The sequence below is a fragment of the Bactrocera dorsalis genome, chromosome 6 (genome assembly GCF_023373825.1).
Source record: "Bactrocera dorsalis isolate Fly_Bdor chromosome 6, ASM2337382v1, whole genome shotgun sequence".
Lineage (NCBI taxonomy): Eukaryota > Metazoa > Arthropoda > Insecta > Diptera > Tephritidae > Bactrocera > Bactrocera dorsalis.
In genome coordinates this window covers 21346236-21613419 of record NC_064308.1, presented here as the reverse complement: position 1 = coordinate 21613419, position 267184 = coordinate 21346236, and the positions used below count along the sequence as shown (strand labels likewise).

The following is a 267184-nucleotide window of genomic DNA, read 5'->3' as shown; positions in this document are numbered from 1 at the left end:
TATTTCCCATTATTAACGGAAAAAGCTGTTTTCTCAATATCATTTTCTGTCATTAAAATTTGATGAAATCCTGATTCTAGATCAATGGTTAAAAAATATTTTGCTTCGCCTAGATTAGACAGTATTACGTTTGTATCCGGAATCGGATAACGAGTTTTGGTGTTCCATTGTCATTTGTACCCTTTTTTGGTACCACCCAAATTGGTGAGTTATATGGACTTTTACTAGGTCTTATTATATTATCATTAATCATTTTATTTATTTCCTCATTAACAAACGAGTTTACAGATAGGGGATATGGATATTGTCTGCTCCATATCGGATCCTCATTTTTCATTCTTATTTCCGCTTTTACATTTGTCATGAAGGGAAAGCTTGTATTAATATTTGAATGCATTTGAGCAATTTTTTCTTTTATTTTGGCTTTAAGCTGAGTTAATCTTTCATCTTGATTTTCAATATCTAACTTTTCGGAATTCTTTTCCGAATAATAATCATTGTCATCATTAATTTCTGAGCCTCTTTCACCCAGTATCGAATAATTATCGTTTAGGTTGCCGGCAAATTCATCGGCTGGCGTTGTAGAACTTTTTCGTTCTACAATATTTTCTTTACATAATTTGCCGGTATTATCATCGGCTGGAGTTGTAGAACTTTTTCGTTCCACAATATTTTTTATGATTATTTTTTTAATTTTGCTGGTATAAATCGTCAGCTGGCGTTTTAGGACCTTTTTGTCCCAAAATAAATTTTTTTTTAATATAATATTGCCGGTAAAATCTTCGGCTGGCGGTGTAGAACTTGCTTGTTCTACAATTTTGTTTTCAAAATAAATATTCATGCTTCTTTTTCATTTTCTGAGTTATTTTTTACCCTATAATTAATTTTCCCATTGGACACATCGATGAGTGCCTCAATATTTTTAAGGAAATTGTATCCTAAAAGGAGATCCGATTCTAATCCTTCTATTTCATAGAAGATTTCTTCGACTCCAAATAGGGTAATCAAGTGGTAAAATTTTATTATGGAATAGCCATTCACAGTTTTTATGCGCTTATAAAGGGCTAATTCATTTTTATTATTATAAATCCCAGGTTTAATGTAGCATGAGGTTGCTCCCGTATCAACTAGAGCTTTTAAATTTTTATTTAATTTTGGGTCATGTAATTTGAGATAGGGGAGTTCGTCCCCTCTTCGCCTAAAAAATGGCTCTCGTTCATATTGTTATTTCGCTGACTTTTTTCTTGCGGGCGAAAGCTATTACTTTGTCTATGCCGCTTTACCCCATGATTTTGCCCCCTATTGGCCTGAAAGTTTGCATTGGTTTGCAAAGGTTTTAAATTTTGATTATTATTGGTATTTCTTTGTTATTGGTAAAAATTGTTATTACTTTGTTGTCCCTTCATATTAAAATCTCGATTATAAAGTCTGGATACAGTCTGGATATCCATAGGAGTTGCTTTCGGATAATTATAATGTGTATTGGTATTGGGAGGGTTGTTCCGTTGAGGGAATCTTAGGTTATTGTTTGTGTAAGTTGGCATCATTCTATTTCTGTCATACATGAAGTTTTGAGCAAATCAAGCTCTTTGATTATTCGATTCAAGTACCTGGGCTTTTGCTAAAGCGTCAGGTAAATCTTGTGGGCTTAAAGAGAAAATTATGTCTCGTAATGGTGTGTTTAGTCCTGTTATGAAGATCCTTAAGGCATGTTCTCTGTTTTTTTTTTTTGTTTAACTCTTTGGTCAAGTCAGCGTTGTTTCCGTGCGTCATAATTGTTTTGTTAATAATTAGCGTCAACTTTTTGTTGACGAGATTGTAGTATTCGACAACCGACATTGCACCTTGCCTTAAGATGTTTAATTCTTGTTCAATTATATGTATTGGACGTTTGTCCGCATATGCAAAGTCTAGACGAGATAGAATTGCATCGAGATTTAGTACTGCTCCGTGATTTGTTAATGCATCATTTGCATCATGCGTTTTATTTCTTAGTATTGTGAGTGCGGCAAACGTATAGGCTCATAGCGTTAAGCGCTGCCTCTCTTCAACTAACATATGAATTGATCCTACCAGTAAATTCAGGTACGGATTTAACTACATCTAATGATTCTTGGCAGGTACAATCTTTTATAAGAGTGTACAGCTGCTGGCGTATGCCGATGATATTGATATCATCGGTCTCAACACCCGCGCCGTTAGCTCTGCTTTCTCCAGACTGAACAAGGAAGCAACGCAAATGGGTCTGGCAGTGAACGAGGGCAAGACGAAATATCTCCTGTCATCAAACAAACAGTCGTCGCACTCGCGACTTGGCACTCACGTCACTGTTGACAGTCATAACTTTGAAGTTGTAGATAATTTCGTCTATTTAGGAACCAGCATTAACACCACCAACAATGTCAGCCTAGAAATCCAACGCAGGATTACTCTTGCCAACAGGTGCTACTTCGGACTAAGTAGGCAATTGAAAAGTAAAGTCCTCTCTCGACGAACAAAAACCAAACTCTATAAGTCGCTCATAATTCCCGTCCTGCTATATGGTGCAGAGGCTTGGACGATGACAACAACCGATGAGTCGACGTTGCGAGTTTTCGAGAGAAAAGTTCTGCGGAAGATTTATGGTCCTTTGCGCGTTGGCCACGGCGAATACCGCATCCGATGGAACGATGAGCTGTACGAGATATACGACGACATCGACATAGTTCAGCGAATTAAAAGACAGCGGCTACGCTGGCTAGGTCATGTTGTCCGGATGGATGAAAACACTCCAGCTCTGAAAGTATTCGACGCAGTACCCGCCGCGGGAAGCAGAGGAAGAGGAAGACCTCCACTCCGGTGGAAGGACCAAGTGGAGAAGGACCTGGCCTCGCTTGGAATATCCAATTGGCGCCACGTAGCGAAGAGAAGAAACGATTGGCGCGCTGTTGTTGACTCGGCTATAATCGCGTAAGCGGTGTCTACGCCAGTAAAGAAGAAGAAGAATGATTCTTGGCAGGCTATATTGTCGTCTATCGTCTGTGTTAAAAAATCAGTTGCACTAGTAGTATTGACTGTTATTTGTGAGCGTAATTGCTCTACTTCTTCACGTAATGCTATATTTCTGTCAGCAATAAGGCGAGTTATTAGGTCTACCGCCGTTAGCCATTTTGTCTAATTTTTTGTTAAAAATTTTTTTATTTTATCCCTTCTAGGAAGAGGTGCTTTTTTATTCTGGAGGGTCTGGGTTCAGAATCGCAGAATTAAGCTTTGTTATAAACTGGAGGGTCCCCCTTGCGGTGGTGAATCGCGGTTTCAATATATTTTTATTATATGGCTGATCGAGCCTTTAATTATTGTTTTAATTTAAAAAAATTTTGGTTGAATTAATTTTTTATAATTCTCTGGGGGTCCCTTGGGTGGTGAATCGCAGAGAATTTTAAATTGTTATAAGCTGGAGGGTCCCCCCGAGGGTGGTGAATCCCAGCTTTTAATTATTTAATTTATTGGTTGTACAAACCATTAATTATACTTTTTTATTTCTTTATTTTTTAGTTTAGGACATTTCTTAATATCGTGATCGCCCTTACAAAAATCGCAGTATGAGAGTTTTTTATATTTAATGCTTGGGCTATTTCCCATTTGTAATATACAAAAATATTTTAACTATATTTAATTTTAATTTCAACTTACAAATATGTATATTCTGTCGCTGTCTCGTTCGAAATTTCCGCTGATGATGCTGTTGTTGTTACTATTGTTATTACCTCTGTTTCCTCTATGCTTGCTGCTACCACTGTTGACACGTCCGCTGATGCTGCTTCCACTGTTGCTTAGCTGCTTTTGCACTTTTAAGTCACTCTGCATTTTGTTGATTATTTTAATTAATTATTTTAAATCTTTAGTTTTTGAATCAATTTTATAATTTTAGAGTTTCTTGTTTTTGTTTTTCTGTGATTGTCACTTCGTTACTTTTATTCACACAGTTATTTTTTGAGTGGAAGATTTTCACTTGCACTTTTTTGGTCACTGTTATTTTTCTAATAGATTATTTAAAAAATTCCTTGTTTTTTCTATCCTGCGATTGTCATTTCATTGATTGTTCTTACTCAAACAGTTATTTTTTTAGTAAAAGTTTTTTACTTTTTTATTTCACAATTTTCAATACCACAATTTTATATACTTTTTATAAATTTTAATACCACAACTTTTTATTTCACAATTTTCAATACCACAATTTTATATTTTTTATAAATTTAAATTTTACTAGGCACTTTTTTGATTCGTGCCCCACGTTGGGCGCCAATTAATTCCCGTAACGAGGGAATTTGAAAAAAAAATATATATTTTACATCCGCGAAGGCGCGGATTGAATGAAAACGCTTTTGTGGTTATGGTGGATTGCAAGATACAAATCAAATCTTTATTTCTAAAATACTAGTATTTATACAATTTGGTTTTATTTAGAATAAAGTGTTAAATTACATTTTTAGCTGTGATATCAAATTCCAACGGAATGTTAAGTGGTTTATTTATGATTGTTATTGTTATGCCTTCCTGTGAGGGCGAGCGATATGGATTTTTGGATACAGAACGGAAAAAGCATATCGAATTCTTAAATAATCAGAAAAGTTAATTATGTTTCTAATTTATGAGGCAGTGTAATTGCAGAGTGCAAAGATTCAATTTTGTTTACAGTTATGCTAAGGTTTCTGTGCGGAGGCTATCGTAAACTTGCATCCCTCAGCATATCGGTTGTGGCACGTACTGTAGCGTATCATTGTTTATTTACGCGTATTTCGCATGTATTTACTACACAAATGTCAAAACAAAACTGACATTATAGGTCAATTGCAACATTTATAGCATCTTCTTATAGGAGGATTAGTTTTGAGTCACCCGTACAAGCTAAGCAGCTCACAAGCCAAAACTCTCTCTCTCTCATAATTGTAAGCGAGTATAGTAATCACACAAATCCGTGAATAATTTGCTTGCTTCATATTCAATTTTTCGCAAGTAGCTCAAAGTTGTGTTTAACTCATTCACTGCAAATCATTGATGGGTACCCCGCAGATTAGTATACTAAAGACGAAGCAGTCGGGTGACTGCCTACGCTGACGACATTGCTCTTATGGGAAAAAAATGTCAAAGTACCGTCTACTAACTTACCCAGGGTACCGCAGCGTGGCATCCAGTCTGGTCAACCCAAGAACCCAAGTAAAAGTGAAATGGGGGTGTATGAATTAGCCCCCACTGAATTAGCCCCCACCGGGAGAAATGACTTAAGCCCCACCAATTTCTCAGTGAATCTTTCCCCACCAAAAATGACGGAATCCCCACGAAAAAAAAAATGCACTAACTCACCGCTTTTGATGTGCCCTTATGATAGGTGATGAGCAAGAACAAGTGTCTCGAACTCCGACACTATTAACTGCCGATTGAAGAACCGAAAACTGTTGGTTGTAGAAAAAGAACTGGATACTTAAAACGCCGAAAACTGTTGATTGTAGAAAAAACTGGATATTTAAACCGCCGAAAAACTGTTGGTTTTATAGAAAACTGGATATTTAAACCGCCGAAAAAGTGTTGATTGTAGAGAAAACTGGATATTTAAAACGCCGAAAACTGTTGATTGTAGAGAAAACTGGATATTTAAAACGCCGAAGCACTGTTGGTTTTAGAGATAACTGGATATTTAAACCGCCGAAAAACTGTTGATTGTAGAGAAAACTGGATATTTAAAACGCCGAAGCACTGTTGGTTTTAGAGATAACTGGATATTTAAAACGCCGAAAAAGTGTTGGTTTTATAGAAAACTGGATATTTAAACCGCCGAAAAACTGTTGGTTTTATAGAAAACTGGATATTTAAACCGCCGAAAAAGTGTTGATTGTAGAGAAAACTGGATATTTAAAACGCCGACACACTGTTTAGAGAAAACGCTCGTTCTAGAAGGTTCGCCCACGCGTGGTAGTCGCGGTTAAAATTGCAAAAACGAAGTAAGATGCGGTTGAAGTTGCAAACGAAGTAAGATGCTGTTGAAGTTGCAAACGAAGTGAGATGCGGTTGTCCTTTTGGTCCCCTTTTTTGTGTGTGGAATCAGCTGGTGTGTAGTGTGGAAAGTAAGCTTTGTTGGTTTGTGACGTGGATATGATGAAGGTGCGTGTCAATGTTGTGAAGTTGAGTTGAACTGTGTGATCGTGTGGTGGGTGTGTAAATGCCCGGGGGAGATGCTCATTTGTACATCCTGGCCCCCCTAGGCGAGTATTCAGCCTAGTAGCCTCTGAAGTTGTTGCAGTGTTGCAACAACGTTGCTGAGGCCTGTCCTCCGACGCGCTTGCGGCCTAGAATGGCGCCTCCGATGCTGGGTGGCCTGGTGATGCTGGCGCCTGGCGCGGTACTCCTCCGCAGGGAAGGCGTGCCTTCGCGGTTGCGGTCGCGGGAGTCGGCGGCTGGCAGTACGGCCGCGAAGGGGATGACGACGCTCAACGTCGGGTCCGGCATTGCGGTGGAACATTGTGTGATGGTGACCCATACACACCTGGCACTGATACCCTGTGGTACATTCGCGAGTTCGGTGGGTAGGCGCCAGACAATTTAAGCAATGCCCGTGGGCCTGGGCGACCTGCTGGCGTTGCTGAGGCGTCATCCCCTTGAATATGCCACAATGTGGCAATCGGTGTCGGCGGCGGCATAGCGCGCATTGAAGTGGTGCTGGTTCCGGAGCCCGTGCTTGTGGGTCACTACGCGGAGCTGTCGGAACTTCTCGGTGGGCTGCGGTATTGATGGTTGTTCGCGGCGCTGCTACAGGGGTAGCTTTAGGGCGCGGAACATTCACGGCCGAACGTACGGAGGGCGTTGGAGTAGTGGGCATCTCGTCTTCCATATTAACCTGTTAAGAAATAGGTTTTTTTTTAATTATCATATATATATGTGTATATAATCATATGGCCGGTGGTGGCACGTAATGTGGCAGGAGTGAGTCGTCGTGTGGATCGACTTTCCCTTTGGTTTTGGTTTTTGGTGGCTATTTATTTATAATGGGTGCGTTTACTATTATACATACATATACATAAATTTTTCTTTTATTTATCTCTTTGTTTATTGATTGCGGTTACGTTTCGATTTTATCTGCGGTTGGCAAAAAGCATAATTTAACGAGCGGTCTAGTTAGCGTTCCCGATTGTGTACGGAGATCGACTACGCGAATATGACCGTCGGAGCCGTAGTAGAGCTTCTCTATGCGGCCAAGCCGCCATTCGGTAGGGGGGAGACAATCGTCATTGATTAAGACACAATCTCCAAGCTTAGGCGCATGTTCTGTGATTTTCCATCGGTACCTTCTGTGGAGGTCCTTTAAATAATCATCTTTCCATCGGCGACTGAAGTCGTGATGGAGAATCTTAATTCTTTCCCAACGGTTTAATAAGGAAAGCGACTCCACGCCTGGCTCAGGTGTGGCCAGAATGGGCGCTCCTTTAAGAAAATGCCCTGGCGTGAGGGCAGTAAAATCTGAGGGATCTTGCGAGAGTGCAGCGAGAGGCCGTGAGTTAAGAACGGCTTCAATTCTAGTTAAGAGTGTCGTGAACTCTTCATAATTGAATTTATAGTTGCCAGCTAGCTTCGTGAAATGAGATTTGAAACTTTTTACGGCTGACTCCCATAAGCCACCCATGTGAGGGGCGCTTGGGGGGATAAACTGCCAATTGATACCTTGAGGAGCGTATTTTTGGACAATTTCCGGTGAGACTTGTTTTGTGAAGTCCACAAACTGTTTTTCGGTAGCTCTTTGAGCTCCGATAAATGTTTTACCATTGTCGCTCATGATTTTTGATGGAAAGCCTCGTCGTCCGACGAAACGAGCAAAAGCCGCAAGAAAATCCTCCGTCGTCAGATTCGTACATAGCTCAAGGTGTACTGCTTTTGTCGTGAAACAGACAAAAACAGCCACATAGCCTTTCATGAGGGTAGGAGACCTTAGCATGGATGCCTTTAACATAAAAGGCCCAGCAAAATCTACACCTGTAGTGGTGAAAGGCAGAGCAAAATTGCAGCGTTCAGGTGGAAGTGCTGCCATAATCTGCGATCGCATTTTCTGCTTATGCATAGTGCAGATTTTGCACATGAAAATGCATTTCTTTATTTGGGGCTTCAGTCGGGGTATGTACAGCTCTTGGCGGACCATATGTTGCATGAGGCGATGTTCGGCGTGGAGCATTAGTATGTGGATATATCTAATAAATAAAGTGGCAAACGGACACCTCTCTGGTATGATTATAGGGTGGCGTTCATTGTACGTTAGGCTTGAATTAGCAAGCCGACCATTCGCACGAAGTAAACCCTTCGTATCTAGAAATGGGTTTAGGACTAAGAGTGAGCTCTTTTTATCGATAGGCTTCGACTCTCTTAGTAATTCTACATCGCGGCTGAAGTAGCGCGTTTGGGTTGATGCGATAAGAGCGACCTTTGCTTTTTGTAAGTCTTGGTGCGTCAATTTATCGCAATGGAGATCAGTTGCTCCTTTAACTTTAAGTTTAAGCCGCTCTAAAAACTTGAGCATATAGGCAACTACCCGGAGGGCTCGGGGGAACGATGAAAATCGTTCAAGGATGTCAGTGTCATCCAGTGTTGCATGATAAGTGTCGATTTTACGACTTTCTGGGGCAAGTATGTTGCGCATGGGCGATTGTGGCCAAGAATCGGGAGATTCTGTTAACCATCGGGGGCCATTCCACCAGAGGGTGGAGGTGGCAAGATGCAGAGGCTTGCATCCTCTTGTACCTAGATCAGCAGGATTGTCAGCACTGGCTACGTGACGCCAAGTGGCTGATCCTACTAGGTCAAGTATTTCAGATGTTCGGTTAGAAATATAAGTTTTCCACGCATGTGGTGGTTTTTCTAACCAGGCTAGAACTATCTCGGAATCGGACCATAAATATAATCTGTATTTCGCCATTTTTAAGTGGGTCTGCACCATTGAAGCTAGCTTTGCTAGTAGCAGAGCGCCACAGAGTTCAAGTCGTGGGAGACTTAAGGTTTTTAGAGGCGCAACTTTTGCCTTTGCCGCTAATAAGTGGCTTGTAGTTGCGACATCGCTTTGTGTACGCACATATATAGTGGCACAATATGCCTTTTCAGAGGCGTCGCAAAAGCCGTGTAGTTCCACTTTGTATTCGGGGGAATAGTTTACCCACCGTGGAATTTGTATCTTCGAGATGTCGTTCAAGTTATTAGCGAACTGGGACCATTTTTCTAACCGAATAGGTTTCACTTGTTCGTCCCAGTCGGTTCCGTCTAGCCATAATTCTTGGATCAAGATTTTCGCTTGTATCATAATTGGCGAAAGCCATCCTGCGGGGTCAAAAAGTTTTGCCACCGAGGAGAGAATTTGGCGTTTGGTACTGGCGGATAATGCGGATATGGACTCAGTCGTATATGAAAACTGGTCCGATATCGCATTCCATTGGATGCCTAGTGTTTTTGTTGTACTATCCTTTTCAAATATAAGGAAATTAGTATCCAACAAATGGTCTTTAGGAATATTTTTTAAAATATTTGGGTGATTGGCAGTAATTTTTTTTAAAGGAAACCCTGCGGTATTGAGGGCATTTATTACCTGTGATAAGGTCTCGTATGCTTGTGGAAGACTGTGGCTTCCAGACAGGATATCGTCTACATACGTTTGCGTTTTTAAGACTTGTGTCGCCAGTGGAAATTCTGGCTTTGTGTCTTCTGCCAGTTCGTGTAGTGTACGAATGGCTAGATATGGGGCACAGTTTACGCCAAAAGTAACTGTTTTCAATTTAAAGTCGCGTAGTGGACTATTGGCAGATTTTCGGAAAATAATCCGCTGAAAATCTTGATCATCTTTATGAACCAGTATTTGTCGATACATCTTCTCGACATCCCCATTGAATACGTATTTGTATATACGCCAGCTCAATATGAGGAGCATTAAATCTGGTTGCAATGTGGGTCCCGTAAATAGAATATCATTTAGGGAATTACCTGAGCTCGTGGATCGTGATGCATTGAATACAACTCGAACTTTTGTTGTTTTCTTCTCAGGCTTTACTACTGCATGATGTGGCAAGTAGAAAGAGTAATATTTGCCTTTTATGATTTTTTCACATGGGCTTATTTCCTCCATGTGATCTAAATGAAGGTATTCTTCCACGACATCATCATAAACTTGTTTAAGCTCACCTTTTTTAAGTAGGTTTTTCTCCATACTTAGAAACTGCTGTATTGCAGAGGTGCGAGAGTGACCCAAGGCGAGTGTGTCTGGAAATTGTTGTTTTATTGGTAGTCGTACGACATACCGACCATTAGCTGATCGAGTAGTTGTGGCTTTGTAAAAGTCTTCACAATACTGATCTTCTGGTGTTGAAATTGGAACGGGGGGGAGTTCTTCTACCTCCCAAAACTTTTTCAATTGTGTATTGAGGTACTCGTTGGAGATTTCCTCAACTTGAGTTGTCATGGCTGTGACTGGTTCCGCAACTAGTCCACTTAGGACCCATCCGAAAATGGTATTTTGCGCCAGTAGTGTTTTCGAAATTTTTTCAACACCTTCTAGTATAATTTGCGATATGAGATCGCTGCCTAATAGAAGGTCTATTTGAGCGGGGGTGTTGCAGTTGGGATCTGCTAGAGTGAGATGTGAAATCTTATCCCACTGCTTGCTATTTATTTGATAACTTGGAAGCATGTTTGTCAGTTGCGGTAAGACAATAGCATTTGCTTGAATGCGCTTATCCGCTTGGGGGGAAATTAGGATAATGGGGCAGATTTTATGTGAGTTTTGTACTACTCGTCCGCCCATTCCCGTAATTTCATAGTTGGCATGTTTTGTTGGCAGTTTTAGCCTATTTTGTGCCCTAGACGCTATGAATGATCGTTGCGATCCTTGGTCTATTAGGGCTCTTAGTTTGAACAGTTCTCCTCGATGTTCGATGGAGACAACTGCTGTAGGTAGTAGTACTCTACTATGATTTTCGCTGTGTAGCGTTTGAGTTTTTATTGCCTTTGAACAACATGGTGTCTCTTGGCAATTTTCTTGAGGTTTTGTTTCGGGAGTTGCTGTGGCAACTAAACCCGTGGCTTTTTTTGAAAAAGCGCTGCTATGAGATGTGTTGGGAAAGTTATTGAGATGTAACATAGAATGATGCCTTTTGTGGCAGTATACGCAATTAAATTTGCTTTCGCAAGTATTAAGATTGTGTGAGTGGGACAAGCAGTTTGTACAGAGTCTTTTTGACCTGACAAAGTTGTTCCTTTCAGTGACATTCATTTTTTTAAATTTCTCGCAAGCTTTTAACTTATGCCCTCCAGAACATAGTTCGCATGACGTGAATTTATTTTGTTCAGATGTGAACGACTGTGTTTTGAAGAAGCTTCTGTTTAAATTATTGTTGCTTCCGGCTTGGGGTCTATTGAAGCTTCGATTTAAGTCTTGTTGAACGTTTTTAGTTCTGACTACTTTTTTGTCTACCCTTTCCGCAATTTCGTATTGGGTAGTTAAGAAATCTTTCATTTGCTGCCACGTTGGGCATTTTCTTCTTGATGAGAGCGATTGCTCCCACAAAAGTAATGATTTTTCTGGTAATGCGGCGGTACATATGTTTACCAGAATAGGATCCCAATTGTGAGTGGGAATATTTTGTGTCGATAGAACCGACAAACAATTTGAAACAGTGGATTCTAGTTTCATGAATTCTTCACTGGTTTCTCTTTGAATTTTTGGCAAGTTCATAAGTATCGTTATTTGCTTGTCAACTAATATTCTTTCATTTTCGTATCTTTGTCTTAAAGCTTCCCAAGCTAAATTAAAATTATCGTCATTCAATGCGAACTGCTTGACTATTACGCCTGCTTGACCTTTAGTTTTGTATCGGAGGTGATACAATTTTTGCGCTTGTGATAATTTTGGATGGTTTATGTACACGGCTGTAAACATGTCCCGGAAGGACGGCCATTGTTCATAACCTCCATGAAATATTTCCGTATCACACGCTGGCACTTTGAGATGTATGCCTGAACTTGCCTCTTGGGCTTGTAATTGTGGTAACTCTACTCTACTGTGGGGAGTAGGTGCAATTGCCTTCATAAGCTTTAATTGATCTGATATCATTGCTTTTGTGTCTTCATAGCGGTCTAAGCAATTTTCGTATTTGGCGTAAGCCGAAGTTTTGAAATTTTCAGGTAGATCTGAATCATCAGTTTCTACTACTGCGTCGTATGCCGCTTGGAGGCGTGTCCAAAAATTGTCAATAGATTTATTTTTAATTTCTAGCACCGATTCAGAGTTGTCCTGAATCGGAGAAGATGCAAATCGAGTGCAGTATTTAATTAAGCTGTCACTCTCGGAAATGAATTTAATATACGAAATGTCTTTCCCCCTTTTTTGCTTTGTAGCACCTTGCTTTGAGCGTGTAGCTTCAGCAGGCGTACATGGGCTTTTATCGTCATTAGTCATTGTCGGAATTCTTAAGAATTCTGCCTTAGATTCTTTTGAGTCAGTGCTCATTCAGAAAATTTTAATTAATAAAATATATATGTATATATATTTTATTATAATAGAGATATATGGTACCGAAAACTCTTTTCAATAAATAAGAGTTAATATTGCCGAACAAATTTGTAAGTAAAATATACGTGACCGAAAGCTCTTTTTTTTTTTTTTTTTTTAAATATTAAATAAGAACTGTTAGTTTAGTAAAAGATTTTTTTAAAAAAAAATGCGTTTATCGCTTTTTTTTTTTTTCGTTCGTATTCACTTCTTTTTCTTTTTCGGAAAAATTTTTATTACGGATTTATTTGTATACCCTTGTTGCAGCGCGCACTAAAACAAGGTCAATATCCTTTGTACATACTTGTGGATTTTATGTGCATATAGTATGCGTTAAATAAAATATGTGCAATTATGCTTGTTCTTGTGTGACAAGGAACAAGATAAATGCTAGAAATCGCAAAAATTGGACTTTCAATGTATGTGTGTATGTATGTACAAAGGTAAGTAATTAGTTTGCAATATTGAATTTCTGACCCAATATTCTTTAATTTTCCGCACCCAAATATATTTTCCGAATATCTCTTGATTAATTGTATCCTATTTTTATAGGTATACGCATGTGAGAATATAAGGCAATATCGAAATATTTCGCGATTGTGTACTCGCGTTCAGAGATATGCGCAAAAGCGCTAATGTAGAATATATATGTATGTATATGTATATATGGTACATATGTATATGTACCAATTTTAGTTATATAATGTATATAATCCGCTTGAGGATATGTATATATGTATGTTTGCACTTATTCCCTTTTATGCTGTATTACTCTTGCGATTTTTGCTTACTTTTTGGAAGCAATTCCTCTCACAGCTTAATAAGCTGAAGAGGTATTGTTCGTATAATTGGCAAGTGTCCCTCTCACAGTTAATGAGCTGGAGCGGTATTGCCAGAATAATTTGAAAATATTGAATTTTTTCTCTGTGGGAATTGTGTGTATTGTATACACGAAGGTAAGTCTAAAAAGCAAGGAATAACTATTGTTTAGTTAAATATATTTAAATATATATATATATATATACTGTGGATACATATATACATATATATTATGTACCGTATTGGATTCTACCGGTACTTAAATTTGCCGCTGATTTAGAATTTTTACAACCCGTTCTTATAAAACGGGTTTAATTTCTTTCGGTTCTTTTATATTGACCGTTTGTGCCCCTCTACATACATATATACATATAATAAATGAAATCAAAAAGGAATTGATGCACTCACTCTGCTTTTCCTCAAGGACTTTGGGTTTAGTAATCTGGTGAAAGGTGGTGTGTATCCTTTCTTGCTTATCTGGTGGGATTTCCTTCCTACGCCGGCGTTCCGCTTTCTTGTGTATGTTTTCTACCAAGCAGCTTGTGACATCTAGAAGGAAGCGTCGGAGACCCTGTGACGATTAGCTTCGGTGCAGCCGGCGTTAACGTTTTCTGTTCTTTTATTTGTTTTTAGTATGTTTTATTTATTTATTAGCTTTGCACTATTCTCCTGTGGCGTTTTTTTGTTTTTTTTTCTTCACTTTGTTTTATTTGTATTTTGGATTTGTATTTTATTTGTTAAAAGTTCGCGCCCGTATTTTATTAATTTATTTTATTAGTTTGCACCCACTTTTGATTAATGCGTTATTTGTTAATTTAGAGTAATCACAATTTTGCACATTATGATATTATTCCAATGCACTGCTTTCCGGTTTTAGGTTTAAATAATTTTTTTTTTTTTTTTTTTCACCACACTTTTTTGTATGTTATATATAAGAATGTATGCATGTATATATGTAGATTTCGTGTCACTTCGTTCTTATATATTTTTCTCGGTGTCACTGCACTGTTTTCATATGGAAACCGTTTTTTTTTTTTTTTTTTTTTTTTTTTTTAACGTTTCACCAATGTGCCGTTCCTTTTGCCGCGAAGGACCATGGAAATTTCACTAACTCACCGCTTTTGATGTGCCCTTATGATAGGTGATGAGCAAGAACAAGTGTCTCGAACTCCGACACTATTAACTGCCGATTGAAGAACCGAAAACTGTTGGTTGTAGAAAAAGAACTGGATACTTAAAACGCCGAAAACTGTTGATTGTAGAAAAAACTGGATATTTAAACCGCCGAAAAACTGTTGGTTTTATAGAAAACTGGATATTTAAACCGCCGAAAAAGTGTTGATTGTAGAGAAAACTGGATATTTAAAACGCCGAAAACTATTGATTGTAGAGAAAACTGGATATTTAAAACGCCGAAGCACTGTTGGTTTTAGAGATAACTGGATATTTAAACCGCCGAAAAACTGTTGATTGTAGAGAAAACTGGATATTTAAAACGCCGAAGCACTGTTGGTTTTAGAGATAACTGGATATTTAAAACGCCGAAAAAGTGTTGGTTTTATAGAAAACTGGATATTTAAACCGCCGAAAAACTGTTGGTTTTATAGAAAACTGGATATTTAAACCGCCGAAAAAGTGTTGATTGTAGAGAAAACTGGATATTTAAAACGCCGACACACTGTTTAGAGAAAACGCTCGTTCTAGAAGGTTCGCCCACGCGTGGTAGTCGCGGTTAAAATTGCAAAAACGAAGTAAGATGCGGTTGAAGTTGCAAACGAAGTAAGATGCTGTTGAAGTTGCAAACGAAGTGAGATGCGGTTGTCCTTTTGGTCCCCTTTTTTGTGTGTGGAATCAGCTGGTGTGTAGTGTGGAAAGTAAGCTTTGTTGGTTTGTGACGTGGATATGATGAAGGTGCGTGTCAATGTTGTGAAGTTGAGTTGAACTGTGTGATCGTGTGGTGGGTGTGTAAATGCCCGGGGGAGATGCTCATTTGTACACCCCACGAAAATGACTTTAGCCCCACTTTACTTCATTTTAAATTTATTTTGCTTGTACACTGTGATTTTAACTTTTCGTAAAAGGAAAAATTACCTTCTATTATTTTATAATTTACAAAATTATGGTTTCTCCTTTTACGAAATGTGCACTATTAGTGATTTTAACTTTTCGTAAAAGGAAAAATCTTTGACAATTCAATCTTAATAGAGTGATTATTAAAAACAGTTCTGCATATTCTGCATAAAAATGAATATAGAAAAATTGAAACAAATAGAGAATAATCGTATAAACGCAAGGAAGATCTTACTAAATAAAAGCGATACTATAAACTTTTCTCATGTTCCTGGATTTATAATTGATTCTTTTTTTGGAAAAAAAAGTTATAAGGCGCAATTAATAGTTTGTGTTTTTGCTTTCGTTAATGGAATCAGCGAGTCGCAACTCTTTCAACTAATACGATGGATACCGTTCACAAAAACTCACTACAAAAAAATATCAGATTTACTCTTATGGCTTGAAAATTCTCCAAACGCTCACAAGTGCTATAGCTATAATGTTATACTTAATCAAATAGTTTTTTGTAACGGAAACTTACGAAAATATGGAGAAAGAAAGCAAAGAAATTAAATAAAATTTGAAAAGTATTATATTTTTACGTTGCTAACTGTTTGTTTTATTTTTATAAAAGATCACGGAATTAAAATTAATTAAACCCCACGAAAATGCTTTTATCCCCACCAATCAAAATGAATTAAGCCCCACCAAACGTGGGGGTTCTTACATGACAGAATCCCCACTAAAAAAAAAGAATTAATCCCCACGAAAATGACTTTAGCCCCACTTTCCGCCATTTTTAATTTTGTTGTAAAATTGGTGGGGCTTAAGTCATTTTGTCCGGTGGGGGTTAATTCAGTGGGGGCTAATTCATACACCCGTGAAATGGTTATTGATTTTTATTTACCAGGAGGTACAAAATCCCAGACGTCCCTCTCTATTTATTCGGATGCTCTTGTCTTCAACATATTGGATAAGTCAAATATCTGGGGCTTGCGCTTAAAAAAGTTTTCATGGAGACCAAATATTGCGCACAGAATAAGAAAGGCATCGACATCATCATTTTCTGTAAGGAGTTCTCCGTCAAACTCAGCTTTAGGCAACCGTATCAGTGTAAAGTATTTGGGGCAGAAGCAGTTGTTATCAAGGTGCAAGCTTTTTCAGGAAAGCTAGTCAATGGGCGTCTGATCTCACTTGAAATAGCATCAAGCTGCTTCTTCTTGTCGGATGTTAATTGGTAAAGTTGTGTCGAGAAAGGTGAGGTGGAAACATCCGGGCATTTTCTCTTCCATTGTTCAGTGTTTGCAAGACTGAGACTGAAACATTTCGTTAGTCTTACCTTCGGCGGACCAGAAGGCATAGCCGAAACTGGCATTATCCCTGCCAACAAATTTATGATATTCAAAGCGCTTTGTCGATTTGTAAGGGTGTTCTGATCAAGTACGACAAGGTTGTTGCGTATATCCCTACATAGTATAAAACAAAGTCGCTTTCTCTGTTCCTATATCCCTATGTATACTTAAATATTTAAAACTACGCAACCGATCTTCAAACGGTTGTTTTTTTTTAAGATAGAGTGATTGAAGAGGAAGGTTTATATGAATAATAACATCCCCTTAATAGTGGAAAGATACTGTTATTTTTGAAGTTTCTAAAGTGATGTCGTAAATAATAAAATTTTTTCCACTTACATTGCAAACAATAAAAAAAAAACCTCACATCTATATATACATATAAAAGAAAGTCGTATTAGTTACACCATTTATAACTCAAGAACGGCTGAACCCATTTGGCTGAAAATTGGTGGAGAAGTAGTTCAGAACCAGGGTAAGGACATAGGATAATTTTCATCTCTTTATGTTAGAATTATATTTCAAATCATAAGCATTTGTTAAAAATTCTTGTTTGTAGGAATCATTTAAATATATGAGTACAATTTTAAACAGATTCTTCCTCAAAAATAATACAATTGCTAAGTATTTGTAATAGTAGAAAAGATCCGCAAAGAACTGACTCAGTAAACAGTCGGTGAGTATGGATTATGCAACTTGCATCCCACTTGATGTTATAACCTTTCTAACCGACTTTTTCGTCTTTCCACGCTTGAGAATCGGTTCATCATGTGCAGTCCACTAGAATGACTGTCGATTGGACTCCAGTGGGAAATGATGGAGCTATGTTTCTATTGTCACACACCGACGGCTTTATTACGATTAAAGAGCACTCAAATACTTTTCAGAATCAGTTATTCGCTGTTATTGTTGGACTGTATCCAAACAATAGGAGGATATTATATATTATATATAACACCTATATATTCAATTATAATCAAATAATTGAGTTTTATAAAAAGTATTATATATGAAGTTATTTTTTCTAACAATTTTTTTTGTTGTTCTTCACACTTTGTTATGTGGTTGCGATAGATAGAGTTATAGTTACAGTTATAAATACACTTATTTGAACCAACATATCGGTTTATATTATAACTGTTGTATCTTTGAATTTAATCGCTTGACGTCCACAGTTTTGCTGCCAAAATCGCTCTTTCTGCTCCTTCTCTTTTCAAGATTTTTATATTTTGTGTGTACATCGGGATATATTCGTCGATGAGAGTATTTCGTGAGTTGATGCAAGCGTGATTTTCATCAGCGTACTTTGAATGAGAAGTGTCTGCCTGCAATCATCTGAAAGGTATAACAGAGTGCCGCAAAAGAGTTTTTCATTATTATACCCTGAACAGGATATTACGCTTGCCACGAAGTTTGTAACACTCAGAAGGAAGCGTCGGAAACCCTATAAAGATATTTAAATGATCAGTATGTTGAGCTGAGTCGATTTAGCCATGTCCGCCTCAGTTTTTAAGATATCATTTTGAAATTTTGTAAACGTAATTTTCTCTTCAAGAAGCTGTTCATTTGCCGGAACTGCCGATATCGGACCACTATAATATACAGCTTCCATACAAACTGAACGATCGGAATCAAGTTCTTGTATAGAAAACTTTCACATTTGACAATGTAAATCAAATGCATGGCATTTGCAGGGGAAACTTTCTCATTTGACGATATATGTGGGCTGCTATATACATTTCTGGCTTAATAATGAAAATAGGCATATTTATCAACGAAAATGTTTTTATTTTTATTTTATTTTTTTTCGTTGGATTTGGCTCGTCTTGGAAGACCCACACGGTCGATTGCTGTTTTGTTTCGGGCTCATACGCATAGATCCATGATTCGTCACCTGTGACGATCTTATAAACGTCTTTTGAAGCACCGCGATCGTATTTTTTCAGCATTTCTTTACACCAATCCAAACGAGCCTTTTTTTGAGCGATTGTCAAATTGGCCGAGATCCAACGAGAACAAACCTTTTTTACGGCCAGGTGTTCATGCAATATCGAATATATGCTGGTGGGAGAAATGCATAGGCATGCCTCTATCTGAAGGTATGTTACTTGACGGCCTTGTATTATCAGTTCACGTACGGCATCGATGTTTTCTGGCACAACGGCTGTTTTTGGACGACCTTCACGGAATTCGGAATTTGAGCGAGCGTCGGCCACGATTGAATTCGTTGTATCAGTTGTTCACAGTGCTATAGGATGGTGCTTCATAGCCATACAAAGATTTTAGTTCATCGATGCACTCTTGTCGTGATAATCCACGTCGAAAGTTGTGAAAAATGAGCGCACGAAAATGTTCACGAGTTAATTCCATTTTTTGGCCGAGATGAATTTTTTAATTCCCTGTAAATAAAACAACGGCGGCTTACAGAAGGTTTCAAGACCGAAGCATACTCTTGTAGAACCCCCAAAGGTTATCTAGCCACCGATGCCCAGAGCATACTTAGATTATGGAGGGAACACTTCTCCAGCCTGCTGAATGGCAGTGAACACATAACACCAGGAGAAGGCGAACCCGATTCCCCAATCGAAGACGATGGAACAGACGTTCCATTACCCGACCATTGAGAAGTTCGAATAGCAATTGCCCGCCTGAAGAACAACAAAGCGGCAGGGGCCGACAGGTTGCCGGCCGAGCTATTCAAACACGGCGGCGAAGAACTGATAAGGTGTATGCATCAGCTTCTTTGTAAAATATGGTCGGACGAAAGCATGCCCAACGATTGGAATCTAAGTGTGCTCTGCCCAATCCATAAAAAAGGAGACCCCACAATCTGCGCCAACTACCGTGGGATTAGCCTCCTCAACATCGCATATAAGGTTCTATCGAGTGTATTGTGTGAAAGATTAAAGCCCACCGTCAACAAACTGATTGGACCTTATCAGTGTGGCTTTAGACCTGGCAAATCAGCAACTGACCAGATATTCACCATGCGTCAAATCTTGGAAAAGACCCGTGAAAGGAGAATCGACACACACCACCTCTTCGCCGATTTCAAAGCTGCTTTCGGCAGTACGAAAAGGAGCTGCCTTTATGCCGCGATGTCTGAATTTGGTATCCCCGCAAAACTAATACGGCTGTGTAAGCTGACGTTGAGCAACACGAAAAGCTCCGTCAGAATTGGGAAAGACCTCTCCGAGCCGTTTGATACCAAACGAGGTTTCAGACAAGGCGATTCCCTATCGTGCGACTTTTTCAACCAGCTTCTGGAGAAAATAGTTCGAGCTGCAGAATTCAACAGAGAAGGTACCATCTTCTATAAGAGATATGCCGATGATATTGATATTATCAGCCTCAACACCCGCGCCATTCTGCTTTCTCCAGACTGGACAAGGAAGCAAAAGAAATGGGTCTGGCAGTGAACGAGGGCAAGACGAAATATCTCCTGTCATCAAACAAACAGTCGTCGCACTCGCGACTTGGCACTCACGTCACTTTTGACAGTCATAACTTTGAACTTGTAGATAATTTCGTCTATCTTGGAACCAGCGTAAACACCACCAACAATGTCAGCCTAGAAATCCAACGCAGGATTACTCTTGCCAACAGGTGCTACTTCGGACTAAGTAGGCAATTGAGAAGCAAAGTCCTCTCTCGACAAACAAAAACCAAACTCTATAAGTCACTCATAATTCCCGTCCTGCTGTATGGTGCAGAGGCTTGGACTATGTCAACAACGGATGAGTCGACGTTGCGAGTTTTCGATAGAAAAGTTCTGCGTAAGATTTATGGTCCTTTGCGCGTTGGCCACGGCGAATATCGCATTCGATGGAACGATGAGCTGTACGAGATATACGACGACATTGACATAGTTCAGCGAATTAAAAGACAGCGGCTACGCTGGCTAGGTCATGTTGTCCGGATGGACGAAAACACTCCAGCTCGGAAAGTATGCGACGCAGTACCCGCCGCGGGAAGCAGAGGAAGAGGAAGACCTCCACTCTGTTGGAAGGACCAAGTGGAGAAGAAGAAGAAGAAGTAAATAAAACAATTCACGATTAAATGGCAAAACGTGCTGAGTGATGTTATGCTAAAAAATGTCAAACTTTCCAATGGAAATGTCAGATTGCACCTGGCAACACTTAGTGTTGCCTAGTTCAGAAATGTATATAGCAGCCTATGTATCTTCACGAAATTTGGTATGAGTTATTGTTCATAGAAATAATGTAACCTCCGAAGAACTGCTTACATCGGTTTACTATAACATATAGCGATCGGAGTCAAATATTTGCTTTGGTGCCTTTTTTCGTCTTATTTCGGTTTATTATCTAAGGCAACGCTACAATAGTTAAAGAAATGTTGCAGGTCGATGGACAATGCCATACAAAACGTCCAAAAGATCAATTTTCTTTATTAAATAACCTTAATGTTTCTAGCAAACAAGCTGGTTTTGCTTTGGATGAAAATCACTGGCCGGTTACGTCTTTAGATTTACTTAAACACATAGCTACAAAGAGAAATGCACATGTGAAAGGTATATTAGCTTAACATACCGGGAAATTATTTTGTTTCGAAGATTTGTGTTTTTTTTTCAGTCGCATTCATATGTGCTCTTAGATGTTCTTTTAGTATGACGTTCTCCTGTTCTTGTTTTTTATATCATCCAATATCTTATCTTATATCTTAGGCAAATGTTTATATTTTACAATGTTTCAGATTTGTGAACATGTTCGATTGTGTTTTTATATTAGATACTGTATACTGATACTTATATTATATTATATTATTTGAAGGTTTAATGGCAGCTTAAATGTTAAACGAATTGTTCTGCCTCCATCTAATAAATTGATGCAATGCCAGGAAACAAGGAAGGTCGTAAATTGTTGTTTGTTCATCATTTAGTAGTGAAACATTGCAATAACAGTCGCTGTCAATTTGATAATATTGTTACAAAAAGTAGTATTAAGTTGTATTTGTATTACTATATGCATCCCTGATTATGAACAATAGTTGTAGGTATATGGAATAGCATTTGTCTTGTTGTAGACATCTGGCGCCACACTGTCTGCTCGTCTAGTTAAGCAATTGCTGAGTCTGGCGCCGCGACTGTCTGCTTGCGTCTGGCGCCGTATAGCCGTATGTTCTGGTAATTTCCAGACGCGATATTCTAGAAGGACACGTCGGCATCAGCGAGAAGTGCGTGGCTATATAAGCCGTGGCAGCGCCAACGTAATCAATCAGTGCTAAGAGTAAACTGCTATAGTGTAGACGAGTTGTGAATAAAGAGTTGTTGAATTAAATTAAACAGTGTTGATTTTATTTGTCAATCCAGAGATACGAACCTAACAAAGTAAACTAGCAAGAGTAAATTCGTAACAATTGGTGTCAGAAGTGGGATTGTCAAATAATCCAAATTCAAGATGGTTAAATTCGGAGAATTGAGAATTCAGCAATTAAAAAAGGAACTGGAGGAGCGTAATTTGCCGATAAGCGGGCAAAAGGCGGATCTGCAGGCACGACTACGTGAAGCAATGGAAGCGGATGGAATTAATGTGGACGAGTTCGAATTTGATGGGCCAGGAACTTCTACAAAGGTAGAAGAAAAATTAGAAGAACAACGAACATCATCAAGTGTAGACACTAACATGCTATTAGTGGCTATTAAGCAAATAGCAGAAAATGCAGTGCAAACAGAAAATCGTTTGGCACAGCAAATAGCAGAAAATGCAATGCAAACAGAAAATCGTCTGGCACAGCAAATGACGCAAATAGCTGAAAATGCAGAAAATGCAGTGCAAACAGGAAATCGTCTGGCACAGCAAATGACGCAAATAGCTGAAAATACATCACAGTTAGAGTCTCGCCTTACACAACAAATGACTGAAAATAATACGCAGTTAGAAAAGCGTTTGGTACAACAGATTACAGAAAGTAATACACAAGTGCAACAGAAAGTTTCAAAATTGGAAGACGAATTAAGCACGTTAAAAAATGACGAAGAAAATTTGAAATCAGAAGTTCTTCATTTGAGTAATCGGATGCGAGAACTGCAACTGCATGGCCCTGCACCATCAACAAATAATCCAAGATTGAAGGCACCCACATTCGATGGAAGTATTCCATTTCAAATTTTCAAACTTCAGTTTGAAAAGACAGCATTGGCCAATAACTGGAATGCAGCGGACAAGGTGGCGTCCTTGTTTGTATCATTGAAAGGACCTGCGGCAGAAATCCTTCAGACTATTCCAGACTGTGAACGGGACAACTATGAGACATTGATGAGTGCGATAGAAAGACGATATGGTAGTGAGCACCGGAAACAAATATACCAGATCGAACTGCAAAATAGGGGTCAGAAGATGAACGAGTCATTGCAAGAGTTCGCAACTGAAATCGAACGACTGGCTCATTTGGCAAATGCAGATGCACCTGTGGATTACATTGAGAGGGTAAAAATTCAATGTTTCATAAATGGAATTCGTGATGTGGACACCAAACGCGCCACATATGCATTGCCAAAAAGAACGTTTGCTGAAACGGTTTCGCACGCCCTCACACAGGAAACAGCTTCCCTACTAAGTAAACCAGCACACAAAGTACAAAGGGTTGAAATGGAACAACCGGCGCTGATGGAAGAAATATTGAAGATTCTGAAGACAATTGCTGCACTGCGAGTAAATACAACAGGAAGATGTTTCAACTGTGGAAAAGCGGGTCACTTTGCCCGAAATTGCAATATAAAACTAAACCCATCAAAACGGAAACAACCAACAGATAACGAGGGCGGAGCATCCACATCTCACAAGTCGTTAAACTAAAACGGAACAGTTCAAAGGGGCGTGAGCTGGTTCCCACAACTATTTGCCCCGCCATCTCGATATCACAAATAGGTCGCCATGACAACAATCTTACTATTAACGGCATCGTAAATGGACGACTGTCAACGCTTACTTTGGATACTGGTGCCACACATTCAATTATCCGACCGGATGTGGTAAGAGGAACGGTTGAACCATTAGTCGGTTGCAAGCTTCGAACGGCCACCGGGGAGGAAGCAGCTGTCGCGGGAAAAGTGTTTTGCGAAGTGATGATTGGTACCCTGGAAGTTAATCACACCTTCATCGTAGCAGAAATCACGGATGAAATTATAATGGGAGTAGATTTCATGATTGATCACGGGGTTACTTTGGATTTAAACAAGCAAATGCTGTTTTGCCAGAACATGGAGATGCCTATAAACACCGGATATGTGACCAACGTTGAAAGTAAGAGGGTGATTGTTGATGATAATCAGAGTATTCCACCAAAATCTGAGGCGATTGTATGGGCCAAAGTGAATGGAGGAGGTGGGACTGAAGAGTTGTGGATTGTGGAACCAACAATAGATACACCCATATTGGTAGGAAGAACGCTTGTGAAAACTAGTGAAGACGCCACCATTCCGGTCAGAGTAGTGAATGAATTCAACACGCCTATAAGTCTGAAGAAAGGAGCCGTAATTGGACAGTGCCAGAATATAAGTGCAATAGCACGATGCGAACGGTCACAACAGAATCCTACTATTGAGCCACAGCAGATAAGTCCTACACTCCTAAATAATTTGCTGAACGAACTGCATGGAAAGGAAAAATTAAAAGCAGAAAAACTATTAGAAAAATACGCATCCATATTTGCAAACGAAGGAAACACAGGAAGAACCGGCATTGTCAAACATCGCATAAATACTGGAGACGCTAAACCAATCCGACAAGCTCCGCGTAGGGTTCCACTAGCAAAACGTGAGGATGCTAACAAAATTATTGAAGACATGCACAAAAACGGTGTAATCGAACCTTCAATAAGTCCATGGAGCTCACCTATCGTCTTAGTTAAAAAGAAAGATGGTAGCACCCGTTTCTGCGTAGATTATAGGAAGTTGAATGATGTCACAAAGAAAGACAGTTATCCTCTACCAAGAATCGACGATACATTAGACACCTTGTCTGGAGCGAAATGGTTTTCTACATTAGATCTACAAAGTGGATATTGGCAAGTCGAGATTGATGAATGTGACCGTGAAAAGACCGCTTTCAGTATGGGCGACGGGTTATGGGAATTCTCTGTGATGCCATTTGGGTTATGTAATGCGCCTGCAACGTTCGAGCGACTGATGGAACATGTGTTAAAAGGACTCAACTGGAAGACATGTTTGGTGTATCTTGATGACATTATCATCATGGGAAAAAGTTTTGATGATCATCTGAAAAATCTAGAGGAAGTCTTTCAGCGAATAGCATCAGCCGGATTACGCTTGAATCCCAAAAAGTGTTCATTATGGAAGAAGCAGGTCACATATCTCGGACATAAAGTGTCAACTGAGGGAATTCACACCGAGGAAGGAAAAATAAAAGCAGTGAAAGATTGGCCTCGACCCACCAACATTCATGAACTCCGCAGCTTCCTCGGCTTATGCACGTATTACCGCCGTTTCGTACCTGGATTTGCGAACGTGGCTAGAAGTTTACATGATTTAACAAAGAAGAATCGCCCGTTTGTATGGCAGTTGGAACAAGAAAAAGCGTTTGAGCAGCTTAAGGAACTACTTTGTACGGCGCCGATGTTGGCTTATCCAATACCTGGAAAGAAATTCATCCTGGATACAGATGCGAGCGCTTATGGAATTGGAGGTGTCCTGTCTCAGCTCATCGACGGACAAGAAAGAGTAATTGGGTATTACAGCAGAGTGCTCGGGAAACCAGAGAAAAACTACTGTGTGACGCGAAAAGAACTACTAGCTGTGGTGGAATGTGTAAAACATTTCCACAAGTATTTGTATGGACAACGATTCTTGCTGAGGACTGATCATGCAGCATTAAAATGGTTATTACAGTTTAAGAATCCGGAAGGCCAAATTGCACGATGGATCGAAAGATTACAGAATTACGACTTCGAAACGGAACATCGAAAGGGGATTCACCACAAAAATGCGGATGCATTGTCACGTCGCCCTTGTCCACTGGAATGTAAACATTGCTCCAAATCAGAAGGAAAAGAAGGTATAATCGACGTGCGATTACTGAATATAGAACCTGAAGATGATTGGACTCCTCACCGCATCAGAATCAATCAGCTGGAGGACCCTGATCTTGCAAAGCTGGTAATGGCCAAAGAAAATGGGGTACGACCACCAAAGGAACAAATAAGTAGCGAGAGTCCAACTGCAAAAGCATATTGGGCCCAATGGAACAGCATAAACCTCGTTAATGGATACCTTCATCGTACCTGGGAAAGCGAAGATGGCAAACATTCTCGTCTGCTCATCATAGTACCGAAGTCCATGATCCCAAAAGTATTGAAAGAATATCACAATGGACCTAGTGGAGGGCACCTTGGAATAACAAAAACTATAGAGAAGATTAAACAACGGTTCTACTGGATCGGTTGTCGAGATTCCATAGCAGAATGGATAAGTAATTGCGTAGAGTGCATGGCAGCTAAAGGTCCTAAAGCCAAAAGTCGCGGTAGGCTACAACAGTACAACGTGGGATCACCATTTGAACGAGTCGCAATGGATATTGCAGGTCCGTTCCCAACCAGTACGGCCGGAAACAAATATCTACTGGTTGTCATGGACTATTTCAGTAAATGGCCAGAAGTATATGCCTTACCAAACCAGGAAGCGAAGACAGTAGCCGAAGCGTTTGTAGAAAATTGGATAACAAGGTTCGGAGTGCCCGTCGAATTACACTCAGATCAAGGCAGGAATTTCGAATCTTCCATTTTCCAAGAAGTCTGTACATTATTGGGCATCCACAAGACGCGGACAACAGCGTTACACCCACAATCAGATGGGATGGTAGAGAGATTCAATCGAACGCTCGAAGAACATCTGCGGAAAATCGTCGATAAAGATCAACGGAATTGGGACAAGTGCATCCAGATGTTCCTGCTGGCGTATCGTTCAGCGAAGCACGAGACAACTGGTTACACGCCAGCAAAGATTATTTTCGGATCTGATCTGCGACTCCCTGCTGATCTTAAGTTTGGAACGAATCCTACAGCTGTAAGAAATGATGGAGATTATTGTTCTGCCTTAAAGGAAGAAATGAATGAATTGCATCTAATGGTAAGACAGCATACGCATCTGATGAGCAATAAGATGAAGGACCGGTTCGATCAAGCGGCAAATTCAAAAGGTTTCGAAGAAGGTGATCTGGTCCTGTTGTACAATCCACTTCGAAAGAAAGGCTTGTCCCCGAAACTGCAGACAGCCTGGGAAGGACCCTATATGGTGATGAAACGACTTAATGACGTGGTATACCGCATACAAAGAAATGGAAAAACACGATGTAAAATGAAAGTAGTACATTTGGAGAGGCTCGCCCCATTTGGTTCAAGAGGATTTGTGCCTAATCGGGACGATTAGGCTTTAGTGGAGGGCAGTGTTACAAAAAGTAGTATTAAGTTGTATTTGTATTACTATATGCATCCCTGATTATGAACAATAGTTGTAGGTATATGGAATAGCATTTGTCTTGTTGTAGACATCTGGCGCCACACTGTCTGCTCGTCTAGTTAAGCAATTGCTGAGTCTGGCGCCGCGACTGTCTGCTTGCGTCTGGCGCCGTATAGCCGTATGTTCTGGTAATTTCCAGACGCGATATTCTAGAAGGACACGTCGGCATCAGCGAGAAGTGCGTGGCTATATAAGCCGTGGCAGCGCCAACGTAATCAATCAGTGCTAAGAGTAAACTGCTATAGTGTAGACGAGTTGTGAATAAAGAGTTGTTGAATTAAATTAAACAGTGTTGATTTTATTTGTCAATCCAGAGATACGAACCTAACAAAGTAAACTAGCAAGAGTAAATTCGTAACAATATCATACTTCTTTTCATGATTTACCATACTATATAGCAGGCTTAGCAGGGCGCACGAGAGAAAAGGTGGGCTCAGGAGTAAAAAGATGGTCTTGGCTTCTTTCCTACAGGAATGTTCCTAATACTTCATAAATTTTAATAACTATCTTTATGTTACTACATATATCAATGTTTTTGGAGAATAAGTCTAAAGTGACGTAGTGTTGTTGTGCTCTTATCACATTATTGTATTCAATTTGCTTTGTACAATATTTAATATTTAGTTGAAGATTTTTTTTTACGATTTTAACAACTTGGAAAGGAATAATGAAAATATAAATCAGTTCATACAAAGACTTTCGAACATCCCTTTATTCCTGATGCTTTAGATTTCCACAGTGCAGGATTTTAGGCAGAGATAAAGGGATGCTCAACTTATTCCAGTGTGCTTCAAAATTGGAGTTTTTTTATAACATTTTTCATTGTGGCCAGATCGGACATAATAAATTCTTTTGGGCATTTAAATTAAAAGAACGAACATTTGTAGCGATTACAAATTACTACGAGTATATAGAGATAGTGTAATATATCTAGAAACTAATTAAATATTTTATGGTATGTTATTAGGTCTACAACTTTGCTTCCGTTTTCCAATAGATGTCTCTAGGGTCAAGCACTGGTCGATTAAATCGTTTTATATCGATCTTGGACATTTGTGTCAACATTAATCCAACAAAATATTTGTAGAGATCTGTTTGCATCCCAAACTTATTCTCAACTGAAAATGTCACTTTTTGAGTAGAATTTTGCTTTTCTTTTTTAATTCCAAGAAAAGTGCGGCTGAGGACCCGTCCACGCTTTACTGAGGCTGACACATACATAGATAATACTTTTACTCTACTACTACCATCTATATGCTTTCTATTAGGTATTAAAAAATATAGAATTTTTGTAAAGCAACTTGTGTTAGTTTACAAAAAAATGGATCATAAAGCATTCGTGTGTTAGTTAAGCTTTACTTTTTGAGGGAATAAAACACTTTTGGACCGTTTTTATACAATAAAGCCTTAAATTTACAAAAAAAAAAAAAAAACGGCGGAAGCAAAGTTGTAGGCCTAATAAAACAACTGAATATTGACTTTTCAATACCTAATAAAATAATTTAAGCTAATGTATTAGTTTACATTCAATAAAAATTTTTAATCATTCTCCAAAATTAATACTATGATGCTTCACATTACAAAATGTTTCATCAAATAAGTTCAAATTTCACAAACTTATTTAATTTTTTATTAGTGGTCTTGAACGATGTATCAAATCCCTCTGTTTACATATTTTTTTTGGGAAGATTTCAACCTGGCAATCACTCGTTTCCAATTGTTAACCGCCAAAACCTCCTGAACTCGATCAACTATCAAAGTTTAGGAGGTTTTGACGTTTAGCGATTGCGCTCTAACTTCCAATAAATGATGAGTTAGGTATCTCTTTATATCTGATATCCATCAACAGAATACTTTTGTGTAAATTCTTTTGCAGCTGCGTTGAATTCTTCTCCTTTCATGTCATGTAACTGCGATTGAATTCGTTTATGACACTCACAGCGGCGAATATTCTCTTCAATCCAAGAGATAAAAAGTGTATTTCTTAAATTCAATTTCTTCTTTACAGAAATTTGCATCCACTTTATGAGTTGGGATTAGAGCTCCCACTCCCGGGCTCCCAAAATCCCGGGATCCCGGACTTAAAACTCCTCCCGGGATTTAAAATTAATTTCCCGGGATATTCGGGATTATTGTCCTTTTTTTTAAACACTGTTAATTATTATTTTTTCATAAACAAAGTTGTATTTACAATAGATGAACATTGCCAAAAAACAATTAGTAAGAATTTAGTACTTTACAACACTGTTTGATCAAAGTTACAGCACTGGTTTGATCAGCTGTTAATTGGCAAGCTGTAGCATGTGCCAAGCATACGATCAACCGCACTGCATTTTACAAACTTACACTTGTGCTTATTGTAGAAATTGTCAAAAAGTACAATACTAATGATGTTGAGAATCGCGATATCGATTTAAAAATAATCGAAAATGAAAAGGAAAAAACGTTGAAGGAAAGGTTGCAAGAAACTGTCAAAGAATCTCGCGTTTTAAAAAGAGATGTCTCATTATCAGTAGAGGAAGCGATACCAAAGGAAATAAATTTACTTCTTGGGGGTGGCGGGCTTGGCAGCAATCTGGAGGTTGCTTGTAATTTTTTAAAGACAATACCACCAACTAGTGCCGAATGCGAGCGTTGTTTTTCAGTCTCTGGCCGCATTTGCACTAAAATCAGATCTAGTTTAAACGATGAAACAATGGATGCGATTGTATTTTTAAAATACTATTTAAAATTAGTTCCTACAGAAATCGATCAGTGATTTTTATTATTTGTTTTTTGACAAAATAATATATATATAATACCAAATACATAGGTATATTTTTAATTTAATTCATGTAACTGATTCGAAATAAAAAGTGAATTATATATTTTTTTCAATTTATAAGAAATAATAATTATTATTAAATAATAATTTTTTTATTATAAAGAACCCAAGAACATGGGCATACTTAATTGAATCTATGTAACTGATTGGAAATAAAAAATTAATTTAATTTTTTTAAATTTATAAGCAATATATAACAATTTTTATTTTCTCCCGTTTTCCCGGGAATCCCGGGAAATGAAATTTCGATATCCCGAAATCCCGGGAATTCGAAAACACTCCGGGAGTGGGAGCTCTAGTTGGGATTAAAACTCTTTAACAGACCCATTTATACAGATACTTGTTTGTAAATTTAATATTTCAATTCACTTTAAGGATAGCTTTGACCTTTAACAAATCAATCTTTTTTTCGCAGCACTAAATTCTTGCCACATGAAAAACTTCAAAGAAAGTCGTAAGTTATGAAATTGGTAACGTCAATGCAGAGATAAAGAGATGTCAAACTCTTCTGTCACTGGAAATGTGAGAACCGCTCACCTACCAAACATTGACAGTTGACTGGATCTGGTAGGTTTTGACGTTTTGCAATTGGAATGACTGGAACTGTCAGATCGAAAATATACAGAAATTAAATGTGAAAGGAGGGATTTGTTGCCACCGTTCAAGATCGCTAATAAAAAACGTAAAACAATGAAAACTAAAGAAAATGCGATATTTAAATATATTTCATGAAATGTTTTGTAATGTGATGCATAGTAATATTAATTCTCAATTACCAAGTCAGTTGTTTTAATATACCAAAAAATCATAAAAACAGATAGAAATAGTTTCGCGGTATATTAGAAGTACAATATAAAATAATTTTTAATTGTTTAAATGTTGGGTGTTTTAATTTAAATTTTTTCAATGCCGGATAGTAAAAAAACACAAAAAATTGTGTCTAAAAAATTTAAAAGATTAATATTTGATGTGAACCAGCTTTTACGTTTAGGGGTATGAAAAGTATATACAAACTATATAAACTAGTTCATTCACTTATTTTGTACAAATATGTACACAGAAAGGAGAACAAAATTTCCAGAACTGGACGGAACAAGTTAAAATTTGAAGAAATTAAAAATAAAAACAAGTAAAGAAGGGCTATGTTCGTGTGTAATCGGATTTTTTTATAGTTTTGCTCGTCCCACATACTAAATACTAACTATAATGCCACATACTCCAAAATTTTTCCTGGACTTGGACAATTTTTGGTCGTAAGCTGGCATACTTTATAAGAATTATTAACGTTCTATTAATTACTTCTTGATTTGTATACTAGAAAGTGGAATTTAACTTCTTTGTTATGTTGGAAGTAGGCGTGGCTGTAGTCCGATTTCTTCAATTTTCGCACTGTGATATAGGAATATAAAAATAATGCTATGTTATAAATTTAGTCGACATCTGATATCTGGTTTCACCAAAAAGTGGACGGTGTCACGCCCAACGTCTAATTTTCACAACGGCTCTCGTAAAGCCCCCTCATACCATCTCGGAAGTAAAATTTAATGTCTCTGACGTATTTAGTTATTGATTTATTGCGCTTTTAGTGGATTTGAACATTACCGTTATATGGGGAGTGACCGGGGTAACCCGGTTAATCTATTTTCACACTGTTGGTAAAAGTTCTTATAGTATTTACGCTGAGCAAATTTGGTGGCTATAGCTTTAGTAGTTTAGGACATATGTACATAAAAGTTATAAGAGGGCGGGGCCACGCCTACTTTTTAAAAATTCTCACAGGTGACCCTAGCTACTGCGATTTTTGGTGCCAAATTACAAAGACATTTTATATAACCCCATATCTATCTCGATTATTTTAAGTGAACAAAACTATAATATTCTGGAGCAACAGGTTGAAAAAGTATAAAAAGGAACCGTAAATCGATACAATCTGCTATTCCTAGGAATACATTTTTTTGAATAAAATTCAATTATTGAAGAGTTTAGCTCGTCTTCAGTCATTTGTGGCCATGTTCATAATATAATCAATTTAACAATCGTAGACGTAATTTGCGCCAGAAAAAATTAAAATAGTATAAAATGGCTTTTTAAAAACTTCCATCAAAGTTTCATTAATCTTTTTCAGTGAAAATATCTTGTGATTCTGCTGCAAAAATCATTTGGAAACAATTTTGAAAATAAAACTGTGGTAAATAATACTTGGTGTGAGGAAGTTCCATGGATTTGAGTGATCACGAAGTAGTTTGCTTATGCGGAGCACTTCAGCTTTAACTCTATCATTTTTGTCATCGTAACATAAATCTAAACTAGTGTTCATTTTAATATTTAGTCACACATTTTTATAATTATTCATGAGATGTTCTGCGAAATTTTTAGTTGGCTGTCAACATCAATGAAACTTCGGCTGAAAGTAATTGAAGTTCGTAATACTAAAAAAGAGTTGGGATAGTCGGAAGATGAATTGCTTCAATTTCAATTAAACTCAGGAAAGTTGAAAGCCGTCTATAATGAGGGATTGTGAATAACCTCGAACATTTTTTTGTTGCTTTCCTGTGTAAATGTATGATAAAAGAGCAACGCACAAAGCAAGCGAGAACTGCTAATCGAATGACATAGCGTGCCTCGTTGAGAAGTACGGAAGTATAAAGTGTGAAGACCTCATATATATATCTCAAAACGGAAGTTTTTCAGTAGATTTAACTGAACGAAATGATGGACATAGAACAATATCGGCAAGAAAATCGTTTCACGTTCTGTTTCAAATAATAGAAGTTAACAAGAACTGTGTGACTTTTGGTAATAATGTTTACAGTTTCAGCTTCCATGCGGATTTAGAACTATTAAGTTAAACATACAGTAAACGAAGCAATTAATTTTTCGATCTTCCTGATAATGAGACTCTTCTTCTTCTTTATTGGCGTAGACACCGCTTACGCGATTATAGCCGAGTTAACAACAGCGCGCCAGTCGTTTCTTCTTTTCGTTACGTGGTGCCAATTGGATATTCCAAGCAAAGCCAGGTCCTTTTCCAATTGCTCCTTCCAACGGAGTGGAGGTCTTCCTCTTTCTCTACTTCTCCCGGCAGGTTCTGCGTCGAATACTTTCAGAGCTTGAGTGTTTTCGTCCATTCAGACAACATGACCTAGACAGCGTAGTCACTGTCTTTTAATTCGCTGAACTATGTCAATGTCGTCGTTTCGTTTGCTGTGGTCGTAATCAAAAGGGTTGTCTCTCATTCAAGGCAGTTGATATCTTTTTATTGGGGGCGTGTTTTACGTGGCGGGTCCCAAACCCAGCGCACAGCCCTGTGTAAGAAATATTTCGCCTTCGAACGGATGTTCTTAGGGTAGCCAGAACATACTTGGTCTAAAACCGGAAATAGTGAGCTGCTTGAGCCATATGAAAAAGAATCGTTTCTGGCCACTCCCAAGTAAATGGCGATCATTTTCCTCACTTGTGTGAACTTCTGCACATTCTTCCATCCATCGGAACAAATAACTATGTATTATATAAGTATGTATATACTATGCATAGTTTTTATACATTGATAAATACATATACGCATTTATCTATAAATTATAACCCTTTTTCACAGCACTCGTGTACATCGAAGAATGGGATTTATTGCATTCGCAATACTTACGCATTCAGAGAAGATTGTTCAGATCGGACTTCCATAGCATATAGGTGCCGTGCAAACTGCTCGATTGATTTTCGATTGTATGGGGAACTTTCTTTATTTGACAAGATATCTTAACGATATGATGCGGTTTATTGTTTAAGCCACGGTACAAATAAGGTTCTTGTATGTAAACCTTTTTTGAATTTGGTGCAACTGAAGATATCCTTTTTCTTATTTTAAAATATTATTGACTTAAACTAACGGGTGATTTTTTTGAGGTTAGGATTTTCATGCATTAGTATTTGACAGATCACGTGGGATTTCAGACATGGTGTCAAAGAGAAAGATGCTCAGTATGCTTTGACATTTCATCATGAATAGACTTACTAACGAGCAACGCTTGCAAATCATTGAATTTTATTACCAAAATCAGTGTTCGGTTCGAAATGTGTTATTATCGACAAATTTTGTTCAGCGATGAGGCTCATTTCTGGTTGAATGGCTACGTAAATAAGCAAAATTGCCGCATTTGGGGTGAAGAGCAACCAGAAGCCGTTCAAGAACTGCCCATGCATCCCGAAAAATGCACTGTTTGGTGTGGTTTGTACGCTGGTGGAATCATTGGACCGTATTTTTTCAAAGATGCTGTTGGACGCAACGTTACGGTGAATGGCGATCGCTATCGTTCGATGCTAACAAACTTTTTGTTGCCAAAAATGGAAGAACTGAACTTGGTTGACATGTGGTTTCAACAAGATGGCGCTACATGCCACACAGCTCGCGATTCTATGGCCATTTTGAGGGAAAACTTCGGACAACAATTCATCTCAAGAAATGGACCCGTAAGTTGGCCACCAAGATCATGCGATTTAACGCCTTTAGACTATTTTTTGTGGGGCTACGTCAAGTCTAAAGTCTACAGAAATAAGCCAGCAACTATTCCAGCTTTGGAAGACAACATTTCCGAAGAAATTCGGGCTATTCCGGCCGAAATGCTCGAAAAAGTTGCCCAAAATTGGACTTTCCGAATGGACCACCTAAGACGCAGCCGCGGTCAACATTTAAATGAAATTATCTTCAAAAAGTAAATGTCATGAACCAATCTAACGTTTCAAATAAAGAACCGATGAGATTTTGCAAATTTTATGCGTTTTTTTTTAAAAAAAAGTTATCAAGCTCTTAAAAAATCACCCTTTATTAGTTAGCGTTAATGCAATGCCTTTCCTTTCCTAAAAGGTGCAGTAGAATCAGAGCATGGTACAAGAATGTCAAGTTTGCCACGATATTTGTAACACCATGAATAGAAACCCAGCAAATTTATACCATATCTAAATGAATAGTGTGACGAGCTGAGTCTATTTACCCATGTCCGTCTATATACGCGAACTAGTCCTTCAGTTTTTGAGATGTTGAAATTGTTCAGATCGGATTACTGAAACATGTAGCTGCCATACAAATACAATACAAAACTAAACGAATACATTATATGTACATATATTTACAATATTATTTTTAGTACCTACAGCAGCGGCTCTAGTGACTACACACTTGCGCACACATCACCCATTTATTTAGATCTTCATAGCTGCACCATCACCAACAATGGTAGCAACATCAACAACTTCGTTGTCCAAATATACCAGCAAAAGTCAGCAAAAGCGGTTTTGGTTCTGCTATTAACTTATTAAATAGCAGCACAGTGATACAAGTTATACACGAAGTCGCCGACATATAGTTAATCAGTTGATGAACTTACATTCAGCTTGTACGGTTGCGTATCTGGACTCCGCACATATTTATGTCTTTAATGAACGAATGAAAAGATAAATAAAAATACCTACGGCATAAGTGTGTTAAAAGATGTGGCAAAGCAATATATCTGTTTTTAAATTTTTGCAAATTTAATACTCGATTCTTACGAATTTCCATATAACAGTAAATTTGAAAATTGAAGTAATTAATGTGCAAAAAATAAGTAAGAAACATATACACAAGAGTATAAACTTAAAAAAACAGTGTTCCTATAAAGTAGTGGTGAAGAAAACTGGTCAAGTATGTACACTCTTAAATACCTGCAACATAAATTACCATTATGTTTGCTAAGACATAAAGAATTATGATATACATATACCTATTTATACATAAGCTAATGATTTGCTAATAGAAATAACACAACTGTCACAAGATTGGTAACTGTAAATAATGTTTTTTGGCTATTGAGCCATACAAGTTTGGCCAGCTAAACTTAGTATAACTCCCTCAACTAAATGTGTAAAATCAAATTCAAAGTTCATAACAGCATTCATGAAATACTAAATATTACACACATACTAAAACTTTCAAGATGGAGTCTCTTCTTATGTTACCTTGCCTTTAGTTTTCACCGAATTGATGCTGTAATAGCTGATACGCTTTCTCTTATCATATTCATTTCATCTAATTTTTTGGATATATATAATAAATTGAATATTTATTAAAAAGTAAATTTGTATAGCGTGCTGAATTTAATAAAAAATTGATCACGTAGCATAATATGGTAATGCCGAAATATCCACCGTACGTGTTGTGTATGTATAAACAATTGAATGTAGCTGTAAAGGCTATGACTCAATAATTCAGTACGAACTTTTAACAAATATAATATTCCATATAATAAAAAGGATAATGAAAAAATCTCTTTATCACACCGTATCAATTTATCATGTTGCAAGTATTTATAGAAGTAATAGCTCAATCGCAGCAGAAAAGGAAAATATATAGAGCAGTAAGGTTATGCTTGACCTAGTTATACCATTCCATAAAATTAACGTTTGAGTTTTTGGTTAAGAAGTAAACTATATTGTCAGGGATGTGAACACTTTGAATTTTGGATATTAAGCTGTATGTCTCACTGGCACGCTTTATTTTATTATCATAGCTTTTCCTACGGAATACACTTATTTTAAAAACGTATATAAAAGAAGTACGAGTTATACAAGTTCGACTGTATTTTTGTACATATGTATATATATCCGGTTTCAAAGTGAATGTTAAAGTTTTCTTACTTGAAAGCTTTAATAATATTTATTTTCCAATACATGACAAATATATACACTTGCGTATGAATAAACAGCAGATAAAAGGTTAAGAGAATTTTCTCCACCGAATGATCGGCGAATTAGTGACCACCAATCTCGGTTACGGCGGGCGCCATATACATTTAATTTGGAGTTAAAATTGTATAAAAAAATACATATGTTATTCGCCTACATAGTGAATAGTGCTCCTCACAATAATAAGAAATTTTTTTTCACAGCGTGATCTCTAATAATTCTTTTTTAATTTAAATTGAGTAAAAAAGGATACTAATGAAATTCAACTACAACGTTCAATAACTAAAAACAAATTTATATTAGTTTTGAAACATATTTAAATATTTCCATAACAAAGGGCGGTTTTGTGAGGACTTTTTTCTTTTGTGTTTAAAATTTAAATATATGTCAAAAATATTTCTTTACAAATTTCATGCCGAATAAATTATTGCTTAATATCTTCGAGTTTAGTTTTCGCTAAAAGTACTTTATTTAACTTAATTATTTTAAGCCGATTACAATTCTGCACTTTTTTTATTAATCAAATCTTATCGTAACCAAACCTCCTCTATAAGATCGACAGTTTATAGTGGGAAGGGAACATAAATATTAAGATGTTTTAAATCGATATAAAACGTCTAATACATACATATAATACTTTATAATCCAAGTACATTTCTTGTTTCAGGCGCAAAAGGCTTTGATACAACCTGTATTAACAACGAAAGCAGTACACTGTCTTAATAGCGAGATATGCTGTATCTGCGTTGTAGATGTGGATCATTGCAGATTCGGACGCCATTTCCGCTGCACAAGCCGAAGTTGTACAGTCATGAATCGCTGCATTTCCCGAGCAAAGTATGTCCATCGTTATCCAAAGCGCAAACTCGAAGCGTTTGCAGTACCAAAATAATATCAGCACGAAGTATGCTATTGTTAATTATAGTTATACTGCTGTCGGTGCCAGTAACATTGACACAAACAGCTGCAATAGGTAAGTGTTTTTGCTAATAGAATTAATACTATGTTCGGATCGACATTGAAAACATGTTTTCGTGGGAAAAACTGGTTTTCGCACGAAAATTGTGTTTTCGTCCATGCAAAATCTTACATTCCACTCATTATAATCGGTGCCTGCTCTAGTTTAATCGATTTTTATGGAAGACATATTTTGCCGGCCCTACATTGTCACTTGATATTTGTTTACATTCCATATACAAATACAGCTGTCACTTGATATTCTCATATTAGGGGAATTTTCTTGCTCTTGCAACGCCTTGCACGGTGCAGAAATTGCAGAATTTTCCTCTTGGTGCAACGGCACAACAACAAACACACGCAGAAAATTATTTGCAATGGCTGTAAAATAAGTCACACCAAAACCCATGTTTATTTTCGTGCCGTCATATATCACTAGATTCTGCAATGGGTGCTCTCTTGGCCTTGCATATTTCGGTATAGCATTTTTGCATTTTATGTGAGCAATCTTGCAAGAGCATGAGAATCCCTCTAGTGATGGTTGTCAGTGAAAACTCATCGAAATAACACAATGTCGGTCCGAACGACTGAGATTCCGCAACATACAAATGTGTTTTCAAAATGTTTCCAATGTCGGTCCGAAAATAGTATAAAATAAGTAAATTCCGGTGAAACCGAATACAAGGTGCGTTCCAAAGTAAACAGCACTTAAAAAAAACAGAACAAATGTTTTTTTCGGCAAAATAAATTTATTTTATTCCAAATAGTCTCCTTCTGCTTCAATACAGCTTTTTACATAGTCCGAAAGCATGTCGAACGGGTGTTTTAGCTCGTTGGCCGGTATGGCCGCCAGTATGCCGTTGCAAGCCTTTTGAATAGCTCTTCGTCTGCTTAACGGTTTCCTTTCATGGGCAAATGCATTTTTCCCAAAAGGAAGAAGTCGCATGGTGCCATATCAGGTGAATACGGGAAGTGATTAATGGTTAAAATGTGATTTTTGGTCAAATAGTCGGTTTTTAATTATGTCCTTCGAAGGTTTGATTCTGAGCAATTTTTGATCGTCAGTAAATTTGTGTGGAACAAACCGTGCACACACCATTCGTAAGCCCAAATTTTCAATCAAATTGCGATAAATCGATGTTTTGGTGATATTCAATTCTATTTCCATGAAATTCAATGATGATTTCGGTTGATTTTTGATGAATTCACGGACAGTTTCGATGGAATTTCCTGTGATCACGGATTTTGGTTGGCCCACATGTTGATTGCCATTTATATCCTCACGACCACTTTGAAAACGTTGAAACCCCTTGTGCATTCTGCTACGGGATAGGCAATCATCGCCATAAACTTGTTTCATCCATTGCAACGTTTCGGTTAAAGTTTTACAAAGTTTTAAAACAAAATTTAATGTTGGCTCTTTGTTCGAAGCTCATTTTCGCACCGATAACTCAAACTTATTGACACTTAAAAAGAAATAACTGCACAATCGATGAAATGTCATGAACTGGACAATCAATAAAGATAGCATATTCTAACGCATCGTCGACATATAGATGGCGCCACCAGGGGGCGCTATATTCAAAAAGTTTTGTTTATTTTGGAAAGCACCTTGTACATTGATCCATTTTTGCAAATGTAAGGTGTAGGAAATATCGAGCGAAAGACTGATATTTGTTACAAATTTTGGTTTTTGGTTTTTGCTAAATGTTGAATAACTCGAAAAGTATTTGTCTGATTTTCATAAAAATTACAGATAATATTTCTAAGTTAATATTCTTTAATAAACAATCTGACTTCTTTTTAACTCTGACTATCCCTAAAATTAAGTGTTAAATGGTTCGCTTCTTCGGAATACTCAATAACTTGACCGAAAAAAGAATTTCAAAACAATGTTTGATTTATAACTAAATATAATATATGTATATACAGTAGATGCCGGTTATAACGACTTTCAAGGGACCGACGACTTTACGTCGTTATACCCGGAGGACGCAATAACCAGAAGGAGCAAAAAACAATTTTTTTGTTTATTTTATGGTTGCCATGTTCGTAATAGGTTTTTAAAATAAAACAAATTAATTTTTAAATCAAAACAAAAAATTTAATTCAATAACCTTGGTTTTTCAAAATAGGTCGTATACATACATATAACGGATATTCATAAACTTAATATAACTAGATTAATTTCTTTTCTTTTACTTTTTATTCTTAATTTAAATAATCAGTAATTTTTTTAATTTAAACGAGAGATGTTGTGCGTTAAACTCTCGTCATTAAAATTCGAATGGACAAATCTATTTAGCAGTTCTGCAGCCTTCAGTGCCTCCAAAACGCTAGGTGCTGACTCATCTTCATTTCAATCTTCGTTGTCGTCGCTATCCTGTCCATCATCTAATATATTTTCAACAATTCTGTCTTCGGAAGGTTCCTCACAAGTCGCTACACCATTGTCAATAAGAACATATTCAATCAAATTTTCAATTTTAAATTGCTTAGCGAAAAAATTTGCTTTTTCTTGAAGCAGTGGACCACTTAATGGGATTCCTGGACTGCGTTGCAATATGAACCACTGTATCTGTAACAATGCTTTGTCCACTTGATCTTGAGTTGAAGCTCTGACGCGTTTCGGCTTTAAGATATTACTATTAAATAACGTTTTAATTTTTTCTTTATTTTTTTTTTTTTTTTTGATTGTGGCAATTGTTGTATGGCCTACGCAGAATTCTTTTGCCAGAGTAACGTTGCGCTCACCGGCTTCCAGGTGCCGAATAATTTGCATTTTTTCTTCAACAGAGAAGCACTTTCGTTTTTGAGACATTTTGCGGGTGTAATGCACAAGTGTCGAGCTTAAACTGAATGACTTCCTTAATGCGCATTTTGTGCATTTTACGCATTTTGCGCATTAGCTCACATTTGGCGAATTTACGCATTCAAAAAATGGAAAATTGGAAAAAAGCAGAAAAAGCTATAAATATAACGGGACATCCTATCGAATAGACTATGTGGTCTGCACACGCACGCTGTAAACATTTGTGTGACGTCAGCATTGCACTTCGACTATCTCTCTCTAGCAGCAGCGTTGCTAAGGCGACGGCTAAAACTGACAGAGAGTAGTGAGAGTAGCTGCTATGCACACAAGCAAGGGTGCCGATCACTGATAAATACATACATTTCTAATTGCGTCGTTTGATGCTTAAAATTGTTGGCATTATTTTGCTGAATTTTTTTTTTTCGTCGCTATATCCGGTTGAATTCTGAAAAATTTCGTCGGTATAAGCGGTTAGTCGCTAAAAGCGGAGACGTACTAAGCGGAGGCTCTTTCATATAAGTTTGTATGGGGACCAACCAAGCCATCGAGTTTTTGTCGCAATAACCGGACGGACACTATAGGCGGAGTCGTTATAACCGGATTCTACTGTACAATACCACACCATAAATTGTCAACATATTTATTATATAAATTTTAAACCAAATACATTATAATCCACAAATTGAAAATGATCGTAATTCCTTAGAATAAAGTTCACTTATTTATTACTTTGATCAAAAAATAGTAAGGCTTTGTTCATAATTTTAAAATTCTTAATTTATTCTTCAAAATCTTAGTCGTTCCACTCATATTTATGCCCCTTGGTTCAAATACACTTACATATGCCATGTTTGTCTTCAATTAACTGAAAATGGTCTGTCCGGAGCGGTCGTTTGAGTTGGTTGAATGGCCAGAAGTCACCAAGAGCTAAATCAGGCGAATACGTCGGTTGTGGCACGATATTGGTTGAAAAATAGGCAAAAAGGTCACGAAGAAACAATGCAGTACATGACGTTATATACAACCAAGAGTTGTCGGCTCATAATTCCTCCCTTTTTGAATAACTTCGCGCAAACGACGCACAACACTCAAATAAAATTCGGAGTGTACCTCGTCGTGTACCTTCATCTTTGTCTCATCTTTGCCACGATATTCAGCCGATTGATCGTCCGTTTCCGAGTCGTAAGCATATTTCCAAGAGTCATCGCCAGTAATAATGCGTTTGACATCCTTGTAGTCGGAAAGCATTGTTTCACAGACGTTAACGCGATGATCTCTCACTGTCAATCGTCGATTCTCAAGTATCAATTCCTTTATTTTATTGACTTGTTGATGCTGTGGTTTGTCGTCATTGTGTTCTCGAGCCTCTTTGGATAATTTGTAACAACCAAAAACACTTGCTCGTGACAAAGAATTATCACTGAAGGTCTTTTTCAACAGAAATTTGATTCCGCAAACAAAATTTAATGACTAATGATTATTTTGATGTGACATTTGGCACAGAAAAATATATTTCAATGAATGAGTTTTCGCGCGAAATTTAAATTATAGTCTTATTTTTTGCCCACACGACTACATAAATGTACATGCAGCAAAAAACAAATTGTAAGCTCTATTTGCTTTTACATCAAATATTTTGTTGTTTTAAATGGGTTTTTCATGAAGCTGTTAAAACATGTTCGCCGCTGTAATTCGACTATATTATAGTTTATGGTTAGGTTATCATTTATAAATTATAATTTTCTAGCAAAGACAGCTTTGTTTTGTTCGAAAAGTTAAATTTTTATATTATTTTATAGCTCAGTTTGAAATGCTTTTAAATACCACTATCACTGTACGCCCCCATGTTCCTCACAGTGTTTGAGAAAGAAAAGCTAAATATTTCCTTTTTCATAATTCTTATTTCAAGTTTCACATTCTCATTCTTTGCAAAATTTGTATAGTTCTATAAAATAAAAGTCAAATCAAATGCAATGAGAACGAAACAAGAAAAAAAGTTAACTCCGTTCACAAACGAATGTTTTCGTACAAACACTTCATTATGATGGGTTAGTTTGTGTAGACCTTAACAATTTCTTCGGAGCTTGTACAGTTACAGGGTGTACCCTATATAAGGTTTCCGATGTTTTTTTCTGAGTTTTACAAATTTGGTATGAAACTTAATATACCATATACTTCTTCTTCTTAATTGGCGTTCACACCGCTTACGCGATTATAGCCGAGTTAACAGCGCGCCAGTTGTTTCTTCTTTTCGCTACGTGGGCAATTGGATATTACAAGCGTAGTCAGGTCCTTCTCCACCTGATCCTTATATGGAGTGGAGGTCTTCCTCTTCCTCTGCTTCTCACGGCGGGTACTGCGTCGAATACTGTCAGAGCTGGAGTGCTTTCGTCCATTCGGACGACATGACATAGGCAGCGTAGGGTCTTTTAAGGGGAGGGTAAGGTCAAACAGCACGAAAAAAGGCATGTTTTGTGATTTTTTTTCTAACGACACAGTTAAAATATATTTATTTAACGAAAAGTACATTAAAGTATGACATTTGAGGAATGTCTCATCAAATTTTTATAAAGAAATATTGAAAACTATGGCAATGGTAGCAATTGTTCGGACGTGTCTCGCAAAAAAGTTGAATTGCGCTGCCCCTCATAACTCGGTGCTGGATCATCTGAAATCAAAAAACCTAAGTTCATTCGTTAGATAATAGTTTGCCCCAGGTAACGCTGTCGAGTTTTTTTTTTTAATTTCAAGTTTTGAATTTTTTCGAAGACTTTGAAGTGAAAAACACAATTTTTTGAGAAAAAATCGGCTAATTTGTCATTGTAAAATCAAAATTATGAACAAAAAAAAAAAACTCGACAGCGTTACCTCGTAAAATATGTAGAGCAATAGTGTTTAAAATTTCAAAAGGATTGGTGCAGTAGTTTTGAAGTTATGAGGGGCACCGACTTTGAAAACGTGAGTTGTGGGAAAACACGTTTAAAGTTTCACAGACGCTCACAATCAAATCAGAGGGCGGAGACTTACAAGTGTATATCTCCGTCAATTTTGCTTTAATTGCTCTCAAATTTTCACAGAATAATCTTAAGATATTGTACATTAATATACAATAAAAAAATAAAAAATGCAAAAAAAAAACGAAAATACCTTACCCCCCCTTAATTCGTTGAACTATGTCAATGTCGTCATATATCTCATACAGCTCATCGTTTCATCGAATGCGATATTCGCCATGGCCAACGCGCAAACGACTATAAATTTTTCGCAGAACTTTTCTCTTGAAAACTCGCAACGTTGACTCATCAGTTGTAGTCATCGTCCAAACCTCTGCACCATATAGCAGGACGGGAATTATGAGCGACTTATAGAGTTTGGTTTTTGTTTGTCGAGAGAGGACTTTACTTTACAATTGCTTACTCAGTCCGAAGTAGCACCTGTTGGCAAGAGTAATCCTGCGTTGGATTTCCAGGCTGACATTGTTGGTTGTGTTAATTCTGGTTCCTAAATAGATGAAATTATCTACAACTTCAAAGTTATGACTGTCAACAGTGACGTGGGAGCCAAGTCGCGAGTGCGCCGACTGTTTGTTTGATGACAGGAGATATTTCGTCTTGCCCTCGTTCACTGCCAGACCCATTTGCGTTGCTTCCTTGTTCAGTCTGGAGAGAGCAGGACTAACGGCGCGGGTGCTGTGGCCGATGATATCAATATCATCGGCATACGCCAGCAGCTGTACACTCTTATAAAAGATTGTACCTGCTCGATTAAGTTCTGCAGCTTGAACTATTTTCTCCAGCAGCAGATTGAAGAAGTCGCACGATAGGGAATCGCCTTGTCTGAAACCTCGTTTGGTATCGAACGGCTCGGAGAGGTCCTTCCTGATCCTGACGTAGCTTTTGGTGCTGCTCAACGTCAGCTTACACAGCCGTATTAGTTTTGAGGGGATACCAAATTCAGACATCGCGGCATAAAGGCAGCTCCTTTTCTTGCTATCGAAAGCAGCTTTGAAATCGACGAATAGGTGGTGAGTGTCGATTCTCCTTTCACGGGTCTTTTCCAAGATTTGGCGCATGGTGAATATCTGGTCGGTTGTTGATTTGCCAGGTCTAAAGCCCCACTGATAAGGCCCAATCAGTTAGTTAACGGTGGTCTTTCACACAATACGCTTGACAGAACCTTATATGCGATGTTGAGGAGGCTAATCCCACGGCAGTTGGCGCAGATTGTGGGGTCTCCTTTTTTATGGATTGGGCATAGCGCACTTAAATTCCAATCGTTGGGCATACTTTCGTCCGACCATATTTTGCAAAGAAGCTGATGCATGCCCCTTATCAGCTCTTCGCCGCCGTGTTTGAAAAGCTCAGCTGGCAATCCATCGGCCACTGCCGCTTTGTTGTTTTTCAGGCGGGCAATTGCTATTCGAACTTCTTAATGGTCGGGCAATGGAACGTCTGCTCCATCGTCATCGATTGGGGTATCGGGTTCGTCTTCTCCTGATGTTGTGCGTTCACTGCCATTCAGCAGGCTGGAGAAGTGTTCCCTCCATAATTTAAGTATACTCTGGGCATCGGTGACTAGATCACCTTGGGGGGTTCTACAAGAGTATGCTCCGGTCTTGAAACCTTCTGTAAGCCGCCGCATCTTTTCGTAGAATTTTCGAGCATTACCCCTGTCGGCCAGCTTATAAAGCTCTTCGTACTCACGTATTTCGGCTTCTTTCTTTTTCTGTCTACAAAGGCGTCTCGCTTCCCTCTTCAACTTTCGGTATCTATCCCATCCCGCACGTGTTGTGGTCGATCGTAACGTTGCGAGGTAGGCAGCCTGTTTTCTCTCCGCTGCGACACGGCACTCCTCGTCGTACCAGCTGTTCTTTTGCACTTTAACAAAACCACCTGTTTCGGTTGCAGCTGTACGTAAGAAGTTTGAAATGCCGTCCCACAGTTCCCTTATACCGAGTTGTTGACGAGTGCTCTCAGAGAGCAGGAGTGCAAGCCGAGTAAAAAATATTATCTCTGATAATTATGGCACTCCCCCCTCTCGAATTGTTATTTGGGTGATTCGAGCAATACGTCTTATAGTTTTTGAATTTAACAAAAGTCTCATTTGTAAAATGGGTTTCTGATATAAGACAAATATCAATTTTTTCAACATGGAGTAATGTCTCTAATTCTTTACTGCGTTTGAGCAAGCTGTTTGCATTCCAGGTCATAATTTTCATCGGTTTCAGCGTATGAAGAATAAAATCCAATATCCTACCTGTCAGTCGAGCACATTTAAGCTGGGCAAGCCCGTCACAAAGCCAGCAAGAAACAAAGTGTTCCGGCTCTCCTTTAACAGAGCAGTTCGGAAAATTGCAAGTCATATTGATAAAAAGCAATTTAAATAAAAATATAAAAAATGTTAAATAATAAAAGTAAAAAAAGCAATGACAAAAGTATTTTATTAATAATTACAATTAGTACGTAATTATCAGTCTTATGTGACTTCTGAATAATGCTCGGTGGGAATGTTTTTCTTAGTTTACATTCTATCGTCCATGTCTACTTTTGGTCCCCTTTGTACTAGTTTTAGGTCTCAATTTTTCAATTATTTACGATAGTAAGAAACTGGACAAAGTTGGGTGAGATCTGCAATGCACATGTTTTCCTAACTACTCAATGAAATTACAAAAACTCTCTAAATACTGTGAAACCTTCAACAACTGTCCTGAAGATTCCACAATTTGCGATAAACTTATTAGTTTCCAGATAACACTAGTATTGTCAAATCACGAAAATGAAATGTAACGTACGTATTAAACATATTGCGCTAAAATGACAGATACCGAATAATATAATTCTGCATTAAAACAGCAGTTGTATCCAAAATAAAGGTACTCTAATATCGGCATTCTGCTTGAGACGATTGTCTCATGTCTCTAATTGTCACAATCTTCATTTAGTGACTCTGTTATTTAGGAGTCTCATTTTGATATTCTGGCAGATACAGTATACTACTTTACTTGATTTTTGAAGTGTTTTTTTCGGCTTCAGCTCACCTTTGCCGCGATATTCGGTCGATTTATTTTCTGTTTCCGGGTCGTAAGCATAAATCCAAGGTTCGTCGAAGGTAATACAGTCAAACCTGGGTAAGTGAGAACTGGAACCTCTATTAGGGACAGACGAGCTTTATTTATTTATGTATATTATTTAGGAGGAACTATAGCTACAATAAAAATACATACATGCACAAAAAATACACGCATACAGTAACAAATGACAAAACAAATTACAAACTTAGCATACGCTATTTTATGACTCATTCTGAACTTTCGTGGAACCTCCTACCATGGGTTTTTTATTATTTTCTTGTCAATATTGTGGCTATTCTAATGCTTGGAACTAAATAGCGTTGTTATTTTATCGCATTCTTTTCGAATGGATATGTGTGCCTGTGTAACGTAATCAACTGCGAAGGAAAGTTCTGGTCTGCATCATGTCAAAACGGAAAATTAAAGAACTGTTATTGAGTGATAAACTTAAATCGTGCAATAAAATTCAGAGGAAGTTTAATTTACCAAAATCCACCTGTTATAAAATTAAAAAACTCGATATGCCTGAGTGCTCTGATATAAATTATTCAAATGTAATGCTAAATTCAAAATTACTTTATTTGCCGTCATCTCGGCTTAGTTGTCAAGTATAAAGTGAAACTTATAATTATCCCTAACTTAGCTCAAGCCACCAACACGCATCGCGTTGTGGCTCCTCTGCTGACTTTGCGCCTCGTGCATGGTGTTAGTTTACTTTGATGTCTGGCCAATGTTCTCATGCAAAATGTGCTAACTTAGCGACATGTGCAGAGTGGTAGGCTCTTATTACGACGGGTCGTTTCCCCGCAATAACTTTAGGGTGTGTCGTTTTCTCGCGATAACTTATACAAGGAAATATGAAAAGAACTAGAGTTTCTGAATTACCCAATATCAAAAAGTGCCTTTTGGAATGGATAAAACAAAATCTCGATAATAACATTCCCATAGGTGAACCTTTGTTGAAAGAAAAATCAATAGAGTTTGCTACAAAACTGGAATCCAGAACTTTTGTGCTAGCAACGGCTGGTTAGGTAGTTTTAAAAGACGTCATAATATAGCTTTCAAAAAAACAGCTGAGAAAAGTAAATCTGTGGACCAAGGTGTGTGCAACCACTGGACTGAAACTCTGCCAAATCTTTTAAAAGGGTATGATATTTACAACGCGGATGAAACTGCTTTGTGTTTCAAGTGCCTTTCGAATAAAACATTTACGTTTAAAGGCGAAAAATGCCATGGAAAACAACAAAGCAAGAAACGCCTTACACTTCTACAGTGTGTAAACATGAGTGGTACGGACAAACTCCCACTTCTCATCATCGGGAAATCAAAGCGACCTAGATGTTTTAAAGGTGTCAAGACTCTGTCCGTTAATTATGCCAATAACACAAAGGCTTGGATGACCAAGATATAATATAAAGATTGGTTGAAACAAGTTGACAAACAAACGAAGATAAACCGAAAAAAACTGCTATTCATGACTACTGTGCTGCCCATACGGACTTACCAACACTTCCAAACGTAAAAGTAATAGGGGTATTTAGACCAATTTTGTTAATTCGTTAGTCGTTATTCGGTAGTTTTGCATGGTTTTGTTTCTGTAAAATTAACAGATTACCGTTTTACCGAGTAACGAAGTACCAGACTGGCAAACATGATAGTTTTTTCGTTACTTGGTAACATCACTCAGCTGTTTTGTTTGCGTTGTTGCATCAAAAATTAACTTAATTCATTGCGAGACAAATACATTTACTGTCTACTACAAATTAGATTTGACAAATTTTTCAAAAGTTAGTATTTAATATAATTTAATCAGCTGTTTTGAAACAAAACTTCCACCCACTACTGATGTACAGCAAAAAGTATGTTTAACTGTGTGTTTTAACGATATATCAACTAACGAACTACCAGATTAACAAGTTCGGTCTGAATACCCCTAATGTGTTTGCCTGCTAACACCCCTAATAAACTTCAACCATTAGATCAAGGCATCATTCACACTTTTAAACGCTTTTATCGCAGAGAAGTCCTTAAACATATTCTTACGAGTCCGAAAAGAAACAGTAGCCTTAAAGTTAACGTACTTCTAACTAAGAAATTTGCTAGAAAAGTATGGTACTTAGTAAGTGACGTTACTGCGAAAAATTGCTTCAAGAAAACTGGGTTTTGGAAAAGTATAGATGAGCAAGACATGCCAAAAGAAAATTATAATGAAGTTGAACCTTGCAACGAGGAATGGACTAAGCTTGTGCCTCACAAATCCAATATGTTAATGCCGAGCTTCGAAGATTTCTTTCAAATTGACGACGACGTAACTACCGCTGGAGAACAAACCGACGTCGATATCGTTAAGAAAATTGTGAACACCTGTGTCGCTGGAAATGACAGTGAAGACGAGGCACGGATTTCGGAAACAGAAATAAAGATCATTTCAATGAAGCTAGATTTAAATGTGCTAGAAACCGCCCATCAGTACTTTGAATACGGCGGTTGTTGATCAAACAATATTTGACAAAATTCATGAGCTAGAGAAAAACATTGAAAATACAAAAACAGAAACCCAAACGAAATCGACGGATTTTAAATAAGTTCCCGTCTGAAGAACAACAAATCGGAGTGCCAGCTAATCTATTCTAACACGACAACGAAGAACCGATAAGGAGCATGCATCAGCGTACGCCGATGATATTGATATCATTGGCCTCAAAACCCGCGACGTTAGTTCTGCTTTCTACAACTAGATAAGGATAAGAAAAGCAAATGGGTCTAATTGCACTCGCACTCGCGACTTGACTCTCACGTCATTGTTGACAATCATAACTTTGAAGTTGTAGATAATTTCGTCTATCTTGGAACCAGTACAAACACTACCAACAATGTCAGCCAGCAAATCCAACGCAGAATAACTCTTGCCAATAGGTGCTATCTCGGACTGAGTAGGCAAGCAAAGTCCTCTCTCGACGAACAAAAACCAAACTATATAAATCACTCATTATTCCCTTATTATGCTATAAGGTGTAGAGTCATTGACGATGACATATTGGCCACGGCAAATATCGCATTCGAAGGAATGATGAACTGTTTGAGATATACGACGACATTGACATAGTTCAGCGAATTAAAAAACAGCGGCTGTGCTGGCTAGGTCAAGGTGTCTGAATATACAAAAACACTCCTGCTCTGAAAGTATTCGACGAAGTACCCGCTAGAGGAGAAAGACCTCTACTCCGTTTGAAAGACCAGATGGAGAAGGACCAGGCCTCGCCTGGAATCTCCAAATGGTGTAAAGAAGAAACGACTGGCGCGCTGTTGTTAACTCGGCTATAATCGCGTAAGCGGTGTCTTCTCCAGTAAAGAAGAGAAGAAATAAGTTCTAAGTAAAATAAAATTACATAGTGCATGAATTTTTGTTTTGTTTTCGTAGGCATGTTTATTAGATATGCCGAAATCTACAGCCCTATTCTCATGCCCTCACAAAAGTAACCAACCTCACTGCAGTGATGTTTCTCACTATAGTGAGGGTTACCTTATTCAAGCTCAAATGCTCATTATTATCACAAATATCTGTGACGTGTGGTTGTTTTGTTTTACATCAATATTTGACATTTTTAAAAAAATTGAGAATTGAGTGTTATAATTATGTACTATAAATATATATATATAAATATATATACATATATACATATATGAAAGTTACTTTCTGTCTCTGTATATTTTACTTCTCTAAGAATGAATAAAAAGACATCTACATATGTTTAAATAACTAATTTTATTTTATTTCATTTTTGTATTTTTTTTACATTTTTATTTCATTTTTTTTTATTTTTTTACATTTTTATTATTACTTATTTAATTTTTCTCACAATTTAACCTCAATGACTATGGAAACATATGTATTTTAATAATGTGAAGCTTATACAAGCATTTATGAACTTACCTCCCTCCACTTGGCTGCCGACCGAGTTGGAACTCTTAAATTATCTGCTAACTCCGACCAAAGTTCTCGTACTTGCAGCCCTTGAGGGTTGGTCGGAGTTAGCTTCCCCCGTTGCAACTCAGGATGCTGCTTGCAAAACATTATGTAATGTTGCAGCCGCTCCTGAGTTGTCCTTTTCGTTTTTGTTCGCGTAGGAATATATGAAATTATTGTATATATATATATTTAAAATTTGCAAAATTACTTACATATGCTGATTATCCATTTGTGTATCCCTCTTTGTTTGCTTATTTTTATTAAAAAAGCTGTTGGCAGCAAAAAGCTTTTTACCTCACGTGGTGACTTTTTTAAGCTTTTTTCTTATGAGGTTTGAGCAAGAATAGCCTCACAAAATATGCCTCACAAGAAATCTCTCAAATTTTTCAGGTTTTTCAGAATAGGGCTGCTAATAAGCATAACATATACACACTAATAAAAATATATTAGTATAGTAATAAAAATATACAATATTATGCACGTAATTTTTATAATATTTACCACATTCGTACTTGATGTGACTTGTTATTGCTGCGTACTTCTATAAGAGAGAAACTCTACCCATGAACCATTAGCGAGAACCTCGGGTTGGTGAGAAACCTCTATAAGCGAGAGTGAAATTGTGCTCCCTTTAACTCTTGCTTACCTTATAGGTTTACTCCAAGAATGATAGAAAAGAGATTACGCATTGCGCAGGTCCGTTATACTTGACATACAATTTCTGTCGTCACACGGCGCAGTAAAAAATTTGAGAACTATAAACTCTACTACTCTAACATTCTTGTTAACAAGCAATATTTACTTGCTACTCAAGCTATTTCACGAAATTTATGAGCCGTGTGACGTAGATGCGCAGAACGAAAAATGTTTTGTCTCTCATCTGCGCAATCTTGTACTCTATCATTCTTGGGTTTACTCTAATACGTTTCTTAACACACTGGTAGTCGGAGAGCATTGTTTCGCAGATGTTAACGCGGCACTGTTTTCCGAAAAATTTAGAGATTGATTTGATTGATTGGAACCAATCAAGCTTTAACTTTTCTCAGGTACACATTATTTTTTAAAACGGGTTTCGCTGATTCTTCTGATATTCCAACAGCGGCAGTAAGATCTTTGACTCTTAATTTAATAGCACTTCTTTGTTGAATAATTAAAGTCATCGTAAAGATCGCCTAGTGCAGTATGTACTTCAGAAAGATATATACTAAATACTATAAGAGCTAATATTCGATTCACTATTTCACTTTTCGCTAATTTTGTTTGTGCTGTCTTGTCAACTTTTACATATGAAAACATGAAAACAAAAAAAAAAATTAAAAAAATTGTAAGACTTTTTAATTTGAATTTCACTAAATTTCGATTCACTGCATCACTTCTCGCTAATTTTGCTCGTGCTATTGTAAAAAATTGTAAGACTTTATTTAAATTTCGCGCAAAAACCCAATCGTCCAAATATTTTTTTCTAGAATTTGTCAGTACCAGACAACTGGAGATATGAACATATTCAAAATATGTACAGTAATCATAAAAGCAGATATCCTGATCAACTTGTGATACACTTGTAACTAGTAGAGAAATGTGCCAACTTTTCATTAATTATTCTAGACGTAACGCTCTCAAATAACACGATAAGATACATACATACTCTATACATTAGCAATTTGTATGTATAATTATGGACTTTCAACTTTTACAAAACTTGTTTATCTAAAAAGAGATTTTATGTCTTAACCTATTGACATAATTCAGCTTCACAACGAGCAAAGAATAATCTGCAACAATGGAGAGAAATCAGAAGAATGTATGTATTTATGTTTATGTATGTATATAGAAATGTATATACATTTGGGTGTTTCATTTTTATTATTACATATTATTAGGGTTTATGTTTATGTAGTGTGGCAAATGAAACACCACAATTATTAAAACGTTACAAATATTTATTTAATAAGCACTTCTATTCTTTATGGCGTCTAGACAAAGAGTGACGCTTCTAAAAATTCAAAACTAAGAATTAGGAATTCAGTGGAAATTGAAATTCCAAGAATGTACAGAGAATGAATAACTGACAAAACAGAGTTGCCATATCTGTGTGCCCACAGTACTCCCCCCAAATAAAGTCCTGGTGGACTTTTTTAAGGTTGAGTTCCTTTATTAGATCCTAGTCCGGGTGCTTGGTGCAGTTAGGCAGTATGTAGTGAATTCATTTGCTTGGTAAGAGTACGGCTGTGCGGCGTACTGTTGTCACTGGCCAATTGGTATGGTTAAGTGGTTGTTGCGAATTTATTTGCTTGGTGAGAGTACGGCTGTGCGGCATACTGTTGTCACTGGCCAATTGGTATGGTTAAGTGGTTGTTGTGCAGTTCTCGGTTAAGGCTATGGCGGTTGCATAGGAGCCTAAACGTGCGAGACTGGGTTAGGGTCTACAAGCGACCGATTGGATATTTGTGCAGTTCTCGGTTAGGACTATGACGGTTGCATAGGAGCCTAAACGTGCGAGACTGAGTTGAGCGCCTTATCCCTGTAGGTTCCGACTTTGCTACCGTTTGCAGCTTGCAGTCGAAAAGGAGTTACTATTTTGAGTTTACGAGAAAGCGGAGTTGCCGAAATCCGTACCATTGTCGACGAGGAATTTCGTACTCGATGTGCGGTCGTAAATGAATAGTTGGCGATGTGTTTCATAGCGCGTAGCGCAGCGCAGCGGCCGGTTGGCAACCTGCGCGAGGGTTGATTGTGGCGTTGTGCACTTGATAGTGTTGCATGTAGCGTGGAGGCGGCGACTGATGCAAAGTGCGTTGAGCCGAATTCACGTTGACATGTACTGCAGTGATTGTAGCGTCGTTTTTGGTTGTGCGTGTTGCATGATGACGGTTTGTAGTACCTGCGACAATTGATATGTGGTCGGAGGTTGTGATATTGGTTGATGAAGAGGTCAGAAGTTGGGTAGTTCGTACATCAGGATATGGAGGAACTGTTGCTAGCAAAACGATGATGATGATTGCTGCTGCTACAAAGTTTGCGGCAGTGGTGGTGGTGGTTGCTGTTGCTGCTGGTAGATAAGCGGTGCTGTACTTATGTGCGTTGCTCCAGCGACAGGTCCTGTTGAAAAGATAGTGATTTAAGTTAAATATATGTAGGTGATGTTGAATTGGCAACTGCAGTTGTAGCGTCCGTTGTTGCTGCTACTGCGCTGTTGTTGGGGTGGTGTTGTTGCACCTGCGATTGCAGTTGCATTTGTACGTGTTGGTTTTTGCTGTTGTTGTTGATGGTTGTGGCCATGTTGCTGCGCAATACCAGTCAGATGCGGCGACATACCGGTGCCATCGCCGGCGGCTGACGCCTGAAGGATGGCTGGCGCCTCGATGATGGCTGGCGAGGGGTCCGTAAGATCGGTGCTGGGCGCCCATTGGATTAATTGTCCGCTGCTGAGGCGCTGACGTATTACGTTGGTCGTTTGCGCCAGTTGCAGTTGCGCGGCCTCGTAAGCGCAACTGGGCGGCAAGGTGATGTAGTGTTATTACACTGTAGTTGTACCAATTATGGCGTGCTGTTCAGTCGTAGGGGTCACCAATTATGTGGAGAATAAAACACCACAATTATTAAAATCTAAAACTATTTATTGTAATAACGCTTGTATTCTCGTTGGCGTCTGGATAAAGAGTGACGCTTCTTAAAACTAAGAATTAGGAATTCAGTGGAAATTGAAATTCCAAGAATGTACAGAGAATGAATAACTGACAAAACAGAGTTGCCATATCTGTGTGCCCACAGTAGTATTACGTATCTTCTTCTTCGTTACTGGCGTAGATACCGCTTACGCGATTATTCTTCTTTTCGCTACGTGGCGCCAATTAGATATTCCAAGCAAAGCCAGGTCCTTCTTCACTTGGTCCTTCCAACGGAGTGACTTAGCCAGCATAGCCGCTGACTATTAATTCGCTGAATTATGTCAATGTCGTTGTATATTTCGTACAGCTTATCTTCCACCGAATGCGATATTCGCCGTGGTCAATGCCCAAAGGAACGTCTCCTCGATCGTCAGCGATTGGGGACTCGGGTACGCCTTCTCCTGGCGCTGTACGTTCACTGCCGTTCAGCAGTCTGGAGAAGTGTTCCCTCCTTAATTTAAGTCTGCTCTGCGCATCGGCGACTATATCCTCCTTGGGGGTTCTACAAGAGTATGCTCCGGTCTTGAAACCTTCTGTAAGCCGCCGCATTCTTTCGTAGAAATTTCGAACAATAACCCTGTCGGCCAGCTAATCAAGTTCTTCGTACTCACGCATTACGGCCTCTTTCTTTTTCTGTCTGCAAATGCGTCTCGCTTCCCTCCTCAACTCTCGGTATCTGTCCCATCCCGCACGTGTTGTCGTCGACCGTAACGTTGCGAGGCGAATTTTGGCTGCAACAAGGTAGTGGTCCGAGTCGATGTTAAGACCTCGGAGCGTACGCACGTCTAGAAGAGTGGAGACGTGTATTCCGTCTATCACAACATGATCGATCTAGTTGATGACTTTTCGATCCGGAGACAGCCAGGTAGCTTGATGTATTTTCTTGTGCTGGAATCTAGTACCACAGATAACTATATTTCGGGCCACGGCGAAGTCGATCAGCCTCAACCCATTTGGGGATGTTTCGTCGTGAAGGCTGAATTTACCGACCGCAGTGCCAAAGATACCTTCTTTGCCCACCCTGGTGTTAAAGCCGCCAAGCACGAGTTTAACATCGTGGCAGGGGCAGCTCTCATAAGTGCGCTCCAAGCACTCATAAAATGCATCTTTGGTCACATAGTTCTTCTTTTCCGTCGGGACGTGGACGCAAATCAGCGATATGTTGAAAAACTTCGCTTTGATGCGGATTGTGGCTAGACGTTCACCGGAGTGAATGATAGTACTCGGCGACGGAGTCTCTCTCCCACCACGAGTCCCACGCCAAACTTGCGCTCCTTATATAGCACTGTAGTAAATGCCACAAGGACCTACTTGTCTCAGTCCTTGTCTCGTCCATCGCATTTCTTAGACGGCGATGGTGTCAGCCTTTAGTTTCGTGAGGACATCAACCAGCTGGGCAGGGGCACCTTCCCAATTAAGAGAGCGAACATTCCAGGTGCATGTCCTCAATTCGTAGTCCTTATTTCGTTTGCCATGGTCGTCATCAAAAGTGGGGTCTCTCATCCGAGGCTGATTGCTACTTTTCATGGGGGGTGTTTTTTACGTGGAGGGTCCCAAACCAAGCGCACAACCATAAGCAGGGGATGTTTCGATTTCTCACTTAAACTCCCCTTGAAACGGGTGTTCTTAGGCTACCCAGAGGATTCTTGGTCAAAGACCGGAAGTCGTGAGCTGCTTGAACCATATGGAAAAGAATCGTTTCTGGTCACTCCCAAGTGAATGGCAATCAGAGAACTTTCCTCACTTGCTTGAACTTCTACACATGACTCCATACGTATACCGGTTAATAAAAAACTAAATTTTCCATATAATAAACTCATGATTTTTTCGAATCAATTCAATTAAATTCTTGACATTGACTTTGTTTTTGGTAAAAGCGCTTGCGTATATTTTACTACAGAAAGTCTAATTTCGTGAAACCCCTAATTAACATGCCCTAGCCAGCGAAGCTGCTGTTTTTTAATTCGCTTAACTATGTCAATGTCGTTGTTCCATCGACTGCCATATTCGCCGTCTTCCGCCGAACCTTTCCCTCAAAAACTCGTAACGTCAACTTATTATATTTTGTCATCGTCCATGCCTTTGCACCATATAGCAGAACGGGAATAATGAATGACTTATAGAGTTTGGTTTTTATTCGTCGAGAGAGGACTATACTTGTTCTGCGTTGGATTTCGAGGCTGACGGTATTGTTGATGTTAATACAGCTATAAATCATATTATTTCTATAAACAAGCCGTCTATTATAAGACACTTCATTTCTATATAAATCGGTATTACCTTCATCTGTTCGTAAAAATCGTTAAAAAAAGGGAAATGGATCAAAGCCGAACATTTCAATATCTCGCTTTTAAAAAATTAAATTGGATGCACATTTACAGGTATTTTCTAAATTTTGTTTAAAGTAAGAACTTTCGATATGAAGAATAGATTGCAGCCGTACTTAATATCTCATTAACTTATACCTGAACTATTCTCTATAAACTCACTACATTACGACATTATGCATCATGTCTCATGTTCTTGTAGAATCCCCAGGAATGATCTAGTGACTGATGACATTGATGGTGAACCCGATTCCCCAACCGATGACAACGGAGCAGGCGTTGCATTGCCCGACCATGTAGAAGTTCGAATACCAATTACCCGTCAGAAGAAAAACAAAGCGGCGGGGGCCGATGGATTACCGGCCGAGCTATTCAATTGCGCCGGCGAAGACGAAGGCGCCAATTGGAGATTCTAAGCGAAGTCAGGTCCTTCTCCACTTGGTCCGTCGAACGGAGTGAAGGTCTTCCTCTTCCTCTGCTTCCCCCGGCGGGTACTGCGTCGAATACTTTCTGAGCTGGAGTGTTTTCGTCCATTCGAAAATCATCTAGCCAGCGTAGACATTGTCTTTCAATTCATTGAACTATGTCAATGTCGTCGTATATCTCATACAGCTCATCGTTCCATCGAATGCGATATTTGCCGTGGCCAACGCGCAAAAGACCATAAATCTTTCGCAGAACCTTTGTCTCGAAAACTCGTAACGTCGACTCATCAGTTGTTGTCATCGTCCATGCCTCTGCACCATATACCAGGACGGGCATAATGAGTGACTTATAATGTTTGGTTTCTGTTCGTCGAGAGAGGACTTTACTTTTCAATTTCCTACCAATCCAAAGAAGCATCTGTTGGAAAGAGTTATCCTGCGAGGGATTTCGAGGCTGAAATTTTTGTTGTTGTTAATGCTGTTTCGAAGATAGACGAAATTATCAACAATTTCGAAGTTATGACTGTCAACAGTGAGGTGGGTGCCTAGTTGCGTGTTTGTTTCATGATAGGAGATATTTCGTCTTGCTCTCGTTCGCCAGACCCATTTGCTTCGGTGCCTTATCCATTCTGGATAAAGCAGAATAAACGGCGCGATAGTTAAGGCCAACGACAGTGCTGTACACTCTTATAGATGATTGTACCTTCTCGGTTTAATTCTGCAGCTCGGGCTATTTTTTCCAGCAGCAGACTGAAGAAGTCGCACGATAGGGAGTCACCTTATCTGAAACCTCGTTTGATATCGAACGGCTCGGAGAGGTCCTTCCCGATCCTGACGGAGCTTTTGGTGTTGCTCAACGTCAGTCTACACAGCCGTATTAGTTTTGAGGGTATACCAAATTTAGACATCGCCGCAAAAAGGCAGCTCCTTTTCGTGCAGTCAAAATCAGCTTTAAAATCGACGAAGAGGCGATGGTCCATGTTGAATGTGTGGTCGGTTATTCATTTTCCAAGTCTAAAGCTACGTTAATAAGAACGGTGGGTTTTAATCTTTCACACAATATGCTCGATTGAACCTTATGTGCGATGTTGAGGAAACTTTTTGTGGATTGGACAGAGCACCCTTAAATTCCAATCCTTGGGCATGATTTCGTCCGACTATATTTTACAAAGAAGCTGATACATGCTCCTTATCAGTTCTTCGCCGCGTAGCTTGGCAGCCATTCCATCAGCCCCGGCGCTTTCTTGTTCCTCGGACTGGTAATTGCTATTCGAACTTCTTTATCGTCGAGCAATGGAATCCGCGATATGTTAAAGGACTTCGCGGTCTTCAAGTTCTCTCATTCGGGCCGTTTGTGTCCTTTTCATTGGGTGTTGTTACGTGGCGGGTCCGAAACCTAGTGCACAACCTTGGGAAGGGATGGTTCGCTATCGCACTTTAGTTCGCCTTCAAACGAATATTCTTTGGCTATCCAGAGGATGCTTGGTCTAAGATCGAAATTCGTCAGCTGCTTGAGCTACACCCAAGTGAATGGAACTCAAAAAAAAACAAAGAAATGCGGTGTCGTGGGACACCAGGTAGGAACGAAGTTCCTTCGGCTAATGTAGAATCGATACAATTTGCAAAAAAAAAATTGTGCTTAATTTTATGTAGGTTATCTTGATTTTCCTCTCAAATTTTGCTGATTAGTTTTAATTTAAGTACAGATAAGTATTAAGGAAATTTATTATTTTAAGATTAAGATTTGATTAACTAAAATAACAAAATAATAGTCAAGTTTGGTAAAACCAAATGTGCATGCCTATAACTTGCCCAAGTAACTAAAAGAATTTCCCAGTTCTCTACAATCGACTTGGAAGTTTTGGGTATAGGTGATGTTTATACGCATTTCTTTGATTTAGCCGAGGCTTACTGCCGCGGCAGTTTCTTGCCCGTTTGATGGGTTTATTTTTGCAAAGGTGTGTGTTATTAAACATATAATGTCTCCATATAGTCTAGGTCTTCGAAACTTCTACTTTGACCCCAGCTTTTTCCTCCCGTTCCGCGTGTAGCCTTATCTATTACTATATCCAATACGGTGTTAAGGGAATATTTTAGTCTAGAGTCAGAAATTTCAAGTAAAAAATGTAAATTAATATTTTTAATATACATTTTTTAATATTATAAGAATACATAACAAAATCTGAAAATAGGTACCGGGGTCTAAATATACGGTTTTCTGGGGGCTTGAACAGTTTTGATTGGATTTAAACAATTCTTGATCATAAAGTGGCATATACTAAAGATATTAATTGTGCAAAGTTGTATCCAGTTATATTCATAGCTACTTGATTTGTGTACTGGAAACTGAACGAATCAAGTGGAATTTAAAATTGTGCTATATGGGAAGTAGGCATGGTTGTTGTCCGATTTCGTCTATTTTCACAATGTTACATAAGAATGTAAGAAGAATGTCACGTGCCAAATTTTGTCGAAATCGGTCAGTCGGGTCCCGAGATATGGGATTACATTCATCGTCTAATTTTCAAACCGGCTCCCATAAAGCTTTCTCATACCATCCTGGTGGTCTCTGACGTATTTAGTTATTAATTTATCGTGCTTTTAGTACAAATGAGCGAGATTATCCGCCGATTTCATACACTTTTGGTCGGTAGAAGTTCTTATAAGATTTATACTCAGCAAATTTGGTTGTTGTAGCTTAAGTGGTTTAAGAGCTATATACATTATTAGACGGCGGAGCCACACCCACTTTTTCAAAAGGTTGTGCCCACAGGTGCCCTTTGCTACTGCCATTCCTTGTGCTTACAGCTTCATATCTTAATTGAGCGCTTAGTTATGGAACTGTATATAATTTCGGTTAGTGGCGATTTGTGTTCGGACAGACAGACAGTCAACCGAAATTCAACTTTTCTCTTCGTCCAGATCGTTTATATACATATGTATATATAACCCTACATCTATCCCGCTTAGTTTTAGGTGATACGTTCAACCATTAGGTGAACAAAAATATAATACTCTGTAATAACTGGTTGCAAGAGTATAAAAACTACCAGCTGATAATGTGGGGTCTCAAAAGATTGGGACGTGCCCATACAAATGATTTTAATCCTCCCAACAGTCTGAAACTACCACATTTATACCTGTTCGGTTTTTTTTTTTAATAATAAAAACTTAAATTTTGTGATATGGTTAGTTCTGGACTTAGACAAGTCTATAAAGAAGACTCTCTACCATCGTATAGGTGGTTTCATTCAATTAATGAGCTCTTTTTCTTACAAAGTACGTTAACCCACATCAGAGTAGATCGTCTTATTAAATCAATTAATTTTAAGGGGACCACTCTATTATCGAATGCATTCCAGATTATGAAGTGTATTGAACGCCTCTTGGAAGTCGATAAATATGAGATAAAGAGGGAAGTGTCATCATTTCATTAATTTTTTTTCTATACCGGAAACAAAACGCTTTCTGGAGTCTTTGTGACAGGGGCCTAAGATCCTGGGTCTCAAACAAAGATACTTATAAATAGCTCTTTGAGCTCAAAGAGCTTACTGTCTTTTTCTTACGGTTTTACTATCCCTTTTTTTCAGTTAGGTCCCGCAGCAAAGCCCCTATCTCCTCCAAGCCTGCCGTAAGGACCATCGTTCCAATATGTATTGTTTTCAATTAATTATACTTTTTAAGGAAAACGAATTGAAAGAATATGGCAACACAATGACACATTCAAAGCTCTACAGCTTATTCACAAAAGCGCAACGTAAACTTTTTCAACGGTAAACAAATGTGTAGGGGAGCGAACACTTAGTTAGAGCCCGCCTAAAAGTATGCAATTTGCTAAAATAAAAGGTAATTACTACATTTTGAGCATTATAACAAAAACTCAAACCATTAACCAACCTTTTCGTCCTTTGCGCCAAAAATATGCAACATTCAACTCCCCATAAACGTACTTAGTGCAAGCACAATCCTCACCCAAAACTAATTTTGCAAAGCCTAAAGGTAGGCTATAACTAGCGATCTTATGGTCTTTTTCTTACGGTTTTACTATCACTTTTTTTCAGTAAGTTCCCGCAGCAAAATCCCTATCTTCTCCAAGCCTGCCGTAAGGAACTTCGTTCCAAATACAACAAACAAAAGAAAGTCGTGTTAGTTACATTTTTTATAACTCAAGAACAGCTTAGCCGATTTGGTTGAAAATTGGTGGGGTGATAGCGTAAAACCAGTGGACGGACATATGGTACTATTTATCTCCTTATGTTACTATAAAAATTAATATTGGTTTGTCAAAAAAGTCTTGCGGTATTTTTATTGAATCAATTCGTGTGGCACCCATACATCGAGCTTCTTAGTAACTCCAAGCTTCTTCAAATGGTTTATAACGGTTTGATGACTACTATGCCGGTCTCTTTCGACCAATTCACCATATTTGCGACGCTATAACTCACGAACGACTTAAAAGAAACGATCAAACAATCAAACAATCAAACACGTGTTAGCGCGTGAAATGAGCTTTATAAAAAGGTATAGCGTGACCCGATGCGACGAATAAAACTAGAACTACGCGCTTTCAGCGCCAACTAGCAAAAATACCGCAACTATCAGGTCATAAATTTAATACAATACTATTTTGTGACTGAAGACTATAGATCGTGTTGTAAATTGTAACTAGTTACAAATTGAGACTTTACCTCAAAATGTCTCAAATAGTGACTAGAGACTGCTTATAGAAGCGCTATTAGTATATGGGTTATACTCGTACTGATTGTTGCTTCTAAATAAGTCAGTTTGCTTTCACGACGGATCCGTCGGATACTTTTAATATTTCAACAAAAAATTACATTGGCATTTTCGTAGCCTAGGCATTGCGGCTTCTTTGTTTTATTATGTGCATTCATAGCAAACCAATATTTTCGAAGCATTGCACAGAGCAGCGGAATATTTAAGCGGAAATGAAGTATATGTGTACAATTCCAAACTGATCCTTTCTCAAAACTAATACATTTGCTAAATATTGGGAAAGGCAGAAAGGAATTGCAACCAAATTCGCAGAGCAATAGATCATAACTGGCTCAGTAATTAGTCGGTGTTTATTATATTTACCAAGTGCATCTCAAAAGACTGATGTCATAACCTTGCCAGCCGACTTTTTCGTCTTTTCACGCTTGAGGACAGGTTCATAAGTGTAGTCCATTAGGCTGATTGCCGATTGGATTTCGGTGTAAAATGATGAAGCCATGTTTCTATTGTTAATCAGAGTCAGCAATTCGTTGATTTTGTTGGATTATGAACTTCCGTGGCCACTATGCACAGAGCTATCGCCTCTTTAGGACATCCACTGCCTTCATTGTCCTCGGTGGTCATTTCGCCTCTTTCCAACTTAACAAATCTCTCTCAAAGGTTGACTTTGCTGGTGCAGAGTCCAAATTCAACAGTATTTTTCCCCCAAAAAACATTGCTTTTGCTTGGTTGGGGCTGACTAGAAATCATGTAGATAATATTTGTTGCGTCAAGCGACAAGATATATATTTAAACCTAAAGCTAAAATTAAGAAAAATTAATTATAAAAATTATAAAATATTGAATTATATTATTTTTAAATATTGTACTTACCTTAATAATACATTTGTAATACTAAAATACTACTCACCTTACTTACCTCAACGTAATCTTTTACAATAGTTAACGAAAGTTGAAAATTATTATACTTAACCCTTTTTTGAAATATATATTAACATTACCACTAGTTTAAGCCGTTAGTTTTAAGATTTAGACTAAGCGACTAGATGAAATGGAATAAAGATTGTAATTGTAATTAGACCGCAATCGATATCGCACGTGTTTCTATTTCTTTCGCTAATTTTTTCGTAATTTCCGCAAGTTCAAGTGTACGGTACAGGCAATTGGTAAAGTTTTATTAAGTGAATATTTTAAAAATATTAAACAAACACGCATCCCGGAACAATTTTAGTTCTCAAAAACGCTTGAGAAACTTCATGGCGCCCGAGCAGGGACAAATGCGTGTTTAAAAAAGTTAACTTAAATTTTACACACAGTGGAATAATAATAGTGCAAAAATTCCTTTCGCAACTAATTGCCAATTGTACCCTTTTCGGTGTTCGGTTTTCGGTGTTCACAGTTCAGTGAAAAAACAACAAATTATAAAACAAAAAATACACAAAAAAAATTATAAAAAGGATTAAAATCCAAATATATACAAGTACATATAGATATATGAAGTGCGTGCAGTGAAAATCTGTAAAAAATTATATACATATATTCAGGGTGGGCCATATAAAATTTTAAATTTAAAAATTCAATAAAAAAAACGGCTTTATATTTTTCAAAGGTCTAACATTTATTTAAAAGGTTGTTTTATGAAATTTATTTGTGGGAAACAATTTCTTTCAAATGACCACCACGGCTGAATTTGCAGTAGCTTATCCGATCCACCCACTTTTGGAGTACTTTCTCGGTGGTTTCAGGCCTTATAGCAGCTACAGCAGCTTGAATCTCGTACTTTAGATCTTGAATTGTTTCTGGATGGTTGGCATAACATTAATCTTTAACAGCTCCTCACAGAAAATAGTCCAACGGAGTTAAATCGCAGCTTCTGGGAGGCCAATTCACATCACCTCTTTTGCTGATTATGCGATTTTCGAAGATAGGGCGTAAAAGATTGAGTATAGCGTTTACTGTGTGGCACGTAGCGCCGTCCTGCTGAAACCAAATGTTGTGCCGGTCTTCCTCTTCAATTTACTTGAAGAAAAATTCGGTTAACATTTCGCGATATCGCTCACCATTGATGGTTACGGTGGTTCCTTCTTTATTTTCGAAGAAAAATGGGCCGATGATTCCACCAGACAAAATCCGCACCATACAGTGATTGGTGCTGGGTGCATTGGCTTCTCGACGATTACGTGCGGATTTTCTGTGCCCCGAATGCGACAATTCTGCCTTTTAACGTTACCATCGATGGGGAAATGAGTCTCGTCCGAAAAGATGATTTTTCGGTAAAATTGACCATCCTCGGCCAAACGATCTTCTGCCCAATCTGCGAAATGTAGACGGCTCGGGTGGTCAAGTGGCTTCAGATGTTGCACCAATTGAACTTTATATGGCTTCATAGCGAGATCTTTTTTCAAAATTCGTTGCAAAGTTGTTCGCGGAATGTTTAATTCTTGCGATCGACGGCGAGTTGAGTTGGAAGGATTCTCACTAACATTTTCAGCCACAGTCGCAATAGTTTCGGTTGAACGCGCGGGAAATAAACGTTGACGTTGTGGTTTATCCACCAACGAGCCAGTTTCACGCACACGCTTGACAAATTGTTGCACAAATTGAACTGATGGCACTTTTTGTCTGTCCATTTTTTTTGCCAAATTTCTCACAGTTTGGGTTGAAGACTCACCACTTTGAAAAAAAGTTTTAAATATTTCACAGTATTCTTTTAGTGAATAGCGACCCATTTCGTAAATTTTAGACTTTTTACTGAATACCTGTCACTTTCCGAATGGTATTTGACGTTTCCAATGTCGAAATATAGATAATTCAAATTTAAAACGTTAGATGGCCCACCCGTTACAACATACAGTGTTAAGTGCAGTGCTGAAATATTTACCCGTATACTTACCTCAGCTTAAAAAATCAAAAAAAAGTAGAAAAGGTAAGTATTGTGGAGTGTGTGCATAGTATAAAGTGAGCAATTCACCAAAGAAAGAAATAATATAAGAGCTGGTCCTTGATAAGTGCAGTGCGAAAAGTGATCTATTTATTTATTGCGGTACAGTGGTGGGCACAAATAAAGGCACAAAGTGTTTTTGGCCTACCCAAAAAAAAATTACGTTACAGTTCCAAAAAAAAACAACCCGTTCGATTGAAAAACCGGTAAAGCCTAGAAACCGGTAAGCCGGTAAAAACTAAAGTGCCGGTAAAAAAGACAAACCGTTTCTACCGCTATCCGTTGAAATCATCACATCGCTGCTCCCATCCTGTCGCTGCTGCTGCCATCACTACGTTGCTGGAATAACTCCGTTGCTGCCATCAATCTGCTATTGTCATCACTCCGCTGCCGCCATCGCGGTTGAAATTCAGCCGCTGCTGTTATCGCCCAGTTGCTGCCATCACTCTAGTAATGGTGCCAAGCCGCTGCTCCTCCTAATTCCGCTGGCGCCATCACTTCGTTGCTGCCGTCTATCCGCTGCTGCTTAAGTCGTCGTGGGAATAAGCTTCCGCTGCATCCTACGCCAGAGGGACGTAAGCGCCGGCAAACAGCCGACGCACCATGTAAGTATTATTGAAAGTGGTGCAAACAAAAAACAATAATAATCAAATTGCAAACGCCCACTTTCAGATTTGGCTCTCCTTTTTCACATTAAACACTTATTTATACAGACATATATTATATATCTTCTTCTTCTTTACTGGCGTAGACACCGCTTACGCGATTATAGCCCAGTCAACAACAGCGCGCCAGTCGTTTCTTCTCTTCGCTACGTGGCGCCAATTGCATATTCCAAGCGAAGCCAGGTCCTTCTCCACTTGGTTCTTCCAACGGAGTGAACTGCGTCGAGTACTTACAGAGCTGGTGTGTTTTCATCCATCCGGACAACATGAACTAGCCAGCGTAGCCGCTGTCTTTTAATTCGCTGAACTATGTCAATGTCATCGTATATCTCGTACAGCTCATCGTTCCATCGAATGCGATATTCGCCGTGGCCAACGCGCAAAGGACCATAAATCTTTCGCAGAACTTTTCTCTCGAAAACTCGCAACGTCGGCTCATAGGTTGTTGTCATCGTCCAAGCCCCTGCACCATATAGCAGGACGGAAATTATGAGCGACTTATAGAGTTTGGCTTTTGTTCGTCGAGGGGACTTTACTTTTCAATTGCCTACTCAGTCCGCAGTAGCACCTGTTGACAAGAGTAATCCTGCGTTGGATTTCCAGGCTGACATTGTTGGTGGTGTCAATGCTGGTTCCTAAATAGACGAAATTATCTACAACTTCAAAGTTATGACTGTCAACAGTGACGTGGGAGCCAAGTCGCGAGTGCGGCGACTGTTTGTTTGATGACAGGAGATATTTCGTCTTGCCCTCGTTCACTGCCAGACCCATTTGCGTTGCTTCCTTGTTCAGTCTGGAGAAAGCAGAACTAACGGCGCGGGTGTTGTGGCCGATGATATCAATATCATCGGCATACGACAGTAGTTGTACATTCTTGTAGAAGATGGTACCTTCTCTGTTGAGTTCTGCAGCTCAAACTATTTTCTCCAGAAGCAGGTTGAAAAAGTCACACGATAGGGAATCGCCTTGTCTGAAACCTCGTTTGGTATCGAACGGCTCGGACAGCCGTATTAGATTTGCGGGGATACCAAATTCAGACATCGCGGCATAAAGGCAGCTCCTTTTCGTGCTGTCGAAAGCAGCTTTGAAATCGACGAATAGGTGGTGAGTGTCGATTCTCCTTTCACGGGTCATTTCCAAGATTTGGCGCATGGTGAATATCTGGTCGGTTGTTGATTTACCAGGTCTGAAGCCACGCTGATAAGGTTCAATCAGTTTGTTGACGGTGGGCTTTAATCTTTCACACAATACGCTCGATAGAACCTTGTACGCGATGTTGAGGAGGCTTATCCCACGGTAGTTGGCGCAGATTGTGGGGTCTCCTTTTTTATGGATTGGGCATAGCCCACTTAAATTCCAATCGTTGGGCATGCTTTCATCCGACCATATTTTGCAAAGAAGCTGATGCATGCTCCTTATCAGCTCTTCGCCGCCGTGTTTGAATAGTTCGGCCGGCAATCCGTCGGCCCCTGCCGCTTTGTTGTTCTTCAGGCGAGCAACTGCCATACGAACTTCTTCATGGCCGGGTAATTGAACGTCTGCTCCATCGTCATCGATTGGGGGATCGGGTTCGCCTTCTCCTGGTGTTATGTGTTCACTGCCATTCAGCAGGCTGGAGAAGTGTTCCCTCCATAATTTAAGTATGTTCTAGGCATCGGTGGCTAGATCACCTTGGGGGGTTCTACAAGAGTATGCTCCGGTCTTGAAACCTTCTGAAAGCCGCCGCATCTTTTCGTAGAATTTTCGAGCATTACCCCTGTCGGCCAGCTTATAAAGCTCTTCGTACTCACGTATTTCGGCCTCTTGCTTGTTCTGTCTACAAATGCGTCTCGCTTCCCTCTTCAACTATCGGTATCTATCCCATCCCGCACGTGTTGTGGTCGATCGTAACGTTGCGTGGTAAGAAACCTGTTTTCTCTCCGCTGCGACACGGCACTTCTCGTCGTACCAGCTGTTCTTTTGCACTTTCCGAAAACCAATGGTTTCGGTTGCAGCTGTACGTAAGGAGTTTGAAATGCCGTCTCACAGTTCCCTTATACCGAGTTGTTGACGAGTGCTCTCAGAGAGCAGGAGTGCAAGCCGAGTAGAAAATTGTTCGGCTGTCTGTTGTGATTGCAGCTTCTCGACGTCGAACCTTCCTTGTGTTTGTTGGCGTGCGTGTTTTGCTGCACAGAGGCGGGCGCGAATTTTGGCTGCAACAATATAGTGGTCCGAGTCGATGTTAGGACCTCGGAGTGCACGCACATCTAAAACACTGGAGACGTGTCTTCCGTCTATCACAACATGATCGATCTGGTTGGTGGTTTTTCGATCCGGAGACAGCCAGGTAGCTTGATGTATCTTCTTATGATGGAATTTAGTACTACAGATAACCATATTTCGGGCCCAGGCGAAGTCGATCAGCCTCAACCCATTTGGGGATGTTTCCTCGTGTAGGCTGAATTTACCGACCGTAGTACCAAAGATACCTTCTTTGCCCACCCTGGCGTTGAAGTCGCCAAGCACGATTTTAACATCGTGGCTGGGGCATCTCTCATAAGTGCGCTCCAAGCACTCATAAAATGCATCTTTGGTCACATAGTTCTTCTCTTCCGTCGGGACGTGGACGCAAATCAGCGATATGTTGAAAAACTTCGCTTTGATGCGGATTGTGTCTAGACGTTCACCGGAGTGAATGATAGTACTCGGCGACGGAGTCTCTCTCCCACCACGAGTCCCACGCCAAACTTGCGCTCCTTTATATAGCCACTGTAGTAAATGCCACAAGGACCTACTTGTCTCTGTCCTTGTCTCGTCCATCGCATTTCTTAGACGGCGATGGTGTCAGCCTTTAGTTTCGTGAGGACATCAACCATCTGGGCAGCGGCACCTTCCCAATTAAGGGACCGGACATTCCAGGTGCATGCCCTCAATTCGTAGTCCTTATTACATTTGCCATGATCGTAATCAAAAGGGGGGTCTCTCATCCGAGGCTGATTGTTGGTCTTCATTGGGGGTGTTGTTTTTACGTGACCGGGCCCAAACCCAGCGCACAACCCCAAGTAGGGGATATTTCGCCTTCTCACTTTAGCTGGCTACCCAGAGGATACTTGGTCAAAGACCGGAAGTCGTGAGCTGCTTGAGTCATATGTAAAAGAATCGTTTCTGGCCACTCCCAAGTGAATGGCGATCAGAGAACTTTCCTCACTTGCGTGAACTTCTACACATGACTCCATCCTCCCATTATTATATATGGTTATACATACATATGTATATACACATATTACATATTGAAGTGAATATGAATGGATTTGGGATTGCGGATTGGCCTACATTAAGGTGCGACCTTTTTGTAAATCGCATAATTTTAAAAATTAGTTCGGCCAGTTTTTTCGCATATTCAGGGGTGTTGTGGAATCCAAGACAGAATTGCTTAGCTGTCAGAATTGCAAACCAATTCTGATTATCAATGGTGTCACAGAATCTGATTGGATTTTCGTCTTTTCGAACATACGCAAAACCAATATTCGAACCAGCTGTTTACTAATGTGACAAAACTTGCAAATGAATACATTTGGAAGCAATTCTATTAAAGTTTTAAATGAGCTCCGAATTAAAGAAAGATTTTAAGAGATGATATTTATCGAATGAATAAAGACGCATTTGAGTGTTAAGTTACGTTTATTACGTTTTGTAAATCTTCTTAAGGGGGGAACCTGCTTTAGAAGCTCCAAAAAATTGAATTGTTAAGCAAAAAACAATTCATCTCTTTAAAAATTATCTAAGAATATGTCCCTAAAGTTATAGATGGGAATTCAAAATATTCTCGAAGCTAGAAGGGAATCAGTGACCGAGCGTCTGGCAGATACAAATATGAGAGCTTGGGAAGAAAGCGAAAACTTTGACTCGGATTTTCATTTTTATGATTTTTTTTTTAAATGGCGAGCAGAGCAGATTGTAAAAAACTAAACGTATGGAATTGTGGCAAAGTTTATTATCTTTGGCATTAAATTATCTTCTATTTAAACTTAAACATACTAAGAAAAGTTAAGTTTGAACGTATGTTTAAACAACATAAAGTAACATTTTTTTGGTGATAACTATAAACCCTAGAAATTTCGCTTTAATCAATTTTTTCCCCCTCCCAAAAAAAACATCAAAAAAATCGATTTTTTAAGCCTCTAAAGCAAGCTCCCTCCTTAAATATCCGCATTTTTTTCCAAAACTCAATAATTAAGACATTTCGTTTCATTTTATTCTTATGTTTTCTCCTATAGAAATAAAGATAAATCAATTCGTAACAGTAAAATAACTTGATTTCTTAACTTACATTTCAAATCTGTATGCGACTAGCTTCTTGTTTTGTTTCTGACAGCAAAACCGATAAAATTGGTTTCCATGACACCCAAAACCGATACAAATTCTGTTTCGAATATCAAACCAATAATGTCTGAATTCATGACACCTACTGCTTTTTTTGATTGCTTTCAATTCTGATTCCGACAACTATCAGATTCCACAACACCCCTGATTATCTCGTGTTTTCGCAAATTTAATTATTGGACAATAATTTTTCGCGTTAAATTCTCAATTGCGCTTGCTATTGCTCATTTGCATAACTCATTGGTTGGCTTTCGTATACATGGGAATCGATGTTATTTTTTTTTCGGTTTCGTAACCGATTCCAAATATAATTGTTGCCAACCTTTATTGTTATTGGTTTGGCTTTCGTATATTTGGGAATCGATATATATATATGTATATATGTATATATTTTGGTTTTCGTTATCGATTCTTAATATATCTGTTGCCAACCTTTGTAGTCTTTTTTTCGGAAATTCAATTTAAACAAGCAAAAATGAGCAAGCCAAAGCCAACCATCGCCAAGTAAGGAGTTGATCGACTTGAAGTCGTTAAAGCGTCAAAGGACGGTGGCAAAAAATAGTATTTTGCGAATAAAGACGAACCTTTAGAAAAAACCATGTCGTTAGATCCAAATGAATTGGAATGTCGGCTCGACATACTAAATTCGCATAGCGAAAAATTAATAAAATGCCAATCTAAAATTGAAGAGATTGAGGAAGACGACATGGCGCGAGGGGAGTTAGAGGACATAATTGTTAAAACGAAATCAATAATTAAAAATATTTTAGCCAAAAATAGAACGTCAATTGCCGAAACATCTTTCGTAGCTTCTCACAGCTCAAGGCTCCCTAAAATGAACTTGACGAAATTCAAGGGAGAATATTCAGAATTTAAAAATTTTTATGAGTTTGTTGGAGAGCTTGGTTCTTAATCATCCAAATATCCCAGATATAGAAAAATTTAACCATTTGGTAAAAAAGTTTTTTGATAATAAATGCTTGATATTTTTCAATACAATATCTAAACTTTTTGAGCTGCCAACCATCCCAAAGCCATCCGCGCCTTCATTGCGATCAATGATTGATGAAGTGTCTGCTGTTTATGACTCTTTGCTATCTCTGGGCGATGAGAAGCAAATAACAAACGCCATTATATAGTTATGACAAAGGTTGACTGTGCCACCCGATCTAAGTGGGAAGTGCAACTTGACTACGATCACTTACCATTATGGAAGGATTGCGAAGCAACTTTGTATAGAACGTTTCAGCAGTTAGCAGCGGAAGGAGCATCTTGTTCGAGGACGAAATCCGAATCCACAACCAGCATGAGCCACATGAAGCAGCCACACATGGACAGGACAAAATCAGCTTTAGTTGCTGCAGAGGCAAAGCAGCCAACTTGTCAAAAATGCAAGTCAAAGGAACACCCTTTAACTGCCAGCCCCACTTTCAAGGCGCTTCCTGTACAACGGAGTTTGTGAAATCGGTGCCCTTATGCATAAATTGCTTGGGAAAGGGGCATACTGTGTTCAAGTGTAGAGCGGATCGCTGTCGTGTATGCAATTGATCGCATCATACATTGTTACACCAGTACCCGGTTTCCTTCCCCGCTGCATCTCATCCGCAACCATCAACCACACATGCCATGCATAAAGAGAGTATGCCGGATCGGGTAATGTTGGCGACTGCTGTTATTCAAGTGAGGACCAGTTATGGTGAATACTTGTCTGCGAGAGCGTTAATGGACTCAGGCTCCCAAGTCAATTTTAAGATGGAGGACTTGGCACAAAAGTTGCGGATTCGTCGCCAACACAAAACGTTAAACATAATAGGAATTGAAAATTCCAATACGAAAGTGGGGACAAAACTAAGCGCATTTGTTAAGTCGCGGGTAAATAATTACGAATTTTTGGCGGAATTCTGAATAATGCGTTGCATTTCGGCTAATCATCCTGACCATAACATAAATGTTAATGGATGGAAAATTCCGCACAATATTAAATTGGCGGATCCAGAATTCCATAAATCAAAAAAGATTGATATCTTATTGGGTGCAGAAACCTTTTTCGATCTATTAGCGGTTGGCCAAATTAAAAGTGGCCCAAATCAACCAACGCTACAGAAAACTTTTAGGGTGGGTTGTGTCTGGCAAATATGCCTCCTTCTGCAACTAGCACATTATGCCAATCTGAAGATGACTTAACGTCAATTAATTCGGTGGTCCAAAAATTTTGGGCTTTAAAAGAATTACCTTCAGAAACAAATGGCATAAAATTCACACCAAAGCAAAAAGAGTGTGAAAATTTTATCGTGAAAACAACTAAAGTATTGCCTTCAGGACGGCTTCAAGTCAGAATGCCATTTAAAGCTGACCGTAAGTTACTCGGTCACTCTTATGAAACCGCAGTTCGGTGGTTTCAGGCCCTGGAGAGAAGAACGTTGAAAGATCCAGAACTTCGTAAAATGTAACTGGACTTTATGAATGAATACAGAGCACTGGGTCACATGAGCCCAACAAACAATAAGATCCAGAGTGAGCCACACTATTTCATTCCGCATCAATGCGCTCTAAGACCCGAAAGCACAACAACCAAATTACGTATTGTTTTGACGCTTCGAGTCGTACTTCATCTCAAATTTCATTGAATGAACTTTTGATGGTAGGCCCAACCATCCTAGAAGAATTGCACTCAACTCTTTTTCGTTTTCGTTTACACAAGTACGCTTTAATGTACCGCCAAATAATGGTGCACGAAGAAGACAGAAATTGTCAGCTTATTTTGTAGAGAGAGCATCCCTCAGAGCATATTCAAATTTTGCGACTTATCACCGTTACTTACGGCACTACGCCTGCACCATTTCTCCCAACACGGTGTTTACAACTCCACTCGGTTTATTGGCCATCAAAAGAGACTTTTATGTCGATGACTTATTGACAGGATCTGAAAATTTTGAATCTCTAGATCTTATAAGAAGTGAAGTAATTAAAATATTAAACTCGGCAGGATTCACCTTAACGAAGTGGTTTTCGAACCCTAAATTTTTCGACAGTGAATGCACTGAAAAGTCATTAAGTTTCAATGACAAAAATTCAACTAAAACAGTAGGAATCCACTGGTCGCCGAAAGAGGATTTTTTTCGATTTGTTTTGGATGCCAACTTTAATGACCTGCGAGCCACTAAACGGAACATATTGTCAGTCTCCGCTCGCCTTTTCGATCCTCTTGGATTATTAGCCCCACTAGTTACCAAAGGAAAAATCTTATTGCAAAAGCTTTGGCTTCAAAAACTAGATTGGGGTGAGTCGATTCCATTGCGCCTCGACACTAGCTGGCAGAATTTCAAAGCCAACCTACTGCAGCTCTCGTCAATTAGCATTCCTCGGTATGTAAACCTAGAGTCGACTGCTATATGCCAAATCCATGGCTTCTCCGACGCTTCAATAAGAGCGTACGGATGCTGCATATACATACGAAGCCAATCTGCTAGTGGTGTCAAATGTATGCTGCTTACTGCAAAGTCTAGAGTGGCTCCGCTGAAGACCAAGTCTCTTCCGCGTCTCGAGCTCTCAGCAGCACATCTTCTTACCAAATTATGGTCACGAGTTGCACTAATGTTGAGTCGACGATTTGAGAAAATTACATTTTGGACAGACTCTGAAATTGTATTGATCTGGGTAAAAATGCATCCATCTTCATTACTTCCAGCTCTCCCCAGAAAACGAAGCCTTAGAGAAGAAGAAAAACGCTGTCACATTTTCTGCAAATGTGAAAGAAAACATTATAATGGAGCTGATTGAAAAACTCTCTTCTCATCAAAAGTTGCTTCGCGTGGTCGCATATTTATTACTTTCATGGCTAAATGCATTTTTCCGAAAAGGAAGAAGTCGCACGGTGCCATGGTTAAAATGTGATTTTTGGTCAAATAATCGTCCTTCGAATGTTGGATTCTGAGCAATTTTTGGTCGTCAGTCAATTTGTGCGGAACAAACCGTGCCCAAATGTTCGGTCAACATGCAATAAATCAATGTTTTGGAGATGTTTAATTCCATTTCTATGAAATTCAATGATGATTTCGGTTGATTTTTGATGAATTCACGCACAGTTTCGATGGAATTTCCTGTGATTACGGATTTTGATTAGCCCATTAGCTTTATGTCCTCACGGCCACTTTGAAAGCCTTGAAACCACTCGTGCACTCTGCTACGAGATACGCAATCATCGCCATAAACTTGTTTCATCAATTGAAACGTTTCGGTTAAAGTTTTACCAATTTAAAAAAAAAAAAATTAATGCTGGCTCTTTGTTCGAAGCTCATTTTTGCACCGATAACACAAACATACTGACACTTAAAACGCATTAACTTAATTCCAATTTCTAACGCAACAGTCGCCATATAGATGGCGCCACCAGGGGCGCTAGATTCAAAAAGTCCTGTTTACTTTGGAACGCTCCTTGTATAATCTTATTGCATGTTTCGATGAACTTTCGCGAACAAAGTGTACCGTTTTAATATGAAGGTCGCGGTGTAAATTTGAATTGCTTATGTACAATGGGACATTTAACATTTTTTTCATAGTTTTATTTTGAAGCCTTTGAACAGTTAATTGGTACAGTGTATCCCCACAGATGAATTCTGTACGTCCAAAATGGTTTCAAGGTTTGATTCATATTAAGGCTTTATTTTGTATTATTGTTTCCCGATTATCCACCTTATTTTGTTGTATTTTAAGTTTAGCTCTGGGACTTTCTTTCCAATTCAGCTTTGCATCCATCGTCATGCCATGATATTTCGCAGAAGTGCAGTGTCGAATATATAAGGGGATATGTGTAACACTTTTGTTTGTATAGTTTATGTACGTTTAATCGTATGCTCCATTTCTGTGTTCTGGAATTATGAATTCTGTTGGATGATTCTAATACTTAATATATACTAATTATACTTAATTTTTACCGGTCGCAATGATGCAGGTATCATCTGCAAATGTGGCAATTATGCCGTTTATCGGCGTAGGCTTGTCCCTCGTAAGGATGTATGGATTGGTCCAAGGACATTGCTGCTATTCCATCTGCTATTGCATCTTCCATTATGTTTGTTATGTGATGTATTTGGTTGATTTTAGAATGTTGAGATTTAAATACAAATTGGTGAATTCGTATGAGACCCTTTCCTTCGTCCATTTTTGAAACGATCGGATATTGACAGCTTCAAGCAGCTTATGCAAAATATGCGTTTTTCCCAGATTTTTGAGTCATAATGATTTCGGATACCTTCCATGTCATTGGGACATATTTGAGTTTAAGCAGGCGTTTATAATCGATGTAAGCTTTGTTACTTCCTTGCGGGATAGAGTTTTTACTTCATCAGCAGTTATCAAGCTAAAGCTAAAGCAGTTATCAAGCTAAAGCCTTTCGTTGGTTTTATTCTAGGTTAGATGAAATTGACAATTTCTTTATTGGTTGTTGCAAAAGGTCTAACTCTTTTTCCTAATTTCTGTGAAAAAACTTTCGCATTTTCTTCGCTTTTTGCTTAAGATCAGTTCGTCTTTCTTAGAGAAAGATTAAAGAAATTGATATTCGAGTACTTTTTACTGTTTCCCGAAAGGAGTAGTCTGTCTTGGGTTAAGGTTTTTGATATAATTTTAAATATTTTATTTTTGTAAATTCTTTGATGTTGCTGCTGAGAAAATTTGTGAAATTGTTTTGATTAATATTGAGGAAATCGTGTATTTTGGCACTTTTTACGTATTTTTCACTTTTACTTTATGAAATTCAGAATTTCTGCAAGGTATTTAGTATGAAAGTGTGTTTGTTTTAAAACAGTAGTACTTTGCCAACCGATCTTTTTAACAATTTTTTTAAATATATCGACTTCATATTCCAAAATTTCTATAATTTTCTTTGCTATCTTTCCTTTAAAATTATTATATTTTATATATTATTATTTATATTGTCTAGCATAACTTTAAAGTACTCCCAATCCGTATGTTTTTAAATTGTAATAACGATGAAGATTCCAAATTTTAATTAATTATTATTACTTTTACAATAGTTATTTGAATATATGTATATATATAATATATTTAGGAAAATCTATCAGATCGATAGTGGCTTTGAGTAGCTGTGTTGTTGTAACTCTAGAACCTGACCGATTACACTGTGATAGTCAAAAAAAAGACAAGACCAATTTCCCCCTATTTCGGGTCCTACGAATCGAACTGCATCATTACTTTTTTGAGTTACAATCATGGTTTCATACAACAATTTTTGTTGAAGTTTTTCATCAAAGTGGCCCATTGTAAGAGAAAGGCACATTTTTCTTCGGTCTCTAACTTTTTTAATGTTGACTTTTTTGGTAAACTTTCTGTGGCAAAGCTTCTCAGAATAAGTCCGTCTTTAAGTTCTTAGATGACTGTAAACCCCAAAATCAATGTTTTTTGTGTCCTTATAGCCAATATGTCGAAAAAACTGAAATTTAATTCATTTTTTAATGTTTTTTCCCTCACGTTTCGTCAATATTTTAATTTACCCTTTGATACTTATACATTAAGTGACATCTTGTAATAGTAAGAAACTTAAGCAAAGACAACGTTCTGAGCAAACTAACCATTGGAAAAAAAACTTAACAAAATTTGTATTTTTTAAAAAAGCTGCACAACTATGTTTGTGTGCTGTTTTTTTGTATCTTATAAGTGTTATCAATAAGTTTCATAAATTTGTACACAATATTTAAATTTAATTTAACAAGACTCATCTATCAATGTCCAACACAAATCAGCAAGCAACGAGTTAAGCTTTTAACCACTGCACTGATAATAAATAACAGCAAGTAACGTTTGGAAGAAACGTTAAATGCTTGCCTAAGAGTCAAAATTTATGCATAGATTGCAGTAGTTAATTTGACATTGACTTCGCGGAAAGAACATTGTTTTAGTGCCTTGTATATTAAGAAAATTAATTAAAATGAATAAGTGTCCAATTGGCCTATCGTTATTCTGCTACGTATGTGGAAAATTTACAAGCCCTCGGAGTAGACGCAAAATATCTTCGGGAACTGCCGGCATCTACGAGGAATATTTGGATTTGCCCGTTGTAAGAGACGTAGATTGGGTGCCAAATACCATTTGCACGCAATGCAACAACAACCTGCATAACTGGTCAAAAAGACTGTGCCTAAAAATGGGGTTCGGCATCCCAATGATTTGGATAGATCCACAAGGGCATCATACAGGTAACTGCTACGCGTGCAAGAACAAATTTGCAAGACTCAACAAAAAAAACGCAGTTTACAAAAGTGTTCAATCTGCACAGCTACCAGTATCTCACTCAGAAAATGTTCCGATACCAAGATGTCCAAGTCCAACTGACAGATATATTTCGCCAACATTTTCCACCGAGCCTACAGATCTACTCACAATGTATAACCCAACCGAAGTTGAAAGCCCATGTCGTCACTTGGAGATTTCCCAAGCCCGTTTGAATACGATGGTACGACAGCTGAAATTATCGCAAAGACAAGCGATTTGCCTAGCACATCATCTTCGTTCGGTAAATATATTGTCTAAAGATGTGAAGGTGTATGGATACCGCAAAAGACAGGAGGAGCTTTTAGATTTCTTTGAGGTTAATGGCGACAAAACTTTTTCGTATTGTAAAAATATTCCTGGTCTTATACAATACATGAACTGTGAGTACAAACCAGAGCAATGGCGCTTGTTTATTGACTCGTCGAAAAATAGTTTGAAAGCAGTATTGATGTATGTGGATAAGACAAAAAATCCGGTTCCAATCGCCATAAGCTCCAACACAAAGGAAACATACGAAGCAATGAAATTAATTTTGGACAGAGTTTAGTATCAGCAGCATCAATGGAAGATATGTGCGGATTTAAAAGTTATCGCCTTGCTTACTGGTTTGCAGACAGGATACACAAAAAATATGTGCTTCATTTGTCATTGGGACACAAGGTGCCGCGGAAACCAATATAGAATGCTTGATTGGAAGCTTCGCACAGAATTTCATTTAAATGTGGCAAATGTTATCCATATTCCGCTGATACCAGCTAATAACATTTTGCTACCACCACTGCACATAAAATTGGGAATTGTCAAAAATTTCATAAAAGCAATAAATCGAGATGCCGAAGCTTTTAAATGTTTGACAGAAATATTTCCAAGGCTAAGTGTTGCGAAAATAAAATAAGGTATTTTAAGTCTTTTAATAGAACGAATGTTATGTTGATACATTATTTTCAGGTGTTCTCAATTGCCTCGATATAAGAAAACTTATGAAGAACGCAAAATTCGGAGAACTTCTAAGGCCAAATGAAAAAATTGCCTGGAACTCCGTTATGACCGTTATAAACCATTGCTTAGGAGTGCACCGGTCTGAAGATTGGAAAAACTATGTGGATGACATGGTAGACGCTTTTGAAGAAATAGGTGTGAATATGTCCTTAAAAATTCATTTCCTTCACCATCACAAGGACCATTTTGAGCAGCAAGTTCCGACTGAATCCGATGAGCATGGAGAAAGATTTCACCAAGTCGCCGCCCCCCTTGAGCATTGGTACAGCGGCAAAAAGCTTGACTCGATGAGTCTTATTAAATTTAATTTAAATATTGTGTGCAAATTTATGAAACTTATTGATAACACTTATAAGATACAAAAAAAATAAAACAGCACACAAACATAGTTAGTGTAGCTTTTTAAAAAAAATACAAATTTTGTTAAGTTTTTTTCTAATGGTTAGTTTGCTCAGAACGTTGTCTTTGCTTAAGTTTCTTACTATTACAAGATGTCACTTAATGTATAAGTATCAAGGGGTAAATTAAAATATTGACAAAACGGGAGGGAAAAACATTAAAAAAATGGATTAAATTTCAGTTTTTTCGACATATTGGCTATAAGGACACAAAAAACATTGATTTTGGGGTTTACAGTCATCTAAGAACTTAAAGACGGACTTATTCTGAGAAGCTTTGCCACAGAAAGTTTACCAAAAAAGTCAACATTAAAAAAGTTAGAGACCGAAGAAAAATGTGCCTTTCTCTTACAATGGGCCACTTTGATGAAAAACTTCAACAAAAATTTTTGTATGAAACCATGATTGTAACTCAAAAAAGTAATGATGCAGTTCGATTCATAGGACCGGAAATAGGGGGAAACCGTCGAATTTGGTCTTGTCTTTTTTTTTTTTTTTTGAAAAAAGCTATCACAGTGTTATTATTGGGCAGAGCCCACTTAAATTCCAATCGTTGGGCATGCTTTCGTCCGACCATATTCTACATAGAAGCTTATGGATGCTCCGGATCAATTGACCGTATTCAATAGCTCGGCCGGCAATCCATTGGACCCGCCACTTTGTTGTTCCTCAGACGAGTAATTGCAATTCGAACTTTTTCATGGTCGGGCAATAGAACGTTCGCTCCATCGACATCGATTAGGGCCACCCCGAGTGTTATGCTTTCCCTGCCTTTCAACAGGCTGAAGAAGTGTTCCTTCCATAATTTTAGTAGGATCTGGGTATCAGTAAATCACCTCTGGAGGTTCTACAATAGTATGCTCCGATCTTGAAACCTTCTCTTAGTTTCCGTATATTTTCGTAGAATTTTCGAGCATTACCCCAGTCGGCCAACTTGTTAAGCTCTTCGTACTCATGCATTTCCACCTCTCTACGTTTTTGTCTGCAAATACGTTTCGCTTCCCTCTTCAACTTTCGGTATACATATAACCTGTCCCGCACCGGTGTGGTCGATTGTAACGTTGCGAGATAGGCAGTATGTTTTCTCTCCACTGCGACAGGGCCCTCCTCATCGTACCAGTTGTTATTTTGCATTTTCCGAAAACCAATGGTTTCATTTGCAGCTGTACGTAAGCCGCCCACAGTTCTCTTATACCGAAATGCTGAGTGTTTTCAAAGAGCAGGAGTGCATGTCTAGCGGGAAATTGTACAGCAGTCTGTTGTAATTGCGGCTTCTAGACGAACCATCCTTGTGTTTGTTGATGTTTGTGTTTTTGCTGCACAGAGCCGCCTCTGTGCGTATCTTGGCAGCAACAAGATAGTAGCCCGAGGCGATTTTAGGGCCTCGGAACGTACCACGGCTAACCCGCTGGAGACGTTTCTTCCGTCTATCACAACATGATCAATCTGGGTTCGAATCGTTACATCCCTGAACGTATCACAAGTCACGTAAAAGCCTGTATTTCGTATTATGACATACGTGATCGTAATGCTTCCATCGTAAGCTGGCATGCTGGCATACGTGAACGAGTATATACGAGGTGTGTTCAAAAAGTATCGCGAATTTTGTGTTTTTTCAAAAATTATTTATTTAATCATGAATATCTATTTTTTCCCCTTCAAAGTAATCCCCATGAGATATTATACACTTGTGCCAACGGTTTTTCCAATCTTCGAAGCACTTCAAAAAATCATTTTTTTTTATCTTCTTCAGCTCCTGCTTCGATGCCGTTTTTATCTTGTCAAGAGAGGCGTAACGTCGTCCTTTCATGGGCCTCTTCAGTTAAGGGAACACGAAAAAGTCACAGGGCGCCAGTTCTGGGGAATACGGTGGCTGCGGCATCATTAGTGTGTTGTTTTTGGCCAAAAAGTCGCGCACAAGCAACGATATGGGAGCAGGGGCGTTATCGTGATGCAATTGTTTTGATAGGTAAAAATCGAAGACGATCCAAAAAACGTGCAAGCAAAGCAGCTGTCAACAAGTAAATGAACATTCAAAATGGCCGAGCTTGTCGGCATAAGTGAGAGACATGAGTACCAACGTAACGCCACAAAAAATTCGAAATTCGAATATACATAACCCGCGAAAATTCAAAATTCGCGCAACTTTTTGAACACACCTCGTAAACGTATCCATTCGTTCGAATCGTCATTCGAACGCAAACTACCAACCGTAATAGACAAATTTATTGAAATGAGAGCAACTTTTTTTTAATTTTATGCTTTTTATAATTTTTAGTAATAAAGAACGTAAACAAGAAACCAATGAATAAAATATATCATTAAAGCTTAAAATAAAAAATTATTTATATGAACAAATTTTTTGTATTATAGTTGACATTAAAAAAAAAAAATATTTACAAAGTTAAAGACATATACATTTTGGAATTAAATTTATTAAAAGATACTTTATTTGGTTTGTTATCGTTTGGACGATAGCGGTGAGGCGGTTCGCTACCCCGGTGTCCATTTCTTGTGTCTGATAAGAATTGCGATTTTGAGGGTCGTAAGTTATTGTAAATTTTATGTAATGACTCACAAACGCTAGCAAATCTTCCACTTTTGTGGGGTGATAACTTCCTTCCTTGTCATATCCTAAAATTCTCCGCCGTCTTTTTAAGATTCCAATGCCTTGTTCAACGATACATCTATGTACAAAAAAAATTTTGTTAATGAGGATTCATAATTCGTTTTTTTTTTTATACCTACGCTATTGCTACGATCTCTTAGCTATCTCCGTACTATTTTTTTATCCCCATCACTTTCTCTAGAGCTCAAATAAAAAAAACAAAGTTATATCCATTTTGATATTTAATTAGATTTGTTAGTTTAATGAAAATTTCGCAACAGTTTTGACAGTTCCACATCTATTGTGACCTAAAAATACGATCCAATGCAATGTGGAATTTAAAAACTATTGTGAATTGTGCTATCATATGTCATAATTGACGTATCACGTAATTTTCTTTCGTAGGTTTGCCGATCCGTGTACGAATGTAACGATTCGACCCCTGATTGGTAGCTTAACGATCATTAGACAGCCAGGTGGCTTTAGGATTGTTTCTATGCTGAAATCTAGTACTTCAGGTACCTAGCCTCAACCCACTTGAGAATGCTTCATCATGGAGGTTAAATTTACCGACCTTTGTGCTAAAGATACCTTCTTTGTCCATCCTGGCGTTAAAGCCACCAAGAACGATTTTGACATCGTGGCGGGGCAGATTTCATAGCCTCCAAGTGCTCATAGAAGGGTCACACCACGTCAAGTGGTCCATGAAAATTTCGAAAAATTTATTTTCTCATAAACTGCAAGAGATAAATCGATGAAATTTTGTAAAGACAAAGCAAAATGTTCGTTCTACATTATAGATATTTTTTCGTGATCCATTTGTTTAAATAATAAAATTTTTACATAATTTTTTGTTAAAAAATTGATACTTTTCATGTGTTCTTCGCGCTAAGAAAAACTTAAAATATTCACCTTTAATAATCTGCAAAAAAATATTTTGTTCATTCAAACTATTCCAAGGAAATTGAATTTTTTGTCCCCCTACCGCTCTTAAAACGTATGGTACATCCATCGTTGCGCAGTGCGCTCGTAACCTCCCGACATCTGTGCCACAAGAAAATCGTAAGCGACCATTGTAGTAAATGCCACAAGGACTTACTTGCCTTAGTTCTTGTCCCGTCCATGCAGTTCTTGGACGGCAGTGAACGAGGGCATCAAGCAGCTGGGCAGCGGCACCTTCACAATTAATTGACCGGGGTGCATGCCCTTAAATTGTAATCCTTAAGGCATTTGCCGTTGTCGTCATCAAAATGGGGTTTCTTATCCGAGGCTGTTGTTTTCTGTTTGAGGCGTTTACGTGGCGAGTCCCAAATCCCACAACCCTGGTAAGGGATGGTTAGGGATGTTTCTTTGGCTACCCATAGGATACTTGGTCAAAGACCGGAAGTCATGAGCTGCTTGAGTCGTATGTAAAAGAATCGTTTCTGGCCACTCCCAAGTGAATGGCGATCAGAGAACTTTCCTCTCTTGTGTTAACTTTTACACATACCTCTATCCTGTTATACTCGTACTTACTAGTCATAGGGAAATGATTGGCATTAAATTCTTATTAAAAATCCGGAATGGAAAAATTTCCTTTCAGAGAAGTTGTTTATTTACAAATCCGTTGACAAGGGTGGCGTAGTCAACTATCCCACATAATTTTTAGATTCATTGAAATTGCTCCATCGCACCACGTAATTTGCAATCAAAAGTAAGATCAGGTGTCATCTGACTGCGTAATATATATAAATCAACATCGAATTTGCAATAGAACGAGACTGGCCGTGAAGGTGCTAATGAATAACGTGATCGAGGATTTCTTGATTCCGTGTATAACTATGATGCGTAAAGTTGTTGCAAGTTTGCGGAATCACTTCTCAGATACGATGTACGGCAGTAGACGTCTTTTGGCCAATATGATGATTTAATGTAGACAAAAATATTGTAATAATTTAAAAATTTTAGCAATTTAGCAATTGTAATAATATATATAATAATAGCTCATAATATTAAATGTTGCAACTCATCAACAGACTATGTTGTAATTTACTCATTTGTTACAAGCTGTAATACAATATTAATAATATACAAAATTTAACATTTGTAACAATATAAACCAAGCAAAACTATGTAATGATACACGTTTGGTGGTAAGAAAATTGATGAACAATGTGATTTGCGTTACAATACCCAAAGGAAAATTCAATTAAAGTTTGTGGTTTGAATCTGGAATATCCATGTTTTCGCATGGTCATTTATATGTGGCATGTTCAAGGGACGGAAGCTCATTTGCGCTGTTTGTTCTTGCGCCTGATAATTAAACAAAAAATAGGTTTCACAAGCTACTTAACCCTTTCGGGACTACTGGGATAATACATCCCACCAAATTTCTAACTTTCGTATTTTCTTTACTGTGCATGCGATTGCCTATATAATTAGTCCCACAAACAGATTTAAGTGTATATTTTTAATTGTAAACAAAAAGATAGCGGTAAATTTCAGCGCACAGACGCCACATGACAATATACGTGAAATTTGATCAGTTGTCTTCACTAATTTGCTGAAATCGCTCGAAATAAAAGCGTGATCAACAAAATTTGCATTTGTTTGCATAAAAAAGTGTTCGGTTTGTTACATTTAATTGTTTAGTGGTGTTTTTTGCTATTATAGGGTAAGTTAGAGTTCATTTTATAAAATTGGGACATATAATCCCTAAAATTTTTTTAAGTGGGCTTACTTGTCCCAATATTGAGCGTAGTATGTCTGAAGAGTCAGACTCGGACGTTGATTTTGAGGACTCTGGGAGTGAATATTTGCTTGAGAGTTCCGAAAGCACTGAATCTGCATCAGAAACTGACGATAACATCAATGGGGCGGATAAGCCCACAAAAATAAACGACCAGTTGCCCAGTGGGTAGTTGCCCAGTGGGTAAATGTTGCTGCGGACGATTCTCAGAACTTTAATCCAAAGTATGAAATCCGAACTGAGAGAGACTGCAAAATCCTTTTTGATTTTGCTCACGATTGCACCGAGTTCAAAGTGTTTTTCACGATATTTCCTTACAGTTTGTGCATTCGAATTGCTGAATGTACTAATCAGCGTCTGACAGCTATGAATCGTCGGGCTCAGTCAAAGCGAAATTTAACCGATGCTAATGAAATTTTGGTATTTCTGGGCGTTTCATTGATTATGCATTATAATAAGTTGCCATCTCTAAAGGATTATTGGAGCGAAAATCCATCGATGGGAAATTCAGTTATAAAAAAGTGTTTATCACGAGATCGCTATTTATTATTGTAATCGAAGTTATATTTCAATGACTGCAGTAAGCCCGCCGACAGTTGCAGAGATTATTATATCTCCGATGTTGTGCAATGTCTGAAACAAACATTGACGAGTGCATGGTAAAATTCAAAGGTAGATCAAGTATGAAGCAATATATGCCAATGAAACCAATAAAGCGCGGAATCAAAATTTGGATGCGATGTGACTCAAAGACAGAATACGCTTACGATCTTAATCTTTATACTGGTAAGGAAGCAAACGCTGTACAGTCTGTACCTAGCACTCTTGGAGAAAAAATCGTTTTGAAATTGGTTTCTTCAATTCGTGAGAAGGAAGTTTGTTTAGCCTTTGACCACTTTTTTACTTCAATTAAACGTTTAGAAACTACCATATCCCATATCCCGCACTTGGGGCATACATGCAAAACAGTGCAAAACAGAAAGAATACACCTAAATTTGTCGGAAAGTTGGCAAGAGGAGAAAGTCAGCTTCAAATCAGCTCTGGTGGCATTTTGGCAGCCCGATGGATGGATTCAAAAAAAGTCCTCTTAGCTTCGAATTGTCATGAGCCATCGCTTGTAGACGTTGAGAGGAAGCAAAAAGACGGATCGAAGAAGAAAATTAAATGCCCTAAATGTATCAGTGACTATAACAAAATTATGGGTGGGGTCGACTTGGCCGACCAAAAGACAACCGTTTATGATTCCAATCGCAAATCTCAAAAGTGGTGGAAAAAGGTGTTTTTCAAGCTACTAATGGTTAGCGTCACAAATTCATGGATTGTTTATACTGAACATAAGAAGCAAAATTTATCACTAAAAGACTTTCTTGTGCCCCTTGCTGAAGCAATGATTTTCGAAGGAAATAAAAGGCGTGAGACGATGCCTCGTCAACAGGGAGGAAGAACTCCTAAACGCTCAAAAACTGATAGCCTTAACGTTGGAGATCACTTGCCAGTGGAGCAAGAGAAGCGTTGCCGCTGCGTCCGCTGCACTTCACTTGGAATCGAAAAGCGAACTAAAATGATCTGCTCTGGCTGTAACAACGCGTTGTGCTACAAATGTTTTGGACCCTTCCACAAATTAAATTAATAGTTACATCACATTATATTAAAATTATCTTAACAATAACTCAAATAAATATGAAATTTCATTACAATATAGCTATTTTTCTTTTTTTTTTTTATTTCTCAAATTTACAATAGTCGTCAAAAATTCTTATTGGGATTTTATATCCCACAGTAAAGGTTTATTGGGATTATATGTCCCAGGATAAAAGGACGATTTTAGAATTTCTGAGTATGCAGGACATAATTTTTTATCCCAATCTTTCAGTATGAGCAGAAATTTTTGTTGAGACTATTTCCGGTTTTCAAATAAAACTCCGTCCCGAAAGGGTTAACTGAAGAGTATGACTACTAGAATACATGAACAATAAAGAATCATTAATGTACTTAAATATTGTATTTGTATTTCCTAAAAAAGGTGAATAAATGTATAGCCACTGTTTGCACCTTTTAATAATGCCGCACTAAATACCTTTTATTATCAAAAAATACAAAATATACAAAAGAAAATGTACTGGTGCACTGATCTAAAATCGGTGGTACGTAAGATCAACGGCGATCAAACGAAGTGACGTTCAGAATTGTAATCCAATCCAGGATGGTGGTTGTAGCCGGGTGGTGACGATGTCGAAGTTTTATCCAATCTTAAAACGCAGATTGAGAGCTCGTTGAATAGAGCAATGCGCTTTTTACATAAATATTTATCATTATGCTTATGTTCTTAAGCGACTGAGAGCTCGTTGAAGAGATCAATTCGTTTTTGTTTGCCAAAGAACAAGAGGTATTGCCGGATAATTGACAATGTGGAATGTAAATAAATATGCAAAGTTCAATTATCTATTTATATTAGCTTATTATGTATTGGTTTTAACAATTTATTGTACTGTTAATTTCCCCGCATCGTTTATTTAATTTCAAAATGATATACTTATGTTTATGTTTATTATTCAATTTCAGAAATATTCTACAATTTATAGTTTATTTATAAATTTATATGAATTCAATATATAACATTCAGGATATTTTTTATATGCGAATAATTGTAATTTAGACTTAACATCCTTCATAAGCGCTTGCACAAAATCCTTATTGAAGTCTTTAGTGACATCGCCACTTATTCCTAAATTACCTCTCATTTTTCACTGTATGTTGCGTCTTTAACAGTTTCGCTTTAATAATGGCTAAATAAGTCTCAATCGGCTTGAGCGAGCTGTGTAAAATTGTCGCCCTTGAATTTGTTTAAAGTCCGCTTTAACATAGGATTGATCGTCCATTACAACGCAGTTAAAATAAAACATGAACTTTTCATATAATTGTCGAGCACGTCGCTTTACCAAAACATGTTGGCTATCATTGCGGTTTGGCGCTGCATTCACTTTGAAGGAACGTAATCCATTTCGTTTGCGTACTTTCTGTACATATGAAGATGACAATTTCACTTTTTTAGCGACATCTTGTACTGAAAGTCCAGGATTTCATTCCAAACAACACTTTTTTTAGCTATAAGTGGAGATTGAAATCCTTGATTTCTGCCACTATCGACCTTTCTATTCAATGATAAGGAGTCACTGTATCTCTTAAGTACGAAAGATACCGAAGATTTTGCAATTTTTAATTTTTTGGCGTTGCCGCTGAGAGACATGCCTGGATTTTCCAGCTTTTTGCGCAAAACCGACTCGCGAACGTGTATATTCATTGCTGACAATTTTACATTAACCACATTTTTGTAAAAAAATATAATGCAATTGCGTAGATAATTGCTTTCAAATTTGAGTTTTGATTTTACCGTTAGAAATTTCTAAGCTGTGCGGATTTCTATGTGACCAGTTTTTTTCGTTCACATAATTTACAACTTTTTTATAATTTTGTAATATTTAATTGACCCAATATATTGTATGTAGGGTATAGCATAGGCAGATTGTATGCCGTATGTTTATATTCTTTAACATAAGAGAGAAAGCGTGAAAACGGAGTAGAAAAAAATTGTATTTTCCGTTGTCCTCTTAGGTATGTAAGTAATTTAATAATTATTAGGTAAGTAAGTTGAATATATGTAAGTGTATATGTGTATGTGCGTTTATTTTTTATATGGTATTGTAATATGCATATACATACATACATATGTGTGTTTGTATTTATATTTATTTGTTTTTCTCTCTTCGTATTTGAGTTGATATTTGAATTAAGTAAATATATATCTAAGGATATATATAGGTACATATTTATATATATGTATATATTGATATATGTAGAACATATATGTACTTATGTGCTTCATTATTATGTTTTATAATGCGGTCATTTTAATTACAGCCATGAATTCATACATAAAGTGAAATTGATACGCTCACTTTGATTTGGGGTTAACATATGTACATATGTGTCTTATACTTGTATGTATATAAGTATGTTGTATGTGTATGCACATATTTACAGGGCCGCTACACTTCTTTTTTAATTTCACCCCACTACGCCCTCTTGTTTGATCATGTTGTTTTTTGTTTGTTTGTTTGTTTGTTATATATGTACGTAGGTACTAATATATTGTTGTTTTTTGTTTGTGTCACTGCATTTTGTCACCGAACTTAGTTTTGTTTATTAGTATACAAATATGTATGTTTATTTGAATTTTGTACCGTACTTTTGTCACCACTTTTATGTTTATTTGTAAATATTTGGACAAAGCCAAAAGTGCCATTCGGTATGGCTCGAAGGACCATGAATAAATGTATAGCCACGAATGTATATGCTGTAATTTTGTCCGTCCTTTTTGTTGATTGGGTTGGTGAATGGGCGTGGTGAGTTGTGTTGTTGGTGATGTATGAGTATGGTCTCATCGAATGTGGTGTATAGTGCAGTGTTTCCTTAGGGTACGCCAGTTTTTCCCGGGTTAAGTAGGGAGCGGCTTAACTCATTTAAACATAAGAACTTAAAAAAATTCAAAACTTGCTTATTTGTTTCCTGTACGGCAAAACAGAATTCTCCGTGTCCTCTAGTTTATTATAAACATTCAGAAACCATACACATTTGTATTTCATTAATAATGAAAATATATAATAAGTAAGTGTTATTTATTATACTCTCACAACATTTTGCTACAGAGTATTACTATATAATTGTGTTCACCTAACGGTTGTTTGAATAACCTGATCAGGATAATGAAGCTGGTTGATATCTGGGTGACGTCTTGATCTTGATCTTATTATATACCCGTACCCAGGTTTTTTGGCATCATGAAAATTTTAAACTGTTATTTGGTACGACGAATTGCATTAGAGAGGGGTAGCTGCAGTTTTAAATATGTTGAAAATTTGGACGTGGCTTCGCCCTCTAATAGGTAAAGTACAGCGATAATTTTAAATAATTTTAGTTTTTTTTTGCAGATGAACTGTATATTCAACCAACATCAGCCCTTCATACGGTCAAAAAAGGTATGTGTTATGCAAGAAGTAAAGGATTCATTCAAACTCTGTATGTATGTATTTTATTTGAAGTACATAGGAACATATAAAATATTAATATATCGCCTGTTGTCTAAATAACTGTGCCCATAAGAACTTGTGAGTTTTAATATTCGCCAGATACTGTCGTCTACCGTCTTAATTCTTTTTAATGAAACATTTTTGTAAGGTTTGTGAATATCGTTTCAGGGCTGTAAAGGATAATTTGTTATTAAATATTAAATACTCCTCTTAATCCCAATCTCCATCACATATGAGATGCCGTAAAAAAGTTGGTGAATATTTAATTAGCACAACCTAACAAATATTGTATACATTCATTTCCACCATTTTATCGTATATATGTAAGTTAACTTCTTGTTTTGGTGTAATGTGAACTAAGGCTGTACTTGACTGAACTGTTATACCTAAAGTCTTTAAGACTCGCAATAGATGGTGTTTTTTTATTAGTTGTCAAATTCGGGCCATAATTTTTTAAGCCATCAAATGCCGATTATGTGGCCCTAGTGCGAGCGGCTTATGAAATTTATTATTATAATTAATACAGCATCGTTTCCTAGTGATAATATATCGTTACATATATAGTACGTAATTAAATATACATAGGTGTAAGAACTTCAATCTTCCGGTTAGTCTTATAAATCAAAATTTTGCACAACTAGTGCGTTATATTGAACCACTAATTTTCTACCCCAAAATCTCAGTGCCAATGTCTAACTTTGTACCCGAATACATCAGTTAATCTTTTACATATAGTTATGATATTCGGAGAGAATCTCTTCGTGATAATACATACAATTACGAATAAATGTGAAAATTGTGGCAGTAAATGTGAAGAAATTGTCTGGCAATTTAATACACTGCGTATTTGGATGCAGTTCTATTCTACTATCCCCAAAATCTATATACATACAGCGCACGAATAAAGTTTACATACACCTAGTTCTATTAAATTACGACACGTTTATTTGTTATAAATGAATAAATTTTAAGTTTTTTTTGTATCCTTTTCAGAAGATGTATATTTAACATTAAATATAGCATATCAAAATATTTTTTTTTTTACACAAATAAAAAAAAATAATTCTAAAGCGTAAAATGCTCCCAATTCATATCAAAAAAGTTTACGTACATCAATGATTATTTATATAAATTCAAATTAATTACAATAGTTTTAGCGGCCTACATTTTATTGCAATTATTGTCTCCAGACGTCGACGTATGCTCCTCACTCGATTTCTAATATTCTTTCCGGATATTTTGACCCACTCGATAGATAAGGCAGTTTTGAGGCAATTTTAAGGCAATTTTTGATGAACTTCAATGTTTTCAAATACGAATTCTACCGTCAACAAATGGATTAGACCTTATCTGGGTCATCATCGCAAAAAGTGTGCGAACTTCAGTGACATGCGAAGTAGCTATCGAATCGTCAGTCGTTTGATACCATTGATAATCATGTTCCAGCAATTATAATTGCTGGCATGCTTCTCAAATAGTTGCACACACCGTACCATTCACCGTATGCAATGACTCAAATGAAATTGAGTAACAAATTTATAGCAACCGAAGTAGAAGCAATTCGTCTTAAGGCATTCGTTGAGAACACACCTAACCATTTCTTTGACGATGCATTCCATGTATAATATCAAGGCTTTTCCGAATAGATCAATATTCTCGCAAACGGATCACTGACGCAAGTTGAGAAAAAACTCGTCACGGTCAATTTTGTTGCTGGCGGTTTTTCCACTGGCTGTTATGTATTCCCTGTGTTGAAATACATTCTTTGGCCATTCTCCAAATGAACTACGAGATGCACAACAATCGGAAAACCTTAATGAATTGCAAAAGTAAATATCTCACAAAACGCCTCATTGCAGTTCACGTATCGATCGATTTGATACTTGCTGATCTCATCTCGTTCAAGGCCAATAACCGCCATGTTGCTTTCTCTGGTGACATACTTGCAAACGTATTTGACCGATTTCACCAAACTGCCATACTCAACATTGATATGAGTTTTCGATGTGAATTAGACAATAGTGGCGAATATGGTACGATCCATGTGTTGTCAACTTCTGCCATTGTCGTCTAGTGAGCGACGCCGATAGAGTGGATATTCATTATTTCCAGTTTGCGTTTCCTAAAAAATAGCACGTGTATTTATTGTCAGATATACAAACCGAAGTGGGATTGTGGTGTCCGCAAGGTCCATGAACCATATTGATTTTCATCACTTCGTATAATACTGGATCTTTCTCTGCATCAGGAATTTCCACAGAAATGATTTCATAAATGTGATCTAGTGCAATGACCATCCACCATCCGAAGAGGAATGTGTGCATGTGGCAAACCTCTTTTTTGCAACTCAACAGAGTACATCACATCCATCATCTAACAGCACCATATATATCTACCATACGATGCTTCAAGACAGAGTCCATCAAATATAGTACCTGTTGCTTGAAAAGTCGTGCTATGACATCGTGTAGTACTCAGTCATGGCATTGGGCTGCCTAAAAGAATGCCGACCGATATTAGCGCAAGCTCTTCGTGGCATCGTAACAAATTTCAATCTGTATTTGAACAGAATAATTTTCAATACTTTTTCTTTTGAATAACCGGAACAAAGAAAGCAAACAACAAATTTGAACGGTTCAAATAATTGAAAAACAAAAAAAATTAAAAAAAGGTGTATGAAAAAAGTTACTTTTTGGAATACTCCGATTTTCCGACTATTCCTTCCCCGATCCACACCGAACAACCTCTGAAAAATTAATAAAGATTGATTCAGCCGTTCTTGAGTCTTAGCGTACAAACAAACATTCATTCGTTTGTATGGGAAAAAGAAAAGGGGCTGTTGTTAAGGGTTTTCCGGCAGTGATTGGAAATTTTCTCGCTGTAAAAACCGTAAGTCTTTGAACTTTAGCGAACATTTGAAAAAAAAAATTGGACAAATTGGTCCACCAGGCGTTGTTGAGTTATGCGCTTAGCAACACATTTTGCGATTTATTTTTAATATTAAAAAAGATAAGATCGGTCAATATGTTAGTTATCTTTATGCAATTTGGAGAACGTCTTTATGTAATAATTGTCTATATGCGGAAAATTATTATAAATGAATACTTTAATTTGCATTATGTCCTTCGGAAACAAAAATTATTAATAAGGGTTTGTACTTTCCCACAGCATTTGTATATGCAGGTAAAGAATTTAGAAACTTGTGTTAATTAGATTAGTTTTGATAGAGAACTATATGATACTCATTAGATAGCAAATATTGTGATCCATTCCTAAATCCGAGGAATAACGAATATTCAATTCTTACAATTTTTTAATTAAAAGTGTTGCCAACACCGGAAAATACGCTCTCGGCTTTGATATTTTAATGTTACCAGAATATAAAATGTTCGGTTACCTTTCTTCTTATTACTTTATTATTGCTTATTGCTGTCTAGTCGCTGGCCTGCCTTCGCTAATTTCAATTTGTGGCACGTATTTCTGATCCCTCCAAAAACTGAGCATTCTTATTCTTTTATACTGGCGTATAAACTGTTTACGTGGTTATAGCCGAGTTAACAACAGCGCGCAAGTCGTTTCTCTTTTTGCTATATGGCAACAATTGGTCTTTTCAGCGGAGTGGAGGTCTCCCTTTTCCTTTGCTTCACCCGGTGGGTACTGCGTCGATTACTTTCAGAGCTGGACTGATTTCGTCGACAAGGGAAAGAAAGTAGAGTTCGAGTTACGCTTGGTTACCGCCGCAGTTTCTGTGACATTTTAGTTCGTGTTTTAGAAATATTCGGGTAACAGAAATCCGAATTATAGGGAAAAAATTACATAGTGATGTTATAAAAACGTATTTTGTTCTTAAGGAAATTCGATATAGAGAATATTTCGAGTTACGGAAGTTCGAGTTAGAGAAGTTTCATTGTATATACATTAGGGTGTGTCATTCTGAGGCAACCTTTTTTTTTCAACTGAAAAACAGGCTCAAAACTTTCGAAAATGTGTAAAAAAAGTCACTCAAAAGATGAGCTCTTAATATTAATATTAAGAGATGCCTATTTAAAATTTTCTGTTTTGGAAAAAAAATAATTTTTTTTTGTGGTGGTTATTGTGCGGAGGTTTTATATGTGCCCCGATAGCTGCCAGTAGGGATGGTAAAATCGATTCCGATTCTACTCGAAAATCGAGTTTTCTCGTAAAATAATCGATTTTTAATAATCGATTTTCAGTAGTCGAAGTGGATTAAGAATCGGTTCTTGATATTCGAAAAATCGATTATTTTACGAGAAAACTCGATTCTCGAGTAGAATCGGGATCGAGTTTACCATCCCTACTAGCAGCCATCGGGGCACATATAAAACCTCCGCACAATAACCACCAGAAAAAAAAATGATTTTTTTCCATGTAATTTATATGGAAAACAGAAAATTTGAAATAGGCACCGCTTAATATTAATATTAAGAGCTCATCTTTTGAGTGACCTTTTTTTACACATTTTCGAAAGTTTTGAGCCTGTTTTTCAGTTGAAAAAAAAAGGTTGCCTCAGAATGGTACACTCTAATATACATATGATATATGTATAATGGAAATTCCATCAAGTACGTACATTAGGGTGTCCCAGCCAACAAGGGCGAAATTTTTTTTTTCGAATTTACTTACGCATACCCGCGATTTTTTTTACATTTGATCCTAATAACTCAAATAATAAATATTATTACGATTGAATAACGATAACCCGTGCCGACTTGATGTTAAACTTAAAATATGAAAGTTAGTATGGAAGCTTTGTAGGGATTGCGGATTAAAATATTTATGTAGTCAATAATACACCGTTTTACATATATTTTATACTTATTGAGTATTTATAAATAACATTATGTTATTATTTACTAAATTTTCTTTTCAAAGTTTTCTTTTTACAATCCGGATATATCTGTGTTCTTGAACGCAACGTAACAAAAATTGCTTTTGTTCCTCGTCGACGGTGATTAAGCCATGAAAGTCTTGCATTAACTTAACCGCTCTTTCAGCGGTATCGTTAACTGCTCTCAGTGTGTAAACCTTTTTTTTTATTTTTTTAGCATATTGGAACGAAGCATTATTTGGCCATGTAGTTGGAGACTCATTAAGAAAGCTATCATCAACTATTTTAAGTCGATTGAATAAAGATTTGCTTTTTATTGAAACAAAGTCATCGATGTTTTTCTCTGAAATAAAATGCGACAGTTAACATAAAATAAAACGAATAAAAACTAAAATTATTGACTCTCATACTAGCCGTAAAGCGGACCACAAAGTTCGTCTTTCGATGTTATGTAGCGTTTACCGTTGGCCGATGGATATTCTTTAGTTAAGTTAGCAACTATCTTTACTTTAGTTTCTTGGTCAACGTCATCGTCAAATAGAGACAAGACAGACACTTCATCTGTCAAATACCATAAATGCTGGCAAAATTTTTGTAAAGCTAATAGTTTATAAATTTCTGATCTACTCAGGCATGATAACTTTTCAGTACTGACCTGTATTTTCTGGGAATCGATATTTTTCCAGATTTCTCGAAACTTTTTGAATAAAGGTATATCGGGGCTTGTAGGGAATTTTACCTTCAAATACACATTTTAATACCAATTCGTAGATATGATGACGGCAAGCAAAAATAAGCATCTCTCTGTCTAATTTCTGTTCTAGAAGCACACAGGCCCCATTAATACGACCTGTGTTTGAAGCCGTTGTATCACAACAAAGGATCTGCACTTTATCTTCAAGATTCCAGTCAATGATAGAATTCCAAACTGCCTGTGCCTGTTCGCATCCTGAAGAACTGTCCAATTTTGGCACAGCAATGAGTTGTTCTTTATTATCATACGAAATAACTATTGGGAGACGTTCTTCTTTAGATTTACGTGTATCTAAAGCCGGTAACAGTTTTCCATCCCAGTGAACAGTTACAGTATCCGGAACCTCGTTTTGAAAATAAACCTTAATAGCTTCTGCGCGCTCTTTTCGCTTTTCCTTGCGAATTCTTTGAATGGAAGACTTGCTAATAGGAAATTCGTCAGTGTTATGTCCAAGTGCCTCAATAGTCGCTTCAATAATAAACACAGACGCATACTTAACTGACACCTATCTAATGCTGCCACTAATTTTGGAGTAATGAAATTTTTTCTTATATAAGTTTTACTAGTACCGGGCTGTGTCGTCTCAGTTGGAATGGACAGATTTTTTTGTAGATCAATTACTTCAGAATCGGAAGATACATTTTCTTGTAGGGGCACAGAAGATGATGTCGAAGAAGTTAATGATGAAACATATTTAGCCCGCCTCTTTTGCTCTGCAAGGTTTCTAAGACCTGACTTCTCCTCCTTTTCTGTAAATTTTTTGTCCACTCCAGCCAAGTGACCAAGTCGACCTGGTTGTCTCTGTTGCTGCAAGAAGACTCTATCTTCATTTATCTTTATTAAACGTAGCGCATCCGCGTGTGCAATATCAAACAAGTTATCCAAATTTGTAACAAACTCTTGTCGACGCTGCTCAAAAACTGCTTGTGTTTTGTTTGCATTTTTTTGTAAATCTTGCCAAACTTGGTACAAGGTTACCAATTTCTTAACACAGTTAGGAAATGATTTAATCGGTATACGTGCCTTTTCCCAATGGATAATACACTCACGAATAGTTAAGTTAGCACTTTCATTGACACTTAAATTCACTTCGCGAATATTATAGAACAAAACTGAAAGTACTTGTCCATTAGAGGGAAGTTTTGACCCTGTTATTTGATGTTTGACGTCTCCTATTAAAAATATTCCCTTTTTATAACTACGTAATTCCACTGACATGTTGAGCGAATAAAGACAATGCGTTTGCTAATAAAATAAACAAGTAATAACAAGCTCATCGATACATGAGCTCCCGCCCGCCTTAGTATTCAAGTACCGACATGTTTCGATGCAAGTCGGCACGCTTTACCGTAGTTCTAAATAGACGAAACTTTTTTATGATTAATTATACATTATTTAAAAAAAAATAAGAGGGTATGCATTGCAAAAATCCCAAAAAAAATTTTTTTGGGACACCCTAACATACATATATACAAGAAATGTATGTACATATATGTATATGTATGTACATTAGGGTGATTCAAAAAAAATTTGTTTTTTTTCAATTGGTACTCGCAAAAATAGGTTCCTAGACACCTCTAAGAAAGCCTCTCCAAATATGAGATTTTAATTGTAACGGGAAGGTCCTCCGCCTAACGGTTTTGTATTTTTTCTTATTATCAGATAGAAAAATGTATATCTCGCTTCCAACTACTTGAAAAAATATCTTGTTAATTAGGTTTTGTATGAAATTGAATGCTCTAAAATATGGTCTCTTATGATTTTTTCATAAACCCAACCGTTTAAAAGATATTAACAGTTAAAATTTGATGATTTTTGGGAAAATTTTTTATTTCTTAATAATTTTATAACTCGATGAAAAAAAATTATTATGAATGATGAAACTCATAGTTTTGTTGGAAATTTACTGCTCTATAAAAATGGTCTACGGTAATTTTTCGATAAAGTTAAGCGTTTACGAGATATTCATCGTCAAAAATCAGTGCATATTAGGATGGATCAAAAAAAATAAATTTTTTTTTCGTTGGGTACTTTGAAAAATAGGTTCCTAAGCACCTCTAAGTTAGCCTCTCCAAAAACCCATTCCTAATAATTTTTGTTCATTGAGTTATAAAATTATTAAGAAATAAAAAATTTTCCCAAAAATCATCAAATTTTAACTGTTAATATCTTTTAAACGGTTGGGTTTACGAAAAAATCATAAGAGACCATATTTTAGAGCATTCAATTTCCTACAAAACCTAGTTAACAAGATATTTTTTCAAGTAGTTGGAAGCGAGATATAAATTTTTCTATCTGATAATATGAAAAAATAGAAAACCGTTAGGCGGAGGACCTTCCCGTTACAATTAAAATCTCATATTTGGAGAGGCTTTCTTAGAGGTGTCTAGGAACCTATTTTTGCGAGTACCAATTGAAATAAAAAAAAAAAAATTTTTAATCACCCTAATGTACATACATACTCGATGGAATTTCCATTGTTTACGCATCGAAAATTTGTAACATGCGCACATTTTCAAAGCTGATACATTTTTTCATTTTTTGCCACGCATGATTCAAATCAGTCCAGCAGAAAATTGTTGTTGTTTGCTGTACTTTTAGATTTACCCATAGATTTACTCGAAGATTTACTTATAGTTTACCCAAAGTATCATTTCAATTCAAACAATCGTCTCAACGCTATGAACTGACATGATACGATTGCAACCGAAGCCAGCCATTAGAATTAGAATTAGAATGAAAGTTGAGGAATGCACTGCGACCTTTGGTCTATTGTGCCCTCTCCTGGCTCACATTCACTCACTCAGCCCCAGCGCATGAATAAAATCCAACAGCTTGCCGGGTGCTAGTGAGACAATGTGATCCCTATCCGGACATATTAATCCAAGGGCCCTTGTCCTGCGTCTCCAGACTGCTGTGCAGTCGATCAGCAGATGGTCCGGGGTTTCAGGCTCCCTATCGCAGAACCGGCAACTTGCACTAGAGGATAGGCCCATGCTATGCAGGTGCCTATTCAGTTTGCAGTGGCCGGTGTACCATGCGACCAGTAACCTGAGCTTGTTCCTTGGGAGGTTTATCACAGTTTTGAACCTTTTCAGGTTGTAACCCCCCATTAGCAGCTTGGCATGTCTCATACCGCGAGTTTGGTGCCAATGCTGCTCGCTGCCCTCTACCTCTTCCTTACGGAGCAGCTCTTTCATGGCGTGGGGACCCACCCTCATGAAGGGTTCGGGTCCTACCATCTTGGTGGAGGCTGCGGAGCGGGCGAGCTCGTCGGCCAGTTCATTGCCGGCTATTCCTTTGTGACCAGGCACCCAGATTAGGTGTACCTGGTTCTGTTCTGCAAGGCTATTCAGCCTTTCCCTGCACTCCTGCACTAGTAGCGATTTGATCTCATAGGAATAGATCGCCTTTAGCGCCGCTTGACTATCGCTATTCCTCAGCATCAGTTCGAAGTTGGAATCATCCCATTCGTCTTTACTGCCAAGGGTGACCTTGAATCTTTTCCTGAAGTTGACCGTTTTTGTAGTGTTATCCCTCGGGAGGAGGACCAATGGTAAGCAGCCACTTATCGTCTCCAACCTCCGGGATGAGATTACCTTGCCAATTCCGCACCCCTCCGCCGTTATTTGCAGAAGTGTGTGCTTGGCTGCCTGACCGATAACCAAATGAAGCGGTGTCAGTTCGAGCAAAGCCTCCAGTGCCGCAGTTGGACAGGTTCGCATTGCACCCGTAGTACAGACACAGGCTAAACGCTGTAGCTTCAACAGTCTTGTCTTAACAGAAGTTTGAGACGCTATTGAGGCCCATGCCACCGCCCCATATGTGATTATCGGTCGCACTATCATGGTGTACAACCACCCGCCAGTCGATTGCACACCATCAAAGCCTTTGTCGCCTTGACCACGGTCAGGTTTAAATGTTGTTTCCAACGCAGAGTGGAGTCAAGCATCAAACCCAGGTAGTTGACAGTGCTGGTCATCACTATTTCACTTCCCTCAAGTGAGAGATTCCTAAGACCGGGTAGGGACCTGCGTCTCGTAAACGGGACTACGGTCGTCTTGGAGGGGTTGATATTCAATTCAACTCCCCTACACCACCCCTTCGCTAGGTTTAGACCTCTTTGGACCAAGTCACATAGAGTGTCTTCGTATTTGCCTTTGGCCATGATCACAATGTCGTCCGCATACCCCTGGCAGCGGATCCCATTGTCCGTTAGCAGTGCTAACAGGTCGTCCACAACTAGGCTCCATAGTAGGGGGGATAACACACCTCCCTGTGGGCAGCCTCTAGTTGTGCCGAGACGTATCCTTCTATCGCCTACTGTGGTCTCCGCAACCCTGGAGCGCAGTACGGTTTGTATCCATCTGCGCACCGGTGCTGCCACATTCCTTTTCTCCAGTGCCCTGGCTACACTCTTGTGGGACGTATTGTCAAAGGCACTTTCGATATCCAAGAACGCGCAAAGCATCACTTCCCCATGCTCTAGTGAGCTCTCTATCTCAGATCTATGTCAGCTGGTACAGGGCAGTGCTCGTTGATCTGCCCGCTCTGTAGGCATGTTGAGCCGCATGCAGCGGTGCTCTCCTCAGCGCATTCATCCTTATTTCCTGGTCCACGATCTTCTCCATGATTTTTAGTAAGAAAGATGTTAGGCTAATTGGCCTGTCTTTCCTACCTACCTTGGGTATGAAGATCACCTTCACTGTCCTCCATATCTCGGGTATGTACGCCAATGCAAGGCTCTCTCTCAACAGCCGTGACAGGTGGGCAATAAGAGTTGCTCCCCATGTTGTAACAGCGCCAGAAAGATGCCATCCACCCCCGGAGACTTGAATCTCTCAAACGAGGCCATTGCCCACTTGATTGAGTCCGCCGTAAACAGCCGTCTGGCGATACTCCAATCCTCACGGGATGGCCTGTGTTCGGTCATGGGAGGACACTGGTCTTCCCGAACTGTCTCCGGGAAGTGCGCCCGCAGAAGCTCCGTGGCTCTGTCCTGTGCACTGGTCGTGAACGTCCCATCGTTCCTTTTGATTGCTAATTCTACGTCGTTTGTGCCCCTTGCCAGAGCTTTATCCAGCCTAGCTGCTTCTGGCGTAGTGGCGACATTCTCGCAGAGTCTCCTGAAGCTGGTCTGCTTTGCAGACCTTATCTCCTCTTTGTATAAAGTAAGATAGCTCCTAGCCCAGACCCCCGTACGTTTCGCCTTGTTGAACAGGCTGCGTACTTTTTTCCGGAGGTCTGCTAGTTTCCTGGACTACCAGGGGCAGTTACGTCTGTCACCGGGCACTTTCAGGGGGCAACTGCCATGATAGGCTTTAATCAAAGACTCGTTCAGCTCGGATAGCCTAATCTCCAGACCCAGGCCAGAAGTGCCATAATCTCTCTGCCCCCCCCCCCCTACCTAACTCCTCACTTAGTATATCCCTGAAGGCGACCCAGTTCGCCCTCCGGGGATTGCGTCTAGGGGGGAGGGGCCTAACCTCTACCCCTAGCAAGAACCTTACAATTCGGTGGTCCGACAAGGAGGGCTCCGTCGAGACTCTCCATCTCGAGACCAGTCCTCTTGCAGGCTCATTACTCAGGGTGATGTCCAGCACCTCCCTCCTATTTATAGTTATAAATGTGGGCTCACACCCAACATTTTCTATCACTAAGTTACTACCTACTATGTATTCTAAAAGAGACTCACCCCTTGCGTTGCAGTTCGTGCTGCCCCATTCCAGGTGGTGGGCGTTTGCGTCACAGCCTATAATCAAGGGAAGCCCATGTCTGCTACAGTGATTCACAAGCCGTTCCACCACCTCTGGGGGTGCCGTGGATGCCCTTGGAAGTAGGCTGAAGCCAGGACGAAGTCTGTGCCCTCAAAGTCCCTGGCTTGCACCGCCATCAGATCCTGCGTCAGGAACTCTGAAATACAGAAGAATTCAATGTTATTCCTGACAACTATGCAAGTTCTAGGCCTCTCGCTTGAGAGATCCCAGATTACCTTATTTGACTCCGTTTTGAGGCCTTTAACCTCTCCTTTGTGGGTCCAAGGTTCTTGGACCAACAGTATGCCCAGCTTCTCTGCCGTGAACCTGCTCGTTATTACAGCTGAAGCTGCCGCCGCGTGATGCAGGTTCACCTGGGCAATCTCCATATGGACGGCCATCATAATACCGGTTCGAGGAAGGGCACTCTCTCTTCCCCGCCGTCTATCTCGCCACTATCCAATGGGTCACCTAACCCGTCTAGGAGTTCCTGTGTTGAGGGGAGCTCTGCTCCCTAGTCGCAGTGGTCCTCTACGGGGACGTCGGTGGTCGTTGCTGGCACTACCGTCACAGTCCCACTTCCGCTGGGCTGATCCGCCACCTCGTCCACCTGCATCGGCACTGCTTCCGGGGCCGCCAATGCCGCGGCCTGCTTACCGATGCTCTCGCCTTCCTGATTCGCGGGCATTGCTGCTCCCTTGCTCCCGGTGGCTGCGGACCTGTAGGGCCGCATAACCACCGTGCTAAACCTGTAATACAGGCGGAAGCCTTCTGCCCGGACGTGCTTGTACGACTCGTCGTCTATGTACAAGTTTAGCCTCCATCCCTTCATTCCACCTAGTTCTTCCATCTTGCTGCTCGCGACACGCCAGGATGAAATGTTAAGCCCCAAGTTCTGGTTTTTCACCAGTCCTAGGGCATACTCATAGGGTCTGTCATCGCTTTTGGGGAGGAACATTGTCATGCTATGCATGACAGGCAAATCCTCCGCCCTCCTCGCGCATAGGGCAGGACCCTTCCAGCCTTCCAGCTTTGGTGCAAACTCCCGCAGCCAGTTGGCAGACCTCTCGTCCTTGCACTCCACCTGCAGCATACCTCCTTTAAACTCCACCCCCAAGAAGGACGCCGCGAAGTTCTGTCCTCTGAAGACCTCGTCCAAGAGGAGGTTCTGGAGCACGGTAAGCTCCTCCGGCTTCAGCGCCTCCGCCGGGTAGTTCTGAGGCAGTACAGCCATGCGCATGCCTTTAACGGCGTCCGCATACCTGCGCCGCCCCTCCTCCATCCGGTGGGGAGCCGGTCCGGATTGTTGATTACCGGTTGCCTTGCTTTCGTTGCCCCTAGACCTTTTGGAGCTGGGGCGCTCCTGCGGCGTGATTTGGCCGCTACTCCTCTTTGCTGTTTGGGCATACGTTTCAAAGGGCATTGCCCTACCATCACCACGCCGTGCGGTCAGTGTTGCACCGACCGGACGGTTACTGGTACCGCTGCCTTTCGCGCGAGCTGACCCGATGTTGTCACACTCCTTTGCTGGGGGTGCGTTACTCCCTTTGCCTCTGCTTCTGGCCATAGCCTCCGCCGCTTCAGGAGTCTTCCCGTCTCGCAGGTACCGTAGGTACCACCTCATGATGGCGCCGCTCATTCCCTTCCTGTTTAGGTCATCACACCCTCCGGGTTTACCAGCTTCTGGGAGAAGGCGTTGCCCACCTCTTCTGCGCCTCCTTCTCCTTCTGCGCGCACCGTCAGCCTCTGCCCGATGTGACTCCCCCGAGTCCGACCCGCTACGCCTTACGGCGGGGGTCTTGGCGGTGCTCGTGGCTGCTGCAGCGGCCGCAGGCATTTTTGCCAGGCGAGCACAACTGCATGAGGGCATGTCGTCGCTATCCTCCTTGGCATGCTCCTCAAATAGCGCCCGTTCCTCCGGCGAGAGAATGTCAAGGAAGTTCACCTTCCGTCTAGCTCCTTGACCCGATTTGCCTACCGCTGCTTCAGCTTCCTTCTCGTTGTCCGTGTCCGTTCTCCGTTGTTGTTGCCTTAAATCCGTGTTATTGTTGTTTGTTTTGTTTATTTTGTCCATCTGTGTCTTCCGACCTTGGGCTCAAACAGGGTGAGCCGTCAGGTCTATTATTTTAAATGGGGACTAGGTAGGTCAGCCACGCCAGAGCCCCTTGGCGCGGTAAGGCCACAGTTACACCCCAATTCGGCCCGGTGTTGAGGAGGCTCCGTTATACTACAGCCGGATTTACCTCCTGGCTGCAAACCATCCAATGGGCACGGGTCGCATGACTGGACCTGGCCTGGATTAGGAGGTGGTAGCTCTTGGTTAGCGCACGCATGCGGGACCCGACATCCTGCCTGGGCGGTGTCTATCAGCACCAACCACGCAGGTTGCGGGATGCCGGGTATGCCTTGTGCCTAAGCCCCTGCACCGCGGCAAGGTGCCTACCATTCGCAGAGGATCGAAGCCAGCCATACGTTGACACGATCGTGATTGCCACAGAACAGATTGTTCGTGTTGCATCAGGTCAGTTGACGCTGGCAAATACACGAATTGATTAACAATGTTGTCTATGCTGAACTGAATTAATTTGATTGTGTTTTTGGCACGACTGTTTGTTCTGATTTTATCATAGTCGTTGCAGCTCTACATACGCATACATACGCATACACGAGGTGTGTTCAAAAAGTATCGCGAATTTTGAATTTTCGCGCGTTACGTATATTGGAATTTCGAATTTTTTGTGGCGTTATGTTGGTACGCATGTCTCTCACTTATGCCGACAAGCTCGGCCATTTTGAATGTTCATTTAATTGTTGACAGCTGCTTTGCTTGCACGGGTTTTGGATCGTCTTCGATTTTTACCTATTCAAAATGCTATTCAAGCTGCTCACTAGAGTGTGCCATTCTGAGGCAACCTTTTTTTCAACTGAAAAACAGGCTCAAAACTTTCGAAAATGTGTAAAAAAAGTCACTCAAAAGATGACCTCTTAATATTAATATTAAGAGGTGCCTATTTCAAATTTTCTGTTTTCCATATAAATTACATGGAAAAAAAATCTTTTTTTTTTCTGGTGGTTATTTTGCGGAGGTTTTATATGTGCCCCGATGGCTGCCAGTAGGGATGGTAAACTCGATCCCGATTCTACTCGAAAATCGAGTTTTCTCGTAAAATAATCGATTTCTCGAATGTCAAGAACCGATTCTTAATCCACTTCGACTACTGAAAATCGATTTTTAAAAATCGATTATTTTAAGAGAAAACTCGATTTTCGAGTATAATCGGAATCGAGTTTACCATCCCTACTGGCAGCTATCGGGGCACATATAAAACATTCGCACAATAACCATTACAAAAAAAAATGATTTTTTTCCATGTAATTTATATGGAAAACAGAAAATTTGAAATAGGCACCTCTTAATATTAATATTAAGAGCCTCATCTTTAGAGTGACTTTTTTTTACACATTTTCGAAAGTTTTGAGCCTGTTTTTCAGTTGAAAAAAAAGGTTGCCTCAGAATGGCACACCCTAATGCTCACACATCGTTGCTTGTGCGCGACTTTTTGGCCAAAAACAACACACTAATGTTGCCGCAGCCACCGAATGAAAGATTTCTCAGCTCAAATAAGGTCTTTAGTTTTCTCTCACCAGCGGTAAGAACTTAAAGATTCTTATTTGAGTTTAAAGTTTGATCATAGAAATCAAACAGTTTAATATTAGAATTTAAACGTTTGGTCCTTCGAGCCGGATAGTTTGATATTACAAGTCAAACACCGTAAAAAAATTTATTTAGGCAAGAAGCTCGAAATGTTTGAGTGAGAAAAATAATTGACTTCAATGCTTGAAATTAATGACACGGACGCACACAGGCAAACCGCACGTAGTGAAGCCCAATATTTATATTATAACACGCACAATTGCTTGCACAACAACTTTTTTTGAGAAAAACATTTAATAAAAATACAAATACAAATGAAAGTAATTTTAACAAAAATAAACGCCGTCTTCGATGACTTTTTTTTTTTCTTTCACCGGTCTTCTCGTGCCGCTCCACACAGAGTCGTATTTCTGTAACGTCACAAATGTAAATATTATGTACCATATTATATTAGTTACATAAATATCGTAGAATTAATTGACATAACTTACATATACTATTTCTAGTAACATATCTGTATATCATTTATTTGCTGTCCATTTGCAGATATACTTAGATAAGCAATTCTACATTTATGGTTACCAAAAATAATGGAAAGTGATTTCCATTATGCCTATTTTCATTTTTTGCTCTTGAAGTAGCATACTGCAATGTGGGAATTCTATCATTACTACTTATTTTCGATAAAGATCAAATGCCGATACATATTTATTGAATAACTTTTAACGTATTTAATGAACCAAAATAAATGAATTTAAGTAAAATACAATTTGTTTTTAACATAAATTTTATATTAATTTGTATTTTTATATTTCTTTCTCTTTCTTTTTCTCTATCTATTAAAATGGATTTGTTTGGCAATGGTTACTACATGCACCAATCTATCACTACCTTTATTAAAATTTTGTATGTATTCATTTTGAAATTACCTACAACTCCAACCACTTGTTGCGGCTATATATCTGTGTGGTGCGAAAATGAATAATGCTGTAAAAATGTTGTATGTATATACTTTTAATAATATTCAATGTACATAAATATAAATATATATTTATTTATATATATATTAATAAACATAAATACCAAATATTTTACTACCATATATATATGAAAAAATTATTGCTAAATACTGCACGACCTACTACTGTTATTATCAATTTAAATTTAAAAAAACATGTAAATATTTGCCGTTCTCGTGTCTATTTGTCAACCTTAATATGTTAATTAAATAATAAAACTGAAAAGGCAATCTAACAGACTTGACGGCGGTTGTGCTAGTTAATAGCGCGAATAACGGGCGCAGTGACTATATAGGGTACCATCACAATGTTCGTCCTGAAGTTGGTTTATTAACATCCACTGCACGCACATTCATACAAGAAGGTGTAACAACGGAATACGCCACACAAGTGGTCGGGACAACACTCGATAGTGGACGCTTATATGCACAATTCTTGAGAAAAAGTTCTCGAGTATTATATAATAATGGCCACAAACAACAACAGACACAGCAAGCAGTTGTATCACCAACAGTTGTCACCAGTTGGGTGGGTGATAATTTGCAATTACAATCCAAGTCCTTATTAGAGAGTCATAACGACCTTTTCAATGCTGACTTACCCGATTGGCAAGATATTGATGATCGTTTACTCAACGATGATGGTAATATTTTTGCTGGCAATACTGATTTTGCTCATTTAAGTGAATCAAGGAATAAAAAACAACAAGAGCCTTTAAATAACGATGAGAAAAAAATGAGCAAGTTGATAATAGCAACACTGTTATCACAAAATTTAACGGGCGTTGCTCGTAACAATACGCCAAAACATCTGTTTTCATTGCATACAGTTGGCAATACAGGAAATCAAAATCAAGAATTTGCACGAATATTAGACGTGAATAAAGTGATGCCCATCGGCGACTTGGCCACATACACTGTTCGTAATCCCCTTTCACCAAGTGGATTCCTTGCAGAAACCATTATCGAACATTCAGAACTAAGCAACGCAGTGAATAATTATAAAAACAATGCTAACAAATTAAGCCGTTCACCGAAACAGTACTATCAAAAACAAATAGATCCTAATGGTAGTGGCAGTTCCCTGAGAAATGAACCGAAGCTACTCTTTAATAGCCAATTGTCAACAATAACGTATTATGGTTTTGCTGACTTTACAACTGTTGTTGGGGAGAGTGTGATTGTTTTTTCTCCTAGCAGCGTTACACAAAATACTAATTTAGGTCGTGTGACGTCAATTAAGGGTGAGGCAACCTTAGGAGGTGTTAGCGATAATGAACAAGAAACAACAATTGGTGCTATAAAAGTCGCTATGGAATTTAAAGTTGAACCAACTCAACAAATCGGCAGTTTGCCTAATTTACAATTAATGGGTTTAAATTCAAATATCATACAAAGTGTAAACTTCGTTGATATTAGCAGCGAAATTTCAAAAGAAGATGCGGAGGAAATATTACAAACAATAACAACTGATGTTAATGATAAAGAACTATCTTTAAAACAAATAAAATTAGTGACCACATCTAACGAAAATATCAAAATCTCCTATTTTACGGACAAGTTATCAAGTATAAGTGATAATATGCTTGGTTCAACGACTGCATATTCCCATCCTTCAGACGATGAAGTTGCAGAAATATATGCGTCACTTTCGCGTGTAGCGGCATCACGTGAAAGTATTTCATCAACTATGCAAACAGACGCCCAATCATATAAAATAGATAATTCGTTATTATTGAAACTACCTGAAAATACTAACAAACAACCAATAACCAATACCGTTGAATTAGTTTCAAAAAGTGTAGAAGCATTGCAAAGCAGTGAACTAACGCATCACACAACTACAGCTATTTTGGATATAACGCCTACTAATACTAGCTCGGAATTACAGATATTAGGTGGTGCCACAACAATATTCTATGAAGATGATCCTTTTGCTAATTTTGTGGAGCCTGTAGTTAGCGTAACCAAGGCTACAGATATTTTAAATTTGACAGATATAAAGATAACAGCACAACCAGAATACGGAACTTCAACCTTAAGTAATATACAAACAACCACCGAGGAATACGAAGATAGTGTCGAAACAACTACAGTTGTTTCCAAAATATTAGCAAATATTACTTCGGATGAATATGAAGTCGAAGAAAGTAGTAGTAGTAGTTCTATTGATACATCTCAAAGCGTTTCAAATGTATCAGAGGTTCTTCAAAATACTAAAATAGATGTGCAGGAAATGAATACCAACGACGATATTGTTGAATTGAGAGATTGCATTAGAACATCACAAACGTTTCTCACACAAATAGCAAAAACAATCACCCAACTAAACACTCTACGCGAGCCGGCCCTCGCAGGCGAAGATGAAGCCATACAATATTCGACAATCGAAACTGTATTACTGCCTACCTTCGACATTTTAGAAACTACTAAATTTTTTTGTATCAAACCACAGACAGCAGTTGTAGGCGCGACAAGCTTTGCCATCGGCGGTATAAAAGAAAGAGCAAGCGATTGGGTAAAGTTAGAGAAACCAGGATTAGATAATATTGACACGGCAACACTGGCCGAGAACATAGATGGTGTAGGTGATGGTCTTGCCGACGATGACACTGACTACATTACCACAACATCAGCTAATATAAATCAGAGAGACTTTTTAGAGTATACAACAACTGATCCTGTAGATAACGATAATAATAATGAAACTGATGTCTATAATGAAAGTCATAGCGACATAAATTTCAATCAGTCAATTTATGTGGTGGAAGATGATTCTGGTGAAGAGATTGAACTGATATATAAAACATTATATACGACATATACGTATTTGACAACATTTTTTAATGATGACAGCAGTACTAGTATATCGAGTCACACAGAAGTTTTTACGAATATTATAACATCAACTTTAGAGTCCGATGTTGATGAAATCGAACCAATTTCTACCACAAAAGAAATATTAAATACAGAGAATGCGCTTAAGCTTAGTACTCGTGATTCATCGAACAATGGTAATAAGGTTAGCAGCAGCAGTAAATTTGTACTACCGACAGAATTGGAGACTATATTGCGTGTTGGAGAGCATGATATTGATATAGATAAAACCGGAGATGCATCAGATGCACATACCGCAACCATGTTTTTGGATGATAGTAAAATAGTGAAAACTTACTTTACAACTTATACATACTATACGACTATATTTGTGGAAGGAGAAACGGAAATCATGTCTAGGTCCGAGGTATATACAAATTATGTAACGGATGCGGTAACATCCACTACTGTATTTGAGATTGACAAACAAAGTCGTATTAATAGTGATAACATTGCAAGTAATGCGGAGATGTTGTCAAAATTAAATAAGGATACTGGCGCTAATAACATTGATACTGACACTAAACGACAAAGAAATGAGAATACACAAAATATGCTAAATGACTATCAACGATTAAGTGACAGCAAAATAAGAGCACATGCAGCAATACTTTTTAATGACGACCACTTTGGCTTCAACAATTATACATTGGTGACTGATATACGTTCGAGCAGTTCGAATGGCAAAAAACATATTATCAATCAAAATCAGGAAGCCTTCTTCGATCAAATCAGCTCCGAAAGCAATACTGACGAAATTAGACCTTCAGCCGTCCTATTGTTGCAGACAAGCTTTACCACATTTACGTACTATACGACAATGTATAGCAATAATGCGACAAACGTTATAAGTCGTCTAGAAACAGCAACCGATGTCGTAACGGAAACGGTACAGCCGACTAAAACTTCAAGTGTAGATGAAGTAACATTACCCATAACATATTTCACTACTTTCACATACTGGACAAAACTGGCAAAAAATGGTGAAATCACTACACTTAGCAGAGAGGAAACCGTATCAAATATAGTAACATCTAGCACAATATCTTCAACACCCATTCAGACAGCAGATGTATTGTTAAGTAACGGGAATATTTTCCAAGGCAAACAACCAAAGACAGAAATATCGAATACCGATCAGTTGGATAAAATTATGACTGTGAATTCTACAAATATTGTTCATAATAGCGTAAGAAACTCAAGTATAGATAACAAAAACATCAGAGCGGTTTTTGAGCCAACAACTTACTATACAACGTATACATATTATACAACATCATATAATGGAGATAGGACCACAACTGACTCACGATTCGAGACTCTAACACATGTGGTTTCATCAGCAAACAATGCAGATAAAACAATTGAAGTAGCCGCAGGTGAACCTAATATTGTGAGGAGTGCTAATTTAGTGACTGATATCTTATCATTAGCTGTAAGCAACGGTGTTACGCCCACACTTGAAAAAAGTCCTAATACACTGCTCTATGACTACAAAAGGATTATTGATGCAGATGGTGTAAGTACATTGTATTATCGAACGGAAATATTAGCTACAACCGCTATTGATGGTATGCCATCGAATTTCACTAGCAGCACATCCAGTTTACACGTTGATGAATTGAAGCAAGCCCTGCTTCCAAGCAGTATGATAGCAAATTCAGATATCAGTTCGGTACGTCAGTACAAAACGGGACTTGTGCGTTTAATCGAGGGTACCCGTATTGGTAATCAGACAACTACATTATATCAATCCAAAGTTATTGGTACTTTCATTGAGAATCGGTATGCGCAAATAATTGAGAGTACATCCAGTTTTATTTTTGAGACAAATAATAATATGATAGCCACTGATGGGTCTATTAAACCGTCTCTTACTTTACAATCAACAGATCAGATAGAAGCCACAGTAAATGTTGTTGCACTAACGTTACAAAACAGCATTGTTGATAATGCTTCTAATTCTACTGCGACCAACGAGTATAGTAAAGAGGATGAAGAGAATTTCGATGTTGACGCTGGTAATGAAGATGATGATGAGGAAGGTGCTGACGGTAAAATTAATAAAGAGCGATTGTCCTATCAGTCAAAGAAGCGTACATTTACTCCAGTAATCCGCCCATTTACTTCACGCAATCGTCCTCAATTCGCGCCAAAAAAGAAAAACGGTGTTACGAGTAGTGCGACAATTATAACACGACATGATTTCACACCAACAATAACTGCGACACCTGCACTTAAGTCTAGCGGGCGCTTTAGCACTCGTAAGGGTGTATTTACAGGCATAATAACAACCACAGGTGCTTCCGCTGCTATACCAAACAGTTCACCGCCGCGCCGCACTTTCGGGCGCCCGATCAAATCATTATCTTCCACTGGCAGTATCAGTACATCAAATACACCAGTAATTTTGTCTGCAAGCGGTTTTAGTGGGGGCCGAAACCGTCTGACATCGTCGACACGATTACAATCATCGACACGACGTGCCGGAGTTTTAGTGCGACCTACATCTGTTTCAGGCAATCGGCAAGGGTTTTCTAGCACTTATGCTAGTAACTCTCGTGTACGTATTAAATCTACAAGCTTAACTCAGGCTGGTCAACAAAATACCCCATACACAGAGAGTTTACCTATTTTGACATCCGAGACGAGTGGTGAGGAGTCAACTACTCCAGAATTTCAAGCGAGTTTTGATGAAAATGACGAAGGATTTACAGATGCAGCCCGCCGCAATCAAAATCCTTTGTTACGCCTTCGAAAACCGTTAAATAGGGCGACTGGTTTTATTTCAGCTAGTCAGCGTGTAGTAAACGGAGGGAGTAGCATTTCTTCTATTGGCGCTGTTTCACAACGTCGAAATCCTTTAATATTACGAGCTAAAACGACGACTCTTACAAGTACTACAACAACGACGCAAACACCACGGGCACGAAGTATAGCGAGACCTAAAGTCAACAATGCACTAGGTAGAACGCGGCCACAAAATAGACTTTTTCCACCACGTGGTCTGTTACAGAGACAAACAAATCAAGAAACTAATGAAGCCAAAGAAAATAAAAAAGCTGACAGTACAGAAGGCAATGTTGATATCGATGATGATTCCGAGTATGATGACGAGGATGAAGAAGACAATGAAGATGATGTCGAAGGAGATAATAACCGTCGTAGGCGTTCTAATATTAAGCAACATAAATTATCAACCGGAGTTGAAAAATCCTCCAAAACTGATAACTATAAAATAAAATATTTATCTACAAGATCGAAATCGATACGTGTACGTCGTGAAGCTGAAACTTCATTACAAAGGCGAAGTAGTCTTCGAAATAAATTCAGGCGTCCAAAGTTAACGGTTTCAGCTACTACTGCCGAAGATCAAAATTATAATGAAGATATTGAGCCGGAAACGCCACCTTTCTTAACTACAGCGGTAACTCGTTCACGAACAAGTGGGCGTTTTGCACCACGCTATGGCTTGCAACACGCCAGTACCCAAGCCGTTACAGCATCGGCCACTACTACAAGTACAGGAAATCACCATGCTATCAGACCAACACGCCCCTCTACTGGTCGAGCTCAATTCACGCTACGTGAAAAAGATACAACCACAACAACTCAAAAAGGTTTGACACGTCCAGGAACTAGCCACTTTCGACGTCCACAGACAGCAGCCTCATCAAGACGTTCGTCTTCTCCAACGATTAGCAATAGGCGGAAAACATACAACAACAATAGCAATTTGTCACAAGATGCAGTTGCACGTAGCACGTCTTCACGTGCCCGTACCAACTTAAGTCGCACACGTACAACGGTGCGTGGACGCAGTCGTAACGATTACAATGTTGATACTGTTGTACTACCATATGATGGCACTATTACTATTACACATGTTATACCAGCCGAAGTAACTATACCTGTCATTAATGGTAAAATTACTGAATATAAAAATGTTGTGACAGCTAAAACGAGCACGGAGATTTTGTCTCCTCAGCAATATACCACTTTTCTGGGTAGTAATGGACAAACTATGTTGGCATTGACCCGAGAAGATTCAAGCGTGCATTTCGGTGGAGTTACTGAGGTTACACAGTACGTACTTCATGAGTCGCCGACGACAACCGTTATCTTTACACCCACTACAATACGTGGCCGCAAAACATCCTTTTCACACGTAATACCATCAACAGTTTATTCAGTGGAAAATGTTATTTCAACAACTCAGCCACAAATTTCACCAAACGCGCCGTTGGCAAACATATTATTATCGCAGTTGCTGCTCGGAAATATAGGTTTACCACCGGCTAATCCATTACTTGGAGCATTAGGGGCGGCAGCAACACCTGCACCTATTCAGTTAGGTGTAGGTAGTTTAGTACCGCAATTACCACCCATACCGGTTACTGAATATCGCACGCATACATCTACATATGTTACAACAATTTTCGAAGGTATGTCTACCGTCTTACCCGTTACATTCCAGGGCAAAAAGATATTGACTACGGTCTACGATACAACTGCGCAAACAATAACAGCTACTGAGTTTGTGACAGATACTATTGTTACAACACCGACACAACAAACGCATTCCGCACCACAGGTCAATAGCTTGCTGATACAACAACTATTATTGCAGCAACAACTACAGCCACACATTGAACAGCCACAGCTACCAATACTACATTCCACGGCACCGCATCTACTATTAAGTGATAATTTGCAAGAACTTGATACGAACCATATACGACTTCCTAAAGAAAATGATAATGACATAGCAGCTAACGAGGATTATACGCAAAATAATAAAACTAGCCGAAAGAAATCGCGAAAGTCCAGTAAAGGACATAAGCGTAAACATCAATCATTCCAAGATGAAGTGCCAGAGCGTTCTAGTATAATAACATTGTATGTATCCGGCCGCCGACCCGGTGAGTTTAGTACAATTTTAAGTACCGTACCACTTGGCTCTGACTCCACAATACACAAACGCCAGGCTCCTGGTGATCTACAGCAAACTTCCAAAATTTATACAATCGATGATTTTTACGCATCTGATGGCAGTGAATATGTGTCGACATATCTAATACCGCAATTGAAGGATGATAAGACGAAGAAACAGATTGAATTAAATTTACTTGAAAGTGGTGAACATCATTTGATGGACCAGCAAACGCAATCGCTAGAGAGTTTTGTCGGCGATGTGGATACATGGATTGCGAAAAGTACGCACTCATTTGAAAACGCAGTAACACTTGAAAAACAATTAGTGCCCACTATGCCGCTGCAAAGCAGTGACGCTCAAATTACAGAGGGTATTTATCTTAAGCAAAGGTCGAATGTGACCGGATATAAAAAGATAAAAATAATTTTTTAATGTAATTGACTTTACTGAGTTGCCATCCCCATGCTACTTCAAGGTCATTAATATTGTCATTGTAGGCCCGAGAGCGTCGATAAGTATATTTGAAAGTATTGGTTTTGGAAAATATAAAGACATTCACATGTGCAACCTGAGAGGCAGCTGTATTGAGGACGACAAAGAGGCGAAGGGGGGAAAGGGAGGGGGAAGGGAATGAAACTGTAGAGAATGACAAAGAAGAAATTAAGGTTAAAAAACAGCAGGAAAACGAAAATGGGTCACTCACATACTTTGGGGATAATACCGAACACAATAATACTCAGCAAAATCCTGTACAAAAATATTATTAAAAACAAAATCACATTTCCTAGTGCAAATAATAATAAGACGCATAATGATGTAATGGTGGACAGGAGCAAAAGGAGTGCATCTCTTTTAAAGAAATATGGGCGTGTGCTACCACTACAATACGATATGCGTTGAAATTGTTAAACGAGTATGATAGTAGTAAAAATAATATAACTTTGAATATTGTTAATTTAAGCTGTAGATGAAAGAAGGTAGTCGTACGGCGTAGAAAACTGCCAACACCGTCGTCGAGAAAAGTAAACAATACAACAACCGACTATAGTGCAACCACCTACTTGTGCATCACGACTAAAAATTTTTATAAATACAACAAAAACAGCAACAATGGAAACAATCACTGATACCAGAGAACAACATAAACAAAAGTAATCAGCAAGCATATTCTGTGAGTGATGGAAGCATGGCAAACATTTTGTATGTTACGCTGCCAAATATAATTTATAATTTTAATATATACTCATCAGTTATTGTATATTGTGTATAAAGACAAATTTAATAACATTTCCGGCCCTGACAAAACTCCTAACCATCCTATCTTTCTAAGCAGTGATATGAAAACTTCTCCATTCCAAAACCCTGGACGTATTATTATCAAGTGTATAACCTCGTCACTTCTCCAAATAAAATATAGAGAGTATTACAAAATCTGTAACATTTTATAAAAAGTCGCAGAAATCTGAAGAAACAACTTCAAGGAACTTGGAAGAGCTCGCAGCTCCGGGCAGAAGTAAAAAGAGGCGCATGCCAAAATAATACGCAGGCAAAATCAATATTTTCACAGCAATCAGATATGCTAATACAAACTGTAGTGTCAAGAATTTTTAATGAGGCAAGTCTGATTTCAACAACGCTGAGTTCAAATCAAGAAAGCGGCGGTAGAAAATTTGCCTAAAACATGCTGCATATGGGATATAACACGAATCAACTTAGTTTATGAAATCGCTACAAGAACACTAAATGAATGATTGTATATACATATTTGTATTTACATATCGATATTTCAAGGTGGATGAAAATACTGAGGGGCATAGCCTCTGCAAAAACAATACCAATGGTTATACAAGTATTTTGTTCAGTGGGACCTCTTCATTGAAATATCGATTGACCCGGTATGTCGGATTAGCACCAAAGTACCTTTTCCCTCAGCAACTACTTAGGCTTCATACGAATGGGTAGAGATGGTTAAGTCATCTTGTCATTTTCATATATTCAATATTCAAGCAGCCTTTCAATTGACGTAGTATATGTCTTGTATCATAGAGATTGTTCCATTGATTACGTACTTGCGGTCTCCATTTTTTGTAAAAACAGCATATACACAATCATAACAGCAAAAGCACTGAGTTTAACCTTCACGTTTACACCTGGCAATGAACTGTCTTAACATCCATCATATGTAATTCTGACTTTGCTTTATTTTGTTTTCTATTGAAGGGAACTGTCATAACATTTCATTTTCATCATAATACCATACTCAGTTTGACAACAAATGAAATATAATACTAAACAATTTAAATATAAATTTTAAACAAATGTCGAATTTGTTTACCAAAACGAACAGGAACGAATTTTTTTATAATAAATTGACATATGTATGAACATGCATATAATAAGGCAACGCAAAGCTCATGCCATTTTAACATTCATGCGTAATGAAATTTCTTTTGCAAGAGGATGAATGTAAGGAAATTAACTTGTAAATGAATTAGATGATGTGGTGACATCTTCCTAACAGTTACGAACACACGTTTTTCGCTAACTTTAAGAACCTTATTCAAGATATTCTGGATATTTTAGAATCTACGCTACAGTTCTGTTTATAATGTTTTATTCATACTTTGCAAAATAATTCTATAGTACGAGTAATTCTGTTTCAGTTCAAAAGCCTATATGCTATTTTTTGCAAATTTTATCAATTTAAATATGGCCTTAGTAATCAATATGACCTCTCTTGGCATGGACCTAATTAATTTTCTAATAAAGACACATCAATATTTGCCCATTCCTTTTTGCTTGCTTTCTTCAATTTCAATACAGTTTGGACCTATCGGTATACACTTTCTTGGATAAAATACCCCATAGATTTTCGATGGGTCTTGTTTCAATTTATCAATGTTTTTTGCTTTCCCATCATCTTCGAGTAGTCGCAAATTATGAAATTGTGCGTTATCATTGTCGGAAAGTCGTTTCTACCCAAAATTGGTCACCAAACTTCACTAGCACGTTATTCAGATATGTATATTTCTGAGTTCATTTTGTGTAACCCAAAACAATCTGGAGTCTTTCCATGATGTCCATAGCGCATCACAAGTGATCCTCCCTTAAAGTTTCTAGTTTATCGGGTTTTTTTCTCACGACGAATATTCTGATAATAATACTGAAAACTGTTGGGTGTATCTAAATTAAACTTTTTCTCTTCACTAAATATGACAGATTTCAAATTCGGTGTCCTTACTTTGCCGCAAACTAAAGCCAACTTACATCTCACGTCTAGGTTTAGCACTTTTCTTTTCATATCGAATGGTGTCGTCTGCTTTGAGGATTGAGTAGACGCGTGAATGAAAAGACAACTGACACCGATTTAGCGAGAGGATTATGTTCTCATTAATAACCGAACGACTGATTTTTCGAACTTCTCTTTCCTTTTATTAGAGGTGGTCGGCCTGTTCGAGGAGTTTTAACATAATTCTTGAGATCCTTTGGAAAATTTTCGATCGTGTTCTTATTCATTTTCATCCTTATTGCAATATTTCATATGGAAATTCAACATACTACTATTGCATTGAAACATTGTACCATATAATTATTTCGCGCAATGTATTTAGATTTGAGCACATACCAATGGCAGCGAGTATGCCAAATTACTGAGATTGAAATAATTCAACTACAATTTTTAAAATCATAAGCTAATCAAATAATTTCCTTAACTTATTAGCATAAGAATTATATTAACTCTGATTTCATTTAATTTAAAAAACTAGTTATCAAAGTGGTGATAACAACAAAAATGCTATTAACGCGCTTTCGGACACAGTAAAGGCAACGCTAATGCAAATCGAGAAGGTTGTGGTTCGAAAAAATTTATTTTTTCCCTACCTCACTGAAAATAATTTAAAACAATTAATTTTTCATCCATTAATTCAATATTATCATGGATTCAATTTTGCAAAAATATTTAGTTTGCGACATTAACTTACAATGCCTATTTTTAGTCTGAAGGGATCGTGAAAACATGCTTGTCATTTGATTCCTTATTTATGTTAGTAAAAATTTTGGTCTACGATTTCGTATCAGAAACACAAAATAGCTATAGAAAATCGAAATATTTAAAAAATAGCAATCAACTTTGTCTTGGAAACTTTATATAAGTAGTAAAAAATTAAATGTATACATGTATATGTTATTACCAAATGTTATTTGACCAAAATATAAGCATATGCGTCTATCAAATTACTACTATTAAACTTCTATTAACTAATTTAATTTAATTTTGTTATATAACGTTTTATCCATGATTTCCTTATCTATTTCTACATTCTTCTGTTTACCAAAAATATTTGAAATATACCATAGATATTTTAACAGAAAAATACTCGAGTTCACTTTTTTATTCGAAGAAAGGGTAAGAAAAATACGCGAATTCAATACAAACTATTGATTTCTTCATCCAGATACTTGCACTTTTTAAATTTAATTTTTTGAGAAAACTTGGCTGTAAATTTGTTGCTGGTAGAGATTTTACCAGGTATCCCAAAGGAAGGGAGCTTTATGAATGCATAAACATCAACAAATTTTCAAAACCGTTTAGGAAGAAACCAACACCATCAGATCCCCGCCAAATACCAGATATTCTGGATTTTGCAGATTATTTTGGAGTATTCAGACCATTCGCCAACATAATAATTTGTGACATGAAAATGTTTAAGTGTATCTAATGCAGTTTGATAGCCTGAAGTCAAATCTTAAAACAGAATTTTTCTATAACCCACAGATATTCTAACCTGCGGCTTTAGATTTTACAATACATAAAATTTCAGTATATATACGATCAGGGATTTAACCGGTTTAGACCGGTTCTGCCTGCTTGTTTGAAATAAACAGCATATTTTTATAAGTAGACTAACGGTGTCCGAATCGATTACGTGTTCTATGTTTGGATAGCAAAACGTTTTTTAGTTCACATTTTTTTTAATTTTTGGAAATTACTGTCTTTAAGATTTTTAGGTACAATGACTAGGAAGTTCGTAAATAGTTCCAACAGTTTTTGTTATGTGTGCGGAGAACAAACTTTTAAATCGCAAAAACGTAATTTTACTCCGCTTGTGTTAAAAGCGTACAAACTGTACTTTGTCGTTAAAATTGGGCACCAAGACAAAGCATGGGCCACTCATATCTGTTGTAAAACTTTTTCATCAGCTTTAAGACCTATCAAACACAGTAAACAACCTCCTATTCGAAATACACCAGAATCTTGGAGTCTCGATGAGGAACTAGAATCGACCAGCTCTTCAAGTGATGTTACAGAAACCACAAACGAAATGACAATTAATCCTTTATTTCATTAACCAGGATGTTCAACAGTGCTGCATCTAAATCGACAGGGTGAATTTAATGACTTTGTTCGTGATCTAAGCCTTTCAGAATCGCAGTCCGAACTTTTAACATCCAGACTAAAAGGTTAGACCTTTTATAGAAAAAGGCAGAAAGACCTCCCAAATTACTTTCTTCAAGAAGAACTACTAGATCCAGTATACTGTTCAAAAGTTACCCCTTTGGTTTAACGCACTGGGACAAAAACATGATCGACGTGATTGGCGTCTATTCATTGATTCCTGTAAACTTAGTTTAAAGGCATATTAGTTCATAACGGTAACAAATATCCATATGTGCCCTTAGCTCATGCGGTTCATATGAGAATATGGGAGTTCTTTCAGAGCATACCCGTTATTATGAGTATGGTTAGGCAATATTTGGAAACCTGAAGGTAATAGCCCTTCTCCTTGGAAGGCAACTAGGATATTCGAAATATTGTTGCTTCCTTTGTGAATGGGACAGCCGTGCGAGAGATTGTCATTACGTACATAAGCAGTGTCCAGTACGCACTTACTTCGGGACAAGTATTACTGCCACCTTTGAATATTAAATTGGGTTTAATGAAGAATTTTGTTAAGGCAATGGACTGAAATGGAAGAGAGTTCTTGGGTATCTCAAACAAAAATTTCTAAGAGTCAGTGAAACAAAAATAAAGGAGGGCATATTTGTGGGTCCGAAAATAAGAGAACTAATGAAAGGTAAAACATGTGAGGGAATGCTCAATGAAAATGAAATACGAGCCTGAAGTGCCTTTAAAAGCGTTGTTAAAAATTTTCTTGTGAAATGTGAAAGCTGACAATTACAAAGATCTTGTGACTGAACTACTTACTACCTTTAAAAAAAATGTGTTACATGTGTGACATGTTGTCCCATAAAATTCACTTTCTGGACTCCATCTGAATTTTCCCGATAATTTAGGGCCGTAAATAACGAACATGGGGAGCAGTTCCAACAAGACATTTCTGATATGGAGAAACGATACTAAGGCAAGTAGAGTGCCAGTTTGCTTGACGATTACTGCTGGACATTGTTAAGGGATACTTCAAAAATAAACACTTTGTTCTGTTCATGTCACAAAAACAAGTGGATTTTTTTTTACCAGTGCTATTATTACATATGGCAATGCTCTTCCAGCATTAACAAACAAATATGTATAACAATGTCACATCTAGGTATTTTATTGTTAGGTAGACGCGAAACTCATATATCACTCAAAACGCATTTAGAGGGGTATACGATTGTGGAGGCTTTTACAAACATTATTCATGAAGCAGTAAAAGACGTATGTATGTAAATATTTTTTGGAATACAACAGGCATTTGACCGAGTGTGGCATCCTATATAAAAAAAAAAACAGTTTTCTACTTCATTTTTTCTTCTATTACACTCCTTGCAAGTGTATCACAGGGTAATGTTTTGGGACCTGTTCTTTACACAATATTTAATGACGTTCCATTTGTCAGTGATTTGATTCAATCGTTTAACATAACACTACAATGTTTTAACGCGCAAATCAATTCCTGTAAGCACTGAGAGCAGCAAATGCAATAACATTCATGACAATTTTCTTTTCAAGCATTGTTGTTTCAAGGCAATAAAGGCAATGAAAACCAAGTCAAATGGCAATTTGAGTTCAAAATATGCTATTTTATAAAATACTTCATAGTAAAAACTATTTTACACATTTGCTAAAAATATATACTCGTAATCAAGTTTGTGCTAATAACGGGTGATTTTTTTGAGGTTAGGATTTTCATGCATTAGTATTTGACAGATCACGTGGGATTTCAGACATGGTGTCAAAGAGAAAGATGCTCAGTATGCTTTGACATTTCATCATGAATAGACTTACTAACGAGCAACGCTTGCAAATCATTGAATTTTATTACCAAAATCAGTGTTCGGTTCTTTTCTTTTTTATCGACAAATTTTGTTCAGCGATGAGGCTCATTTCTGGTTGAATGGCTACGTAAATAAGCAAAATTGCCGCATTTGGGGTGAAGAGCAACCAGAAGCCGTTCAAGAACTGCCCATGCATCCCGAAAAATGCACTGTTTGGTGTGGTTTGTACGCTGGTGGAATCATTGGACCGTATTTTTTCAAAGATGCTGTTGGACGCAACGTTACGGTGAATGGCGATCGCTATCGTTCGATGCTAACAAACTTTTTGTTGCCAAAAATGGAAGAACTGAACTTGGTTGACATGTGGTTTCAACAAGATGGCGCTACATGCCACACAGCTCGCGATTCTATGGCCATTTTGAGGGAAAACTTCAGACAACAATTCATCTCAAGAAATGGACCCGTAAGTTGGCCACCAAGATCATGCGATTTAACGCCTTTAGACTATTTTTTGTGGGGCTACGTCAAGTCTAAAGTCTACAGAAATAAGCCAGCAACTATTCCAGCTTTGGAAGACAACATTTCCGAAGAAATTCGGGCTATTCCGGCCGAAATGCTCGAAAAAGTTGCCCAAAATTGGACTTTCCGAATGGACCACCTAAGACGCAGCCGCCGTCAACATTTAAATGAAATTATCTTCAAAAAGTAAATGTCATGAACCAATCTAACGTTTCAAATAAAGAACCGATGAGATTTTGCAAATTTTATGCGTTTTTTTTTTTTTAAAAGTTATCAAGCTCTTAAAAAATCACCCTTTATATTAACTCATTATGAATATATAATTTTAATTGGCATAAAATATTAAAAATATGTTGGATTTTTGTGTTATTATAAATATATAACAATATTCAAAAACGTACTTAATAACTGAAGTTACATTATTTATTTCCACAATTTATCAATTTAAAAAATTATATATATGTAAGAGTATTTTAATTATACTATTACTACATATTATAGTTTTGAATAAGTGCACTTCGATTATAAAAATTTATATTGAAATAATTTTCTAAAATTTGATTTCTAATTTTTCATAGATACAGCACGGGCTTTTAACAGTAAATGCATGATGCACTCGTTGCTTTTGAACTAGGCAATAAAAATAATGTTTATGTAATGTAATGATGCATTTCAAGCATCAAAACAGAGTGTGTACTGTTTGCTATGCTGAGAAAACCAAATGTTTTTTCTGTACCTTTTGCCTCCGTTGCTATTCAAGTTCAACAATTGCATTGCTGTAAATAATATCACTCGCATCTTCGGTGATTTCAAGTGCACTTGCACAGCAGTCTACTATCCACTTATGCTGATGACATTGCATATATGTATAAGTATGTAATAAATAGTTGAAATAGGGTGATGTACTAGGTAATGCAAAATGAAATGATGAGAACTCGAAACACATCACATTTGCGGACAAGAGTGCCTGGCAGTATTTTTAAATATAAGGTGCGTTCCAAAGCAAACAGGACTTAAAAAAAAACATAACATATGGTTTTTTCGGCAAAATCAATTTATTAATAAAATTAATAATATTCAAAATAGTCTCCTTTTGCTTCCATACAGCTTTTTGCACGTTCCAAAAACATGTCGAACGAGTGATTTAGCTCGTTAGTCGGTATAGCCGCCAGTATGTCGGTGCAAGTCTTTTGAATGGCCTCTACGTCAGCATAACGCTTTCCTTTCATGGGCAAATGTATTTTTCCGCAGAAGTCGCACCGTGCCATATCAGGTGAATACGGGCAGTGGTTAATGGTTCAAATGTGATTTTTGGTCAAATAATCGGTCACAAGCGTCGATTTTTGTCCTTTTTGACCTCTTTAAAGATGTCTTTCGAATGTTGGATTCTGAGCAATTTTTGGTCGCCAGTCAATTTGTGTGGAACAATCCGTGCACACACCTTTCATAAGCCCAAGTGTTCGATCAAAATGCTATAAATCGATGTTTTGGTTGTCATTTATGTCCTTACGACCACTTTGAAAACGTTGAAACCACTCGTGCACTCTGCTACAGAATAGACAATCATCGCCATAAACTTTTCTCATCAATTGAATCGTTTCGGTTAAAGTTTTACCAATTTTAGAACAAAATTTAATGTTGGCTCTTTGTTCGAAGCTCATTTTCGCACCGATTACACAAACACACTGACACTTAAAACGCAATAACTTCACTTCCAATCGTTGAAATATCATGAAATTAGCGCTGAACAATCGATAAAGATAGCAGATTCTAACGCACCAGTGGACATATAGATGGCGCCACCAGGGGGCGCTAGATTCGAAAAGTTTAATTTGGCTTGACAAATTTTCTTGGGTAGGGTTTTTCGCGAAAATGCCCCCAATGCTTGAGGAGTCTTGACACACTTCTACACTTTCGAAGAAAGTTCTCCACGAAAATCTCTTGGTTGTCCATATACATACATACATATGTACATATATGCAAGTTCTCTACTACACAGCATTCAGTCGAACCGCTTCCAATTTGAAGATCTAACTGTCATAACAATCAGTAACATTGAATGAATGTGAAAAGTGATTCAAAATAATCACTTTAGAAGCTTAAAAAAATGCATTATTTAATATTTATTAAAGTGTTACTCAACGAGTTTTAAAATTTACATGTACGTACCAACGATAACCATAATTTCCATAAAAGTAGCAAAGAAATTGTTACTTCTCAACGCTAAAGTTTTTCCTGTGTTGAGTATACATACAGTGGCTCACGTTTTATTTCGTGTGGTCATTTATTTAAAAAAATGTGTAATATTTTTTATACATTATTTTTTTAATAAAATAATAATAAGATATTTTACATTGCTACCACAAACAAAAACATTAAAAATAATTTATTCTTAAGTAGAATATATAAAACAAAAATAAAACACAATGTACAAATTGGCGCCACAGCTTGTTCTGTGTGCAAACTTTTACCATCATTGGCGTCAGCAAATTTGATATGAATGGTAAATTAATTACTCTTGTAACATGTTTCTACAGAGTTTTGTTCACATAAAATACTCAAAATAACCGAGTATAGGAATATATATATATATATAAATGATCGGGTCGAAATCCGAGAGACAGTTTGTCTGTCCGAAGTGATAACTTAAGTAAAAATTGAGATATCTTGACGAAACTTGAAACAAGTGTTTCCTGGTAGAAAATTGAGGACAAGTTTGTAGATGGGCATAGTCGGACCGCTGCCACGCACTCAAAACGCCATTAAACGAAAACCAATAAAGCGCCTTAACTAAGCACTAAATAAAGATATAGAACTGTAAATTGGCGCAGGGGATCGCAATAGCATGGAGCACCTGTGAGATAAAGTTTTTGAAAAAAAGTGTGCGTTAATAACTTTAATGTGCACATCTTCTAAACCACTAAAGCTAAAACAATCAAATTCGCCTAGAGCAAATATTTTAAGAACTCCTACCGACGGTGAGAGAGTATATTTAATTGGATGATAATCCCGTCCACATCTTATATAACGGTACTGTTAAAAACTACTAAAAGCGCAATAAATTATTAATCAATAAGATATTAAATTCTTCCCCCGAGATGCCATCGGACTACAACCACTCCAAATTCCCATATAACACAATTTTAAATTACATTTGATTATTTCACTATCCAGTACACGAATCAAGAAGCAATTAATATAACACGAAGAAACTTTGCACTAATAGCTCCTGTAAAATATGCCCCCTTATGACCAAAAATTGTTCATAACAAAACTGTTAGAATTCCCTCTAAAGTACACTTGTCTCCTGTCCTGAACTCACAGTTTTAACTATAGTATGGGTGCGGTCGAGATGGCGATAACGACAGCAGTGTTGCAAATTTTTCAAAGTATCACGTTCTATGCAAATTTTTTCCAACGCTTGCAACAACATCACAGCCATATTTATACCATTAATAACATAAATTTATTAATTTAACTGATTTCATCAAACAAAGCGGATTTTTAGTTGTCGCAATTCTTTTGAAATAGCTTTTTTACTGTCCCAGATTTATAAAGTAATGTTCGGAGTTCATAATTATTCTAAAAAAAAACATTTAATAGACTTGCAAAGTGAATAAATACGAAATTACAACTCTTCACCAGTAACTGCAGAAAACGGCCACAGAAGGCAAGGAAGTGGCATTAATGCTTCCATACAACGGCAAACTAGGCAGCTCTCAGGGCATTCCACTAGGAGTTCCAGTATGGATAGAAGCTTGAACACCGTGGTAAATATCAAAACATTAATCCGACGATGTACAGACTTCGCCGGTAAATCTGACAATATTTACACTATTTTTAATTAGAATGTTTTGTACGTAAAAAAGGTTGTGAGCTATGCTCCCGAGTTCAATGACGACTCAGCAAGCTTGTTGAAACTAGACAAAGAGAAAGAAATAGGTGAATTCTTAGAAAAGGCCCGTTTTAATTTGGCTACTCGAGTTATGTCGAATGGTGTTGAACTTATTATTGCCAATGATAAGGGTAAGTCATCTTCTGTTAAGATGGCGACTAAAGACTCATCACAACAACAGAAAAAGCACCATGTTCCACAGCAATTATATAGCGAGCTAAGTCAAACTCCTTTCCGTCCTATGACTTTAATGCCAAGTACTTTAAAAAATAAAATGATACTGGTAATGCCAACACAAAGTGCAAATCAGGTAAGTTTTTAAGCAAGTTGTAAATATATTTTCTTAGGCTCTAAAAATAAGGGAAGAAATATTGGGAGTTCCATACGGTTGCTAATACGTTTTTTTTTTATCCTAAGGATATCAGTCATAATGGAGTAGGTGGATAGATTACTGGATATATTGAAGACATACGGTAATAATATAATGCTTTTATCATGATTGACCATTAGACAAAACTGAAATCACCAATACTGAAATAAATTATAACATAATTTTGAATTCCACCTAACTAAACAATAGATAGCTTAGACAACAATAAATCAAGATAAAAAGAACTAGCGAAATTGGCTCTCGGATATTGCAATAATGATCTTCGTCTCGTTGGTAAATGTTCCTACTTGTATGTATGTATACGTATCACTTTTACGAAAATAATGGTTTTGATTTCAATGCTAAGCCAATTGATTAATCAATATATGTTTAAAAAATTGTGGTGTTGCACATAACTTCTGTGAGATGTTACGCATATACCAGCTATATTAATTTCTCATCGCTTACTTTAACCCGTTTAAACTCCAACTTAAAAAACTGTTTAAGAATAAAAAATCAAAACATACATAGAATTAAAAAAAAAAATAGAAGAAGATGAAACGTTATCTTCAAATTTACTGAAGCTCTAATACCCTTCACAGGGGCATTTATTTAGCATATAAGAGTATAAAAAGATCTTTAACGTTTCGTTAACCGATCAGTTTGTATGGCAGCTATACTGTATAGTGGTCGGATCTGATATATTCGTAGATTGTAGTGGTAACTTGGGCTATAACAGCTCAATGACCTCTTTGTTTACATTTTATGGGGTCAATAACCCTTTTGTTTACCTTTAACCAAGTCAATAACTTTTGTTTGCATTTAGCTAAGACATCTACATTAGTTAACTTTTAATTAAATTTAAGGCAACGACCTTTTTGTTTACATTTTATGAGGTCAATGCCTTCCTTGTAAATTGTTGACCGCTCAAAAACAAGTCCCTGTGAAGAAAACTTTTTTATTTGACAATATAATGTATCTTCAAAAAATGTAGCTCAAAAAACTGTTAAACTATTTTATTTGGTAGATTAACTACATATATACGAGTAAATTATTAAGCGGATTCTTGCCAAAGGCATGAGCTTATTACACAGATTGGTCCAATATCAAGATAAAGATCTTTTTTTTCCTTTTATGCAATAAAAAATAAACCTGTGGTGAGTCTTATAGCAGGCTTTAAAACACCGCAATCGTTCGACTTTCTTTATATTATATTTTGTTCGTTACAATCAAAAACGGTTAATATAATATTAATATGTGATGAAATTTCGCAAGGTACAGACTTCGTCGAAACAAAGCCAATATTTTTTATATCTTCTTATGCATTTTCTACAGGAAAACTTTTATTTGCCAGCTGATTTTAATCAGTTTGTGACGAAAACCTGCCTAACGACTTATACTTACCGCACAACATATCTTCAAAATGGGTCTACAACTGTTGCAAGCCGGGAGCAAGTTATATCTAATATAGCTACGGAAGAGCGTAACTATATGGAGATCACACCATCTTTACCCTTGGGTTTAACTTTCACGCAAGTAAGTAAAAGGTCTTTTACTGGTTCAAGATAATGGCATATCACTACACCACTCGAATAAAAATATGTGTAAGGTATTTAGTCACAATGGTAAAATCGCGGCTTCGAAAGATATACACAAATGTTAGTGTTTTGAAATATTTTGTCTCTTATATAAGCAAGCAATACCTTCAGTTGAATTATTTTACAGATCAAATCAATGTTTATTTTACAGGAGTATTCAGAAATAACGAATACATCAATTGTCAGGTCACTTGCTTCAATAAGGTTTGTCGTTCGATAAGAGAGGGCGTTGCTACTAGCCCAATTTTTTTTGTTTTGTTGGTACACTCTTCATATGAACGTATGTGAAGTTTCATTTCAATCTGTCAATTCATTCTTTGTTTAGAAGCCACTTAGTGTCGCCGTGTCACAGTATTTTTTAAAATGGGACGATGACCTAAGCAACCAGTTGCACTTTGTTTTCTTGTCTGTTATTTACAGGTCATATTTAAATAAATAAATACAATGGAAAAAATTTAATGTCGTGCAGTGATAAAATTCTTATTTTTGGAAGGTGTAGCATCAAAAGAAATTCACGAACGAATGTTAAAAGTGTACAATGATTGTACACCTACAATTAGAATAGTAGAAAGATGGGTGGTTCAATTTAAACTCGGTCGTCTTGAAGACGATCCACGTGAAGGACGTCCAAAAATCGCATCAACACCAGAAATCATAGCCAAAATACAGGATATGGTTTTGGAAGATCGTCGATAGACTGAGAGAGATTTAGTAGAGGCTCTACACATCTCATTAGGCAGTGTGAGCCATATTTTAAGTGAAATTTTGGGTTTGCGTACAATGGGTGCCGCTTTCGCTAACAATGGGACAAAAACACATTTGAATGCGACTTTCTCAGCAACATTTGGAGCATTTTAAAAAAGTAAAGTGAATTTTGTGCGTCGATTCATCACTATGGGTGAGACTTGGGTCTATCACCACGATTCTGAATCAAAACACGCTAAAGAGTGGTGTGAACCTGGTTGTTCGGCTTCGAAACGAGTTCGGGTTCTTTATTTCCAGAACTAAAAAAATATATGCGTGGGAAGCGTTTTTTAAATGAAGAGGTCATAACGGCTGTTGAACCGTATTTTGCAGGCCTTTCGGATCTCACTTGAGGGATGTGATCCACAGATTGGACGATCGTTGTAACAAGTGTATTAATGTTCAGAGAAATTATACTGCATATCAAAACAAATTCATGACATCACAGTGTTTGTATATCAGTAGTTTCTATTTAAAGAATTCATTAATCGTCGTTCCATTCGTTGAAATATGATAATACATTTAATTTTTGGGTTTATAATTTCGTCAATCCCTTCCACTTATACATCAACCTCTTAGGAATGTTGTATGAAATTTTGTTCAATACAGCCATTCAATTCGCTGACAGAGAATTTAATACGAAAATTTTATTTTAAAAGGTCTAAGCACCTAATTGAACTTTATTTTATTTTGGAAAATTTTAATACCATTCCTCATTGCCAAGGTATCGTGGTTTTGCCTTAAGAATGACGAAATTATAAAATCATTCTCTTCAAAAAAAATCACTCGGGTTTACATTTCGTTGAAAATGAAAGAAACACCTAACATAAAGAAACATTAAAATAGTAATTTTTATTTTGAATTTCTTTTAAGTCCCGTAATGTTTATTCCACTCCTTCTTGATGTTGACCGCTAAGCCGAGTGCGACAAATCCTAATGGGTCGTTATTTAAGGTACGAAATATAAAAAATTTGTTTGTTTGTTATAAGAGGTTTCATTAAAGAGAATATTCGTTATTTATTTTAAAGCACTTCAAACCAAAAAGTGATAAATTCTTCTTAATATAAACTGATAGTAATATTGACCACAAAATTATTGTACAGTGTTTTTCCGGAGGATGGAGTCATGTGTAGAAGTTAACGCAAGTGAGGAAAGTTCTCTGATCGCCATTCACTTGGGAGTGGCCAGAAACAATTCTTTTACATATGACTCAAGCAGCTCACGACTTCCGGTCTTTGACCAAGTATCCTCTGGGTAGCCTAAGAACATCCGTTTGAAGACGAGCTAAAGTGAGAAGGCGAAACATCCCCTGCATAGGGTTGTGCGCTGGGTTTGGGACCCGCCACATAAAAAACACCCCTAATGAAAAACAACAAACAGCCTCGGATGAGAAACCCCCCTTTTGATGACGACCATGGCAAACGAAATAAGGACTATGATTTGAGGGCATGCACCTGGAATCTCCGGCCCCTTAATTGGGAAGGTGCCGCTGCCCAGCTGGTAGATGTCCTCGTAAAGATAAAGGCTGACAACACCGCCGTCCAAGAAATGCGATGGACGGGACAAGGACAGAAACGAGTAGGTCCTTGTGACATTTACTACAGTGGCCATATAAAGGAGCGCAAGTTTGGTGTTGGATTCGTGGTGGGAGAGAGACTCCGTCGCCGAGTACTATCATTCTCTCCGGAGAATGAACCTCTAGCCACAATCCGCATCAAAGCGAAGTTCTTCCCCGACGGAAGAGAAGGACGATGTGACCAAAGATGCCTTTTATGAGTGCTTGGAGCGCACTTATGAGAGATGCCCCCGCCACGATGTCAAAATCGTGCTTGGCGACTTCAACGCCAGGGTGGGCAAAGAAGGTATCTTTGGCACTACGGTCGGTAAATTCAGCCTCCACGAGGAAACATCCCCAAATGGGTTGAGGCTGATCGACTTCGCCGGGGCCCGAAATATGGTTATCTGTAGTACTAGATTCCAGCATAAGAAGATACATCAAGCTACCTGGCTGTCTCCGGATCGAAAAACCACTAACCAGATCAATCATGTTGTGATAGACGGAAGACACGTCTAGAGTGTTTTAGATGTGCGTGCGCTCCGAGGTCCTAACATCGACTCGGACCACTATATTGTTGCAGCCAAAATTCGCACCCGCCTCTGTGCAGCAAAAAACGCACGCCAACAAACACAAGGAAGGTTCGACGTCGAGAACCTGCAATCACAACAGACAGCCGAAAGATTTTCTACTCGGCTTGCACTCCTGCTCTCCGAGAGCACTCGCCAACAACTCGGTATAAGGGAACTGTGGGACGGCATTTCAAACTCCTTACGTACAGCTGCAACCGAAACCATTGGTTTTCGGAGAGTGCAAAAGAACAGTTGGTACGACGAGGAGTGCCGTGTCGCAGCGGAGAGAAAACAGGCTGCCTACCTCGCAACGTTACGATCGACAACAACACGTGCGGGATGGGATAGAACCGAGAGTTGAAGAAGGAAGCGAGACGCATTTGTAGACAGAAAAAGCAAGAGGCCGAAATACGTGAGTACGAAGAGCTTTATAAGCTGGCCGACAGGGGTAATGCTCGAAAATTCTACGAAAAGATGCGGCGGCTTACAGAAGGTTTCAAGACCGGAGCATACTCCTGTAGAACCCCCAAAGGTGATCTAGCCACCGATGCCCAGAGCATACTTAAATTATGGAGGGAACACTTCTCCAGCCTGCTAAATGGCAGTGAACACATAACACCAGGAGAAGGCGAACCCGATTCCCCAATCGATGACGATGGAGCAGACGTTCAATTACCCGGCCATAAAGAGGTTCGAATAGCAATTACCCACCTGAAGAACAACAAAGCGGCAGGGGCCGACGGATTGCCGGCCGAACTATTCAAACCCGACGGCGAAGAGCTGATAAGGAGCATGCATCAGCTTCTTTGCAAAATATGGTCGGATGAAAGCATGCCCAACGATTGGAATTTAAGTGTGCTATGCCCAATCCATAAAAAAGGAGACCCCACAATCTGCGCCAACTACCGTGGGATAAGTTTCCTCAACATCGCGTACAAGGTTCTATCGAGCGTATTGTGTGAAAGATTAAAGCCCACCGTCAACAAACTGATTGGACCTTATCAGTGTGGCTTCAGACCTGGTAAATCAACAACCGACCAGATATTCACCATGCGCAAAATCTTGGAAAAGACCCGTGAAAGGAGAATCGACACTCACTACCTCTTCGTCGATTTCAAAGCTGCTTTCAACAACAAAACCAGCTGCCTTTATGCCGCGATGTCTGAATTTGGTATCCCCGCAAAACTAATGCGGCTGTGTAAACTGACGTTGAGCAACACGAAAAGCTGCGTCAGGATCGGGAAGGACCTCTCCGAGCCGTTCGATACCAAACGAGGTTTCAGACAAGGCGATTCCCTATCGTGCGACTTTTTCAATCTGCTGCTGGAGAAAATTATTAGAGCTGCAGAACTGAATCGAGCAGGTACAATCTTTCATAAGAGTGTACAGCTGCTGGCGTATGCCGATGATATTGATATCATCGGTCTCAACACCCGCGCCGTTAGTTCTGCTTTCTCCAGACTGAACAAGGAAGCAACGCAAATGGGTCTGGCAGTGAACGAGGGCAAGACGAAATATCTCCTGTCATCAAACAAACAGTCGTCGCACTCGCGACTTGGCTCTCACGTCACTGTTGACAGTCATAACTTTGAAGTTGTAGATAATTTCGTCCATCTTGGAACCAGCGTAAACACCACCAACAATGTCAGCCTGGAAATCCAACGCAGGATTACTCTTGCCAACAGGTGCTACTTCGGACTGAGTAAGCAATTGTAAAGTAAAGTCCTCTCTCGACGAACAAAAACCAAACTCTATAAGTCGCTCATAATTCCCGTCCTGCTATATGGTGCAGAGGTTTGGACGATGACAACAACTGATGAGTCAACGTTGCGAGTTTTCGAAAGAAAAGTTCTGCGAAAAATTTATAGTCCTTTGCGCGTTGGCCACGGCGAATATCGCATTCGATGGAATGATGAGCTGTACGAGATATACGACGACATTGACATAGTTCAGCGAGTTAAAAGACAGCTGCTACGCTGGCTAGGCCATGTTGTCCGGATGGATGAAAACACTCCAGCTCTGAAAGTATTCGACGCAGTACCCGTCGCGGGAAGCAGAGGAAGAGGAAGACCTCCACTCCGTTGGAAGGACCAAGTGGAGAAGGACCTGGCCTCGCTTGGAATATCCAATTGACGCCACGTAGCGAAGAGAAGAAACGACTGGCGCGCTGTTGTTGACTCGGCTATATTCGCGTAAGCGGTGTCTGCGCCAGTAAAGAAGAAGAAGAAGTTTTTCCGGAAAGTACAGTGAAACCGGCTTTAGTACCCCCCCGCTTAAGTACCTATCCCGCTTAAGTAACCAACATTTTCGGGCACCGTGAATTTTTTAATGTAATTTGAGGAAAATCCCTCTCTTAAGTGCCTCCCCGCTTAATTACCCGACCCGCTTAAGTACCTCAATTTTTCGTACCACAATTACCATGTTACTTATAATTTTCCCCGCTTAAGTGCGCTTTAAAATTTCTTAAAATATTTCCAAATTTTGAAGTTCAGTGGCAACACTATACAATCGAGTTTTAATTCCACTTGCACCGCTAGTTTATCGAGCATCGCTAGTTGTTAAAACGAATTCAATCTAAAAACTTCCGAAATGCCTGGAAAAGGGCGAAAAATCACAAGTTTATCAATTAAACAAAAAATACAGATTCTTCATTTAGTTGAGCGTAATGAAAAACCGAAAAAAGACATTGCACAACATTTTAAGTGTGATATTTCAACCATAAATAGGATTTTGAGGAATCGCAAACAAGTGGAGGAAGCTGCAAACGCCACCTGCAAGAAACGCAAGCGTTTGCGTGGAAGCTGTAATAAAGAAATTGAAAGGCTTTTGCCAAATGGTTTGACCAAATAAAGGCTGCAAACGTAGTGTTGACAGATGCTCAACTCCTCAAAAAAGCTGGAGAATTCGCTAATAAAATGCATTTTGATTTTTCACCCACCAATGGCTGGCTGTGGCGCTGGAAACGGCGAGAGGGCATTAAATTTACAAAAATAACTGGAGAAGCGGCTGATGCTGACACTGCGGAGGCGGATTCATATAAACGTCACATATTGCAGAATTTATTAAAAAACTATGAACCCTGCAATGTTTTTAATGCGGACGAGAGCGGATTACTTTATAAAGCACTTCCGAATGGGACTTTGGCTAGACAGGGAGCTACTGTGACTGGAGGAAAAAGTCAAAAAATGCGTCTAACCCTGTTGTTTTGTTGCAATGCAGACGGAAGTGAAAAAAAATATATTCCATTGGAAAATCAAAAAATCCTCGCTGCTTTAAAGGGAAAATCATACCCTTTCCATATTATTTTCAGGGTAAAGCTTGGATGGTTAGTTCGCTTTGGACAAATATTTTAAAAGAGTTTGATCGCGATATGATAAAGCAAAATAGAAAAGTTGTGCTATTTATTGATAATGCTCCTTGCCATAAGGTGACCGACTTAGTTCTGGAAAATGTCAAAATTGAATTTCTTCCTGCTAATACCACATCGATATTACAGCCACTCGATCAAGGAATAATACATGCATTCAAAGTCTATTTCAGACAAATTCTTGTAAGAAAACAGTTACTTGCAATCGAAAAGGGCTTATGAAACAAAGATTTTGGGAAATCGATTTCAATCTTAGATGCTCTAACTTTTGCAAAGCGGGCATGGTGGCTTGTTAAGAAGGAAACTATAGAAAACTGTTTCCGTAAGGTAGGGTTTTATAACCCCTGTTGAAAATTTCTTAGCATTTCTAATTTTTTATTTATTTGTTTCAAATTACAGGCTGGATTTTTTATTGAAAATAATTTCTATGACGTCGTTGAAGAAGTAATAGATGTTACAATAGATCCTACAGAGTTTAAGGAATATGTTAACTGCGATAAAGAGCTTGAATGTTTTGGAACATTGACGGAAGATGAAATTGTTTCATCCATCTTAGACGAAAAATCCAGCGAAGCATCTTCTGAAGAAAATTCAGAAGATGAATGTAATGATGTTCCACCCACCTTAGTAGCAGCTATAGGTGCGCTTTCAACAGTTAAACATTTTATGGAAAGTAAAAATCTTTATCTTGATGAAATTGAATCGCTTGAAGAAAAACTCTTTAAATGTAACTTTCAAACCCACCATCAAAAGAAGATCACAGATTTCTTCATTGTCTAAAATAAAATATGTATGTATGTATTTAAGTATTGGTATCTTTCATCCTAATGTTCCTCATCATACAAAATATGTGTGTATTTACATATGTATGTATAATCAATCAATTTTAAAGAATTGAATTCTTAAAAAATTTGCATAATATTGCTTTAACTTGTTTTGTTAATAAAGTTTTCCTTTATGTGTTCAAATAATGCTCCGATCTTCATTTTAAAATATGTACGTATAGTTCATTAAATGGTTATGTTTAACTCGAGGATTAATTTATGTAAGCTAACAAGAAGATGTAATTATATATATACATAAATAATTATGTTCGTTTAAGTACCCGCATCGAGGTACTTAAGCGGGTTCTTTTAAGTACCCAACCCGCTTAAGTACCTTAAAATGCTGACATTTTTCGTGAGGTACTTAACCGGGTTTTACTGTAGTGGGACTGATTTTCTTCCGACTGTATTTCGAAGGGTGGGCGCACCGACTGGATTCGGTAGAAGGCGTTCCTAGCTAACGAACAAGCGGCTGGTCAGTTATCTCCGAGCACCTGGAGAGTCAAGACAAACATTTTTTCGCGACGTGTTTATGTAAGTGGTACAAGCCGATAATGGAGCGTTCGTTGGAGCAGAGGTACGCGATTAAATTCTATGTAAAACTCGGTAAACCTGTGACAGAGACGTTTGATATGGTCAAACAGGCTTACCGAGATGTTGCCTTAGCATGAAGTGGTGTGTGGGAAGAATGAGCAAATCCAAAGTGAAAACGATGCTCATTGTCTTTTTATACTCTCGCAACAAAGTTGCTAAAGAGAGTATTATAGTTTTGTTCACATAACGGTTGTTTGTAAGTCCTAAAACTAAAAGAGTCAGATATGGGGTTATATATACCAAAGTGATCAGGGTGACGAGTAGAGTTGAAATCCGGATGTCTGTCTGTCCGTCCGTCCGTCTGTCCGTCCGTCTGTCCGTCCGTCTGTGCAAGCTGTAACTTGAGTAAAAATTGAGATATCATGATGAAACTTGGTACACGTATTTCTTGGCTCCATAAGAAGGTCAAGTTCGAAGATGGGCAAAATCGGTCCACTGCCACGCCCACAAAATGGCGGAAACCGAAAACCTATAAAGTGTCATAACTAAGCCATAAATAAAGATATTAAAGTGAAATTTGGCACAAAGGATCACATTAGGGAGGAGCATATTTGGAAGTAATTTTTTTGGAAAAGTGGGCGTGGCCCCGCCCCCTATTAAGTTTTTTGTACATATCTCGGAAACTACTATAGCTATATCAACCAAACTCTATAGAGTCGTTTCCTTCCGGCATTTCCATATACAGTTCAAAAATAGAAGAAATCGGATAATAACCACGCCCACCTCCCATACAAAGGTTATGTTGAAAATCACTAAAAGTGCGTTAACCGACTAACAAAAATCGTCAGAAACACTAAATTTTACGGAAGGAATGACAGAAGGAAGCTGCACCCAGGCTTTTAATAAAAATTGAAAATGGGCGTGGCGTCGCCCACTTATGAACCAAAAACCATATCTCAGGAACTACTCGACCGATTTCAATGAAATTCGGTATATCATATTTTCTTAGCACCCTGATGACATGTACGAAATATGGGTGAAATCGGTTCACAACCACGCCTTCTTCCAATATAACGCTATTTTGAATTCCATCTGATGCCTTCTCTGTATAATACAATATATACATTAGGAACCAAAATAAAAAAAATATGTAAATGACGGATAATGAAATCTCGATTATCACTTTATCATGCGAGAGTATAAAATGTTCGGTGACACCCGAACTTAGCCCTTCCTTACTTGTTTAACATCAAAGGCATCGTTCCCCAAGAATTTGTTCCTCCTAGACAAACTGTCAACGCCAAGTTTTACGTGGACTCAAACGAAGGGTCAATCTAATCTGACAAGGCAGCCAATTGGAAGCTGCACGACGACAACGGACCGGCTCACACCGCCTTTCTTGTGAACAGCTATATAACCAAGGCCGGGATCCCAACGCTTCCGCTACCGCCCTACAACCCAGATGTGGCCCCCCGGTGAAAGGCAAGCATTTTGAGACGACAAAGGGGATCCAAGCAGCATGCACCTTGGTTTTCAAGTTTATTCCTTTCGTGAAGAATTCAATGTTCGGAAATCGCGCTGGTAGCACTGCATCGAAGCACAACAAGCCTATTTTGAAAGTATTTAAAGAATTGTAACGTTTGGTGCCATGAATTTTTTTAAATCGACTCAGTCTTATTACTTTCCGTAAAAATCCTGTATTATAGTGAGAAAAGTCTGAGATGCTTTGTCCCATATATTCTGATATCGAGCAACCCACGCTTTTTCCCTATAATAAGATTCATTCATTATTGTTTCAGTTTACTGTATATTAGTAATTATTTTTCATATTTTAATTGAATATTTTGTTCCTTTATCTACATATATTTATTATTAGCTGACCCCACAGTCGTTGACCTGCGTGAAATTACGAGTATGTGTTTTGAAATTAAAATAAAGTTGAATTTATATTGTGCTGAAAGTCATTTATTTTTCTACATTTTTTTTCCAAGGTGGCGCAGCTTTATAAACAACATTTTTTGGTTTCAGTTTCAGTAGAGGATAGTTTTCCAACTTGTGAACACGCCAAATAAAGGTGGCCGTGTGAAAAACATGGCGTATACAGATTTATGCCATTTTCCACATTTTTAGTGACTATCCTTGTGACCTGAAATGGCAAATCGTTGGAACTCAAAGGAATTCGTCGAATTAAGCATTCGGCCCCTTGTATTCGATAACTGCGTCGCAATCAGTCGAGTTGCATTACACAGTTTCGGCGCGTAAAGATTTCTAACAATAATAATGACGGATCCAACTTTAAAACGCAAATGAGGCGGCAGCATACCAAGCCTCTCCAAAGAATTTAGAAATTCCACTTCATAATTCACGGCTTCATCTTCATTGTCAAGACGATCGATCGATTTGTATAAGCGCAAACCTCCCGGAATTTGACGTTGAATCTTCCAGTTTAAGTCACTAAGATCGATATTTTTGGAAGTTAAACTTGCGCGTGCTCCCATTTCCAATTCTTAGCGAATACGATATAAAATGTCTTCGGCAATGTCATTTTTGTTCATATTCCGTAATTGACGAAGATTTGAAGGCTGATATCTCGAAAGGATCATCGCGAAAAATGTACGAACTTCAGTGGCATGCGAAGTAGCTATTGCATCGTCCAAATGAAGTTAAACCGCATACATTAATCAATAGGAACCGAAGGTAGAAGCAGTCGTCGCTTTTCGGGTGGATTGTCTAAATTCGTCCTAGGGTATTAGTTGAAAACACACCTGGATGTCAATCTACTGGTTGGCCCATTGTATAAACCTACAAGTAACCAATCCTTCATTTTTCACTAACACATATGCAAAAATCTACCACAAATTAAGCACTTGGTACGGGTTGCCCTTAAATATTCTACTACAAATTAGGCACTTGGTTCGGGTTGCCCTCAAATATTCTGCTACTAATTAGTCACCTGGTACGGGTTGCCCCCAAATATTCTACTACTACAACGTTCAAATGCCTCAAATCTGCTATAGTGTGTTGCCGTGTTAGGTTTTAAAATTTATAATTTTAACAATATTTTTATAAAATATTCAAATATTTTTCGATTATTTAAATTCCTAAATATTAAATTTAATCAGTTTTGTCCAAAATATTAATTATTGTATCAATATATTATTAAATGTTTCCAATGTTATAAAAAAATATCTATATAACTTTTCAAAGTTTACCAAGACCTACCAATTCTACCTCATTTCAAAATATACAAATCGAGGTAAATGTGGACGTAGATGAAAGCAGCTTTCTACATAAAAATGCTTTGTGTATTTTTGCGGTTATTTGTACTATAAATATTTTAAACAACATAATTGTTTAATGCCCTTGCCAAGATTTGATGGTGGTATTACTGAAGAGGATTTTTTCTTCACTTCAGAAAAGCATTATAGTAATTGCCAAATAGTAAAACCACCCCTTGAATTTATAGATTTTCGATCAAAAATCGAAGATATTTATACACAGCATTTTGATTCTATTTGCCATAGGATCGGGTTTTCCCAAATATTATTTGAAAAAATGGTTAACGTAGAACCGTACTATTGTTGTGAAAATTGTAATTCTGATATAATAAAATGTCTATTCATTAGAATTAGAACATATTTCCTAGTAAACGCTTTTAATAAAAAAGTAAAACAAAGTGATTTCAAAAACGTAAAGTTCTTGTGTGTTATACATAAATAGTAATCACGTCCGTTTGTCTGTCTATATGAGTCGGAATTTATATGTATACATGTCTATCAATCTGAATTATTTTATATTTGTCAAAAAGTTTATCTGTCGAAGGCCGCATTTCCATAGTTACCTTGATCTGTGATTTTGAAACAAGAATTTTAGCGATTAGGTTTCTACGCTTATTATCAATATTTTTTTTTTGTTTTTTTAAGTGTTTTCGTGTACCAGATACAGGATCCTTCTTTCCACCACTATTCCTTTGATAGGGTTTTTAATAAGTATTTCGCTGTGGGTGATTTAGAATATTTTGTAAATATTATTTATTATTTAGTAGATTGTTTTGAATATTATTGTTGTTGTTCCTGAATTGTACCTGATTTTTTATATTAATTTTTTTTGTTAAAATAGTTTCCAGTTGATTGTTTTGACATATATTGTCAATGTTATATTTTTAATGTAATTAATATTCATGAATTGTACCTAACTTTATATATTTATTTTTGTCTAGTCATATTTTTTATAATAAATAGATTGATTAAAAACTGTATATATAACCTCAGAGGTAGTGAGGAAGAGCAATAAATATCCAATAAACTTTTGTTTCAAAAATATTCTTGAAAGTTTTCATTAATGTTTTCCGTTACAAATACTTTTTCACAAAAAAGTTGATCTACTAATTCTTTAAATTACATCCCTGTGCCTAAAAAAGGCAGATTTCGATCAGGTGATCTCAGCTGTGAAAAATTCTTGGAAAACAGCTGATTCTTTTGTTACTTGTAGGGTTATACATTGGGTTGGCCTTGCTTTCTACGTACGTATTTCTTCGACGATGCATTCCAAGTATAATATCAAGGCATTTCTGAATAGAGCAATGTTCTCGCAAACGGATAACTGACGCAAGTTGAGAAAAAATTCGTCACGGTTGCTAGCGGTTTTTCCACTGGCTGTTATGTATTTCCTGTGTTGAAATACACTCTTTGGCCATTCTCCAAATGAACTACGAGATGCACAACAGTCGGAAAACGTCAATGAATTGCAAAAGTAAATATCTCACAAAACGTCTCATTGCAGTTCACGTATCGTTCGATTTGATACTTGCTGATCTTATCTCGTTCAAGGCCAATAACCACCATGTTGCTTTCTTTGGTGACGTATTTGCAAACGCATTTGATCGATTTTACCAAACTGCAATATTCAACTTTGAAATGAGTTTTGAATGTGAATTAGACAACAGTGGCGAATATGGCACAATCCATATGTTATCGACTTCGAAATTCACTCCTCTAAGTTGAATGCTAAATGTTCTGCCATTGTCGTCTGGTGAGCTACACCGATAGAGGGGATATTAATCCTTTTCAGTTTGCGTTTCCGAAATAAAAGGACGTGTATAGTTTTTCGTGCATTTATTGTCAGACATACAAACCGAAGTGGGATTGTGGTGTCCACAAAGTCCATGAACCATATTGATTTTCATCACTTCGTATAATACTGGATCTTTCTCTGCATCAGGAAGAATACACCAAAGAAGAATGTATGCATGCGGCAAACCTCTTTTTTGCAACTCAACAGAGTACATTACATCCATCATCTAACAACACCATATCGTGCTGTGACATCGTGACGATCGCTTGCTAACTGACTGTGATCCATAATTCCGCACGTATGTATGTATGTTATCGCATTCTACGTGTTCTCGTGGATGTGCTCTGAGCTGTCAATATTAGTGCGATCTCCTCGTGGCATTGTAACAAATTTAAATCTGTAATTGATCACTTTGTATGAAACACACATAAAGTTTTCACTGAATAATTTTCAATAATTTACCTTTTCAATAGCCGAAATAAAAAAAGCAAACGACCGAAAATTACAAATAAATTACAAACAAACAAAATTGAAAAAAAAAATAATTTGTATGGAAAAAAATCACTTTTCCAATTTTCCCGCTTTTCTTCATGAAAATTATTAGGTTTTTTTTATTTCTAAGCCTTCCCAGATCCACAACGAATAATATCTGAAAAATTAATCAAGATTGGTTCAGCCGTTCTCGAACCTTAGCTTTACTACATATAACAAATAAACATTCATTTTTATATACAAACGTTTGTATGGGAAAAAGAAAATGGCTGTTTTACGGTGTTTCCGGCAATTATTCTCGCCGTAAAAACCACCTCTGAATTTCAACGAACATTTACAAAAAGTAATTGGCCAAATTGGTCAGGCGTTGTTGAGTTAGGCGCTTAGTAACACATTTTGCGATTCATTTTTATATTATAGATTTGTCACAGTATTTACGAGATCAATCAAAACTGTGAATTGTAAATGTATATAATATTTTACAGAATTTTCTATATAACTATTAACATGCCATGGGTATACTCGTATTAAGAGTTCGGGTTTCATTTTTTTATTTAATAAAATAGAAACGTTTAAAAAAGGCATTAATTATATTATTAACTCATTACTTTATGTTTTGATTCTGGCTCTGAAAGATTAGTTATCGCTCGTAAAAATTTAGCACATAATCTTGGATCGGGCCTCGTTCTGATATTAATCATCTTAACTTTAACTGACTTTTTTATTTGTCTCGACACCTAAAAGATTAAATTACCTATATGAAGTAGCAAACAAAAATTTTTTTTTACTAACCATTCACCGGATTTATCATCTGATATCCTAAGTGATATCCGTCTTCTCTACGGCAGAACATGAGCGGATATTGCATTGCGTCGTAAGACCGATGTGTCTCACTTATCCGTTTTAGTGCGTTTAGATTTCTACGTTTGATAACAATATCACGCGACTGCAAATTTTCTCCAACAACAACAACTGATATTTCGCTAACTGTAGGTGCATTATATTGTCTTTCATGTGACCCTGTTGGTCTTTTGTCCGCTTGTATGATTATACTATGATCATCTGTTGGCCATTGTGTTCGTGTAACATTTGCTGCAATTGTTCGATTATTTCTCTTTTCGTTGTTTTGAAGATAGCACAACGCCGATTTACTTCATCATGTGAATCTCTCAGAAAGTAAATTTGGAGATATTTGTGTTCTTGATCTGGATGCGGCAATAGCGATCCAGCGAGATGAAACATTTGCCCATGAACGTGTATAATTGGAGGAAAGCTCTGTAGTTTCTGTCGAATATTCAATAACACTTTCCCTTTGACGTGCTCACCAATAACTTACCTTTGAAAACTCCAAAAATGAATGAATTAAACTAAGGAAGCAGATCAATTGAATGATAAATTCCAATGTACATAAATCGGTATTCGCCAACAAGCTAAATCACTTTCACTAAATAACTCACTTTTTAAAACAAAATATATCAATATATCAGTAAAGCGAGGCGCATTTTTATTGCCCTCTAAATTTTGCGTGTTCGATTGCAAAGCAAAATTGCGTTTAATTTAATTTGTGTTTGTTTCATAAAACTGCCATTTCCATAAACCAAAAATAGCACGTAACACAACCAAAATTACCATATAACCGCTGCAGCAAGAACAACCAAAATGTCATGCTAAGTGGAAAATGAGATAAATATATGGTGGATTAACAACCAAAATAATTAAAGATTGTAAGGGAGGCACCACGTCCCCTTTTTCGATAACGCAAAGCTTTATGGGTGAGAATGGTGTTGTTTCCTATAGCTCTATACCAATTTTCATGTTCCTACCTTAAACACTTTTGAAGATATTCACCTTGAAAAATTCAGTTTGTATGGGAGGTGCCACGCCCCCTTTTCCGATTATCCCTTCTTTTATGTGTAAGAAGGCTTTTGATACCATATAGGTCTATACCAATTTTCAGGTCCCTACCTTGAACCCTTCTTCCCTTCACAGATATTCTGCTTAAAAAATTTAGTTTGTATGGGAGGTACCACGTGAGAGTGGTGTTGTTATCCTGTAGCTCTGTACCAATTTTCATGTTCCTACCTTAAACACTTTTGAAGATATTCGACTTGGAAAATTCAATTTGTATGGGAGGTGCCACGCCCCTTAATATTTTGTTCTGATTTTAAGACATGACCTGCGCGTGGTAATAACAAACAAATCCCCCAAAGGAAGTATTTCATTTGGTTCAGCCGTTTTCGAGTTTTAGCGTTACAACTATACACCATTTCATTTTTATATAATAGATATAAGTTAGGAGTATTTATTTATAGAAGGTGGTGGAGTGGTTATGGGAAGATGTTAGGAGATTAGTGTGACTTGTGTGTATGTATTATTTTATATCTTAGAATGCTAAATTTAATATACTGAAATTGACTATACGTTTATTTTAATTGCTAGTATGAAATCACAAATTTTCTGTATAGACTTGTCGTCTGTATTTCGTAGCATGTCGGATGATTTTGTTTCTGCAAATATTGAAGTTCTAAGTGTATCCAGTTCCTGACAGCTATCTAGAAGATGTGTTGTAGATAGGTCATTTGCACCACAAAAAAGGACAGTTAGGCCTCACTGATCCTTGTAATAAGTGTGCATGAGTAGCTAACGTGTGACCAATCCGTAGACGTGTGAATCTTCTTATGCTTTGACAAGACATATTTGATGAGAGCGACGGCCTAATTCCTGTAGGGTTGTGCGATTTATAGTGGTGTTGATAGCTGTTCCATTCAGTTAAGTAGCTTTCGTGAAGAAAGCTATGCACAAGCTTGCGTAAATCTTTGTCCACAATGTAGTTGCTTAGATGTAAGGGCTCCAAACTGGCCTCTTTCGCTCTGCTGTCGGCTAATTCATGTCCGCAGATTCTTGCATGGCCTGGCACCCACATGATTTTTATATTCTTTCTATTTGCAAATATAGCGTTTCGGATATTTGTAACTCAGGGCGTATCATTTGCATAATTTACAAGGGCGTCCAAAGTAGAATTACTATCGCTGCATATGACAGATTTGTTTCCATTTTAGGAAACAAAATGTACCGCTTCAAGTAAAGCAGCTGCTTCGGCTGTAAATACCGAGCTATACGGTGGTAGTGCACCGACGGCAATAGTGACACCAAGGTGGTTTGTGACTGCAAACGTTGTACTGGTATCAGATTTGGACCCATCTGTATAAATAAATTCCCAGTCGTTTTTAAGTAGCGCTGTAATTTTGTTACTGCAGTAATTTGGTGATGAAAACTGGTTCGAGATTCACACATGATGGATGTTAATTTGATTTGTTAGATTTATGCATCGTTTTATGGTGGAAAATTAACATTTCGTCTTCTTTGATTGTTTTGGAGACGCCGTGACTTGTTCGATTAAAACATAGTTTTTACAGCGGAGAAGTTTAGGAATCAGCATCATTGTATTATGTTTTACTCTGGACGTGAATTCTGGTAATCCAGCTTCTGTCAGGATAAATTTTGTTGGCGACGTTGGGAATGCGTGGATACTTCTACGCGCAGTGGTGTGGTACGCATTTAACAGCTTCATATTGGCATTTGAACAGTGTCCGTAGATGTAAAGTCCAAAGTAAATTTTTGATAACATTAATGCTTTTGTGATATTTACAAGTGTATGTGTGTGAATTTGACAATATTTGGATGACAGATATTTAATTATGTTAAGTGTTAGTAATAAACTTGCTCTAATAGCTTTACAATGCTCTTTATACGTTAGCTTATGATCAAAGTTAAGCCTAAAATTTTCAGTATGTATATTAGTGTTTGGGATATGGATATTGGAGTGAGATAATGAAGGGAAAAAACGTCTGCGTTTTCTGCAGATGTGGAAAGTAGAACCTTTACTTGCTGATATATTGGCCCCTGATGTTTCTGCCCATTTATTTATATTTTGTAGGATGTTTAAGAAGGTGTAATTAACGTCATTGAGATCATTTAAATTAGTAAAAATTAAAACGTCATCGGCATAAGTGAAATGTTCTACTTTCGAGTTGGAGGAAATTATTGAGTTGATTTCATTGAACGCAATTACGAACAACGTTACTGAAAGTGGCGATCCTTGCGGAATGCTACTTTGAAGACTGTATATTTGGGACTTATAATTATTAATACGGGCTGCCAATTTCCGATTGGTTAAAAAGGATTTTAAAAATTCGTAAATTTTGCTTTCAATTTTCCATCGCTATATATGTTGTAGTACGATATGCGCTCCGATTCTATCGAACGCCTTCTCGAAGTCTAAATTGAGAACTGACACATGGTTACTGTTGGCTAATGCTGTGGAAGCAAAATGCTCGAAATATAAGAGTGGTTCAGTGACACCGATACCTTTTTGGAAACCAAATTGATGGGGGCTAAGGAGATTGTTCGTCTAGGTGTACCATATTATTCTCGCTGCGAGAATTTTTTCCAGGACTTTAGACATGCATGGTAGAAGGGATATTGGTCTGAAAGTTGATATGAGCGGGGAGGATTTATTTGGCTTTGGAATAGGGATGGTTAAAGCGGTTTTCTATTCTTGGGGATAGATTCCGGAGTCGAGGATATTATTGTAAAGGTTAATAAGTCTCATTTTGAGGGTAGATGGTCAATTTTTTAGGATGGGATAGGAAATTTTGTCCACACCAGCTGTTTTTCCTGTCATTCTTGAAATTGTGGATTCAAATTCAAATAAAGTTATCGGGACTTCTATAAGGAATGCTGAGGATGAAGAAGATGGATTGGAATAATTTTCTTGAATGATTTGATTTTTTAGGACATTGAAGGCGGGAGGGAAGTTGAAGTCATGGGAGTAGAAGGACCATGTTTTGCCGAATTGTTCTGAAATATCATGTGGTTCATGGAGTGGTCCTTGATCGCTATATATAAATGAGATACGAGTGCAGGAAGTGGAACCTATGAGCATTCTTATATCTGACCATATTTGTTTTGGATTGGAAGAGGGATTTATATTGGATGTGAGTTTTTCAAAGGATTGTCTTTTGGCTGATTTTAGTTCTTTTCTGAACGTAGCATTTGCTTTTTGAAAGTTAATAAGATTTGTAGCACTCATGTGTTGTTTGTATTTATGCCAAAGTGCTTGTTTATTTTTTCGTAGGGTGGTAAATAGGATAGACCAGTAAGGCAATTTGGCAGTAAATTTTTTTGAGTTTGTTTGCGGTATTGTCGCATGGGATGATAGGCGAATTATTTGCTTAATTTTAGAGGCTTCTGCGTTGATATTTTTTTAAACCGGTTTGTTATTTGATGCAGAAATGGCAGCAGATTGAAATCTCTGTCAATCTGCCTTTTCTATCTATTATTTGACTTGATACCAATTAGGTAGGGACGTTGTTAGGAGTGGGAAATGATCACTATTGTGGAGCTCATCCAGTGTGCAGGAGGAGAGTTTGGGGGCAATAGATGCTGAGGCAAGGATTATATCAGGATGGGTAAAGGTTGTATGGGTTGAAAAATGCGTGGGTAAACCATCATTTAGAACAATAAGGTTTTGGGAAAGGATAACGTCTTCAATAATTTTCCCTCTTTTATTAACACATTTGGAGCCCTACAATTGGCTCCACGAATTATAATCTCCTAGGATTATGATGGGAGTGGAGAATGTATTACACAAATCAATTATATATATCTTATTGTTAAATTTTTGGTTGGGTGGGATGTAGCAATTCATTAATGTGATCTTTTGCTCAACATCGATTTCAATTGATAAACAGGAAATATTTGATGTAACAGGGTCTAGTTTATGATTTATGGAATTTTTTATAAAAAAAGCGATTCCCTGTTTGCAGGAGCCAATAAAGGGTTTATTATGAAAAAAAAACTATGATATTTATTGGGTGGGTATGCTGTTTTGTTGAATGGAATATGCGTTTCTTGTGACGCAATAATTTCGGGGTTAAATTCATTTATTAGAATATTCAAATCTACGTAATTGTTCAAAAGTACGTTTATATTCTATTGTAGTATTTGTATTATTGTGGTGTAGTATCAGAGGGGTATGGTGAGATGGAAGAAAGAAGGATGTCAGTAGAAAGGTGAGAAATTAAGGAAGAGATTTAGGTGTTTGTGTTTTGTGAGTCAATAAAGTTTTCGGTGTTATAATTAGTTTCGTGTATGTTATTGTTTGCTGAGTTATTGTAATTGTTGTTTGCGTTGTTATTGGCAAAAGAGTTATTAATGTCTGTTGTTGGAGTAGGAACTGGTAGGGTTTGGTTTGTATTGGTTGTATTTTGTTTATTTTGTTTTGGTGCGTCGTTTGTCACTTGGATATCTGTTTTGTTGTTGTTAACTAATGCTTGGTTTGCTTGTGAATTATTTGTGTTTGTGTTGATATTGTTACGTTGTGAATTGGGTATATTTTTTATAATATGAGAGAAGGGGAACGAAGACTCATTGAGAGCTGGAGGCACCTGTGCTTTGTATGTTGTTAATGCTTCACGCATTGTACATTTTTTGTCTGTTTTAATGACAATTATTTGTTTCATTTGTGTAAATTTCGGGCAAGTCTTATTAGAAGCAGCGTGGCTACCTGAACAATTTGTACAAAGAGTACGAGAGCACGGAGTGGGAGAGTGGGGTGGGAGTGCACATGAGTCGCATGCTGCCGGTTTATTACAGCGTTTTGTTGTGTGGCCAAGCATTTGGCTATTTCTGTACCTCATGGGGTTAGGATAGTATGGCTTGACTTTAGTAGTGTACCAAGATACTTCTAATTTTGTGGGTATTTCGTACAAATCAAATGTGAGGAGTACTACGCCGCTGGGGATAGCCTTTCCGTCGATGTGTTTGATAAATTTATAAACAGAGGCGACGCCCTGGTCAGTCAAATTTTCAATTATTTCTGTCTCAGGTATTTCATTAAGGCACGATGCGAAAATAGTGCACTTCGATTAGTTGAGGTTATGGTGTAACTCTATTTTTACATCACACACGCCGATTAAATATGTTGTAGCCAAACATTTTTTTGCGATGTGATTGTTTTTAACTAAAAGCAGCAGGCTGTGTCTTTTAAATTTGAAATTTCCATTTTTTCAGATGAAATATTTTTCAATGCCTTGTGTACTGCAAAGACCAAATATTGGGTTAGGAGTTTATTTGAATTAGCCGCACTGACCACGAGGTATTTGGGATTGCCTTTTTTGATAGTTGACAATGCCGGAAAGTAATCTTTGGTTATGTTTTGAGATTTTTCGCTTGGGTTTTGGGCTTGTGGATAACAGAGCAAACCTGTTATCTCCAAGCTTGGGTCCCTCAATTGACATTTTGATTTAAAAAAAATATATATTCAACTGTAGAAATTGTTTTATTTATGTCACGATAAAAAAGAGAGAAAAAAAGGAAATCACTATCACTGTATCACGCTGTTATCACTATAATACGCTGTTCGACAACCGTACGCGATGAGTATCAGTCGGTGACTGGTTGCTTTTTATATTTTGTTAGCAACCCAAAAAAGTAATATGAAAAACAAACAGTTTCAAATACATTTCCTAAGCATTGTGATTCAATTCAACAAATTTAAAGCACATTGGCAGATAATATTCATTTAATGTTCTTTTAGCTCTGTTAAAAAAATGGTAAGCCATCCATTATGATTTATGAAAATAATAAAAATAGTTTTGTAGTCGTTTCTTTATCCGCTTAATTTATTTTACATAAAAAGTAGTGTATTTTCTAAAATTTGTGCTTTGCCCACACATAACACCATTATATTTATATAATATTTGTAGACCACTATATTCGAGATTTTAGACTTTAACACTTTTGCTTAAATATATTTTTGTACGTTATTTTTTACTTCATTTTCCTTTTTTGTAATTAACAGACGACTTCGTTAGCGATAGGAATATTTCCCACGACATATTCTTATTACAACACAATAAATGATAATGACCATTCAGTGGTACAGTTATCCAAGCATACGATTGTTAATACGATAACAGGGCCGGATGGTTACATAAACTTTCTTCAGCCATCTGAAGAGGCTACACCTATATACGAAACTAATACATATTACAGCAAGTTAAAATTTACAAATATCATACAAACAAATGATGCTCAAGAAATGTTTGTAACCACCAACATACTCACACAAGTGATAGTAACAGAGTCACTGGCGCCACGTAATTCACTACTGCTAAAATACATTGGACCTAGTTCCACACATATTAAAAGCGAATCTGATAGGATATTAACATATAAAACATCGGAACCTATAAAACATCCGAAAACAATATTGTATGAAAAGAAAAGTAAATACAATATGCATATATTTACAACAAAAACATTTGTTACAACATTAACTTATTTGAAAACAACATTAGTAAAGGCGAGTGATAACGAAAATTATTCCACGATGCATACAATTTTACCGTTCAAAAAATTAGCAACATCGGGGATGGTTGAACGAATACAAAGTGCACAAAATGAGCATAATTCCACTGATAGTTATCGCACCCGTATTATCGAGAATGTAATCACAGAAACAGTACCTAGTTCGTTGCTTCACAATAAGTTGGTTTCAAAATTTCGTGACGTATTGCAAACTACTAAGCCCGAACGACATATTTTTATAACTAATACTTCCTTATTGAATGGTCAAACGTTAGAAATAACAGCAATGAGTGTATTCAACCCATCATTAGCCGCGGCGAAAGAAGAATTAAAAAATGGTTTAACACCAGAGGAAACAACAGTGGTCATGTCTACAAGCGTTCCGTTGCAAAAGATACATACATTGAGTGATGTGCTAAGTAAACGCACAAAGTTGAACACCACGTTAAAAGTATCGACTACAGCCACGAAAATACAAAACATATCTACAGGACTATCTAATGTAGTGCATGAAATATTTGATGAGGACACATTAAGTGCGAACACTGAATACAACGAATACTATTCAAGCAAATCACCGCAGTTTCTTACACCATCTGAACCACAAAAAAATCAGACAAAACTACATTTGGTTGATAATATTATCATTACTACACCTACGAACAACAAAACTCGGCTACCGGTTGCAGTCAGTCAAATAATTGACTCACTGAACTTACAAGGTTTGAATGCTTTACGGCCAGTTATAAACGCTATGGCTGGTTTGTTACAAGGTAGTTTTGCTACAGCTTCAAATCAGTTACAGCTAATAGGTAGTTCTTCAGTTCCATCACCGTTGTCAACTGGTACAGAAATTGCATCCGTTGGCAGCAGTATACATATCAGCAGTACGAAAAGATATGATTATCAAGAAATAAATGGAGGTGCAGTAATAAAGCAGGAAAAGCCTTTATATATACCAGTAATAGATTATGAAATTTTTAGTCATAAAAAAAAATTATCTAACAATGCAGCTGTAAGCGCAGGCGGGGAACCATTAGGCATGTATACTGCGCAAATTTTGAACTTACAATCAGACGCAGATATTAAATATCTACAACAACAAACCCTGTCCCACCATGAAAATAGCCGTAAAAAATCACAAAGTTTGAATATGTTAACAGGAACCAATAATTTTAACATTTTGCTTATTAATGGAGGTATACCGATTAGACCGGGAGACGTTATCAGAGCTAATTCTGATGTTATTATTGGTAAACCGAATGGCATCCAGCATCCTCAAAGTCTTCTTGCTAGTAATTTAGCGAAATTGGAGGAACAAAGCCAAAATCTTAATGTGAAAAATTTTGATAAAATGTATAAGCAGCACGTTCAAGCATTTGGTGGTAACAATAAGCCTTTTATGAGTAGCAATATAAGCACAATACCTCTAAGCCATGAATCACAAACCCAGAACTGGAACTCACAAGGCAAGCCAATACTGAAGCATACGAATAATTTTCCGTCAAAATTAACAACTCAACAGGTTATCCGCAATTATTATGCACACAATAATTGGTTACCAGCAGAAAATTATCAAAATTATGATTACCTGTTAACCCCACCACCATCAGCGGTCCTTTCAAATATAGAAAAATTGGAACCAATGCCTTCATCACATATAAAAAATTTTACTGTACTAAAAAGTTTACTGCCTACAAGGCTTTTAACTCCTGTTAACGATTTGCACAAATCAAAAAAAAGGTATTACGCTATAAATAATAATATTGCTAGTACTCACACGGACGCACAAATATATGACAGGAATTTAGCATCTAGTAATAATAATAAGTTAATAAAGATGCATGACTTAATAATGCATACATCTAAAAAATATATTAATTATCACGGAAAGTTTCCGCAAGCCCGTCAACAGCCAGAAGTTTTTAGATTTATACAACAACAGTCGCAACAAATGGAAAATCAGGAAAATGAGAGCTCATTGCCAAAATACTCACCATACTCATATTCAGCTTTAAATGCTTCTGATGACGCCGTGGTGTTGACACCACAGCCGTCAAAATCGCCGGGAGTACATTTAGGTGCGCAAGCCAATCATCAAAATATAAATTTGCATACACACGTTTTCAGTCATAATGTGAATATGCATGCACCCCCTTTGACATTTAAAAAGGAAACAGACTATCCAAAGTATGCAACCGCTATACATGGTCAGATACCGAAAGTTGCTGAAGGTGCGGTCACATACACAATGCCACTTATAAAAATTCCACACAACGAAAAAGAAGTGCAAGTTAATTTGACACCTCAAAATATTATCGAACAAATCGGTAACCGCGGTGTTATTGCATATACAAAGAACATTACTAATACAAAAACTATTTATGTGGAAAATATCGCCGACAGCTCAGTTATTGATCCATTTTCTCTTTACAACAGCTTACCTAGTGACTTGACGAACTTACAGCAGCAGGAATCTAAAGCTCAAAAGCCGCTACAAACACAATTTAACCATAACTATCCACATATTTATATAATGGCAAATAATAATAATAATATAGATATCCACAATCAAAGCTCCGGCAATAGAGATGATGTCAAAAATGAATATCAAGCTATATTTTTACCCGCAGCAGCTGGTGTAACGACATCAGATACGCTGACTCAGCAGCGGTATCCACAGCATGCTGGTTATAAAGTTAATATGTACAGCACAAATGCAAATGCTAATAAGAAATTAACAGACGTTATAAAAAATGTGACAGGTGTAAATCACGCAATTGCTGGTTCTCTAAACACAGCAAGTTTATACTACCAATCAAATAACACGATTGACGAAATAAGTTTTTTAAAAAGTGGCAATACTTATGATACAGCTGATGATGGGCTTCTTGACAATAATAGTAAAACCAGTGCGTTTATATCTCACAAAAATCTAGTTAACAGCAAATCTAAGCCCAAAAATAGTCACTATATCAATGTGGACGAGGAAGATATTGAATTAAACGTGGATCAACACACGGCATCGGCAACAAATAGTTTATATCAAAAAATGCGCACCGAACAACAGAAAGTTTTACAACCATTTTTTTCACCCGTTGCTGCAATGAAAGCCAGTAATACACACACTACAATTTTGGAGCAGTTAAATGGAGATGTCACCAGAAATTCTCAACGAAACTCTACTGTTCCTTCAAGTCGAAAAAATACACATCCTATAAGCTACTATGCAACTAAAGTTACGCAAGAGCACGTAGAAATATCAACAAAGTCGCCGGTAACTTCCCAAATGAGTCTTAATGAAAATAAATGCACACCAAATACACAGTTATTGCCGAGTGGTATCCATTTCGCTGTTGAAAGATCGCAAATTTTACAAAATGCGACACAAAAACAGCATAAAAAAACGATTTATTTTGCTAAAGGCGATGTTTTTAAGACGAATCATGAAACCGATGCCTTAAGTGTACATACAGATGACTTAATAAGCGCAGTGTCAAAAAGTAAACAGGAATATAAACAAACGTCAAAAACAGGGGAAAGTAATAAAAATAAAATATTAGCAACAAAAGAACAGGTTTTACATGCAACAACCACAATGCATTTTCCAAACGTCAACAAGATTGATGAACCTCAAGTCACGATCAGTAATAAACAACCAACCCACAACGAAACGCCCACAATTAATCAGCCTCAAGAAAAAATATGCGATTTACCTTCGCCTATTACAACATCATCAACATTATCACCACCTCCAAAACAACAACAGCCCGAACCTTTACCAAGTGTTAAGCTACAGACAGCGGTTGAACATATAAGTAACACCCAGGATTACAAGACCATCAACTTAAAGGTAATATTGCAAACACTATTACAATCGGCACCACTACATGCAACACAAATACCATTACCATCGCACACAAAAAATAGATACATTTGGCGTACAACAGCGCTCACACCAAACCGGAACATACCGAAAGAAATACCCATATCGAAAATTAATGACACATTGACGCACAGCGTCGTAAAGGGAGACATAAATTTAATCTCGAGTACAAAGGCGTTTCTGGGTATATCAACAAATGCACTTTCATCAATAAATTATAATGCTAATAAACATGTTAAGCCAACAGCAACAATGAGAGATACAAGCAGTATATCATTAGTATGGAATTCATCCACTGTATATACAGCTTTTCAATTTCCAGGAAAGCATGTTAATAATTTCACTGCAGATTCAAAATACACTACAGAGCTGTATACAAATAACAAAACAAAGATTACAATGTCTGTGCAACAATCAAGCGAGTATGAATTAAAACCAAAGGCACATGTGAACATTATAAGCAATCATTATGTGTTGGTTACTATCAAACCTTTTCTCGAATCTTCAGAAGCGGCAACAATATCCCCAAGTAGTAGAGCGTCGCTAACAGACGCTTTCACGCATTTAAAGGCTTTACCAAATGGATTTCTTGGCGCGATCGTAGAGAAATCAAATCTTACAAATGACGAAACAAAAAGTCAATGGCACCTAAAGTACAATAGTCGAACAAACATTTCTTTAGATACCATATTTTACAATATTGAGTTATTACCAACAAAGTATATAACAAATAATATAACTTCTTCCAGCACAGATAGTAAGATACTTAAAACAACTGCGTATGAACTGTTTCAAAATTTTTCTTTCTTTGAAACCAAACTACAAACGACCGATAATACAATAACGCTATCCGAATTTGAAACCGCAACAGTAACAGAATCAAAATCTTCAACCGAGAAAGCAAAAGAGACAACAACGAAAATACTAGAAACATATACAAACACACATTTTAATGTAGGCAATTATATCTTACCACAATATGAGCAGGATCCCTTCACGCACTCGATTCTAAGCCACAAACCCCAAAACAATAATATAAAGCATAATAATAGTTTTGTAATATATGAAAACAATTTAAATAAAACCAATAAGGGTATAAAAAATGAAGTACCAATTCTCAGCATTTCAAATATAACTGCAGAAAGTGTCTACGAGCCAAAAAACAGCATTTTTATTGTGATGACAAACTCACAAAGTAATATTAAAGCCAAACAACCACATGACCTGTCAAACGTTATTAAACTTGATAGCGCAGATGCCTCGTCTACTGTTTATGGCGCCGCTAGTGATTTTGACAATATTGACACAAATACAGGGTCTATACAATTAGATTATGATGACAGCGTATCGGTGTTTAATTTACCTGCACGAGATGAAGAGTCTATTGCCGAGCCGCATGATTTTCGTACAAAAATAAATCAAGTACTGCAGGGGGGTGTACTTATAGCAACACCACCGAAGATGAACGATTATACCGGTATCAATCCAATGAAAAATTCAACATGCCTGCCTCCATGCAAAATGACACGTAATGAGGTGTGCACTCTGGCAGAGTTACGCTGGCTTTGTGTTTGTCGCCCTGGCTTTGCACGCATGTTTCCCGATCGCCCGTGTAAACGTAAGTATACGTATATATGGATGTGTGTAAGTATGCTAAGACAACATGTAAATCGCTTACTTTCAAAGAGACTGTGTAAAATAACTCAAATCTTCTAGACACAACGTTTTAAATTTCAATGTCTGTTTGTTGAATGATAATTCTGGAAAATTTTACTATATTTCTCAAAATGTTAACTTAGAATTGTTATTTTCGTTTTAAGCATACTAAGCTCAGCTGTTATAACACTAAAAATTGTTTTACTTGTATACCTAGTAATTATTGGGGTGCTAATTCAACCAAGAGTTCATTCATTTATATAGGGCTTAACTTAATTCTTTGGCGCTTTTAAGCACCATTAGTCGAATCAATAATGAATATTCGAAATTAACAATTCTTCTTCTTTACTGGCGAAGACACCGCTTATGCGATTATAGCCGATTTAACAACAGTACGCCAGTCGTTTCTTCCTTTGCCACGTGGCGCCAAATGGAGATTCCAAGCGAAGCCAGGTCCTTCTCTACTTGGTCCTTCGAACGGACCATAAATCTTCCGCAGAACTTTTCTTTCGAAAACTCGCAACGTCGACTCATCCGTTGTTGTCACCATATAGCAGGACGGGAATTCTGAGCGACTTATAGAGTTTGGTTTTTGTTTGTCAAGAGAGGACTTTGCTTCTCAATTGCCTACTCAGTCCAAAGTAGCACCTGTTGGCAAGAGTTATCCTGCGTTGGATTTCTAGGCTGACATTGTTGGTGGTGTTTACGCTAGTTCCAAGATAGACGAAATTATCTACAACTTCAAAGTTATGACTGACAACAGTGACGTGAGTGCCAAGTCGCGAGTGCGACGACTGTTTGTTTGATGACAGGAGATATTTCGTCTTGCCCTCGGTCACTGCCAGACCCATTTGCGTTGCTTCCTTGTTCAGTCTGGAGAAAGCAGAACTAACGGCGCGGGTGTTGAGGCCGATGATATCAATATCATCGGCATACGCCAGCAGTTGTACACTCTTATAGATGATGGTACCTTCTCTATTTAGTTCTGCAGCTCGAACTATTTTCTCCAGAAGCAGGCTGAAAAAGTCGCACGATAGGGAATCGCCTTGACTGAAACCGCGTTTGGTATCAAACGGCTCGGAGAGGTCCTTTCTGATTCTGACGGAGCTTTTGGTATTGCTCAACGTCAGCTTACACAGCCGTATTAGATTTGCGGGGATACCAAATTCAGACATCACGGCACAAAGGCAGCTGGTTTTCGCGCTGTCGAAAGCAGCTTTGAAATCGACGAAAAGGTGGTGTGTGGCGATTCTCCTTTCACGGGTTTTTTCCAAGATTTGGCGCATGGTGAATATCTGGTCGATTGGTGATTTGCCAGGTCTAAACCCACACTGATAAGGTTCAATCAGTTTGTTGACGGTGGGCTTTAATCTTTCACACAATACGCTCGATAGAACCTTATACGCGACGTTGAAGAGTCTTATCCCACGGTAGTTGACGCAGATTGTGAGGTCTCCCTTCTTGTGGATTGGGCATAGCACACTTATATTCCAATCGTTGGGCATGCTTTCGTCCGACCATATTTTACGGGGAAGCTGATGCATGCTCCTTATCAGTTCATCGCCGCCGCGTGTGAATAGCTCGGCTGGCAATCCATCGGCCCCCACCGCTTTGTTGTTCTTCAGGGGTAATTGCTATTCGAACTTCTTCATGGTCGGGCAATAGAACGTCTGGTCAATCTTCTTCGATTGGGGACTCGGGTTCGCCTTCTCCTGGCGTTGTACGTTCACTGTCATTCAGCAGACTGGAGAAGTGTTCCCTCCATAATTTAAGTATGCTCTGGGCATCGGTGACCAGATCACATTTGGGGGTTCTACAAGAGTATGCTCCGGTCTTGAAACCTTCTGTTAGTCGACGCATCTTTTCGTAGAATCTTCGAGCATTACCTCTGCCGGCCAGAGTCTTGGCTGCAGCAAGATAGTGGTCCGAGTCGTTGTTAGGAGCTCGTAGCGTACGCATATCTAGAACACTGGAGACGTGGCTTCCATCTATCATAACGTGATCAATCTGGTTAGTGGCTTTTTGATCCAAAGACAGCCAGGTGGCTTGATGTATTTTCTTCTGTTAGAATCTAGTACTACAGAAAACCATATGTTGGGCACGGACGAAGTCTATCAGCCCCAACCCATTTGGGAATGTTTCCTCGTGGAGGTAGTATTTACCGACTGTTGCGCCAAAGATACCTTCTTTGCCCACCCTAGCCTTAATGTCGCCAAGCACGATTTTAACATCGTGGCGGGGGTATCTGTCATAAGTGCGCTCCAAGCACTCATAAAAGGCATCTTTGCTCACATCGTCCCGGCGGAGCGTGAGCTCAAATCAGCGATATGTTGAAGAACCTCGCTTTGATGCGGTTTGTGGCTAGACGTTCATCCACCAAAGTGAATGATAGTACTCGCCGACGGAGTTTCTCTCCCACCACGAATCCCACACCAAACTTGCGCTCTTTTATATGGCCACTGTAGTAAATGCCACATGGACCTACTCGCCTCAGTCCTTGTCCCGTCCATCGCATTTCTTGGACGGCGGTGATGCCAGCCTTTATTTTCCCGAGGGCATCAACCAGCTGGCAGCGGCACCTTCCCAAGTAAGGGACCGGACATTCCAGGTGCATACCCAAAAAAAGTAATCCTTATTTCGTTTGCCATTGTCTTCATCAAAAGGAAGGTCTCTCATCCGAGGCAGTTGGTAATTTTCATTGGAGGCGTTTTTTACATGATGGGTCCTAAACCCAGCGCATTACCCTGTTTAGGGGATGTTTCGCCTTCTCATTTTAGCTCGTCTTCAAACGGATATTCTTAGGCTACCCAGAGGATACTTGGTCAAATACCGGAAGTCGTGAGCTGCTTGAGCCATATGTAAAAGAATCGTTTCTGACCACTCCCAAGTGAATGGCGATCAGAGAGCTTTCTTCACTTGCATGAATTTGCTAATTCTGTCCTCTTTTAACTAGTTCTATATTTAAAGAGACGCTTAAACATGCTTAATTATATAATGTAACAAGAAGAAATGATAACTTTGGCTGCATCGAAGTTATAATAATCGTTCTGTTTCTATTGACAGCATTATTCCATAGTGTTCTGATCTGAAAAATTTGTTCAACGATTTTGACGTAGCTTTGTCCAACAATCAATAGTACATTTCGTCCAAATATAAATTAAAAACTTTTCCATACATGAACTTGAGAAAACTAGCGAAGTTAGTGGTGTAAAGAATTGGTTACCGCAAATGATATCCGTACTGGCGCTAATATCGAATGAATATACTATATATGTATGTGTAAAATTTGCAGATATAGGTATAAGGAAATATTTAATATGGTTGTTACATTTTAAAATTTCTTATATATATACAACTGTATTTATTTTTTAACTATTATTTACGAAAAATTTCTTCCAACTTTTTAATATTATAAATTGTTTAGCAACTTACACATACCAACTGAGCCTACGAATTGACCATTTTGGGGATTTTAAATTGGTTTACGATCACGTATTGGCCGATAATTCCACTAATGAGTATAAGAATCTCGCAACAGTTACGAAGGAAGCAATAAATCGTATGGTAATGCAATCCGATTTACGAGATATTTATCATGGTGTACAGTTGTCAACATTTACTCCAATATACGACGGAAATATGGACACTGGTGGCACAGAAGCATCTGATTTATCAGCAAATTTACTCTTACAGGTGTGTGCTTCTTAGCTAATTATTTCTAATACAGTTAACATTTATAAATGCAGTGACGACCCGATAAGCAATTAGCAAACAAACAAGACGAAGAAAGAAGAGAATATTACTCTTTGACCTCGATGCATCTGATCCAGTTATATGCCCAATTCTTAGACCCGATGTCTGTCTCATTTCTTTATAACTTTTCATGTTATTAAACAAAAAGAAGTCACCAAGCCATGGAGCCATGTGTAGAAGTTCACACAAGTGAGGATAGTTCTCTGAGCGATATTCACTTGGAGTTGTCAGAAACGATTGTTTTACACATGGCTCCAGCAGCACACAGCTTCCGGTCTTAGACCAAGTATCCTCTGGGTAGCCATAAAACATCCGTTAGAAGACGAGATAAAGCGAGAAGGGGAATCGCTTTAGCTCCCTCATTCCTCCCGCGCTTTGTCCAATTTTCCCGGGCCAACGGTGGGGTTGTGAGCCGGCGCACTTCGAGTCGACTTAATAATTGATTATAATACAACCTTGTTACCGTTTCGATACCTTGTGGATTGCAGAAAACCGTGGTTATCCGACCGATAAACTACCGTTTTTTTAGAGAAGGTTCGCCGATTGATATCCACTGGTCTATTGTTTTTAGTGCATGGCAGTAGAACCGCGATTCGTCGAAGGTCTCGAAACAGTATATTTTTTATATAAATAAAATTGACGGAATTTCTTCACTTTTAAGATAGACGGTCATTACAATCTTGTATGATGCAATATTCGTAATTCAAAAGTAGGAAGTTATTTTGGCTACAAGTAGTATATTCCTACAATGTATTGCTAAATTTTTCTTTACTTAGAATTATCTTCAAATATTTTAATAGCAATGTTTGCATAGCTTTCAGAAAATAGCAACGAGGTACGTCTAATGGCTGTATTTAAAAAGTATTTACGCTTAACTAGCTATAGCATCGGTGGCACAAAACTCTTCACGGATCGTAATGGTGCAGAATCTTTGGCGATAACAGGTAAGAAGTAATTTATTAAAAACATATTCCGTTACTTAAAAGTCAACTTAGCATTTACAAATAGAATGGTAGATTAAAGGTGCCAGCGTATTAGTCGATAAGCATTGCAGTATACATCAGTATTGGCTAGCGATTTAGTAGTCGGTAACCATTTTCGTTGTATTTTAAATTAATACTATTTGCTATTAAACATAAATAGCATTAGGGAACTGATTAATACAAGTTAATCATATTTTGCTAGTTTTGGATTATGAATACATCAATTACATTAGTCAATATTGTTTTTGTCACACGAACTTTGTGATGACTTTTGTTTAAGTTGGTGTACGCTCATAAACAATACAAAATAATTTTGTTTCAATTGCGTCCAGTTTTTTTGTGACCACGGCATATTCATTTAGATCTCATATAAATACGTGTCTTTTTTAGTATAATAATTTTGTTCACCTAACGGTGTTATGTATCACCTAAAACTAATCGAGATAAATATATAAATAAGAAGGATGATGAGACGAGTTGTAATCCGGGTGACCGTCTGTGTAAGCTGTAACTTGAGTAAAAATTTAGATATCTTTATGAAACCTTGTATGCGCGTTTCTTGCTAAAAAAAAGTATAGATGAGTTCGTCCTTACCTTACCGTTTCCTTCGTGATGGACGTTAACAGTCGGTACTAAATTAAGACATAAAACTCTAATTCGGTGCAGAAGATCCCAGTAGCAAAAGGCATATGTGGGCAAAAAAGTCTTGAAAAAATGGGTGTGGCCCCATTAAGTGTAAATGTCTCCTAAACCACTAAAGCTACAACAAACAAATTCAACTTGCGGAAATATTATAAGAATACGCCAGAGAAATTACATTTTACCACCGGTATGGTATGAGAAGGTCTTAAAATTCAAGGATAACCCTTTCTTGGCAATGGTCCCCCCATATACCTAATACAAGGATTTTCGAACTTCCACGAAATTTTATATTAAGGGTATTCAGACCGAACTTGTTAATCTGGTAGTTCGTTAGATGATATTTCGTTAAAACACTTAACTGTGAACATACTTTTTGCTGTACATCAGTAGTGGGTGTAAGTTTTGTTTCAAAACAGCTGATTAAATTATATTAAATACTTACTTTTGAAAAATCAATATCTAATTTGTAGTAGACAGCAAATGCAAATCGGCGATGAATTAAGTTAACTTTTGAGGCAACAACGCAAACAAAACAGCTGAGTGATGTTACCAAGTAACGAAAAAACTATCGTGCTTGCCAGTCTGGTACTTCGTTACTCGGTAAAACGATAATCTTTTAATTTTACAAAAACAAAACCCACGTAAAAAACTACCGAGTAACGACTAATGAATTAACAAAGCTGGTCTGAATACCCCTATTGTATATATATCGGCCAATATGTGACTTATCATAATAAAAATTGAGAGAAGAAATTTTCCAAACAATGCTGAATATTTGTCCTTAGAATGAATAAAGTTGAGTGAAAACTGGCCCTAGACCCCATATAACTAACAAACCTTATGTATCTGAAGGTACTTCCATAACTTTAATCCTTGCAAGTTGTAAGATTGTTGGGTTACAACCGATCTTAGCCTTTCCTTAGTTGTTCGATTTATTTATACTTTGTACTCTAAGAAATTATTCAAATTAAAATTGTGTTATCCGGGCACATACTGTAACAGGCTAAGGTATAGATTGTTTGGTGTCGTTCATTGACACTCTTATGAAGAAGATGGTTTACCATATATTTCATTATAAAAATTGTATTTCACAGATTTCAACGAGTGTGCGCATGGGAATTTCCACGATTGTTCTTCACACGCTCTTTGCTTTAATCTGAAAGGCACATATACATGTAGTTGCAAGGAGAATTTTGCAGACTTATCAGGCAACAGAATTTATCCGGGTCGTATATGTTCAGCCGAACTAGTCGGATGCGATCGATGCCACTATCACGGCAAATGTGCCATCAGGAAATTCAATCACCCATACACTTCGGAGCATGTAGTGTGCGAATGCTTTGCCTGGTATACCGGTTCAACATGCCAACTGAATTTAAAAATAGTTCTTATAATTTTAATAGCCGTCGGTACGCTTCTCTTTACACTCTTGATCTTTTGCGTTCTTCTTATGTGTACCAAACGGCATACCTTGCGTAAAAAATTTCCTGCTGCATCAAAATCTAACACGGGTATTCATAGAATAACTGAATTACCCGATATTAGTCTAATAAATGGCAAAAGTACACATGGTCTAAGAGGTTGTAGATCGAAGCGCATTAATCTCGATAAATGTGCAATAATCAAGGATACTAGCAGTGAAAGTAGTAAAAATACGTTGCTATATGTTTTAAAGGTAAGTGAAGTAGTATACCCACAATCAAGAAGTACAGTAGGGATATTCATCGAAGGTTAAGTTGTTTCTTAAAAAAGCAGGCGTGACCTCGCCCTCTAATTCGTTTTATGTGTATATCTTAGGGAAAAACCTTTTTCTTGCATTTCTCGCCACGGTGTTAAAATGGGGGAGATTGGTTAATATCCAAGCTCATCCCCACACAGAAGTTATATTCAAAACTACTAACATTATCTCAGCAATTGTTCGAAAATTTTATGTAGCACATTGTCTTCAAAAGTAGCTATTTTACATTTGAAATTGTTTTTCTTCATGGCTTAATAAATTTTTTTGTTAAATAAAAGGATTTTTTTATAATGTGTATATTTTTAATCATCAAATACTAACAATTTTTAATTACATCTTTTTAATATGATATTTGCGTTACTTATTCCTTTATTATATACTTTATTATACTTATATAGAAGGATCCAACTGACATTTCTAAAAAATCGTATCGTCGATCCAGAGATCCGCATATAAAGGCGGACAGTAGAAGTGTGAATGTGGAAGGACAACGATATTCACCTTATGGTCACGTAGCAAAACCAGAAACAGCCAATGTTAATGCCACCTATAGTGAAGAATATACATTAAACAAACATAATTCATTCACGGATTCAACGTATAAACCTACAAGTCATACAGATCAGTCATTAACAGTAATGATACCACGTGCTAAATATCATTCTACCGTGTTGGCACAAACTGGATTATTTCACCAACACTTAATAATGGAACATACAAAAAACCAACATGAACAACGACGAATACAACAAAAGCGGTATAATAAATCAGATGTTACCACTTTAATGACACTAAGACGGGACAACGACCGTAATAATATGGTAAGCAAAAGAAAAAAAACAATTTGCTATGATGTTTGATGAATTTTGTCACAAAATTGGATTCACATACATCAGTGGTTCCCAAACTTATTTTGTCTACCGCCCACTTTGAGAATAAATATTTTTTTAGCGCCCCCATTTTTTCACCTATTTAAAAACCACTATAACTTCAAATTAATTATTGTGACCTATATATGTATATTAACGGAGAATTCTAAGCGAAACTTTTACTATAACCAGCAACTTGAAACCTGAGCGCAGTAGGTAACATACAACGGCGCTAGGTCTCAAGTTAACTCTTACGGGCTCCACCTGCCAATAAGAACGATTATTGAAACACAACTTTATAGTATTAAAACAGAGAATCTTTTATTAAAAATAAAACTAAAATAATCGATCCATACATAAAAACTAATGTGAAAGATGAATCTGATGCTGTTTAATAAGTTTGTTAATATCAGGTTCCAATTTACTCAAAAACAGTCGCAAACCGCCACGTTCGGTAACAAGCAAACGATTTCTATTTTTAGTAAGCAGTGTTGTCACAGCACTAAATCCACGTTCACACAAATATGACGATGGGAATGCTATCAAGAATCGTTGAACGATTGACCACAATCCAGGGTACAATTGCGAGATCGGTTTTTGTAGCCAAAATTCTTGGTAACCATTTTTGAACTTGATTTTTATTTCCTCGTTTGTTGTCAATTCTATAAGTTCTTCTTCTAGCTAAGGTGACATTGCTGTGTTGACATTTGAAAACGGATCCATCACCCAGTCTGGTATTTCCAAGTTCAAAATGTCCTGGTATCCTTCGGTGAAGTCAATGTGGAGGTTTTCCAAATGTTGGCAGTAGGCAAAAAATTCGTCGTTACTGCATGATACTGATAAATTCGGAAAATTGTGAAACTCACGTCTGCCCAGATTCTTTTTGTGTAGAAGCAGTTTGGCTGCGAAAGCAGCAACGACGTTTTTTGTTTTAATTAAATTTAGTTTATCGCCTTGCAGTTGGAGATTCTGTCGTTGAACAATTTAGACCTGTATAAATGTCATGTAAGCTATATCATTCTTTGATGTTATGCACTTGTCTTGAAATTCTGTATCTTTAGTTTCCAAGAACTCTACAACAGAGTCAAACAGATTGTAGAATCGAGCCAGACAATTGCCTCTTGATAGCCAACGAACTTCAGTATGAAACAAGAAACGATTGAAATCCTCGTCATTAGTAATACAAAGCTGATGAAATAATCTATCATTCAAAGAGCTGTTGCGGATTTTATTGACTGCTTTGATGACATATTGCAGTGATTGAAATAGTTTTTCACTTAAGTTTCTAGCAACTAAATGTTGTCTATGAATAACGCAATGTACACCAAGGACATCTGGAATTTTATTTTTTAAGTACGCTATGAAGCCTTTATGGCACCCTGTCATCGCAAAATTTTTCCAATATACTGAATATGGTTTCGCCTTTTGTATCGGTCTCTAAATTTCTAGCAAATAATAGTTCTTCACATATTTTCTCATCTTCAATAAACCTCACGTAAGACAACAACAATGCTTCATTAGTTGGTAAAGTGGACTTAATGAGCTGAATTGAGAATTGGCTTGTCCTTAGGTGATCGCACAATGATTCTTCAATGTTTTCGGATAATATCTGCGGCCGGTTTATGAAGCACGGTAGTTATTACTTCATTTATTGCTGGCAATATTAACTCTTCTTCGATGTTATGTGGTTTGCCTTTTTGAGCAATTAACAAAGAGATATTGTACGAAGTTTGAAGTCCGTCGTCAGCTTGCTTAGCAGCCGCCGAAAATAGTTTTGCTACACTTGGCTGAGTATTATGCTTCTTCTCTAGGTCTTGAAAATATGCTACATTCTTGTCTCTCTTATCTGGATGCATTTTATTCAAATGATCTTTCTACTTTTCGTATTATCTTATTTTTTCCAGAAATACATTTGTAAAAAAGGATCTTTCTCCTTTTCTTATTATCCTATTTTTCCCAGAAATACATTTGTAAAAAAAAGGATCTTTATTTTTTTTTATTTTCCTCATAAAAGATTTAAGGAGTTCAAAAGCTCAAAACGTGCGCTACATCAGCTACCTACCCGACGTCATTTCGCAAGTGATAAAATGAATTTTTCAAGAGCTCAAAGCATGCGATACATCAGCTCGAACCTACCTACCCTACACCTTTGCGCAAATGATTATATTATGATAGCGCATGCTCACATACAGATTTGACAATGGCAATAGCAATACGTTTGACAGTTAGTATTCTATAAATTCTATCCTGTCGAGATGCCCCGTTATGAAACGGAGCGACCGATTAACATGATTTTCATTTTTTCTATATTCAATAAAATAGGACAGATATATGAACTACGCGGAGAGAAATATAGAACCGAGTTTGAGCAATCTTTTAATTCATATTAGTTGATGTTAACAAGTTGTTGTTGAGAGTCGAGAGCTCATGTAGTCATTGTCTAAGAGGCCTCCTAGCTAAATAAAATTACAAATAACCCTCCAGGCCTCTACACAACGCCCCCATATTCTTTCTGGGTCTCTTACCGCCCCCCTTGACACCTGCAGCGCCCACAAGGGGGCGTTATCGCCCACTTTGGGAAACACTGACATACATAAGGAAATCACCAAACCCTTGCTGAATGCTTGCCTAATGTAAACACGTAAGGAACGGCTACGTTCTAAGTTAAGGCGGAGCAGAACATTTTATACTCTCGCAATTAAAAATATATAGCATTATAAGTAAAAACTTAGTTTACGAGACATTTGTCATTCACAATTGTGATGTACTTGGTCAGAAAGGCAAATATGTTGACATTAAAAATTTCTGGGTTTTTACTTGTCTGGTTGAATTTTTTTGGTATTGGCCGCTGATTTAATTGGACTCGATTTCCTTTTCGCATTTATGTAGCGATCAATACCAGTCTGAACATACTTGATATATTCTCATCTTCCGTTTTGTTTTCCTTCACTGTCCGGGTGCTTGCTGGTACCTGCAGGCTGGTTGCTGTCGGCGCATTTGTTGTTGCCTGATAGCTTTTTACTTTTGCTGACAGCGCTTGTTTAATTTGCATTGCAGCTGACCGCTGCTATGACTCATCATCGCTGTTACATTTTTTTTTGTAGGCGTTGTTTTTGTTGGCTCGACAAAGCTAAAGTAGGAATGGCTACATAATGGCTTAAGGAATGCCTACAGCTTTGCTGGTAAGGCTGCGAAGCACTCATAGTTTTAGAACGAAGTTCTTACGGCAGGCTTGGAGAAGATAGGGATTTTGCTGCGGGACCTAACTGAAAAAAAGTGATAGTAAAACCGTAAGAAGAAATCCGTAAGAATCGAAAAACCGAATAATTAGGCATGAAAATCTGTAACATAATTGTGTATGCAAATTAGTTTTGGGTGAGAATTGTGCTTGCACTAAGTACGTTTATGGGGAGTTGAATTGTTGCATATTTTTTTGCGCAGGTTGGTTACTGGTTTGAGTTTTTGTTATAATGCTCAAAACGTAGTTTTAACTTCTATTTTAGCGAAGAATTATTGGAACGAAGTTCCTTACGGCAGACTTGGAAGAGATAGGGATTTTGCTGCGGGACCTAACAGAAAAAAAAGTGAAAGTAAAACCGTAAGAAAAAGTCCGTAAGAAAAAGTATTAATTGCATGCTTTTAGGCGGGCTCTAACTAAGTGTTCGCTCCCCTGCACATTTGTTCACCATTGAAAAAGTTTACGTTGCGCTTTTGTGAATAAGCTTTAGAGCTTTGAATGTGTCATCGTGTTGCCATATTCTTTCAATTCGTTTTCCTTAAAAAGTATAATTAATTTAAAACAATACGTATTGGAACGAAGTTCCTTACGGCAGGCTTGGAGGAGATAGGGATTTTGCTGCGGGACCTAACTGAAAAAAGTGATAGTAAAACCGTAAGAAAAGACCATAAACTCTTCGAGCTTAAAAAGCTATTTATAAGTATCTTTGTTTGATACCCAGGATCTTAGGCCCCTGTCACAAAGACTCCAGAAAGCGTTTTGCTTCCGGTATAGAAAAAATTAATTAAATGATAACACTTCCCTCTTTATCTCATCTTTATCGACTTCCAAGAGGCGCTCAATACACTTCATAGTCTGGAATGCACTCGATAATGGAGTGGCCCCCTTAAAATTAATTGATTTAATAAGACGGTCTACCCTAATGTTGGTTAACGTACTTTGTAAGAAAAAGAGCTCATTAATTGAATAAAAACACCTATACGATGGTAGAGAGTCTTCTTTATAGACTTGTCTAGGTCCAGATCTAACCATATCCCAAAATTTAAGGTTTTATTATTAAAAAAAAAAACACCGAACAGTTGTAAATGTGGTAGTTTCAGATTGTTCGGAGGATTAAAATCATTTGTATGGGCACGTCCCAATTTTTTGAGACCCCACATTATCAGCTGGTACTTTTTATACTCTTGCAACCAGTTACTACCCGTGTGATTCTGTAACGTGAGACAGTCTCAAGTCTCTAAATTTGAGATTTTAAGTTAGAGACAATTTTTGAGACTTGAGACGATTTTGCTATTCTGTAAGTGACAGTCACAAAATCTATTACATTTCATCATCCAGAGATGTTTTTACACTTGAATGGAAATAAATATGTCGATAACAAATATTAAAATTTCTATAACATCGTCAAAAACATAGTTATCAATAAAAATAAAAATATATGTTGACTTTGTTTCATAATATTTACGAAATTTATGTAAAATTTATTTATTTTTAACTTTTTCGTGTTTGAGTGTCTTACAAAATATAAAAATACGACAATCGAATAATATATATGATGATCTCTATTCAGAATATTCAAAATGGCAGACAAGAGCTCTTTTTAGTTTTGTGACCGGCTAACTACCAGGTCTCAATATTTTGAGACTAACGCTAGAGACTGTTTAGTGAATAGTAACTAGTCTCAAATTGAGACTTTGCCTCAAAATGTCTCAAATAGAGACTAGAGACTGGTTACAGAATCCCGCTATACAGAGTATTATAGTTTTGTTCACCTAACGGTTATACGTATCACCTAAAACTAAGCGAGATAGATATAGGGTTATATATACATATGTATATAAACGATCTGGACGAAGAGAAAAGTTGAATTTCGGTTGACCCAAATCGCCACTAACCGAAAATATATAAAGTTCCATAACCTAGCGCTTAAGATATGAAGCTGTAAGCACAGGGAATGACAGTAGCTAAGGGCACCTGTGGGCACAACCTTTTGAAAAAGTGGGCGTGGCCCCGCCGTCTAATAATGTACATAGCTCTTAAACCACTTAAGCTACAACAACCAAATTTGCTGAGTATAAATCTTATAAGAACATCTACAGACCAAAGTAAAAGCACGATAAATTAATAACTAAATACGCCAGAGACCATCAGGATGGTATGTGAAAGCTTTATGGGAGCCAGTTTGAAAATTAGACGATGAGTTTGGCACCGCCAACTTTTTGTTGTAATCCCATATCTAGGGACCCGACTGACCGATTTCAACAAAATATAGTACGTGGCATTCTTCTTACATTCTTATGTAACATTGTAAAAATGGCCTACTTCCCATATAGCACAATTTTAAATTCCACTTGATTCGTTCAGTTTCCAGTACACAAATCAAGTAGCTATGAATATAACTGGATACAACTTTGCACAATTAATATCTTTAGTATATGCCACTTTATGATCAAGAATTGTTTAAATCCAATCAAAACTGTTCAAGCCCCCAGAAAACCGTATATTTAGACCCCGGTACCTATTTTCAGATTTTGTTATGTATTCTTATAATATTAAAAAATGTATATTAAAAATATTAATTTACATTTTTTACTTGAAATTTCTGACTCTAGACTAAAATATTCCCTTAACACCGTATTGGATATAGTAATAGATAAGGCTACACGCGGTACGGTAGGAATAAGCTGGGGTCAAAGTAGAAGTTTCGAAGACCTAGACTATATGGAGACATTATATGTTTAATGACACACACCTTTGCAAAAATAAACCCATCAATGGGGCAAGCGAAAATAAGCCTCGGCTAAATCAAAGAAATGCGTATAAACACCACCTATACCCAAAACTTCCCAAGTCGATTGTAGAGAACTAGCAAATTCTTTTAGTTACTTGGGCAAGTTATAGGCATGCACATTTAGTTTAACCAAACTTGACTATTATTTTGTTATTTTAGTTAATAATTTGAATTACAATTTTTTTTATTTTACGTAATTCATTATTTCTTAAAATACTAAATTTTCTTAATACTTATCTGTACTTAAATAAAAACTAATCAGCAAAATTTGAGAGAAAAATCAAGACGACCTACATAAAATTAAGCACAAGTTTTTTTTGCAAATTGTATCGATTCTACATTAGCCGAAGGAACTTCGTTCCTACCTGGTGTCCCACGACATCATATTTCTTTTTTTCTTTTTTGTTTGAATTTATTTATTTCGTGCACAATTGTTTAAGTTTATTATTAATAATTTGGCCGCGAACGCTGAAAGGAGTATTACGCGAAAGTACTTCAGTCACTCCGGGTATTGGCTCGACCAGGATTATTTTTTAGAGCTCTGCCGAAGGCCGCCAACGCAGAAAGGAGTATTTCACATACTCAATTAAAGCTTGAAAAATGTTGTAAATAATTTTTTTATAGTTAATAAAGAGAAAGGAATCACGCGAAAATACAAACGAAGGATACGCTGTCTTTGAAAGTGTTTCACATTTGGTTTTTAAGATATGGCAACGCTTGTTTTCCTCATAATTGTAAACACTTTAACATAGCTAAAATTAAACAAAATAAAAGTGAAATGAAGTTATTTCAATGTTGAAAGTGATATACGATGTGAAAAATGTGAAAAAATTAAACATTGAGAAATACCATGTGTTACTTCGGGAAATGTTTAGAATCGCGCCGGTTTAGTATCGTTTATGGAGAAAAACAGGGGAGGGCTACCCCCCTCACGCCCCCTTATTGGAAAGAGGAAGGATCGAACTTTTAAATAAACCCTCCCTCGACCCCTTAGAGCCCCTATAGACCTGTAGGGAGCCCTTTGAAGATGACCAAAAATCAGTGTTTTTGTTCATTTTTCCATACAAACTGAAACCAATGCAACCCAGCCAACATTTTTGTATGGACAAGAAATCAAAATAAAGAAAACCGAAATGTTTCAGTGCAATGTATATACATATTTAATTGCATCTATTAATGATACAAAGGGAAAGGGATCTGCGTTGGCGGCCTTCGGCCGCGCTTCAAACAAAAAACCCTGGTCGGTCCAACACCGGGGTGTATCAATTTTTTTCGCATAGAACTCTTTTTTGCGTGGGCGGCCTTCGGCCGCGCTTCAAAAAAAAGTAACCCTGGTCAGTCCAACACCGGGGTGTATCAATTTTTTCGCATAGAACTCCTTTTTGCGTGGGCGGCCTTCGGCCGCGCTTTAAAAAAATAACCCTGGCCGGTCCAACACCGGCTACGCCATCCACAGTATTTTAGCACTGAACACCTTTCCGCGTTCACTTCACACATTTGTTGCTAACTGGGTTTAATTTATTCCCTTTTGTTCGTGCTTTCTCGGCAATTTTACAGTTCAAATTAGGCAGTCATTTTGGTTTTTCGCATTATTGAACTTAATGCAGAAAAGGGTGTATTTTATTTAAAGATTTACAAAGAAATTAACAATCAAAAGCAATTAAAAACATTACTAGTGGTTTTTATAATTTATAAGTAATAAAGGGTGATTTTTTAAGAGCTTGATAACTTTTTTTTAAAAAAAAACGCATAAAATTTGCAAAATCTCATCGGTTCTTTATTTGAAACGTTAGATTGGTTCATGACATTTACTTTTTGAAGATAATTTCATTTAAATGTTGACCGCGGCTGCGTCTTAGGTGGTCCATTCGGAAAGTCCAATTTTGGGCAACTTTTTCGAGCATTTCGGCCGGAATAGCCCGAATTTCTTCGGAAATGTTGTCTTCCAAAGCTGGAATAGTTGCTGGCTTATTTCTGTAGACTTCAGACTTGACGTAGCCCCACAAAAAATAGTCTAAAGGCGTTAAATCGCATGATCTTGGTGGCCAGCTTACGGGTCCATTTCTTGAGATGAATTGTTGTCCGAAGTTTTCCCTCAAAATGGCCATAGAATCGCGAGCTGTGTGGCATGTAGCGCCATCTTGTTGAAACCACATGTCAACCAAGTTCAGTTCTTCCATTTTTGGCAACAAAAAGTTTGTTAGCATCGAACGATAGCGATCGCCATTCACCGTAACGTTGCGTCCAACAGCATCTTTGAAAAAATACGGTCCAATGATTCCACCAGCGTACAAACCACACCAAACAGTGCATTTTTCGGGATGCATGGGCAGTTCTTGAACGGCTTCTGGTTGCTCTTCACCCCAAATGCGGCAATTTTGCTTATTTACGTAGCCATTCAACCAGAAATGAGCCTCATCGCTGAACAAAATTTGTCGATAAACACATTTCGAACCGAACACTGATTTTGGTAATAAAATTCAATGATTTGCAAGCGTTGCTCGTTAGTAAGTCTATTCATGATGAAATGTCAAAGCATACTGAGCATCTTTCTCTTTGACACCATGTCTGAAATCCCACGTGATCTGTCAAATACTAATGCATGAAAATCCTAACCTCAAAAAAATCACCCGTTATATGTGCGTGAAAATGTATCCATAATTGGTTTGGTACAATGCGCAACAGATGAAAATACACTAGCATATATTGAGAAATTTGCAAAAAATAGCATTTTTTAAAGTGAAGTTTTGGAAAAATTTGTCAACAGATTTTTATAAAATATGTTTTAAAATAAAGTTCAATAATTTAAGTATACATGCGTGTTTAAAATTTTCAATTTTGTTCTCTCGTTTAGGTACAGTGAGCCAAAATTAACCGGCGAGATACTAAACCCAACCCGTTACTTCTACAAACTTTTGAATTTTTAAAGGCGATTACTTTTAATAATTAGGGTATTCCACCAAACTCGTAAATGTAGAAACTTATAAGTTCAAAAATTCACGCTTTAGTTTTTTGGAACGCTCCTTTTTTTCATACGTATAAAAGCCGCGTAATAGGTAAAATATCAGTTTATGAAGCAAATACGCGTCGATTTTGCCTCATAGTTTTATACGAAACGCGTAAACTCTTTTTCATACAAATTTTGACAGCTCATTTATAAGGCACAGAATTTTACGAGTTTATGAATTTTATGAGGCATTTATGAGTTTGATGGAATACCCTAAATATAGGGTGATTTTTTAAGAGCTTGATAACTTTTTTTTAAAAAAAAACGCATAAAATTTGCAAAATCTCATCGGTTCTTTATTTGAAACGTTAGATTGATTCATGACATTTACTTTTTGAAGATAATTTCATTTAAATGTTGACCGCGGCTGCGTCTTAGGTGGTCCATTCGGAAAGTCCAATTTTGGGCAACTTTTTCGAGCATTTCGGCCGGAATAGCCCGAATTTCTTCGGAAATGTTGTCTTCCAAAGCTGGAATAGTTGCTGGCTTATTTCTGTAGACTTTAGACTTGACGTAGCCCCACAAAAAATAGTCTAAAGGCGTTAAATCGCATGATCTTGGTGGCCAACTTACGGGTCCATTTCTTGAGATGAATTGTTGTCCGAAGTTTTCCCTCAAAATGGCCATAGAATCGCGAGCTGTGTGGCATGTAGCGCCATCTTGTTGAAACCACATGTCAACCAAGTTCAGTTCTTCCATTTTTGGCAACAAAAAGTTTGTTAGCATCGAACGATAGCGATCGCCATTCACCGTAACGTTGCGTCCAACAGCATCTTTGAAAAAATACGGTCCAATGATTCCACCAGCGTACAAACCACACCAAACAGTGCATTTTTCGGGATGCATGGGCAGTTCTTGAACGGCTTCTGGTTGCTCTTCACCCCAAATGCGGCAATTTTGCTTATTTACGTAGCCATTCAACCAGAAATGAGCCTCATCGCTGAACAAAACACGCGCGCGAAACACATTTCGAACCGAACACTGATTTTGGTAATAAAATTCAATGATTTGCAAGCGTTGCTCGTTAGTAAGTCTATTCATGATGAAATGTCAAAGCATACTGAGCATCTTTCTCTTTGACACCATGTCTGAAATCCCACGTGATCTGTCAAATACTAATGCATGAAAATCCTAACCTCAAAAAAATCACCCGTTATATGTGTTAGAAACATTAGCTCCCCTATCAGCACATACCTTATTTATAACAAAACTCGTTTTCAATCCCCGACCGCCAAAGTAATCGTAATCGTGCCCGCGAATGGAATACAGACATATTTGATGTAATGTAAGTGTAATATTAATCTAAAAGGTATATTAAAGGCTAACTAAGTTTGACTTCTAGTCACATTTTACGTCATACCCAACATTTAACATCTAGCAAAAATACTATATTAACCATATTGGGTTGTGGGAAGGTATAGTACAGATAACATAATGCCGATTCAATATAAATTAAAACAAAACGGGCAAAATTCTGTGTACTTGGCATAGGTGGAGAAAGTGAATGGAGGGTCGGATATCATTATTTTAGAAATATCTCGAACCAATTTCATTTGTAATTAAGCTAAGCTATATAATATAAATGACCAGTATTAGTTGTAATTTGACAATTCTAAAAATCACACTTTTAGAGCACATCAAATTGGGAAACAAAAAGTCCTAAAGAATTAATTCTCATCGGTTCAAATTTAGCATTTAATAGTAGTGACGTCCAATGTTAATGTAGACTTTGTTCTGAAAATGAGCATCTAATTTTTGTCTTCCCATCCACAAAAGTTTTAATAAAGGATTTTGAGGCTAGTTTCTACTTCCTTTAATGTAATGTATTTGTGATGATTTCAGTTGCATATTTTTAGAGGCTTTTTTGAATTTTGCTGTGTAAACTTTCGATTGCTCTGTCACAAGGGTCCTTCAAATAAATAGTATTTCAGGGCCACTAAAAAAAGTTACAAACATAAATAGAGCTAAAGCTAATAAAAGTGTATTAAAGAGCCCTAAAGTTCTCGCTTATAATCAGAATTGTTAAAATTTTATTTCATACATATTTTAGTAAACAAATTTCAGTATTTTTGTATCTTTTTTAGCGAAAACATAAAAAAGAATCATCGAAACTGAACATTAGAGGATCTAAACATGTAGAGGTGATGCCTGGTCGAAACATTGTGAACGACGACTGTGAACTAAAAAATATGCATCTGCATCAGTTGGGAGCTCTTGTTTCAGCCGGATTTGAGGTATCAGCCTTAGTAGGTGAAAATATATTAATTACCAGCAGCACTGCAAAAAACAAGCATATAACATTGGCCTTAAACAACAGTGGCATTATTGATGAGTTCGATTCAAATAACCTCCGATCTAATATCAATAGGGGCTGCGATATTGCTAAAAACAATGACTCCAAAGATTCAAACATAGATAACAGTAAAAGAACAATACGATTGAATCAAGCCACACTTGCTCCAAGTGAACAACAAAAACAATACCATCAACAAATGGCCAAACTATGTTCATATAGATCGTCAAGTGAAAACCGTAGTTCTGGGAAGGATGAAAATAAGTAAGTTTCGTAAATTTTACCAGCAGTTAAATGTACTTGTGCTCAGTCGATTTATTTCGATTTGTTTTGGAGTTAGCACTTTTATAAATCGCTAAATTACATATATTTTTGATACAGCTCATTTTTAATAAGTAGAAACGTGTGAAATATTTCGGGAAAATTTTACAATAAAGAAATAAAAAAGGATAAATGTAATATTATTATTCTTATTGCAGGCGTAGACACCGCTTATGCAATCAAAGGCGAGTTAACTAAAGGGTGGCAGTTATTTCTTCTTTTCGTTATTTGGCGCCAATAGGAGATACCAAGTGCAGCCAAGTCCAAAAATTTTTAGCAACATCTTTCAGTTTTTTTTTCAAAATTACTTTATTTATTGAATCTGCTTTTTCTTAAAGCCTAACAATAAGTTATAAAATCTTAAATCGATATAAAAACTAGACAGGCTCAAGCAATTGATTGAGCTTTTTTGGTAATACGTCGCTCTTTAATACGCAGGCATATCTCTTCTTTTAAGTCGTCTTTGATCGCAGGAATGTACCAAGGAATTAACCAAAGGGTTTGGGTGATAGTATCCGAAACTAAGAATTGCATTGAAGAGCAAAGAGAGCACCTTTACAGCAATAATTGATAACTCAATTAGCATTTTGGGGGAAATATTATCATATCCCGGCGACTTTTTTGAATTAAGTTCTTTGATAATACCTATAATTTCAGAAGGTGAAGTCTTAAGAGACTCGAGCGACTTAAAGTTGTTCTTTGGCAAATTGGGTTGAAATACCTTTTCTAGGTGATTTGCAAAAATTAGCTTTTTCCTTGTCACTTCGAGTACAATTTCCACCCAAATCTGGTATAGGCATGTTTGAGTCAGTTGATGGCTTCATGGACTTTTGGGCTTTCCAAAAGGAATTTTGCTTGTTTGAATTATATACATTTCGATGTTCAATTCTTCCCCACATTTAAGCGTTTTTTTTTTAATTTACGTACAGCAGATTTTAAATGAAGCTGAGTGAAAGGGGAACGATTTAACTGCCTTTCACGTCTTGCACGCCTTTTTTCATTTACAAGCATTTCTATTTCTCTATTAGAGATTTTTCTGAAACCAAGCGGCTTATAGCTTTTGTTTGGTGTTGCTAAGACATCTGCGCTGGTTATTATATCATTGACTTCTCTTATGCTTTCGTCAGTATCGTCTTTCAGTTGTTGCGAATGTCTATCCCTCCGCACCATATAGTAGAATGGGAATGATGAAAGACTTGTAGAGTTTAGGCTTTGTATGTCGATAGAGGGCTTTACTTTTCATTTTTTTGTTGAGTCGAAAATTGCACCTGTGGGTCACAGTGATACTTCCTTATTTTTTAAGTTCAACAGCTCATAATACTTTCTCAAGCAATATAAATAAATGCTACCTTTGAGCATTGCATTACAAATTATTGTCAAAAATATAAAACTTAAAACTAATTATAATTATTTATGTAAAACAAAAATTAAAAGTTACTGAACCGATTTGTGACGCTAAAAGAAGAATCTCTGCATTCTTTCAAACCCAAGTTTAATATATTGTATAAGTTTGGAGTTATTCATAAGCCTTGGAAGCGTAACGATGTTTCAATTCCGACTAGTTCAAGCTAATTTCCATTGGAACATTTTTGACAATACTCATCGAGGCCCTAGCTCTGGTCTAATAACCTGGAAATTATTCTTGCAAATACTTGTTTTTTATCATTCATACATTGTAATGGTTTTGTACATTTTCAAATAAAGTCAGTCGTTATTATGTCCTCGGAACTTTAGATTATGAACCCAGGACCCATAAAACTGTAGACGACTGCATATAATAAAGTTTTAAAGTTCGAGAACATTTCAACGCATTCTTCTATGCAGTAGCAAGCTGAAAGAAATAGGCATATGTATTGACGATGAGCAATTGGCAATTTTTTTGATGGACAGTGTACCAGCGTCTTATGAAACATTTAATACTGATTTATGCTTTTCGTTTTTGTTGTATATACGTATGCGTTTTTTATGTTTGCTTATTCAAAGTACACATATTTTCACGGCTCATGTTCTCAAGAATGAAGAATGTTCGACTTCGAAAATTTGTCCCGCGTTTTAGGTGTGCACAGGAAAACAATAATATGATTTACATAAAGAAAAAATAAAATCAACCATACCTAGATCGAAATTTGTTAAATTCAAAGCATTGATTGCTATCGGTGCGGCAAGGCGGAACAATTCCCGATTTTATATAGCAAAAACAAACCACAAAAGCATAACACGCAAAAATGATATTAAATACATTGGAAAAGTCATTTGCAGTGTCCGCGGGAAATATGAGATGGTGTTTGGATGGTGGTGGCACATCTCATATGAGTGCAAGTACAAAAGTCTTTGTCTTCCCGCGTTCGCGGGAAATAAATCGATTTGGACTAATAAAACGTATTGTATGTGAATGACTTGGTTACGAGCTATCGGTTGTTAAAATTAACGGCAACGGTTACCCTGTAAAATTCGAAAAGAATGGAGCCGTGATTATGAGCAGTGACGATAAAGTGATATTGGAAGCCGAGCAAATTGGTAATTTATTATATTTAAAAATACTGAAAAGTTTTCCGAATTTGGCGAATACAAATACAATGTTGATTTGTGGCATTACAGAATGTAACATGTTAACGAGTGTGATTTGAAATTATATGGGAAATAGTTCGGTACACGGGTTAACATTTATACAAACTGAGAAACTATCTGACTGTGAAATTTATGCTAGTGAAATGCTAGTGCACCCGATACTGTGTACAGTATTTTTCCTAAAGCGGAAGTCAGATGTGGTTAATGTTTTCAAACAATATCGAGAAAGGTCAAACATTTACGCGAAGGAAAATTGAAGCGTTGGAATCCGACAATGATTGATGCAACGTTGAATTTGATAATTTGGGATTAAAACGTGAAAAATTCCTGAAATATGAATATTTAACTCTCGCGCGAATCCGTGTATAATTGTTGGATATTTAGACAGGTCAAAGGTTTACCGATCATGTTCAAAAACTAGGGGTCAACTAAAGTTTGTGCTCACGGGGCAGCGATCGCTGATGTCGATTCAGAGGAGAACGCTGTTCATACAGACGGTTTCTCAGAGACCAACGAAGCGCGTCTTGACGATCCTCAAACTTTGAAGGAGACATTGAAATCCAAAGACTTGTTTTGTGTTGATAAGGGCGATCGAAAATGCATTTTGGCGCAGTAGAGTAGTGGTGGTGAGGAATAGAACTTGACAAATGGTTTAAAGAGCTTCGAACCGTAAATGACAAGTTCGTGTTCCGCACTAAACAAATCTAAATTAATTTCGACTAGTACTAAAAGGTTACGCTCAAAGCCCAAGGAAGATCCACGAAGTCACGCTAGACGAAAATATCTAGAAGCATTCTAGATGAAAATTTCTACAGGGATTTACCAAGTTTGCTAATGAGCGTATTGAAAAAAATTCGAAGTGGTCCTTGTCTGTCTGTACTGAAGAGTGGCACTAAAACGAGCAAATCCAAATTTAATAAAAATCACTGTACGGTTTGTGATAGTCAAGGTTAATGTGGTTTCATAAATTATCATTAACTCTTAACGAAAATACGTTAAAGGCAATGAATTTTATCCTTGATTCTACGAGCGTAAGGAACATTTCGAGCAATTTAGCATTTGGCGCTTTTGATAAGTAATTTTACGTCCGGCTAATTATACGCTCAAAGTATCTAAAATGATGCGAAAATTTTCAAGACTAAGTAACAGTTTTATCTAATTCACCCTCATGACTCATCTGCCTGAATTTTTGGGGATTTCGTGCGATAATATTGCTAATGAACTTGAACTCCAGGCAATACATTGGCTTTTTGTTCATACATTCAGAGAATTTTTTGTCTCTCTTGCAGAAATAATGCTAAAGAACCATAGATTTGTACCACATAAACGATATGTAATATGTCATATATGTAATATGTTTAATTTATTTGAGACTCCTGAATAAAAACAACTTCCCTTAAAAATAAATTTTTTATATTTAAAATACAATCCAAAAGTAAATTCACACTACATTTCTAATGCTTTAAATATGTAAGAAAACAGTATCTAGTATTTTGTAAACAAGAATTTTGATTCTCAAATTTATGATTTATTATTGAAACCAAGAATTAAGAAGACAACGAAAAAATGGGTTACATATATTATAGTTCATACTGATTTTTTTTTTATAAATTTAATAAAATTTTGGTATATTATTTCTTCGGCTATAAAATTTTTACGTTCTGAACCGGACCTCACGTTTTTAACTATTTATTATTAAAAAGGATGGAGCCATGTGTGGAAGTTCACGCCAGTGAGGAAAGTTCTCTGATCGCCATTCACTTGGAAGTGGCCAGAAACGATTTTTTTACACATGGCTCAAGCAGCTCACGACTTTCGGTCTTTGACAAAATATCCTTTGGGTAGCCAGGATCCGTTTGGCACCCGCCACGTAAAAAACACTACCAAAGAAAAAGAAGAAAACAGCCTCGAATGAGAGACCCCCCTTTTGATGACGACCATGGCAAATGAAATAAAAATTATGATTTGAGGGCCTGCACGTGGAATGTCCCTTTATAGGGAAAGTGCCGCTGCACAGCTGGTTGATGTTCTCGTAAGAGTTAAGCCTGACATCACCACCGTCCAAAAAATGCGATGTAAGGGACAAGGACTGAGGCGAGTAGGTCCTTGTGGCATTTACTACAGTGGCCATATAAAGGAGCGCAAATTTAGTGTAGAATTCGCGGTGGGAGAGAGATTCAGTCGGTGCGTACTGCCAGTCACCAAGGTGAATGAACGTCTAGCCACAATCCGAATCAAAGTGAAGTTCTTGAACATATCAGTGACTTGCGCCCACGGCCCGACGGAAAAGAAAGATACCCTCTATGAGCGCTTAGTGCGCTCCTTATGTGTTGAGGCTGATCGACTTCGCAGGGGGCCGAAATATAGTTATCTGTAGTATTAGATTCCAGACACGAAAGACACGTCTCCAGTGCCTTAAATGTGCATATGCTCCTAGGTTCAAACATCGACTCGGACCACTATCTTGTTGCAACCAAGATTCGCACATGTCTCTGTGTAGCAAAGAATGCATGTCCACAAACACAAGGAAGGTTCGAAATCGAGAAACTGCAATTATAACAGAGAGCCGAACGATTTTTTTCTTCTTCTTCTTAATTGGCGTAGACACCGCTTACGCGATTATAGCCGAGTTAACAACCGCGCGCCAGTCGCTTCTTTTTTCGCTACGTGGCGCCAATTGGATATTCCAAGCGAAGCCAGGTCCTTCTCCACTTGGTCCTTCCAACGGAGTGGAGGTCTTCCTCTTCCTCTGCTTCCCCCGGCGGGTAATGCGTCGAATACTTTCAGAGCTGGAGTGTTTTCATCCATCCGGACAACATGACCTAGCCAGCGTAGCCGCTATCTTTTAATTCGCTGAACTATGTCAAAGTCGTCGTATATCTCGTACAGCTCATCGTTCCATCGAATGCGATATTCGCCGTGGCCAACGCGAAAAGGACCATAAATCTTACGCAGAACTTTTCTCTCGAAAACTCGCAACATCGACTCATCGATTGTTGTCATCGTCCAAGCCTCTACACCATATAGCAGGACGGGAATTATAAGCGACTTATAGAGTTTGGCTTTTGTTCGTCGAGAGAGGACTTTACTTTTCAATTGCCTACTCAGTCCGAAGTAGCACCTGTTGGCAAGAGTAATCCTGCGTTGGATTTCCAGGCTGACATTGTTGATGGTGTTAATGCTGGTTCCTAAATAGACGAAATTATCTACAACTTCAAACTTATGACTGTCAATAGTGACGTGAGAGCCAAGTCGCGAGTGCAACGACTGTTTGTTTGATGACAGGAGATATTTCGTCTTGCTCTCGTTCACTGCCAGACCCATTTGCGTTGCTTCCTTGTTCAGTCTGGAGAAAGAAGAACTAACGGCGCGGGTGTTGAGGCCGATGATATCAATATCGTCGGCATACGCCAGCAGCTGTACACTCTTGTAAAAGATTATACCTGCTTGATTAAGTTCTGCAGCTCGAATAATTTTCTCCAGCAGCAGATTGAAGAAGTCGCACGATAGGGAGTCGCCTTGTCTGAAACCTCGTTTGGTATCAAACGGCTCGGAAAGGTCCTTCCCGATCCTGACGGAGCTTTTCGTGTTGCTCAACGTCAGTTTACACAGCCGTATTAGTTTTGCGGGGATACCAAATTCAGACATCGCGGCATAAAGGCAGCTCCTTTTCGTGCTGTCGAAAGCAGCTTTGAAATCGACGAAGAGGTGGTGTGTGTCGATTCTCCTTTCACGGGTCTTTTCCAAGATTTGGCGCATGGTGAATTTCTGGTCGGTTGTTGATTTTCCAGGTCTAAAGCCACACTGTTAAGGTCCAATCAGTTTGTTGACGGTGGGCTTTAATCTTTCACACAATACGCTTGACAGAACCTTGTACGCGATGTTGAGGAAACTAATCCCACGGTAGTTGGCGCAGGTTGTGGGGTCTCCTTTTTTATGGATTGGGCATAGCACACTTAAACTCCAATCTTTGGGCATACTTTCGTCCGACCATATTTTGCAAAGAAGATGATGCATGCCCCTTATCAGCTCTTCGCCGCCGTGTTTGAATAGCTCGGCCGGCAATCCATCGGCCCCTGCCGTTTTGTTGTTTTTCAGGCGGGCAATTGCTATTCGAACTTCTTCATGGTTGGGCAATGGAACGTCTGCTCCATCGTCATCGATTGGGGTATCGGGTTCGCCTTCTCCTGGTGTTGTGCGTTCACTGCCATTCAGCAGGCTGGAGAAGTGTTCCCTTCCCTTCCTGTTCTACAGGAGTATGCTCCGGTCTTGAAACCTTCTGTAAGCCGTCGCATCTTTTCGTAGAATTTTCGAGCATTAACCCAGTCGGCCAGCTTGTAAAGCTCTTCGAACTCACGCATTTCGGCCTCTTTCTTTTTTTGTCTGCAAATGCGTCTCGCTTCCCTCTTCAACTCTCGGTATCTATCCCATCCCGCACGTGTTGTGGTCGATCGTAACGTTGCGTGGTAGGCAGCCTGTTTTCTCTCCGCTGCGACACGGCACTCCTCGTCGTACCAGCTGTTCTTTTGCACTTTCCGAAAACCAATGGTTTCGGTTGCAGCTGTACGTAAGGAGTTTGAAATGTCGTCCCACAGTTCCCTTAAACCGAGTTGTTGACGAGTGCTCTCAGAGAGCAGGAGTGCAAGCCGAGTGGAAAATCTTTCGGCTGTCTGTTGTGATTGCAGCTTCTCGACGTCAAACCTTCCTTGTGTTTGTTGGCGTGCGTTTTTTGCTGCACAGGTGCGGGTGCGAATTTTGGCTGCAACAATATAGTGGTCCGAGTCAATGTTAGGACCTCGGAGCGCACGCACATCTAAAACACTGGAGACGTGTCTTCCGTTTATCACAACATGATCAATCTGGTTGGTGTTTTTTCATCCGGAGACAGCCAGGTAGCTTGATGTATCTTTTTATGCTGGAATCTAGTACTACAGATAACAATATTTCGGGCCCCGGCGAAGTCGATCAGCCTCAATCCATTTGGGGATGTTTCCTCGTGGAGGCTGAATTTACCGACCGTAGTGCCAAAGATACCTTCTTTGCCCACCCTGGCGTTGAAGTCGCCAACCACGATTTTGACATCGTGGCATCTTTGGTCACATCGTCCCGTCTGGGCGTGGGCGCAAATCAGCGATATGTTGAAGAACCTCGCTTTGATGCGGATTGTGGCTAGACGTTCATTCTCAGGAATAATGATAGTACTCGGCGACGGAGTCTCTCTCCCACCACGAATCCAACACCAAACCTTTATATGGCCACTGTACTAAATGTCACAAGGACCTACTCGTCTCTGTCCTTGTCCCCTCTCGGACGTCGTGCTGTCCGCACCATATATCGTGGCTTGTTTGTGGCCTGTGCCACATATGGAGCCCCTGTATGGTGGGAGGCAGCCACGACTGTCATGGGGTCTCAAAAACTCCTCTCAATACAGCGTTGTATGATGCTTGCTTGCTTGCCTGTATGTCGCACCGTCTCAACGGATGCGATGCAGGTTTTGTTAGGTGCACCCCCTCTTGACCTGATTGTCATACAGAGAGCTGTTGCATTCAGGTTAAGAAGGGGTTTGAGTGTGTCATTGCTGCGGAACGATTGGATTTCCGACGATGATGTGGAGAGGGAGGGATATCTAGGGAGCAAGAGGCTCCTAGATGATAGGGTTAGGTGTAGGTGGCAACAACGTTGGGACAATAGTCCTAACGGCCGAGTGACGTACGAGTACATTCGGGACGTGGGGTTCGTTGAGGATAACCCAGATTTTAGATTCTGTCTAAGTCTGGGTTTCCTGTTTACGGGGCATGGGCCTCTGAATGCATTTTTGCATCAGAGGCAACTATCAGATACGTCAGGGTGTTTTTGTGGGGCGGAGTTTGAGAATTGGTCGCATTTAATTGCGGAGTGCCCGATGTACTCGGACATTAGGGATCTGGGTGGTATGGGGATTAGCTGGACTGATGGACGATTAGATGTTAGTGGTGTGATCTCCACTAGTCGGAATACCGAACAGTTAGGGTTGTTTGCGCGTGAGTTATTTAAGCGGCGAAGGCGGTTAGCTGGAAATTAGGGTTTTAGTTTTTTGTATGAGTGTTAGGTGTTTGCGTTGTAGGTATTTTATGTGTTAGTGGGGTCCAACCTCACCTTCTTTTTTGGCCACCAGTCCGGAGCAGTATGGAAGCTCAACTGGTAGTAGTTTCGGCTACGAAGTCTGACCGGAGACTTAATTCTGGTACCACGGGGAGCAGGAGCCCTTGGAGGTAACTCCAACCTGCTCATGCGGACTGGCCCCTCGGGGAGTATCGTGGTGGTTGTGGTTGAAACCCAAATCGCGGGAAGAACTGACTTTGTCAGTTGAATGTGGAGTTGCATTGCAACCGGGTGCCGGACCCAAAGCACGGCAGAGGTTTTAGATGGGCCTCGAACCCTACCAAGGTGGTTAGTGTGTCCATTCCACACTGCCAACTGGTACTGAAAATGCTTTGCATTCTCAGGGCGCTGATCAACGCATTGATTTGATCCGCTGTGCTTTTGAGCGCCGTGGAGTAAGGTTGTCATCAGCAGGTACCCACGTAAAACACACCGGACGTTGTCCTTGTCCCCTCCATCGCATTTCTTGGACGGCGGTGATGTCAGCCTTTATCTTTACGAGGACATCTACCAGCTGGGCAGCGGCACCTTCCCAATTAAGGGGCCGGAGATTCCAGGTGCATGCCCTCAAATCATAGTCCTTATTTCGTTTGCCATGGTCGTCATCAAAAGGGGGGTTTCTCATCCGAGGCTGTTTGTTGTTTTTCATTGGGGGTGTTTTTTATGTGGCGGGTCCCAAACCCAGCGCACAACCCTCTGCAGGGGATGTTTCGCCTTCTCACTTTAGCTCGCCTTCAAACGGATGTTCTCAGGCTACCCAGAGGATACTTGGTCAAAGACCGGAAGTCGTGAGCTGCTGGAGCTATATGTAAAAGAATCGTTTCTGGCCACTCCCAAGTGAATGGTGATCAGAGAACTTTCCTCACTTGCGTGAACTTCTACACATGACTCCATCCTCCAATTTGGTATCCCCGCACAACTAATATAACTCGGCTGTTATCGTGTAAGCGGTGTCTACGCTAGTAAAAAAAAAGAGATTGTTAATATTAGATGTAAATATTAATAAAAATGTTTTTTTTATTTTTATAGCTTTCTCGACTCAATGGATGTTTGGTTTGGGCATTATCAACGAAATAAGCTGTAAGTATTATATTTATACTCTCTTAACATGTTGCTTTTCGCTAGGGGATTATTGCGATTTGTGTTTACCATTGGTATTTCAAGATCCCCATATACAATATATTCTCACTGCGCATGTACCCCAGTGCACCTCTTAGGTCTCGTTTTTGATTAGAATCGTTTCGTTTCATGGCTGCTGGATTTAAAGGAGAATAAAGTCATGTGTAGAAGTGAGGAAATTTATCTGATTGCCATGTATTTGCGAGTGGCCAGAAACGATTCCTCTGTGCAGCAAAAAACGGAAGCTTCGACGGCGAGAAACTGCAATCACAACAGACAACCGAACGATTTTCTACTCAACATGCACTTCTGCTCTCTGAGAGCACTCGTCAACAACTCTGTATAAGGCAACTGTGGGACGACATTTAAAGTTCCTTACGTACAACTGCAACCGAAACCATTGGTTTTAAAAAAATGCAAAACAGCTGGTACGTTGTCGCGGTGGAGAGAAAACTGACTGCTTACCTCGCAACGTTTCAATCGACCACAACACGTGCGGGATGGGATAGATACCAAGAGTTAAAGAGGGAAGCGAGACGCATTTGCAGATAGAAAAAGAAAGGACCGAATTGCGTGAGTGTGAAGAGCTTGACAAGCTGGCCGGCAGGAGTAATGCTCGAAAATTCAACGTAAAGATGCGTCGACTAACAGAAGGTTTCAAGACCGGAGCATACTCTTGTAGAACCTCCAGAGGATGTCGAGTGACTGATGCCCAGAGAATACACAATTTATGAAGAAGACGTTCCATTGCCCGACCATGAAAAAGTTCGAGTAGCAAGTACCTGCCTGAAGAACCAGAAAGCGGCGGGGGCCGATGGATTGCGAACACGGCGGCGAAGAACTGTTAAGCACCATGCATCATCGTCTTTGTAAAAATTGGTGTGCTCTGCCTAATCCACAAAAAGGGAGACCCCACAATCTGCGCCAACTACCGTGGAATAAGTCTCCTAAATATCGCAAGGTTCAATCGAGCGTGTTGTGTGAAAGATTAAATCCCACCATCAACAAACTGACTTGATCTTTTCAGTTTGGCTTTAGGCCTAGAAAATCAGTAGATGATCAAATATTTACCATGCGTCAATTCTTTGAAAGGACCCGTGAAAAGGAAACCGACATGCGCCACCTCTTCGTCGATTTCAAAGCACGAAAAGCAGCTGCTTTTATGCCGCCATGTCTCAATTTGTTAAGCCTTCAAAAATAATACCAGGACCAGGAATCTCCAATTGAAAAAAGAAACGACTGATGCACTGTTGTTAACTCAGCGGTGGTTTCTACGCCAGTAAAGGAGTAGAAGTTTCGCAGGCAAATCCCCATAATTGTATGCAATACATCATTGTGAGAAAACGTGTTTAAAGTTTGGAATACACTTTAGATATACTATGAAAGGCATTTTCAAACTTGCGTGGAACAATATAAAATTTTCTGTGTGTATTCATAAATACATATATACACATTAAGAAAAAAATAAAAATAAATGGATTTTGGAAAGTTCTAACTGCATATAACCCCTTAACAGATATTTTAGATTAGTAATAATATAGTAGAGTATATGATTTTTTAGATCAACTGAGGCGCAATCTCCATCTACAGCCCAAACCGCTATGAAATCTCTACACAGATGCTGCGATGTACTGACGTCCAACACAAATGATGTAAGTATTAATACAAATAAATGTAAATTTATTTTTTTTTCTTCGTAAAATACTGCCACTTATCATTACAGAGTATAAGTTTAATTACTAATTGCAATCATATATTAAATGTCGAAAGGCTCGAAGGACCTGGACATTGAAATATTTCTTCAAGTAGTTGGAAGCGAGATACAATTTTTTTTATCTGATAATAAGAAAAACCCAGAAAACCGTTAGGTGGAGGACCTTCCTAATACAGTTAAGAGCACATACTTGGAGTCTCTTTCTTATAGGTGTCTACCAACCAATTTAGAGTACAAAGCGAAAAAACATTCGGTTTTGTTTTTGACCAACTGATTTTTTTTCTTTCTGAACAACTTTGTTCAAGAGACCATGGGTCTAAAACCAGTTTTAAACCACCGATTTTGAAGGCGAAGTTTAAAAAACCTAAATGATAAGTACGGGAGATGTGTGATATTGTTATCTGATCCTATCGTTTCTGACGTATTAAATTTTATTCGGATGTCTCAAAAACTGACAAACAAATTTTTATGATAAGCAAACAACTTCACCTTAAGGGGCTATACCAGTGTGACAAATGAAAAAATAGGCGATTTTCGTGAATTTTTTTAAGAGAAAGTTCTTTGAACGTAACAAGGTATATTTTCAGCTACATTTAAAATTTTTTTTCAAAAATGTTAAAAAATGACAGAGATATGGGCTGTCTTTGGAGGTGCCCCAACTGCTGGCATGATTCCGGCCGAATGAATAGCTGAAACAAGAAAATTTTAAAAGTTTATTAAACTACAATACAATGACCTTTGATCTTTGAAAAATATCAAAAATTAACAAAATGGCGTAATTTTGAAAAAAAAAATCGTTCTTTTATGTGAAAAATGGCATTTTTTTTAATGCAAATTTGACAATTTTCAGCCAATCAAAAAGGCCATTGTATAGTAAATGTATTCAAAAATACTCAGTTTTATTTTGAAGTCGATCTGTCAGTTTGTCATTGAGTTATGATGTCAGCAATTTTTAAAAAAGTTGTTTCGAGAAAAACGCGTTTAAAATTTCACTTATATGTATTTATATGTTTGCACCTCCGAGCGGTCGCTCTTTAGAATGTTGCGATCCAAAAATTATTCAAGATACGACCTTCCCGATTTCACAGGATATTTATAAGCTATCGAAAAAGCAAATAAATTTTTTTTTTTGAAAGTATCACAGTGGTATAGCCCCTTAAACATCGCTGGCTTGTGGCTTGTTTCACCCGCTCTAATATATATAGCAACAATGTTTTCATCTTCATGTTTTTATGAACATTATGCAAATGTATACGAAAATAATTATTCGGATCGCGGTTATAATGTTATAGTCAATTCGCTGTAAGATCGTGATTAATGACTTTTTCGTGGCTGAATTGGAGGTTGTTGATATGGATGTCCTGTGGCTCCATTAGAAAGGCCATACGTCATACAGCCAACGAAACAATCAATTTACTGAAGGAAACTTATCATTATAATAAAGTTAGGTTCTTGACCATACCCATAAATTCTGAACGTTCTTTTTCTTCTTGAAACCACATGCCTAAAAGAAACACCCTTTATTAAATTGCACAATAAAAATAGCATTAATCAGCAGCAAAATATGGCAAAAAGAAATAAATCGATTTAATTTATTAATCTAAATTCCATGTTTTTTAGGGTGCGAATTTGATAATAATTCCTAATTAAAACGCAATTTTTTTTGTTAATAGGATACAAACTCAATGGCAGAACGGGATGTCGACTCCACATTTCTATTGCCGCATACTCATCTTTATGAACCAGACAAGGTAAATGTTATTTTTTTTAATCTATTTTCAATGTAGTAAATTGTTTTCAGAATCTAAGCCACAATTTAATTTTAGAAATAGTTTAAACTTAACTTTTGTGTTTAAAATAAGATAAACGGCTATAACTCTTCTTGAATCGAAGTTTTGCGTCTCTCTTATTAGATTCAAAAGCACAATTGATGACAAAATCCGATGAGCCGTCTTTTCTGCGTTCAATAGTTAATCTTCAATATAAGAAAAAATCATGATTCCTAGTTTAAATTATTTCCTTTAAAACTAACTAGCTGACCCCGCAGCCGTTGTCCTGCGTAAAATTATGTATTTTGAAATGAAAAGAAAGTTAAATTTATCATTTCATTTTTTTTTTTCAATGTAAGCAGCTTTATAAACAACGTTTTTTGGTTTCTGTTCCGGTGTACAGAAAAGATGGTTTTCCAACTCGTGAGCACGTCACGGCCGTGTGAAAAACATAGCATTTCCTTATTTATGCCGGAATACGTTTGAACTGAAATGGAAATCGTTAGAACTCAAAGGAATTCGTAGAAACAAGCATTCTCCCCCTTGTATTCGGCACATGAAGATTGCAAAATATAATAACGACGGATCCTACTTTGAGACGCAAATGATGCGGTAGCATACCAAGCCTGTCCAAGGAATCGTAGTTACGATAATTTAGCCAATGCCCGAACATTTGTGATGAGTTCATCTTTCGTGAATTGATAAAGGGAAGATGGAATTGATATCGAACCATCAGAAGTATCAACCGAAATTGTACCATTTCCAATTTTTAGCGAAGACGATGTAAAATGTCTTTGGCAATGTCGATGTTTATATCGAAAAGAATGCGAACTTCATTTTCATTCCAGTGATTAACGTGTTCCAGCAAATGTAATTGCTGGCTTACTTCTCCAAAACTTGCACACATCGAACCATTCACAGTAAGAAATGACTCAAATATAGTTGAACCGCGTACATTAATCATACGCGTACATAAACAATCGTCGTTTTTCGGGTGGATTGTGTAAATTCGTCCTAATGCATTAGACACCTGGATGTCAATCTACTGGTTGGCCTTGCTTTCTGCGTAACTATTTCTTCGACGATGCATTCCATGTATAATATCAAGGCATTTCTGAGGAGAGAAATGTTCTCGCAAACGGATCACTGGCGAAAGTTGAGAAAAAACTCGTCAATGTCACTCTTTGGCCATTCTCTAAATTAACTGCGAGACGCACAACAGTCGGAAAACGTTCATGAATTGCAAAAGTAAATATCCTACAAAGCGCTTTATTGCAGTTCACGTATCGACCGTATCGTCCAAGACCAATAATCGCCATGTTGCCTCCTTTGGTGACGTACTTACAAACGTATTTTACCGATTTCACCAAACTGCAATACTAAACACTAATATGAGTTTTGAATATGAATTTGACAATAATGGTGAATATAGTACGATCCATGTGTTGTCAACTTCGATATTCACTCTTCTAAGTTGAATGCTGAATGTTCTGTTATCTGGTGAGCGACGCCGATAGAGTTGATATCCATCATTTCCAGTTTGTGTTTCCGAAAGAAAAGCACGTGGATACTGTTTCGTGCATTTATTGTCAGACATACAAACCGAAAAGGGATTGTAGTGTCCGCAAGGTCCATGAACCATATTGGTTTCCACCACTTCATATAATATTGGATCTTTCTCTACATCAGGAATTTCCGGAGAAATAATTTCATCAATTTGATCTGGTGTAACCATCATCCACCATCCAAAGAAGAATGTGTGCGTGCCGAAAACCTCTATTTTTCCACTCAACAGAGTACATCTAGCATCCAACAGTTGTTTGAAAAGTCGTGCTGTGATGATCGCTTGCTGATTGACCGCGATCCATAATTCCGCACGTATGTCACCGCATCCTGGGAGTGCTTCTTGCCTTGCCTTGCCTTGGGCTGCCATACGTTGATGGCAAAACGAAGGCCGAGCGATATTAGGGCAACCTCTTCGTGGCTTCGTAACAAATTTCAATCTGCAATTGACCTCTTTGTGTGAAACACACGTAAAGTTTCCTCTGAATAACTTTCAATAATTTTTCTTTTGAATAGCCGGAATAAAAAAGCAAGCAACCGAAATTAAACTATTCAAATAATTTACAAATCAAAATATTGAAAAACAAAACAAACAAAAATTGAAAAAAAAAAATTGTATGGAAAAAGTTACTGTTTTGGAATTATCCAATTTTATCGAGTTTTCATTGTTTTTAATATTCGGGGTGGAGACAAATCCAACGAATCAATAACCATGAAAATTGGTTCAGCAGATCTCGAGTTATAAGTGTTCGAACAAACCCGTCTTTTTTTTATATATATAGATATAATCACCCATGAAAAGGAAAATCAGTCACTAAGTTCGCTAACGCATTAAACCTGAAATTATGTCATTGTTTGTGGCAGCCATAGGTAGGTATGGTCTATTGTGAAACCACCGGGAATAAAATTACCTCACTCTATAAAGTCCTCTATGAACCACGTCGTGCTTTATAAATACAAAAGGTTTTGTCTGTAAAACATCTGAAGCATCGCAAAGAAACCGTGGTCCGAAAATTTCAAATTGTTTTATAGTGTCCTCTTTTTCTACCTCCTAATGACCTCTACAATAGTCACTGTATGGTGTTCGAAGTCTGCCAATTACATTGTATAAACCTACAAGTAACCAATCCTTCATTTTTCACTAACACATACGCAAAAATCTACCACAAATTAGGCACTTGGTACGGGTTGCCCTTAAATATTCTACTACAAATTAGGCACTTGGTTCGGGTTGCCCTCAAATATTCTGCTACTAATTAGTGACCTGGTACGGGTTGCCCCCAAATATTCTACTACTACAACGTTCAAATGCCTCAAATCTGCTATAGTGTGTTGCCGTGTTAGGTTTTAAAATTTATAATTTTAACAATATTTTTATAAAATATTCAAATATTTTTCGATTATTTAAATTCCTAAATATTAAATTTAATCAGTTTTGTCCAAAATATTAATTATTGTATCAATATATTATTAAATGTTTCCAATGTTATAAAAAAATATCATATAACTTTTCAAAGTTTACCAAGACCTACCAATTCTACCTCATTTCAAAATATACAAATCGAGGTAAATGTGGACGTAGGTGAAAGCAGCTTTCTACATAAAAATGCTTTTGTGTATTTTTGCGGTTATTTGTACTATAAATATTTTAAACAACATAATTGTTTAATGCCCTTGCCAAGATTTGATGGTGGTATTACTGAAGAGGATTTTTTCTTCACTTCAGAAAAGCATTATAGTAATTGCCAAATAGTAAAACCACCCCTTGAATTTATAGATTTTCGATCAAAAATCGAAGATATTTATACACAGCATTTTGATTCTACTTGCCATAGGATCGGGTTTTCCCAAATATTATTTGAAAAAATCCTTTTAATAAAAAAGTAAAACAAAGTGATTTCAAAAACGTAAAGTTCTTGTGTGTACATAAATAGTAATCACGTCCGTTTGTCTGTCTATATGAGTCGGAATTTATATGTATACATGTCTATCAATCTGAATTATTTTATATTTGTCAAAAAGTTTATCTGTCGAAGGCCGCATTTTCATAGTTACCTTGATCTGTGATTTTGAAACGAGAATTTTAGCGATTAGGTTTCTACGCTTATTATCAATATTTTTTTTTGTTTTTTAAGTGTTTTCGTGTACCAGATACAGGATCCTTCTTTCCACCACTATTCCTTTGATAGGGTTTTTAATAAGTATTTCGCTGTGGGTGATTTAGAATATTTTGTAAATATTATTTATTATTTAGTAGATTGTTTTGAATTTTATTGTTGTTGTTCCTGAATTGTACCTGATTTTTTATATTAATTTTTTTTTGTTAAAATAGTTTCCAGTTGATTGTTTTGACATATATTGTCAATGTTATATTTTTAATGTAATTAATATTCATGAATTGTACCTGACTTTATATATTTATTTTTGTCTAGTCATATTTTTTATAATAAATAGATTGATTTAAAACTGTATATATAACCTCAGAGGTGGTGAGGAAGAGCAATAAATATCCAATAAACTTTTGTTTCAAAAATATTCTTGAAAGTTTTCATTAATGTTTTCCGTTACAAATACTTTTTCACAAAAAAGTTGATCTACTAATTCTTTAAATTACATCCCTGTGCCTAAAAAAGGCAGATTTCGATCAGGTGATCTCAGCTGTGAAAAATTCTTGGAAAACAGCTGATTCATTTGTTACTTGTAGGGTTATACTTTGGCCAATTAGATAGTAGAGATGAGCGATATTGTGATTTTTCGATATCTGTGATTTCAGTGATTGCTATTTTTAAATCACTGTGATTTTATATTGCTATTGCGATCGCAACTAAGTCGACGTTCAAACGTCGTTGTTGTTGTTGTAGCGGCAGATTCTGCTAATTTGACACTGTTTGGCCGAATAAAAGTCCGGGTCTGTTCCACTTACGTAGACCCGACTGTTGTGGGAACGACGGAAACATTTTGTTGTTATTGGCGGCAAATTCTCTTTTGGCTCCAGTAACTCGAGTCAAGTTTTTCCGCCTTTCTTTTCACTACATTTTCGCAAATGTTGGAGCGGTTCGGCTACCTGACACTTAGAGCGTATTGTATAGTTCATTTGTATGTTGGTATGATGGTTTCACACATTTCTTAGAAGGAATTACCATTAGTGTGGTTGATAATTTGTTTGTTTAGAATACCCGCTTTTAATATTTTCAAGACCAAATAACTAACGCGAGTTTCCTAATCTTTGGGAAAATATTAAAAACCCGTAATTTTTTTATTCCATCATTTTTTCTGAAATTAATTAGTTACAATTCTTGTTTTCATCACAAAAAGCTTTCAAATTTGGTTTTAACAATAAGTGAAATTAAAAATTTTATTAAAACAAATTAAAATATTCCATTTTGATTATATTTCATCTACCACTTCAAACATCACACTTCAATTCTTTTCCTTGATACATTTCCTGCCATTATTAAAATTTTTTTTTTTTTTTTTTATTTTATTTTATTTTATTTTATTTTATTTTATTTTATTTTATTTTATTTTATTTTATTAAAGCTAACATAACAAATAAATTATTATATTAACTATTGTACGCAGCACTAGCATCATAGGCTTTCGGCTGACTGGTGGGATAATAGTTGGGTTCATTAAAAGTTGAGCAGGATCATCATTGTTGATAGAGAATATATAAGCTGTCTTCCATATTGTCTTTTTTTTTTTTTAAAGTAGTCCAGATTAAGGCAATATGTTTTTATCGGAGATGTTGGTAACAAATATTCTTTTTCTAACATATTGACAAAGTTGCTTAAATGAATACTTAGAGTCTAATTTTAAGCCTAGGAACTTAAAACTATCTGTACAGATTAAATTTATATTATTAACGGTAAGTGTGGGTGTATTACATTGATGTTTCTTACAAATATGTAATAACTTAGATTTAGAGGAAGAAATTGACGTGCCCGAAGAACCGAACCAATGGAATAAGAGGGAAAAGATTTTAGAAAAGGAAGACGTAACAACGGACAAATCGGAGGAATTAGAAAATAATACTAAATCATCAGCATAGTTTTGGTGACTGATATTAGGGATAAAATTGTACTGATTTTGAAGAGCAAATTCTAAGGCTATATCTTGCGGATATAGTAGATTGCCACGAGGAGAATTGAGGAGAGAAATCGAAAAAGGAGGTTAAACTAGTGAACTATTGAAATAACTTAAAGTGAAAGATTAATTAGGAGGGGAATAGGCACAAATAATGATGAGTTTATAAAAGTTAGAGTTCGATGTAATTATTAAGTATCCGTTCATATACCACTGAAGGATGGATAACATGGATAGAAAAATAAAGAAAAAATAATAATGTGAGGTTATGTGAATTTATTGTTCCATCAACGAGGGTGACGGAGATGAAAGGGAGGAGGGAGTTGGATGGGTGTTATGATCAAGAGGGGAGATGGCAAAAGATGCCAGGAGAGATAAGGTGTGTGAGGAGGGCGATGAGATGTGGGAAAGTGGAGAGAAAGATGGGGAGGGGGAAGAATCCAAGGATGGAGGGTATAGAAGAGGGGAGTTCTTTGAGGTTTGTGGAAGTTCTATGTGATGCAATGGATTGTTGGTGGAGGATGAATCGTTGTTAGTTTTTGTTGTTGTTGTGTTAATATTGAGGTTAGAGTTTTTTGATATTGAAGTATTATCTTTGTTATTAGGATTTTTTGAATTTGTATTTATATCATTGTTAGTTTGCATTTTTGCCACGTTGGCGAAGGAGGAGGGGGATGGGGTGGAAGGAAATTGATTTTTATACATGGTAATGGCGTCACGCATGGTGCATTTGTGTATAGTTTTAATTTTTAATATTTCTTTCGATTGAATAAATTTAGGGCAAGCATTTGAGGACGAGGGGTGTTCACCTGCGCAGTTAGCGCAGTAAACTCTGGTGCAATCAGAAGGAGGAGAGTGGTTAGGAGGAAGGTTGCAAATGACACAGGAAGGAGTTTTTGCGCAGTGTTTAGCGGTGTGTCCTAATAGCTGACAAGTTTTGCAGCGCATAGGATTAGGGTAATACGGACGGACATCAAGGGTTCTCCAGGCTACATCAATTCTGTTAGGAAGTGTATATTTATTGAATGTTAATAATACGGCACCAGTAGGTACACGAACGCCTTTAACTATTTTGTTAAACTTGTGGACTGCAGAGACACCTTGTTCCTTGAGACCTTCAATTATTTCATCGTCGCTAAGTTGGCAAATAAAGGGGGCATAAATTGTGCCCTTGACTGAGTTAAGGGTGCTGTGAAGAGCAACTTCAACAGCACCTGCACCGGGTAGATTCTTAGTAGAAAGGAATTTATCGGCAATTTTTTGATTTTTTACAAGGAGGAGTAGGCTGCCATCGCGAAGTGACGAGACGTTGTTAATATCTTTACTGATAGATTGAATACCTTTATAAGTCGCGAAGCAGGAGATGGAAGTGATGGGTTTACTGGCATCCCGCGACTTAATGACGAGGTATTTGGGGTCATCCTTCTTTGTAATGGGGAGTTCCGGAAATAGTTCCAACGTTGTTTGCTCAGGCTTTTTTCTTTTAGTCTTCTGGGCTGAGGATAATAGGGCAAACCTATTATCACCCAGATTGTTAGCCCCAGGGGGCATTGTGAAAAATATTACTTTTTATGTATGCAAAAATTTATAAATGTAGCACCAGTTAACAATAAGAAATAAATACAGCGAGAAATTAACAGTAAAAAAGTTATTTGTGCAAAACTGTAAAGTAGCGTTATAACACAGACACCACTAGAATGACCGCGAGAGAAAAAGAAAAATGCGACCGTACGGTTTGACAACTCGGTTGCGACTGTTATTAAAAATTATAAGAACGTTACAATCAAAACTTCAAACCGCTATGACGAAAAATAGCATATACGATATATACAATACCCTGAAGCAAGTTGAGTGATCGCAGTTGCGATTTGCGATTTTTCAATCACAGTGAAATATCGCTCATCACTATTAGATAGTGACCTGCTGACACTCCTTATGATATGCCTTTCGAATAGTCGGCTGCATATTCATATTCCTGGCCAACGTAACAAAACAATACATATCTTAGCATTTTAATAGTTATTTTTGAAATACCACGAATGTGAGAGCTCTTTGCTACTTCTTCAGTAATAATTCCGAAAGTCCTCAATTCTGTTTGCACTTCTTAGAAATAACACCAACGAAATAGGTACGAATAGGTTACACTCATTTTACCATTAACATACACATATACATATTTTCTTTTCTAGCAAGAAAGTGATATATCTGGCTTCGATTCATTCTAACATATAGTGGAACGTTGTGAAAATTAGCAGTTGGTCCAAAACTCATTTAAGGATTTTGGTTTGTATATGCATACGTATGAATATATTTACTTATTTATGTACCTAAATCTATTAACTTATATGTTCTTGTAGTTGATATATTAGTTAGTCATGCAGGACCTCGTTTCATGCTTTACTCTAATATTTCTACTTCTGACGTGTTTCTTTAGTGAGTTATCGCCCTTTGAGCTGTTTTTAACACACCTGTTATACATGGAGTGGGCCTGTGTGAGGAGGTGCTAGTAGCACTTTTTCCGAAGAAGATAGTGGTAGACATAGCTTATAGACATATCCTTTACAATTATTCGAGAACGCAACCACGCCCACGTTTAAAATTTTTGAAACATCGATGCCCTTCTATACTGATCTATCCTCAGTATTGAATTTAAATTCCATATCTTAATTTCTGACTTAGCTAAAGCGCTTTTGAAATGCAAACGAAAAGATAGACAGATTTATCGAGTTCAACTCGAGACGAGTTGACTACCGCTAATCTTTAGTTCACTTGCTCTGTTTCTCTGTTTTCGGTCCTATGTATCTTTTCCAAATTAGCTTCACCATAGATTAAGGTCTACTCGTACAACAACATAACATTTTTTTGCACAGCAACAAGAACGGCAGCAGGAATGTACAAAACTATATGCATTTTTTTTCAGTGTATTAAGTCTAACAGGCTGTGCAACTGAAACATTCATATAGAAATAATACGAACATAACAGACCATAAATTTATCAAAATATCTGGCAGCAACAAATAATATTTAGAAAAGTGTTTTTCTTTATTAAAATCGGTTAGGTGAAGTATTTTTAGTTGACATTTTGTAAAATTAACAAAGCTCATATAAAGGTATATAACGCATTCAAATTTTTTCATTTCAGATTTTCAACAGTTCGCTATTGGAATAACAACTGATATGCTCCACATTAACTTACAGAGTTGGTTTTTATAAATTTCTGGACTGAAATATGTTATAATTACGTATTTACTGTAGTTGTTATTACAAAATGTAATGAGCCCTCGTGTGTTGTGTTCCTATGCGCTTTGGCAGGTGTACCTATATCTGCTCAGTTCAAATGAATGCCGTGGTAATCAAACACTATTATCCATCAAATATTAATAGTATATTTATCTAGAATCAACAACAATATTCAAATATTCTAAACATCAAGAATATTACAGTTATTTAATATTTAATTATTATAAACAGGGTACATTATGTTTGTCATAAAGTTTGTAACACAGAAAATGTATATATAAATTATCAAATATATAACAAAATAATACATAATACATTAGCGTAATGTGCTCAAGCGATTTAGCCGCGTCGGTCCGTATATAGGCGAACAAGCCCCTCAGTTCGCACCACTATAGCTTCCATACGATCTGTATGATCAAATTCATTGAATCTAAAATTTTTTTATTTGACACATATCTTTACAAAATTTGGCGCGTACAGGGAAAACTTTAGTACAGCATCCCCAAGTTCGGAGATAAAATGTGTATGGGCGGATAAAAAATGCTCTTCAGACTAAGAATATACATACATATTACCTTAGGAAACTTATTGCTTTCAAAATATTGCTTAAATTCCCAAAGTTCACAAATTAAAAAATTGAATTTCTCAATGTATTGGGTAGTCAAAAAAGTATTTTGTCAATAGATGTCGTTGCAATCGTATATCTCCAGTGCTACCAATCACATTGTGTCATACCTTATAGATTAAATTCGGGGAAGTTGAAAAAATTTACAGCTGTTCAAAAATGAATGAAAATAATGACGAAATTTGCTATATTTTGAAATTTTTGTATAATAACGAAAAGAATGGCACTCAAGCCAGCAATGAAATTTCTGAAGTTTACGGAGCCGATGCTGTCTCAGTTCGTGCAACACAACAATGGTTCGCTCGCTTCCATTCTGATTTACACTGATGGAATAAGGTCTGTTACGGAAAAATGGCCGACCAAAATATAACGTGACATTTGAAATTAAATTGCGCCCATCGAAGGATTTGGAGAATTATTTTTTTTTAGGTTGGTAGTACTGTCAGTCACATTTATGTCAAATTTCATATCAAAATATTCATTAGTGTTTGAGATACGTAAGTTCCAAGCCGGCCGTGAACGTGTCGAAGACGAAGAGCGTCCAGGGCGACCATCAACCGACGAAGGTCACGTTCAACAAATCAAAGATTTGGTGTTGAAAAACCGTCGATTAACAATTAGAGACTTTGCTGATGAAGTTGGCATATCGAAAGGCTCAGCCAATACCATTTTGAGGGATGTTTTAGGCCTCAAGCGCGTCAAATCTCGACTGGTACCGAAAACATTGAATTTTTTGGAAAAAAGGCGTTGCGTTGAAGTGTGTGAAACGATGCTTTCCGACTACCGGGGTGTCATGAAATGCATTATAACTGGCGATGAGACTTGGATCTATGCTTACGACCCCGAAACAACCGATCAATCGAGCGAATATCGTGCCAAAAGAGAGCCGAGACCAAAAAAATCGAGCCAAAGTCGCTCAAAAATCAAGGTCATGTTGACTGTTTTCTTCGATTATCGTGGTGTTGTGCATTATGAATTCCTTCCAACCGGTCAAACAGTCAACAAGGAATATTATTTGAACGTTATGCGTCGTTTGCGTAACGCTATCCGCCAAAAAAGGCCGGAATTGTGGAAAGACAATTCTTGGTTTTTACACCACGATAATGCACCATCCCATACTGCCCTCGTAATTCGTGATCATTTCGTCAAAAACTCAACCCATATCGTTCCGCAACCACCGTATTCACCTGATCTGGCGCCGTGCGACTTCTGGCTCTTCACCAAGCTCAAAAGACCGCTCCGGGGACACCGTTTTTATACGATAGAGAAGATTCAAGCCCCAGCGAAGACGGAACTGAAGGCCATCACGAAAAGTGACTTCAACCAGTGTTTCGAAGATTGGAAAATCCGTTGGCATAAGTGCATTGCATCGGGAGGGTATTACTGTGAGAGGGATACTTGCAAATTATACGGACAATACCACTTCAGCTTATTAAGCTGTGAGAGGAATTGCTTCCAAAAAGTAGCAAGAAGAATAAAGCATAAAAGGGAATACAAACATACATATATACATATCCTCAAGCGGATTAAACATAATAAAAAAACAAATTTATTCATACATATACTAGATATACATATCCGTATATATAAATAAACATATGTATATGTACTCGTACATTAGCGCCTTAGCGCATATTTCTAAACGCGAGTACACAACCGCGAATACATAAAAGCGAATTATTTTACATACTGCCGTATATTTCAAAATGCTTATATACCTATAAACATAGGATACAATTAAATAAGACATATTAAGAAAATAAAAAACGGTGCGGAAAATCAAACAACATTGGTTGAAAAATTTTAATATTTCATACGAACTACCTTAACACATACCTACATACACCTACATACCTACAGTTCAAATCTCATACATACTTTGTACATTTTTATATTAACAGTAAGGTAACGTTAGCCTTTTTCTTTTATTTCAATATGTTTATTGTTTGATATTTATTGAATTTAGTTGTGGTTTAAACACTTCAATAGCTATAATGGCTCCGCGAAATGAAATATCAATTGATGTAAGAAATTTGGTGATAAAAGAAAGAAAAGAAAAAAATTATATGGTGAAATTTCTAAAATTTTAAACTTGAGTCGAGCAACAGTACAGACAATTCTAAAAAACTTTAAAAATAATGGTTCCAACGAAAATAAACCGCGCAGTGGACGCCCAAAAAAACAATCTCGTAGATACGTCAGCCTGATTCTCAACGAAGTAGACCAAAATCCAAAAGTTAATGTTCCAAATTTAGCCGAACGCATAGCAAGTACGTCACAAATGAGTATCCAACCAAGAACAATAAAAAAACTCTAAACAATAACGGATTCCACAGTAGAACACCACGGAAGAAACCTTTTATTTCTGAAAAAACCGGAAACTTCGTTTAAAGCTCGCCAAAAAACACAAAGAAAAGGAAATGGATTTTTGGAAAAAAGTTTCATTTACAGATGATTCTAAATTCACTCTTTTTGGTAGTGATGAAAGGGCTAAAATTTGAAGGAAAACTAACGCCACGCTTGAACCGAAGAACGTAGTATCAATTGTGAAGCTCGGTGGCGGCAGCGTAATGGTTTGGGGAGCTGTTGCGGCCTCTGGAGTTAGAAAGTGGGACTTTATTGATGATGAAATGGACGGTTATAAGTATAAGTCTCTGTTGGAACATAATTTGAGGCCTTTGGTGGATAATTTAGGGCTCGGTTCGGTTGGATATTACAACAAGATAACGATCCGATACATACGGCGCAAATTGTTAAGGACTGGTTGCTTTACTATACTCCAAGGCAATTAAATACACCATCTCAAAGTCCAAATATGGATATTATAGAACATGTCTGGGAGATTTTGGAGCGTAGAATTAGAAAGAATCAAATTTCTAGCTCTGCTATACTCTAAGAGCGCATATTGGAACCTTTGAACGGCATTACATCTGCAGCGTTGACAAATTTAGTAGAATCAATGCCACGGCGTCTTCAAGCAGTTATAGATACCAATGGGGACCCAACTAAATACTAAATCGTCTTAATAACTAGCACTTTGTACAGTTTTTCGCACTGAACTAAAATATTTTTGTACTGTATGTAGACCTTTGTCAACACAATATTTGAGTTTTTATTCCATAAATTTGTAGTTTTATATTAATTAATGGATTTTTTAAGTTTGTTGTTATTAGAAAGAAGATTAGAATAAAACTGTATCAACACATTTTTCTAAAAAGTTTTTGTACTCTCACATCGAAGAAAACAGGAGGTGTATGTAGACTTTTGTCCGCCACTGTACATATATTGAAAGTCCAATTTGGTGATTTCCGAGCATTTTGCCTTCTCAAACAAGCACAAGCATAATTGCACATATTTTATTTAACGCATACTATATGCACATAGCATCCACACGTATCTACAAGGATATTGACCTAGTTTCGGTGCGCGCTGATACAAGGACATATGAATAAAACCGTAAAAAATATTAAAAAAAAGCAAGTAAATACAAACGCGAGCAATTAAAGCGATAAACGCATTCTTAAATTCTTTTTGGGAAATAACAGCTCTTATTTATTGAAAAGAGCTTTAGGTTACATATATATTTTACTAATCCAATTTATCGGAAATAACAACTCTTATTTATTGAAAAGAGTGTAATTCAAATTTTCTGAATGAGCACAGATTCAAAAGAATCTAAAGCAGACTTCTTAAGAATTCCAAAAAAGGGGGCGACATTAGCTTGACAGTAGCTTAATTAGATACTGCACTCGACTTGCATCTTCACCGATTCAGGACAACTCTGAATCGGTACTAGAAATAAAAAAAAAATCGATTGACAATTTTTGGACACGCCTCCAAGCTTCATACAATGCAATAATAGAAACTGATGATTCAGATCTACCTGAAAATTTCAAATCCTCGGCTTACGTCAAATACGAAAACTGCTTAGACCAGTATGAATACACAAAAGCAATGATATCAGATCAATTAGAACTTAATAAATCAATTGCACCTACTCCCCACAGTAGAGTAGAGTTACCACAATTGTAAGCCCAAGAGGCAAGTTTAAGCATTCATCTCAAAGCGTGTGATACGGAAATATTTCATGGAGGCTATGAACAATGGCCGTCCTTCCGGGAAATGTTTACAGCCGTGTACATAAACCATCCAAAATTATCACAAGCGCAAAAATTTTATCATCTCCGATACAAAACTAAAGGTCAAGCAGGCGTAATAGTCAAGCAGTTCGCATTGAATGGCGATAATTTCAACTTAGCTTGGGAATCTTTAAGACAAAGATATGAAAATGAGAGAATATTAGTTGACAAGCAAGTAACGATACTTATGAACTTTTCTAAAATTTAAATAGAAACTAGTGAAGAATTCATCAAACTAGAATCCCCTGTTTCAAATTGTTTGTCGGTTCTATCGACACAAAATATTCCCACACACAATTGGGATCCTATTCTGGTAAACATTTGCACCGCAGCTTTACCAGAAAAATCATTATTTTCTGGAAACAATCGCTCTCATCAAGAAGAAACTGCCCCACGTGGCAGCAGGTGAAAGATTTCTTAACTACCCAATACGAAATTGCGGAAAGGGTAGAAAAAAAACCAGTCAGAACTAAAAACGTTCAATACGACCTAAATCGAAGCTTCAATAGACCCCAAGCCGGAAACAACTATCAATTAAACAGAAGTTTTTTTCAAAACACAATCGTTCACATCTGAACAAAATAAATACACGTCATGCGTCAGATCAAAAAGACGCTGTACCAACTGCTTGTCCCCTCACACTATCTTAATTCTTGCGAAAGCAAATTAGTTTGCGTATATTGCCACAAAAGGAATTATTCTATCTTACACCTCAATAACTTTCCCAACACACCTCAAAGTAGCGCTTTCTCAAAAAAAGCCACGGGTTTAGTTGTAGCAGTAACTACCGAAACAAAAAATCCCGCAATGTGCCAAGAGACACCATGCTGTGCAAAGGCATTAAAAACTCAATCGCTACACAGCGAAAATCATAGTAGAGTACTACTACCCACAGCAGTCTCCATCGAATATCGAGGAGAACTCTTAAAACTAAGAGCCCTAATATACCAAGGATCACAACGATCATTCATAGCGTCTAGGGCACAAAATAGGCTAAAACTGCCAACAAAACATGCCAACTGTGAAATTACGGGATGGACGGAAGAGTAGTACAAAACTCAAATAATATCTGCTCTATTACCCTAATTTCCCCTCAAGAGGATAAGCGCGTTCAAGCAGAAGCCATATTCTTACCGCAACTTACCAACATGCTTCCAAGCTACCATATAGATAGCAAACATTGGCAAAAGGTTACACACCTAAAGTTAGTAGATCCCAACTGCAACACCCCCGCTCAAATAGACCTTTTATTAGGCATCATTTTTGGATGGGTCTTAAGTGGACTAGTCGCGGAACCAGTCAGAAAAATGACAACAGCACGTTGAGGAAATCTCAAACGAGTACCTCAATTCACAATTGAGAAAATTTTGGGAGTTAGAAGAACTCCCCCCATTTCAATTACAACACCAGAAGATCAGGCACAAACTGTCCGATCATATAGTGGTCGGTATGTCGTACGACTACCACTAAAAACACAATTTCCACATACACACGAAAAAATCATAAAAGGCAAATATTACTCATTCTACTTGCCACATCATGCAGTAGTAAAGCCTGACAAAAAAAAACAAAAAAGGTTAGAGTTGGTTCAATGTCTCAAGATCCACTAGCTCGGAGAATTCCCTAAATGATATTCTATTTACGTTACCCACACTCCAACCATATTTAATGCTCCTCATATTAAATTGGCGTATATACAAATACGTATTCAATGGGAATGTCGAAAAGATGTATCGACAAATCTTCTTCTTCTTTACTGGCGTAGACACCGCTTACGCGATTATAGCCGAGTGAACAACAGCGCGCCAGTCGTTTCTTCTTTTCGCTACGTGGCGCCAATTGGATATTCCAAGCGAAGTCAGGTCCTTCTCCGCTTGATCCTTCCAACGGAGTGGAGATCTTCCTCTTCTTCCCCTGGCGGGTACTGCGTCGAATACTTTCAGAGCTGGAGTATTTTCGTCCATCCGGTCAACATGACCTAGCCAGCGTAGCCGCTGTGTTTTAATTCGCTGAACTATGTCAATGTCATGGTATACAAGTAACTCGTACAGCTTATCGTTCCATCGAATGCGATATTCGCCGTGGCCAATGCGCAAAATACCATAAATCTTTCGCACAACCTTTCGATAGGGAGTAGCCTTGTATGAAACCTCGTTTGTTATCGAACGGCTAGGAGAGGTCCTTCCCGATCCTTTTGGTGTTACTCAACGTCAATTTACACAACCGTATTCGTTTTTCGGGGATACTGAATTCAGACAATGCGGCATATCGATTCTCCTTTCACCGGCCTTTTCCAAATATCTGATCGGTTGTTGATTTGCCAGGTGTAAAGCCACACTGATAAGGTTCAATCAGCTTTTTGACGGTGGGCTTTAATCTCGCACACAATACGCTCGATAGAACCTCATATACGATGTTGAGGAGGCTTATCCACGGCGCAGATTGTGGGGTCTCCCTTTTTCTGGATTGGGCAAAGCACATTTAAATTCCAATCATTGGGCATGCTTTCGTCCGACCATATTTTACAAAGAAGCTGATGCATGCATCAGTTCTTCGCGGCCGTGTTTGAATAGCTCGGCTGGCAATCCATCGGCCCCCGCCGCCTTGTTGTTTTTCAGACGGGTAATTTCTATTCGAATTTCTTCATGGTCGGGCAATGGGACGTCTGCTTCATCGTCGTTGATTGGGGAATCGGGTTCGCCTTCTCCCGGCGCTGTACGTTCACTGCCATTCAGCAGGCTGGAAAAGTGTTCCCACCATAATTTAAGTATGTCCTTCTCTAAGCCGACGCAGTTTTTCGTACAATTTTTGAGCATTACCCCTGTAGACCAGCTTATCAGCTCTTCAAACTCACGCATTACAGCCTCTTCCTTTTTCTGTCTGCAAATGCGTCTCGCTTCCCTCTTCAACTCTCGGTATCTATCCCATCCCGCACGTATTGTGGTCGATCGTAACGTTGCGAGGTAGGCAGTCTGTTTTCTCTCCGCTGCGACACGGCACTCCTCGTCGTACCAGCTGTTCTTTTGCATTTTCCGAAAACCAATGGTTGCGGTAGCAGCTGTACCCACAGTTCCTTTATACCGAGTTGTTGCGAATGCTCTCAGAGAGCAGGAGTACAAGCCGAGTAGAAAATTATTCGGCTGTCTGTTGTGATTGCAGCTTCACGACGTCGATCCTTCCTTGTGTTTGTTGACGTGCGCTGCACAGCAGCGGGTGCGAATCTTGTTGAAGAACCTCGCTTTGATGCGGATTGTGGCTAGACGTTCATTCACCAAAGTGAATGATAGTACTCGGCGACGGAGTCTCTCTCCCACCACGAATCCCACACCAAACTTGCGCTCCTTTATATGGCCACTGTAGTAAATGCCACAAGGACATACTCCCCTCAGTCCATCGTATTTCTTGGACGGCGGTGATGTCAGCCTTAACTCTAACGAGGACATGAACCAGCTGGGCAGCGGCACCTTCCCAATTATGGGACCGGAAATTCCAAGTGCACGCCCTCAAATCGTAGTCCTTATTTCGTTAGCCATGGTCGTCATCAAAAGGGGAGTCTCTTATTCGAGTCTGTCGATAATTTTTCATTGGTACTGTTTTTTACGTGATGGGTTCTAAGCCCAGCGTACTACCCTGTGTAGGGGATGTTTCGCCTTCAAACGGATGTTCTTAGGCTACACAGGGGATACTTGGTCAGAGACCAGAAGTCGCGAGCTGCTTGAGCCATTTGTAAAAGAATCGTTTCTGGCCACTCCCAAGTGAATGGCGATCAGAGAACTTTCATCACTTGTGTGAACTTCTATACATGACTACAACCTCCATCTGCAATATCGACAAATACTCGTTCATAAAGATGATCTAGATTTTCAGCGGATTATTTTCCGAAAATCTTCCAATAGTCCACTACGTGTCTTTAAATTGAAAACAGTTACCTTTGGCGTAAACTGTGCCACATAATATATCTAGCCATTCGTACACTACAAGAACTGGCAGAAGACAGAAAGTCACAATTTCCTCTGGCAAACGCAAACGTATGTAGACGTTATCCTGTCGGGAAGCCACAGTCGTCCACAAGCATACGAAACTTTTTCACAGGTAATAAATGCCCTCAACACCGCAGGGTTTCCATTAGAAAAGATAATATCACCCAAATATTTTAAAGAATATTTCAAAAGACCATTTGTTGGATACTTATTTCCTTATATTCGAAAAGGAAAGTGCAACAAAAACTCTGGGCATCCAATGGAATGCGATATCTGACAAGTTTTCATATACTACAGAGTCAATATCCGCATTATCCGCCATAACAAAGAGACAAATTTTATCCTCGGTGGCAAAACGTTTCGACTCCGCAGACTGGCTTTCGCCAATTGTGACACAAGCGAAAATTCTGATACAGGAATTATGGCTAGACGGAACCGACTGGGACGAACAAGTGAAACCTCTTCGCTTAGAAAAATGGAATTAGTTCGCTAATAATTTGAACGACATCTCGCAGATACAAAGCGATGTTGCAACTACAAGCCACCTACTAACGGCAAAGGCAAAAGTTGCGCCTCTAAAAACGCTTAGCCTCCCACGACTTGAACTATGTGGCTACTAGCTATTTACAAGAGGATGCAAACCTCCGCATCTCGTCACCTCCACCCTCTGGTGGAATTGCCCCCGATGGTTAACAGAATCTCCCGATTCTTGGCCACAATCGCTCATGCGCAACATACTTGCCCCGAAAGTCGAAAAATCGACACTTATCATGCAACACGAGATGACACTAACATCCTTGAATGATTTTCATCGTTCCCCTGAACCCTCCGGGTAGTCGCCTATATGCTTAAGTTTTTAGAGCGGCTTAAAGTTAAAGTTAAAGAAGCAAATTGTCTCCAAAACAAAACAAAAGTCGTTCTTATCGCATCAACCCAAACGCGCTAGTTCAGCCGTGACATAGCATTACTAAGGTAATTGAAGCTTATTGATAAAAATAGCTCAATCTTAGTTCTAAACCTACTTTTAGACACGAAGGGTTTGTTTCATGAGAGCGGTCGGCTTACTAATTCAAGCCTAACGTATAATGAACGCCACCCTATAATCATTCCAGAGACGTGTTCGTTTGCCACTTTCTTTATTAGATATATCCACATACCAATGCTCTACGCCGAACATCGCCTCATGCAACATATGGTCCGCCAAGAGTTGTACATACCCCGACTTAAGCCCCAAATAAAAAAGTGCATTTTCATGTGCAAAATCTGCACTACCTGAACTCTGCAATTTTTCTCTGCTTTTCACCACTACAGGTATAGGTTTTGCTGGGTCTTTTATGATAAAGGCGTCCATGTTGAGGTCTTCTATCCTCATGAAAGGCTATATGGTCTGTTTCACGACAAAAGCAGTACACCTTGAGCTATGTACGAATCTGACGACGGAGGCTTTACTTGCGACTTTTGTTCGCTTCGTCAGACGACAAGGCTTTCTATCAAAAATCATGAGCGATAATGGCAAAACCTTTATCCGAGCTCAAAGAGCATCTGAAAGACAGTTTTTGGATTTCATAAAACACCTGACATTGTCCAAAAATACGCTCCCCAAGGTATCAATTGGCAGTTTATACCCCCAAGCGCCCCTCACATGGGTGGCTTATGGGAATCAGCTGTAAAAAGCTTCAAATATCATTTTAAAAAGATATCTGGCAACCACAAATTTAATTATGAAGAATTTACGACACTCTTAACTAGGATTGAAGCCGTTCTTAACTCACGGCCGCTCGCTGCACAAGATCCCTCAGACTTTACTGCCCTCACGCCAGGGCATTTTCTTAAAGGACCGCCCATCCTGGCCAAACCTGAGCCAGGCGTGGAGCAGCTCTCATTATTAAACCGTTGGGAAAGAATTAAGATTCTCCATCATGATTTCAGTCGCCGATGGAAAGATGATTATTTAAAGGACCTCCACAGAAGGTACCGATAGAAAACCACAGAAAATCCGCCTCAGCTTGGAGATTGTGTCTTAATCAATGACCATTGTCTCCCCCCTACCGAATGGCGGCTTGGCCGCATAAAGAAGCTCGACTACGGCTCCGACGGTCATATTCGCGTAGTCGATCTCCGCACACAATCAGGAACGCTAACCAGACCGCTCGTTAAATTATGCTTTTTGCCAACCATCGATAAGATCGAAATGTAACCGTAACTAATAAACAAAGAAACAACAAATAAATAATAACAAAATCATCAACTAGTAACCAACACCAACAAAAGACAAAAACAAAACAAGGCCGATTCACATGACCACTCACTCGTGACACATTACGTGGCACCAACGGCCGTATGATTATATACACATACATACATGGTAATTGAAAATACTATTTCTTAACAGATCAATATGGATGACAAGATGCCAATTGTACCTACGCCCTCTGTGGGTTCGACCGTCACGGTTCCGCGCTCTAAAGCTACCCCAGTAGCTGCGAATAACCATCGCTACTGCAGTCCCTCAAGAAGTTCCAACAGCTCCGTCCCGGAACCACCACAACTTCAATGCGCGCTATGTCGCCGTCAACATCGGTTGCCACACTGTGGCATCTTTAGGCCGCTATCACTCCATATCAACTAAACCTCACAACACTGGCACGCACCTTCACCATACTCACCACATTCCACACTACTCATGAGAGCACCACACATCGACACCCACATACCCGTACACCAAGTAACCACATCACATTTTCTGATCCCACACACCAAAGGGAAAAAGGAACCGACCGGGAGATCACGCTTTCGATTTCAGCAGCGCCATGTACGCGGGTTCGAATATCATCCCGGAACGGCATCTGAGCTTTTTCTTTTTTAATCCTCAATCCATCATTTGAAACACATAATATTTTTATATTACAAACCAAATACTAATAACTTTACATAAAACACAAAAACCGCATTAAATATTTAAGAAGTTCGTTGGTTTTCATTTGGAAAGGACAGTTGTAGTAATGTGGTAACCGAAAAAGTGAGTACGCGAAAAATAAAAAAAAAAAACATAAATTTGAGGTGCACAAAGAAAAAGGTGAGTGCGTGGTGGAAAAAAGTAAACATTTTTGTTAATTCATGAAGTAGATTTAATTTATTAGTTTATAGGGAAAAGTTGAAGTTATTTTTTTTCCATTGCCATTGTCATATAACTAGTTAACAAAACAATTTAATTTGCATATTGCATAGTACAATTATTGGCTAATATTGTATAAGGTGATACGGTTTTTGCGTTTAAGCCTTTCCTTCCATTTACTTTGAGCGACAGGATCATTGCGCAACTTAAAGTTTGTTTTGAAATCGCTTGATTTGTGCGACAGTGCTAGGACTTGAGCAGCCCCAAAGCTTGTAGAATTTTGTTAGATCTTCACAGGCAGGGTTTCTGTCCCATAGCCGATAGGTTAAGTTAGATGGCTGATCAAAGATCGCTCGTGGACTGATAAATGTAGTACTTTGTGAAGATTGGCTTAACGTGAAGTACCCAATACAAATTTGAAAGGGCGCTTAATTTCAACACCCGCCGTTTCGGTAGGATGTCTGAAGGTAGTGGCTCCCAAACGCGGGACAGGGAAGAAGGAACTGCTGAGTTGTTTCTACTGCATCTTCTGTCAAACACCTTCTGCAGACGGCATCTGGTAAAATTCCTAATCTTACAGCCCCACAACAAGGGAGAGGCTAGCCTTACTGAGGGCAAAGAGATCGCTATATCTCCTGCGATCAATTTTGGGCCAAAAGGCTTTTGCGACTGCGCAATTATCGTTGGCCAAGCATACGCAAGACCCTGTTATCCAGTAGTAGAACACAAGACCATGCGGGAGCACCGAACCGCTCCCATCCTACCGATAATGACTCTAGGATGCCTTTTCTTACCTGAGATTACCTGTCTTATTACAAAGACACTCGATGCTAATGATAGTAAGGTTAGACACTCTTCAACCAACCCTGAACGCACTGTATATGAGTTAAAAGCTGGTATCGCATTTTCTGCTATCTGAGTGAAAGGTCACATCTCTAATGGACGTTGCCCTCTGTAGCAGAAAATATGCTGCTACCTTGATGGCTGCAACCTCAGCCTGGAAGACACTGCAATAGTCGGGAAGTCTGAAACTGGAGTTGATAAAGATCTCCCATCTCCGTAAAGAAGCTTACTGTTCCTCTCCTCCAACGGCTTCTTTCCACCCATAGCTTTCTCGTCGGTATATGGGCAGAGAAGGAGCCGCGCGGTTTGGCGAGACTATGCTCCAGATGATCCGGTATGCAGTTAAAGTGTGTGAGGATATCCGAGTGCTCAGATGCGCGTCCCAGATTCTCTGAGTCTAATAGCCACTTTCGCGGCCATACACCTTCAGGCGATGTCCAAGAGCATTATGTGCAAAATTGCGTTAAGCAGTGGACCTCAGTGCACCACACATGCTGATGAGCGCAGCCCGTTGAACGCTCTCGAGTTTGTTTGCAAGTGTGGTCTTCTATAAAGCCCTTCGCCACATAAAGACTACATAGAACATAATGGGAGTGTCAATAGTGTCATAGAGAGAGGCCCCACCTCTTGCCCATGGCTCCTCTACAGCAGTATAGGGCAATCGATGCCTTTTTTGTCTCTCTTCGATATTCGTCTTCCATGAAAGCTCACTTTCCAGGATAATAATATTTCACTGTATCCGCAGGTTGCAGGCTAATATCTGCTATTAGCGGCACCGCTGCCACCGGGTTTATTTGGGTTGATGGCGAGTCCACTTCCGACCGCCCAGTTTGTTACAATACTGAGATATGCCTCTGTCAACTCGTACACTGTGTTAAGGAACTTTCCTTTGACCATACATCGTCTGGATAGGCAATCATCCGACAGCCACGATCCTCGAGTTTTTCGAGCAGGTCGTTAACGACCAGGATCCATAGAAGAGGAGAGAGAACTCCACTTAGTGGGATACCCCCACACATTTCGCCGCGCGCGTTGCCCCATTCCGTTTCAATCACTCTGTCGCACAGAATACTGAGAATAAGGTGCTGGGAGCCTTTGCCAGCATTCGGGATGAACGTAACTCTGACTCGTCACCAGGCCCCCGGGATGTAACCTAATCATAGATAGGTGCCAACCAGCCGCATGACACCTTAACAGCCTGCTGCAGCTGCGCTGATATGATGCCGGCTGGTCCCGGGGACTTAAACTGTTTGAACGAACTGCTCAGGGCCCACTTTTCGTTTGTGTCCTTGAAATTCCCCGGGGACACTGGGTTTTGCGAGAATACGCATGAACCTAGAAGACTCGTGGCAGCCCTCCTGCTCTTCCACGTGGTCCTCTTTGCCTTTCTTAACTCGGACTTGCATATTGCAAGTCCTTTTTTATAAAACGCGCAGTCGTCAATTAACCCACTCTTATGGGCCCTGTTATATAAACGTCTGCAGGGCGCCCTGATATCCGAGAGTTCCATAGTCTACCAGAGGTTTCCCTCTACCCTGCGGTGTTTTCACTGGACAGGAGCTCTTCAATGCAGTATTGCACGCCGAGTTGAGCACTTCGATGTTTCAGTAAATAGAATACATCAAAACAACCTTGAGTTGGAACAATCGAAATGCACTATCACTATAACAAACAACCCTAAACAAAGAAGTATCAAAACAACATTGAGTTTGAATACAACAACAACCTTATCTTAAAACAAAGAAAATGTATCTAAGCAAACAATATATACATATATTTTCGCTAACAATAAAATCAAAGAGCGACTCACCTCTATTATTGATGTCCGAGCAACCTCAGATTGGGTGTCACGAGTTGGCGTCGGAACCGATAACCGACACCAGTACCTTTTCAAGACGCTTCAGCCAAGGTCTTCCTCAACAGTAAAGGAGGTGGCTCCACTTCATCGTTGTGTGGCATATACGCAGAAATTAGCCAGATATCTCCGGCGTCACACTCTAGTTTTCCTGCCACCACGTCAGCGTTGCTGAAATTAAGTAAAATAAATAACGTTAATTCATTTCGGATCATCATACAGGCTCTGTTTCTACCTGCATCCTTGGTCGCCAGCAGCTTATGGCTCTTCGTCTTCAATCCAGAGATCCTGTTACTAGTCAGCCACGGTTCCTGAATCAGGATGACATCGGCTCCGTTTTGCTCCAGATGAAGCAGTAAATTGGCGGAGGTCACCATCGCGTGTTGGAGGTTAATCTGGCAGAATTTCATTCTTCAAGCTCTTCTCCAGAAGCGCCAATTCAGCGCCCATGCCGCGATCCACCCGGAGGTGTCCTCAAAAAATTGTTTGAGACTGAAGACGGAGTCGCCGACTGACGAACCGCCCCCAGAACTCGCTACGTCCGAGAGACTCGGATCATTATTCATAGTCGTTTGACCATCACCATCGGCGTCCACCGCAACTGCAACTTTGGTGTCATCAGCTCTGGCATCCTTCTGGAGTAGTTTAAGCTCCTTGGCCATAGCCCTTGTGGTGGAAAAGCACTCTGTCCACCGCCCCTAATTTGGTTCCCTTCCAAACCTTCCCCACCTAAAAGACTGCCTCCTCATTTAAGAGAGCCGATCTTTCATCGGCACACCTGGTTAACTTAATCAGCCCATGGGCCTAACGGACACTCTCACATTTTGGGGATAGCCCAGGGTTTCCTTTGACCGCACTCAGGAAGACTGAAGAGATAACCACCGCTACTCTCTTCCATTCTTCGTGGGATATGGCACAGTCCTCCCTACTGCGGTCGAGAACACCAAGTTCTATTACGCCAGCGCTTTTAGCGATTTCGCTAAAGGTTGGCGCTGCACTTTGTCTCATTTATGTAACTAGGGTCATGTCGAGGTACGTATTTTGCAGTATTGCGATATGGTGCATATGTACATACGAGTATATATGTATATATTTATATTTGTATATATTTTTGTAAGTGAAATCAAATATACGGATTTAGTTTCCTTTAACTTTGATTGTCATTTGGCTGCCCATTCAAATATTTTTTTAATGTTTTTACAATCTTGCAATTGATATAGACTGTGTTTTGCTGACAGACAAAACAGCAGTTTATTCTGCAAATATTGCCTTTGTACAATTCTCGTCGTGTGATAGATCGTACGTAAAGAGTAGGCAAAGTATGGGCCCTAACACACTACACTGAGCAGCACCTTTAAATCAGAGTGTCGGTGTTTAATTCGAAAAGTATAATTTCAAAATACTGTAATATGCTTTTGGTAAAAGCATTTTGTTTAACAGCTCGCCATTGCAAACTTTATCACAATCTGTGCAAACGTCGAGGAAGACAGCCGAGCAACTTTTTTTCTTCAAAGGCATTTTCACTAAAACGAGTAATTCTATACACTCGGTCAAAGTGGAGTAATTTTTTCAAAAGTCCAACTGATGCATTGGAATCGGCTTTCTCTCTTCAATTATGTTGTTAATATGTATAGCAAGTAGTCTTTTAGTATGGGCCGATACAAAATTACATCATGTGCTGGCTTTCCAGATTTGTTGAACATAATCATCCTTGCAGTTTTCTAGTAAATAGATACATATTTTAGTTTAAGAGTAGCGTTAATTTTAGCAGTAATTTTACACTTATTGTATAATTTTGAGGTAGCTGTTTTAGTATTTCGCAGAATCCAGGATATTTTTTACACCTTAATTTCTTAATTCTGCACATATCACGTCGTTAGTTACAAGAGATATTTCAGTGAAATTGTGATAATTATGGTTTCAATTCTGCTGCATTAGTGTAATTTAGTCTTAAGACATTTTCGAGGTATTCTAAAAAAACATTTGTTTTCCCATGCCTGATTTCTCTTACTGATATGATGATGCTATATTACAGTTTGAGAAAATTTTTTTGTGCGCTTCCAAAGTGAATAACCATTCCTTTGGTCGTTGGATAAAATTTTCAGATAACAACTGAGAATTATATTTTTAAATGCCTTTGTCTTACTTACTTTAAGACAACTTTTGTCAGATGGATATCTTGTTTGTTGCAATTTTCGGCGTAATCGGCGTTTTTGTGCTACCATTTCTTTAATTTCTTTGGCTGAAAACGTTTATTATACAAGTCGAGAAGGTTCAATTGCGCACAGGCGTGTGAACTGTCACTAACACGATTCTATTATTAGATTTCACCAAAATTTTAATGGTGATGAGTGAACAGAGCTGAACATTCAATGAAAATTATGTTCAGAAACATATGTTGTTATTACAGACGTACATATGTTTGCCTACTCAGTCCAAAGTAGCATTTGTTGGCAAGAGTTTTCTTGCGTTGTATTTCCAGGCTGACATTGTTGGTGGTGTTTATAATCGTTGCAAGTTAGACGAAAAAATCTACAACGTCAAAGTTATGACTGTTAACAGTGACATGAGAGCCAAGTCACGAGTGCGACGACCGTGTTTTTGATGACAGGAGATATTTCGTTTTGCCCTCGTTTACTGCCAGACTTATTTGCTTAGCTTCCTTGTCCAGTCTGGAGAAAGTAGAACTAACGGCGCGGGTGTTGAGGCCAATGATATCAATAGCATCGACTTACGCCAGCAGCTGTACACTCTTATAAAAGTCGAGCACACCAAATTCTATTAAGTTCTGGAGAAAGTAGAAGTAAACTCCTCCCTCGACGAACAAAAACCAAACTCTATAAGTCACTCATAATTCCCGTCCTGCTATATGGTGCAGAGGTAAGACGATGGCAACCACTGATAAGTCGACGTTGCGAGTTTTCGAGAGAAAAGTTCTTCGAAAGATTTATCGTCCTTTGCGCGTTCGCCACGTCGAATATCGCATTCGATGGAACGATGAACTGTACGAAATATATGACGACATTGATTTAGTTCAGCGAATTAAAAGACAGCGGTTACGCTGGCTGGGTCATGTTGTCCGAACGGACGAAGACACTCCAGCTCTAATATTATTCGACGCAGTACCCACCGGGGGAAGCAGAAGAACAAGAAATCTCCACTGCGTTGGAAGGACCAGGCGGAAAAGGACTTGGTTTCGCTTGGAATATCCAATTGGCGCCAGCGAAAAAAATAAACGACTAGCGCGCTGTTGTTAACTCGGCTATAATCGCGTAAGCGGTGTCTACGCTAACAAAGAAGAAGAAGAACCCAAAGAAGTCTCCGAGGCTATCCGCTCCCTCAAAAACTGGAAACCTCCAGGCCATGACGGCATCGTATAGGGCGTCCTAAAAATCCTAAAGCGCAAACACCTTGTCGCCCTAAACAATATCATAAACGCCATGATCCGTTTCTAATATTTTCCTCGGCCTGGAAAATCGTCACAGTCGTCTTTCTTCCCAAACAGGGTAAACCCCCAAGCGACCCGGCAAACCATCGCCCCATTTGCCTACTCTGCACCCTTAGAAAAGTAGCTGAAAGCATAATTCCCTTCCGGCTGGAGAAATTTGTTATTGAAAAGAAGTTTCCCTCCGACTTCCAACATAGGAGTCGGAAGCAACACGGTACCGCGCACCAACTTCTGAAGATCGCCGAATTTGTCGCCAACAACCTCAACAAATGACGACACATCCCTATGTTTCTGCTTGACTGCAAGCAAGCATTCGATTGGGTCTGGCATGATGGGCTCCTTTATAAGCTTATAAAGATAACTTCCCACAGTACCTCATTGGCTTAGTCAAATTCTTCTTGTCGGAAAATCACTGCTCGGGTGAATAATGAGCTCTCCGAAGCTTACCCGATCACGGCGGGAATCCTCCAGGACTCCAAACTCTCTCCAGTGTTATAAAACCTTTATTGCTATGACATTCCAACCGAGGAAAAAATCCTCACAGCACAATATGCGGATGATGTCGCCTTTTTATACGCCTCTCGTACAATTAACTACAGCACATCCGCCCTCAATAAATTCATATCCACTGTCCTCGACTGGTACTGGCTGTGGAGATTCGATATCAACACAATCAAATGAGAGGCAATCTTCTTTTCACGGAGAAAGCGAAAACTGCCAAAAATCTTGGTAAATAGGTTCCTCATCAAATGAAGACCCTCCGCGAAGTCGAAGGTAGGCGCAACAATCGAGTGCGATGCTACCCGCCAAGGTATCTTTCGAAGATGTCCCCCCACATCTCTTCAAAAAATAAAAATAAAGAAAGAATCGAATGAAATATTATTCAGCTTAGAAACGATCTTTATTTTTCCTCGAACAGTAGTAAGAATATAAAGAATCTGATATAAGTTTAAAAAACTACAATAAGCCATTTTATTTCAATTCGTTTTTACAGTGCCTTTATTAATGCAATGGCTAAACAACAGCATATTCTGAAGAGACAAAGAATTTCATTTGAAACGAAAATTAAAATCCTAGACTGACTAAGAAGTGGCGAAGGTTAAACATATGTTGGCAGAGCTTTTGATTTAAACGAAGAGACAATAAGAAAAATTTAAAAAAATTAGAGTTCCATTTGACAATCAGTAATTTCTGGGTCAGCACTTAGTTCAAATACAACTTTTTATAGTCGAAATTCTTTTTGGAAGAAAACTGAAAAACATATGGTGTTATGGATTGAAGATGTACAGAAAAAAAAGTTCTCATAGATAGCCGACTTCATGAGTTAGAATCATCAGTATCCCATCAGGGAACTAATAAAAATGCTTGCAATGCAAGTTATGAATGGCTGACAGGTTTTCTATAGAGACAAGACTTTTACGATGTAAAAATTCAAGGAGAATTAGCATCAGCAGACGAAAATGCTGCAAAAAACTATGCGAATGAACTAGCAAAAATAATTTAAGAAGGCAGATACATATGCTCCAGCAAATGCCAAAAAGAACATTCATAGCAAAATCTCAAAAATCTGCTGGTGGCTTTAAATCAGCCAAAGATCGGGTATGGTAAAACGGTGAAGCCAATTTTAATCAACAAATCCTTTATGCCAAGAGCATTAAACTACTTCCAGTTCATTTTATGGCGCATAAAAAGGCATGAATGACTGGAGAAGCCAAAAAAACCTATAGTGGCCGCTAATAATGAAGGTAATTCTGTATTAGAACAAAACCCAACAATTGTGTTAGACATATCTTCTGACGACAGTGCTATCTTTAAGCCAGTCCATAATTAACGTACACGATTGTTATCAACTAGCGATGAGTAGCTGTATTCTTGTTTCAAATTTTTTTTGAACTTATGGATTAAATTTAAACTGTAAACTAAATTTATTTCTATGTAATAAATATGGATTGTTTTGTTTTAATATTAATGGAGTTTAATATCACTTTTGTGCACGGTTTTTTAAGAAACTATTTGATTTTTTTTTTTTCATTTTACACGATTTTTTAAGGGTTTGGAAAAGATCCCCAAATTTAAATATGAATCATGTATTTTTTTACACGATTTTGAATTAAACGCTTTTCTTAAGGCTGCATTTACGTGTAGATAAAATAAGATTTTATGATTTTAAGATTTATATATGTATTATTTTTTGTGTAGAAATATCATACGCACATATGCATGTAAGTTAATACCACCAGTGATATGTAGTATCAACATATCTTTTAGTACGAGTCATGGTATGTCAAAAATATTTATGTAACATGACACTTACGACACATACTAAATGGTCCGTCTTGAGTGGATTGGATATGCAGTTTTTAGAATGTAAGATGAAACATTGTAAATACTTTGCCAATACGATCCACCTTAAGTGGACTCAAAATATAATTCGTAGATTGTAAGATGAAATTTTCCACTTAACATGTGATATGCCTTAAGGGGATTCAAGATATACTTCTTAGAATATAAGATTAATGTTTGTATCTCCTAAGCAAAATGTTGTATATAAGAACACAAAATAAAGAAAACTCAAGCAGTTGCTCACGAGAACTTGGCGTAGTAATTAATTTGTATGTGAATATCGAGCAGTGCGCTCACATATTATTTCTTATAAGTGATAATATCTAGATTTGACATATGTATGTGCATGACAGTGTAATATATTTGTATAATATAATATAATATAAGTCTTTGTAGGATGTTATGATAGTGGCTTTGTATGCAGTATACATATGACATACTCATATACTACTGTGATTGTTGACGCCGCCCCCGCCCAATTTCTTTTGCCATGTCTGTATCGCCAGAGCAATCTTTTCTTTTCCTCTTTTTCGAAGCTTTAATTCGCGCGCAACTAAACACTAACTAAAAAGTTGCGCGCTCTCTCTTTTTGCGACCGCTTAGCGATACAGACGTGGTAAGTGTTTGTCCAATTTGTTATTTTAAAAAGATATGTATTATATGAACTTTTTGGTTTTTTTATTTAATATTTGTGGAATCATTTGCGCCGACCGTTTCCCCTTGGCCAACCACAATTACGGAACGAGCCACACCGTGCTCCACCACCCGAATTATTATTGGTCCTTCGAGCCGGATAACAGGTAACCAGTTGATTTTATTTAAAGTGAAAGTGCATAATTTGCCCGATTTAGCAACTCGCAAGTTACAGCCAAACATATTTTGGATTTGTGGTCTGCAAGCTACGAGTATAAGGCAATAGATTGGTTAATTTGTGCATAAGTTATAATATGTAAAAAATGCACTGATTATTTCACATTGCAAAAAAAAACACACACACTGTTATCCGAATAAAATTATTAATTTCTTGGACGCACACACATCGTCTGGAGCGTCAACAATATCTCTCGGTTTTTGTTTTTTTCTTGTGGTTAATTTGAGTTTAGTCGCTCAACTCTGCCTTTCCATATATTGCTCGAATAGCAATAAAGGCAAGCAGCAATAACGCAGCCGCAGTTTCGCGAGTGCCAAAAAAAATTACGTGAAGTGGCACGAAAAATTAGAAAAGATAAGTGAGCGACGGCAAGAAAGCCAAACAGCAAAAGTGAGCACAGGCGAAGCAGCAAAGACCAAGCAGCACAGGCAAGCAGCAAAGGCAAAGCAGAACAGGCTAAGCAGCACAGGCCAAGCAGCGCAGCAGCCATCCCAGAAGGACAGCAACAAACAGAATAGTGTAGTGTTAAATTCAAAAATAACCCCGTGAACAAAGTGAAAGTGATTAGTTGATAAATCAAATAAATGCTTGTGCATTTTTATTTGTATTTGTATTTGCATTTAAATAAAGCAACTAAGCACAAATCAATTTTTGTTTGTATACATAATCGAAGACTAGGCGTGCAAGTGCATTGGGACGATTACCCAGCAAGCACATTCTAATTAAATTCGGAAAAAAATACTTTGAGAAAATAGTTTACTAAATTTATTAATTTTTTTGTGCCTTCGAAAATTCACGCTTCACTAAAGCGGCCCACTCACAACAAATTTGTTTCACCAATCTGTTTGAAGACGGTTGAGCACTCACGACAAACCGATTTGACAAACTTTATTTCCATTGTGTGCTTCGCGGAGTGAACATGTCTGATTATAACGCGGATGATGTAATTGCGCTGCTACCAATACACCAATGCCCGAAGCGAAAAAAGCCAAATGCAAAAAAAAAAAAATAACGAAGAAAGAATGGATGAAGGAGTGGTTATGTGAGAGATATAGCCACTCACATGTAAAACTATTAAATTCAATGGAGCTGACTGCTCCTGACGATTTTAAAAACTTCCTCAGGATGGATTTCAAAACGTATATGGATCTCCTTACTGCAGTCACTCCTGTAATAAAAAAGGAAGACACAGGAAAGCGTGAAGCGATTACAGCAAATGAGAGACTCTCCGCAACATTGAGGTTCCTCGCAACTGGACAAAGTTTTGAGGATCTCAAATGCTTAACAAAGATTTCCCCACAATCTTTAGGCAGAATAACAATTGAGACGAGCAGAGCAATAATTTCATCATTAAAATCGATAATATTATTTATATACTTTGTTATCGAAAAGCTGTTGGAACGAGTTTGTTGGAGTTATTATTTCCTGAGAAATAACTCTCACAGATTGATGTTCTGGAAAAATTTCCTCGGATGGAAGCATTTGCAAACTAATTAGTGAAGACGAAAAGCTCGATTCGTTAGTTGGAGTTGAGTTTGCAAATCTTTGAACAACAGAATACCTCAATGGCATTTTAGCCAGCCGTTTTCGGGTATTTCACACTGATATAATGTTGAATCCAGAAAAAGCCACATTAATTGCAACTGCCTGTTGCATTTACACAATTGTTTAAAAGTAAAAAATGAGTCAATTTATTTGAGAAACTCCAACGAAATGGATACTGGGATTACTACAAATGACTATTTGACAGATTTGGAGCCGACAAAGTGTACCAACTCTTCCAACAACGCCAAGCATGTTCGCGATAAATTTTGTAATTACTTTAGTACTGTTGGTGCAGTGCCTTGCAGAATAAATTTGTATAAGCTCTATCAATTTTTGTAATAACTCCAATTTTTCTCAAAATAAAGAATTATTGCTTCTCATAATCTACGAGTATGTACATTGTACTTACTTTTTCAATATCGATAGATTCGTCGAATGAGCAAAACCCATCTGTCTGCATCTCTTGGTCACCCAAAAATTCCATCTTATTGAAGTACCATAGATTTGGTACATATGTATATTTCCTCAGCACCTGCCCCAGAATTTTCGCTCTTGCGTACCTTCACCAATTCACGTCTATATGCAGTGCGTAAACAATTCACTTTTTTTCACTGCGTCAATTGTCGCATCCTTTTCAATTTCTTTATATTTCGAAAGTAAATTTTTCCACGACTTATCTTTTTGGCATTTATTCTTATAATTTTCACTTTTGCATTGCCATAAGGCCGGTTCATTTTTAAATAATTCAATAAACTCTTCCAAAAAATTTTTGCTCACGCTTGCCATTTTTTTATCTGCTGATGTTTACTCTGCAAAAATTTCAACCAACTGACCAAATGTTTGCAAACCATGCCACTCACGGCAAACGAATCCACAAATCGGTTGTTAGTTTTTGAAATTTGTCGCAAACCTTCAATCCGTTTGACAACATGCCCACTCACGACAAAAACCACTTCAAACTCAAACAGATTTGTCAAACAAATTTGTCGTGAGTGGGCCGCTTAAGAAACAACGCACTACTAATTTGTAGTTTGTCCGTGATTGGTTCTGTAAATTTTGAACTTTTTGCAACATATTTGCAAATATTTTTTATATTTTAATTTCAAGTTTTAGATCCGATTATGTGGAACATTTTTGCAGTTCCGGTTCAATTTTTGAAAACAATGGAATCCATCAGAGCTGTGATGCCACATTTACGTATTTGTGTTCTCTCCGACTGCCGGACACACACACCGTCGCTTTGGGAACAATCTCTGGATTCGGATTCAGAGATCCCAAAATGGGTTGAGTTAGACAAGTTTCTAAACAAATGGGTTAAAACGCTTGAGAGAGTATAAAACCTCAAAGGCGAGTTGAGTACTCAACCTAATATTAAGTCGGCTGATGGTGAAGGTCGGATACCAACCTTGCAGTCAAGGATTGGATCCAAACCCATCAATTCCCATCACGCCAAGACAAACAAAATTAAATGTAAACTGTGCTCATCTCAATCGCACATTTTGAAAACTTGTCAAAGATTCATTGAGATGCAGCCTAACGCACGTTAAATGCTGTCAGAAAACTCCACATCTGCTTAAACTGTTTATTCCACTCAAAAAAAAAATTGTAAAAGTATGTTTGTTTAATTGTAATAAATGTAAACAGAGACATCACTCTATGATTCACCGGGATCAGAGTGAGGAAATAGCTCGGGTATCCGACAGCACGGAGACTACTGAGATTTCTACTAAATTCTATGCGGCCTCTATTAAGGCCAATGTTTCAAATGTGCCTACCAGTCGAAGCATGCATGCCATGGTGACCATATGTCACAACGAGAGCACCTTCACTGTCAGAGCCCTGATTGATTCGGGATCTGAAGCCACCGTCGTAAGCAATAGTCTACAAAAACGCTTAAATCTGAAAAGCAAAAAGGTCAGCACCCGAGTTTCAGGATTGAATAATACCGCGTCAGGACGAGTTCAATCGGTATGCTCGATCACAATTGGCTAGCGCCGTAACAAAAGTTTAAGACTAAAAGCGGAAGCGTTGGTACTGCCAAAATTAACTGGACTGCTTCCATCCAGGTCAATTATCTCTTCAATTTTTAAAAGGTTACCCAATATCCCCTCAGCGGATTATAATTTCTATACGAGTCAAAAGGTTGACTTGTTGATCGGAGCAGATCTTTATTCAAAAGTTATACTAAATGGGGTAAAATCGAAAATTTTCGGATCCCTGGCTGGACAACGTACAGTGTTCGGTTGGATTTTAACAGGCTCCGTTTCCTCCGAGGAAACGAAGATAAATGGCAAAGGCGACGGACAAAATTCAACAATAATTCAACAACAAACACAAAATTATTTTTGTAGAGAAAATATTACTAATTTTATATTGAAACAACAACAACATCATCAGCAGCAACAACAAAATAGCAATCAGCGTAAACCATTTGCATTGCAACCAATGACCACGAAAGAGTTACAAAATCCCACCAAATTAATAATGCAATATGCATTGGCAGAACCAGACCACAAGATCCCGCTATCTTTAGTTAACCATTGGCAAAAATTAGTGGCTCTAAGTCAGCACCATTGTCAGAGATGGAAGACCAAATATTTAAAGGAACACCAGAAACGTAAGAAATGGAAACATTCCCAACAGAAAGTCCAACTCAACGACCTAATGGTAGTTCGTGATGAAAATGTACCTCCAAATGAATGGAACTTAGGCAGGATCATCAAGGTGCATCCAGGGTTAGACCAACGAGTTCGGGTGGTGGACATTCAAACTCAACGTGGCTTAATTTCTAGGCCAATAACAAAAATTATAATTTACCCAAGCAATGTTAATTTTCACACCTTAATAATCTTCCTTTTCGTTTAGGAAATCATTGAAAATGACAACATTCAACTGCCCCCTATGCGTAGATAACCATACTTCGATGGTGCCCAAAGTTCCGGCAGATGTCCCCAGAAGCTAGGCTGAGGACCACATTAAACCACCGATATTGCAGCAACTGCCTCGCGTGGAGCTATTCAAAGAATGAATGCGACAGCGTAATACGCTGCAAACGTTGCGGCAAGCCACACCACACGTTGCTTCATGGCATCAGTTCAGACGCCGAAGAACAAGACGACGATGTCATTGAATTGACATGGGCACAACAAGTCGAGGCAGCTGAAATGGAGAAAGATTCGTTGACAATTGGCACGACGGATTCGGAGCCCGACGTCAACAGTCAAGCATCCGCAACAGTCAAGCATCCGCAAAGCTCTGACCAACGATGCCTCTCCCGCATACCACACGCCCAAGATCGAGCCAGACTCGAGTCATCTTGCCGACTTCGGCATGCTGGTAACTTCCTTTCGGATTGGCGGCATGGCAACAGTCGACTGAGGTTCGATTCGTCTCAGCGACATTGTCCGGACCGAGCGGAATGCTATTTGTTCCGCCGGCCACCCCATCCGAAGCGAAGGCGTGGACGAGAGGCTCGTCGTCAAGCCGATGCACGTCGGATCATCAAGGACAGGCACGCAACACAACCAGACTTGCGCTATCACCAACCGCCTTGATAAGTGTTAGAACTGCAACGAGGTTCGCAACAGTGCGGGCCATGATTAGCCCAGTTGGTCCAGCCACTGTTATCCTCGCCTCCACGATTCCATGATTGCGACTGCGTACGCATGCACGTAGAGACAGCCGAGTGTGCGAACTAATGTTTCGGGACAACCAGGGTGGAGAAACAGAAATCTCCGTAAGTGCCCAAATACAACGTCGTCCGTTACCACCGACGCCAGCAAGGTATCTGGAAGACCATTTATTTCAACAATTCCGCAACCTAAGTGTGGCAGATAACGAATTACACAGGGCAGCGCCAGTCGAAGTAATCTTGGGAGCGGACGTTTACTCCCGGCTAATGTTGCCCGGGGAACAACCAGCGGCAATGAGTCAACTCCTCGCCCAAAATACGACCCTGGGATATATAATATCCGGTGTCGTATAGTATCGGCACAATAAAGTGCACTGGCTGCCAAAGTCTCTCACATTTACCGCCTACCCAGGATCGAGTCTCGCCGACCTCGGAATATGGTGACTTCAATGCAAATTGGGGGCATGGCAATAACAGACTGAGACTCGATTCATCTCAGCGGCATTTCCCGGACCGAACCAGACTCGATTCGTCTCGTCAGCCACCCCATCTGCAAAGAAGACCTCGAAGAGGAAGTGCAGGAGCCAGTTAGTTAAGTTAGTTTAAGTAAATTATTGTAAATTGCATTTGCAGTAATACTACAAGGCGGGGAGAATGTAGACGCCGCCCCCGCCCAATTTCTTTTGCCACGTCTGTATCGGCAGAGCAATCTTTTCTTTTCCTTTCTTTCGAAGTTTTAATTCGCGCGCAACTAAACACTAACTAAAAAGTTGCGCGCTCTCTCTTTTTGCGACCGCTTAGCGATACAGACGTGGTAAGTGTTTGTCCAATTTGTTATTTTAAAAATGTATTATATAAACTTCTGGTTTTTTTATTTAATATTTGTGGAATCATTTGCGCCGACCGTTTCCCCACGGCCAACCACAATTACGGAACGAGCCACACCGTGCTCAACCACCCGAATTATCAGTGATTAAATTGAAAAATTAATTTTTAATTTATACTTCTCGTGTTTTTTGAATTGGTATTTTTTGTGTAAGTTACTACCAACTGTTAGTAAACATCTATGCTAAATTTCACGTCAAAATAGTCTTTAGTATTTGAGATACGCAAACTGACGTTGAGCAACACCAAAAGCTTCATGAGGATCGGGAAGGAGCTACAAACTGGATAAGGAAGCAAAGCAAATGGGTCTGACAGTGAACGAGGACAAGTCGAAATATCTAATGTTATCAAACAAACAGTCGTCGCACGCGCGACTTGGCTCTCACGTCACTGTTGACAGTCATAACTTTGAAGTTGTAGATAATTTCATCTATCTTGGAACCAGCGTAAACTCCACCAACAATGTCAGCCTGGAAATCCAACGCAGGATTACAGGAGGAGGATGGTGTCATGTGTGGAAGTTCACGCAAATGAGGAAAGTTCTCTGATCGCCATTCACTTGGGAGTGGCCAGAAACGATTCTTTTACATATGACTCAAGCGGCTCACGACCTCCGGTCTTTGATCACGTATCCTCTGGGTACCCTAAGAGCATCCGTTTGAAGGCGAGCTAAAGTGAGAAGGCGAAATATCCTTCTGCAGGGTTGCGCGCTGGGTTTGGGACACGCCACGTAAAAAAAAACCACCAATGAAAAGCAATAACGAGTAAAAACCCCACCAACAGTATCAGCCTCGAAATCCAACAGGACTGAGTAGGCAATTGAGAAACAAAGTCCTTTCTCGACCAACAAAATCCAAACTCTATAAGTCACTCATAATTCCCGTCCTGCTATATGGTGCAAAGGTAAGACGATGACAACAACTGATGACTCGACGTTGCAAGTTTTCGAGAGAAAGGTTCTGCGAAAGATTTATGGTCCTTTGCATAGAGGCCACGGCGAAAATCACATTCGATGGAATGATGAGCTGTACGAGATATACGACGACATTGACATAGTTCAGCGAATTAAAGGATAGCGGTAACCCTGACTAGGTCATGTTGTTAGAATGGACGAAAACATCCCAGCTCTGAAAGTATTCGAAGCAGTACACACCGGCGGAAGCAAAGATAGAGGAAGACTTCCACTGCGTTGAAAGGACCAGGTGGAGAAGGACTTGGCTTCAGCAAAGAAGTGCGATAATGCACCATCTCATACTGCATTGGTTATTCGTGGCCATTTTGCCACGGCGCATGAAGATTGCGAAACATAATAATGACAGAATTTGTGAAATACATTGATTTTCATTTAAAGGTTTAATTGGTTTCTTTTGCATATTGTTATATCATCAATGATCAAGCATTTTTCTTGAATGCCGAATTTCTAATCTTGCGAAATCAAGAGGTTATTAAATGGAAGAAATATTTGTTTGTTGCTTTTTATTGTTGACCGGATAAGAACATTGTTACATAGAGTATCCTCGGTTTTTGGTTAGGATATGACGTATAAAAGAAGTGAGTTCTTCACTATCTTTGACGGCTCTACATATCTCAATGCTGCCAGAACTCTTTGGGAAATTTCATATTTTATTAAGTCTAACTTATTAAATAATATTTGTCCGTATGTAACTATATCGTTGGTGTCAATTTTTTCTAATATTTTGCTATAGCTTTTAAGTACTTCGTTAGTCACTTTCATCAAGTGATTGTTGATTCTATATTAGGGTGGGTCGATTCCGGAATTTTTCCAATCAGGGATTTCTAATAAAGCGGAAAAGTTGCCTTAGTACTTCCTGATTCAAATGCAACTTTTTGTCCTTAAGAAATTTCTGACTCTTAAACAAATGTTTTTAAGGAACCCAATAGGTTTGAGCTCTAAAAGAGACGACTTTGTCTCTTCTGCCGGAAAATTATTTGACATCGCTGCTTGTAAATGCATTTATTTTTCTTCTTGCACTTGTCCAAAGGAAAGGAAAGTTCCTATCAATGAACAACCATTTCTCTTGGACCAGAGAACCAGAAGAATTGGTCGCATTGGAAGTGTTGATCTACCTGAAACAAAAAAGATTACAAAGAAAAATTAACGTAAAGAAAAGCTTTCAAAACGTCATTCAACATCAACACTTACCAGAAAAGTATCAGCTAGAACACGTGACCATTCAGATCAGCCAGACTCTCATACAGACGACAACAATGTGTGTTGGAGTTAAGCTCCAAAACACCGAAAGTATTGACTCTGTATATGGGCTGTATTTGGACGGCCGCAAAGACAATACACTTACACAAGTCAGCGAAGGTGAAAAGTACAACCGCGACACTGTCAAAGTGGAACATTTTTCTCTTATAGCGAAACCTGGTTGTCATTACTTTGGTCACGTCACATCTCCTTCCAGGTCAGCTGAGGATGAGACGCAAGCTATACAGCAACATTTACAAGACAATTCAGTTGATGTGGAACATCTAGAAGTTGTCGGTGCTGATGGCACCAACACGAACACAGGTTGGAAACGTGGAATCATTCGGAAACTAGAAGAAAGAATAGGTAGGCCATTACAGTGGGGTATTTGTCTTCTACATTTCAACGATCTTCCATTTCGTACTCTTTTCGAACACATAGATGGTGTCTCAAAGAGTCCAAATACATTCTCTGGCGACATAGGTAAACTGCTCCCTTATTGTGAGAAGTTGCCTGTAGTCAAATTTGAAAGTTTTCCATCCTGCCAATTACCTTCTGAGGTTATCAATCCGACCCAACTTAGCACAGACCAAGCTTATCTCTATAAAATATCAGAAGCTGTTATTTCCGGTCAATGTTCCTCCAATTTAGCGTCGATGCATCCAGGTAACATGTGCAAATCTCGCTGGCTCTCCTGTGCAAATAGAATTCTGAGATTATACATTTCTACTGACAAACCAACAAAGGAAATAAAGATTTTGGTCAAGTACATACTTACAGTTTACTCACCTTTGTGGTTCTCAATAAGATTCAACAGTTCAATCAAAGATGGCTCGCGCCATCTCTATGCTGCAATTCAAAGGTCGAGATACTTACCTGCTAAACTGTGCAAGGTTGTCAATTCATCCATTCAACAGAATGCTTTCTTTGCTCTTTCAGAAAACATTCTCCTTAGTATGATGACTGACGAACGGATAGAAGTCAGAAAGTTGGCCCTTGACCGTCTTCTGGCAGACAGAGAAGCAGAGTCTGACACTGTAAATGGAAGGTTAGATGTAATAAAGTGCCAAAGCTGAATTTCAAAGCTAATAATTATTACGGTATGATTAACTGGAAGACTATTACCTTGACTGATTTTATCAATAAATTTGACACAGATTCAGACTAAAACAAGCCTGACATATAGTTGGTTAGTTGGGTTGGGCTTGGGAGGAACCCGAAGAGCAGCCACCTCCATGCGGTGGATTCTGGGTGACCAATACAGGTTAGCTGAGAGCTGCAACAATTTTCACCTTTCGCTCGTATCTCGGGAACGGTTCGTCCTACGGCCATGATCACACCATTTCGGTAGCAAATGACATGACAAATAACTTTAGTTTTATACATTTTGCCATGAGATGCGTATTTCAGGCGCTAGGTAGACAATTTCACAATTTTAGGCGAATTTCCGAAATTTCAAGGCCGGAGTTAGGGTTGAAGAGGCAATCCGATCTCAAAACAAAAAGTTGCATTGGAATCAGGAAGTACTAAGGCAACTTTTCCGCACTATTAGAAATCCTTATTTCCCATTATATTGCTTATTTTTATTTTTAGTTAAGTCATGAGTTGTTGTCAATATTTGTCCCATTCGATTGCATCGGGATTACGCGCGAGCCATTTCCAGGCTGTGCCAATCCAATTAATTGATCATTTATTAATTTTCACGTTTCTTGTCTTTAGTTGCTCTAGAAGGTTTTCAATTTGTGTGATTTGGTATTCCAGTTGTAGAAATAGAGGGCTTGTTTTCTTGATTTGGTAGCGAACAATAGGTCTAATCTCATTGAGAATTCGTTCGAAATCGTCTAAGTCAATGGTGTGTATATTTTTGTAGCACCCGTTCGAAATTTTCGCTATTCCTTGTTTTTTGTAACTAATGCGCTTTTATATTCGTAAATGTCTACCTTAGCTGCCGTTAAGCATTGTAACAAACTAAAAAGTCAGTTTTTTAAATGAGATTTTTGTATTCGTTTATTATTTATAGTGGTTGTTGGAGGATGGAGTCATGTGTAGAAGTTCACGCAGTGAGGAAAGTTCTCTGATCGCCATTCACTTGGGAGTGGCCAGAAACGATTCTTTTACATATGACTCAAGCAGCTCACGACTTCCGGCCTTTGACCGAGTATTCTCTGGGTAGCCTAAGAACATCCGTTTGAAGGCGAGCTAAAGTGAGAAGGCGAAACATCCCCTGCATAGGGTTGTGCGCTGGGTTTGAAACCCGCCACGTGAAAAAACACCCCCAATGAAAAAGTGTAAACAGCCTCGGATGAGAGACCCCTCTTTTGATGACGACCATGGCAAACGAAATAAGGACTACGAATTTAAAGCATGCACTTGAAATGTCCGGTCCCTTAATTGGGAAGGTGCCGCTGCCCAGCTGGTTGATGTCCTCGTAAAAACAAAGGCTGACATCACCGCCGTGCAAGAAATGCGATGGACGGGACAAGGACAGATACGAGTAGGTCCTTGTGGCATTTACTACAGTGCCCATATAAAGGAGCGTAAGTTTGGATTCGTGGTGGGAGAGAGACTCCGTCGCCGAGTACTGTCATTCACTGCGGTGAATGAACGTCTAGCCACAATCCGCATCAAAGTGAGGTTCTTCAACATATCGCTGATTCGTGCCCACGCCTCGACGGAAGAGAAGGACGATGTGACCAAAGATGCCTTTAATGAGTGCTTGGAGTGCACTAATGAGAGATGCCCCCGCCACGATGTCAAAATCGTGCTTGGCGACTTTAACGCCAGGGTGGGCAAAGAAGGTATCTTGGGCACTACGGTCGGTAAATTCAGCCTCCACGAGGAAACATCCCCAAATGGGCTGAGGCTGTTCGACTGCGCCGGGGCCCGAAATATGGTTATCTGTAGTACTAGATTCCAGCATAAAAAGATTCATCAAGCTACCTGGCAGTCTCCGGATCGAAAAACTACCAACCAACCAACCAAACACAGGGAAGGTTCGACGTCGAGAAGCTTCAATCACAACAGACAGCCGAACGATTTTCTACTTGCACTCCTGCTCTCTGAGAGCACTCGTCAAAAACTCGGTATAAGGGAACTGTGGGACGGCATTTCAAACTCCTTACGTACAGCTGCAACCGAAGCCATTGGCTTTCGGAAAGTCCAAAAGAACAGCTGGTACGACGAGGAGTGCCGTGGCGCAGCGGAGAGAAAACAGACCGCTTACCTCGCAACGTTGCGATCGACCACAACACGTGCGGGATGGGATAGATACCGAGAGCTGAAGAGGAAAGCGAGACGCATCTGCAGACGGTTGATAAGCTGTCCGACAGGAGTAATGCTCGAAAATTCTACGAAAAAATGCGGCGGCTTACAGAAGGTTTCAAGACCGGAGCATACTCTTGTAGAACCCCCCAAGGTGATCTAGCCACCGATGCCCAGAGCATACTTAAATTATGCAGGGAACACTTCTCCAGCCTGCTGAATGGCAGTGAACGCACAACACCAGGAGAAGGCGAGCCCGATACCACAATCGATGACGATGGAGCAGACGTTCCATTGCCCGACCATGAAGAAGTTCGAATAGCAATTGCCCGCCTGAAAAACTACAAAGCGGCAGGGGCCGACGGATTGCCAGCCGAGCTATTCAAACACGGCGGCGAAGAACTGATAAGGAGCATGCATCAGCTTCTTTGTATGATATAATCGGACGAAAGCATGCCCAACGATTGGAACTTAGGTATGCTATGCCCAATCCATAAAAAAGGAGACCCCACAACCTGCGCCAACTACCGTGGGATTAGTTTCCTCAACATCGCGTACAAGGTTCTGTCAAGCGTATTGTGTGAAAGATTAAAGCCCACCGTCAACAAACTGATTAGACCTTATCAGTGTGGCTTTAGACCTGGCAAATCAACAACCGACCAGATATTCACCATGCGCCAATTCTTGGAAAAGGCCCGAGAAAGGAGACTCGACACACACCACCTCTTCGTCGATTTTAAAGCTGCACGAAAGGAGCTGCCTTTATGCCGCGATGTCTGAATTTGGTATCCCCGCAAAACTAATACGGCTGTGTAAACTAACGTTGAGCAACACGAAAAGCTCCGTCAGGATCGGGAAGGACCTCTCCGAGCCGTTTGATACCAAACGAGGTTTCAGACAAGGCGACTCCCTATCGTGCGACTTCTTCAATCTGCTGCTGGAGAAAATTATTCGAGCTGCAGAACTTAATCGAGCAGGTACCATCATCTATAAGAGTGTACAGCTGCTGGCGTATGCCGATGATATTGATATCATCGGCCTCAACACCCGCGCCGTTAGTTCTGCTTTCTCCAGACTGAACAAGGAAGCAACGCAAATGGGTCTGGTAGTGAACGAGGGCAAGACGAAATATCTCCTGTCATCAAACAAACAGTCGTCGCACTCGCGACTTGGCTCCCACGTCACTGTTGACAGTCATAACTTTGAAGTTGTAGATAATTTCGTCTATTTAGGAACCAGTATTAACACCACCAACAATGTCAGCCTGGAAATCCAACGGATTACTCTTGTCAACAGGTGCTACTTCGGACTGAGTATGCAATTGAAAAGTAAAGTCCTCTCTCGATGAACAAAAGCCGAACTCTATAAGTCACTCATTATTCCCGTCCTGCTATATGGTGCAGAGGCTTGGACAATGTCAACAACGGCTGAGTCGACGTTGCGAGTTTTCGAGAGAAAAGTTCTGCCAAAGATTTATGGTCCTTTGCGCGTTGGCCACGGCGAATATCGCATTCGATGGAACGTACGAAATATACGACGAAATTGACAGCGAATTAAAAGACAGCGGCTACGCTGGCTAGATCATGTTGTCCGGATGGACGAAGACACTCCAGCTCTGAAAGTATTCGACGCAGTATCCGCCGGGGGAAGCAGAGGAAGAGGAAGACCTCCACTCCGTTGGAAGGACCAAGTGGAGAAGGACCTGGCCTCGCTTGGAATATCCAATTGGCGCCACGTAGCGATGAAAAGAAACGACTGGCGCGCTGTTGTTGACTCGGCTATAATCGCGTAAGCGGTGTCTACGCCAGTAAAGAAGAGGAAGGTTATTGTTACATAATTGTTTTTGCCTACTGCATCTTTCTTAAAAATTGGTTTGTTCTTCTTTTTTATTTGCTTATCTTTTTTGAAAACTATTTCGCCTGGTTCATATTATTTTATTTTATTCCCTTTTCTATTGTGCCAGGTTAACATTATCTTTTAATTCCTAACAAGTTCGTGTCTTGTATCGCCGTTGACGGTGTCCTTAAAATCTTTTTGTTCTTGGTAGTTTATTGCATTAATTCTTCCAAAAAAATGTCGCCTTGTTTTTCTGTTTGACGCTGAATGAATCGTATTATTGTATCTATCTCCACGATGTTAATAATTTCCTTAATAGAATAAACAGTATGTTCGGCTTGAAAGCATCTGACTATTTCAATTATTGTAAAGTGCACGCATTCTATGGCGCCATTCACTTCGTTTTTCTGAGGAGTGGTCAAATATATTTCTGTTCCCAATGCTTTTTATTAGTTTGGCCATTTGAGGAAAATAATATTTTTCCAAAATTTGTTCCTTGTTTTCTCTCCCATTCCGATGCGCTCTTTAGTGTTCTTCTGATAATCTGAAACTTATTTTCATGACTAGAAACATCTCTTACAATTCTTTGGGAAATTCTAATTTAAATTTTGAGAAATACTCTTTAAATATTTCTTGTAATAAGGCGATGTATTGTTTCCGAATTTTGACTCCATTTACTATATTTGGGTTAAAATTATTTTTTAAAATGCTTTTATAGCTTCTTTATTAAGATGTATTGTTGATACATAGTGTCTATGATAATTTAGATGTAGTTCTTCATGACTTTCTAACTCTTGCCTTTCAGAAATAATTATTTGTGATTTAAACACGTTTATTGAAGCTTCACAATGAGAAATTAAGTCAGTGCTGTCTTCATCAGCGCTATGTTGAAAATTATCATCAGAAGATGATAGAACGTTAACGTATATATATATATATTGTTGTATATTAATTTATAATTACATTCTAGCCTTCCAATGCTTATGTTTTGCATTGTTATTACTATTATTCAAGGCGACTGTAAGAGGTTGATGGTTAATATTTTTATTTCCTTTGCTCCGTATAAATAAGTCCTGAGTTTATCACGTGCCCATATGATAGCAAGCATCTTCTTTTCAAAAGTAGAATAATTCTCTTCTGTTTTGTTAAGAGATCTTGAGATATAAGTAATTGGTTTATTTTTGCCAATTTCTCCTTTTTTTGGCAAAAAACCATTTTTTTTGCTTCGTTCAAAAACGGAAATTAATACATATAATTAATATCACTATACTTATCTTAAAAAAAAAATTTATATGGACAGATGGCAATCCTATTCATTTACCGTACGTTCAAAGATGACATTTCAATCATATGGTTTTTCGTGATTCGTATGAAGAATAATAACTCAAAACGCAAGTGTTTCTAATAGTGAAGGGTGAAAATTTTTTTCTTTCTAAAAATGGAAAATAGTTATCAAGGTATTTTATATGAAATGGAATAGCTAGCATTTGTTTAATCATTGTTGTGAGAGAGTTTTAATTACGTGTAAGTATGTGGTTTTGTTGTGTAAATTTATCAATCGTGTTTGTGTTCTGTGGATGTGAGCGTTATTTCATTTTGGTCCCTTTTGTATAAACAATATATCAGGTTAAAGGTTATAATGTGTACTTTCATGTGGTAATTAAAATTTTTGCGTATATTTGCGAATGATGGAAATAATGTATATCAGAATCGATTAACCTCAAAAATAAAGATATTTTTAATGTATGGTTACAAAATAAGAAAAGTAAAGATGTAGTTGAGAATTGGATTATCCATGAAATAAATAAAAATATAAATGAAGAAGAATTGGAAGCGTTTAAAAAGAAAATTGAAAATCTTTGTTCATTCATAAATAGAAAATGGATCAAATACCAAAGGTCATTAACTCCTTTTAAGCAATATAATAATGAATGGCTAGAGGGTGAGACAAATTTCATAATTGGTCGCAAATGTAAAAGAGGAAGACCACAGCTTAGTTATAGTGAGGCGAGTGATAGTTTGAAGAGAAAACTTGCGACTAGTTCACGCTGCCTCTAATGCAGCACGATCTGCAAATGAACCTGATTTAAAATTTGTGTTGAAAGAGTCGCTTAAATCTCCGACAAGGCCATCGAAAATTAAGAAAATTATTGTTTCTACAACGAAAAGTCCCATTGCGTTATCTGCAGAAGAAGCTTTAGTGTTTTTATTAGAGAATAACTTGAGCAAGCAACAGTACGTAAACATGCGATTACTAAACAAAGCTCGTAATTGCGACATATACCCTGCGTACAATAAGTATGCAAGCTTCACTGCCGGCCAGAGGGGATAACGAATTGTGAAACTTACGTAGAAGTTCCTTTACAAAAACTGGTAGACCACACTGCCAAAAGAATTTTATTGTTACAAAAAGAAGTTATTGAACAACTCTCAGATATAAATGAAGCTACATTGATATTTAGCTACGGTTTCGATGGTTCAACAGGACAGAGTATGTTCAAAGAGAGGTTTAACGAAAACACGCCTGAGTTCTTTGTTCAGTCCCTCTAAGTAACCTCAATTATACCTCTTAAATTAATATCATTTTCGAATCAGATCATTTGGCTTAACCGCACCCCTCAATCCATACGGTTTTGCAGACCAATTAAAATTGAGTACGTTAAAGAAACTAAAGAACATATTTTAGCTGAAAAAAATAAATTAGATCTGCAAATATCTAGTTTAGCGCCGTTAAAATGGGATTTGGAGGATGGTATGGAAATTGTCATTAGATATGATTTAAATATGAGATTGATAGATGGCAAGGTTTTGAACATATTAACCGGAACAAATTCTACTCAATCTTGTCCTATTTGTGGTGCAAGTCCGAAACAATTTATGTCTATAAGAGATCTAAAATCTCCTGTTTGTGAACCAAAACCAAGCACTTTAAAGTACGGCGTCAGTCCATTACATTCTTGAATACGATTTCTGGAATTTGTATTACATCTTTCGTATAGAATCGGTATAAAAAAGTGGCAAGTAAGGAATCCGGAAGACAAAAATACCATTACGCAAAGAAAACAGGAAATTCAGAAACATTTTTGGGAGAAAATGGGATTGCATATTGACAAACCTAAGTCAAATGGATGTGGCTCAACAAACGACGGGAATACGGCTAGAAGATTGGTCGCTAACTTAGAACTATTTGCATCAATTACTAATGTTGACATTGATCTATTGAGACATTTTCATATAATACTGATTTCGTGCGAATTTCGTATTAATTTTAAAAAGTTCAATGATTTCTGTATAGATACTGCCGATTTATATTTCAATAAGTACGATTAGTACCCAATGTCGGCAACAGTCCACAAGATTTTAGTTCATTCGGCACAAATAATGGAGGCGTCTTTAGTACCAGTTGGCTGCCTAGGCGAAAATGCATCAGAAGCAAGAAATAAGTTTTACAAAAAAGATCGTATTGCTCATGAGAGGAAAAATTCACAAAGTAACAATATTGTCAATGTGTTTAATAGAGCTATGGATTCTTTTGACCCTTTGTTATCAAGTATCTGCTTAAATAATCGTACTAAAAATAAATTAATCCGAAGAATCCCACATGAAGCTACTGAACTTTTAGAGTTGCTTGCTGTTCCAGACAATTTAGACGTGGCTTCTACGTCCCGTTAGAAGTTGATATTGAACAGGATATGAAATAATGTATGGTTATATTGTAATGCATTTAAAAAATTATCTCACATGCCTGTTATTAATGTTCTTCCTTAGACAAATTTGTACCTGTCGGGAAATCCGGTTGTGTTTGCCCGAAATGCACTCACTAATAAACGTAAGCATTTAAAAACATAAACTTTTTTACTTTATACTCTCCATTTTTGCATAAAATAAATTCATTTTTATAAACTATTGAAACGTTTGCATATTACAGAATTTTTAATATTTTATATCTACGAGAGGTGGGAGTGGCAGTACTCTGACTACCCTCATTTTTACAAAAGTCTATGAAATATGTACATATGTATATGAAAAGCATTTGAGCGAAGTTTTAGCGATCTAGGACTTTTCTCTGATTTTATGCCAAAAATAATGGTGCGCTGGCCCATAGTGCAATGGCTAAATTGGAAGCGCCTGTTGTCAAAATGAAAGCTTTTGTTAAGTCCGGAATTGTAAGAATTTCTGAAGACACAAGTAATTTCTTTAAATCAGTAAATGATTTTAAACGTTCGTCATCTAGCGAAATATTTACCTTTTTTGATTGATTTGCTATTGTTTGAGCGTAAAGACATCTCGTTAGATTTGTGAGCGGCTTTGCAATTTTTGCGAAATCTTTAATAAATTTCCTATAATAGGAGGCTAATCCTGGAAAGCTTTTTAGTTCTTTTAGACTTTTGGCGGCAATATTCTTTTTACAGAAGAAATTTTTTCACGATCGGGCAGGATTCCATCATGTGTAACAACATAACCCAAAAATTGCACATGTGTTTTAAAAAATTCGGATTTTTTTTAATTCACTTTTAATCCCGAATTGTGGAGCAATTCAAATACATCTTCTAAACGTTCTTCTTTATCCTTACCTACAATAATAATGTGGTCGATTATACACATAAAAACTTTTACCAATTAAAGGCTTCAAAACATCATTAATCATCCTTTGAAAAATGGATGGCGCATTTTTAAGCTCAAAAGGGAGCCTGGTGAATTCATATTTACCATTAGCTGTTGAAAAAGCTGTTTTCTTTATACATATCTTTTTCCTTCATTTCGATCTGGTGAAATACAGATGTTAAATCGAGTGTGATAAAGTATTTACACTTGCCTAAACTTGCTAAAGTGTTATTTATATTCGTAACAGGATATGCATCTGGAATAGTTATCGCATTTAGACGTTTAAAATCTCTAACTACTCTATACTTTTATTCTCCAAATGCACCTCCCCTTTTTTGACACTATCCACAAGGGAGAATTATAAGGGCTTTTCAAAGGCCTAATAATTCCATCTCTTAACAGTTCATCTATTGTTTTTCAACCCCTCGTCCGTTGTTGTTTTAATTTCAGCGCGTATCTACAGTACCTCTATCTGAAACGGAACCAAAAATATCCGCGAATTTTTTACAATATTTTCTATATCATTACCGCAAGTAGTTTGGATATTATTTACTTGTTTAACCATTTTTTCTTTCAATTTAATTTCTGCATTACGTAATCGTAATATATTATTTCTTCTGTCAATTATAGCTCCTAATTCTTCGAATGTGTCCTCTGTCAGGTGGCTGAAAAATTACAGATGCCGCGGTCGGTGGCAGCTAAATGGAACAGCCTTCGCTGCTCTATTCGCGTAAGTATTTTGAAATGGTACACAAGAAATTAGATAACAAATATTTCTTTCAGGCGGCTTTCAACTGGAAAACTGTTTCAAAAAGGGGACAAGCTGCGAGAAGAGCGCCAACAATGAGCCCGCTCTATAACTCCTTAAAGTTCTCAGTTTGCGAGTTAAAGCGAACACCATATCAAATTTAATAAATATAAGTATATACATTTATGCATAATAATATGTAAAAATATATTACTATTTGTTTTCCATATGTATACTTATTCTGTTTGTTTTTACACAACAGCCCGTCGAACCTGATCCCTTCACCACTATTGTTGGAGTCAGATGATTTACCTGGGAAATATAAGGGACGCCATCCACATCACGAGACGATGAGGCATATATTGAATTGGTGGAAACAGCGCTGGAGATCCTAAAATCAGCTACGCAGAATGACGCTTAGGATGATTTAGCAAATTTTGTGGCATCCAATCCCCGAGATTATGCCCAAGAATTTCCACAACTTGATATACATATGTGAGTTGATATTCAAGTATCAACAGAAAGTAGCAAGGTGAGAGCAGTTGCACAGTTTTATCTTTTAATAGCTAGTCTTTTGTAAATATTTTTAATCCTTTTTCTGCTAAGCAATTTTTAAACCAAAAATGTATGTGAGTGTTTTTATATATGTGAATTTTACAATTACACATATAATTTTGTCAATGTTGAATTAAATCAAAATAAAAATAATAATATGTAATTATTTTTATAAGAAATTAATTAAATTAAACTGATATTACTTAAAATATAAATAATAATTATAATTAATAAAATATATCTAACTATTTTAATAAAAAATTAATTTCAAATAAACTGATATCACTTTTGTTTTATTTAAATTTGAATAAGTTTATAAATATAAACATGAAAATATTTTGTATTTACAAAATAATTTAAATTTTTGAATTACATATGTATGTACATATTTGTAAAAAAAGGAACTACAAAGACGAGTTACGCAATATCGTCCTTTTATATTTCCATTCAACCTTTCCAGGAGGAAATACTCCATAAAACTTGCACGGACATTTATCGCGCAGTCTGCTTGCCTACCTAAAACAGTGCTTGGCTGAATTGATGGAAGCATTCCACTTTCCCTTAACTCCATTCGCCAATTACCTGCGTCAATAATGCCATTTGTATCCTTTTCTACGTCAGAAAATCGAATATATATAAACTTGCGTATTAATAAAAATTGTGTAATGTGCAAATCGCGAGGACAATAATTTTTGAATGTTCCGGAGTAACGTCCATTGGTCTTCGGAAAATCCGAAAACGCGATGCACATATGCCGAAAGCATTTTCCACCACATTTTTTGCTCTGGATAACCTAAATATAATTAAATATTTTGGACGACATCACTTGATTGCGAAAGCTGAATGGTTTCATCAAGTACAGTTTTAAAGGAAAAACGTCGTCAGCAACGATGACAATAGGCCTTTCATTACGTTCATGTGGAAGTGGTTTCGGCGGCGGAGAATTTAACGTATAATATATCATCTGAATATGTTAAAATAAAAATATATTTTAATTATTAACATTTAATTTTATTATTTTGTAATAGTTTTACCTTGGGAAAAATTTATAATCGGCATCAACCATAGTATCTGAACTATGCTATTGTAACGGGTGATTTTTTTGAGGTTAGGATTTTCATGCATTAGTATTTGACAGATCACGTGGGATTTCAGACATGGTGTCAAAGAGAAAGATGCTCAGTATGCTTTGACATTTCATCATGAATAGACTTACTAACGAGCAACGCTTGCAAATCATTGAATTTTATTACCAAAATCAGTGTTCCGTAATCCGCTTTTTTATCGACAAATTTTGTTCAGCGATGAGGCTCATTTCTGGTTGAATGGCTACGTAAATAAGCAAAATTGCCGCATTTGGGGTGAAGAGCAACCAGAAGCCGTTCAAGAACTGCCCATGCATCCCGAAAAATGCACTGTTTGGTGTGGTTTGTACGCTGGTGGAATCATTGGACCGTATTTTTTCAAAGATGCTGTTGGACGCAACGTTACGGTGAATGGCGATCGCTATCGTTCGATGCTAACAAACTTTTTGTTGCCAAAAATGGAAGAACCGTAAGTTGGCCACCAAGATCATGCGATTTAACGCCTTTAGACTATTTTTTGTGGGGCTACGTCAAGTCTAAAGTCTACAGAAATAAGCCAGCAACTATTCCAGCTTTGGAAGACAACATTTCCGAAGAAATTCGGGCTATTCCGGCCGAAATGCTCGAAAAAGTTGCCCAAAATTGGACTTTCCGAATGGACCACCTAAGACGCAGCCGCGGTCAACATTTAAATGAAATTATCTTCAAAAAGTAAATGTCATGAACCAATCTAACGTTTCAAATAAAGAACCGATGAGATTTTGCAAATTTTATGCGTTTTTTTTTTTTAAAAAGTTATCAAGCTCTTAAAAAATCACCCTTTATTTCTTGTAGGTGAAATACTCTGAACCACAGTTGGCTGACGCCTGAATCGCTTTGTGTTTTCCATCCAATGATCCGATACATTTACCCATTCCTCATGAGTGTTGGGAACCTTATTAGAATACAATTTATATTTTTTCACTGATGCACGAATAGACATGAATACTCACTTTTAAAAACTCGTCCTTTAAAGCTTGAAAAATTGCACCACACGTTTTGTGTATTATATGTCAGATGGTAGTTTTTCCTAACGGAACGATTCCTCAAACCTGACCTAATCCACCACTGCTTCGGTTTTCTTTGCTTTGCCCTCTTTTTATTCCACGCTTTTAGTGTCGTCATAGGCATAGCGCCGCAGTTGCTTTTGCAATATTTCTGTTTTTTATTAATTTTTATTTTACCATTACGCACTTTTCAAAATAACTACAACGAATACTTTTAATTTAACAGCTGTCAAAGTTGTCTGTTCACATTTGGCATCTTAGTAAAAACGGGTGGTGAATCAGCTGACACCAAAAATTGACGGCAATTTTTGAACTGCATAGAGACAAATTGGGCAATTTTGATGTTGTAATGAAAAGGCATTTGACACCAAATAATCAGCTGATCGTGGAGGCAGTTTTTAATGTCAATTATTTTGCCCTAATAAAAACCATTACTCGTGCAAAAGGAAAATCGTTCAAAAAAAATCAGATTTTCATATAAAACTCACTATTAGGACCTATTTAGAAAATATGTGCAAAAAAAGAAAAACGTGTTAAAGAATCTCATTTACATATAAATCTGACTATTCGTACCATTAGAATTTACATGGTAGTATATACTATGTACATAGTACATATGTAAGACTTTTAAAAGAAACAAAGAAACAATATTCTGGGAATGGTAAAATAACAAAATTTGGATCCAAGCGTCATATGTACATATATATAGAACAAAGTTAATAAAATTTCTCAAAATGAATTGAGTATTAGTGCAATGTCTCTCTTTCAAATTTATTTTTATTGGTGGCTTAGCACCGCCCGCAAGGTACAGTTGGTTGGACATAATTATGAGATGAGTTTTATTTTCATATTTGGAGTTTCTTTTCAAGAAAATATTCTATATAAACTTGGTTTTTCGCCAAGTATTCTGTGAAGTAGTTTGTGAGTTATGGAATTTCACCTGAAGGTTTTACATCACATACAGCTATTTTTGTTATTTTAGAAAACGCTGGTGATTTGACATCTGCACCCATTGTCCTATGTTATGTATATTGACATTCAAAGAGCGGCCTATGGTGTACTATGGACAACATCAACCATGGAACATTATTTCGATTTCATTACTGCGAAGCCGTTGGAACTAGAACTTGTGTGACTGGGATATCCTTTTTGCCTAAGGTGAACTATAAGAGGTCACCCGAACTACTTGTACTCAGCAAAGTCAATCTCGCAGCTAATGTAGGTATTCTGACTGTACCCTGGACACCCGGTACGAGTAAATATTTTATCGAACGCTCTTTCCCAAAGCTATATGGAGAAAGGCGAGGTGAAATCATCATATCACCTTCCTCTCTATGGTTTAGCTTTTGCCTGACTGAGATTGAAATATCTCGGTAAACACATCTTTAGGGAACCTAGACTTAACAAATTTGTGGTAAGCTCAAAACGCTTCGTCTATCTTTGAGGTTATGCAGTTTGAGAAGTGTTTGGGTAACTCTAAGGGCAAATACTTGTCTATGTTATGATGTTATTGAACTAGTTAATCAATCTGTGAGGCGGTGCACAAGTGACAATGTTCACCATCGCGAATATGCTACTCTGTTAGGCAAGAAGCGCATAGAAAATTATGTTGTGTTAATTGGACTAAAATAATTTATTTTTTATATAATCATATTTTTTATATGGTACACCTAAGGCCGCGGCTTCACTCGTGTGGAATTTGGGATTGCCGTCATACATTTATTGTGTTGTTGTCAAGGATATTATGCGCTTATTTAAAATTATGATTGAAATTTTTCTCAACACTGTAGCTATTCCGCTATTTTTATTTTATTTTATACTAGCTGTTACCCTGTGCACTTCGCTACACCTAAATCGATTAAAACTCTTAAGGGTTTTTACTTTGTGTTTTATTTATTGTTGTAAAACTGTTACTTATTTATAAAACATTTATAAAACATATTGGTATACAACATTTTTGGTTTGTCCACCTGGCGCGTAAATGAATAAGCACCTTGGTGTTCCTACTCTCGAGCATGTGACGAACAATTGGCCGTGGGAGCAGCACGTTTCTTCCAAATTGACGTCGCACACTTGAAACGTTTGCCCTTGCGATTTGTTGATATTCATCGCAAAGGCAAGACGTACTGGGAACTGCAAGCGCTAAATTCAAACGGCATGTCCGTTGGAATCATGGGAATGCGTGGTAAGAGTACAACTTCACCTGCTCCTTGCCATTTAGTATTGTTGCTTCAACCAAATTTGCCACAATTTTTTGACTGAAAGTCTTGTGCCATTACACAAAGTCGGTGGCTTCAGATTTCATAGAAGTATAATGGGTGAACCGACTTTCAGGACCAAACGATGCGGTGGCAGACCGAGGGGATCCAAAGAATTCAGTTGGATAATTGACTACTTCATCTTGATTCAAAACGCTATTCAATCGATGTATATGTTGTAGCTTCTCCTGGCAGTTTTTCTTGAATGGCAAAATTGATTTCGTTGACGTGTACAACAATATTCGGAAATACACTTTCAATCAATTCTTCTTTCGATTGTAAAAGTGTACCTAAGTTGTTCGGCAATGTGATCAAACTGGTATCATCGATTGGTATTTTGCCTTCGCCAATGTCCAACAACTACTTCGAAAACGCCGCTACGGATCGATCATTTTGCAATTGGACTCGCATGTTGATGGCAAGAGTCAGCCTTTGAACATGTCTCCACAAAACTGACGATTTTAAACATGCGTTTATTTCGTCGGCAGGAGTTGATCGAGGAATGACTGGCAAAGTTTGCCGAAAATCGCCGGATAATAAGACTAATGCTCCACCAAAAAGTTGTTGCTTTTGTCGTAAATCTTGCATTGTTCTATTGAATGCTTGTAATGACTTTTTGTTAGCCATTGGGCACTCATCCCATAGAACTATTCCAGCTCCTCGCAAAACTTTTGCCATTGCTGAATTCCTCGATATGTTGCACGTTGGTGTTTCAACAACTTGGATGTTTAACGGTAATTTCAATGCAGAATGTGCTGTTCGGCCGCCATCAAGTAGAGTAGCAGCGATGCCTGACGAAGCAATTGCCAGCGCAATTTTCTGCTGTGACCGTATAGTTGCAAGAATCAAAGAGATCACAAACGTTTTCCCTGTACCACCGGGCGCATCCGGAAAGTAGAATCCACCGGCGTTATTGTCAACCGCTCGTGTAATCTTATCATAAGCATTTTTCTGCTGAATATTCAATTTGGTAATGATAGCTTGTATGAAAGCACGCAATTCATTGCAATCGTATTGTTGTTCACGTTGAAGCTCATGGTCAAGCATATCCATCACTGAACGATTGGGCGCAGTTATGCCAAGTTGCGCTAATGCCTTATTCGCAATTGTAAGGCACAGATCTTCAACCAATATCAAAGCATCATTATACATTTGTAATGTATGTATATAGCAAGTCTGCTCGATTACGCGCCATAATTAATGAGTCCTCGGTCATGCAGGCTTTGTACTTATTCCACAGTTCTTGCGGATTTGACGGAAGGCATGTAGATATTATTATGGCGAATAGTACGCGTATTTGTTTTGGATGAGATGTGAGTGATGCGTCATGAAGTGCGGTGTCCCAATGCATATCATCTTCTAACAAATGCGATCGCTGACATGCTTCACGATACGTCGCACACAACTGACCGTTAACAGTTTTCAAATCATCAAATGATCTTGGTCCGCGCACGTTGACTAATAGTAGACGCAAATATAAACATTCGGCGTTGTTCGGATGGATGATGTAAATGCGTCCTATGGCATCGGTTTTACGGACATTTGGATAACCGTCAACACGCTCCCCTTGCTTTCGTCGTTGAAATGTTTTCGATGATGGATTCCAAGTGAAATATTGCGGTATTTCGGAATATAGCGATGTTCTTGCAAATTCATCGTTTTCACACAACTCGAAAAAGGTAGTTAGTGTTGTCCGCGGTGGTCGTGCTGCGCTCTGTTGTACATTGTCTACAGTGAAGTAAACGCGTTGACCATTTTCGAGATGAACTGCCAAATGAAGAACAACGGGATGCCGGTCATTGCTGCTTATATAACGGCCCATTTGGTATTGCTGAATTTCATCTATTCTCTGATAACCACTCCGAAAACTGCTATATCACTGCCTTTATTTACGTATTTGCAGATGTATTTGATCGATTTGACAGAGTTGCAATATTCTACATTGATGTGCATCAAAGTCTTGATTCCGAACTTTTATGACCGTTGAATTACCGCCATCTTCAGCGGATCGACGCCGATATAATGGATATCCGTCATTTCCAGTGATTGTATCATCAACTAAAGTTCTAGGATAGCGCTTTGAACACTTATTGTCAATCATGCATGGTGACGTTGGATTAATAGCCCCGCAAGGGCCGTGGACCATGTTTTTTGTTACAACGTTGAACAATTGTGGGTCGATTGCTTCATCTGGAATTTCCGCTGAGATGACTTTATCAATCTGATCTGGTCGTATTTTTTCGAACTAACCAAATCAAGATGTGTGCATGCGGTAATCCTCTTTTCTGCCATTTGATCGAGTACATCCAGCATCGAACTTCTCCAAAAACACGAAGTTTCACAATTAAATCCATCATTGCTTTTTGCTTTTTCCTGAATACACGTGCTGTTAAGTCGTGACGATCAGTTGTTGATTGACCGGGGAACAAGTGGCATTTGATGTCATTCCACTTGGGATTGCACGTGAACGTTATGAACAGATCCGGACTGCCGTAATGGCGCACACACGACATCGGATCTTGCGTATACTCGTGCATATGGCGCGGACTGCCGATGCTATTCACATTTGCATCATTCATCACGGCATCTCTCAAATGGATGTACTCTTCAGAACGCAATTTTGCTTGGTTGAATCGAATAAAGTGGACACGTTCGGTCTCGATCTTCGCATACATATCAACTAAATACTGATGGAAAAGCTTGCGACATTTCAGGATGTAGTTGTCTTCTTGCACTGAGTTTTTTTGGTGTTTCTTTGGCTATAAATGAACAATACACAAAATATTGAGTCGGTAGTAACATTTCTTCGATTTATCAATCGCATATTGATGTGATAGCCGTCATCACCTCTCCAGAATAATATCGGATACTGTAATGCATTATAACTACGGTGTAGCTCGGAAACACGCTGAAGTTGTTCGTTTCTACGGTGCAGTACAATATCTCGCGATTCAAACTGTTCACCAACAATGACGATTACCAACTCATCGATTGTTGGTGCGTTGAATCGTCTGGCATGCTGCCCCATCGGCATTTTGTCTGCTCTGATGACGATTCGATGGTTATCAGACGGCATGCGGTCCAATGCGATTTTGAACAATCGAATCAATTCAGGAAAAAACGATCAACATGCGATGTCAGTGTTTTTTTTTTATTAATTGTAAACATCTGCCAGTTGTTTCTGTTTATTAGTAAAAGGCATTTGACAGGACTGCCAATCTATCGGCAAAACATTATTTCAGGAGAATTTGTATAGGCGGGATGTATCATTTTTTTTTTTTTGCAAAACGTGCAATGATACACCCATTAAATTTCTTATGTGCACCCTCCAAACGGACCCCAATCACCCCTGAAAATTTCATTGAAATCGGGCAAGCCGTCTAGGAGGAGTATGCGAACAGGAAGTTTTGCCACTTAATTTTATATATATAGATGTTCTGTTTGGTTTGTTATGAATGTCTGTTCTTCGTTCGCCCATCATCTAACAAAGTAGCCGCATTGTTTGGCCAGAGATAAAGAGATGTTTAACTCCTCTCTCACTGAAAGTGAGAGAGCAATCGCTAAACGTCAAAACCTACTGAACTTTGACAGCTAATCGAGTTCAGTAGGTTTTGACGTTTAGCAATTGGAAAGGAGGGACGACCAGATTAAAATTATTCGAATGGAGACATTTTTCATTTTTTTGTCTCCATTTGTAACGGCCATTATTTCGAAGAATACCGAAGGTGAAACAGCACGCAGATTGAAAGATGTGAGTGTATTTGCATTTATTTAATACTTTTTTATTTTATTTTACAGGCAAAATGCCGAAAACAACCAGGAGTTGGAAGAAATGTGTTGCTGGCTGCAGCGATTGAGGCAAAATATTCAGCTTTCCAAACAGTGGAACGGATCTCGAACGGTGAGTAAACAACGATAAATAGTGCAAGTGTTTGTGACTTAGTGAAAATTTTCGATGAAATAAGTGTTTCGATTGTGCAATTAAAATATTAATTTTGGATAATGAAATTGAAATTCCGGGTATTTTTAAGTGTGATGTGCTGAACATGTAGATCGCGACAGACTGCAAGCGACATCTGTCAAATATTAAAATACACACGTTCTTACGGACACAGTTATGTAGTCGTGCAGCTGTCTCACGAAATTCCTTGCCATTTTGTTTGTGACCAGGGTACAAATTTTCAAAATTTAGCTAATTTGTTAGGTGTTTCAATGTCACGGCCTTTTTTCTACGTTAATGGTAAGGAAATATGTTTTTTTTACGATAGCTCCCATTTATTAAAATGTAGTCGTGACTGCTTACAAAATACGAAAAATAAAGTTGATTTTAAAAATATTCGCTTATGTTGGTCAGATATAGTCCATTTTTATAAACAGGACTCTAAGTCGAGTTATCGGTGTGCGCATAAATTAACCGATGCTCATATTTACGCCAATACCTTTCAAAAAATGAAAGTTAATTTCGCGTCTCAAGTGTTAAGTAATGCGGTCGCTTCAGGTATGCTTCTCTCTTTACAGCTCGGGAGCCTTAAGCTCAAATAGTATGAGCTTTATTAATACTATACTGGATTTCGTTTCTTTTTTCAATAAATTATTCGATATCTTACTAAAAAATATCTCACTAAAAAAGTTTTTATAAGTTCTCCAGAGCAAAACCAGTTTTTAGATGAGGCAGAAAAAGTTTTGAAAACAATTCGGGTCGTAGATGAGTTAGGAAACAACACAACAAATGATTTCAATTTTATCAAGGGGTGGTTAATTAATATTAATAGTTTAAGACGATTGTGGCGATTGCTGTCACACTCAGGATTTCCTTTGACAAAAATTGTCATAAAATAGGTGTAGAAGAAATTCTTTTTACTAAATTAAAAGATATTAGGCCCTTCTTGTGTTGTGAAGACTGTGACCCGAAGGTAGTTATTGCTCTATTTATTAGAATTTATTTTGTGACAAAATTTTTAAATAAAGATTTATCTCTACCCAATTTTAAGAATAAAATTTTGTGTGTTTCATATTTGTAGTTTTTATCTTCCTTTTTTAGTGGTTGCAATGAGCTAAATATTTAATATTTAAATAAGGTTTTTTAAGCAGATTCGCATTAAGAGGCTCTAAAGTTAGAACGATAAAGATTAGAAAGTTTTTAATTACAAAGTAGAATTTGGGGTTTAAATATTGGCATTTGTATATAAAGGGTGATTTTTTAAGAGCTTGATAACTTTTTTTTAAAAAAAAACGCATAAAATTTGCAAAATCTCATCGGTTCTTTATTTGAAACGTTAGATTGGTTCATGACATTTACTTTTTGAAGATAATTTCATTTAAATGTTGACCGCGGCTGCGTCTTAGGTGGTCCATTCGGAAAGTCCAATTTTGGGCAACTTTTTCGAGCATTTCGGCCGGAATAGCCCGAATTTCTTCGGAAATGTTGTCTTCCAAAGCTGGAATAGTTGCTGGCTTATTTCTGTAGACTTTAGACTTGACGTAGCCCCACAAAAAATAGTCTAAAGGCGTTAAATCGCATGATCTTGGTGGCCAACTTACGGGTCCATTTCTTGAGATGAATTGTTGTCCGAAGTTTTCCCTCAAAATGGCCATAGAATCGCGAGCTGTGTGGCATGTAGCGCCATCTTGTTGAAACCACATGTCAACCAAGTTCAGTTCTTCCATTTTTGGCAACAAAAAGTTTGTTAGCATCGAACGATAGCGATCGCCATTCACCGTAACGTTGCGTCCAACAGCATCTTTGAAAAAATACGGTCCAATGATTCCACCAGCGTACAAACCACACCAAACAGTGCATTTTTCGGGATGCATGGGCAGTTCTTGAACGGCTTCTGGTTGCTCTTCACCCCAAATGCGGCAATTTTGCTTATTTACGTAGCCATTCAACCAGAAATGAGCCTCATCGCTGAACAAAACACGCGCGCGAAACACATTTCGAACCGAACACTGATTTTGGTAATAAAATTCAATGATTTGCAAGCGTTGCTCGTTAGTAAGTCTATTCATGATGAAATGTCAAAGCATACTGAGCATCTTTCTCTTTGACACCATGTCTGAAATCCCACGTGATCTGTCAAATACTAATGCATGAAAATCCTAACCTCAAAAAAATCACCCGTTACTTGTACCACTGTGAGGTATTCGGATGAGATAACTTAGCTAACATTGGTATTACTACCCTATGTATTCGTTCCACTTGTCCGTTTCCTCCTGGCACCCCCGTCGTAATGAGTGGATGCCGAATATTATATTATCGCAATAGCTTTTAAAAGCTTGTGAAGTGAACGCTGATCCCCTATCAGATATAATTCTACGCGGGTTGTCGAAAATGTCAGTTTCGAAAGCCTGTCTATAACCACCTCCGCGCTTGTATCTTTTGTTGGCTAGAGCCACACAAATTTTGTAAAAGCGTCGATCACAACTAAAATATATTTGTACTGTTTCCCGGTCGTTGTCATCGGACCTACATGATCCATGTGAAATGCCCCCAAGGGATAATCTTCTTTCTCGATTGGCGAAAAAAATCCTTCCAATTTACCACACTTTGTGTTCATTATTAAACATTCGACACAACTGCTTACTATATTTCTGACTTTTCCCTCCAACCCTGAAATGCAGTAGTATTTCCCTCCACAATCACAAGTCTTTTTAATTGAAAAATGCCCTTGATTATGTGCTAAAAAAATGATCTCATTCTCTATTTGTTTAGGTACCACAATTAGTTCCTTTGCCGGATCCTTGTACAATATGTCTCGAGAGATAAAAAAAAGTCTTCATAAGAATTGTTTTCCTGTGCCTCTTCTAATCGACATACTTCATTTTAGATCCTGATCTATGTTCTATAATATAATAAAATTCCTGCAAAAACATTGCCCATCTAGCTACTCGTGGCGGAACATCTTTCTTCCTTAATGTCATAGCAAATGCGTTGCAATCCGTTACAATTTTGACTTCCAAACCTAATAAATAAACTCTCCATTTCTTTAATGCGTTGACGATGGCGAGTACTTCAAGTTCATAAGAATGATAGTTCTCTTCCGCTGAATTTGTCTTCCGGCTAATGAATTGCACTGGAGGATATGATTCATCCTCTGCCGTCTTTTCCAACATCACCGCGCCATACCCGTGCTTTGATGCATCTGCATGAACTTCCGTAAATGCATTTGGGTTATATAATTCTAAAACTGGAACTCGTGATAGCGAAGACTTAAGTTGCTCGAAAGCAATCGCCTGCTCTTCCTCCCACTTGAAATGTTGATCTTTTCTCAGAAGATCTAATAATGGCTTAGCCACTAGCGCATAGTTTTGAATAAACCTCCGAAAGTAGGATGTTAATCCTAAAAACTGTTGAATGGCTTTCTTGTCTCCAGATGGCTTGAAAGCTTTAACCGATATGGTTTTCTCATCCGACGAACGGAGGTCTTTAAAAATCGAATGGATAAATCTACAGAATACCGCTGTTGAATTTGAGATACCAAACGGCACAAATTTAAATTCAAATTGGCCTCTCATTGTTACAAACGATGTATATTTTCTAGAACTTTCTTCGACAGGAACATGCAAAAATCCGTTAGCCAAATCTAATGTGGTAAAAACTTTATGTCCCTGGAGCTTCTCGACTACTTCGTCAATTAATGTCATCGGAAAATTATTGCGCAAAATTTTCTGATTTAATTTGCGATAATCGCAACATAACCGCTTTAATTTATCTTTTTTAGAAACAAGCACAATCGGCGACGCGTAATCGGATACACTTGACGTAATAATATCTTCATCTAGCCATTGCTTTACTTGAGCATCTACGATTATTCGATCATCATCCTTTAAAACAATTTTCATTTCCACCGGGGAATTTTTGATTCTCTTTGGCTCATATTGAGCAATCAGTTTTTCCACTTCTAACATTTTTCCCTTATCGAGATGTGACAAATCATACATTGATTCCGGCTATTGTTCATCTATACAAATCATACTAAAAGCTGCTATTTCTGCCTCTTCTGCAATTTTGCCATTATACTTTTTGTTGTTCTCCTGGCAAATATCTGGTTTATCCTTCTTTAGAAACCTATCGTCCTCTTCGCTAACAATTAAATCGAATTGACCCAAAATTGAACGTCCTATTAATGCCGGATATTGAAGATCCCGATTGTTGACAATATGAAAAATGATATTTATCTCAATATCATCTACTTAAACTCTGGTTTCGAATCTACCTAACGTGACCACTTCTGAATTACCGATTCCGCCCAACACCATTTTATCTTTGTTTGGCTTAACTTTAAAATTGAGTTTTTCGACTGTATCTACCCTTATCAAACACAATCGACTATCTTGTCAACTAACGAAGGAAAAATTACATTCCCTACCTTTACCATTTTAAACTGCAGTCCAAAATCTGCCTCTGAAGGTTTGAACACTACTTCGGTAATTGTATTCAAATTGTCTCTTTCACCTTTCGTTTGAACTGTCGGACATTCGTTGCGTTTATGGCCGACTTTGTTGCATTTGTAACATCTAAATTGTTGGTTTGTGCAATTCTTTGCTATACATATGGGAAGTTTCGCCACATTTGAAACATGCTGCGGTTTAGAATTGAACGTTGAGTATTTTCCTTCCTATCTTCCTTGCTACTGACTCTGTTTTCAACTTCCACCTTTAGTTTATATTTAATTTTCTCATAAATTTTTATTTGCTCTTTTAATTCCCTTATACCCCTTTCTTGGTATAAAACTGTCTTGTTCAATTTTGAATCGGGAATCCCTAGTATAAAATATTCTATTACGCTGGCTTCCTCCAGTTTTACCCGTTTCCCTATTTCCATTAAGGCATATAAAAATTCAATAAATGTTTCGTTTTGTCTCTTTTGACGATTCCTTAAAAGCCTATGTGCATCAGCTGATGAAAATAATATTTCGAATTCTTCAATTAAAGCTTGTTTTAAAGATATCCAATCACGGATACTGGTTTGGCTTCGAATAAATGCCTTAGCTGCTCCTCTGAGAAGCTGTTTTGCGTAAAGAAATTTATGGATTTCCGACCAGCCTACTATACGAGTATGACCGTTTTCTTCAAAAGATTCTGCCCATTGATTTACTTCCTGCCCGTTGTACCGTTAAATGACGCTAAACTTTCTTCAATTTCTCTTAATGTAAAATGAGGAACCGTGGGTGGCACCGGACTTTTACCCAAAACACTTTCACAAAGCGGCTCCACTGATTCGACCTCACTCTCGCTTTCATCGTCATCGTTAAGAAGACCGTAGTGTGTCAGAAGTCTGTCTCGTAATTCCTTCTTGCGTCCATTTGTCGGTAGCCGAGCTTCTTTTAACATTGTCACTGTCATGTTTAATATGGTCTGAGCCTCCATTTTGAGTACTCCTTTACAATATGCAATACAACAAATGATATAAGTATATATGATCTTATGTTATAATGTTAATTTAATAAAACTTAATAATATGAAGGTAACCCGTAATCCTCGTTGTACGCTGCCGTTGCCAACACACTTTTCACCGCTTCACGCCGACTCTGCTGCTGCAACCAGTTCGTTGCCAACTTGATAGTAACGCGTAACGCTCGCTGTCTGTTACTTTTATGTACTTGTAACATCTGTTGCCGTATCCACTGCTTCTGCTGCGCTATTACGGCGCAACCGTTTCGATGAACTTTTCGCTTGACAACATGAACTATCTCCGATTAATGTGTTGCCGATTCTGCTGCTCTGTTGCGGCGCAACCGTTTCTACACACTGCTCGTTCAAAACACGAGCCAACCGCAACCTATTTGTTGCCGATTCTGCTGCGCTGTTGCGGCGCAATCGTTTCCACACACTGCTCGTTCGAAAACACAAGCCGATTGCAACCTATTCGTTGCCGATTCTGCTGCGCTGTTGCGGTGCAATCGTTTCCACACACTGTTCGTTCGAAAACACGAGCCAACTGCAACCTATTCGTTGCCGATTCTGCTGCGCTGTTACGGCGCAACCGTTTCCACACACTGCTCGTTCTAAAACACGAGCCAACCGCAACCTGTTTGTTGCCGACTTGTTGCTGACTCTCCACCTCGCTGTTTGTTACACTCTCTCTTGCACTCTTCGCTGTTTCTGATGCGCTTGTTTGCCGACGCAAACCAACTCCCACTTGGTTGTTGTACACGTACCATAACGTCGCTGCTTGCTATGCTTCTAGAAAACTCAAGTGTACTAAAACTGTACTTCACCTGTATTTTATGCACCTCCAAAAATCGCTTCCAAGACTTAGGTTTGTCTCGCCGGTCCACTCTACCGTCTACCAGAGTTTCGATCTGGTGCCGAATGCTGTTGCCTTCGAGTTTGCTTTTACAGTGCGCAATATGGCCAATAAAATCGGTTGAGGTGAGTTGAGTTGAGCCCGCAATTTGTAGGATATAACGCACGGTCACCCGACCAATATGTAGAAAATGTAGATGTGGAAATAAAAACTGAACCAACTTCAACTTCACAAGATCAATTTAACTTTATTACGGAACTGGTGCTTTATCAAATTAATTACAGAGCTGGTGCTTTTAATACCACTTTCACCGTCGCCGTCCGCTTTTCAAGTGTAGTTCGTTATTGGTTTTATTCCGTTCGGGTCCCTTTTTCGTTCAGTCAGTGTTGTCGTGTGTCAAAAACGTTCAGTCCGCACGGTCACATTTCTTCGTCCTACATACATGTGTATAAACAAAAATTATTGTACCCTGGCAGTAGCTGTGTGAACAAAAAAAATATTCAAATGATTTTTACATGAATATTGAACACATGCTAATGGTTTGAAATATAATTTTTTGTATATTAATTGATTTGGCTTTTCACATAAAAGGATAATGCCTTTGTCCATCCCCTGGATCTAAGCTATCTTTTCGTAAATTTTCAGCCAAATCGGTTCAGCCGTTCTTAAGTTCTATATAAATACATATTATATATTGCAAAATTGGCCACAGTTAGGACCTTCTGCGGGCACAGAACGAAAAATCGTTTAACTTTTATACGCTTGTAACCAGTTACTACAGAGTATTAAACATAGAGGCAGAAATAAAGCGCTAATCATTGTATACAAAAATGTTTGGTGATCAATGAAACGAGAATTAGCAATTAATGATTTTTAATGGACTTCAACCTTTTTACCAGTTGAAAACTTATAGAACATATGTAGGTACATACCATACATATTTGTATCAAGTATAACAACTCCATTTTTGATATACAGGTATCCCTCGAATAACACGGTTAATTGGTTCCGTGTTATTCGAAATCGTGTTATTTGAAATTTAAAAGGTAAAACTTTATAAACGCAATAATTTTTAAATTACATATGTATGTGCAACCACTGTCACTCTCCAAAGATTGATTTGTTTTTCCTTGAAGAGGTAGAGGATCCTTAAATTTCAATTTTTAAAAGGAATTTTCGCGGCTTCGTGTAATTCGAACCCCGTGTTATTCGAGGGTTGTCGCAATTTTTAACCGTGCTATTCGAGATTTCGTGCAACTCAAGTACCGTGCTATTCGAGGGATACCTGTATTTTACCATAAAATCATACTTACGAAATCCAAATAAATAAACCAACTGCCAATACATATAAGGAAATAAAATTTATTATTATATTGAGTTGTCAAAAAAGTCTTGCGGTATTTTCGCTAGTTGGCGCTGAAAGCGCGTAGTTCTAGTTTTATTCGTCGCATCGGGTCATGCTATACTTTTTTGGAAAGCTCATTTCACGCGCTAACACGTGTTTGATTAATTGTCGTTTCTTTTAAGCCGTTCGTGAGTTATAGCGTCGCAAACATGGAGCAAAATAAAGAGAAAATACGGCATATTTTACAGTACTATTCGTATTACGATAAAGGCAAAAATGCATCTCAAGCCGGAAATAAAGTTTGTGCAGTTTGTGGACCCGATACAGTTTCCATTTCCACTGCACAACGACGGTTTCAACATTTTCGTTCTGGTGTAGAGGTGGTCGAAGATGCGCCACGCTCCGAAAGACCTGTCGTCGAAAATTGCGATAAAATCGCTGAATTGGTCGAAAGAGACCGGCATAGTAGTCATCAAACCGTTATAAACCATTTGAAGAAGCTTGGAGTCACTAAGAAGATCGATGTATGGGTGCCACACGAATTGATTCAATAAAAATACCGCAAGACTTTTTTGACAACCCAATATTTGTAATGCAGGACTTATGGCATGTTACGCGCTCATATCCACAGTCAGTAGTGAATTATTAGACTGGTTAGAGATGCGTGCAATATGACCACTATTTTCACAGTTTAAGCATTTAACCGCACGATCATTTTTCTTACACGTTTCGGTATTTTTTTACGGTACTTTCTGCACAGTTTCTTCAAGTTTTTGAAGTAGCTGGTGGTGGTGGAGTATGTTTCTCTTTTGCTACTTGATGAGCTTTAAATGTTCGATTGCTAAGATTCAGTTTTCTGTGTCTAAGCCTACAAAACGGCTTTTAGTTTTGGGCATGCTAATGCAGCGAAGCGTCCAGCGTTTTCTCGTATTTCATTACCAAAAGTCTGAACTTTCGTTGTCTCGATAAATTCGACGGATGTGTGCCCATAAGCTTAGTGAGCCAACCTCTCAATGTCTGTAGAAAACTCCTGCAGAAACTCATTGAGTTTCTGGCGGTGATTTTACAACTCGATTTGGAAGATCTGCTTCCTGTGTTCACTACCAAGCCGTCCTTCTAATGCCTGGTTTTCACTAGGTCATATTTGACGTCAAATGTTGGCAAACTAATGAAAACGGGTTGTCATATGGTGTCATTTACGTTTGCTGGCATATTTGCCAATGCACGGTCATATTAAATGACAGGCAAATGAAAACAATCAAATATGTGGCAACATTTGACATCCAAATTTGATTTGCCAACATGTTGTCAATTTGTTTTCGTTTGCCGTGCGAACAGCTGATAATTACAAAAGAGAGAAAAAGAAAAACATTTTAACGATTCGCAAAATAAAGGAAAGGTAGACAGGAGAGCAAACGGAGCGGCTCATCAACGAAGTTAAGAGAAGGGTTGTGGAATTTCCTTTCCCCTGACTATAGGGATCGTAACCTTCGAGAAGCTCAATGGCATGAGGTGGTTGAAAAATTACAGATGACGCGGTCGGAAGTGGCAGCTAAATGGTATATTATTGTGAAGATACCCTTATTGATATTTCCAAAGAAACATCGTATATTATTGTGAAAAAGCCTTTATGATATTTCCAAAGAGATATCTTTAAAGTTTCAATGGATTTCCGCCTATAAGTAAATAGAAAATCGGGTTTGGTTTATTTATTATTTTATTTATTAACAAATTTTTATATACAAAAGTTACAAAAAATTTATTTTGTTATATAGTGTTATAGAAATAATCGCATTGGTTGTTTTTTTTTTGTTTAGATAATTTGTCAAATTGATACCATATAAATCAAATTTTCAAAGATAAGTAATATTAACAATATTTAGAAAAAATTAAGCAAAAGTTTTGTGGACAACTGTCAATACAGTCAGTGCCAGTATTTTTTCGGTCCATCGGTGTTGGTGGTCCATCTAACTGTTTAAATTAAATACGATTGATAATTTTGTGAAAAACTTATGTAATGAAATTTTTTAACAAATATTTTTACAGTATTATCTTTGATTAATATTTATGACTACTTATAAATATTTATATCGTCACTTTGAAAGACTGTGACTATATGACCAATATGAAATGTACATAATTCCTTGAAAAATGATTGCAGTTGTTGATTTGATAACATCTTTCTTCCTTACAAATAAATTCATACATTGTTGGGACGCAATGATTTGATTTCAATCGTTTTATCAGGTCATTCGGTGTTCGACAAATGACGCAAAGTAGTAGGGGCATTCTTCGTAAAAAGTAGACAGATGTAGGTATGTATGTAAGTAAAAGATACTAGTTTGCCACGGATGAAAAATCCTCCGATTTTAGTTAAAAAAATTGCTCTTCCTGAGTATCCAGTATTAAAAACATACAACAATTTTATAATAATATCAACGCACTTCTTGTAGGAGCAGCTCTTCCATTTAATACCATCGCAAAAAATATAAAATTCGGAAATACGTATAATGTCCGTTCCAACGGCGATAATTCTACTCTTTCTTTCGCAATATTCATCTTAATATTTTCCAACTTTATTAAGTATATGATTTTAAAAATTGGCCAAAATGACCAGAGGAAATTGTTGAAATGGGCTTCAACTTTTTTAACACAGGTTTTGATGTGAAACCAGCTTTATTTACGTTTGTCGAACGTGAAAATAATTTGCCTGTAGAATTTTTTTGTCATATTTTCGCGCCAGGTAGTATGTTTCCTAAATATTAAAATATTAATATGAGAAAAAGTTTGTTATATCGTTTTGACTAATAGTGATTACTACATTTTTAGACCTCTCTCTAATCACAAGATTTATTATTTTATTTATATAACATAGAGGTCGAACAGAGTTAATTCCATAACAAAACTATTTCAATTTTGAAACTTTGAAACAAATAATTTAAATATTAAAACTTTTGTTCAAAGTTCCAAACCATAACTTACATAGATGGCTTTTGTAAAGGAATGAACTGCATTCAAATTAAAGAGTACTAAAAATTAATAATGAAGTGTCAAAACTATGTGGATGTCTATAATTATAAAAAGCAGTATAAATTTATTATATTTACCGGCTTTTCTTTCGGGAAAACTTCGCTGATAACATGAGACCATTTCTGCATTCGGAGTATGTCATTTTCACATCATTTGCAGCATAACTGTCCACAATGCAATGAGTTAGTGTACTTTGGTTTTTTGCGTCCAAATAACCCCATTTTCACTGTACGTTAACACGATCTGCTTTTTAATGTGTTTTTAATAGGTCAATAAGTCTATTTTTGTGTATTGAAATTTGATGAAATTTTCTCCAGCCAATCTATAACCCGAATATTATTCGATAACGTCTCCCTGTCAGCAAGCTATGGCATATCCTGCCATTACGTAAAGATAATACAACGCGTTACACATAACAGTTTATGTTACTTACATACATATATCAAAATAATATACATATTTATAATAATATTAACTTACCATAATATTTCGCCATTCTCGGAGCCCTACCTAGAATTTTATTATTTCACCAAAGAACTTATTTTCAAATCTATTGAAGAGCGAAAACACATCTTCAATTTCCATTTTTTTAATATTTGCAATGTGGTGATTCCATGCATTTTTAATAGAGTGCATACATCGTCACATAATTCCCACTTTTTAAATAAAGATAATGTTTCTGGAAGAACCATATCCATATTTGTCTGGTCCATATTTATTGTTTAAAAGCACTAAAAAAGGATCAAATAATAAATACAAATAATTTTCACTTTCAACCACACTCGCTGCAGGAATAAAGGGATGTCCAACTCATTCCAGTGTGAGAGCGCTTCAAAATAAGCGTTTTTTATAACATTTTCCATTATGGCCAGATTGGACAAAATACTAATTTTTGAACATTTATATTAAAACACCCAACATTTAATAAGAATAAAAATTACTTTTTAGTGGTTATTTAACACATAGAGAATCTATTTAAATCTTTTTATGGCATGTTAAAACAACTGACTTTTGACTTTTCAATCTATATACAATATATAAAAATGAAACTAGTTTTCCCTTGTCACGGCATCACGCGTGAATGGCTGGACCGATTTCACTAATTCTTTTTTGTTGTATTTGTTATTATTAGGAGAAGGGTCTTATGTAAAAAAAAAATACGAAAGTTGCCGGAAAACGCCTAAAAACAGTCCTTTTCTTTTTCACACACAAACGTTTTATTTTGTATATACATACTAGCTGACCCCGCAGCCGTTGTCCTGCGTAAAATTATGTATTTTGAAATGAAAAGAAAGTTAAATTTATCATTTCATTTTTTTTTTTTCAATGTAAGCAGCTTTATAAACAACGTTTTTTGGTTTCTGATCCGGTGTACAGAAAAGATGGTTTTCCAACTCGTGAGCACGTCACGGCCGTGTGAAAAACATAGCATTTCCTTATTTATGCCGGAATACGTTTGAACTGAAATAGAAAATCGTTAGAACTCAAAGGAATTCGTATAATCAAGCATTCTCCCCCTTGTATTCGGCGCATGAAGATTGCAAAACATAATAACGACGGAACCTACTTTGAGACGCAAATGATGCGGTGGCATACCAAGCCTGTCCAAAGAATTTAGAAATACCACTGGATAATTCACGGCGTCGTATTCATTGTCAAGACGATCGAGCGATTTGTATCAGCGCAAGTCTCCCGGAATTTAACTTTGAATCTTCCAGTTTAAGTCAACAACATCGGTATTTTTGGCAGCTAACATTGCGCGTGCACTCAAGGAATCGTAGTTACGATAATTTAGCCAATGTCCGAACATTTGTGATGAGTTCATCTTTCGTGAATTGATATCGAGCCACCGGAAGTATCAACCGAAATTGTACCATTTCCAATTTTTAGCGAAGACGATGTAAAATGTCTTTGGCAATGTCGATGTTTATATAGAAAAGAATGCGAACTTCATTTTCATTCCAGTGATTAACGTGTTCCAGCAAATGTAATTGCTGGCTTACTTCTCCAAAACTTGCACACATCGAACCATTCACAGTAAGAAATGACTCAAATATAGTTGAACCGCGTACATTAATCATACGCGTACATAAACAATCGTCGTTTTTCGGGTGGATTGTGTAAATTCGTCCTAATGCATTAGACACCTGGATGTCAATCTACAGGTTGGCCTTGCTTTCTGCGTAACTATTTCTTCGACGATGCATTCCATGTATGATATCAAGGTATTTCCGAATAGAGCAATGTTCTCACAAACGGATCACTGACGAAAGTTGAGAAAAAACTCGACAATGTCAATTTTGTTGCTGGCGATGTTTCCACTGGCTATACTGTATTCTCTGGGTTGAAATACACCTTTTGCCCATTCTCCAAATTAACTGCGAGACGCACAACAGTCGGAAAACGTTCATGTATTGCAAAAGTAAATATCCTACAAAGCGCTTTATTGCAGTTCACGTATCGACCGTATCGTTCCAGACCAATAATCGCCATGTTGCCTCCTTTGGTGACGTACTTACAAACGTATTTTATCGATTTCACCAAACTGCAATACTAAACACTGATATGAGTTTTGAATATGAATTTGACAATAATGGTGAATATAGTACGATCCATGTGTTGTCAACTTCGATATTCACTCTTCTAAGCTGAATGCTGAATGTTCTGTTATCTGGTGAGCGACGCCGATAGAGTTGATATCCATCATGTCCAGTTTGTGTTTCCGAAAGAAAAGCACGTGGATACTGTTTCGTGCATTTATTGTCAGATATACAAACCGAAAAGGGATTGTAGTGACCGCAAGGTCCATGAACCATATTGGTTTCCACCATTTCATATAATACTGGATCTTTCTTTACATCAGGAATTTCGGGAGAAATAATTTCATCAATTTGATCTGGTGTAACCATCATCCACCATCCAAAGAAGAATATGTGCGTGCCGAAAACCTTTATTTTGCTACTCAACAGAGTACATCTAGCATCCAACAGCACCATATATACGTTGCTTCAAGATAAAGTCAATCAAACATCGCAACTGTTGTTTGAAAAGTCGTGCTGTGATGATCGCTTGCAGATTGACCGCGATCCATAATTCCGCACGTATGTCACCGCATCCTGGGAGTGCTTCTTGCCTTGCCTTGGGCTGCCATACGTTAATGGCAAAACGAAGGCCGAGCGATATTAGGGCGACCTCTTCGTGGCTTCGTAACAAATTTCAATCTGCAATTGACCTCTTTGTGTGAAACACACGTAAAGTTTTCTCTGAATAATTTTCAATAATTTTTCTTTTGAATAGCCGGAATAAAAAAGCAAGCGACCGAAATTAAACTATTCAAATAATTTACAAATCAAAATATTGAAAAACAAAACAAACAATAATTGAAAAAAAAATTGTATGGAAAAAAGTTACTATTTGGAATTATCCAATTTTATCGAGTTTTCATTGTTTTTAATATGTATTCTGCTATTCGGGGTGGAGACAAATCCAACGAATCCATAACCATGAAAATTGGTTCAGATCTCGAGTTATAAGTGTTCGAACAAACCCGTCTTTGTTTTATATATTGTTACGAATTTACTCTTGCTAGTTTACTTTGTTAGGTTCGTATCTCTGGATTGACAAATAAAATCAACACTGTTTAATTTAATTCAACAACCCTTTATTTCACAACTCGTCTACACTATAGCAGTTTACTCTTAGCACTGATTGATTACGTTGGCACTGCCACGGCTTATATAGCCACGCACTTCTCGCTGATGCCGACGTGTCCTTCTAGAATATCGCGTCTGGAAATTACCAGAACATACGGCTATAGCCACGCACTTCTCGCTGATGCCGACGTGTCCTTCTAGAATATCGCGTCTGGAAATTACCAGAACATACGGCTATACGGCGCCAGACGCAAGCAGACAGTCGCGGCGCCAGACTCAGCAATTGTTTAACTAGACGAGCAGACAGTGTGGCGCCAGATGTCTACAACAAGACAAATGCTATTCCATATACCTACAGCTATTGTTCATAATCAGGGATGCATATAGTAATACAAATACAACTTAATACTACTTTTTGTAACAATATATAGATGTAAGTAAAAATGAATGTTTGTTTGTTAGTAACGTTAAGGCTCGAGAACGGCGAAACCAATCTTCATGATTCAGAAGTTGTTCGCTGTGGATCTGGAAAGGTTCAGAAATAAAAAAAAACTTTTCATAAGAAAAAGTCGAAAAATTGGAAATTTCCAAAAATTAACATTTTTCATACAATTCTTTTTTCTTTTGTTTTTCAATAGTTTGATTTGTAAATTATTTGAATCGTTCAATTTCGGTCGCTTGCTCTTTTATTCCGGCTATTTAAAAAAAAAAATTTTGAAAATTATTCAGTGAAAACTCTATGTGTGTTTCAAACGATCAATTACAGATTGAAATTTGTTACGAAGCCACGAAGAGGTCCCGCTAATATCGGTCGGTGTTCTTTTTGCCATCAACGCCAAGGCACATGAACGAGTACTCCCAGGATGCGATGACATATAGTACGTGTGGAATTATGGATCGGGGTCAATCAGCAAGCGATCGTCACGTTGTCACAGCACGACTTTTCAAACAGTTACGATGTTCTTCTTTGGATGGTGGATAGTGGTTCCACCAGATCAAATTGATGAAATCATTTCTGCAGAAATTCCTGATGCAGAGAAAGATCCAGTATTAAACGAAGTGATGAAAACCAATATGGTTCATGGACCTTGTGGACACCACAATCCCACTTCGGTTTGTATGTCTAACAATAAATGCACGAAACACTATCCACTTGCTTTTCTTTCAGAATCGCAAACTGGAAATGATGGATATCCCTTCTATCGCCGTAGCTCATCAGACGACCACACAACTTAGAGTAGTGAATTTCGAAGTTGACAACATATGGATCGTACTATATTCTCCACTGTTGTCTAATTCACATTCAAAACTCATATCAATGTTTAGTATTGCCGTTTGGTGTAATCTATAAAATACGTTTGTAAGTACGTCACCAAAGGAAGCAATATGGTGGCTATTGGTCTTGAACGATACGGTCGATACTTGAACTGCAATAAAGCGCTTTGTAGGGTATTTACTTTTGCAATTCATGAACGTTTTTCGACTGTTGTGCGTTTCGCAGATCATTTGGAGAATGACTAAAGAATGTTTTTCAACCCAGAGAATACAGTACAGGCAGCGGAAATACTTCCAACAACAATGACATTGACATTGACGAGTTTTTTCTCAACTTGCGTAAGTGATTCGTTTGCGAGAACATTGCTCTATTCGGAAATGCCTTGATATTATACATGGAATGCATCGTCGAAGAAATAGTTACGCAGAAAGCAAGGCCAACCAGTAGATTGACATCCAGGTGTGTTCTCAACTAATTCCTTAGGACGAATTTACATAATCAACCCGAAAAACGGCGATTGCTAATACCTTTGGTTGCTATTGATAAATGTACGTGGTTCAATTTCATTTGAGTCATTGCGCACTGTGAATGGTAGAGTGTGTGTAACTTTTTGAGAAGCATGCAAGCAATTACAATTGCTGGAACATTATAATAAATGTAATCAAACGATGAACGATTCGATAGCCACTTCGCATGCCACTGAAGTTCGCACACTTTTCGCAATGGTCATTTCGACATATCAGCCTTCAAATCCGCGTCAATTTTGGAATACGAACAAAATTACATTGCCGAATACATTTTACATCGTATTCGATAAGAATTAGAAATAGACAAATTTCGGTTCCAGTGGTTTGATATCAATTCCACCTGCCTTTTGTCAATTCACTTCAACGAAATTTGAACTCGTCACGAATGTTTATGCCAAATTTGCCAAATTATCCTAACTACGATTGCATGAGTGCATGCCAGTTATACGTGGCGTGTTCCCGAGTTGGAGAACCATCTTCTCTGTACATTTACAGAGTACATTTACGCTCCGGAATAGAAACCAAAGAAGAAAAATTTAGAAAAATGGAAAATAAAAGATTTTTAACACAACAAAAATTCAACTTTGTCTTCATTTCAAAACACATAATTTCACGCAGGACAACGTATGCGGGGTCAGCTAGTACCCAATAAAAGGTTTTAAGCTTTTTAGCTCTTAATAAATAAATGTTTTAAATAATTTTCCATTGAAAATAATACTATGATGCTTGACATTACAAAATGTTTCATCAAATACATTGAGATTTCATATATTTATTTAATTTTCATTATTTTACATTTTTTGTAAGTGCAACAAATCTCTCCGTTTACATATTTTTTTGGTAGATTTCAATCTGGCCATCGCTCGTTTCCAATTGCTAAACGTCAAACCTACTGAATTCGATTAGCTGTTAAGGTTCAGTAGGTTTTGACGTTTAGCAATTGGTCTCTCACTTCCAGTGTGAGAGGAGTTGGACATCTCTTTATCTCTGCTTGCTGCTTGTTAAATTGAAACTAGCCGTGCGGTTCTGTACTGTGGTACTGTCTCAAGTCTCTAAATTTGAGATTTTAAGTTAGAGACAATTTTGTAGACTTGAGACGAGTTTGCTATTCTGTAAGTGACAGTCACAAAATCTATTACATTTCATCATTCAGAGATGTTTTTACACTTGAATGAAAATAAATATGTCGATAACAAATATTAAATTTTCTTTAACATAGTCAAAAAACATAATTACCAATAAAAATATAAATATATGTTCACCTTGTTTCATAATATTTACGAAATTTATGTAAAATTTATTTATTTTTAACCTTTTCGTGTTTGAGCTGCTTACAACATATAAAAAACGACAATCGATTAATATCTATGATGATATCTATTCAGTATATTCAAAATGGCAGACAAAATTTCTTTTTAGTTTTGTGACCTGCTATCTATCAGGTCTCAAATTTGAGGCAATGTTTTGAGGCTAACGCTAGAGACTGTTAAGTGAATAGTAACTAGTCACAAATTGAGACTTTACCTCAAAATGTCTCAAATAGAGACTAGAGACTGGTTACAGAATCCCGCTATAACGCATACCAAATTTCGTGAAGATATATCGTCAAATGAGAAAGTTTCCCATGCAAGTATTTGATTCCGATCATTCAGTTTGTATGGCAGCTATAGTTAACCGATCTGAATAATTTCTTTATTATATTGTTGCCTTAGCAAATAATCTATATCAAATTTCGTGAATATATCTTGTCAAATTCAAACATTTTCCATACAAGAACTTTTATCCAATCGTTCAGTTTGTAAAGCAGCTATATGGTATAATGAGCCGATCTAAACAATTTCTTCGTAGATTACATTATTATATTAGAAAATAACATTTGCCAACTTTGTGAAGATACATTGTCAAATGTGAAAGTTTTTCATACAAGAACTTGATTCCGATCGTTCAGTTTGTATGGCAGCTATATGTTATAGTGGAAGAGAAAATGATGTTTGCAAAATTTCAAAACGATATCTTAAAAACTGAGGGACTAGTTCGTATATAAACAGACAGACGGACAGACAGACAGACGGACGTAGCTAAATCGACTCAGCTCAACATACATATATATACTTTATAGGGTCTCCGACGCTTCCTTCTGGGTGTTACAAACTTCGTGACAAACTTAATATACCCTATTCTGGATATAAAAACAAACAGCTTCTAATTATCTGCTCGAATAGGAGTAAGAAAAAGCAAAATACCGCTATAATTGGCGTCTATTGAAATATTGAATTCAATTTTAATTGCATATGTAAGAGAGAGAAAAGAAGAAAACGACAGATTCGTCTGTACTTTCAAGTCTGTTCAAGTCCCTCGCCTAAAGGAAAAAAACGAAAGTAACCGTTACGTACATCAACATGAAAGTCACAAAAAAATGTTTTAGTAAAGAGTTGTCTTTAAAAAATAATATGATTTCTTAATGATTTATTTTATTTTTTGCACAATTTGCATAATTTCGTTTTAAAAATGTGATAAGATATTTCTTATTAATATTTGTAAAGAGATATCTTATATAAGTAAAGAGAATACTTTTTTTTCTCAAATTTGTGCTGAAATAAGTATTACGAAAAATGATAAGAATTTTGTATAAATAATTTATTTGAACATAAATCTTTTTGAAATAAGAAGAAATAATTATGAATTGTATTAAAAAGAATTTCTGAGGAAAACCAAAGGGAATTCTTTATATATTTTTTTTCATTTCCTACGTCCGGTCCACCTCTCAGCCTAAAACCTGTTGACGCAACCATATACACTGTAGAGTTCTTAAATTGTCTCGGCCAGTCTGGGGTACCCTCCCACAAGTGAAAGAAAAATTGGTGGGTCTGCCATATTAATGCGTGACCTGGACGAGCACAGACTGTGCAACGGCACTAGGATACGTATCACAGAGCTTAGACGGTACATCGTCCATGTCACCGTTTTAACTAGAGGGGCCAAAGCACAGACGGTATTGATACCAAGAATCTCTATAATACCACCTTTCAAGTACAAACGCCACAATTTCCTTTAAAGGTGGTCACAATAAATAAAATTCAAGGGAAAACTGTAAGGGTAGCCAGCATTCACCTGGACAACCCTTGCTTCTCCGCTTGTTTTTTTTTTTTTTTGGTTTGTTTCATGGTAGGGATAATCATCGAAAGCCGGTGTGCGCTAAACCTAACCTACTCCCAACTCAAGTTTCTCTCACGGTACCATCGGCTAAGTATTACTTTGTGGGAGGGACAAGACAATTAAATCTCCTCTATTACGCGGTCTGTTGAAAAAATCTCAGTTTGGTCATTATGAATGCTGACGCTTCGCTGACAGCTTTACATTTATCAGTCGACTGACACATCAGTGTCGTTAAATTTTCGACCGTAAAACTACCACCGAGTGTGGTTTTTAACTTTCTCCTAGTATTCGAAAATCGAGGGCAATAAAATAATACATGTTCAGAGACTTCTATATACTCTATACATGTCGGACAGTTCGTACTAATGTCATTGTGGAATCTGAAAAGGTAGCTTCTAAAGCATCTGTGTCCACTAAGTATTTGGGTCAGATGGTAATCTAGGTCCCTATGCCATCTGTCTGTCCACGAGTGGATGTCCGGTATAAGTCGATGGGTCCAGCGCTCTTTGGATAAGGAATTAGTGCTCATTTCTAGAATTTTAGTGCCCTTGTTTCTCTCTTCTGTCCTTTCCGATACTGTTTTAGGCGTTGATAGCTGATATAAACGCTCGAGTGCATCTCCCTGGATGTCAGTGGGCGGCATGCTGGCTAATACTTCAGCAGCGTCGGTTGATGTAGTCCGGAAAACACTTATTACCCGAATTGCAGAAAGCCTATGCCCTGCAATTATTTGTTTAGCATACGCTTTTATATCCATTGCCTGTATCCATACTGGTGCCGCATACAGTATGAATTACTATTAAGAATCGCCGGCTGGAACGCAAACAGCCTCTATTGGTCATCATTCTCGATAGGGCATTATAAATTCTGTTTGCCTTCGCGGAAGAATATTCTAGGTGTTTTTTAAATTTTAATTTGGAATCTGATATTCCTCCCAGGTACTTCAGTTGCGGCTGCGAAGTAATCTCGCACTCCCCTATGGTGAGCTCTATTCGTTCTTCTATCTTCCTAGTACTTATGAGTAAAACTTCTGTTTTTCCCCCGCCAGTTTCAGACTTACAAAAGAGAACCATTGGCGTAGACCATTTATTTTTCAGGTCGGCTAATTGTTTGGCCACTGCTACACCACCATAAGATCATCCGCATAAGCTACTAGTTTCACGTTGGTTTGTGTCCTCTTAGCACCCCGTCATTCATAAGGTTCCATATTAGTAAAGTAGCTCTTGGTGCCCTCGTCCGCATCAAAAATCAGCCTTCTATTTTTAAAATAACTCATTATTATGTTTATGAGGTATTCAGGGACCCGTATTTCATCCAGGGTTTTTATTACGTCTGCCCATTGTGCCGAGTTGAACGCATTCTTGATATCCAGTGTAATCAGCACGCAGTACTTTTTTGTGCCACATTTCCCTCTTTTGCCACTAACTGCACATTTCGCAGGATCAACGACTTCTCGTAGTGCGTCAATAGTGGATCTCTTTCTTATTGTCTCTCTGACATTCCGCCGGCTTTCTGGATTGCTAACTCCAAGCGGTTTCTTATTATATGTTCGTACACTTTACCCATTGTGTTGAGCACACACAGAGGTCAGTATGATGAAGGTTCTTCTGGTGGTTTCTTTGGTTTTTGGAGCAGAATCAAGCGCTGTACTTTCTAAGAGTCGGGGAATACCTCTTTTTTTATACAAGCGTTGTACATTTTAGCGAAAACTCGAGGTTTTGAGCTTATGGCTTCCTTCAGAGCTCTGTTTGGTATGCCATCCAATCCAGGCGTTTTGGTATTTTTGATTTTCTTAGCTATTGACAATAGTTCGCCTTCCGTGACTAACGGGGTTGACTCTGCAGCTTCGTTTCGTCGCTTGGCATATAAAATCCGGTCATGTTTCGGGAATAATTTTTCGACGAATTTTCCCATAAAAAGGCATCTTTAGGTTGCTGAAGCTTGTTTTTAAATGTGGACATACAGATTGTGTAAGCTGTACCCCAAGGGACAATGTTTGCTTCCTCATATAGCTTTTCAAAGCATGATTTTTTGCTTCGGGTAATTGCCGACTATAGAAGCTTCTTGTGGCTTTTAAATTCTTCCCTAAAGCGATTTTCGTTCGTTTCGCCCCGGTTACACTCTAGACGCCGTCTAGCTGAGTAGCAAAGCTTTCTCAGCATGGAAATTTCTGCATTCCACCAATATACAGGCCGCCGCTTGTTGTGATGTGACGTTCTACGCATTGTGGCATCGGTCTTTTCGCACTTATTTTTCCCAATTGGGCGGCGCCGTCACCTGATGCCTTGATGCACTCCAGACTAGCTCAAACAGGTCTGGGTCGAACTCTTGTTGCTTCCAGCTTCGCTTTCGGGAGGTGTTTTTGCTAAGAATCACTGATCACTGTTTGTGTATATGTCAGCTGTAATGTGCCTGCTCAGCGAATCGTTTGCAAACATAATGTCAATTATGGATCCTTTATTGCCTTTTTGGTAAGTGTTTCATGAATTAGCCGCCCGCGGTGGTTTGTATTATTGTGCATTGAAATCACCCGCTATTATAATAGGTGTTTTTCCTCTGGTTTCTAAAGACAGCCTTAAGAGGAAATCTTCGAATTCTGTGATTGCTGCGCTGGGACGAGCATAACAACTTACGAAATAAATCCCCTGAATATTCGCCCATGTCAAGCAATTATGGGTTTCAGGTGTTAAAAGGTTGCCCTTTACAGAACCATTGCTGCCTTGCCAGAATTGTCTGTAATGCATGTGCTTTCCGGTCGCTGGGAGTATTGTTCACATCAATGTTCTCTTCTACGATTGTCTGATCTAGCAGATCTTGTGCTGCTGCGCAATGGTTTAGATTCAGCTGTAATATCCTCATTTACTTAGAGACTTCATCATCTCGAGGTACTTTGTGCAAGTCGTGCTCCCCTTTGCAGAGCAAGCAGATGCAGCTCGGAGCGTTTCTACACGACTTTGCTAAGTGTCCTGCGGTTCCACAACGTGTGCATAGGGAAGATCTGTCTGTCAAACTGCAGCATTTACGAGCCATGTGACCCAGATAGAAACACTTATAACACCTGGGAATAGGCGAGTATTCTCGAAGGCGACAGGTCGACCACCCAGTCTTTATTTTCCCCCAATTTGAGTGCGGCCTTAGCATTTTGAGCGCGCATGCAAACAAGTGCTATTTTTGTACCACTACGCGTTTTTCGCAGACTTTTGACATTTGCTATCTTCAGATTTTGGATTCCACACTATCTTTTCAGTGCTGAGCAGATTTCTTCAGGAGTTGTTATTTGGTCCAGGTCTTTGCACACAATCGGAACGTTGTAGGTTTTAGGCTGTATCATAGACATTTCTCCAACCACTTCTTGAAAGGCGCTTTGGAAAGATTCGGCTTTCGTGTCTGCTCCATTTTTCAGTTCAAAAAGCAAGTTTCGTTTGAGTAACGAACCCAGCTCTTCAAGCCCGCTGTCACTTTTTATTTTTCGCAGAATATCTGCATACGATGCCCCTTCTTTCTTCGAAATAGTGATGGCATCCGGTTTTGTTTTAATTTTCTTTTCTATGTTTTAATTAATTTATTAATTGTTTTAATTTTCTTTTCTTTTTTAACCATGTCTACCCATCTTTCATTTGCGAATCGTGGTATTCTTTTGGGTTGCTGCTCCACTATACAATAATTGCTCTTTTTCAATAACGTTTTTTGGCTTCTTTGTGGGTGGTAAAAAGCCTGATGCCTCTCGCATTTATTTTGGGGTATTATCATTTCTACCCACAGGGACTTGAGATGATTTTCTTATTATCATTCTCCTCGGTGGGCATTGTATAAACCTACAAGTAACCAATCCTTAATTTTTCACTAACACATACGCAA

General features: G+C 38.0%; 3 protein-coding genes across 9 annotated transcripts; all 3 read left to right on the top strand.

The window, feature by feature from the left end:
• The first annotated feature begins 35098 nt into the window (after positions 1-35098).
• On the top strand, positions 35099-117066 carry LOC105226306 (uncharacterized). 2 transcript variants are annotated; one of them, XM_049459980.1, is made up of 4 exons: positions 35099-35763; positions 37471-37776; positions 88747-88794; positions 105105-117066. In XM_049459980.1, the coding sequence occupies exons 2-4, from the start codon at positions 37536-37538 to the stop codon at positions 113120-113122; spliced, it is 8307 nt and encodes a 2768-aa protein (XP_049315937.1). In that variant the 5' UTR covers positions 35099-35763; positions 37471-37535; the 3' UTR covers positions 113123-117066. The 2 variants fall into 2 exon arrangements, with proteins under 2 accessions (XP_049315937.1, XP_049315938.1); XM_049459981.1 differs by lacking the exon at positions 88747-88794.
• Positions 117067-124492: 7426 nt separating this feature from the next.
• Positions 124493-195518, top strand: LOC105226767 (uncharacterized). 3 transcript variants are annotated; one of them, XM_049459979.1, is made up of 14 exons: positions 124520-124635; positions 124743-124798; positions 126031-126231; positions 147319-153331; positions 156794-157062; positions 157937-158066; positions 159842-160422; positions 160884-161306; positions 172475-172947; positions 182743-182793; positions 184394-184484; positions 186220-186297; positions 194158-194247; positions 195107-195518. In XM_049459979.1, the coding sequence occupies exons 3-13, from the start codon at positions 126187-126189 to the stop codon at positions 194194-194196; spliced, it is 8193 nt and encodes a 2730-aa protein (XP_049315936.1). In that variant the 5' UTR covers positions 124520-124635; positions 124743-124798; positions 126031-126186; the 3' UTR covers positions 194197-194247; positions 195107-195518. The 3 variants fall into 3 exon arrangements, with proteins under 3 accessions (XP_049315935.1, XP_049315936.1, XP_049315934.1); XM_049459978.1 differs by having other exon boundaries at positions 124493-124989; XM_049459977.1 differs by having other exon boundaries at positions 124743-126231.
• A 35541-nt stretch (positions 195519-231059) lies between these two features.
• On the top strand, positions 231060-235946 carry LOC125779557 (uncharacterized). 4 transcript variants are annotated; one of them, XR_007423299.1, is made up of 4 exons: positions 231070-231317; positions 235029-235128; positions 235182-235319; positions 235409-235935. XR_007423299.1 is itself a non-coding variant. In XM_049460920.1 (4 exons), the coding sequence occupies exon 1, from the start codon at positions 233130-233132 to the stop codon at positions 233463-233465; it is 336 nt and encodes a 111-aa protein (XP_049316877.1). In that variant the 5' UTR covers positions 231329-233129; the 3' UTR covers positions 233466-233495; positions 233562-233622; positions 235029-235128; positions 235182-235946. The 4 variants fall into 4 exon arrangements, 1 of the variants encoding a protein (XP_049316877.1); XM_049460920.1 differs by lacking the exon at positions 231070-231317 and adding exons at positions 231329-233495; positions 233562-233622 and having other exon boundaries at positions 235182-235946; XR_007423298.1 differs by having other exon boundaries at positions 231060-231250; positions 235182-235937.
• The last annotated feature ends 31238 nt before the right edge of the window (positions 235947-267184 follow it).

What these genes read in the sequence shown, in the direction of transcription:
- LOC125779557 (XM_049460920.1), top strand. Translation starts at nt 233,130, where the DNA reads ATGTCGGCAACAGTCCACAAGATTTTAGTTCATTCGGCACAAATAATG.
- LOC105226767 (XM_049459977.1), top strand. Translation starts at nt 125,956, where the DNA reads ATGAAATTTCGCAAGGTACAGACTTCGTCGAAACAAAGCCAATATTTT. An exon ending in CATTATCAACGAAATAAGCT is followed by an intron (nt 182,794 to 184,393) that starts GTAAGTATTATA and finishes ATGATTTTTTAG; the next exon opens with ATCAACTGAGGCGCAATCTC. An exon ending in ATCTTTATGAACCAGACAAG is followed by an intron (nt 186,298 to 194,157) that starts GTAAATGTTATT and finishes TTTTCTAGCAAG; the next exon opens with AAAGTGATATATCTGGCTTC.
- LOC105226306 (XM_049459980.1), top strand. Translation starts at nt 37,536, where the DNA reads ATGCTGTATCTGCGTTGTAGATGTGGATCATTGCAGATTCGGACGCCA. An exon ending in GACACAAACAGCTGCAATAG is followed by an intron (nt 37,777 to 88,746) that starts GTAAGTGTTTTT and finishes TTTTTTTTGCAG; the next exon opens with ATGAACTGTATATTCAACCA. An exon ending in CCTTCATACGGTCAAAAAAG is followed by an intron (nt 88,795 to 105,104) that starts GTATGTGTTATG and finishes AAAACTGAAAAG; the next exon opens with GCAATCTAACAGACTTGACG.